Below are 288,358 nucleotides of genomic sequence, written 5' to 3' on the forward strand. Positions count from 1 at the left end.
GAACTTTTTTTATAATCAATATTAACTAAAGATATAGGTCTATAACTTTTACAGAGAGTAGGATCTTCACCCTCTTTGGGGATAAGGCAAATATGTGCTTCTGAGAAGGAGCCGGAAGATCTATCCAAAGAGCAAAAGTGATTTATTAGAGAATGTAATTTGGGAATTAAAAGTTTGGAAAAATGTGTATAAAATTCGACAGTGAAACCATCCGGGCCCGGTGCCTTGTCCTTCTTAAGACTATGAAGCGCCTTTAAGAGTTCTTGCTGTGACATGTCTAACTCTAAGGGGGTCAAATCAGGGATATTTTGTTGGGGTTTCTGGATTGTAGAGAAGAAAGAAGAATATAACGTTTTGTAAAAAGAAGAAAATGTGTCTAAAATGTCAGTGTCCTTAAACTTTAAAACAGAGTTTTCATCCAAAATGGAATCAATATTAAACTTGTTCTATGGGACTTTTAAATAATTAGCTAGTATTTTCCGAGCTTTATTTTTCCCTCCATAGAATTTTGCACTAGATTTTAATAAATATAATGAAGCGTCGTCAGTCGATTTTTTGTTGAATTGCAATTTTGCATTTATAAGCGCAGTGAGAGAATCCCTTGAGTGAGAAGTATAATAAGAATGCTTCAGTTTCTTAATGCTTTCTAACAATTTACTGGTGTGACTGCGTGCGATTTTTCGTTTTTTAGCTACAAAATTAATAGTAAAGTCTCTCGCCGAGGCTTTAAAAGCATCCCAAATAGTGGAGAATGACAAAGATTCAGTATTATTCAACCTGAAGTATTCGTCTGAAAAAGTAATGAAGGAAGCAGTAAACTCTGGATTTAAAAGAAGAGCATTATTAAAACGTCATCTTCGAGGACCAGTAAGTTTAGGCAAAATGTCTAGACAAACTGAGACAGGGGCATGATCTGATAACAAAATGGGACCAATTTCTGCATTAGTAAGGGATTGCGAGATATTGTAAGAGACAAAAATATAATCAATTCATGACTGAGACTGATGTGTTGGAGAATAAAATGAATATTCTCTAGTAGTTGGGTTACACAATCGCCACGCATCGAGGAGTTTATGTTCAGTAATGGCGTGGGTAAACGCTTTATGAGGTTTATTAGGGATAAAGGAGGATTTAGAGTTCCTGTCCGTGAACGGATCGAAAACTTGGTTACAGTCTCCTGCCAATATAAAATTATCTTCTGTGCAATGGGAAATTTGCTTTGCAAATGTAGACCAAAAAGTGGTATCACCAGAGGTAGGTGCGTAAACATTAAGAAGAGAAACTGGAACATTCTTTAACAGCAATTTAACATTAATCCATCTACCCTCGGTATCAGATTCTTGTGATATCAATGTAATTGGAAGTGATTTACGACATAATATCATCACCCCATTACGTTTGCCATCCCCTTGAGAAAAGAAAACATGCCCAACCCATCCCCTCTTTAATTTAGCGGATTCAGCATCCAAAAGATGCGTTTCCTGTAAGAATACAATATCAGCATTAAGCTTCGCCAGATGAGATAAAACCCTCTGCCGTTTGATGGGAGAATTTAAACCCCTAACATTCCAAGTAATCAATCTTAACGACATACACTATAAGTACAGTATTGAGCACGAGAGTTGAGACGTAAGTCCAAATCATGAAACCAACAGCCAAAGAAATAAATGAAGAGGGAAAGGAGATGAAAAAAAAACGCTGCCTCACACAATAGGAAAGCTCAGCAAAAGTAAGCAGAAGAGTACAAGAGTGAGAATCTAGTAAGCTGAGGAAAAAAGAAATAAATGAATCGAATGGATAATAAAAAAGTAAGAAGAAATGAGAACTAAAATATGCAATGACCGAAGAAGAGATACATCGAAGGGATAACATTGAAGCAAAAATGTACAAGACACCAAAACATAGAATGGTAAGAAGCTTTGGAACAAAACATAAAACGAAGGGTAAAACCATTAACATACCTACAAAAGGGAAACAGGAATGCGAGGGTGGGTGAAACCACATGGAACAGACGAGACATCCAGCAAGGATCAAACCAAACCAAGGAAGGAACACGCCATGACGTGATAATAACTATAGGAACGAAGAGAAAAAGAGAGAGAGCAAAAAAGGTAAGGCGAACATTCTATATGGGACAATGAATAAAACATGAAGAGTGCAACCACTGAATAATAGTGACCAGAATTTCAAAAAGAGCAACTAGCTATAACATATTGAAATTAGGCATAAACCAAGAATAGGGAGCCGCAAAAAGAGTGAAAATCACATGCAAACCATGAGAAAGTCAGGTAACAGGCGAGGAGGAAGGCCTGGAAGAGTCCATTGGAGTAAGCTTGTTCAAATTAGCGAAGCTTTGCAGACGAATCGGATCTTCATATGACGTTGTTTTATTGTAGTAAGTGACCTTGAAAAGGCATGGGTGGAATAGACGGTATCTAGCTCCCATGGTGCGGAGGGCAGGTCGCATATCTAGGAAGGCTTTGCGTCTAGCAGCCGTTGCTTTTGAATAATCTTGCGCAAAAAATTATGTAGAACCAGACCAAGATATCCGTTGTATAGCCTTGGCAGCCGCCAGCACTTTGAGTAGATCTGTGTACTCTAAAAAATAAAGAATAACTCCCCTGTGTCTCTGCGAAGATGAGGAATTGATAGAAGCGCGCCCCAGTCTGTGAGCGCGCTGGATATTCAAGGAAGTATCACCTGGTAATTGGAGGATCTTTGGAAGGATTTGAAGAAAGCAATAGGGTCCATGCCTTCGACCCCCTCATTCAAGCCATAAATACGTAAATTATTTCTTCTCTTACGATTTTCCAAGTCTTCGACCTGTTTCTGAAGTGATGAGATTTGCGTGTGCATGAAGGAAACATCTTTAGTGGTCTCATTGAAAGCAGAGACATTTTGCTCCACTACTGTAAGTCTGGAGTCCATTTGTAGCCAATTATCTGATAAAGATTGTAAGTTAGAATTAGTTTCTTCCATGAAGGGTCTGAGCGCTCTGATTTCCTGCAGTAACAACTCCATAGAGACTGGAGAGGCTTGTTTAGGAGGCGAAGGAGGGTCTTGTTTCAGACGCTTCACATTGGATTTTCCAGAAGTAGTGTGTGCAGGGTCCCCTTTTGCATTATTACCTTCCATCGTTGGAGAGTCAGTATCGTCCAGTAGTGAAAATTGTGAAAAAAGCTTTGAATTTTTGATAAAGACACGTTTTGGTTGTGAGGCAGCAAAAAAAGATCCTTTCGTTCTGCCCATCAAAACATATAATCGCAAAAATAGAGAGTCTTGAAAATACTAGAGGCTATGAAGTGAAAATGTCAAAACATGAAGAGAGCAAACCAGTCGGTTGAATAAAACAACCAAATAAGCAATATAACTTGAGAAAATAATTTGGTCGTGCAGAAGGATCCTAACAGAGAAAAAATATGAGGTAAAAGCAGGAGCTGGTGTGAGCTGTGCTGCTAATAGGACACCTTAAGCTGGAATGTGTCAGCCTCCTTGGTTAATGCAAGAACAGTAGGTGTAGCCAGTCGTCTTGATTTACACAGAAATATGCAGGTTAAGCCAAATTTATATATTGGGCAAAGAGAGAAGATATGCACCTTCAGAATGTATGTGACTCTCATGTCCACCTTATAAAGCTGAATGATAATGACGAAAAACAACTTCCAAAATGGCTGCTCCCTTCACAGAGACTGAAGAGAAAAAGCAGCTGAAGCTGATAAAAAAGTGCAGCTTGCACATTGCTGCTACAAAACGGCACGAGTGGTGAAGCAGTAAAATCATGAAGGGAGCGCCAGGAGATAAACGGTAATTCTTGTCACCTTAGGCATTTTGTGAACGCTCTCGGCAGATCAGCAAAACAAAATGGCGGTCGCGATACTGCGAATCCGCCGCCAAGCGTCTACCTGAGAATAACGCTATTCGCGTTTACTGGAACCAGCGGAAGAAACTCGAAGCAGTTGCAGGCATCGTTCAGATCCGTCGTGCGCCATCACGCTAAGCTCTCTGAGTGCACGGCTTCACATCCCTGGAGCGGGAGCCTCACTAAGGTGCCGCCATATCTGTTGGTGTCAGGCCACGCCCCCTTACTACTAACAGATTTTGATTAAAGAAAACGTAAGAAAAGTTTGCTGATAAAATTTTGTAAAGGAGGGGTCAGCAAGAGCAGGAGTAGCGAGAAAGGCTGACGTCAAAAAGACCGTCTCTCTACAGCTGACCAATCCCAGCGCGAAGCTTTCACTGATTGGTGCGTTAGTGTGAGATGCGCTGGGAGTGGAGAAATTAATTAAGAACTTTGAAAAATAAAAATGATGTACCACGATCCACCTGAGAAAAGACAAAATCATGGTTTGGGAAAATTAAAAACCTATTTAAGAAGGATAAGCCGATTGTGACTAGGGAAAGACAGATACTTCCGCCACCGAAATCGCCTGCATCTTTTATGGTAGCAAAATATAGTTATCATACATGTATTTGGTTAGAGAATTGGGCAAAGTATACCAAAGAGGATGGAGTACTATTATTCCCAGAAAATGGTTCATTTAGTTTGGCAGTATTACGAAATTTAAGAGATAGGCTGATGAGGTTAGAACCGAAACCCAGACCTACCCAATTCGAGGTTTTAACTGAATGGAAAGAAGAGATGTATGAAAGGGTAAGGCATCGGAGTGGGAGAAGGTATAATTACATGTTTGGTAGACATTGTGGTCAAGAAAGTCATGATGACAGAATGAGAAGATGGCGAAATGCGAATATGACTGATGGTATGTTTCCTCTGAGAAATGCTGAAGAGACAAGTGGCAGGAAATGTACAGGAAAGAGAAATAACTCAGGGTCAGAAGGTTACAGATATCGAAGATGAAGTGCTGGAAGACTTATTTTATAAAAACCCACCTCCATATCAACAGAATTCCACGTTAATGACGCCGAGTGCACCGGCAAAGGAGACTGTAATGAATAAAAATTTTGAGCAAATGCCACCTAATTTGGGAAAAATTAATCCATTTAAAGATCCTGAAATGTCACAACCCGTTAGAAATGGAAATGAAAATTCCGCAGAGTTAGCTAGAACTACACTGGAATTAACTTAGAAAATTAGAGAATTAACTAAGAATATGGAAGCAGTGACAGTACCTTTAACTATAGGACCGGTGATACCTGTTTTTGATAAACAAAAAGATAGTGAGCATTGTTTAACAGTCCCATATTATTGTGGTATGCAAAAGGAGAAATAAAGGAGTGGTTCCGGAGGAAATGAATGGAAGGGTATGGCAGGAACATCAGGATTAAGTACCCCTAAAAATTTAACAGTAAATCAAAGTCCAGCGAGTAAGACACCTATGACAACAGAATCGGCAAACGAAACCCTAGAGAGAATGATAGATAAAATAAGAACAGAGACAACCCCTGTAGGACCGACATCAGAAGAATTAAGTGATTGGTTAATAAGTTTACAGAAAAAAGATACAGAACCACAACCTTTAGATGTACCACAATTAAAAGTCACATTAGAAGAGCTAATCGTAGGAACAATTCCGACAAAAAAATTAAAAGCATATCAAGATGAGGAGTTAATATTTCTCTGCAAAAGTATAACTCGGAGAGCAAGGAATTTACATGAAAAGTTAAAAGAGACAGCGAGTGAAATGGGAATCGATTTTTAGAAAATAAGGTCATTACAAAAGCCATATATGGTAGATTTTTCCGAAAAGGATATTGAAAACTTGAATACTGCAGGGAGGTTGACCCAAATTAAAGAACTGATTGCATTACTAAGGAAATGGGGTGATGTGGATCGATGGAAAAGTAGATGGTTCAGAAAGAGAGAGGAAACTACAGATAAGGCCTTTTCAGCATTCCCAGTGAGAGAAAAGGAGCCAGTGGTTACAGAATGTCCCATGAGAGAAATTCCTTTAGGAGGTTATGTGCATGTTCCATGGACCAGACAGGATATTTTGTCATTTACCAATGATTTTCCAAGGTTAAAAGAAAAATCAGTTGAATGGTACCGACAGGTAGAAAGGTTTGTCAAACTTTCAAAGGTGTTGTGGATAGATCTGAATGGTCTTTTTGATATAATTGTACCTGCAGATTTATGGGCAGAATGTAAAATTACAATAGAATGGCCAACGCAAGAGTATCCTAGGGATTCTAAGACAGGAGCCCCTGATCCGGAAGTAATGAAAAAATATGATGAGGTAATTACTTATTTGAAAAATAAAGTACCTCCGAAAGAAACTGACTGGGTAAAGATAGACAGAACTCACCAGGAGGCTAAAGAATGAGTACATGCGTATTATGAAAGGTTGTTGTTGGCTTTTAAACAATACAATGGAGATGAGAAATTAAGTGAAAAGGATTTGAGTCATTTTGTGTACAGATTTGTTTATGGTTTAAAGCCTGAGGTTAGTGAAATGATTAAACAGCATAGAGTGGATTGGCAGAACAAAAAGATAGATGAAGTGTTACGACATGCAAAATATTTTAGTGATGAAACAGCGTAAACTGAAAGAAAAGGCAATGTGGGCACAGGTTAAGGTAGCCGAGCGACAAGAAGCCCAGTTGATCGAGCAAGCTAATGGTATGGGGCAAGCAAAACAAAAGCCTAATATTGGAAAAGGAAAAGGACAGATCAGCATAGAGGAAGCTAAAAAGAAATGTCCATGTCATAATTGCGGAAAATTAGGGCATTAGAAATCTGAGTGTAAATTGCCACCGAGAGCTAATGGTGATAGTTCATCATTGAATCCACAGGTGGAGAATGAGGTGAGTTGCCAACCGCCGCGACAGCAGTAGGTTGTTTCCCAACAGTGTCAGGTGCCAAAGCCACCTTTTCCGCAGAACGTAAATCCTCAAAGATGCAGTAATGAGACAGGATTCTACACTGAAGAACAGGTAACAAAGCTACGGCTCGCTGGTGTCGTTTCACAGTATTGGCTGCAACGCGACGAGAGTGAGTCAGATGAGAATTATTGACGGTGCCTAGGAGAGGAAGAGGAGTGCGTTCTTTGCGCAACTCTAGAGGTAGACCAGACAGGACCCTTTGTGGATGGAAAGGTGAATGAAGTAAACATTACTTTCCTAGTGGATACTGGTGCTACTCGTTCAACTGTTAGATCAGCTGAAGTGAAAAATCTTCCTCTCTCGGGTGAAACAATCCAAGTAGTTAGAGTTTCAAACAGACAGATAAAAGCTTATCTTACTGATCCTGTAAGGCTTAAAATAGGGAAATTCACCGATATGCATGGATTTGTCGTATGCGACACTAGTCCTGTAAATCTGTTGGGGAGAGATTTGTTGTGAAAGATGAATTGCACCATCTTTTGTACCCCTGATGGTATAGCTTTTGAAACCCCGATGAAGACGTACTGTATAGAATGACAATGTCAAACTTAGAAACCAATATCACTGAGGCATTTGTTGTATTTGATCCGGAAGGATTGCCTCAAGAGTTGAAAGAAACGGTAAAAACAGAAGTGTGGGGTTTCACAGGAGAGGATGTTGGATTAATGAAAAGGGTAGATCCTGTGAAAATAATTGTAATTGTAAAAGAAGGAGTAAATTACCCAAATATTCCTCAGTATAAATTAACACCAGAGATAATTGCAGGAGTAACGCCTGTAATAGACAGAATGATTGAACAGGGAATTCTGAGAGAGATAATGAGTAGTCCATGTAACTCTCCGATCATGGGTTTGAAAAAGCCAAATGGGACCTTTAGGATAGTACAGGATTTGAGAAAGGTGAATAAAATCGTTGTTCCATGCTGTCCCATTGTGCCGAACCCTTTGGTAATTCTATATCAGATTCCCCATGATGCAGAATAGTACACAGTCATTGACTTGTGTCATGCTTTCTTTTCTATTCCATTGCAACCTGATAGCCAACAAATGTTTGCGGTCCGGTTCGGTGAGCGTATTTTGGCATGGTGCCATATCCCTCAAGGGTTTACATAGAGTCCATCAATATTTATTCAGATTCTAAAGAAGTCACTGGAAGATTTAAAAATGCCCGAAAGTTCAGTGCTTGTGCAATATATCGATGACCTATTGGTGGCATCGAAGACACGAGAGGCATGCGTGGTTGACACAGTTGCACTGTTGAATCATTTGGCCGATGGAGGACTCAAAGTATCCCCATCAAAATTACAGTTTTGTGAGAAAGAGGTACAATACTTAGGTCATAAGATTGAAAAGGGCCTGAGAAAAGTGACGGTGACAGAATTAAAATAATAAAAGGAATGAGAGCACCAATGACACAGAGAGAAGTCAGAATGTTTCTTGGAATGGTGGGATATTGTCAACAGTGGATCAGCAACTTTTCGCTGATTGCAAAACCACTGGCACGTTTGACAAAAAGTGATGTGAAAGATCCCCTTGAGCTGAATAAAGAAGAGATGAAAGCTTTTAAACAACTGAGAGACAGCTTGTGTGAAGCACCAGCTCTTGGAAAGCCTGATTACGAGAAAGAATTCGAGTTCTATTGCAGTGAGAGAGATGGGTGTGCTCTTTCCATATTAGTGCAGAGACATGGAAGATTGAGACGACCGATTGCTTATTTTTCAGCTGTACTAGATCCAGTGGCTGTAGCTTTGCCTGGTTGTTTGAAAGCCGTAGCAGCCACTTGTAAAAGCTTGGAACAAAGTGAAGGAATTGTAATGGGATACCCTGTGAGAGTGTTTGTGCCCCATGATGTGGCGATCCTTTTGACAAGAAGTAAGACACAATTCATGACGTATAGCCGTCTAACTAAACATGAAAAGGTGATTCTGGGTGCTGCAAATGTGAGTCTTGTAAGATGCACTAATGTGAACCCATCGACATTACTACCTGATGCTGTGAATGCGGAAGTGAAGGATGATGTTGATCATGATTGTCTGGAAGTGCTTGATTTTTGCACCAAACCGCGTCCGGACGTAAAAGATGTGCCTCTGAAAGAGAGTGGCTATGTGATGTTTGTGGATGGGTCATGCCTAAGAACCGGAGAAGGGATTTTGAGTGCTGCATATGCTTTGTGTACTGTAGCGACTGTGTTGGAAGCATCTTGTTTGAGAGAAATACGATCTGCGCAAGTTGCGGAGTTGTTTGCACTGATTAGAGCATGCAAGTTGGGGAAGAATTTGTGAGTCACTGTAATAACTGATAGTCAGTATGGGTTTGGAGTGGTGCATGACTTTGGGCAGATCTGGTCCCAAAGAGGTTTCTTGACGTCGAGTGGAACTCCAATCAGAAATGCAGAAATAGTTGGAAAATTACTTGAGGCGATACAGCTGCCTAAACAGATCGCTGTTATAAAATGTGCCACACATAGAAAGGGAACTGACTATGTGCCAGCCGGCAATGAGTTTGCCAATGACCTAGTACAGTATTGTGCACGAAACCAAACTTCATTAAATCGTAACAGGGAGAAGGAAATGGATTTATGTCCCTTGCTTTTTACTAACACCGTAGGTACTTGGGATGAAGTGAGACAGTTACAGGAAGAGGCAGGGGAAGAGGAAAAGAAACAGTGGATAAAATCAGGATGTGCACCACGAGAAGCAGACAGAGTTTGGGTTTACTGTGATGGAAGATCAGTAATGCCTAATAGCATGATCTCTACCATGGATCGGATGTACCATGGGCAGGCTCACATAGGTAGGGATGCCAGGGATGCCACAATTTGACTTTTTAAACAGACCTGGTATAATGCAAAGTTTCGGCTTATAGCTGAGAGCCTTTGTCAGAGATGCCTTATATGCCAGCAATTTAATCCAGGAAGAAAAACTGTCGTGAGCTTGGGAACCATAGGAAGGGCGGGAGGTCCTTTCACTCAAATGCAGCTTGATTTCATTGAAATGCCCTCATGTAATAGGTTAAGATATGTACTGGCGATTGTCTGTCTGTTTTCACGTTGGGTGGAGGCTTACCCGACCTGAAGGAATTACTGTAGCAAAACTCCTATTGAGAGAGTTTATTCCTAGGTTTGGTTTCCCAGTAACGATTGAAACAGATAGAGGAACACATTTCCAGAATGAGATTATAAAATTGATTTGTGAAGCATTGAATATACAACAAAAATTGCATTGTGCCTACTGACCAGAGGCTTCTGGAGTGGTGGAACAAATAAATGGCACCATAGAGAAAAAATTGGGAAAAATGTGTTTGGCCACAGGTCTAAAATGGCCAGATGTCTTGCCTCTTGTTCTCATGACAATTAGATCAATTCCTGATAGGAAGACTGGTCTGAGTCCCCATCAAATTATCATGGGCAGAGCAATGAGACATGTTTTCATTCCTGTCAACAAACTGCCTATATCTGATGACTTCGTCTTGAGTTATTGCAAAGGATTGGCTGATATGGTACATTCTGTGTTTCATCAGGTTGGACCAGATGCGACCACTCTTGAAAAGAAGCCAGCTCATGACTTAAGTCCTGGAGATTGGGTATGCACCAAAGTACACAGAAGGAGAAATTGTCTTGTTCCACGCTGGGGAAGACCACGACAACTGATTTTGACAACTACGACTGCTGTGAAGTGTGCAGGGGTGAAGAACTGGATTCATGCCAGTCACACTCTTCGAGTCCCAAATTCGGAAGATCACTCTGAAGAGGAACAACGAGAAGTATCAGATACCAGTTCCGAATCAGAATCAGAAGAAACGAGAACAAGACAAAACCCAGGAACAGGAGAAGCGGGGTTAAGTCAAATTGTTGGGCAAGAAAATATACCATTAAGAAGACGACTTAAAATGTCTTATACCAGTTCTGAATCTGAGACAGAACCAGTGGGAATACAAGAAAGAATAAATGAGAATACTGGAAAAACTGAACAAGTAATCTTTGGAAAGGAAGTCCCGAGCGCAAGAGAAATTCCGCCCGAAATCATAGAGATAGAAGGTGAGGAATTAGATACACAGAGTGAGGGTGAGGTAATTGCGGAAGACCCCCGAGGAGGTTTAGGGACACAACACACCTAGGTAGAAAAAGGGACAGTTAGTCAGCAGGAAGATCACGTGGAAGAAAAACGAGGAGGGATAGATACAGACAGTGAACCTCAAGTCTTGAGGATAAAATCCAAAGAAAGTAAAATCCAGACAGATATTGAATCTGAACAAAGTGAAGAAGAAAGCAAAGGTGGAAGAACTTTGAGGAAAAGAGCTTGGAAAACAGAGCGAGAAGGGAAAGGAACAAAATTAACAAGCATTGGCAAAGCCAATAGGTCTCACTTTTGGAACCTTATAAGTGTTTAGTTATGCAACTGTTGCATGGCTAAACACTTACAAGGTCCCAAAGGCGAGACCTATTGGCTATGCCAATGCTTGTTTGTTTTACTTCCTGTGCTGTACGGTTCAATTAATTATTAATAAATATGTGTGTTCACACAGTAATTAGATTAATGGATAATACGGATGGATAACTCATAACTGAGTAGCTGGGTGGATTTTAAATAAATATAGGGTTCGATCGATGAATGGAGAAATTATGGAAAAGGCGGGAAAAAAAGGAAATCACAATACAAACACGCGTGCGTAAGGTCTTTTCCCATCAAGGGTTTTTCCTCGACTTTCCTGTTACTTACTATACTACTGGTCTGCAGTTGTCTGTCGGCAGTGAGCGAGGCAGATACAGAAATAGAACGATCAATAGTTTTTCAGTTCTAGACTGGCGGGTTAATGTGCAGGTGACCGAGAAACAGAGCATTAGACACTGAGAGCTTTGTCTGCACAAGGTATATATCTTCAGATCTCTCCAGCCCGCATCCACCTCCCATGAATCTCTTCTTAAACACGAGCCCGGTCGCCGTTGTGATGAGCGCTCAGTTTTTGTTTGTTACTGGTAGTTTGTAAATAACCGTTAAAAGCAGAAAATCTGTTGCCTCATCAGAATGAGAGGCCGTGTTTTCCGTGAATTATTTATTGCGCGGATCAAATAAGTGCTTGTTTTTTTCGTACACCTTGGAGTTGGCTCTTAGTCGGCGCGGTGGGGGTAGGTGGGGGGTCGTTTCTCGGAGGCGAGTCACGGGCACGCGCACGCATGGTTCTAAGCCGTAGTAGGGGACCCCAGCCCTCATTAATGCGCTGATCCGGAGAGGTCCATTAAGAGGGAGCTTCGCACAGTCACCTTGGCCACCGGAGCCCGCCAGGGCTACCAGGCGGCACGAATGGGAGTCGCTAATTACAAGAAACCATTTATGGCGACGAGGCTGGGGGTGAAGGAGACTCCCCCGGGAGGGGCTGCAAGGGGTGGGGGGTTGAGAGTCACATAGGACTGGGGAAGACCCAACGAAGTGATGAGGGTATTTGGGGCGAAGGATGGGGGGGGGAGAGAGAGAGAGAGCGAGAGGTTGAGGCTGTGGAGAGAAGCCCCAAAAAGGGATGGTGCTGTGGCTGGTGGGGAGTTGGGGGCCGGGAACGAAAGATGAGCCAAATAAGTCATAGGGATGTTTTTTTTGCAGGCCTGACGATTGGAGGTGGCGGGGGAGGGGAAGACCTAATTAATAATGGGGTTGAGGGGTGGGCTGGGGTGCGGTGAGTGAAGGGGACTGCGAGGGGGGACCCTGAGAAGTGATAGGCTGAGAATACCAGGTGGAGGGGCTAGAAGTGGTTGGGTCCTTAAGGAATTTCCCAGAGCAATGGTGGGGCCGCCACCTCTGTGACCAGAGGACAGGTGAGGCGGCAAGACAGAGGTAGGTGTTACGGAGTGGTCGGGAGAGTGGATGGGAGCTACTGGTGGAGGGGAAGGGGCGAAAACGAAGAGGGCCTGCGGGGTGTTCGGTGAGTATTGGAATATGATAGGGTGTTAAACCTGAAAAGTGGAGGCGGGGAGGGGGGAGTTGATGGGGTTGTCTGCAGAGGTGGGGGCGCCGAAAAAGATAGACAGAACGAGGCTGCAGTGTAACCTTGAGAAGAATAGTTGGGCTTCAGGTGGGCTTGTAAAATCTAGGGTGGGGTCAGGGAGGATCCCGGAAAAAGGTAGAACTGGGGCTCGTCGGTGAGAAACTTCCAAGTGACTTAAAGGGCATTCAAACAGGAAGGAGTGAGCGCTCGCCCACCGCGAGGCGCCTGTTCTACCTGCAGGGGCCCCTCACAAATGACGACCCATACTTGCGAGAAATAAAAACCTCACGGTGTGGGAGAGACCAGGCTAGGAGTCAGCACGAGGGGAATTGTGAACAGTGTATGGACCCTCGGCCTCCGTTCCACCCTCTCCCCCCACCACCCCCGCCCCACCCAGGCTAGGCAGAGCTCGGGGGTCACGTCCACTGAGCCACATTTCGTCCACCCGGGAAACGTTTACTAAGCACCAGTTCTGAATTAACTCGATGGTGAATGAATCTGAAAGGAGATACATACAATTGTTGATTAAATCACGCGCACATAAACAATGTATACTGGGGCGTTCTATGACACTGCTTCTAATATATAAATTATTTTCGGGAAAAGTTCTATGCATAATGGACAACCTGTATTGTTTCCAAGAATGCATCTCTGGGTTCTGGTGAAATGTATACATGCATAAATTGAGTCACGCGCAGGTACACTCTAGCTCTGAAAAGAGCGTTTATATATGTAAAGTAATTTTCCAAATGTGTGCAGAAGAAAGCACCTTCACTCAACAAGAGCTTTATCCTTTAAACAGGCCTGATTGGAAGGTGACGGATTTGCCTGAAGCACCAGAAATGTGCTTTGTGACTCACGGGCACTTTGATAAATATATTCTGATGGGCAGGCAGGCGCAAAGTTTCCTGCGACGAAATGGAAGGGGAAAGGAAGAGAGGAAATGGCAGACCCAAGATTAAAGCGAGGGAAGGAGAGAAGGGGAGAGGGAAGGATAAAAAGAGGAAGACCTGATATAAAGAAAGAACGGAGGTGAGCAACGCGGGTAAAAAAAAGAACACAGCATATGCAAATGTGTTTAATCAAAAACATCAGGGACGAATCACAGATGGTTAAGAAATTGCGTATCTTTCAGCTTTGATGCGCTTTGCCAGCAGGACAAGGGGTTAATGAGTGGGTTTTTCTGTTTAATAAAACTGTTTTATGGACATCTCGGTTAACAGGTTTACTAACGACGACCTATTACAGATAGAACAAATTTATTCCTGCGTTAAAAACAATAAAACGATGAATAAAGACATCTGTGTGGAACGGATGACAGGTGGAGCATTCTGGCGTGAAAGAAAATTAACAAGCAAATCGCTGGGCAGAAAGGTAGGAAAAGCAGGAGCTTCTGAAGGAAATAGAGATACAGGGACTAACGAGGGTAAAGAGAATGTCTCCTTGAGCCTTGTGCTCGGCTGGCGCCTCGGGCATGTTTACTACGGGAACACATGGGAATGCAAAGCCATTAATCAAGCAGGATGGCTCTGTCTCCCTTCACGCCCAGGGAGGAGGGAGATGCGAGCAGAGCATCAAAGGGCTGGGTGAGAAGGGAGGGGGGAATGCAAGGGTCAAAACGGCGAAAGTGAAAGTAATCGAGCAGAGCATCAAAGGGCTGGGTGAGAAGGGAGGGGGGAATGCAATGAGCAGAGGAGCAGCTGTGCACGTGCATGTGATTGTGCACTCAAGGTTTAGGCCAGCCAAAAGACTGTGGGTAGCACTTTGAAAATCCCACATATAAAATGTCTCTTCGAGCCTTTGGCTCAGCGAGACCTAAAAAGGCTGTTGAAAGAAGATATTTGGCCCAACAGAATCAAAAGATTGAGATACAGACTAACCAGAATAAAATCTGCTAATGCTGAACTAGTGAATGAAGTGTCTAGTCAAGAAAAACAAGAAGACACTGATCAGAAACACTTGTAAAGAGCAAAGAGGATAAAGAAACCGAACCAGAAGCACAAGTCACCGGAATGGACATATGTGACACTTCCTCGTATACAAGAGGAAGCTGATAGCCAAGAAAGTCTAAGAGTGACTGTGCAGAAAGTGGTCGAAGGAAAAGAAGATTCGGAAATCCTGAGAGTTATCTTGTCTGATGCCAGAGAAGAAACAGATGATCAGGAAATTCTGAACAAAGACTGTGAACATAAAGACAAAGACGATTCATACATGGACTGAGTGGCAAAGGAAAATCAAAAGGAATTAAAACCCGGACAAAACACATGACCAGAAAAGAACCAAGAAGGCAACCCAAGCCTTAGGTTTAGACACAGGTAAATTGTTGAAGAAAAGAGGCTAAGTCAAAAGACACTGATCATTACCGAAATGGCAAACAGTGAAAATAGAAGTCCAACATGTGGGTTTCTCCGAAGATGGTGTAAAATGTGTTTTTGTTGTACAGGATTACTAATGCTTGTCTGGATCATATTAGCAATAACAATTTCATTTAGAGTAACATTTGAAAATATAGATGAACATAACGTAAACTGAACTAATAGTGAAAAGGCTGATGAAAGTCATGTTACAAAACTGGTAGATAGAACAGAACTTCACAAAGATAAGTCCATAAACAATTTTTCTAATAATGTTTTTTCAAAATTACTGTATGAATATGTGAAAACCATGGAGGTTAGAGACTGTTATGTTTGCATGCAGTTACCTGCATCTGTATCAGAAGGTGTTACTTATCATCACTTTCCTTTGACATATGGGATAACTTGTAGTGTCCTAGCTAGTTTGTTTTTATAAAACAGGACAATTAGAATACTATTACACTGATGTAGATAATATTTTCTCACAGATTCCTGTAGTTCCTAAATTAAACAAAGTAATTCCTGGTAGAATACTAGGTGAATTTTTCCTGGAAACAAGAGAATTAACTTTAGAAGAAGTGTTTAAGAATAACCTTACTTGTAGTTTAAGGAAAGAAGAGAAAATTGTCCTGAACATGGCAGAGGAGAGGAGAGTTAAAATGCAAAAGAAGGCTTCTGGGGGAAAGATGCAAACAACATTTTGGGATGTTGGGAAGGAAAATCATTTAAAGGGAGAAACAAATCCAGCAATAGCTTTAGATTGGCCCCAGACAGGGAAGTTGTGCATTAGTAGAGATAATACTGTATATAATAATTATTTTATAGGTGCAAGTGAATGCCATGACTTATATAAAATCATGGTAGGATGGGGATTTAACCCCTTGCATGCCCGCCCCTTTCCCCGCCCAGTGCCGCGCCTTCCATTAGCGGGCGGAGTTCATGACGAGCTGGACTCGTCATGGGCACAGCGCCACCGCAGCCCATGACGAGTCCAGCTCGTCATGGGCACTGAAGGGGTTAAAGGAGTAAATAATCTGGTATTCCCTGGAATATATTACATCTGTGGGAACAGAGATTATTATAGGTTACCGGACCACTGGTACGGAACATGTTACCTCGGCCTGGTCTTTCCAAAAATATTTCATGTGGAAAGGGGAGATGACAGTTTGCACAAAATAGGTAGACAACTAACATGTAGACAGAGAGAAAGTTGGTCAGAAGTTATAGGTGATATTTTTGGAGCACTGATACCGGCAGTAGGAATATCTCTGAATGCACATAAAATTAGAAAATTGTCCACAGTTATGGATCGGTTATCAACAAGCACAGCTGGAGGGTTCTTAATGGTGAATACCGAAATGGTTGCCATGAGAGCTATGATTATACAAAATCTCCTTGCCCTTGATATTATATTGGCCAAAGAGGGAGGAGTCTGTGGAATGCTGAAAGTGTAACATTGTTGTACTTACATTCCTGACGAAAGTCAGAACCTAAAGAAATACATTAAGAATATAACTGATTTGCATGAATAAATTGTTCCACTGGAGGTTGAAGGTGTATGGGAGAAGCTTGGCAAGGGTTTTTCCACTATTAAGAATTTAATAACAAAACTAGGTAGCTCCTTTGTGGGAAAGATACTGATACCAGTGACTTTTGTGATTGTTTTAGTGTTAATATTAAGATTAGGATGTGTGTGCATAAAAAGAAGAAAATTACAAAATAAGATAAAAAGATAAAATAAGAAAAGAAAAGAAGGAAATAAGAGAAAGAGAGATAGAGAGATAGAAGATATAGAATTAGAAGGATTGAAAGAAAACATGTACAAGAAAACAAAAGAGAATGTTATGGGAAAAACTATGATGTAACATAACAAATGCAAATGGAACTGAATAAAACCATTTCCGTAGAGAAATGTAGAAAATTTAGTGATTAGTGGTGATGTTAAAAATCACCAAAGGGGGGATTGATGGAGCAGGTAAAACTAAATTTTGTATACCTCCTCTAATTTGCATGAAATTAATTACGTAATCATTCGAAATTTACCTTGTACTAATTGGTTTGAAGTGAAATTTACTAACCAACTTTTACACCTTGATAAACACGAGATACACGTGAGAGTACAATAGTATTTGCATGGCAGCACAATTAATTAATGAATTATGGTACGCAACTAACTTTAGATTGTGGTTAAATAGAAATTGCATGATTTATGTTGCTTTTATGATTGTTTGTGCTTCCAGGATTACCAAATGGTGAGTATTTTCACTTTAAATGTTTCTACAGCTAGGGAAATACTAATATATATTGGGATTAGTGTGGGTTTAAACATTAGAATCTCCATTTCTATATTTTAATTACTGTTATGTCTGTTTTTGCTTAAGTTGGCATTCGGGCCTACTAGGCCGCAGTACCTAAGATGGAGTCTCCCCCGTGAACGCCACCATGTGAGCACGATGAATTCTGCGCAGAATCGGATGGCTCTGGAGATCTCCAAATGACCTCAGATCTGTGACTCCGTGTTCCTTGTCAAGGATAAACGTGTTTGGCTGCCAACTGACTATGCTGTGAGAAACAGTGAAGGGGACAATACAGAACCTGTATTGAAATGCCTTCTCTTCTTTTCACCATTACATTCGCAACTTTCGCCTGGGAAGAAAAGGGATATTATACAATTTGTGCCTTCCTATGCCAAGTCTCATGGAGAACCAATTTACCCTGGGAAACATTTGGAAAACTTGTAGATAACCCCGGACTGTCCAATCAGAACATTTCTCTACCCCTAAATTTGTTGCATGTTAGCATGAAGTAAGAGGGAAAAAGGGTATAAAATGCCCTCATCCGCCAAAGGGGGGTGGTCGTCGGGCTGATCTATCATGGTGTTGGGTTTGTATTGAGCTTGTGAAGATTTCCATTGTTTGCCTTGGGTTTCTTTGATTTTGGGAAGTTATTTTGTCTGATGGTTTCATCTTTGCTGTGGGTCAGACAGTTTATCCCGGAGATTGTACCAGAGAATGTGGATAATTCTCTGTTTGCTCAGAGGGTCGCCAACGTTTGCTAATTGGTAATTATTAAATGCGCTTTCTAAATCTATGCTATTTACCAAATGTTCGAGTTCTCCTTGAAATAAGCTGAATTTATACTATGACCTATAGTGCATAAATGCAAATGCAGAGAAAATTATTATTAGATAAACAAAAATTGAATTAATAAGAAATGAGTTTGTGGTTCTTTAATTGATTACAGAAAATAATCAAATGTTTCCTAGGCATTAACTGTGTTTTAGCTGGTTCTAATTCACCATGAACCAGTCCAACTAATTGGTCCATCGATCAAGTGGTGGAGTGCCTTGATGTTAAGGTCAGGATTCTATAGGTGTAAGTGTATAAAATGTATATAATGTAAAGGAAATTAATCCTGATAGGTAATAAGGTACCCACATGTCCAGCACTTTTTCTCCTGTGTACGGATTCGAATGAGACAAGTGCGTGTTGGTGTTATGGGCCCCACCAATGAATAAGTGTATGGATGAGTTGTTGTGATTACGAATCTGTGACATAGGGAGAATATGTAAATGATGCCCCTTGCGCTGCATCACTCCCCTCTCGTTTCCGCAGGGGTGAGATGCAAGATCTGAACTTCCCACACCCACCAATGCCAGCCCAGCAGTGTCAAAGTTAAAGCTGTAGAAATGGGGGAAGAGGGGAAACAAAACAAGGAAAGGAAAGAAAGGGGAGACACGTCACCAACGCACATCAGGTATGGATATTCTCCTTGAATGGTCCTTATGTGATTCCTGTTGTGGAGATAAAGTTATATGTATTACAATGTGCATGTATTAGGAAGATAACTCTGACGCACAATTGGTGTGATGCTATGGGATATAACTACCTGTAAAAGATACCTCTCCCTCTTTGGTTTTCAGTATCAGAAAGCAGAGTCTGTGGTATATATCTGAGAAATGATCAGCATGGAATCCAGTTAAGCTCAACTTGTTCATATCCAATAAACTAGGAAAAAACAAACAAACACCTTCTCCTGGAAATGGATAAGCATTGGAAAATAAAAATATACACAAAAATGTGCAGGGCTAAAGTGCAGAGAAAATAAATTAGTCACTTAGGGTATCAGGAGACTAATTATATTTTTATCTTTCTTATAGCCACTAAGCAATGTCAGCAAGGGAGCAGAATCTTAATGCACTGTGAAGACAATATTAGATAAATATTTTATGTAAATCGTGCAATTCAAAATAAATATTACCGCCTTAAAGAGCGTGAATTCTTTGTGAGTAATTACATTATTTTTTCTTATCTTTCAGGAAACTTCGTGAAGGCCCCCGCGGCGTCAGCCGAACAGCAGAAGTCAGGAAGCAGTGTTTGGCGAGAGAACGCAGACGACATGTCAAGAGCAATGAGAAGGTCCCCACGGTGCCAGTTGAAAAGCAGCGGTCAGGAATAGGAGTTTGGCGAGAGAACACCGACGAACATCGGAGGAACCCGGAAGGAATTCAGGTAAGTGGAGAGGGGAAGAGGGAAGACCCGCACCCATCGACTAGAACATGAAGCGCTCTGCGCTCTGCCTCTTTTGTTCCTGTCTTGCTCCACCCCTCGCGCACAAGTGATCAGAAGCGGAGCAAGCCTTACAGTTATTGGTTAAACTGCATTTTTCAAAGCATTGATAATCCTGTAAAATTATAAATAAAGGAGAGATGTGCAGTGGCAGCCAACAACATTAAAATATGGTGGGGTATGAATGATGCCAAAACAATATATGTTACACGGAGCCACGTCCAATGTCTCTCTCCTCAGCGGTGACTCCAGCAGGAAAGGGAAGGATTTCCTCCCTTGTGCAACATGATTACAACCAATCCCGGCACTAATTTTGCGGCTGTGACCACGCCTGTGGCTGCAATTCCTCGGCTGTTTCTCAGCCCAGGGATTGTGCAGTCGGAAGTGAGCATGTCATATTGTCCAGCTGTAGGCAGGCGGCCAATCTGACATGCGCACTGGCAGGGGCAGCAGTAATAGTGCAATTGCATGAATCAACCCACTCCCTGCCCTCAAGCTGTAACAGTGTGAGCCTGCGTACCAAAATAAAATTGTATTTATTATCATTTTATTAATGTGTGTGCCTGCTGCGCTTGCAGCAGGCGGGGCGACGGTCAGCACCATAACAGATGAGCCACCACTGGGGGCGTGGCCAGCGATCATTGTCAGGTGAATGTAATCCACAGAGTCTCTGCTCAATATCCTGCAGATTTCCAAAAATCTGATGCCATTCACCACCTAAGCAACCTAATTTGAGGATCGCGTTGGGGAAAAATCACAAAGCACACCGAGCGCTGTTTCCCGCTCCCTGAGACAAAGAAATCAGTCTGACAACAGCTTGATGTTCGGGGCGGCCTGCAACAACAGGGCAGGTGCTGTGGCTGTGACCTTGCCAATTGACAGCGACGTCCCCAACTCGGCTTTAACCTTCTATGGACGCTGCCCCATACAGCCCCACACAACACTTCAGAGAGTAGTGGAGGGGGCTGAGCCCCAGGCCCCAGCCAGAGATTGCTGAGCCTTCTTCCTCACAACCCAAATCTCCAGTAGAAGCGATAATGTAGCAGCGATGCGTTTTGAGCCCCAAGCTGGCCAAAAAGGAATCCACTAGTGGATGACAGGCTGTCCTTTAGCGCTGTTTGCTCTCCGGGTGGTGTGTTTTCACAGGCAGAGGGGCACTGGGGAGGACGCGACCTGCAAACAAACTGCACGCCCGTGTTGCCTGACCTTAAAATGGCACCCATGCTACTGCACTCTCTGCCAACCAACAAATGAAAACTATGAGCTAGTTTTGAGGCAAATAAGTTTGGCAGCACTGACTCTAACACTTTGCATACCACTCTGCAGAGAGGCTGCAATAATGAAGGCCTAAATAATGATCTTCCATAGCCACCCAGGGCCGGCATAGTGAGGGTGGAAGTACTCTTTGCCAGTAAGGTGAGAAGTACATTTGTGAGAAGTGAAATTCAGTTTAAGGCAATGAACAGTGATCCTTGGAGTATTTTCAGACTGCTGTTGAGTTAACACCTGGGGGGGTGGAGTGCTGGGCCCTGAATGTGCACCTCTCTTGCTGTCCCTTAAACATCAACGAAAGGTCCATACAGCAGGACCCATAGCGACAGCCTTCATGAGACAACTCCTAGAAAACTGACAATAGGAGGATCCAGACCTTGAGCCTTCTGGAGATCACTGTGCCCTTTGTGTCCCCTTGTATTTCTGTACCTGACTGAGTATATGTCACATAGAAAGGTCCAAACTAACAGAGTGTCGAGTTATTTTACCCCCAGCAGAGGCTAGAACAGAGATTCCTGACCCCTCTCCAGAAGAAACCATGGCACTAACAAAGGATGACCTCCTGTCCTCGCTACGTGATTTCAAGTAGGAGCTGAGGGAAGAACTCAAAGTGGGAATTAATGTATCCTTCAGATCTTTTAAAGCTGAGTTTAATTCTTGTATGGTCTCCCTTCAGGCGGATGTTGACTCGATCGTATCACGCACCCTAGACCTGGAAATGAAACATTAAGAAGTAGACCAACGCATACACCCAATAGAAGGCAAGGCAGAACTTCTCTGATGTCAATTATAAACAGCCCTCCTTAAATGTGAAGACTAGGGGAATCGCTCTTGTCACGATAATATAATAGTGCGAGGCCTAGCAGAGGGAAGCAAGGGTCCTGATCTGGAGGCCTTCATGGTTTGCTTTTTCTCTAACATACTGGGTGATTACCAATGGGGGGTGCTACTGGAGTGGGTTTACAGACTGGGCCCTAAATCTCATGGAGATGGGAAAAGATCCAGGGACATCCTTGTGAAGTTGAGTTCCTTCAAAGTAAAAGAACTGATCCTTCAGATGGCCAGAAAGCGAGACCCTATTGCTTTCCATGGAGCAACATGTTCCCTTTACCAGGATATTGCCCCAGCTACCCTTGCTCAAAGGGTACAATTTAGACCAGTCACTGAGAAAAAAACACATTAAATACAGATGGCCTTATCCTTTTGGGATCACCTTTGAATTCCACAATAAGTACCACCATGATGTGGAGTATGATGGGGCGGCTTTGCTATTGTGCATCTCTGGAGAGGTGGCGTTGGGAATGAAAAGATAAGACACTGAGCTCTCCATGAGACCCATCCTCAAGCGCACCACAGGATCATGGCAATCACAGAAGAAGGGAGGCAACGTTGGCAAAAAATAAACTGGGGACATGGCACCAACTTGACTAATCTAATTTTGATATTGCAGATCTCCATACTTTACGAACGCTATTATTGCCATAGCCTTCCTCCCTATGCTACTCCTTTGTCCTTATTTGTTGAGAGTCAACAATAAACAACAAAAACTCCCCCTATTGATTTATCATAGGTGATACATCCAAAAAGTCATAAGTGAACCTCATTGAACCCCAGAAAATATTTTCATTTTAATTTATTCAATGACATAAATATTGAAGAATAAAAATATACAAAAATATATTCAATTTGAACGATAGTCTGCGACACTATGAACAGTGACTCCTCCATGCACTATCAGCACCTCCAGATGTGATGCGATTTTTCAGTGACCAGTCCGCTCTGGCTGGTTCATCTAATCAGTGACTACGCGGTATACACAGCGTAGTCTCTTTCCAAACAGCATATTTCAAATCAGGCATGCCCAGACCCCAAGTCGAGAACTTTATGTATATCTTGACGTCCATTATTAGTATTACCTCATGTCTGCCACTGTCAGACATCTAATGCTACCCCATCCGGTCCTATTGTTCAGGATTTGAGGTTACGTGCTCGCATTTTGGCATATTCCCCAAGAGGCTGACGAGTAGCGGCCTGGCTCTATATTAATCTTAGCCAGTTATAATAGTGCGTCACTAAGGAGCCCTCCAACCTCACAGCTGGCATTTATATTGCACTCAAAGAAATTTTGGATCTAACTCATGACCAGTTAATGACTGTGATCTCCTGGGCCCTGACGAAGGACTTGTCTGGACTTCGGTCCTTTCCGAAACGCGCGTCGGCGCTCAGTGTGTATACATAAGGAAATGAATGACTCCCTTTGTGATGTACAGTTGTATACATGCAAATGGTTATACACATTTTTGTGAAATTATGTGATATATTCTGTCTTTTTGCTTTCTCTTTTTTTCTGATCTTTTTTTGTTATAGTGTATTGCTGATTGTTTTTGTTGACGAGGTATGCTCTGTGAGATATAATTTTGTATATTGCTCTTTAGGGCTTCCCAAAATGACTGGCTTGTTTCACTGTTCATAGTGTCGCAGACTATCGTTCAAATTGATTATATTTTTGTATATTTTTATTCTTCAATATTTATGTCATTGAATAAATTAAAATGAAAATATTTTCTGTGGTTCAATGAGGTTCACTTATGACTTTTTGGATGTATCACCTATGATAAATCAATAGGGGGAGTTTTTGTTGTTTATTGTTGATTGTTTCCCCTGCCTGTCTCCCTCTTATAATTGATTCCCAGGGGCCCTCTTCTGTTTAGGCTTATTTGTTGAGAGACCTCTGGTCAACAGGGAGGGGCAAAAGGCCCTGAATATGACTCTATATAATTAATTTGCCTAATGTAATTATTTTGTTCTCGTTCAAGTTGGGCACTCTACAGTTAGCATGAGAAATGTGACATTTAGTAAAAACCTGCGGGTTATCCTGGCAGGTTTGTAAAGTAAAGTCTAAACTCAGATGATACAAATAGTTTATGGGGAGACTGGACTGTACAGCCACAGTTCATGTTTTTCTATTTTATTGTCATACCTTTATTTACTGCATGGCGGGAGATGTGATTTTTATCGATGGGAAGTGGTGGGGGGAGTGGAGGGGATGGGTGGGATGGAAGGGGCGAGCTGAGGAGAATTTGTCAGGCTCTCTCTTTCTGCTCTCAGAGAAGCTTGCCATGTAAAATTCCTGTTCTAATGATAATTCCACATTTATAAAGCGCAAATTTATCACCCCTAAGGGTATCCAGGCTCTGGGGGGCCGTCAGGGAGATTAAGTGAGCTATTGCCCAGAGTCACATGATGCTGCGCTGGGTTGCTGCCGGCAATCGAACCGTGAGCTCCGCGCTCCGGAGTCAGCTGCTCTGGCCACTGCGCCACACGTCTCCCACCTCCCATCTCTCACTATGGTACTTAACTTCTTGACGTGAAATGTTAAGCGACTAGTCTCCCCCAATAAGCGCCATCAACTCTGGAAGTGTTTTCGAGATCACCATTTTCACATTATAGCCTTACAAGAAACACATCTTCGAGGAAGTGAGGATCAGAGATTATGTCATAAATCCGATATATATATTACCTACTGGCGGTCGCCAGTAGGTAGTTATAGTTAGGACCACGTTTCCATAGGAAATCCGCAACATTCTATTTTGAATAACTTTGGCGCCGGTTGACGAATCCTCGCGAATTTTTCAAAATAGGTGGGGCGCTACGCTCCGCTCCTACCCTGAAATTCTCGGGGGGATTCGTCAAGCGGGGGCTGAGATAAAAGGGGGGTCCCAAAACGCGTTTTTCCCATGCATTTTTCCATAGGACCTTTAGACACAGCTACAGCCCGAACGGCTGAACAGAATTACTTGAAATTTGGCAGAGAGGTAGTCCTCAGGTCAAGGAAGTGCCTTTTGTAGGTTTGGTGTAAATCTGTTCAGTAGATTCAGAGAAAATAGCCTTTAAATCAATATATATATCTGAGCCAGCGTACGGTGCGCTTACGGTGCGCTTACCGTACGCGTACGGTGGCGTGCGCGAGCGCGATTTTGATTGGCTGTTAGATCTTAGTAAACATTTGAATCGGTCGAAACCAGGAAGCGGTGGCCGCTATTTTCTCTCTCGCTCTCTGAGTTGGGCAGCAAAAACGATGCCAAAAAATGTCTAAAGAGGCAGTTTCTTGAGATCCTAACCACCCAGCATTGATATAGGGGTCCCCAAACAACCCCCAAGCCCAAATAAAAAAATTTTTTTTTTTGGGAAATTCGCCGATTACGCTTACCGTACGCGTACGGTAAAAAATTTTTTTAAAAAAAAATTATCCACACCCTCCCCACCCCGTGTGCAAATGGTGCCCGAAGGGCACCAGTTGTGCATGGCTTATTACAGCTAAGAAATAAACAAAGAATAAATTTCACAAAGATGCGCATAATAAGTCCCCCATGTGCGCACGGTGCGCGAAGCGCATCGTGCGTACATGGCCCATCCCGCATAACGTGGGCACGCGGTGCGCGCAGCGCACCGCGTGACCACCGTGCGTGCACGGCACTAACTGCGTAAAGTGGGCGCGCGGTGCGCAAAGCGCACTGCGTGCTCACTGTGCGCGCACGGTGCGCGAAGCGCACCGTGCGCGCACGGAACGAACTGCGTTAACTGGGCGCGCACGCCACGAATGGCGTAAAGTAACTTAGCATTTAAAAAAACGTACAAATTCACTGAAAAAACCATAGGTTTCACACACGTTATAGTTAGGAATTAGCATTTAAAAAACCTTGCAAATTCACTGAAAAAACCATAGGTTTCACACATGTTATAGTTAGCTGTACATTTCACTCGTAAAAAACCAATGAAATTCCCCCGTTATAGTTAGTGCAGGCAACTATAACTCACGCGACCGCAATCTTCTGCTGATGACATATGTGTCTTTATGAAAAAAAAATATTTGTAATATATGTATAGCTAAAATTTAATGGAAGAAGACATGGGCAAATAAGTGTCTAAATACAGTATTAGCATCAGCAGAGGATTGCGGTCGCGTGAGTTATAGTTGCCTGCACTAACTATAACGGGGGAATTTCATTGTTTTTTTACGAGTGAAATGTACAGCTAACTATAACATGTGTGAAACCTATGGTTTTTTCAGTGAATTTGCAAGGTTTTTTAAATGCTAATTCCTAACTATAACGTGTGTGAAACCTATGGTTTTTTCAGTGAATATATATATATATATATATATATATATATATATATATATATATATATATATATATCTCCTACTGGCAGTCGCCAGTAGGTAGTTATAGTTAGGACCTATTTTCCATAGGAAAAGCGTTTTTTCTTTTCCCAATAACTTTGGCGCCGGTAGATGAAATTTTCAAAACTAGTGGCCCTCTGCGGTCAGCTTCTGTCTTGAAAGTTACGGGGTGATTCGCCAAGCGGGGGCTGAGAAAAAAGTGGGTTCCCAAAACTTGTTTTCTCCATGTTAATTTCCATAGGAAACTTTAGACACGGCTACAGCCCGAACTGCTAAACGGAATTACACCAAATTTGGCAAAAAGATAGCCCTTTGTTCAGAGAGAGCCCTTTTTAGGTCTTGCTAGCTTAGGCTGCGCACATGCGCCGTCTCGCTGGCGAGGTGTAATGTTTTGGGTATTTTTCAGTAAAGGGCTTTAAGCCCCACCCCTCTTTCCCATTGGCCGGCGTCACCGTTTATGCTAAACGGCAGCCAGCCATTGGGAAAGAGCTGTTGGTGACGTTTTCGCTCGGCTTTTTCTGCCGTCCCACTTGGACGGCCTCGCCTGCTTTCCATCTGAAGTAAAAGGTTTCTTATCTTTATGGGGCCATACACATGGCCCCATAAAGATAAGAAACCTTTTAGCAGGCGAGGCCCTCCAAGTGGGACGGCAGAAAAAGGCAAACGAAAACGTCATGGCGAGCGCTTGTTGTATAGGACATCTAAGTGCTGGCCTTCACGACGCAACCCAAAACTTCTCAGTGTCTGGTAGCTCAGTGGACTAATATACCTGCAGCAGAAAGCTGTTCCTAGCCCCATGGCCAAAGGTGCAAATCCCAGAGGGCTCACTCAATCATTCATCCTTCTGAGATCAATAAAATGAGTATTGATCATATTGATGGGGTAGCAGTCCAATGCCAAGAGACCCCCAGATGAATACATGCTTTTGGGTTACACTTGTTAGGTCACACTACTTATGATTGTGGAAACATGTATCCACGTTTCCTTTTCCGTGAGTGCCCTGCGTTATTACGCAGCCCCGGCTACCGGAATCTTTACACACCTTCGGTGGGGCGCAGCGGCTGCTTTCAGGAGTTAGTAGCCTGTAGGCACTACACAAAAACACGGACTCGAAATCGACCGGATCCACGCGCAGCAGCGACACTCGGTTACTTTGACGAGCTCTTCCGTGAAAACCCTGCACCATAAACTCCTTCCTTCACTCTGATAAACCAGGGGGCGTTACCTGTTTAGATGAAAGCAGTGCGATTCCGGGCAAACCATGAAGTGTGCGTTTCCTCTTTCCGCACGTTTTATGGCGATCTTTTGGCGCGTTGCATTGGTGTCTTGTGACCGCAGCAGAAATCCTCCACAGACACCAGCCATGCGTTACAAATGTGACCGCGCCCCCTCCAGGGGTTTGACGCCTGACCTCTTCGCGGATGTCATTTACCTCATCAGACGGACCCATGTGGAAGGCATATGTGGGAAAGTGTCGCGTGCCGCGGAGCTACCTTGTAAGTCAGACTGAATGAGGCTTCAGGCCGCAGGGCAGTGGGGGTGGCTTTACTCCCCCTGTGCAGTCACTTTTATAAATAGAAGTCCATGCCTGTAGGCCTCAGAACGTTTTGCAGGAATTTACTTGGCATCTACGGTTGTTTGTCCCTTCCCCCTAGTGTGTGACTGTTTATAGCGCTTTGAATGTGTTTGTGGATGTGGGGAACCTTTGTTTATCTTTTATGTTCCCGGTTGTCACTTTGTGCTTCTGTCGTCTTGGCTTGGGCTGGACACAAAGTTGGGGTGCGTGGATTCTTGTCACTTCTCTGGTGCTTGCAGTGAAGCTCACACAGTCACAGACTGTTTCTGCTCTTGGAGATTGGTCACTGGTGTTTGCAGTGACACGTTCTTTCTGGGGTTTGCAGTGATACATGGGATAAAGTACCGCCTGCTATATAGTACAAGGATTTTGCAAGTCAGTAAGTAATTCAGTGGCCATATAGAGCTATAGTTTGAAGGCAGAGTTCCTTTATGAGGCCAGGGAACTCCGAGGTGACGTGCAGTATCATGGTAATGTATGGCAGTGGGTATTTCATTCCTTTTTTTTTAATAATACATGGTCAGACCATCACTCCCATACACCGCTTGAATCCTTGGTACCATGCACTTTCATGTTAACTGCAGATAACAAGGATAAAAGCAGAAGCTGTCATTTAAAATTAAACACATCAAAAAGCAGATAGTAATTTTTGTAAAAAAGTACTGCAATCAGTTTAATGTAAGTCAGGTTATAGATTCCGTGCCTCTGATTGTGTAGAAACACAGAGTTTCTAGCTTTCCTGTACTGACTTATAGCATGAAAAAACATGTTGCCATAAATATATCTCTTCTGTTGATCACTTTTTCCTTTTAGAAAAATACCTCAGAAAAAGGAAAAGACCGTTTTCAATTTTTGTTGTTTAAACTGCAGCTTTAATTATGCTCCCTTACCTGCCTTTTACCTTGGCTACTGTCTGGCAGAAGGCACTGTGACGTCAAAACTCAACTTTAATAACTTATTACAGTTGAGCTGCTCTGTCATTTCATTATTACAGGTGACAAATCAGTCTCACATCTCAACTAAAAAGGAAATTAAAGACAGGTGAAAGAGTTTTCGCTGAAAGATTCTGAGTTTGATGATGCTCGATTATTTAAAATCATTAACTCTCAGCACAAATATCAATTATAAAATATGATTAAAAAAATATTTTAAAGGAAGAAGGTATCAAGTTTATGGTCCTCATTTGGAGCTCCAAACTCCCCCTTCCTGGTGATCTGGTATGACACATATGCTTCACCTCGCTCCCGATAGTCCAACATGACAAATATACTTCGCCTCATACCAAAACATTAACAATAGTCATAATAATACCAGCATTTAGTCATTGAAGCCACAGGACCACACACTACTCTAAGGTGCTTAGTTCTAAAAAGTGGCTCCTAGTCCATCGTTCCTGTGGGGGCAGAAAAGGGTTTGCAAACCGTGGCCTCTCAGGCACAGGCAGATGATTCTAATCACGGCCAAACCGTAACCTGGAAATTGCCCTTATTCTAGGTGCAGTTTGACCCCTACAGGTCCAAAGTGCTCTGTGTCAGTAAAGTGCAGCCCAATTATTATGAAATCTGTTTATTGGCATTTTGTTAATATAGACATAGCACATGTCATAAATGAAGTATCACACAGGCAATGAGTCAGCCATTGTGAGTAGTCCCCGCCAGTTGTGAGTATGGCGAACAACAGGATCAAATGCCACCCCCATGTGCTAAGCAAGATAAAACTTATGGGTCCCAGGACCACCACCCTTATCTAAACAGTTCCATGGAACAACAAAAAGAAAGAGGCAAAACAACAGAAGCCCCAGCACAACAGCAGCAGCAGGTTCGGTCTTTAACCATATGATCCCCAAGGCACCCTTGCAGCGTGGGCAGTCTGCATCCGCGCAATGGAAATATCGGTTTATGGAGTCATGAGTGAGATATGCTCTGTGTAGTATAAAGTATTGGATTTGGCGAAACCGCAAGTTCCTGGGAACCCGCGTTGGCCCCCGTAGCGCATCCCTCCATTCCTTGTCAGCCGGTCACCAGCCCCTCCGGGTCCCACCGTCGCGTGGGAGCCCCTCGCGGGTCGCCAGCCAGCCAGCCGCCGATCTGCAACGCGCTCGCGGCCCAGCCCCCTTGTGGCAAGCCGCGGTGCAGAGTGACTCTCGCGGCCGGGCGCCGCCTCCAGCACGTCCCTCACCTCTCTCCGGGCATGTCACCTGGGCGGTGGCACGTAGTCGGAGGCCGCCCCCGCTCTCAATTCGGGCCCCACAGGGCCGCCGGGACCTCACGGGCAGAAGCAGGCAGCATCGGCAGCCCCGGGGCACATCCCGGGTAGGAGAAACGAAGGAGAACGGCTCTGCAGCTCGGGAGCCTCACTCGAACACGGCCATCTTGGCCGCGCGCCCTCTAGCACCCCCCCAGTAAAGTGCAGCCCAATAAGTACAAGTGCTCCACGCGCAAAATTAAGTAGGACCATCATAGTCATTTTAGAAATGAAAGACAGGATTTTGTCCAGGGATTGCAGACTCCGATATATTATTTATGGGATAAAATACCCCTCCTGTACATCATAAGGATACTGGAAGTCACCAAAGACTTCTTGTACCATACATACAGAGGAACGAGTGCCATGACCATATACACAGATCTCGGTGGTGACTTGCAATATCCTTTTGATGTAAGTCAGAGGGTAATTTATTCTTTAGCGCAAGAAATGTATTACTTGTGATACATAGTTACCCCATCACCCCTCCCACAAACTGCCTAAATCCTGTGTGTCTTGCTCATTCATGTGAAAGAGATAGCATTGTCGGAGAAGTGAAGAATAAAAGTAGAATCTGCAGTGCAAAATTAAACTCACAAAAAAACAGCTAGTTATTGTTGCAAAAAGATATTAGAATCGGTTTAACGTAAATCTGATTAGAAAGGGCTCTAGTTTAGAATGAGTAGTTACATGAAGGGAGATTATTTTCCTGTTATAAAGAATGTGCAAACAATTAACGTGGTGCCTTAAATCTCTCTTTTCAGCTGATCACTGTTCATGTTAGAAAACAGATCAGCAAAAGGAAAAGCTAGTTCTAGTTTTTTTGTTTAATAAGCAGCTTAAATTATGCACTGTAACCTAAATTTCACCTTGGCTGCTGTCTATGGGAGCAAGCATTGTGACGTCAGAAGTTAACTGTAATAACGTATTACAGTTAGGCAGCTACATCATTTTCTTGTTATAGGGGACTAGAGATGTCACAACTTAACTGTAGTAAGGAAATTAGAGAGAGACTTTCATACAGGCTCCTATGTTTTATAGTACACTTTCATCCTGGTGCTTGCAGTGGCCCTGGCACATTGTCATGGTCCATAAAGTGATAATAACAATTTCTCCCTGATGCTTGAATTGCTGTTGGCACTTTGTTCCTGATTCTTACAGTGCCACAGGCATGTTTCTTCCAGCTTACAGTGTTGATAATGTTATACTCATAGCTCCACCCTGCCCTCGATCTGTGAAGTGCCACTGACACTTAATCTCTGTTGTTTGCAAAATATTTTTTTCCATGTTTCCTCTGGTGGTGCTGACACTTTGTCTATGCTGCTTGAAGCGCAGTAGACTTGTTTTCTTGTTCCATTCAGTGATGCTGACTATGTCTGCTGCTTGCAATGCAGTAGACATCTTTTTACCTTGTTCCCTCCAGTGGTGCTGACACTTTGTCTCTGCTGCATGCAATGCAGTAGACTCTTTTTCCTTCTTCTCTCCAGTGGTGCTGATAATGTGTCTCTACTTCTTACAGTGCAGTAGATTTGTTTTCCTACTTCTTTCCAGTGGTGCTGGCGCTTTGTTGCTCGCTGCTGCTTGCAGTGCAGTACACTCTTTTTCCTTCTTCCCTCCAGTGGTTCTGACATTTTGTCTATTGTTTGCAGTACACTCGTTTGCCTCCTCCTCTCCAGTGGAGCAGACACTTTGTGCTGCTTGCAGCACAGTAGAGTTGTTTTCCTTGTTCCATTCAGTGGTTCTGACACTGTCTGATTGCAATGCAGTAGACATATGTTTACCTTATTCTCTCCAGTGGTGCTGACACTTTGTCTCTGCTGCATGCAATGCAGTAGACACTTTTTCCTTCTTCTCTCCAGTGGTGCTGATACTGTGTCTCTATTTACTACAGTGCAGTCGATTCGTTTTCCTCCTTCTTTCCATTGGTGCTGACACTTTGTCGCTGCTGCTTGCTGTGCAGTAGACTCTTTTTCTTTCGTCCCTCTAGTGGTTCTGACATTTGTCTCCTGTTTACAGTAGACTTGTTTTCCTTGTTCCATTCAGTGGTGCTGACACTGTCTGCTGCTTGCAATGCAGTAGACCTCTTTTTACCTTGTTCCCTCCAGTGGTGCTGACACTTTGCATCTGCTGCTTGCAGCACAGTAGACTTGTTTTCCTTCTTCTTTCCAGTGGTGCTGACGCTTTGTCGCTACTGCTTGCAGTGTAGCAGACTCTTTTTCCTTCTTCCCTCCAGTGGTTCTGACATTTTGTCTATTGTTTGCAGTAGACTCGTTTGCCTCCTCCTCTCCAGTGGAGCTGACACTTTGTGCTGCTTGCAGCGCAGTAGACTTGTTTTCCTTGTTCCATTCAGTGGTGCTGACACTGTCTGATTGCAATGCAGTAGACATATTTTTACCTTATTCCCTCCAGTGGTGCTGACACTTTGTCTCTGCTGCATGCAATGCAGTAGACACTTTTTAGGTCTCGCCTAACCCAGCACATGCGCTGTTCTGGCGAGACTTTTAGTAAGGGCTTCAAAAAATGCTACCATGGTGAAGAACCGGGATTTAAACCCAGCGGCGCAGGGGACACGCCCGAAGTCTTCGGGTTCACCTGTCTTAGAGTACAGAGACACGGGATTCTTCTGTTGACATCAAAGATCAATTTTATTAGCTGCAGCCAGTAACAGAGGTCCTAGAAGTATAACACGGTGTATGTTCTCAGGAGACTGCTCAACATAATAGAGCGGAGCATCGTCTTTTATGCCAAAAACCACGTTCCTGGCTAGCACCAATTACTCACAAATTTGACCAATCAGAGGATGATATTTACAGAGGCATCACATAACGACAAACCCACTTTCAGTTATCCAACCCATCGCCAATGACAAGGCAAAAATCCAGCATTCTTGTTCGAACAGGCCGAACGGGCCCATCATAAAAGACCTCAACCCAAATCAATAATTAGGCCATAAGGCCATAAAAGGAAGGAGCAGAAACAGATGAAGGGAAAGATAGAGGGGTGTGTGCATGTGCCATAGAATCAATAATGTCCTGCTCTTTGATCTCTATCTGACCAGCTGCTTAACAAGGTACTGTCTCAACAAGTTTAGCCTTGGGCAACAGGGTCAGTTGACTCAGGTCAAACTGAAGTCAACACGAACTCGAACTAAGGTGTATGCATCCCTAGAGGCTCGCTTGGCCACAGTCATCCTGTAGTCATTAGCCTATGTGAGGGCAACCACAAAATGGTGGTTATGCACAAAATGGAACCCACGGGTGCAGACTAGATCGTCAAATACACAGTGAATCCATCGGTGTAGCATGACGAAAACGCTTACGCATACCGCACTTGTCAGTCGCGGTTCGCTGATACCAAAATCATCACGATACAACAACCTTCATTGAATGGGTTCAGAATTCACCGAACCACAGACCCTCCTTTTGCCCTTACATAGGCAATAACCTAAACTCACGTCAATCTGAGTCCAGGTCTATATTCATCAGATCATTGAGATGTTGCTGTAGCATCATCCTGGTACTTAGTAACTCTCTCTGGACAGGTCTCCTCGAACACGAGGTAGCAAAAAGGCCACAGATAGCAGGAGCACACTGTATACAAAGACAGAACAGAAAAAGGATAGCTAATACCATCCCAATGACCATCAGAATCTTCCATCCCCAGGTGGATAACAATCCCCAGAACCATCCCATTAACGACCAATCTCCTTCGTCCACATGTACGGACTCTGAGAGCTTATGTAGCTTGGAGATGGCTTGGAAAACTGTCGGAGCGTTGTCTGGAATGAAAACACAACAGCTTGATTGGATCAATTTACAGACCCCTCCTCTATCTGCAAGTATGACATCTAACGCAACTCTGTTCTGAAGAGTCATAAGGCGATCCGACTGGAGCTCAGCAGTCAAGTTACTAAGGGCGCCGGCAGTCTCGACTATGGTGGACTCAACTACTCTCGTCAATTGCCGTATGTTCCTGCTGTTAACCATAGGTCCCCAAAACGGCAGAAAACCCTTCGAGAAATCTCCCAATTCTTGTCCTGCGGTATCTTCCTTTCTGAAGACACCTCTAACGACTCTCATCTTGTGGTAATCTGCCGCAGCTGTAAATGTGGGGGGTAACAAGAACAAGACAAAACATGTGCCCGAGAAATCAGGGGGCAACCATGTATACGCTCTGTCATGGCAAATGAAGTAGGTACCCTTAGCTGCTAGAAACGGTGGGGAAGTCTCGGACGCAAAAACATATGTCTCAATGCAAACACTCTTCCCTAACTGAGCTCTAGGATTCTTGCCATTGCCTTGCAGACAGTAATGACCCTGATGGGGTACTATCCAAATCGGGGAGGATCTCTTCGCTCGCTGGTTCCCACTCAGACTAGTTCCATATCCAGTAACGTTCCATCCAATATACGCTAGCGTCTCATCTCTCGGGATAGCCTCATAAGAACCTAGTCCTCTGATCATGTCGACTATTCCCTTGACCAGAGCACTATTCTTCGGATTATCCTTCACAGAACGTAGGGGGTTGACTTCACGGGCATAAATGAACATTGTTCTGTATGCCCACACAGAACCATTGTAGCTAAATGGCAGGACCAGGTAAGGAATACCTTTATCGGTAGTATGGGGCATAAGGCCACACACCCAACAATTAGTTGTGTTCACTACTAGCTGGTGTTGATGCAGAAGCTGAACAAAGGAATTATTAGCGAATTCCATTCTCCTAATGGACTCATGTTCGGGCAGGGGGTGAAAAGAATGCGAAGAGACAGTAGGAGGAGGCATGGGTTGTGCAGTGGGCATGAATGTCACTTGAATAGAGAATGTCACATATCCAATTAAAAACATCATTAAACTAAACAGTATAAACAGACATAATATTAAAAAAACGTTTTCTACTCATTATTATACACATTTCGTTCTTGAAGCTCATTCTTCTAGTAGGTCTCTCCATCCCGAAAAACTCCATCCTCTAACCGTGCTGCTCGCGGCGGATGGGTGTTCCGTGCTAAGGAATGCGCCTGTCGGCCCAGGGAACGCCCTTAGACCAACCAGAACCGTCGACCTAACGTCTTCGGCTTGCACGCCAAGGACTTGGCACCGCGACCCTACAGCTGAACCCGGATGGTGGTTCGAAAAACAAAAATCAAAATAGCTTCTCGGAGGGGAGCTGACCTTAAAAAAAATTAGCAAAGAAGGAACTTAGTTTGTTATTTGTCCCGCGACTCTTGGTGGCAAATCATAACGTTCTTTGCCAGGCAATGTCTGTTCTCGGAAAAGTAGCTCAGGTTTAACAGTGTTCAAACGGTTCGATGGAGGCACAGCTTCTTGAAGAAGATTATCACTTTCTGGCTCAGTGTTTGTTCCAATCAAACGGGCATCGCTGAAAGGCAGAAAACGAGGCACGGTCTCAGTCTCAGAATCAGGAAGTCCTTTTTGGACCCACCGGTCGTACGGCAGAGGCAAAGGGGCCCTCTTACAATGTACGCCGTGAATCCAGTTCTTTTTACCGTGCACTCGTACCGCAGAACGGGTGGATAATAACACCAGATACGGTCCTGTCCAGCGGGGCTGCTCGTTCTTGGTTCGCTGAAAATTCTTCACGAGCACCCACGCTCAATGGTGTGCCCTGGATCTTCAGAAACCTGTGGCAAAGTATCATGAACCTGTTGATGCAGAACACGCAATTTAGCCGTCAATTCGTACAGGTAGTCAAGCAATACAGGGTGTTCTATCTCACTAAATTTTGTCGGCCGCGGCACTCCCCAAATATTTGCCGGGCGACCGAGCACAACCTCATAAGGACTCAGACCCATTCGCGAATGCACAGTCATTCTTGTGGACAGAAGGGCTAATGGCAAAACATCAGGCCATTGTAGACCAGAGCTCGCTTGAATTTTGGCCAATTTCAATTTTAACGTGCCATTGTAGCACTCAACTAGACCAGCTGACTGGGGATGATTGGCAGCGTGGAACTTCTGCCGGATTCCTAACCCATCACACACTCTCTTCATCACTTGACCCACAAATTCACTCCCATTGTCACTCCAGACCATTCTCGGCAACCCATACCTAGGGAAAAATTCCTTAATAAGGGCTTTAGCTGTGGACAAGGCAGTATTGTCCTTCAAAGGGTAGGCTTCCACCCATCTAGAAAAAGAGCAAACAACCACTAAGACATACTTCACATTGTTGCATATCTCCGTGTTGATGAAATCTAGCTGCAAAGCCTCAAACGGATACGTGGGAGGAGCAAAATGACCAGCTGGAGTTGGAGTTCCCTTACCAGCATTGTACATCAAACAAACCATACAGTTCTTGACCAAATTCTCTGCACACTTAGGAATTCCAGCATTTTGCCATACTGGGGCCAACAACTTACAAATTCCTTTCACGCTGATATGGGCCATTCCATGTGCCATCGTAACCACTGGAAGTACATACGCATCAGGCAACAACCATCGCTGATGCTCTGACAACTCAACCCAACAACCATTCGAGTCCAATTTACCCTTGCTTTCTCTCCATTCATTCAACTCTTTCTCTGTAGCTTCAGCTTGGATGGATTTCACACTCTCAATCTTATCTTCACACATACTTCTATCTGGAACCCATCTTGCCGGACCCGCAACGTACATTCGACTCATCACATCTCTCGCAGTCTCTTTCACGACTTCGTCTGCAAACGCATTACCACGACCAACATCATCCGTGATTTTCTTATGCGCACTGCATTTCACGATCGCAACTTGCAACGGCAGAGTAAGAGATTCAAGAAGTTCATTCACCAATTGACCATGTTGGATCTTGGTCCCATGCGAAGTCAGAAACCCATGTTCTCTCCACAATCGTCCAAAGCTAAGAGCAACACCGAACGCATACTGGCTGTCAGTGTACACAGTCACTCTTTTCCCTTTCGACAATACACACACTCTTGTCAATGCAATCAACTCTGCCGCTTGTGCTGAATTATGTGGGATACGAGCAGCTTCAACAATCGTATGCAAAGTCGTAACCGCATATGCCGCAGTCGTATCACCATTCGGAAGCTTGAAGCACGAACCATCAACCCATAAAGTACCATCACATTCCGCAAGAGGAGTGTCCCTAAGGTCTATCCTCCCTTTCGTTTCTTCCTCAGTCCTAAGAAAACAATCATGCTGTTCGGTATCATCTGTCTCAGTTGAGATCGGCAACAACGTGGCTGGATTCAACGTGTTGCATCTCTTTATATGTACATGACTTGCTAACAATGTCAATTCGTAACCTGACAACCGAGCACTAGTTAAGTGCTGTGTCTTGATACGGTTCAACAAGGTATCCACTGCATGTGGAACCATCACGATCAGTGTATTGTCTATCACCAAACCAGCAGACTGTCGGATTGAAACAGCTGCTGCCGCTGTAGCTCTCAAGCAACTCGGCAACGCTCTAGCTACCGGATCCAAAGTCGACGAAAAATAAGCACATGGACGTTGCTTATCGCCAAACTGTTGAGTCAAAAGTGACAATGCACATCCCTCTCTCTCGTGGACATACAATGTGAAGGGTTTACCGTAATCGGGAGTACCCAACACAGGAGCCGAACACAGCGCATCACGCAATTCTGAAAAACTCTTCTGACATTCGTCAGTCCAAGGAATAGGATTCGGAGTATCCTTAACAGTAAGAGCTATCAAAGGTTTTGCAAGCAACGAAAAATTAGCAATCCACTGTCTACAGTACGATGTAATACCTAGAAACGCACGCACTTCTCTCTGTGTCGTAGGCACACTCATTTTCGCAATCGCTTGAATTCTTTCTGGGGTCAATCTTCTTCCCTCCTTCGATAAGAGGTGACCTAAGTAGGTAACTTCTTGTCGGCAATATTGCAACTTTGAAAGAGAAACCTTATGATGGAAATCAGACAAGTGACGTAACAACGACAGAGTAGCCTCTCTACAAGTCTCTTCATTGTCAGCAGCAACTAAAAGATCATCAACATACTGAATAAGGGCAGCACCATCAGGTAAAACCAACAAATCAAGTTGCGTCTTCAAGGCTTGACTATAGATCGATGGACTCTCACAATAGCCTTGAGGAGCGCGTTTAAACCGGAAACTTCGGCCTCCTAAAGAGAAGCCAAAAATATCTCTACTCTCCACGGTAATTGGGATGCTGAAGAAAGCATTCTTCAGATCAATCACCGAAAACCACGTGGCTGTGGCCGGAATCAAAGTCAGTAAAGCGGTGATATCAGGCACAACAGGGAATTGTGGAACAACGATCTTATTCACCTCGCGAAGATCGATCACAAACCTATATACAGGAGGTTGTGAAGAATTGGTTCTTTTCAGAACAGGCAACACCGGACTATTGCACACATTACCTCTCGCTTCCTCAATCACACCTTTCTCAATCAGATCAGAGATGATTGCCAAGAGTGCTCTTTCACCATCACTTGAGATACGATACTGTGGAATGCGTGGCAATCTAGCATTCGCCTTCAATGTCACAACATATGGCGGAATCTCCAAAAGACCCACATCATTAGGACCAGTAGCCCAAAGAGAATCAGGAAGAGAAGACAATTCAGCTGGAAGTTGGTCTTTAGCCAAATACATCGGAGAGATCACTCTCTTTCCCAATGTAAGCTGCACTCCTGAAGGAGAACAATAAAGCGTTGCATGCAATCTCTTCAACAAGTCCAATCCCAACAAGTTCTCACCACAACCTGTCGTCAGAATGAGGGGTGCTTCGAATTCACAAGGTCCGACAGAAAGAGACAAAGGACTAGAAATCGGATTTTTAACCGGGGCGCCAGAAAAACCTACTGAAACATTCGTTGAGCCAGACAAAGGTGCGCCAGGGAGTTTAGAGTGTATGATAGAACTCTTTGCAGCACCAGTGTCCAACAGAAAAGGCTCTGACACACCTGATGCAATCACATCAACATAAGGTCCACTCTGATCTACTGGAACTGAAACGACTCCCTCTCTTTGTCTGTGGCTGTCCTAGCAATCGTTACCTTCCATATTCTCACCTTCAACGTAATAATCATCCGCATAGTATTGAGCCGTCCTACCAGACGCACCATTCTGTTGATCAAAACAATTCATCGAATTCTGCGGAGGCAAGGAACGCGCAATCTGAGACATACCACGTCCTTGACCTCGCGGAGCTTGTTGAACACCTCGACCTCTCATACCAGAAACACCATTCGTGCGCTGTAATAAAGTCGGGCAACTATTCTTGAAGTGACCCTCTTCTTTGCAATACGCACACTGATTAGGACCTACAGAAAAACGCTGTTGAGAAGACTCGAACCTTTGCATGTTTCTCTGATATTGTTGGGGTTGCTGATAATCACGCTGGGTATTGCGAGGCGGGTATGCTTGCTGCAAAATAACCTTAGTCTTCAATTCCTTAGTCTTTTATCCGCTTTCTCTATCTCATCCTTATTTCTATTCTCATAGTACTGGGCAGTAGCCAATATCTGTGCTGACGAAGAAACAGCCCCGGCACTTTCAGAATCCTTCAACCTATTGCACAACTCGGGAAGCAAATTATGCACAAACTTGTCAACGAACAACCTTTGACCACCTTCTGTACTCATGTCTTGACCACTGTGGTCTGCAAATGTCTCTTCAAATCGAGTGAAAAAGTCGGACACAGTTTCGTCTTTCTTCTGCTTGCATGCAGACAACTTGTCCCAATTGACACACATAGCAGGCATCAAAGTCTTCATATAATCAATAATTCTACCAGGGAGATCAGCAATCACATTCTCGGGTTTAGCACCACCTATTTGTCTTTCATCTGCAGTTCTAAGGTTATTCCATGTATCTCCTAATTCCTGCGCATGATCCGTATGACGAATCTTACTCCATATAGGCTGTGGAACAACATTCCCAAATAACATATCTATATCAGCCAAATTCATAATACATGAACTCGCAGTTTGAGATAGCTCCTTATAAAACCCCGCAGGATTTTTACGTGGATCAGGCAGAGTCTGCTTTAGAGCTAGGACTTCGGCACGCTTCCATGGAACATGTACCCAAACGCGCTGGAAATGTGCCAGAACAGGTGGATTAGCATTCGCATCACCAGGTCTCCAAACGGGAGGAACCTCACGCATCGGGTATTGACGTGCCTTTCTCCTAACTGAAGAATCAGGCTCAAATAACGACCTAGAAGGAAACTCACTCCTAAACGACAACAATGTCGCGACTGCTCTTTCAACATCAAGACCCACTATACTTCCTTTCGCAAACTCGGACCGCACACGGAACAACTCATGCGGAGTCTGCCCTACCTCGCTATCTTCCCATTGTTCACGAAGGAAAGAACACATCACATCAAATACGTATCTCTGTTTCGGTGCTTCCCATTGATGGAAAACATCCATAACACCCTCAAGATCATAGTGCGAAGGAAAGGTAACCCATTTACGCGCCAAGTGATCTAACACTGTCCGTTCATCAGGACCAGGCAATTGACTACGCAATTGCTTACGCTCTACAACAGGAGACATACCCAATGAACCCATTAGAGGAGAAAAAAGACTAGCAACCGCATCAGTCATCCTCCGTCGAGCAGAAGGAGAAGGTGACAAAAGAACAGGAGACAAAGCAGAATGAGAAGGAACCGAAGTCGGAACAGTGACAGAGGGGACAGACAACACAGGTATAGGAGTAGCAGACGAAGGAGGTAGCAAAGACGGCAGCCCTTGAGAGGGCTGCGCCGAGGCAGTAGTAGCCAGTAGAGGGAGAGCTGGCTGTTGAGGAACCACTGGAGGTAAAACAACCGGGGGTTGCGCAACTACAAGTGGCTGAGGTGCGGTAGCACTCTGAGCATAAGGGGGTGGTGAACTTAATAGATGCGACATTAAAGGATCTTTCGCAAGATCTTTCTTTTCTTCTTGCTGTTGAGGCGGCAAAGCTGGATAACATTTGTCTACCGCTAATTTACGTTGCCTAAACATCTGTTCGCTTTCTTGCTCTTCCTCATTATCCTTAAACTATATAGCAGCCTGCACCATCGACATACCTCGTGCACGCTTATTTCGTTTCGCTAACTTAATTTCCTTTTGTTTGGCTTCCTTTCGCCAAAGGCGGAAAGAGTCAAACATTGCCGGCCGGGCTTTCTTTTTGAAGAGTCTGACTTCCAAATTATCTAAAATGTCCGTGTCGTAACTACCATATTGGGGCCACTTTAGCACACCATCTTTCCTAGTATACCTAATCCATACATCATTATACGTGATGGGGCCCACGCCGTGTTTTAAATAGAGCTCATAGGTCGGAGTTCCAATCGGAGGTACCGGACACGAGTCCTCCAATCGGGAATCCCTATTACAACCATAACAAAATATCTTTCCAAGTCTGCTAAGACCAGGCATCTTCGCTCACTAGTCTAGCTTCAAACTTCAAGGGAATATCAAAACGATAGCCTCGTGAATACACGAGTCCCTCGGCTTTGGGGCCTGCAGGTACTAAATCAAAGCGATCCCGAAGGATACCAAAACAAACTAAGGACTGAGAGACGCTCCACTCATACTTAACTGAAATATCGATGACGTCGCCAGAAGACCCGTCTATCGTCTCGCTTTACAAGTCATCAAAGGCTCCAAGACAGGGCGACAGTCAGGGCAGCAGTCCTTCGTAGCCGTCAAATGCGGGGAACTTCGCAGCAAAGACTTTCGGACCACAACGACATACAGGGGTCGATGAAGTGGTTGGCCTCCCTCCAGAATTTTCACACGAAGCTCCTTACGATCTTCAGGCTTGGACCAGTACCGCTGAAGTCGCCCCACGTTGGGCGCCAACTGAAGAACCGGGATTTAAACCCAGCGGCGCAGGGGACACGCCCGAAGTCTTCGGGTTCACCTGTCTTAGAGTACAGAGACACGGGATTCTTCTGTTGACATCAAAGATCAATTTTATTAGCTGCAGCCAGTAACAGAGGTCCTAGAAGTACAACACGGTGTATGTTCTCAGGAGACTGCTCAACATAATAGAGCGGAGCATCGTCTTTTATGCCAAAAACCACGTTCCTGGCTAGCACCAATTACTCACAAATTTGAACAATCAGAGGATGATATTTACAGAGGCATCACATAACGACAAACCCACTTTCAGTTATCCAACCCCTCGCCAATGACAAGGCAAAAATCCAGCATTCTTGTTCGAACAGGCCGGACGGGCCCATCATAAAAGACCTCAACCCAAATCAATAATTAGGCCATAAGGCCATAAAAGGAAGGAGCAGAAACAGATGAAGGGAAAGATAGAGGGGTGTGTGCGTGTGCCATAGAATCAATAATGTCCTGCTCTTTGATCTCTATCTGACCAGCTGCTTAACAAGGTACTGGCTCAACAAGTTTAGCCTCGGGCAACAGGGTCAGTTGACTCAGGTCAAACTGAAGTTAACACGAACTCGAACTAAGGTGTATGCGTCCCTAGAGGCTCGCTTGGCCACAGTCATCCTGTAGTCATTAGCCTATGTGAGGGCAACGACAAAATGGCGGTTATGCACCAAATGGAACCCACGGGTGCAGACTAGATCGTCAAATACACAGTGAATCCATCGGTGTGGCATGACGAAAACGCTTACGCATACCGCACTTGTCAGTCGCGGTTCGCTGATACCAAAATCATCACGATACGACAACCTTCATTGAATGGGTTCAGAATTCATGGAACCACAATGGCCGGCCTACAGCTTGCGTGCATGTGCGCGGGTGCACGCTTACGAGCAGAGGCACCATATGGCTTTCCTCGTCATGCTCATTTAGCGCATGGCTCGCCGCGCTTGATCGCGATCACTTTCGCGGCCCTGCGCGGCTTGAATGGACACCTTCCTCATTACTTAAACGGCCAATGCTTGTTTTCTGGTTTCTCTCAGTTGAAATTGCACCTGCTTAAACATTAGTCAATGGTAATAATAGAGTCCCCCATTTATTTTTGGGAATCTCCCGTTCTCCAATATCGTGTAAAAATGTTGACATGTATTGTTTTAAGAATGTACAGGCTTCCAGGACTGCACCAATCCACTCAAATGCGCAGCTAGGTGTTTGCCGCGACACTCTTCAAAGTTGCTGCCGTTGACACACGACATTAGCTATATATTCCACAGTTCTCTTGTAGAGAGAATTTCACTCCGTGTTTTCGGTCCCTCCCTTGCCCTCTCCCCTCCCCTCCGGTCTGCGTTTTACTCCTCCTCCCCTCTAAGCATGACTTCATCACAACAAGAGCTCTTTTCCAGGGATTGCATCACCCCAGGACTATGTGAACTCCAGCCTGATACCGCGGACCTCCTGCTGTATGGGAGAGCTGCCCTTCTGGGCCTGGGCGCCTGTGGAGTTATACTACGGACTGCAGACTGGAGCTGCGGCCCCCTGGGCTCGTGAGAGATGCGCGTGGGATATTACGTGAGCTGCCCAGATGGCATGAGAACCTAAAGCAGAGTCTGCTGCAGGCCAGCAGAATTGCCTCGTACTGCACCCTTTAAGTGCGAGGAGCGAGTCCACCATGGGGATTCCCTGAAAAAAAATCGGAATATCCGTTTCAAAGTTTTTATTTATTTTATTTTTTATTTATTTAGTTCCTTTTTTATAAAGCGTGGACATTACCCGAAGGTGTCAGAGCGCTGTAAAGTGGTGCTTTTGGGCGCTGCATTAGAAGTACAGGAAACTTCCGCGCTTGAGTTGCGCAGAGATTATGCGCATTACGGGAACAATACAAAACAGTCATGGGAACATCAGTGTAAAGTTATTTCACGCTCATTACATGCACATCACAGGCATCAGCAGCTAAGGGGCGACGCACAAAACAGGTCCCACACGGGCACCAGCAGTTAGTGCTTCCTTTAAGCAGGCAAGAATCCCGCTGATGCAGTAACATTCCCTCCACAGGAGTCTCTCAGTAATTTGGTGCAACTCTGCATCTACGCGAGAGAGTAACTACTTCTGGTAATAACAGGCCCAGCAAAACACAAGGCTATGTGCGGAGAGCCATCCTTGTCAAGAGCGCGTACATACAGCCGCAGGCGATTGCATAACCAGAACCCAACAGGCAGCGTGCAGCCCCCTCCAGGGCGCAGGCTGCGACTCTGGTAAATATAGATGCCTCCAGAGACCTCAGCGTACAGGCCCACGCAGGTTCCCTGCCACAGTGGAGGGCATTGAGTCTTTTGTGCAGTTGTAACTCCGCCATCTCGCGTGTGCAGCCACTCTCAGCGTTAAGGCTCATGCTCTGTGTGTAACCACCGCCATGGTTCAGACGTATGTTTGTGATCAAACCGCTATAAACCTGTGTGCACCACTATACAAATGCAAGCTACCTCCTGAGATCACCTATGCCTCACTACATATATTTCCCTGCAGCCACCCCCTAGGCTGGATGCTCATTGATTGGAGTGACTTATTGACTCCCTAAAAGCCTTGGGTCCATCTTGAGGGGCAGAATAATTTTTCAGTGGACTTATTTGTAGACGGGTAAATACATTTTGTAAATCATTTCATAAGCTGCCAGACTTTTCTGTATTATTACTCTTAATTCACCATTCATCAATTGAAGGATCGCTCACAAAGCTGTGGATCTATGAAGTAAGGACTTGTCACGAATTCCTGTCATACGAGGGGAGGAAAACGGTAACCAGCGAAAACGGACTACATCTCCCAGGATGCTTAGCGGTTGAGAGGTTATGTAAACAGGAGAGCTGTTACATAACTCAAGGAACACACGCCCTTATGTAAACAGGAGAGCTGTTACATAACTCAAGGGAAACACGCCCTTATGTAAACAGGAGAGCTGTTACATAAACTCAAGGAAAACACGCCCTTATGTAAACAGGAGAGCTGTTACATAACTCAAGGGAAACACGCCCTTATGTAAACAGGAGAGCTGTTACATAACTCAAGGAAACACGCCCTTATGTAAACAGGAGAGCTGTTACATAACTCAAGGAAAACACGCCCTATAAAGGGAGGAACCGGGAGGTACAACGCTGTCGGATATTGTGTTCACACCGACGTACCTGCTTCGTGAAGAGCAGTGTTCCGGAGTGGTGCTCCAGTAAGGCAAGAACGGAGGTAGGTCGAGTCGTTACTCCCTGGGCCGTGTCTTGCCCCATCGTCACCTGTGAAGGACCCGGAAGCTCTACCGGTCAACCATTGAGCTTCGCTTTTTGACTCGGCTGAGTCCAAGCGCAGTGGCGCTTTTGCTGGTTGGAGTCGTAACTCCCAGCCCGACCAGAGACACAGGGACTGCCAGCTGTAACGCACACCAGGAGGTGTTTGCCGCGTTACAGACTCGGAAGTCCACAGGATCGATCGAGCGGCTGCTCTCGGTTCAGTCTTCTTGCTTGTGATTGGGGTATCGGTGACGCATCACCAGGAGGTGACTCCGCGTCCCGGTGCAGTCTGAGGAAGAGGTTGAGCGGCTGCTCCCTTCAGGTAGAGACCCCGGCTGGGTGTTTCCCTGACTCCTCGATTCTCCCCAACACTCTTCGTGCCCCTCACAGCCTACCGATTGGCATTGTCGGCCATTTCATTTCTGCCCTCTGTTGGCATACGCCGGGACCGGCGTATATGCAGAGGACGGTTAGGACCATCCGTGCTGTGGGCTGGTAACGTACTTAGCCTGGAGGATTCCAGTGACTATAACTTTTGTTTATTCTTTCTATTATATTTGCCTTCATTAAAACAACTAACCCTTCACTAGTGGTTGCGTCCTCATTGTCGTGTCTGTTAAACGATCCTGAGACGTTCAGGGCGTTACAAAATATCCGACCTTAATAACACTAACTGTCTCCCGGTCGATAACAGACATGGCAACACTTGATGATGTGCTGGCTGCTTTAGCGGCCATGCAAGTTGAAGTGGCTGCCTCTAGGCAAGAAACAGCCGATGTAAAAGCCAGACTGGATGCTATCCAATTGGACCCGCTCACGCCCAGCACCTCCCTCACGAATCAGACCCCTGCGGTAGTAGTGGAAATGCCGGTAGCCATCCCCTTGGCGACACCAGAGAGGTACAGTGGGGATCCTAACACAGTGCAGGTATTCCTCACACAAGTGGCGCTACATTTATCGTGCAAACCAAAGGCGTTCCCCACGAGTCAGGCTCGTGTGGCTTTCCTTATATCCTATTTGGCTGGAAACGCGGCACAATGGGCCGTACCTCTGGTGAGCAGGGACGACCCCCTCTTATGTGATTGGGGTGCTTTTCGCGAGGAATTCCTGAAGGTATTCGACAGAAGGGCTGACTCGTACACGGCGGACCGTGAAATGCTTGAGTTGAGACAGGGATCCAACGACCTGGTGCAGTATCTCAACGCGTTCCGAAGGCTGGTTGCGGAAACCAAGTGGCCTGTTGCTAAACAGACGGCGCTCTTCCATCAAGGGCTGTGCGATGAGCTCAAGGACGCCGTGGCTCATATTGACCCTCAACCCAAGACATGTGAGGGCCTTATCAACCTGGTATTACGGCTGGAACATAGGCTAAGTGAAAGAAAGGGGGATCATGGGAGAAAAGGAAAATCCCTTCCATCCTATGTGACGGTGGGAAGTCCTGAAACTTCCACCGCATCCAAGGGAGAACCCATGGACATCGGCGCAATACGAGCGAGCCTCACAGCCACGGAGAAAGAGTCACGCCGTAAACAAGGATTGTGCCTATATTGTGGCAAAAAAGGCCACTACGTACGTGAATGCCCTGCCAAACCGAAGACGTCACGTTATCGGGCCAACCGGTCGGTAACAGCCGTGGTGGACATACCGGCGGAAAACTAGAGGACTCCAAGACCAGAGAAGGGGCATCTCGGAGTCACTCATCCATCCCTTCACTTTCCAACTCGGTCACTAAGGGACAACGACACCTGTTTATCACGGTGCACGTGGGAGTGCATGACCAGTGGATACCCGTTGTGGCCATGGTGGATTCAGGGGCCACTGGCATGTTTATGGACCACAACGAGGCATGCAGGCTAGGGCTAGTGCTTCTTCCCAAAGCTGTACCCGAAGACGTCTATGCTGTAGACGGAAGGCGATTGGTGACGGGGCCCATCGGGCAGCACACGGGGGTCCTTCCGATGAGATATGGGTGGAACCATTTGGAACAAATCGATTTTAACATCATCCGAGCGCCCCAATATGGCGTCATATTGGGATTGCCGTGGCTACAGAAACACAACCCCTTTGTGGATTGGCCAACACATCGCATCGAAATGACGTCACCGTATTGCATCCTGCATTGTGGAATAAGAACGGAATCCCTTGACGCAGATGAGAGCGGGAGTCAGACGGTGGCTACAGCGGCAGAAAAAGATGTGGCTCTCCCCCAGGCTTATCACAGTTTTGAGGATGTATTTGATGAGGTGAAGGCGGAAGTGCTACCACCACATAGACAGTTTGACTGCCAGATCGACCTGGTGCCAGGGGCCAGCGTTCCCAGCGGCAGGCTGTATGCCCTGACGGAGCCTGAAAACGTGCATCTCCGGGGGTACCTGGATAAACTCCTCAAGCTAGGATTCATCCGCCCGTCCAAGTCTCCGGCCGCCTCGCCACTCTTCTTCATCCCGAAGGCTAATGGGGAGCTGAGAGCCTGTGTGGACTTTAGGGCATTGAATGCGATAACCATAAAAAATTGGTACCCCTTGCCTCTCATCAGTGTACTTCTGGAACAGGTCAAGAAAGCTCGTATCTACACCAAGTTGGATTTGAAAGGGGCATACCATCTGGTGCGCATGAGGGACGGAGACGAGTGGAAGACCGCCTTTAAGACCAGGTTCGGCCTTTTTGAGTACCTCGTCATGCCGTTCGGTCTGTGCAACGCCCCGGCAGCCTTTCAGTACTTTTTGAATGAGGTATTCAGAGAGGAGTTGGATATCTACGTGGTCGTATATATCGACGACATCCTCATCTATTCGTCCAGTGTGGAGGAGCACGTACACCACGTCAAAGCTGTGCTCCAAAAGCTGAGGGAAAACATGCTGTTTTGTAAACTCAGCAAGTGTGACTTCCACGTCACATCCGTGGAATTCCTCGGAGTGATGCTGAGTCCAGAGGGACAGGAGATGGCAGAACGAAAGATCAAGGCGGTGAAAGAATGGCCGGTGCCCCAAAGCGTGAAGGACGTCCAAAGTTTCATTGGCTTCGCCAACTTTTACAGGCGGTTTATAGATGGATTTTCAGGAGTGGTGGCCCCAATCACACAGCTACTGAGGAAGTCCAAGGAGTTTGTCTGGTCCCCTGAAGCGAACAAAGCCTTTGAGGCCCTGAAAAGCGCCTTTGGTAAGGCGCCGGTGTTGGCTCACCCCGATCCGGATCTCCCCTACGTGGTGGAAGCGGACGCGTCGGATGTGGCGCTGGGGGCTATCTTGTCCCAACGCAACCACGACACAGGGGTGCTTCATCCCGTTGCGTACATGTCCCGCAAACTCAACGACGCCGAACGCAACTACCATATTGCGGAGAAGGAGCTTCTCGCAATCAAGGACGCCTTCACCGAATGGAGGCATTGGTTGATGGGGGCAAGACATGTGGTATCGGTGTACACGGACCATCGGAACCTACAGTTCATGACGGCCACTAGACACCTTTCTCCCAGGCAGCTGCGGTGGATGATCTTCTTTGCGGGGTTCAACTTCCGCATCACATATCGGCCGGGGACGGAAAACCGGAAGGCGGACGCCCTGTCCCGTCAATCTGCAGTTAAGGAACCATTGCCTGCAACCGAGCGTTCCATCATTTCCCCGAGGATGGTATTGGGGGTTATCCAACCGGATACTTTCCTGAGGGGAATAAAGAGAGGGATCAGGTCATTCGCATGGCGGAGGTGGCTCCTCAGTCACAGAGAATGGCAGCTGAAGGACGGGATACCCCTGAAGGGCAGGTGCCTATTGATACCCACGCCTAGGCTAAGGAAACAAGCATTCATCTGGTGCCATGACTCTCCATGCGCAGGTCATTTGGGCTTTGAAAAAACGGTGGCTAGCATGGGACGGCATTTCTGGTGGCCAACCATGAGAGTGGATGTCAGGAGGTGGGGACAGGAGTGTCCTACGTGTGCTACCATGAAGGCCGACCATGGCCGAACCCAAGGGCTCTTACATCCACTTCCGACCCCGGATAGACCATGGGATAGCATATCACTGGACTTCGTGGTGGGCCTACCGGTAGACCAGGGGATGACGGCAATACTGGTGGTGGTGGATTACTTGACGAAAATGGGGCACTTCATCCCCTGCAAGAGAGTCCCTACGGCCGGGGAATTGGCGTCACTACTCCTAAAGAATGTGGTACGACTGCATGGATTACCTGGGGTGATCGTGTCGGACCGGGGGTCGCAGTTTACTGCGCAATTCTGGAAGACTTGGTGCACTGCGCTGCATGTTAAGACCGCCCTGTCCACCAGCTACCACCCTCAAACGGACGGCCAAACCGAGCGCCTGAACCAAACGCTCAAACAGTATCTGCGATGTTTTGTGGACCAGGGCAGGGAAGAATGGGTCGACTTGCTATGGGTTGCAGAGATAGCCTATAACAACGCCACTCACAGCTCCACACAGTCATCTCCGTTCTATAGCAACTATGGCCAACATCCCAGGTTCTTGCCATTTCTACATCCGTTCAGAGAGGACAGGATTCCCGCCACAGCGGACAGGGTGGCACACATAAAAGACACATTGATGCGCTCAAGGGCTGTCCTAATAGAGGCCAAGAGAAGATACAAGGCTGCGGCAGATAGGAAGAGAAGGCCCGGGCCACTGTACCGCACTGGAGACTACGTCTGGATATCCACAAGAAACATGAGGTTTCGAAAGAACAGTGTGTTCCATCCCAAGTACATGGGCCCCTATCGAATTACCAAGTGTATGGGTCCCGTGAACGTGAAGGTGTGCTTGCCCCAGTCATTGCGGATACACCCTGTCTTTCATGTATCATTGCTCAAACCAGCACCCTCCAAGCCGTCTGGGACACCTCGGCCGGTATGCGTGGAGTCGGAGGTGGAGTATGAAGTGTCGGGCATACGGGCGTCCAAATGGCGCAGGGGGAAGCTGTGGTACCTGGTTGCGTGGAAAGGCTATGGCCCGGAGGAGCATTCATGGGAACCGGCTGAAGGGGTTCATGCTCCGCGCTTGGTCTCCTTGTTCCATCGGCGTTTTCCTGCCAGCGCTGGACCCGTGGGGAGCCGCTGAGAGGGAGGATGTACTGTCAAGAATTCCTGTCATACGAGGGGAGGAAAACGGTAACCAGCGAAAACGGACTACATCTCCCAGGATGCTTAGCGGTTGAGAGGTTATGTAAACAGGAGAGCTGTTACATAACTCAAGGAACACACGCCCTTATGTAAACAGGAGAGCTGTTACATAACTCAAGGGAAACACGCCCTTATGTAAACAGGAGAGCTGTTACATAAACTCAAGGAAAACACGCCCTTATGTAAACAGGAGAGCTGTTACATAACTCAAGGGAAACACGCCCTTATGTAAACAGGAGAGCTGTTACATAACTCAAGGAAACACGCCCTTATGTAAACAGGAGAGCTGTTACATAACTCAAGGAAAACACGCCCTATAAAGGGAGGAACCGGGAGGTACAACGCTGTCGGATATTGTGTTCACACCGACGTACCTGCTTCGTGAAGAGCAGTGTTCCGGAGTGGTGCTCCAGTAAGGCAAGAACGGAGATAGGTCGAGTCGTTACTCCCTGGGCCGTGTCTTGCCCCATCGTCACCTGTGAAGGACCCGGAAGCTCTACCGGTCAACCATTGAGCTTCGCTTTTTGACTCGGCTGAGTCCAAGCGCAGTGGCGCTTTTGCTGGTTGGAGTCGTAACTCCCAGCCCGACCAGAGACACAGGGACTGCCAGCTGTAACGCACACCAGGAGGTGTTTGCCGCGTTACAGACTCGGAAGTCCACAGGATCGATCGAGCGGCTGCTCTCGGTTCAGTCTTCTTGCTTGTGATTGGGGTATCGGTGACGCATCACCAGGAGGTGACTCCGCGTCCCGGTGCAGTCTGAGGAAGAGGTTGAGCGGCTGCTCCCTTCAGGTAGAGACCCCGGCTGGGTGTTTCCCTGACTCCTCGATTCTCCCCAACACTCTTCGTGCCCCTCACAGCCTACCGATTGGCATTGTCGGCCATTTCATTTCTGCCCTCTGTTGGCATACGCCGGGACCGGCGTATATGCAGAGGACGGTTAGGACCATCCGTGCTGTGGGCTGGTAACGTACTTAGCCTGGAGGATTCCAGTGACTATAACTTTTGTTTATTCTTTCTATTATATTTGCCTTCATTAAAACAACTAACCCTTCACTAGTGGTTGCGTCCTCATTGTCGTGTCTGTTAAACGATCCTGAGACGTTCAGGGCGTTACAGGACTATAGTCTTTGGCGTCTGGCTGCCAGCCAGCCCTGTGTACCTTTTCCTTAAGCTGATGTTGCTTATAGCTGTTTTTAGATTTTTGGATTCTACGTCACCTTTTTGTACAGGAGGCCATTGACTACTGCCACCTGGCAACTGAAAGCAAAAGCAGCTAAACCCCAGGTGACTACCCACAGATTACATATAAGAGAGAGTTTCACTGTACTTTTGGAATATGTGAACTTCAAAATGACAACACAGGCTTGTGGCACATGAGGGTCTGTGTGGTGTGTGAACAGCAGTATGACTGCTGCTGCCTGTGAGAGGTTGACCCATGGCATTATTAGAGTTTTGTACAATACCTGAACTGCAGTTTTGACCAGTGGTCCACCCAATGTCTGTAAAAGCTGATCCCTTGAGGTATGAGGGGCTTGCACAGTACGTGAACTGCGGCCTTATGCTCCGGGCCTCAAGCTGTCAGTGGGAGAGGCATCCCTGGGCCTGCGATATATCATATGTGGGCCGGTTTCTCCCCAGTCAGTCTGCTTACCTGTGTGCCCATCTGCGCTGTATGTGTGTCACAATCTGTATATATGTGCCAGTCTGTAGAGTATGTGTTTGTACAAGACTGCACACTTGTGGACCAGTCTGCACAGTAGTTCTGCTGGTTTGTACATGCAGGCCCCAGTCTGTTTAGTTGAAGTGCCAGACTGTTTTAATTGCGTCAACTTCAGCTTTATAACGAAATTAGATGGAATATCTCACCCCAGCATTGGCATAGCCAATAGGTCTCGCTTTTGGGACCTTATAAGTATTTAGTTAGGCAGCACAATAGCCTTGGTGCAACAACATCAACTGTTGCCTGGGTAAACACTTATAAGGTCCCAAAAGCGAGACCTATTGGCTATGCCAATGCTTGTTGTTAAATGGTGTAAATATGTTCAGTAGTTCCTGAGAAATTAAAAAAATAGAGGTTGGAAAATCAATTTCCCATAGGAAACTTTAGCCAAGGCTGCAGCCTGAACTGCAGAACGGAATTACACCAAATTTGGCAAAAAGGTAGTGCTTGGTTCAGAAAGCGTCCTTTTTTTAAAATGGTGTAAATCCGTTCAGTAGTTGCTGAGAAATTAAAAAATAAAAGTTTCGATATATATAGGGACGCAGTGGATTCGCAACCCCTCCCGAGCACGAGCTTCACTGTGATTGGCTGCCAACACTCCAAACCAGGAAGTGTTGGCAGCCATCTTGTGACTCGGTAGAACCGAGTCACAAGAAAACAGTAAACAAAGGTGAAAAAAAAGAAAAGGGGGCAGGGTAGAAACACCCTAACCCTCTAGGCCTGCTCAGGGCTAAAAGAAGCATTAAAAAAAAAAATAATTGGCAACATTTGTGCTGGGCTCGCGAATCCCGCCAAATGTTTTTTAAAAAATGGAGCCCGCAATTCATTTTAATAAGGCCCCAAGTGGGCCAGGTCCCAGGGCCATTGCCAAAAAATATTAGCAGGGGCCTGCGAGGGCCCCCGCAGCCCCGGGGACCGCCACCTCACCGGGGCTTGTTTAATTTGTAGGGGGGCCTCCAAGGAAATATTCGCGGGGGGCACACAGCCCCCCCCACAGCCCCGGGGACCGCCACCTCCGGGGCTTTTTTTTTTTTTTTATTATACCTGTGGAGGGGGAGCTCGAGCCCCCCCCACACGCCCTGGGGAACGCCACCTTCCCGGGGCTTCAATCACATTGGAAGGGGGGCTGCACGGCCCCCTTTCAGGAGCCCTCGATGGCCATGGGACTGCCACCCCCCAGGGCCGGCTCCTGCAGTGTTCCCGGGTGCCCACCCCACCGGACATTGCTGTTTGCTATGACAGGGCGGGAAACATAGGAAACTTGCTTTGGATTTTGGAAGCGAGAGCAGGGAAACCTGCTCTCTCTTCCAAAATCCAAAGCAGATTGCTTTTCCACACGGGGAGCTGCATGTCAGCTGGCGGGACCGTGGGGGCATTGGGGCTCCCCCCACGGTCCCAAACGGATAGGGCCGGCCCCGGGGATGGGGTCCCCAGAGCTAGAAGAGGCCCGGGAGGTCCCCCAAAAATAAATAAATAAAGGCCGGCCCTGGGGGATGGGGTCCCTGGGGCCAATAGAGGCCTCAGGAGGGGGGCCACGCAGAGAATATATGTGGCCATGCCCCAGGGAATGGGGTCCCCGGGGCCAGAATTGGCCACGGGAGGGGGGCTCATGCGGCCCACTTACCGTTCATATATTTTTTTTTTTCTTAAAAAGGGGTCAGTCTCTGAGGGAAGGGGTCCCCAAGGCCCAAAAAAGGAAAAAGAAGGGGGCCGCACAGACCACCTTCTAAAAAAACAAAATTAGAAAAAAACGACCGGCATCGTGCCGTAGGCCCCGCCCCCTCCCAGCAACACTCTGCAAACGCGCCCTGTGGTGCGTTTTAAGTTGGGGAATTAATTCCCCTTCAATACTGGGGACCCCTGGGGGCCAACTAGCCCACCAGGTCGCTCCAGTATGCTCCACAGGGCAGAGATGTGGCCCAAGGCCACGCCCTTTTTACACCTCTCTGCAACACAGCTCTGTGGCGCTTAGTGGAGGTACCTGGTGGGCTAGTTGGACCCTAGGGACCCTCAGGACTCAAGGCGATTTAATTCCCCCAATTTAGAGCGCACCAGGGGGCGCGTTTGCACAGTGGTGCAGGGAGGGGACGTGGCCTGATTTGAGAAGTGTGTGCAAATGCGCCCTGTGGTGCACTTTAAGTTGGAGGTTTAAGTCCCCTTCATCCTAAGGGTCCTTGGGGGCCAACTAGCCTATCAGGTGCCTTCAGTAAGCGCCAGTGAGCTGCGTTGCAGAGTGGTGGTCCAAGGCCACGCCCCTTTTTATACCACTCTGCAACGCAGCTCTGTGGCGCTTACTGGAGGTAGCTGGTGGGCTAGTTGGCTCTCACGGACCCTCAGGATTCAAGGAGACTTAATCACCCAACTTAAAATCCGCCACAGGGCGCGTTTGCACACTTTTCACATCAGGCCCCGCCCCCTCCCTGCACCACAGTGCAAACGCGCCCTGTAGCGCGTTTTAAGTTGGGGGATTAATTCCCCTTCAATCCTGAGGGTCTCTGGGGGCCAACTAGTCCACCAGGTAACTCTTGTAAATGCCACAGGGCTGTGTTGCAGAGAGGTGCTCCGAGGCCATGCCCCTTTTTACACCACTCTGTAAACGCAGCTTCTGGTGCACTGCTGGTGGGACGATAAGGTCCTCTTGTGTCATGAAGACCTTAAGACACAAGTGGACTTCATCCTCTGAGCAGCAGTGCGCCAGAAGCCGCGTTTGCAGCATGTTGTAAAAAGGGGCATGGCCTCAGAACACCTCTCTGAAACGCAGGTCTGTGGCGCTTACTGGATGTACCTGGTGGGCTACTTGGCCACCAGGGACCTTCAGGATTCAAGGGGACTTAATAGGGATGTCATAGTTAGAAATTAGCATTTAAAAAAACATTGAAATTCACTGAAAAAAACATAGGTTTCAGGTACACTATAGTTAGAAATTAGCATTTAAAAAGCCTTAGAAATTCACTGAAAACACCATCGGTTTCAGGGACATTATAGTTAGCCGGACATTTCACTCTTACAAAACCATAGAAATTCGGCCGTTATAGTTAGTTCAGCTAACTATAACTCGCGCACCCGCAATGCACTGCTCATGACGTCACATATTACATCATTCATGACATGGTCAGTGACATCAATGATGACATCTCAAATGACATCACTGATGACACCATCCACGTGAAAATCTGATGCACCTCCTCACACTCTAATGTAACCTTTGATACACCCACTGTAAAATACAGACTACCATTTTCTAAATCATTGACACACCAATACCAGTTACTACATACGCACTCACTGATTCCTAGGTCTACACACACATCCACTCATTCATCCATACAATCACTCATACATGCAGTCACTCATCAATACAACACTATGATATGCACTCATACACCTATACAGACACTCACACACCGCCACTCATCCATATAGTTACTTACACACCTAGTCAGTCATGCTATGTATCAATCACACTCACATTTACTCACCTATACAATTATACACACACCACCTCACTTATTCATACAGATACTAACGCATACTTACTATCTTATACAATGAGTGATACAAGTACACACTCATCCATACAGCCAGTCTCACAATCACCGTCTATCATATAGAGTCATGCAAAAACAACAGTTGATGGACAGAATGCAGAACAATGTCATACATTCACCCCAGTACAGAGATATGGGCCTAAATCCATCGTTTTTTTGCTCACCATGCCATTTCAGTTTGAACCCAGCCATATGCAAATCAGTCTTGAGCCTGTGCCTCATGGGAACAGTCCAGCCCGAACTGCCAAGCCAGGTCCTCCCTGGACTGGGAACAAGCATCCTAGGACTGGTTTCGGGGTTTCACCCATCTTCAGCCAAGATAGCTTGATTCCAGTGGCATGGAGAGCACGGGACCCACGTCTGGGCATACCCGTCCCACTCGGGGTGACAAATGCAAAAACAACAGTTGACGGACAGAATGCAGAACAATGTCATACATTCACCCCAGTACAGAGATCTGGGCTTAAATCCATCGTTTTTTTGCTCACCATGTCATTCCTGTTTGAACCCAGCCATATGCAAATCAGTCTTGAGCCTGGACTGTTCCCATGAGGCACAGGGTCAGACTGATTTGCATATGGCCATGTCTGAACTGGGGTGGCGGAGTGAGCTAAAGAATGATGTTGGATTAAACCCAGATCAGTTGACTGGGGTGAGTGCTTGCAATGTTCAACACTCCGTCCATCATCCCCTTTGATTTTGCTTTGTTCGCCCTAAGCTGGCAGTGTATGCCCAGATGTGGGTCCCTCCCTTGCTCACTTTGCCACTGGATTCAAGCTAGCCTGGCTCATGACGGCTGATTAGCCAGAAATCGGTCCCAGGATGCTTGTTTCCGGTCCAGGGAAGACATGGCTTGGCAGTTCGGTCTGGACTGTTCCCATGAGGCACAGGGTCAGACTGATTTGCATATGGCCATGTCTGAACTGGGGTGGCGGAGTGAGCTAAAGAATGATGATAGATTAAACCCAGATCAGTTGACTGGGGGTGAGTGCTTGCAATGTTCAACACTCTGTCCATCATCCCCTTTGGGTTTGCTTTATCATGTAGAGTCATTCATATACTTAAACTCTCACATACACTGCCTTTTACATATGTAGTTACTTGGACATGTACCACTGAGACATCCATTCACTCACCAACGCACCCATACACACACTCACGCACCCATACAGCTGTTTCCAAATGCACTCTTGAACCCATACACCCAGTGAATCAACCACTCACACATCTATGCAGTCACACACCTCCCACCCACCCACACACACACTCAATCTCCCAAAGAATACTCAGACAACCAATCAATAACCTATATAGACACTCATGTAGCTACTGACCAACCCATGCAGCAGCTTGCACAACAACAGTAAGACTGAAACAGACATTCACACAGTTAAGTCAATTCAATTCAAAGTGAGCTTTATTTGATTGTAGACGGACAATCATAAAAGCACATAAAACATATAATTACTACAACATTTCAAATGTAATACAAATTCATACAAATTCATTACATTAAAAGTATTTAGCATTCCATAAAAAATAAAACATTATTGTCAGGGCTATCCTCGAATAAAAAAATAATTACTTTACTATACGTAGAACAAATTCATATTAAATTAGTTTAAACAATTTTTAGTTCTTACTATAAATGAAAAACGATTAGGTAAGGATTTGTTTCCTTAAACTTAGAACCTTTTCCAAGAATAAGACCACTCTGTAAACACTGTGTACGTTATCTAAATATTGCAATGCCAAAAAGGCGGGTCGACATTGACGAAGCCCGAACATTTTCAACACAGGGACCAGACACAGTTTCCTATCAGAGGAGTAAAATTTACAGAAAAGGATAACATGGAGCATAGTTTGTTTGGAGATATTGTCACAAGGGCACAACTTGAGGTTTTGAGACCAGTCATTTACTGTGGGGAAGGTGACTAACCTATGGAAACCCCCCAGTGGAAATGGAATTAGAAGGAACCTATCGTATGCCGCAGGGACATAAGTAAGGTAAGGTTGAATATTAAAAGTAATTAAAATCATCTGATTGTGTAGGACAGTGGGCTTTACTATCTCAGATGTCAGTCTGATAGTGTCCAGCATAGATAGGGCCATTTAAAAAAAATCCTTCCTGGTTATGTCACCTATGGAGCTAGGATTAGTAAAGTACTCTGGGTGGCCAAGATCTTGTAGAAAATTGCAAACATAATTTATCCATGGAATTCTCAGGGCCCCGTCCAATCTCAGGACATCCAAAAGAATCTCTCTGTTTAATTTTGCCTCTTCTTTCATCCAGAGTCTGTGCCATAACAGCACAGGCTCAAGCTTAATCAAATCAGAAATAAAAGTGAGGCCCAGCTCTGCATGACATATGTATGTTGAGGTACCATTCGGGACGGATAAAATATATTTAAAAAAATAATTTTCTACTTTTTGAATGGAAAGCAGATCGACTGTCCCCCATACCCCAGTCCCATAAACTGCAGCAGAAACACATTTTGCTTTATAGATCTTAATGAGTTCCTCAGGAGGTCTCTTGCCTAATTTTTTAGCAAAGGAATTAATGGCAGATGTACTACTTAATAATACCAGTTTTTTTGCAGCCACAGCCTGTGTCCAAGTATCGTTATTGGCAAAGAGAATGCCCAAATAAGAGAATGTTTTAGTAGGCCCAATCTTTTGTCCACCCACAAACATATCTTTGGGTTTTATGATGCCAGTATCGCAACACATTATAAACGTTTTAGAGGAGTTTACTCTTAACCCTAAATAATTCATAAAATTGGTAAAATTATTCAGTACCCTCTGAAGACCTACTTGTGTGCGAGACATAAGCACCGCATCGTCTGCATACAAGAGGGCTGGGATCGGGCGTCCCGCCACTTGGGGAAGGTCATAATTATCATTTAAAAGGGCCCTTTAAACCGCAGCGCACTTGTGCGTTAGCATTGCAGTAAAAACATTTAAGAAAATACATAATCTGTATATCAACCCCCATTACTTCTAAAATTGACCAAAGTTAATTGTGGATCACGCAGTCAAATGCGGCTGTGAGGTCAACAAATGCTAAAAATAGGTTCCTCTTCTTTGTCCTTGTGTATTTACCAACCAAGAGAGACCAATTTAATCCCTGCTCTACGGTTCCTACACCAGCTCGAAAGCCATATTGCAGGTCTGACAGGACGGAATTTTCTTCCGCCCAGTCCTGGAGACGTTCCAGTGTTATTCTGCCCGCTACTTTCATTATGGCGTCATGGCGTCTAATAGGGAAATAGCACGCCGGGTCTTGTCTGTCCCCCTTTTTAAAAATAGGCACAATAGTTGATTCTACCCAAGTAGGTGGAAAGACTGCACTGCAGCTAGCATTTAGAACTTGTGTTAAAAAAGGGGCCCATAGAAGAGCGTTTGATTTAAACAAATCAACAGGGACCCCATCAGGACCAGGCGCTTTGCTACCCTTGCTTACAGTAAGAGCAAGCTCTACCTCATCTAACCTAAACAATAGAGCGGTGTGTTGGGTGGGAGACTTGAAGTTGTAGTCCTCCAGTGCACTACTATTTGTCTTGTCTAGGTTGCCCTCACCCCGATACACTTTTGCAAAGTGAGCTATCCATTGGTCTTCCGCTATTGCTATTTCAAGTGATGGACCATCTTCTCTATACAAAAAAGGGGCCCTAATAATTTTCCAGAAAGCCGCACTATCAGTAGCTATTGAGGCTGAGTGTAAAGCGTCCCACGCCTCTTTCTTTAGAGTGGCTATTCTGTCCCTAATTGCGTGTTTATATGCATCTCTGTTGCAGGGATTCTGCTTATATACAGAACTATGCGTAGAACCCCAGGACCTCAGTGAATTGTGGTGTACCAGAAACTCACCTCAGAACCCAGAACCCAGTATCCGGCTAGCATAAGTGTCCCATTCGTTATCCGAGATTTGGCACGGCGATTCCAATGAAAAGACAACCCAGAACAAGCTACTCAGTATACTCTCAGTAATGGTGGGAATCGGAAATACCTGTTCGTATATTATTCTCACATCAGTCCACAACAAGAATCAAATGAGACACGGTGAAAATAAAAAGAGTTTATTTTTATAGACCACGTGTCCTAAGATGCAGTACTTTGGCTAATACAAGCAGACAAATGATTATAATTAAAACCATCAGCATCGTTACAATACCATAGAATATAAAAGGAGTGATCATGTTATAAATGACAGTGGATACTACCACCTTCCCTTTACTAAGAAGCTAATATTATTAGTATGCTAATAGAAGGTCTCTTAGGCTTGAAGGGGGGACCCCATACCTCAAAGATCAGCTTAGTGAAATCACATCACAGGAGCATCAGGAGTCTTCTCGCAGGAAGGCTCGTCTTCGGTCTGAATACTAAACATGATGTCTGCAATATTAAAAGCACTAACTTTCAGGTATTCGCAGCTGGCTGTATGTTATGGCTAAATAGTGATTCGATCAACCCAGAGTGGAAAACATGCATTGTCCAACGACCCAGACTGTTCTTGTTACACTGTGTACAGACCAAGGTCGCTGCGCAGAGCCCGGGATGGTAACAACAGATTGCTCTCGTGTGAGGCAAAGCGCGAGCCAGCAGTTTGTTTAAACAATAACATGTAGATGCAGTGTCGTGCGCAAAAGCAGCAAGATGGCTTTCTAACATCTAACGTGGTTATGCTAACTTAACAATGTATGTACGTATTAAGGGATTCCTTACTACATGCCCCCTTGATCGAAGCACTAACTAGTATGCAAGAAAAGAGAGAACGCAGAGTTCAGTTGCGACAGAGCAGAACAAGGCGTATTCAATTCAAAAAACAAGTGTCAGTTCAGGCAAAGTCCGAGAATGAAAAACGAAAAGAGGAGAGAAAAATTACAAATCTCAAACGTGTAGCGGGAAAAAAAAATGAAAAAACGCTGCACAGGGCAGCAGTGCAGAGGCACAGGTAATGTTCAAGACATGCGAGTAAAAACATAGTGGACGACAGTTCACTCAATCCATGAACGTATAAGCAGCATACGTGGCAACTGCTTCCAGCAGAAAATCGTTGGCACGGCCACTAAAGGTTTCAGCCATCCAGTTAATCAAAGAAAAGGAACATACATGTTCTTCAATCAGCGGAGCCTCTAGCACCATCAGAGGGCAACCAGCGTGTACTTCCAAATAACTCATATCCAAGAAGTCATATGCCGCCCTTGCGATGTCCCAATTACCCAGGATTCCATGCGCCGCACCACAGGCCATAATCCGAACACCAGAACAGGCGAACTCGTGAGACACTAAGGGCCTCATCAGTCGATCATAATCCGGGTCCGGAGACACCGTGTTGGTTAAGCACAAATCCAGAGGCCATTCAAAGGGACATTCTAGGCAGTGAAAGACAGGTTGCACGCAGGTGAAGTAGGAATACCGGAAGGATAATCCATATGCCAGGCTCAAAGTCGCCAATGGCAGGATGCCATAATATTCAAGCATCCTGTCACGAAGAAGATGCAGACGGGGCAGGTTGTCGTGAGGCACAGAAAGAGCAGCCATTCCGTAGTATGAAAAGTAAAAGCAGCACACCTGCCACCAGTGCCAGAATCAGCGGGACACCTCCAAAGACGCTCGAGAAAATAGAGTGAAAAAATGCCGGAATCACACCAAAAATAGTTTGGAAGGAGGTCACGAGGCCTGAGCCCACAAGTTTAAAAAAATGAGCCAGGCCGGTTGTGGACAAGGCATTGAAAATTGTTTGGATCAAAGCTCCAATATGCAGGGGGAGGTCAGTATTCAAAAGCGCCTGCACCTCAGTGCGCGTATTTGCTACGTAAAGGACAAATGTTTCTCGGGAGGAAGTCAATGGCACCTCCTTTTGGGACAATAGAGCTCTTATTCTGCTCATCTTGTTGAACTCTGCTTTCAAGGTCGGAATCGAAGGCCAGATGGAAACATCCAGCCGCCCATGCGGGGGTGGAAAGAGAACATTATTGCAGCAGACTACTCTCTGCGATACAGTTACTATATATGGGATTCCCACCAACATCCCGCAGCAAGCTTCACTATTCAAAATCAAATAACTACCGTTTGCAAGCAGCGTGAAAGATGGTGTAATCACTGGCACCGGGATACCTTTGAGGACGCAGGCCAAATTCGGGGCGTGTACATTGCAAGCACCGTGCAACTGAATGTGCCTACATACTACAGAATGATCAGGTCTCGTGGTACATTCCTCACCTTTCAGATAAACCTCAGTACCGTCTCTTGTACATCTATACGTAAAAGGGAGGGACCAAACCTCATGTATGAAAGCGGTACCCAGCTGTTCATATCTACCCAGAGCATAGTGTTTCATACAGGATGTAAACTTAAAAAGTGCAAACGGGAGAGTGATCAACCCATGTACTAACCACACGGCTGAATTCAATTCCGCCACAGAGAAAGGTAACGGCTCTAACTTTTCAATGTGTAACAATGAATATGTAGCATCTTTCATGGACATGAACTGCTGCTTTACAGTAAGGTTAAAGGGAAGGAATAATGATGTCGTATTCAGATAGTCCCAGGGGACCTTTCCTGCCTTTAACGTTTGTAAAGTCCATGCAAACTGCATAACAGAACGCAACTGGTTTTGACCATGGTACAATACAGACATATCATCATGTACAATATCAACAATTGAAGAAACAATATTGTCTAATGTATAAATTCTAGGAGAAAGAGTGTTAATGCTGTTATCAATAACTGCCAACACCTTTTCCATATTGGCTTGATCAATAGCTCTCAATCTGGAAGCCGCCTCAATTTGCGACAATTTTCATACTTCGTTGTAAATAGCATACGCCCACCTTTTTGTTCTGCCACCCACAGGACCTTTAACAAAATCATTCAAATCTATTTTGTCATGTAATCTTGATAAATGAACTTTGACAGATGCCAAGGTGGAATGCCGCAGCCAGGACTGACATAATTTCCCTACAGAGTAGGTAGTTACTGTATGAGATGACTCAAACCGAGGGTCTACGCGTTGTTGAGTATACCCCGGTTTCAGACCTAGAAAACGACGTTGACAGGCATCGGTACTGCTTTGCCAAAGCAACCATCCTTCACTACTAAATTTCAAAATATTGAAGGATGTATTAGAAACCAATGACTGCAAATCAGGAAGGGACAGATCTGTGTGGTTATCCCAATTGGGGTAAGCGCCCAGATCCGGCACAGAAGGGGAATTTAGTTTTTTAGAAGTGGCCAATCCGAAACAGGTGGTTTGGAAGATGGTTGAATTAAAAAACAACATATGATTTGGTACGAGACAGGCACGATGTAAAGCTTCAGTTCCCTGAACCTGCCACGGTTTGGAACCCCAAACCGACTTAAGATCAATAGTAGCCTTCCATAGATCATAACCTTTGATTGACAACTCATCCATAAAGGACTTAGAATAAAGTAATTTGTAGGGGTGGGCGGAATTTGCGCAATCGCGTTACGCAAATCTCCGCGAAACGGTAAAAAATCTCCGCGAACACGCAGAAATTCCGCGAACATGCGGAATTGCTTGTTCGCGATACTTTTTTCCTGTTCGCGATCACTGTTTGCGTGCTCGGGGTGAAATATCTCGTGAACACGCATATTGAGAACGCGAACAAGCAAAAAATTTCGCGAAGTCGCGGAACGCAGCTTTTTGGGCAATATCGCGTTCTCCGCGGAACGCGAAATTACCCAAATTCCGCAAATTCCGCGAACGGAACGGAATTTACCGCCCAGGCCTAGTAATTTGGTGTGTGTCAGTCTAACCTTCGAGGCAGACTCAGGCATAACTTTAAAATAAAAGGATGCCGGGTCGGAAACACTGAAATCAGTAAAATAAGTATACTTATCAACTAATGTAGGTGAACTGCCGAAAGAGGGGGTTGGACAGTGCTCCCATTGGGTAAAATTTACAAAATTTCTAAATGTATTTGCTTTATGCAGGAAGTGATTGCCATAATGCTGAAAACAATACTGTTCCGCATAGTTAGCCGCATTTTCATATAAATCCTCAGCATCAAAAGCCGCATAATATTTCAAATCTGAAAACAGTGCTTCAATGGCGTGAACATCCCAATCATCAGAACGTATGTTCTGCTTAACCACATCACCCATAGAAACACGAAACACATTAGGTACATTGATGACCTCTGTAGGCCCATGAATTTGGAATTTAACAGCATCCCACGCGATTCCATCCAAAATGGGCCAGGCAGTAATATTCACAAAAGTCTGGTCCCTTTTCATGATGTGGGACGAGGAGTGAGGGGCCAAAGTTCCATTGATAAGTCTAATCGTTGATCTCTCTTTGAGATAGTGACCATCCACCAGACGGAAAAACACTATTACAAATCCAATGGACATAAACAAAAAAATACTGAAAAGCAACAGCCAAATGTATGTCCAAGGGGTAACCAAAAAATGTCTTTTAAACCAGCTTACAAAAACAGCAATGTTCGAAGGGGGGGTGGAGGGCAAAGAGTTAGTGTCAAAGGAGAAACGGGACCGGTCAACCGCCGTGGATTGCAACACAGGCGAGTGACCATTCGTAGGATAAGCATACTCAGTCTCGTCGGGCAGACCACCAGCCGGTGGTATTAACAAGGGATCAGTAACTGACTGCATCTCGATGGCAACATCAGACAAGGTGTTAGAAGCAGGAACCAACATTGAATTTCTTTGCATCGTCTGGCATGAAACCGCAGGAGTCAGACTAAGAAGTATCGGCCACTCGCTGAAGTTTGACATTGTCAATAGAGATGTACCTGTTTTCTTTTCGACCAGGAAGTGGAGGTAAAATGACTGTTCTTGTACCCTGCACTCCAAGCACTGGAACTGGTGCACGATAAGAGGGGCCGAACTCCTTCTTGTTCTCCACCTTCTCACGGACCAGGTCTCCAACTCGGGGTAGCCAGCCGACTACCGGAATCTGAACTTCAGCTTCAGACGTGGAGGGCAAGTGTTCCTTCGAAAGAGTGTCTCTGGCTTCTTGTAGGGTCTGCAAAACAGCACAGTGATCATCTACGTCAAAGGGTGCGGTCGACGCCGCCATGTCTAGACCATCAAGGTCTGGAACAAACATTCTGATTCCGAAGAGCATCATGTACGGGGTCCGCCCACCCAGAGACCTTCTAGGGAGATTATTAAGTGCACGTTGAACGTTATACAAATGGGCCAGCCAGTTCCGGCCTGTGCCTAAAACACGTGCTGTCAAAGATTGCTTTAAGTCACGGTTCATTCGCTCCACCACACTATTACCCTCAGGTCGGTAGGGGGACGAAAATTTGACTTGGACCCCCAAATTTCTCATAGCCACCTTGTAAGCCTTAGAGGCGAACGCAGGGCCCTGATCAGAATGGAAGGTACCACACGCAAAAGTTCCCACAAAGACACGCAAATCCCTGATGACAGTCCGCGAGTCAGCACTCCTTTGTGGCCATACCCAGAGAAAACGTGTGCACGAATCCACTGCAACCAAGATATACTTGTACGCAGTATCAGAAGAAAAAGGACCGCAGTGATCTAAATAAACACAACCAAATGGCTTATTAGATATGTACAACTGTGTTTGTGGTGGGCGCGCAACAGTAGAAGGTTTAATCTGTTGGCAAATGTCACAATCAAGAACATAAGCGCGCGCTTGATTATATAAACCAAACCACCAGTAACGTTGTTGTAACAGAGATATAGTAGCGGACACGCCGGCGTGGGCTGACGCCAACCCCTCGTGCGCTGCTAGTATCAGAGCTGGTCTGCAGTCCGCGTTGGGAATAATTCTGTCACCAACGTCGTTAATCCTCACTAACGGGACGTTATCAGGACTTAAGTGATAAAAATAACGAGAAGGAAAACCCTTCGGGTAATCACTTCCCTTCTCTGTAGCAGCAATAGCTGCCAAGATGTCATCATCAATCTTACTTTTGGATCTTGTAACTGCTGCCACTAAGTATGTAGCCACTGCGGTTTTTGCTGCCTCGTCAGCCAAGCTGTTACCGACAGCATGGACACCAAGTCTTTGATGACCAAGAGTGTGAATAACATTCACGAGAGGGAGACGGTCTTTAAAGTCTGCCACTCGAACCCAAAGCAGTTTATGCTTAATTGTGCTACCTTTGGTATCTCGATAATCATTTTGAGACCAGAAGTGTAAGTTGTCATTGTATGACTGGACACAATAAAAGGAGTCACTTACTATCAGAGTCGTGACTTGGGGATCAGCAAACTCCAGCGCAAGCACCAGAGCCCGAAGCTCCGCCAATTGCGCGGTACAATCACCCAATGGCTGCGTATGCACTGCATCAGATTGGAATTCACCATTTACGAATGTACCTACTACAATTGCGCAAGCCGCAGAATAAGCGTGCTTTGATCCAATCGCGGGCTGGGCCGAGCCGTCAGTGTATATGACACAATGGTATTCTTCGAGCGGGCGCAAAGACAGAGGAGCTAGATGAACGAATTCATACTGCAAGTACTCCTGAGTCTGTAATGAGGCGTCAAAGATATAAGTGACATCTGGAGATGTCAGAGTTGTGGCCCATTGTATCCACCGTGGATGCAAAGCTTTAGAATTTGGTACACTTGCTTTAGTCACTGCCTCTAGGGCAGGATACGGTGTTACAACCAGAATCTGTTTCCCATGCGACAGTGCGCGTTCTTTAAGGATCGCCATCTGTACAGCCGTCAGAACTTTCTCGACCGTTGAAAAACGTAATTCAGCAGAGGTGTACAAGTGTGATTTATACACAATGGGGACTGTATCGCCCTCATTAAACGTCAAATACGTGAAACCCACGGCGCCTGGTACTATTCTTATTACCAGGTTAGTGCGGTGATCACGCGTCAGCAAGTATTGTGAAGCAAGAAGATCAGCCTGTAAAGACTGTAGAATAGCAGAGTGTTCTAGCTGCCAGCTAGACTTCGAAAAGGAAGGTTGTACCAAGGCATAAAGCGGCTTGATACGCTGGGCATAATCAGGAATATACGTACGTCCGAAATTCAGAAAGCCCAGGAGAGATTGTAATTTTTTCAGCGTTGTAGGAGCGCGCAAGCATGCGCACTTCTCCAGAAAGTGAGGAGCTAATCCCTTACCCTCATTGTTCAGCTCGTAGCCCAAAAACAACACTGTATATTCCGCGATGTCAGACTTCGCAAAATTAAATTTGTAGCCATAGTCCGCAAAACTCACAATAATATTGTCGACTCGAGACAGATGTGGCATCAGCTCATCATCCGTGAGATAGATATCGTCAACATAGGAGTATGCGTCGGGGTCTATTCTCTCTAAGAGAGAGACCACGCGAGCGGAAAAGACGCCAGGGCTGTTTTTGTAGCCCATGGCTAATCTCGTAAACTGTTTTTGTTTGCCGCCCGAAGTAAACGCCGTCCACTGGCTACTCAGTGTGGACAGGTTGTGGCTAAAAAAGCCGTTGGAAATGTCAAGTGTCGTTTTAAATCTTTTACGCACGAGACTGTCGACAAGAGCCGAGCTGTGAGTATTTTGTACCGCGCAGGTCCGGCAATGGGAATTTAGGTGCCGGTAATCCAAAACTAAACGGTACGAGCCGTCAGGCTTCGTTACAGTGAATAAAGGGTTATTCATAGGGGACACACAGGTTTCAATAACACCCTGATACTCCAATTGTTCAAGGATCGCCGCGACGTGCGGTCTAGCTTCACGACGCATGGGATATTGGGGTTGAGGCTGGGGCATAGACCGCAATGGAATCTCATGGCAGGGGGACAACCGGTCCCATCCCACCTGAGTACGATACACCGCCGGCGCAAGCGCCAGCGCCCACTCCTCAGCGTACACTTCAGCCTGGTCCTTAGGCACCGTGTGCGCAAAGGACGGGAGGATTACCTCCTCCCCTCTAGGTGCTTCTAAAATGAAAGCTGGGGGCCAATCTGCCTCCGCTAGGAGGATATCATAGGTGGTAGTCAGATTATCCCAAAAAATCCCCTTTATTGTACGTTGTATGTCACCCTCAATTAGTAAGACTATTTCATAAAGTCTGTCAGGGGGAGCCACTCTGGTGTCAGCTGTTTCAACAGTAACCAATATATCAGTTGCTGTCGCCGCCAGAAATGGACGCAGAGCTTGACGGACTATGGTAATTTCCGCCGCGCTGTCCAGTAGCGTCAGTGCCCATGTCCGGTTCCGAAGCTGTGTCCGCACTATCTGAGGCATACCTTGCCGTCAGAGCAGCCACTTTCTTCTTCTGAAACGGGGGTCTTTGTCGTGCAAATTCGTCCTGCTTGCCTTTACCCTCAGTCTGTCGGGGCTGGTCACGTGTTTGTGGAGCACCCCGACCTTTGCCACCGCCTCCGCCACCGGACTGTGAAGCCGATGTTTCCTGTGAAGAACGAGGAGAATGTTGTTCAGAAACCTGAAATCTATTAGGAGACTTAATAGTAGCACGATCACGCAGATCATAAGTGCGTTCACTACCTGACTGAACGGGAGAGGCAGGCCGAGAGCCCTGTTTCTGCTGCTGCTTTCCCTGTTGTTTCGACCGCCAATTCTGTTTCTGAAAGGTTGGACGGTCATCCTTACCAGAGGCTTCCGCCTTACCCTGCTGCTTAATATCGGGAGTTTTGATCACAGGCTTAACTCCTAAAGAGCTACGACCCAAATCTCTGTACGCAGACGAGATTATTTTCGCAAATTCCCGCGGCTTATCCTCATCAGCAACTTTCTTCAGTTCATTACGAACTTGGAACTGCATAGCATCACCCTTAAGGTTACCCATTATCATGGTAGCCACCAGGTCAAACTGACCGAGGAGCCGCATTCCTAATTCTATCGCAGACTCCGCACCGTGGTTGTCTTGAACACGTTTAATAACGGAGGGCAGCATCAACATAGACGGAGTGCCAAAGCACTGCGAGTACGTCGCTGCAAAGACCTTCCCCCAGTTTACCCAATCATCAATGTCGGGGACCAAGTCTTTAGGCAAACTAATGGTAAGGATCCTGTGTTTCTCCACAGGAGATGTATTCGGGTATACCTCTTCTATTTGGTCAAATTTTTCAGCAAGCCAAAAGGGGAAATCATCCCTAGTTTGGGGGCGCTTGCCCATAACAGAATTAACCATAACAGGACTAATGACTACCGCGTGGTGGTCAGTAGGTTGTCCCGCAACAGCAGGTGCCCCGGCCTGCATATTGCGTGACACGTACTGCACCAACGCCCTATATACTGTAATAAGGGCAGTGTGCAGTACACGCAACTCAGCCACCGTCACGTGAGGTAACGGGGATGAGGCGTAAATCCGGCTAGTACCGGCCAAGTGGCCCCTGCAATCGATAAAGGGCCCATTCTCGGCGGTATAACCACATGGGGAAGGGCGCCATTAAACCAAATAAGATGCTGCCAAGCAGATATTGGTATTTCCTGTGTCCTATACGGTGTATAGTTCGCTGGCACGGCAGTGGCAGTGTAAGAATGAAAGGTATTATCGTCCTCAATCACTGCCGGAATCGTCACCCAAGAGTAGAACAACTCATAGGGATGAGCCGCATCGGCTCCTACCACAAAGATGACGTTCATACCAGTGTCCGGCACCCCATACTATGTCAAATGACGTTTCAGAGCTGCACGGCTATGCGCCGCAATATCTACCGCCATAAGGACAAGCTACACTCGAAGCATTCAGTAGCACAAGGGTTCAATAACCTTTCTAATGATCAAGCTTGAAGAAACCTATATCAACAGAAATAGGTAGGTTTAAATCCGTCAGACTTGTTATCCGGAAACAAGAATGAGGGTGCCGTGGACTAATATAAGCACTACTAAGGCGTTTCAACTCATAGACCAAACGTTAGGTGCGCCATGTTGCAGGGATTCTGCTTATATCCAGGACTATGCGTAGAACCCCAGGACCTCAGTGAATTGTGGTGTACCAGAAACTCACCTCAGAACCCAGAACCCAGTATCCGGCTAGCATAAGTGTCCCTTTCGTTATCCGAGATTTGGCTCGGCGATTCCAATGAAAAGACAACCCAGAACAAGCTACTCAGTGTACTCTCAGGAATGGTGGGAATCGGAAATACCTGTTTGTATATTATTCTCACATCAGTCCACAACAAGAATCAAATGAGACACGGTGAAAATAAAAAGAGTTTATTTTTATAGACCACGTGTCCTAAGATGCAGTACTTTGGCTAAAACAAGCAGACAAATGATTATAATTAAAACCATCAGTATCGTTACAATACCATAGAATATAAAAGGAGTGATCATGTTATAAATGACAGTGGATACTACCACCTTCCCTTTACTAAGAAGATAATATTATTATTATGCTAATAGAAGGTCTCTTAGGCTTGAAGGGGGGACCCCATACCTCAAAGATCAGCTTAGTGAAATCACATCACAGGAGCATCAGGAGTCTTCTCGCAGGAAGGCTCGTCTTCGGTCTGAATACTAAACATGATGTCTGCAATATTAAAAGCACTAACTTTCAGGTATTCGCAGCTGGCTGTATGTTATGGCTAAATAGTGAGTCGATCAACCCAGAGTGGAAAACATGCATTGTCCAACGACCCAGACTGTTCTTGTTACACTGTGTACAGACCAAGGTCGCTGCGCAGAGCCCGGGATGGTAACAACAGATTGCTCTCGTGTGAGGCAAAGCGCGAGCCAGCAGTTTGTTTAAACAATAACATGTAGATGCAGTGTTGTGCGCAAAAGCAGCAAGATGGCTTTCTAACATCTAACGTGGTTATGCTAACTTAACAATGTATGTACGTATTAAGGGATTCCTTACTACATCTCTAGCCATCCTTACACTACTTTTATTTCTCTGATTTTTATGTAGCTCAGATTTTAAATAGGAATAAGCTTTAGTACATCTAGTGTCGAGCCAGCCCTTCTGTGGTCCCTTACCACTATTATGTCTAGTAAGAGACTTTCTGACCGCGTTAGTTATTACCTGAAATGAAGCTAAGATGTTTTCTGAGGTAGCTGTCTCACTCAGACATGTTTCAATAGCTGAGTTACATTTGCCCACCACAGTTTTGATCAAATTAGCTTGATCCGCTAAGGACCAACATAGGAAATAACCATTGGTACTGCCTATGGCTATGTTTTCTAGCTGTTGATTTTTCTTATTGTGTCTTAAAATTGTGGTGGACGGTAGGAAAATCGCTAAGCATAAAGGGAAGTGATCGCTATGGAACTCATCGGAAACATAAAAAGAGTGAAGCCTATGTGCATGACTATTGGTTACTAAAACAAAATCAATAATAGATCGAAGACCCCGGCAGGTCAAATGTCCAGGGCATAGGAGCAGGAACAGAGCATACTTCGTTTGCATAACCCAGATCGAGGGAAAAAATAATCTTGTTCAGTTGTACTCCCAGGACTGAGTGCTGAAAATGGGACGAGCATGCCCCGTCCTCATTTACGGATTCATATAGTTTGTCCCCCGCGTTCACACATAATGTACAATTAAAGTCTCCAACAAGTATAAACATAATATCTTCCCCCTTCCCACGACCAACATTTTTCAACACCTTCAGTAGATTTGGGATCACAACTCTCACTTTATCAGGTGAGATATTATTATAAAAATTGGCAACAACTATAGAGTGCATCAAATCAATGTCCATTTTGACAAGCTGGTAGTAATTGTCATTAACAAGCATTGATATGTTCTTAACATTTATTTTAGCTGATATGTATATGCAAAGGCCCCTCCTTAGCTCTACCACTCAAACTATGAACTGCAGGGGTATGGTATGTCCTATATCCATTCAAATGGACCACCTCCTTAGACCAGGTTTCCTGAAAGCATAGGATCTCAAAGCGACTAATAAATTCTCCCCCACAGAAGAATATTTAACTTTGAAGAAATGCCAGCAATGTTCCAGGAGAGAACGTTGCATAAGGCATATTTACCGCTTATGGCACTGTTAACTATAGCTGCTTCGTTTGGAACCTCGATTTCATTACGAAAAGGGGGAGAGACATGTAAGGTATCCTGAGATTCAGCCATATTTTTTACTTCCATATCTATCAGACTTTGGCCCTCGATCCTAATGAGGGTGGGGGCGGGATGAACAACACCCGCCACAGGATGACCATAGATTTCCCCAACTGCAGGCACATTCACAGCAGGATTGGGGGCACCAGATTCCCCATAGGAAGTCAATCGATTTCCTCCAATGAGTTCAGAGCTTCAAAGCTATTATTCACTGGAATCGAGAATAAGTGCTCCCCAAATCCCCCGGAATTGCCTCCCCCAAACATATACCCTCAGGGCTTTGGAAAATTTGATGGTTTGTAAAAATAGCCCAGAGGTAGAATGTGTATATCGTTAGGATTGCAAGGCCCATTGTTACCCCTTTCCAGAATTGTATGCACGAGGGGTGGGGAACTAAAGGTCAGCACAACACAGTCGTCGCGAAATGACTTGGCTGAGGGGCCAACCCACCCAATTCTACGAACCATTTTACATTTCGAAAAGAGAGAATTATGTAAACCAGTCCTTAAGCGCAGGAAATGAAGTGACTTATTCCTTAGCGCCGTCCAGTGCTCAAAAACATTATGAGACAAAGGGGGGACATTTTCCAAGACCACTGTGTAAGGTGTAGCTGCTGGGGGCAGGCTCAAGATACACAGAGGATGCTGGAATACTCTGGAATACCTTCTTTAGAGAGAGGCAACCTATTATAAGCTAGTGTTTTTGCTGTACTTAAAACCTTATTACTAGTGGAACTTCCAGCCTGTATTTGTCCATTAGAGGTACAACTCGATGGAGTGCCAGCCCCCGTTCCTGCCTCCCTAGTGTTTGTATCGCAGGGACTTTGCTTAGAGCAACCCAATGGGGCAATTGAACAACTTACGTAGTCCTCCAACCTGGCTAACTTAGCTTCAACACGGGTTATTTTTACCATAATGGGTTCCAGCAGAGTAGATAACATAGTTTCAAGTCTACCCCAAAAAGTCCCTCCTTGTAAACTGTCAGCAACTTTATCTATATCTTTAGGATCAATAGCATTCGATTGATCCTCATTGGGTACTGTTGCCTTATTGGAAGTTTTAGCTGATTTTCCTTTTGGTCTCTGCGCAAGTTTAGTCAGTTTCCTGGTGTTCCTGGTTTTCTTTTTATTCAAGGGAGGTTCTATAGTATGGTCAGTATTAAAGTTAGCTTTTTGCCCTCTAGTAGTAACTGTGGGCCTGGCGGGGGTGAGCTCTGGTTCTGGTTCGGTTTAATTGATGCTTCGTGTGGCATTCCACCAGACCGGGAAGAAGATGCCTCATTATTAACAAGACTCAGTAAGTACAGGGGTCAAAGAGAGTCTACATTGTGCGGGTAAAGGCTCCAGAGACAACCTAGGGGAGAGGAGTTGGCCTAACGGTTAGGGCGCTTGAACTTGGACCTGGGGGAACTGGGTTCGAGTCTCGGTAACGACGCTAAAACATCCTGTGATTCTGGGCAAATCACTTAATCTCCCCGTGCCTAACAAAAAAACAAAAAAAATGAAATGAATGTGTGTCCTCATGTAACATAACTGATGCTATGTAAAGCGCTCTGATACCTGATTGGATTCGGGTCAAGTTCACAGTATATAAAACTCTGCTAAAAAAAAAAGAAAAAAAGAAAAAAAGAAAAAAAAACCTCCGCTCAGTAAGTTTGATTTCATTTATGAGCACTGATTCAGCCCTTTGCAAAAAAGCGTCTAGAGTACTATGTTTGATCTACACTTACTCTTTTTCAATAAGCACGCAAGAAAATATATTTAGTGGCCAGTACAGGAAAACAAGTCCTGAGTAACACAAACTACAAATAGCTCCCTCGGAAGCAAAACCTCACAAGGGTGGCCCAGCCCAGTCTCTACTAGTTTTGGATGGGCTCAGACGGGCCCGCCCTTGGTCCGGGCTTCATCCGGGCTATGTCCCGCGCACGTCCCGTGTCGCGGGGGAGAGGCAGCTCTTTATGCGCGATGACCACGCCTCCACATCACTCGCGGCAGCTGGACAGAGAAGGTTGCACCCTGGGAACTGGAGTCCTCTCCCAGGATGGTGACAGCAAGGGTGCAGCAGGTGGTGAATCAGTGTGACCCTGGGACCTTGTCCCACCAGGGCCACTGCAGGAAAACCACGGGAGCGTCGGACGTCAGAAAACCAGCGGCAGCAGCAGTTAAAAGCGAGTGGCAAAGACTTCCCAACTAAGTCAAAATATGTCGTGGTAAGAGGAGGAAGAGGGTAAGAAAAGGGAGTAAGAAACAACACCTGTCCCACAACGCCAATTCAGATAGATAGATATGGTCCAAGGTAATTTCTATGTGTTCCCACTTCCTGGACTCTGCTCACTGCAATCTGTGCACATGTAGGCTGCAACTCACAAGATGGAGGAGAATGATTTGGGGTGCACCCAGCAAAGCCTTAAGGGGCATGGGCAGGTCTGAGAGGAGGGCTCAGATTTGCTTGGAGCTGGGGAAAACCAATAGCAGTCCTAGGTCTGCTGGCCTGGTGGTGGGGCTGGGACTGGGGAGCTGCTCTATTCAGAAATCTCCTAGGAGACAGACAGGCTCAATCCAAACTTTGGTAAGTGCATTAAGACACATTTAATCACTCACTTATACAGTCAGTCACGCACCTACTAAATTCTCCATCCAGACACTTATACACCCACTTATTCTTCAATACACCTTGGAATATATATAAAAGATATTTAAACTTTACAGAAACACACAGTCACTGGATGATGTCATCAGTGATGTCATCAGTGATGCCATTTGAGATGTCATCAGTGATGCCATCAGTGATGTCACTGACCATGTCATAAATGATGTAATATGTGACGTCATGAGCAGTGCATTGCGGGTGCGCGAGTTATAGTTAGCTGAACTAACTATAACGGCCGAATTTCTATGGTTTTGTAAGAGTGAAATGTCCAGCTCACTATAACGTCCCTGAAACCTATGGTTTTTTCAGTGAATATATATATATATATATATATATATATATATATATATATATATATATATATATATAGCTATATTTTGCGCTATTACCAAACATAATGGGGTTGCTCTGCATTTCCTTTCCTTGGTTACATTTCAAATCACTGGAAGCAAAACCGACAGGGAGGGGAGGGTTTGAATGGTCAAAAGATTAATTAAGGGCCATCTATGCACTATAGCTACAATCTATGCTCCTAACTCCAGCAATCTGACTTTTTCTGTCTTCCCTTTGTATGCTAGGAGGTTTTGCTGAGAGTGACATAATATTGATGGGGAATTTTAACTTGATCTGGTACTTTAAATACATACCACTCACCCACATAGATTACAGACTGGCATCTTTACCAAAGTTGCAAAGCTTTCAATCCACCAAGTGGGCTTATTGGACATATGGAGAGACCTAAATCCTACCACACCTCACTAAACCTCTTTCTCCCATTCACATAAAACATACTCTAGGATTGATCATAACTTTCTTAGTCAACAGATACGCTACACTGCCAAATCTGCTATCATACACTACATTACTATTTCGGACCACGCCCCTCCCCTGGAACTCATTTTCGACTGGCCCACACCGAGATCTACATTTCGCAGATGGTACTTCCCTCACATGCTTACCCAGAGTCATCTATTTCGTGATGAACTTTGGAAAACAATCAGAATATTTTCAGATGAATAAACCCAGTGATACCTCATTTTCCACAACCTGGGATGCGTTTAAAGCGGTCATGCGAGGCAAGTGCGTTTCCTTAATGTCCACACTAAACCACCAAAAACCCAAAGAAGGGCAAGCACTAGAAGAAGAGCTTCTTCTATAAGGCCACACCCATGCTTGCTTCTCAGAGGAAAGTGACAGCCCTCAAGGGGAAAATTCAGGTTATATACGCTAACAGTTGAGATAACCCTTCTACACTTGAAAAAGACCACCTACGAACAAGGTAATAAAACAGGTTCCTTTTTGGCAAGGCAATTAAGAATTAAACAGGAAAAGGAATATATTGGTCAGATCCAAGATGAGACAGGGTCGGTTCACCATACAGAAGAAGGTAAAGCCCAAGTCCTTCTGGACTTTTATAAGCATCTCTATACTTCTGACCCTTTGGATGCAGGGGAACAACTGACCTACTTAGACAATGTTAATTTACCACAGGTCTCCCTGGACTTAAACGAAAGCTTGAATAGTCCCATCAAGAGAGAAGAAGTACAGTTTGCAATAGACTCCCTTAAGGTCCATAAAGCACTTGGGCCTGATGCATTTAATGCTCAATTTTACAAGGCCTTTAGTTCAGACCTCACTCCACTCTTGACTGACCTCTTTAATCAAAGTGTAAACTCCCAAGAAGTGTCTCCAACAATGGGAGAGGCCATAATTTCAGTCATCCCTAAGCCGGGGAAAAGCCCTCAATTTTGCACAATTTATAGACTTATTGCCCTACTTAACCTTGATGCTAAACTATACACAAAAATTCTGCCCAATAGATTGGAGGGGATTAGGCCAGATCTGATCCATCCAGTCCAATCTTGATTTGTTAAAGGCTGACATACTCACAACAATTTGTGATGGGTAAGTCACTTGATAGAAAAAGCAACTAAGAAAATATCCCCGAGGTCTTGTTGGTGTTAGACGCTGAGAAGGCCTTCGATTGAATGGATTAGTCGTTTGTTGCTAACACGCTACATCGCTTTGGGTTTGAGGAACACTTTATTACCATGATAAGGGACAATTACTCCTGCCCTCAGTCTCAAGTCTTAATAAACGGCATGGCCTCTGAGTATTTTGAATTAACTAGAAGAACGAGACAGGGGTGTACCCTTTCTCTCTCTCCTGGTACTTCACTCCCAGCTCTACAGGTGAAACTTCAGTACGTCAGAAATGTCAACTTTCAAATGTTCTTTTACTTAATTTGACATCTCGATCGACAGAGATATCAATCAATCAATCAATCAATCATGGAATTTATATCGCGCACTACTCACCCGGAAGGATCTCAAGGCGCTTGGGGGTGGGGGTCTGCTACTGCTCGAACAGCCAGGTCTTGAGCTGTTTCCTGAAGGCGAGGTGGTCCTGGGTCAGCCGCAGGTGGACGGGCAGGGAGTTCTATGTCTTGGCCGCCAGGTAGGAGAAGGATCTTCCTCCGGCGGTGGCTCTCTGGACGCGAGGGACGACGGCGAGGGCGAGATTCGCGGATCGTAGCTGGCGGGTGGGCGTGTAGAAGGTATCGGAGATTGCATCAGCCTTCCCTTTCCAAAGGGTCAATAAGGAAATTATCTACCTAGGGATAAAGAGTGCGCCTACAGTAGCAGATTTATACAAAGCGAATTATCGTCCCCTGTTACGGTGATTAAAATTAGACCTCAACTGATGGGCTCTGTTATACCTAACCTGGATCGGCTGCATGAACGTGGTCAAAATGATTGAACTTCCACTCGTTATATATATCTCTTCAAGGACTCCAAGTTGAGATACATAAAGAGTTCTTCCCTGCGGCACGTTCCATGATAACAAACTTGATTTGGCAGGGTCGTAGAGTCAGACTCTCCCACACACATCTGACACTTTTGAAAGAGGCTGGTGGTATGGCATTGCCAGACTTACTATCCTATTACTGGGCAGCCTAACTCTGAGCTATATCTGAAAGGCCTCTTAAAGCATCAGACACACAGTGGCTGCATATGGAATGGTTGATAGTGGGCAGGACAATTTGGTATGTACTGTGGAAGCCTTAACTGGACCGTCCACACAATGCCTATCTAAGCACTCCCACTGCCATCACGCTAAAAGGGTGGTACACAGTAACTAAATTCCAAGAGCTGATGACCTTTCCTCTCTGTACGCACCTATCCATTATAAGGTGGCCTTCTACCAGCACTTTTTCTGGGCCAATATGACATTTGGCGGAAAGGAGGATGTCCAACAGTTTCCGACTTATTTCATGAATGGGATATCCTGACATTCGTTAATTGCTGCCGTGGCTTTAACCTTTCCCCCATCACAAATTTTTCAATATAGTCAACTAAAAGACTGGGTATTACAGTCACAATGACGTCTCGCTGCTGCTAGAGAATTATTTCCCATAAAACGCTGTGGAATGCAGGGGCAGCTTGGGGATGTATCGCCTTTTTATATGCGCTCCTGATCTCCACCAATTGCACCCCTTCTCCACGTCAAGTGTTTTTCTGGGAACAAGCAGTAGGGATCAACATAGAGGCCAAACGATGGTGCACACTTTACCTTGATATTTCTAACTGCTCCATGGGTTTACTGGAAGCACACTACAAACTCCCCTAGGACTGGCATCTATACCCGTAGAACCTCCGGAAACTCTTCCTGAATACTCAGACAGATGCTGAAGGGGGTGTGGGCTGCTGGGAGACTTCTGGCATATTTGGTGGGATTGCCTGACTATTGGACCTTATTGGAACAAAATACTAACACACGTAAAAGAGATATTGGGCTACCTGATTCCTGGCAGTCCTGAATTTGTGCTCTTGGGCCTCCGTGATCCCTCTCAAGTGACAAACTTTGGGTGACCGCGGTATTCTGTGGCTTTGCTAAAAAGCGGCCAAGATGGCCGTGCCCGTGGCCGCAGCATGGAAGAGACCCAAAGCCCCTCTGTGTCTCAGTGGCACACCCGACTTTGGCAGGCTCTTACAATGGAGCTTATGACTGACCTCTTGGCTGATAATCAGAAGAGCTTCGATTAGATATGGGGACCCCTAGGACAATTCCTTTCACGATGGTTCCCGCTCTTCTCCTGCACATCTGCATAAGGGCACTTCTTCTCTTCCAGACATAATACCACCAACTCTTATCTCCAATATGGCAATTGCTACACCAGCAAGTGATAATATTGCCCACCCGCAAATCAGGAACCCTTGGACTTTCTTACATCCACCGATCCCTTCGTGGATGTTCTGATGTTTTATCTTTTTGTATTCTTTATTTTCCTTCTTCAGGTTGTCTGTGTTCGGATGTCTCTTATGTAAAGGAAATGGGTACTTTTAATATCCCAGAAAGCAACACTTGATACTTGTTGTAAAGCTTTTATTATGTATGTGTACTTTGCATTTTATCAGCCAATCACCTTTAATAACCTGGAATTGTTACTAGCTTCCAACTGATGGTGGCTTGAAGTAATACCGGCCATGTCATGAAACGTATTTATACCTTTGAAAAACAATAATGAAAGTTTGACAAGAAAGAATTACACACAAATAAAAAATTGGAAGTGTAGATTTACTATTCTATCACCTCACCTACTAACCTCGAAATAGTGCAATTTGATATTGTGGAGTTGATATACGTGCAGGTCGATGATAAAAACTCCATATTTTGGTGTCACAACTTCCCAGACTCATACAGATTGTGACAGAAGATGAATTTTCCTGCCAGCAGAGCCGCCACACTCTCTCTCAAAGGGAAATCCTTTATGGCGGCCCGAAACCTGTGTCATCGCAGTCACCGCCAAACTAAGCGGCCTATTAGGATGGCGGGCCCCTTAGTGGTGCTGGGACCGTCCGCCAGTGGTGCGGCGGTCCCGCACCGGCAATTAGGATGCCACCGTGGCGGTGGCATCCCCTATTCCCAGCATTGTGGAGGTGGTGCTCACAGCACCGCCCGCCACAATGCTGGGAATGCATGTTGTGCATTGGCATGCACAAGGTGACAGGCACCGAGCGGTGCCTGCCACTTTGTCCGTGCCAATGCGGGGGGGTACCATAGGTAACCCCCATGTGCTCCCCCACCCCCCCAACTACCTGGGGGCCCGCTATGGGCCCCCATAGGCAAAGACCGCATGTCTTTCCATGGCGGCAACGCTGCCATGGATAGGCACATCTCCGCCTGCATGCTAGTATGGATGGCGGTGTCTTCAAGACAACGCCACCATATTAGACCCCTTTTCCGCCCGGTCTCCTGGGAGACCAGCGGAAAACCAGCGGACGGTCTTTCCGTCCGCCGGGGTCCCCCCCGCCATCCTAATATGGCGGGGGGGGGAATGAGAGGCAGGCGGAGAATAATGGCGGACGGATTGCCACCGCCATACGGGCAGTGGCGATCCGCCCGCCATTAAAATAGACCCCTAAGTGCGTCCCCCATATTTTACTTTTGCTGTACTAGATACACAGGAGATGAACAAATATCAGTCAACACAGCATATACCTTAAAATTAGCCTGGCGCTGATGTGGCGGAGCATAGCCCCCGCTGCACTTCTTTTTGGTGGCTGAACCATGTTACATTTCATCATTCCAATGGTGGCCAGGCCTCATAACATAAAGTGAGAGCCTTACCTTTAAGCCACATCTCCTAATCACACACTCTGTGCTATAAACCTTGATTCAAACACTCAATTGGAAATTAACCAATTAATGCAAAGAAAGCAAGGGCAACTTTGTAACATTGTTATTAACTAGGCCCCCTGATGAAGAGCTTAGGCTCAAAATGAATAATTATTGGGAAATTCAGAAAATGAAAATTATGAAATTGATTAAAATGATCCAATGAAAATAAAGGTCTAATAGTACATCATGAACTGAAGCAAGACTTACAAAATTATTGGCATGCTTTCTAGCTCGGCACCTTATGCCTACAATTAATGTGTTTCACTGACAGAGAAACTGTTCTAGAGGCGCATGACAAACTATTTTAACATTTACAAAATAAAAGTAGGACCAACATAAAAACAATACTAGATGAATGAATGTATGTATGTATGTATGTATGTATATAGCATTTCTATAGTGCAAACCTAGCCGAAAGGCAGTGGAGCAATGATATGCTACTACAGGGAAGATTTTTATTTCTTCGACCCTTAAATGTCAGGTAGGCTAGCACATAGATAAGAGCAGGAGTCCCTGTAAGGCCAGGCCCCACTGCACCACAGGACTCTTCGTTATGCCCTTGAGCTATAAATAGCATATCTTTCCTGTAACCCCACATCGCACCTGTATCCCCCGTGTCTGGCCATTAACCTCACCCACTGAGATATAACATGCATCACTGGTCAGTAGTCTCGGAGTCTTATAGCTGGAGCTATGGAAAGTAACTTCACACATCCAGTTATAAAACCCATCATTGGCCATAAACTCCAGCTCGGTGATAAATTCCAGCTCTGGGAGGTAACCTCACACACCGATATCCCAGCATGGGGATGAACTCCAGACAAGCAGCTGTGTACCCCAGCGCTGGACAGTAACCTCTCACAATCTCTTAGAAACCCTAGCACAGGCCACTAGCCTTTCTCTATTGGAGGTCTGGGGTGCTACATCAATGGGGCTTCAGCATCCCTGTTGAACGTTCCTGCTAAGACGATATACTTTTTCCAAAGGCACCCCACCATTTACCACTTACGTCCATTTTTCTCCGAGCTACAGGTAAGCAGTACTTAATTTGTAAAATATTAAGTGCCAGGGCTGTGACCAGGAGGCTACTCGAGCTTGCACCATCTATCGCCTCTGTCATCTCTGCCAAAACAACTACTAACCATCTCTCTCGCAAGTAAATGCGACAGTTCCGATTATTCCAGGTCCCTAAAGCTAAAGGAATGGCTGGAGAGGCAGGTATTAGCAATTTTTCTTTATGTATATTGATTTCCTAAACAACTGTTACACTGCTCATCTGTAAATTACATTAGCAGCGCCACCTTGTGGCAGACTGCCCTAACTGCGGTGTTGACAATTATGTGCCGGTGCCCAGTACTGGAAACCAATTAAGTGGCGGTGCTCAGCACTGTAAAGCACTGGCTCAAATTAAGCACTGCAGGTAAGCAGTGATGTCACATGACATTGTTATGTAATATGGGCTAGCGCAAGACTTTTGCAGATTCAAAAATTACCCAGAAACTTCAAAGAGGCAAACATGGCATATACTGAGAAATAGGGGGGCACATTTACAAGGGGATTACGTCAGTGGAACGTCACTATTACAGACGTTCCGGTGGCGCGAAACCCTGCACCATATTTACAAAGTGGCGTTAAGCCACTTTTTGTGGCTTTACGCCGCTTTTTAGATATGGTACCCTTTCACATAGGTATCTGCAAAAAAAGGCATGCAATGGGTGTTGCTTTGGGCATTCCACCACAACACCCACTGACCGATTTGTAAATCAGACGCAGCGCCAAAAATGAACACCATGAAATAGCAGGCATTAGAATGGCGCAACGAGGGGAAATACCTTTATTCCTCCTCGTATTTGCTTTTCTATGTGTGCTGCAGATGCATCACACATAGAAGCAGCAACATGCCATTAATGATTATTTATGTACAGAAAGATGATTCTTCTTGCACATAAACAATCATTAAATAATGACAATTTGCTACTTCTATGTGTGCTGCAGAATGCAGTGCACATAGAAGTAAAAAATCATCATTATTGATTATCTATGTGCAGGAAGCGACACCTTTCTGCACATAAACAATCATTTCCTGCAACGCAGGCACCTTTGAACTATAGCGCACAGGTGTCTGTGTTGGCGCTAGGCAGCTATTTTTAGCACCAGTGCTAGGGAAAACACAGGGGTGTGTCGTATTTTTGTAAATATGGTGCTTCCCTGTGGGAGCTTTAGAACAGTTGAAAATAAAGCACAGGTGCACCACTCAATAAGCAACTGAGGCGTGTATAGTAGTCTGCCTGTAGACTACTATACACGCCTACGTGTACAGCCTTATCGGGGTTGTTCGTTATCCTGCCTTATTGAGGTGGTTTGCCCACTAGAATTATTAGTGGATGTCGGCGTGATTTATTTAGAGATAAGCTCATCCGAAGTTTACTTTCCTCCGAGGATTGTGGACGGACATGTCCACGCTTGAAAATCCTATATATAGAATACACGCTATTTTGATGTTCTTGGATTATTGGACTTTTTATATCGTATATGACCGTCGTGACGTTTGACGGCATTGTTGTTCTGATACTAAACTTCATCGGATGGGGAACTGTCTTTTATTGGAAAATATCACGTCTTTACGAATATACGTTTGAAGATTGGTTGACTCCACCTTTCTCATTTGCCCTGAAGAAGTCCCACAAGGGGACGAAACGCGTCGGCTGTTTCACGTGCTAAACATCGCATGTCTTCATCGAAAAAAGAAAAATGAAACAATAAAAGAGATAAAGAAATATAAAATATTAATGTTGGAATCTTCTTTAAAGAATCTGGATGCATTTATTTTTGCCCTTTATATTTTTTCTGATAAAAGTTGGTTATTGAGTGGTGCACCTGTGCTTTGTTTTCAACTGTTCTAAAGCTCCCTTGGGAACTAGTACTGTGATGGTGGGTACGATTCAGAGTGCACACTACTCCCATAAGTAATAGATGGGTCATTATTAAGAGGAATATTATAGGTTAGGTGCTTTACTGAGAAGGTTCCACCGTCAGGCCTTTGTTTTTATGCATGGTGCTTCCCTGTGTTTTGGAAATGGCGGAGCGTGGCGCTGCTAAATTTGACACGCTTCGCCATTTCCTTGTAAATATGCACCAGGGTGACATTGCACATATAAGCAACAAAGAAATACTTGGTAGTGTAATTACAGAAAAATGATCATTGGTGCCTATTTTGTGAGTTGCCCCTGTGAATTAGTGGGGACGTGGTTTGACGAAACTGTGAATTGACCAATCCAACAGACCAGAGATCTCATCTCATGTGAGTCATTATATGTGTTGTTTATGGTTCCAAAGCAGATCTCACCGGATATACAGAATTCAGGCACACGTCCCGCATTTAATTTGTGCCAGTGGCTGGAGGTGGTGGGCATCAGGACCAATTTTCAGCAGCACATGGCAGCAATATGCTTTCAATAAAAATTTTAAATGTAAAAAGATATTACCCAATGCATATAATTTTTGTCGATCACTGAAAACAGTAAGAGAGCTTTACAGCACATGTATATTTTAAACAGTTATAGAAACCCTTTTTAGTTAATGCACATCACAGAAAATATGGGGCCTCCTTTATCAAAACTGTGCATTGCTGCGTGAAAGCAGCGATGCGACAATTTTTACTGCGTCCTTCTTGCGACAGGATGGATTTGCCATATTTAATGTACCACACTCCATGTCGCAAGGAGTTACAGATACGTCAGTATTTCTGACGTATCTGTAGGGGCAAAAGTGGTGCATTGCTGGGGTGTGTCTTAAAACAGACGCAACTCCAGCAATGTATCCTTTCACAGGGGGCAAGCCCCATGTGCAAAGGCCTGCATCAGTCTTATGCCTGCTGTGAGGGAGGCGTAAGATATTGATGCAGTAGAGTCCTAGAAGTGTCGCAGTGAAATCTCAGGTTTCACTGCGCCACTTCTACGACTCTTTATTGCGGTGGAACGCCCACCCTGCATACATAATACCTGACGCATGGCTAATGTAGTGCAGGCCTTTACAATGTGACTCATCTACTTATATGCGTCAGTTTGTAAATCTGGCGCATTATTTACGCTGCTGCAGCATCACAAAAAGTGATGCAACGTCGGCGTGAAAGTGTCGCAGGCCTTCATAAATAAGGCCCATAATTCTTATTGATGTAACAAAGAGGTCATATTGGCTTTGAATTGATGTCTTCTGAAAGTATAGATAAAAAACATCAACGACTAAAAAGCGTAAAGAATGAAAAGAAAACACATTGGCAAATTAAAGTCTTGGCATGCCAATCCTGGCACTGAGGGACCCTTCGTAAGTGGATGTGCACAAGTAATTATGCTAAATGGTATTAATCTCACTGCAAAGAGCCATTGGCTGAATAGGCCCAAGGCATTGACCTATGCTGTATGCTATGGTGGGCAGACCAATATTCAAACTGGGGTCATCCAAAGCTGCTCTTTTTATGTGTATATGGGTGTTCATTTATTAATTTTGTTTAATTACTTAAGGCGGATGAGCTGTCTAATCAGACTCAAAAAAAGGTATTTTCTGTAAGGGAAGAGGTCAACATCAACTTTAAAATAAATCAGATGTTTCATCGCCCAGCAGCCCATATTCCTGGTAATACAGCATTATACTTAAACTGCTGCTGAGGTTCCGTTTTCTAGTATGCGAGAAATGAAGGGGCATATTATCAAGGACGGCGTTAAAATTATCGCCGCTTTTGCGGCAGAAAACTGCCGCAAAAACGGCGATAATGGGCTTGATAATATGCTCTATGGAATTCCAATTGAAGCCCATGTTAGATGTCCTTCACATCTAACATGGGCTTCAATTGGAATTCCATAGAGCATATTATCAAGCCCATTATTGCCGTTTTAGCGTCAGTTTTCTGCCACTAAACCGGAGATAATTTTATCGCCTGGCTTGATAATATGCCCCTTATTTCTTAACTTCTCTCTTGTTTGCAGTGTCGAATTTGTGGAGAGAAGTGACATTTCTTGCTCGGCACAGTACTATATAAGAGGTACTTAGAGAATCACTTAAACCATTGAACTCAGGGCCGGCTTTAGTGCCTGTGACGCCTGGTGCAACAGTCTTTCTCAGTCCCCCCTGTGAGAAGTTGGCCTGATGTATGATGTCACTAGTTCTAGTGTACACCTTATATCAGTCCAAACAACCCTTATGGTGATTGGTTGTAAAGTCAACCTTATAGACCAGCTATCCTAGTGGTAGCATGGACAAGAGCAGTCTTAGGCTAAACTCTGAATGGCATGTGAAGCCAGCTGTGATACCATATATAATCCCTTGAATACCAAATGAAAGGACACCACAACAGATATATATATAAAATAAAGTGTATTTATTCTAGTCAAACCCTCAGCACTCTTTATGAGATTAGAGGTAAGTACAACACAGTCTTATTTAAGCATACATTAAGTCACACAGGTAAGTAATACAGTTAGGCCCTAGGGGCCACGCAAACCATATACTAAAGAAGTGGTATAAGGACCACTGTCACGGAAATAGGATAGGCCTAGGCCTAGGGAATCGCTGGGGCTACACTGCACCAGCAACAGTTAGGAAGTGGGCGGCCCACGGGATTCAGGTGCAGAGTGGAAACACTCATGCGTAATGCGTAAAAGTCGATAGAATTACTAGCAGTTAGAAATTAACAGTTTAAGGACACTTCTGAAGCAGCTAGAGAGTCGAGACTCGGAAACTAGACCCTAGGATAGTCACTACCCTTATGAGCACCGAAGTTCCCAAGCTACCTAGCCCACGGACTGCGGGTGCATAGGTGTGAACTTGCGTCGGGTTTCGTCGTGGACTTCTATGGATGCCTGAAGGAAAGTTGCTGACAGGCAGTCAGTGAAGAGTGTCCGGTGGATCCCAAGGCTGGGATCAAGAAGAGAGGATACCTGCAAGCAGAAGGGACAGAGTCAAGGTCACTAGCCAGTGACCACGTGGAACCAGGAAGGAACCAGGCAATGTCGTGAAGATTGCAGGTGAAGGTGAAGCTTGCCGCTGCAGCCACGGGGACCAGGAAATGTCGAGGACGACCAGGACCAGGAGGCGAGCTGTCCCACGAAGGCTCTTGGTGCCGGCGGCGTCGAAGTTGAACTAGGACTCACCAAGCCTTGGCAAGTGGAACCCACGAAGAACGGAGGACTTGCTTCTGGTGCAGACTGGAGGAGCCAAACCAGCAGTGAAGATTTCTGGATGCGTCGTCACAAAGGCCACTAGCCAACGGGCAAGCAACCGGACAGGCGCGGCAAGCAGGAAAATGCAGAAGGGCCCCACGCAGGACTCGTGGAGTGTGGGGGGCTGATCTTCGGTGCAGATGGTGCTTGGGGTTGGGGCTTCTCAATCCCCGGTGCACAACTTCGAGGGTGCCTCAGAAGCTGCGCTGGAAGATACTAGCCACTTTTCCCAGGTAGCCAGTCCCACGTCTCTCGTCGCCTCCACGGATCTCAGCTCGGCTGTGGATGTGGATCAGGGTCGGAGAAGTCTGGAAGTCAAGGCTCTGGTCGGGCTCTGCAGTCGGTCCCTCGTAGAACTTCAGCAAAGCAAAGGGTAGTCTCTTGATGGTGCCTGTTTGCACAGGGTAGCCACTCCTTGGCCACAAGGGAGATTCTTCAGTCTTCTTCTTTCGTCGAATGTTGAAGGTCCAGAGTTTCTGTTCAAGTTGCAGGTTCAGGATAATCTAATCTCCTGGGGCCCAGCTACCACTCTTATCCAAATCTGGGGGGCTGGGTTACCTGCTAGGTCACGCCTTATGGGTGGGACCTGGGAGGGGGGTGGTTACACCCCCTTCCCTTTGTCCAGTTTCGCGCCAGGACTGGGGCTGGAGAGCCCCAGCACCGGTTTGAACTGGACTATGCACGGGACACCTTGTGTGCCCCAGGCATGTCTCATTCTTTTCATCCCTCCCTGCCCCAATACACTAAGGCCTGTCTGGGGTGGTGCTCGCACCTCCCAAGGCAGGAAACCTATTGTCCAAGCCTCCCTTGCCGGGATCACTCCCAGCAGCAGGAGGTCAGACTCGTGTCTGTGGCAGCAGCATCCATTTTGTGATGCTGGGGCTCTGGTTAACTTTAACCGGGTAAGTAGGTTACAACATGTCTTCTCCCTCTAGAAGGGAGGGATAATATCCTCCTCCCCAGAAATGGGATGGGGGTATTATTCCAAAGTGTTAGACACCTTACACGACATGTTTTGATAAAGCCAAACCATAGTTACCATAACCGTTTAAGATTATAAGGCACTTTAAGAGTATATGGTAGGCTGTATCATAGAACAGCTATAAGGACATGGTTCCGAAATCTGTAGACAGGCTCAGCTCATGCTAGAGCACCATCTCACATGTTACCAAGCACTCTGCCTCCAGGATTGTTAAGGCCTGCCATAGGAGTGGCTGATAGGTACACATGTGTCTATATGTAAGTTAGGTATAGGAATACTACACCTAAGCAAGGGGTGATTACACGACCTTGCCCCAGCTGAGTGATCAGCCAGTTGTGTCATAATGGAAGGCCAGGCCAGGGGTGGCATAATACATGCTGCAGCCCCTGGTAGGCCTAGGGTACACCTATGCCCTGGGTACCTAAGGTACACTGTACAGGGGCCAATAAGTAAGGGTGGGCGTAGTTCGCGAAGTAGCACTTCGCGAAGCTACGCAAAGTGAAGTTCGCACTACGCGAGCTACGCGTAGCACTTCGCGAACTGCGAAGTAACATGTTCGCACTGTGCAAGATGTTGTTTTCAATGATTGCACAGTGCGGACAAGCAACCGGCACTGTGCAATCATTGACAATGGCATCTTGCACAGTGCGAGCTGTAGTTTTCTGCTGCTCGAGTAGATTTTTACTCGAGCTGCAGCTTTCTCAACGCGAACTGGTAGTTTCTCATCGCGAGCGGTCGCGAGCATACGCGACCCCTCGCAATGAGAAACCTGACCTTCTCGCGTTGGGAATCTCGCCGGGAGGTTTATTTTCCATGCTCGCGATCGCGAACAAGGAAAAAGTCTCGCCAGGATGTCATTTTGCTTGCTCGCGGTCGCCAACTTGACGTTGAGGACCGCGAGCAAGCAAAAAATGACCGCAGCACTACGCAACACTACGCTACGCGTGTTCGCACTGTGCTACGTGCAGTTCGCGTAGCGCGAAGTAGCGCGAACTTCGCAAACTACGCGAGCGTAGCGTAGTGCTTCGCCCAGGCCTACCAATAAGGTGACCCTATCCAAATGGGTTATGCACCTAAAGTACATAGTATCAATTTAGAGAGAGCAGCAGGGCTGTGGGTCTGATTAGCAGGCCCACAGCCACATCTAAGTCGAAAACCAGTAAAGCAAAAGCAAAAAGTGGGGGTGAACATAGAAAGCAGACCCTACTCTCCTACACCCCCCCCCCCCCAAACTTAGGGACATTAAACTAACCTTGACCAGTTGAGTCTTCATGTTCTAAGTGGAAATATCTGGAGAGTCCATCTGCATTGGCATGGTCAGTCCCAGGTCTATGTTCCACTGTGAAGTCCATCCCCTGTAGGGAAATGGACCACCTAAGAAGTTTGGGATTTTCCCCCTTCATCTGATTTAGCCACAAGAGGGGCTTATGGTCTGTCTGAATCTTGAAGTGAGTGCCAAACAAGTATGGCCTCAGCTTCTTCAGGGCCCAAACCACAGCAAAGGCCTCCCTCTCAATAGCTGACCAACGTTTCTCTCTAGGGGTCAGCCTTCTACTTATAAAAGCAATGGGCTGGTCTTGACCATCTATATTAAGTTGTGAAAGAACAGCTCCCACACCTAACTCAGAAGCATCTGTCTGGACAATGAACTCTTTGGAGTAGTCTGGACTTTTCAGAATAGGTGCACTGCACATGGCCTGCTTCAGGTCATCAAATGCTTTTTGACAGCTTACTGTCCACTGAACTTTCTTTGGCATTTTCTTGGAGGTCAAGTCATTATGTGGTGTCACAATGGACCCATAGTTCTTAACAAACTTTCTGTAGTACCCAGTCAGGCCCAAGAAAGCTCTGACCTGAGTCTGGGTAGTTGGAGGAGTCCAGTTCTTTAGGGTCTGGATCTTGCTCTCCAGTGGTTGAACCTGACACCCACCAACTAGGTGGCCCAGGTATACAACCTTGCTCTGCCCTATCTGGCACTTAGTAGCCTTGATAGTGAGGCCTGCCTTTTGCAGGGCCTCTAAAACATTCCTCAGGTGGACCAGGTGATCCTCCCAGGTGGAGCTAAAGACAGCAATATCATCAAGATAAGCTGCACAATAATCATCCAACCCAGTAAGGACTTGATTCACCAACCTTTGGAAAGTGGCAGGTGCATTCTTCAAACCAAAGGGCATTACCACAAATTGATAATGTCCTCCTGGGATCGAGAAAGCAGTTTTGGCCTTTGCACTCTCAGCTAGTCTAATTTGCCAGTAGCCTGCTGTCAGGTCAAATGTGCTCAAAAACTTAGCAGCTGCCAGTCTGTCAATGAGCTCATCTGCCCTAGGTATTGGGTGGGCATCTGTCCTAGTGACAGCATTGAGACCTCTGTAATCCACGCAAAACCTCATCTCTCTCTTACCATCTTGGGTGTGAGGTTTTGGCACAAGAACTACAGGACTAGCCCAAGGGCTCTCTGAAGGTTCAATGACTCCCAGCTCCAACATCTTTTGTACCTCAACTTTTATGCAGTCCCTGACATGGTCAGGTTGCCTGTAGATTTTACTCTTCACAGGCAGACTGTCACCAGTGTCCACCTCATGGGTGCACCAGTTGGTCTGACTTGGGGTCAGAGAGAACATATGTCTGTAGGATTGCAGAACCTGTCTGCAGTCCTGTTGCTGATGGACAGTGAGGCTGTCAGAAAAGACCACACCATCAACTGAGCCATCATCAGGGTTCTGAGTCAACAGGTCTGGGAGAGGGTCACTCTCTTCCTCCTGCCCCTCATCTGTAGCCATGAGTAAGCCCATGTCTGCCCTGTCAACATATGCCTTCAATCTGTTGACATGAAGCACCCTGTGGGGGCTTCTGGGAGTCCCAAGGTCCACCAAGTAGGTGACTTCTCCCTTTTTCTCAACAATAGTGTGGGGTCCAGACCATTTGTCTTGGAGTGCTGCTGGGGCCACTGGCTCCAACACCCACACTTTCTGCCCTGGCTGGTAAACAGTCAGCACAGCCTTTTGGTCATGCCAAGCTTTTTGGAGTTCTTGGCTTGCCTCAAGGTTTTTAGAAGCCTTCTTCATATACTCTGCCATCCTGGAGCGGAGACCAAGTACATAATCCACTATATCAAGTTTGGGTTGTCTGAGAGGTCTCTCCCATCCTTCCCTTACTAAACATAGGGGTCCTCTTACAGGATGCCCAAACAAAAGCTCAAAAGGGCTGTAGCCAACCCCCTTTTGTGGGACCTCTCTGTAAGCAAACAGAAGGCAGGGTAAAAGGATGTCCCATCTTCACCTAAGCTTGTCTGGTAAACCTTTTATCATTCCCTTTAGGGTCTTGTTGAATCTCTCAACAAGCCCATTGCACTGTGGGTGATAGGGTGTGGTGAACTTGTAGTTCACACCACACTCCTTCCACATTGCAGTCAAGTATCCTGAGATGAAGTTGGCTCCTCTGTCAGAAATGACCTCCTTTGAAAAGCCCACTCTGGAGAATACTCCAAGCAGGGCCCTTGCCACAACAGGAGCTGTTATGGTCCTCAGGGGAATAGCTTCTGGATACCTGGTGGCATGGTCCACTATCACCAGTATAAATCTGTGCCCAGATGCTGTTTGTGGGTCCATTGGTCCTACAATATCTATGCCCACTCTTTCAAAGGGAACCCCCACCACAGGTAGTGGTATGAGGGGGGCCTTTGTGGTGCCACCTGATTTGCCACTGGCTTGGCAGGTGACACAGGAGCGACAAAACTCCTTAGTATCTTCTGACATATGGGGCCAGTGAAAGTGAGGGACAAGCCTGTCCCAAGTCTTGTTCTGGCCTAAATGTCCTGCAAGGGGAATATCATGGGCCAAGGTAAGAAGGAAGCCTCTGAACTTCAGTGGTATGACCAACCTCCTGGATGCACCAGGCTTGGGGTCTCTAGCCTCTGAGTACAGTAGCCCTTCATCCCAATACACTCTATGGGTACCTTGAGCATTCCCTGCAGCCTCAGCAGCAGCCTGCTGTCTGAGGGGTTCAAGAGAGGGGCAGTCTAATTGAGCCTGCCTCAGATCTGCCCTTGAAGGTCCCCCTGTCCCAAGAAACTCAACCTGATCAGGTTCAAGTTCTTCTAGGACAGTTCCTTCAGGGCTCTCAGAATCATCCTCCTGGGAGGGCTGATCCACCACCCGAGGCAGGGGGGAAGGCACAGCCTTAACCCTACTGCTCTTTCTCTTGGGTTGTGACTGGTCCATAGTTTCAGGATCCAGCACTTGTTCAGTGGTGCACTTTTTGGCCTGTGACCTGGTCACAGCAAGGACATGTGCATCTATCCCCAGCATTTCTGCATGGGTCCTATACTCCACTTCAGACCAAACTGAAGTTTCAAGATCATTGCCCAGTAAACACTCTACAGGAAGGTCTGAACTAACAACAACTTTCTTGAGGCCAGTTACCCCTCCCCAGGAGAAGTTAACAATAGCCACACTATGGTAGGTAGTGGCATTGCTAGCATTGGTCACTAGGTAATTCTCACCTAGTATGATCTGTCCAGGGTCCACAAAGGCAGGTGTCACCATTGTGACACTAGCCCCAGTGTCCCTGTAGGCCTGAGCCATTCTTTGGTTGATAAAAGGAGTCTGTCTGTACTTGCCCAGGTTACTGGGGCCTACAGTAGAGGACAAAGCTAAGTCCCCATCACAGATCAGAACAGCCTGAGTAGGTATTCTGACTAGGCCAGAATCCTCCTCAGTTCCCAGGGTTAACCCTACTACACCCTTTTGCTGGTAACCACCACTTACAGCTGGACTAGGGGGTACAGTTGCCTTAGGGGCAATGGTGGCTGGGGGCTTATCCTTTTTGGTGCACTCACTAAACCAATGTGAGTTGGACTTACAATAGTTGCACCATGGTTTCTTTTGGCCATCTTTCTTTTTATCCTTTTTGGGACCACCCTCCCCCTGAGCCTTTTGGGGGCCTGGTGAAGACTTCTGGTCTTTTTGTTTCTGATCATTACCCTTCTGGTCTGCCTTTTTCTGATCACCGCCCTGGTTCTGGTTTTTCTGCTTAACTCTAGTCCCGACCCATCTATCTGCCTTCTTTCCCAATTCTTGGGGAGAAGTCAGATCAGAATCAATCAGGTGTTGATGCAGTAGCTTCTTTTGACAGTTGTTAAGGATTTGTTCTCTCATGATCAAATTATACAATCCTGTATAGTCCTTAACCTTACTTCCCACTAGCCAGCCTTCCAGAGCCTTAGTGGCACAATCTACAAAGTCAGTCCAGTCCTGAGTCTGTGTCTTCTGGGTATCCCTGAACAACAACCTGTATTGTTCAGTGGTTAGGCCAAACCCATCAATCAGAGCACTCTTCAGGACAGTGTAATTGTCTGCATCCTCATCACTATCTGTGAGGCGCTTGTCTCTACCTTTCTCAGAGAAGGAGAGCCACAAGATAGCTGCCCACTGACTTTGGGGTACCTGCTGTACTTTGCAAGCTCTCTCCAAAGCAGTTATCCATTTGTGGATGTCATCCCCACACTTGTAGGGAGGGACAATCTTGCTCAGGTTTCTATTATCATAGTGCCTGTCTCTATCCTTAGGGATATTGCTGCCACCAGTGGGTTCTGACCTACTTAACTTTTGCTCTCTAGCCAGAGCAAGCTTCTCCTTGGCAAGGGCAAGTTCTTCCCTCTGAATCCTCAGATTAGCTTCCCTCATTCTGGCTTCATGCTCCTTTCTCTCAGGGGAAGTCATTCCCCTGTGAGAGGAAGCATTAGAGATGCTAGAGACATGGGAGTGGATGGATTCCCTTGAAGGGGATCTGTCCCTCCTGCTTCTCTGTGTAAGCCCACTTGGGGGTCTGTATGGGGGGACCCCATGCAAACTCCCATGTAAGCTTAGGTTAGCCTGGCTAAGTCTTCCTACTTGGCCCTGGCTGTCTACCTCTTCATCTGAAGTCCCATCTGACTCATCTGTGGTGGGTAGACCCTCCTTTGTACCTAGGGTACTGGCCTGTGAGGCCCTAAGAGCATCATACTCCTCTAGGAGTTGTACTAGCTGAAGGAGGGTAGGGTTTGCACCCTGTTTTAACTTTCTGGAGGTACACAATTGTCTCATCTCCTGAAAAGTTAGGGTATCATATCTAGAGGGGTCTTCTTCAGACCTGCCCCTCCTGAGAGAGCATCTACTTGATCTCCTCCCAGAGACATGATCTAGTGAGGGTGTGGTGTGTGCACCTACCTACACTAGTTGTTTCTACTAAACCTCTATGGTAGTTGTAGTCAGGGTGTATTACTCCCTTCAGCCTACAACCACTAAGTCCAGTAGGACTTAAGTATTATAATCTATGTTATATGTACCTAAACAATATCTGTGTGATCTTTCAATTTAGTATCTCAAGATTACAATGGTATTACAACAGCAAGCTCAGATCCCAACCTCTGCTCACCAATGTGAGAAGTTGGCCTGATGTATGATGTCACTAGTTCTAGTGTACACCTTATATCAGTCCAAACAACCCTTATGGTGATTGGTTGTAAAGTCAACCTTATAGACCAGCTATCCTAGTTGTAGCATGGACAAGAGCAGTCTTAGGCTAAACTCTGAATGGCATGTGAAGCCAGCTGTGATACCATATATAATCCCTTGAATACCAAATGAAAGGACACCACAACAGATATATATATATAAAATAAAGTGTATTTATTCTAGTCAAACCCTCAGCACTCTTTATGAGATTAGAGGTAAGTACAACACAGTCTTATTTAAGCATACATTAAGTCACACAGGTAAGTAATACAGTTAGGCCCTAGGGGCCACGCAAACCATATACTAAAGAAGTGGTATAAGGACCACTGTCACGGAAATAGGATAGGCCTAGGGAATCGCTGGGGCTACACTGCACTAGCAACAGTTAGGAAGTGGGCGGCCCACGGGATTCAGGTGCAGAGTGGAAACACTCATGCGTAATGCGTAAAAGTCGATAGAATTACTAGCAGTTAGAAATTAACAGTTTAAGGACACTTCTGAAGCAGCTAGAGAGTCGAGACTCGGAAACTAGACCCTAGGATAGTCACTACCCTTGTGAGCACCGAAGTACCCAAGCTACCTAGCCCATGGACTGCGGGTGCATAGGTGTGAACTTGCGTCGGGTTTCGTCGTGGACTTCTATGGATGCCTGAAGGAAAGTTGCTGACAGGCAGTCAGTGAAGAGTGTCCGGTGGATCCCAAGGCTGAGATCAAGAAGAGAGGATACCTGCAAGCAGAAGGGACAGAGTCAAGGTCACTAGCCAGTGACCACGTGGAACCAGGAAGGAACCAGGCGATGTCGTGAAGATTGCAGGTGAAGGTGAAGCTTGCCGCTGCAGCCACGGGGACCAGGAAACGTTGAGGACGACAAGGACCAGGAGGCGAGCTGTCCCACGAAGGCTCTTGCTGTCGGCGGCGTCGAAGTTGAACTAGGACTCACCAAGCCTTGGCAAGCGGAACCCACGAAGAACGGAGGACTTGCTTCTGGTGCAGACCGGGAAGGTCTGGGGTGCTTCTCTTTTGCAAGGAAGCGGGAGCCAGTCTGGAGGAGCCAAACCAGCAGTGAAGATTTCTGGATGCGTCGTCACAAAGGCCACTAGCCAACGGACAAGCAACCGGACAGGCGCGGCAAGCAGGAAAATGCAGAAGGGCCCCACGCAGGACTCGTGGAGTGTGGGGGGCTGATCTTTGGTGCAGATGGTGCTTGGGGTTGGGGCTTCTCAATCCCCGGTGCACAACTTCGAGTGCGCTGGAAGATACTAGCCACTTTTCCCAGGTAGCCGGTCCCACGTCTCTCGTCGCCTCCACGGATCTCAGCTCGGAGAAGTCGGAGAAGTCTGGAAGTCAAGGCTCTGGTCGGGCTCTGCAGTCGGTCCCTCGTAGAACTTCAGCAAAGCAAAGGGTAGTCTCTTGATGGTGCCTGTTTGCACAGGGTAGCCACTCCTTGGCCACAAGGGAGATTCTTCAGTCTTCTTCTTTCGTCGAATGTCGAAGGTCCAGAGTTTCTGTTCAAGTTGCAGGTTCAGGATAATCTAATCTCCTGGGGCCCAGCTACCACTCTTATCCAAATCTGGGGGGCTGGGTTAACTGCTAGGTCACGCCTTATGGGTGGGACCTGGGAGGGGGGTGGTTACACCCCCTTCCCTTTGTCCAGTTTCGCGCCAGGACTGGGGCTGGAGAACCCCAGCACCGGTTTGAACTGGACTATGCACGGGACACCTTGTGTGCCCCAGGCATGTCTCATTCTTTTCATCCCTCCCTGCCCCAATACACTAAGGCCTGTCTGGGGTGGTGCTCGCACCTCCCAAGGCAGGAAACCTATTGTCCAAGCCTCCCTTGCCGGGATCACTCCCAGCAGCAGGAGGTCAGACTCGTGTCTGTGGCAGCAGCATCCATTTTGTGATGCTGGGGCTCTGGTTAACTTTAACCGGGTAAGTAGGTTACAACATGTCTTCTCCCTCTAGAAGGGAGGGATAATATCCTAATCCCCAGAAATGGGATGGGGGTATTTAAGAGTATATGGTAGGCTGTATCATAGAACAGCTATAAGGACATGGTTCCGAAAGCTGCAGACAGGCTCAGCTCATGCTAGAGCACCATCTCACATGTGACCAAGCACTCTGCCTCCAGGATTGTTAAGGCCTGCCATAGGAGTGGCTGATAGGTACACATGTGTCTATATGTAAGTTAGGTATAGGAATACTACACCTAAGCAAGGGGTGATTACACGACCTTGCCCCAGCTGAGTGATCAGCCAGTTGTGTCATAATGGAAGGCCAGGCCAGGGGTGGCATAATACATGCTGCAGCCCCTGGTAGGCCTAGGGTACACCTATGCCCTGGGTACCTAAGGTACACTGTACAGGGGCCAATAAGGTGACCCTATCCAAATGGGTTATGCACCTAAAGTACATAGTATCAATTTAGAGAGAGAACAGCAGGGCTGTGGGTCTGATTAGCAGGCCCACAGCCACATCTAAGTCGAAAACCAGTAAAGCAAAAGCAAAAAGTGGGGGTGAACATAGAAAGCAGACCCTACTCTCCTACACCCCCATGGCTTCCTTCTCCACCGTTTTTCCTCACTACCACCCTCTAACAGTGCCCTTCATCTCTCCATAGCCCCTCTCTCACATGCATTTCATTTATTTTATAGCGCTACTCATACCAGTGTAGGGTATCAGAGCACTTTACATCATACACTTTATACAGAAACAATGAATCAAAATTGTAAAGCCATCTAAAGAACACGTTACATAAGAAAATTTGGCTTACTAAGTGTAGGAATTGCATGACATCCATACTAGTAGGCAGTATATTTTAAGTGTGTTTTGTCTGAAATAACGCACATTTAGGATTTAAAACGTACTACAGTTGTTGGTATTGGCTTTACTAATAAGAATGGATTTCTATCTAAACCAACCATTTTCTAGCGACATTAGGATAATGAAAGACTGGGGTAAAACATAACATCCTAGCCTATAGCATGCAGTTTGCATGTAGCTCTTTGATGGCACTTCACATATAACTGTGCTATATTAGGATTGTAACATATGAACCACAAGTCATAAAAAGATCTCTGTGACAAAAGCAGTAACCCACTGAACTATCCATATAAAATACAGTTCTGCAATCTGCATGGTACACATTTTTGTCAGAAGCCATAATAACCCTTTGTCACTATACAAAATGCAATCTCTTTGCAGCAGGAACATTATTCACCAGAGCTATCTTGAACATTTTTATTGTTGCCTGAAAACTGCTGGACACACAAGGAACTCTGCAGCAGGTACTTTTAAACGCATAAATTATTTCCTAACACAGCGGCCCCCTCTCCCAAAGTCAGCGCTAAGTGCGGCTGTACTGGTTGCACCGCTCTAAAGCCGGTGCCCTGATTGAATTTATAAGTAACCTGAAAATCATTTGGGTATAAACGCTTAAACTGGGAGATATGATTCCATTCTTATGTGAACCTGAGTACTAGAAGGCACAGTGAAATTAAACCAAGCATTGGGAGGTGACCCCACACACTGGAATAATTCTAACATTGGAGGAGGTGACCTCACACTCTGACAAACCTTAAGACTGAAAGGTGACCTTGTTACACTGAAAAAAAGACGTGAGCATGGGAGGGGTCTCACACACACTTCCGGATTACCAAATAGACACAGTAGGTATCGGCCTATGGGCCCCACTCCTTTTAGGGGTCCCGTGAAAATGGATCAAAATAATATTGATTTGATCTTGAAAGAAAATTACAACATTTCTTAAATTGTTTCCAATACATTTTTGTTTAAGAACATTAATAATTGTTAATGTTTAGTTTTGTGTAATAAAATTGGATTATTTAAATTGTTGGTTGGTAAAATTAAAAACGTATTGGGAGATAATTTGCGAGGGGAGCCCCGAAATTTCGAATGCCTATGGTCCTCCACAGAGTTTAATCCGGCACTGCTTGCATACCGACATAAACTCCAGCAGTGGGAAGGAAACCTCATACACTGACATAAACTCAATCATTGGAAGTTAGCCACACATACTTGTATGATCCCTAACATCACACACTAGTATAAACGCTGTAACATCCCTACCATTCAGGGCTAACCTCACAAACATGAGTATAAGTGTTAGCACTTCACTGGGAACTAACCTCAAACATGGGTATAAACCCTAGCAATGATTGGTAAGCTCACACACTTATATACCCAGGTACTGGGGGTAAGGAGTAGTTTCTTTTCTGTAACTCCAGTTCTGTAGTAGGGGTATCTCTGTTATAGTCATAATCTAGTGAATAGTCCCGCCCATGTGCGTGGACCCCGGAGCAATAAAAAATAATCTCTAAAAGGTGACAAATCATGCAGACCTGCATACACCTTTAAGAGAGAATTTAATTTAAAGACAGATAATGCAGCCTATACCCACAGGCTACACTGTCCAGTACTTCAACTAGAATTCCACCAACTAGAATTCCACCAACATCCACAAACAGCACTGCCTGTCTAGTTTTTCTCCCCATAGGAAAAAACCCTGCCTCTACCAGCAAAAGCCTCTGGAATGATAGAGAGGAAGGAGTGGACAGACAAGCCCCATAGGCTGCCATTATGTGGCTTAAAACAGGATACTGTGCCTTTAAGAAAACTTTCCAGATTTCCAGAACTTTCCCCAGTATCCCAGAATGCCCAGCAGGTCCCATTTACTTTCAGTTCTTTTTAAAGGCGTAGTACGCCAGACCTGTAGCATTCTCCATATGAAAAAATATCTCTCCACCGGGGAGGAGGGCGGGCGCTTATGACTATAACAGAGATACCCCTACTACAGAACTGGAGTTACAGAAAAGAAACTACTCCTTCTGTAGTAGGGGATCTCTGTGTATAGTCATAATCTAGTGAATAGAATGGCAAGCCCAACCCCACACAACAGCAGCGGTGGAGAACACACAAGACAAACCCACTACTGTGCGAACAAATTTCGCAGCGAAGCCTGCCCAACCTGAGCATCTGCCCTGGCATCTGAGTCCAGACAGTAATGCGCAGCAAACGTATGGACCAACTTCCAAGTGGCCGCCTTGCAGATTTCCGCAATAGGAACATTACGCAGCAAAGCCGTCGTGGCAGCCTTGCCCCTGGTGGAATGAGCCTTAGGTTTACCCCCTAAGGTCTTATTAGCCTTTTGATAACACAATTGTATGCAGGACACAATCCACCTAGAAATGGACTGCTTAGAGGTCGCAAGACCAGTCCTGACTGAGCCATAATTAACAAACAATTGGTCAGACCTACGAATATCCTTGGTCTTATCCAGATAAAATTTCAACACCCTCCGAACATCCAGGGAATGGAGAGACCTTTCCGCTGGCGAAGAGGGATTCTGAAAGAACGTAGGTAAAGTTATGGTCTGGTTGACATGAAAATCAGAGATAACCTTAGGAAGAAATTTAGGGTGAGTACGCATCACAACCTTAGCAGCATGAAATACAGTATAAGGTTCTTGACAACATAATGCCTGAAGTTCACTCACCCTGCGGGCCGATGTAATGGCCACTAGGAACGCCGCCTTCCAGGATAGGTGCTGCAATGAAGCCTTGTGAATGGGTTCAAAAGGCTCCTTCATCAGTCTGGACAGCACCACATTCAAGTCCCAGGAAGGCGAGGGAAGTCTGACGGGAGGAAACACTTTCTTCAAGCCTTCCAAAAAATCCTTAACCACAGGGATCTGAAAGAAGGAAGTCTGTGAAGGGCATTTCCTGTAAGCAGTCAAAGCAGCCAGATGAACCTTAATGGAATGGAAATTAAGGCCAGACTGCGCGTGATGTAAAAGGTATGGAAGGATGACATCTTCCTTACATGTTGTCGGATCAAAGTTCTTGGACTTACACCAGATACAGAACCTCTTCCACTTGTAAGCATAGGATGTCCTAGTGGAAGGTCGCTTAGACTCCTTCAGAATGTCCATACAATCGTCTGGTAGATTCAGATGGCCATATTGCACTATTTCAGGAGCCATGCCGCCAAACTCAAAGACGAGACGTTGGGGTGCACCATCCCCCCCCGAACTTCGTGAGACGGTCCGGTCTGCACGGCAACCGCATGTGAGGAAGGAGGGACCGGTGAAGAAGGTCCGTGAACCACCACTGTCTGGGCCACTCCGGGGCGATCAGGATCATCCGCGCCCTGGACTGGGACAGCTTGATGAGCACCGCCGGAATCAGGGGAATGGGTGGAAAAGCGTACAGAAAGCTGTTCGACCAATCGATCCATAGCGCATTCCGCAGCGTCCCCCGCTGGTAGTACCTGGATGCGAAGTCTCGGCATTTGCTGTTTTCGGCGGTGGCGAACAGATCTACGTCTGGAGTCCCCCACCTTGCGAAGACTTCTCCTAGTACTTCGTCGTTTATGACCCATTCGTGGTTTTCCTGAATCAGCCTGCTCAAGGCGTCCGCCTGAGCATTCTGCACCCCTGGCAGATGCGTGGCCGTAATCGTCAGTCCTCGGGCCAGCAGCCAGCGCCAGTTCGCCTGCGCCTCCTGCGACAGAGTGCGCGATCTCGACCCCCCCTGCTTGTTGAGGTAATACATCGTGGTTGTATTGTCCGTCTGTATCAGCAGCGAGTTGGTCTGGAAGGACGGAAGGAAGGCCTTCAACGCCAGGAAGACAGATCTGAGTTCCAGGAAATTGATGTGGTACGTCGATTCCAAAGGAGACCACTTTCCTTGAATCTGCAAGTCCCCGGAATGCGCTCCCCAGCCCTGGAGAGAAGCATCCGTCACTACACTCGTCGTGGGAATGTCCTTGTGGAAGGGAACTCCCTTGAGGAGGTTTTCCGCCGAACACCACCACTTCAGAGACTGAAGAGCATGCAGCGACAGTCGTATCTTGTCGTCCCAAGAGTCTGTCCTCTGATCCCACTGATCCTCCAAGCACTCCTGCAGTGGTCTCATGTGTAGCCGTGCGTGAGGCGTGAGGAAGATACAGGAGGCCATCGATCCCAGTAGAGAGGACACCTTCCTCACTGTCGTCGATGGAGCAGTCCTGAGGTCCTGAGACTTCCGAAGGAGTGATAACCGTCTCTCCTCCGAAGGAGACACGCTTGCTGACCGCGTATCGATGGAGGCCCCCAGGTACTGTATGCACTGGACCGGAGTCGTGACCGATTTGGACATGTTGACGTGTAACCCCAGCTTGTGTAAGAGGCTACACTGTCCAGTACTTCAACTAGAATTCCACCAACTAGAATTCCACCAACATCCACAAACAGCACTGCCTGTCTAGTTTTTCTCCCCATAGGAAAAAACCCTGCCTCTACCAGCAAAAGCCTCTGGAATGATAGAGAGGAAGGAGTGGACAGACACGCCCCATAGGCTGCCATTATGTGGCTTAAAACAGGATACTGTGCCTTTAAGAAAACTTTCCAGATTTCCAGAACTTTCCCCAGTATCCCAGAATGCCCAGCAGGTCCCATTTACTTTCAATTCTTTTTTCCGGCTCCTGCTAGCAGGACCCTGGAGCATTGAGCTCTCCCCTTTTCAAGGGTTTTTTGGAGATTTTGTCAATTTTTGTCACTTTTTGAAGTGCTTAGCGGCTGGTACTGTCAACATGCCTGGCTTGTTCGACAAGTGCCCGGAATGTGGTAGAAAGAAGGCTAAAACTGATCCACACGAGGTGTGTATGGGTTGCCTTCCCCAGTCCCACGTGCCTGAAGACTGTGATATCTGCCACTCGTTCTCAGCCAGGACCCTGAGGGACAGAATGAAAATCAGGCTTCAAGTTCTGGAGGAGAGAAGACTGAAGGCACCAGGTGGGTCTGGAGGGGCTGATTTGGCCCATACTGAGGCCTCTGGGGGGCTCCCCAGGGGCAGGAAGACCAGTAAGCGCTCCCACTCCCCGTCGACGTCGAGGGCGTCGACGGCGACGTCGAGGAGGATGAACACCATCTGTTCGCCGTCTCCCCAGGGCTCTGGGGAGAAGCGGCGTCGACGATCGACGTCGAGGGACCTGAATAGGCCGCCGTCGACTACATCGGCATCGTCGGCGACGACGCCGTCTACGGCGTCGTCCAGCAGTCGGCGTCGAGATCGGACCCGGCGTCAATTTCCTGGAACTCAGATCTGTCTTCCTGGCGTTGAAGGCCTTCCTTCCGTCCTTCCAGACCAACTCGCTGCTGATACAGACGGACAATACAACCACGATGTATTACCTCAACAAGCAGGGGGGGTCGAGATCGCGCACTCTGTCGCAGGAGGCGCAGGCGATCTGGCGCTGGCTGCTGGCCCGAGGACTGACGATTACGGCCACGCATCTGCCAGGGGTGCAGAATGCTCAGGCGGACGCCTTGAGCAGGCTGATTCAGGAAAACCACGAATGGGTCATAAACGACGAAGTACTAGGAGAAGTCTTCGCAAGGTGGGGGACTCCAGACGTAGATCTGTTCACCACCGCCGAAAACAGCAAATGCCGAGACTTCGCATCCAGGTACTACCAGCGGGGGACGCTGGGGAATGCGCTATGGATCGATTGGTCGAACAGCTTTCTGTACGCTTTTCCACCCATTCCCCTGATTCCGGCGGTGCTCATCAAGCTGTCCCAGTCCAGGGCGCGGATGATCCTGATCGCCCCGGAGTGGCCCAGGCAGTGGTGGTTCACGGACCTTCTTCACCGGTCCCTCCTTCCTCACATGCGGTTGCCGTGCAGACCGGACCGTCTCACGAAGTTCGGGGGGGGATGGTGCACCCCAACATCTCGTCTTTGAGTTTGGCGGCATGGCTCCTGAAATAGTGCAATATGGCCATCTGAATCTACCAGACAATTGTATGGACATTCTGAAGGAGTCTAAGCGACCTTCCACTAGGACATCCTATGCTTACAAGTGGAAGAGGTTCTGTATCTGGTGTAAGTCCAAGAACTTTGATCCGACAACATGTAAGGAAGATGTCATCCTTCCATACCTTTTACATCTGGCGCAGTCTGGCCTTAATTTCCATTCCATTAAGGTTCATCTGGCTGCTTTGACTGCTTACAGGAAATGCCCTTCACAGACTTCCTTCTTTCAGATCCCTGTGGTTAAGGATTTTTTGGAAGGCTTGAAGAAAGTGTTTCCTCCCGTCAGACTTCCCTCGCCTTCCTGGGACTTGAATGTGGTGCTGTCCAGACTGATGAAGGAGCCTTTTGAACCCATTCACAAGGCTTCATTGCAGCACCTATCCTGGAAGGCGGCGTTCCTAGTGGCCATTACATCGGCCCGCAGGGTGAGTGAACTTCAGGCATTATGTTGTCAAGAACCTTATACTGTATTTCATGCTGCTAAGGTTCTGATGCGTACTCACCCTAAATTTCTTCCTAAGGTTATCTCTGATTTTCATGTCAACCAGACCATAACTTTACCTACGTTCTTTCAGAATCCCTCTTCGCCAGCGGAAAGGTCTCTCCATTCCCTGGATGTTCGGAGGGTGTTGAAATTTTATCTGGATAAGACCAAGGATATTCGTAGGTCTGACCAATTGTTTGTTAATTATGGCTCAGTCAGGACTGGTCTTGCGACCTCTAAGCAGTCCATTTCTAGGTGGATTGTGTCCTGCATACAATTGTGTTATCAAAAGGCTAATAAGACCTTAGGGGGTAAACCTAAGGCTCATTCCACCAGGGGCAAGGCTGCCACGACGGCTTTGCTGCGTAATGTTCCTATTGCGGAAATCTGCAAGGCGGCCACTTGGAAGTTGGTCCATACCTTTGCTGCGCATTACTGTCTGGACTCAGATGCCAGGGCAGATGCTCAGGTTGGGCAGGCTTCGCTGCGAAATTTGTTCGCACAGTAGTGGGTTTGTCTTGTGTGTTCTCCACCGCTGCTGTTGTGTGGGGTTGGGCTTGCCATTCTATTCACTAGATTATGACTATACACAGAGATCCCCTACTACAGAAGGAGTAGTTTCTTTTCTGTAACTCCAGTTCTGTAGTAGGGGTATCTCTGTTATAGTCATAAGCGCCCGCCCTCCTCCCCGGTGGAGAGATATTTCTTCATATGGAGAATGCTACAGGTCTGGCGTGCTACGCCTTCAAAAAGAACTGAAAGTAAATGGGACCTGCTGGGCATTCTGGGATACTGGGGAAAGTTCTGGAAATCTGGAAAGTTTTCTTAAAGGCACAGTATCCTGTTTTAAGCCACATAATGGCAGCCTATGGGGCTTGTCTGTCCACTCCTTCCTCTCTATCATTCCAGAGGCTTTTGCTGGTAGAGGCAGGGTTTTTTCCTATGGGGAGAAAAACTAGACAGGCAGTGCTGTTTGTGGATGCTGGTGGAATTCTAGTTGGTGGAATTCTAGTTGAAGTACTGGACAGTGTAGCCTGTGGGTATAGGCTGCATTATCTGTCTTTAAATTAAATTCTCTCTTAAAGGTGTATGCAGGTCTGCATGATTTGTCACCTTTTAGAGATTATTTTTTATTGTTCCGGGGTCTACGCACATGGGCGGGACTATTCACTAGATCATGACTATACGCAGAGATCCCCTACTACAGAACCTCACTTACAGGTGTGAACCGGGGCACTGGAAGGAAACCCCACACTGTGGTATAAACCTGATCACAGACATATTCTCACACACTGATATAAACTCCACGCCTGGGAGATAACCTCACATGCACGGGTATAAACCTAAACTCTGGAGGATAATCTAACACACACGGGTATAAACCCCAACACTGGAAGGTAAACTAACACCTGGGTATAAACTCCAACACTGGAAGGTAACCTAGCACACATGGATATAAACCCCAACACTGGAAGGTAACCTCACAGGCATGAGTATAAACCCCTGCACTGGCCATTAACCTCACACTCATATAAACCCCAGCACTAAATGGTGACCTCACACACTTGGGTAAAGTCCCGGCGCTGGCAGGCAATGTCACAAACCTCCATTGTAGGAGGCTGGTTTAGTATATGGTGCTCACGTTTAGCACATGGTAGCACCCTGCACTAATCCAGATAAACCCCATCATTGGGAGGCAAACTTACACAATGATATAGGGGCATATGTATCAAGCCCTTTTCCTGTTCGCAAACAGGCTGATTCTCAGAATCGGCCTGTTTGTGAACGGGAAAAAGCCTTTTGGGATGTATCATCCCAAAAGGCCCTCGCAATAAAGGGAATCGCAAAATTAGCAATTTCCTATTTTGCGAATGCATTTAAGGATTCGCAAATTGCGATTCCTTAAATGCAATGTAGGAAGCACCCAAGTTGTGCGATTTTTGCTTAAGAAATCGCAAACTACCACCAACTTCAGGTTGGTGGTAATTTGCGAGTTCTTTTAAAAATGCACTTTTTTGCATTTTTCAAAGTGCCATGTGGCGCACATACATACCCTTAGGGCATGTGTGTGCGACACATGTGCACTCATGCACATTTCAGGGTTGCAACAGGGTGTCCTTTTGGAACCCTTGCACCCTTGAAATTGCATGCGCAATTTGCGAGTACCTATTGGGTACTTGCAAATTGTGCATGCAATTCCCATTCATTCCTATGGGCCTCTTGGCCCATAGAAATGAATGGGAAGCCATTCCTTAATTGCGACTCGCAATTTGCGAGTCGCAATTACGGAATCGCAATATATGTGCTAATGTTTAATTACATCTCGTTTTGCGATTCTCAAATAGCGATTCTCTAAAAATCGCTATTTGAGAATCGCAAAACCATTCTTTGAAACATGTGCCCCATAAACCCTAGCGCTGGAAGGTGCTGGATCCTCACTCACTATTGGAGGGTAACTCTCACATTCGGGTATTAACCTCAATACCGAGAAGAAATCTCATACATATTGGTATAAACCCCAGCACCGATGCAACCTCATTCACTGGCACAAACCTCCGCTGTAGGAGGCTGGCTTCATATATGGTGCTCACGTTTAGCACATGGTAGCACCCTGCACTAATCCAGACAACCCTTATGGTGATTTTAGTGGTCTTAGACAAACTTAGAAAGATCTCTAAGTTGTAGCTGTGGAGAGCAGCCTTCAGGCATAGTCCAGAAGGAGTGTAAACACCTTGTTTTACCAGTACTAATCATATAGTGTAGGTTAAGTGATGGATGAACCACACAGTGTATTTATAAGATTATGTATTTATTATAAAAACTAACTAACACATAGCAATATCTCCTACCCGGAGATATAATCACAATACACAATACTTTAATAATAGAACATGTAAGTAGCACAAATACACAGTGGTCGCCAGGGGGAGACCAAATCATGTACTAATAAAGTGGAATGTGAACCCCGACCTAAGTTGCGACTGGACCCAGAAGACGTAGAAGAGCTGGGGACCCAAGGAACCACCCAAGGTAAGTACTCAGGAACCCCACAGAGGCTGTGTACAGAGTTGGTACACAACTGCGTGCTCAATACAAGTCAATGGGTAAGTCGCAGTTGCAATTTTTAAGAAGGACCCTTCCCAGAGGACCCTGAAGAAACCCCGTCTAAGACGAAAGGTTGGAGAGCCACCCCACCCGTGGATACCCCGGGAACCAGGATACCTACACCAGGGAAGCTGGGTGCAGAAGTGCGAAGTACGGAAACAGCCGTAGACCACATTGGAGGACTTCAGTGAAGATGCCGCTGGCGAAGAAGGTGAAAGAGTCCAGTGGAACCTAAAGGTGGATTCAGGAAGAGAAGTATTTGCAAGCAGAGGGAACAGAGTCTATACAACTCAGGAGTGACCAGGAGGCACGGAAGACGAATGCCCACCGATGTCGGAAGACGCAGGAGAGTTGACGGTGACCTTGGCGCTGCAGCTGTGATGACCAGGCAATGCTGTGGAAGACCAGGAGCCATTCACGAGCTGTCCCATGTTAGGTGTCAAGAGCCAGGGGGTCGGTGTCTGTCGGGAGCACCAACAAGCCTTGGCAACAGCACCAAACGTAGTAGACGAAAAAGGTGCAATGTCAGGACCAGCAAGGTCCAAGGGACTCACCACAAGCAGGCGAGTCAGAGCAGACCATGAGCAAGCAGGGGAGCCCACTGGAGCCAAAGAAGTCTCTCAACAGGACCCACAGGCCGGAAGCACAGGAGTCGCAAGAGGACTTTGAGCAGCTCACAAAGGATGAAGGCCCATGGTGCAGAGGAATCGGTGAGGACTAAGATCTTGGTAGCAAGAAATGCTTGAGGCTGAAGCTTCTTGGAACACGAAGATCTCTGGAGGAGAGAATCAACAAGCCTTGGCAACGGCAAATCGACGCGGTGCACAGGGGTACTGCTGCAGCAGTTCTGACAAAGGATACAGGCTACAAAATTGCTGTGAAGACAGTGCAGGCCTCGAGGGAGTTGCAGAACCACCACTTGTGATGCTGAACCTCTCGGAGACCATGGGCGCTCAGGAACAGCAGACCGGTCAGCTTTGTTGCGGTGCCTGCAGATGCTGGGGAGTGACTCCTTCACTCCAAGGGAGATTCCTAAGGGTGTCTTGGATGTCCACAGGCCTGTAGAAGAACCTATATGGAGCACAGGCACAGATGACACAGAAGACTGGCAGGACGACGAGACCAGGAGCAGCAGGAGTCTTCCAAGTTGCAGTCTCGGTTCCCAAAGCAAAGTCCAACGAAGTCCAAAGTGCCCAGATTGTTGAAGATGAAGTGGTTTCAGGTCTGAATCTTGGCCTACGAAGAATCTAAGAAACCACCCACAGGCAAGCCCTTAAGTACCCTAAAGAAAGGGTTGGGACAAATCAGGGGTCCTTCCCACAGGAGAGGCTGGACAGTGGGGAGGATACTCCCGTGTCCTCTGTCCAGTTTTGCGCCAGAGCAGACGCCAACAGCTCCGTGAATTGGTACCAACTGAAGTATGCAAGGAGGGCACCGAATGTGCCCTTCAAAGCAGTCTATTGGCACTGGCAAGTGCCCCCACCCTGGCCCAATACACTAAGTCCTGTCTGGGAGGTAGTTACATCTCCCTGTGACAGGAAACTCATTGTCCTGCCTTCCCCAGTTCTAGCTTGGCTCAGTAGCAGGATGGCAGAATTGTGTCTCTGGTCGGCAGCAGCCATAGTATGCTGTCCGGGTCTAGAAGACTGGTACTGGGAGCACTGAAGGCCTCCCAGAGGAGCTTTACAGTGCATGGAATCATACCTACAACACCATTTATGTCATGGGTACTCACAAACATTTTCTCAAGGGCCACACAGTTTGGTCTGTGATGTGACTGAGGGCCGCATTGATGCTAGCATGCTGGCGATCCGGGAGAGGGTGGCATTTATATTTAACATCTTTATAATGTTAGTGCTGAGTAGAGTGAACAGAAGCCCAGTGCTGCTGTTGATCAGGGGGCCGCATGTAAAGGTCAGGAGTGCCGCATGCAGCCCTCAGGCCGTACTTTGATTATCACTGGTTTACGGTGTAGGGGTATGATTCCAACATGTTTAATACAAAACATGCCAGAGTTCGTTGGTATTAAACCAGGGTTCGTTACAGCCAATTTAGAGTTAGCCACCGCGTAATGACGCATGGCCGTTCTATATATCGTAATGGCTGATACACTTACAACCCGGGAGAATGGACTCCATGGATTGTAGGTTTGTCCTTCTCATGCAAGGGCACCCTCACACTTATAACCAAGTATCCTGCCTTCAGGATTGAAAGGCCTGCCTTAGGGGTGACTTATAGGTATTAAGTACAGTGACCTCAGATATAAGGAAGCTTCTATCTGTCGTAAGAATTGCTAGCACCAGCTTACACAGGCTGCAATGGCAGGCATGTAGTCATCATTTGAGTGGTCTCCCATGGGTGTCATAATACATGCGTCAGCCCATGGTGGACCCTGGTGGACCTATGCCCTGGGTACCTTAGTACCATATACTAGGGACTTAAAACGGTACACCAGTAGCCAATCTGGTACTCACGATGGTCCAATTTAGGGAAGAAGCACAGAGACTGGGGTTCTGATTAGAAGGATCCCTTTCAGCCTAGTCAGAAAAACATAATGAGACCAGCAAAAAGTGGGGGTAACCATGAAAGCAGATCCTACTTTCCCACACAACCCCACCCCCAAACGTAAGAAGATGAGACTAACCCTGCCCAGTTGAGTCTTCTTTTTATAAGTGGAAATATCTGGAAAGTCCATCTGCGTTGGCATGGGTACTTCCAGGCCTATGTTCCACTGAAAGGTCCATCGCCTGTAGGGAAATGGATCACCTCAAAAGTTTGAGATTTTCACCCTTCATTTTTTTAAGCCATAAGCGGGGCTTATGGTCTGTCTGAACAAGGAAGTGAGTTCCAAACAGGTATGGCCTCAACTTCTTTAAGGCCCAGACCACAGTAAAGGCCTCCCTCTCAATAGCCGACCAACGTTTCTACCTGGGGGTCAACCTTCTGCTTATAAAAGCTACTGGTTGGTCCTGGTCCTCTGCATTAAGTTGTGACAAAACAGCTCCTACCCCTAACACAGAAGCATCTGTCTGGACAATTAAGGTTTTGGAGTAATCAGGACTTTGCCGAATGGGAGCAGTGCACGTGGCCTGCTTCAGGTCATCAAATGCCTTTTGACAGCTAGCTGTCCACTGAACTTTCTTTAGCATTCTTGACATTCTATTTGAGGTGAGATCATTAAGGTGAGTCACAATGGACCCAGATCCCTTAATAAACATCCTCTAGTACTCAGTCAGGCCCAAAAAAGCTCTGACCTTAGTCTGGGTAGTGCGAGCAACCCAGTCCATGATGGTCTGGATTTTGCTCTACAATGACTGAACTTGGCCTCCACCTAGCAGGTGATCAAAGTATAGAGCCTTGCTCTGCCGTATCTGGCAATTGGTAGCTTTGATAGTGAGGCCTGCCTTTTGCAAGGCCTCCAGAGCATTTCTGAGATAGACCAGGCGATCCTCCCAGGTGGAGCTAAAGACAGCGATATCATCATATAGATATGCTACACTATAGGCTTCCAGACCGGTTAGGACTTTGTTCACCAGCCTCTGAAATATGGCAGGTGCATTCTTCAAGGAAAAAGGCATCACAATAAATTGATAATGCCCACTGGGGGTTGAGAATGCCGTTTTTGGCTTGGCATCCTCAGAAAGTCTGTTATGCCAGTAGCCAGCAGTGAGGTCAAATGTGCACTGATATTTGGCTAAGACCAAAGTATCTATGAGCTCATCTGCCCTGGAAAAAGGATGGGCATCAGTCCTAGTGAATGCATTGAGGCATCTCTGGTCCACACAAAACCTCATCTCTCTCTTGCCACCTTTGGTGTGAGGTTTTGGTACCAGGACTACTGGACTAGCCCAACGGCTATCTGAAGGCTCAATGACACCCAATTCCAGCATCTTCTGGACCTCTGTCCTGATGCAGTCTCTGACATGGTCAGGCTATCTGTAAATGCTGTTTTTCACAGGCAGACTGCCACCTGTGTCCACTTCATGGGTACACCAGGTGGTTTGACTGAGTGTCAGAGAGAACATGTGGTTGAACTGATTGAGGACTTGCCTACAATCAGCTTTCTGCTGGGCTGCTGGGCACTGAGGCTGCCTGCCAAGGCTACTCCTTCAACTGATACATCAATAGGGTTCTGGGAGAGGAGATCAGGGAGATGGTCTCTCTCTTCCTCCTGTTCCTCATCAGTGGCCATGAGCATGTTCATGTCAGTCCTGTCTACAAAATGTTTCAGATGATTCTCATGAAGTATCCTGTGGGGACTTCTGGGAGTACCTAGGTCCACCAAGTAGGTGAATTCACCTTTCTGTCCAAGGATTGTGTGGGGGCCACTCCACTTGTCTTGGAGATTTGTAGGCACAGAGAAGGCAGGGTAGTAAGACATCTCATTTTCGCCTGAGCTTTTCTGGGAATCCCATGATCATACCCTTTAGGGTCTTGTTGAACCTTTCAATAAGCCCATTGTACTGTGGATGGTAGGGTGTGGTAAACGTATTGTTTACTCCACACTCTTTCCACATTGCAGTGATGTAACTAGACATGACATTGGTACCTCTGTCTGTTTCTGTCTGTTAAGGCCTCCTTAGGAAAACCCACCCTGGAAAAGATTCCCAGGAGGGCACTTGTCACTACAGGTTCTGTAGTGGTTCTAATGGGAATAGCCTCGGGATACTTAGTTGCATGGTCCAACACCACCAGGATGTAACTGTGTCCAGATGCAGTCGGAGGGTTCAAGGGACCAACAATGTCAATCCCTACCCTCTCAAATGGAACCCAACCACAGAGAGTGGAATTAGGAGGGTCTTTTTAGTGCCACCTGACTTACCACTGGCTTGGCAAGTGACTGAGGAGCGACTGAACTCCTTGGTGTCATCAGACATATGGGACCAGTGAAAATGAGGGACAATCCTGTCCAAGGTCTTGCTTTGCCCAAGATGTCCTGCAAGGGGAATGTCATGTGCCAGGGAGAGAAGAAAACCTCTGAACTTCTGGGGCATTGACAACCTTCTGATAGCACCAGCCTTGGTGTCTCTACCTTCAGAGAACAGGAGCCCATCTTCCCAATAGACCCTATGGGACCCACTGATATTCCCTGTCTCCTCAGCAGCAGCTTGCTGTCTGAGCTGTTCAAGAGAGGGGCAAGATTGCTGATCCAAACTCAAATCTGCCCTGGAAGGGCCCGCTGCCCCCAGGAATTCTGCCTGGTCAGGCCCAGGTTATTCTGGGAAAGTTCCTTCACAGGGCCCGAGATCATCTCCCTTAGTAGACTGATACTCACTGTGAGTTTGAGAAGAGGATAATTCCTTACCCTTCCTGCTGCTTCTCTTAGGAGCAATCTGGTCCATTCTATCAGGATCCAGTGCACCTTCAGTGCTGAGTTGGTTGGCCTGAGGCCTGGTGACAGCAAAAGCACAAGCAGAGATGCCCATCATCTCTGCATGTGTCCTGAACTCAACTTCAGGTCAGGCTAAATTTTCTAGATCATTGCCCAACAGACAATCTACAGGTAGGCCTGGAGAAACCACAACTCTTTTAGGGCCAGTTACCCCCGCCCCAGCTGAGATTTGTGGAACAGATTAATTTTAATCTGCTTGGTGCAGGGTCACCACTCTTGCCACGGGTCCTTCTCAAGTAAGGAGGAATCAACAGTGGAGCTAAGTACAAACCAATAGGTAATTTATTAAGCATTCAGAATGGGTCTCCATCCAACAAGCACCATGGAGTTACTTAAGGAAGGAGCACGCTTGAACAATGGCTACATGGGTTTTTATAGGGAAGATCACAAACAAGGAATGCCCAGAGGTAAATAGAACTTTGGAAAGAACACACAAAAGAGCTAAGGCAAGAATCTGACAGCCTCGGTGTCTTGTGCAATTTCTACGTTTTAAGGCTGAACAACAAAATGTGCTATTCTGAGTATACTTTACTTAAGGATTAACTATTGCCTGAAAACCTTCGAGCAAGCTGACTCTTCATGTTCACACAGCCCATAATGTCCCAACCTGCAATTCTTTACTCATGTTTATACAGATGCAGTGTCAAAAAGAGAGCCATGCTGAAAGTAGGGCAGGGGTGAAAATGGATGAAGCAAAGCTTAATCAAAAAATGAATGAATCAGATTTTACATTTTAACAGCCCTTCCTTTTCAGCGGTGCTGAATCCATTCAAAGAGGTACACGTATTAATTGTGTACATTAATATTCATCCATTCATCAATTTCAGGTTGCATCATCATTTCTCTACTTAATTCATGAACATTAATTGGGGAAGGCTTGGTACTGTTACTGGTAGCTATATAAGCTGTACATATCACAGGGAGATGCTGAATGCAGCAACAGCAAGTGAGAAAGATGGCTCCTATAATCACTGTTCCCATTAATAATTTCCAGCCCTAAGCAGAAACAATACCTCAAAACCATTCTGACCAAATCCATGTTCCTTTTTCCTGGTGTATTTCTGCAGTTATTTTGGTGAAGCGTTTGTGTGGCTCAATTAACATTAAGGGCGTTTAATGTATTTGACAGTGTGAATCCTTAAGAGAGGACAAGGTGAAGTGATAATGTTCAGAGGCGGTAGAAGTAGGGGGCACTAGGCTATGAACAGGGTAATATGTTTCAAGTATCCAAAATAGACCCAAAATCCCAATACTAACAATAGAAAATATACAAATATCCCTATTTTCCTCTTTCTAACCCCAAATGGTCAGCTTTTAGCGGGGGCATTCGGGGCAAGTACTTCTATTCCTCCTAATAGGTCAAAACACCTTCCCAAAAGTCCTTAATGACAGATCGACAACTCTACCCATTTCAACCTAATCTACAAATACCTATTTCAGAAGAACACCTAACACTATTCCCTATACTGATCTTTTATATCCAACATGTATGTTTCTTAACCTTCCTTCCTCTTACTGTAGTATTTGTTATGGTAACAAAGAGTAGCGTAACGATCAGCCAGAAACAGAGCAATGTAATCTCAATTCTCCCAAAATTCCCTCACTACACTATCAAAGAGCATTAAGTCCCAAGTGTCTTTTGCTTCAAAGCCTCACTTGCAAGCTTATGTAACGGTCCGGACCACCGGCATGGGTTGCCACCTCTCCAGAGATAGTTTCTTCAATCAAAGTCTATAGTTTTTTGGCTCTTGGCTGCATTTTGTATCAGGGCTGAACAATGTCAGGATGTTCAAACAGAATCTGTTTATCTGGGTCAGGCATGATGGCAGCAAGTTATTGTTCCAAAGACTCCACTTCACCATGTTTCAAAACATCACCATCTCCAAAAGACACTTGCTGAGAGATATGATCCTATTCAAATCAGGCATTCCCGTTGTTATCCACTGATCATATGGCAAAGGGAGTGGCGCTTGCTTTCTCCAAATCATTGGCATGGACCCAGTATCTGGGCCCTGTGTACTTGACAGCAGTCTGGGTGGTGAAGAAAACTTGCACTGGCCTCTGAAACTGTTGGGTAAAGACACCATCTCTAGGCCTCAGCTTGTGACTTGGACCTTTAAGACTGGGAGAGAGAGTGGCCTTCACCTGTGAATGGATCAAATGCAAATCTTGTAGTCAACACAGTAATCAACTAGAATGGTAAATTCAGTATCATATTGTCCTTGATCATGGTACACCCTATACATTTGCTGGCCTCCCAATAACCATCTCAACTGGTTGCAAGACCTTCAAAGGGCAGACCAGGGGTTGCAAAATATCCTGTTGATACGGGGTACCTTTTCCTGTGCTATAAGTATGGCACATGATGCACCTCTTGACATAGAACTCTGCCACCCTGAGAATCAGATTATTGAACCATACATGATCTGACGTGGCCACTATTCCTTTAGCACTGATATGGGCTGAACTGTGGGCCATGGTAACAATAACATTCACATAACAATTTGGAAGCATTCATCTTTGCCTTCCTGACAGATCTATCCAACATCCTGTCCCATCCTGACACCCATATCTTTTACACTGTACCTTCTCTTCCTCTGTAGCTTCTTCCTGTACTTCCCTAATGAAATCTAGAGTCTGATTAAACATAGTTACTTCTGGTGTCCATCTAACTGTCCCTACAATATACATTAAACTATACTCTAAATAGGCTGTTCATTTAACTGGTTCACTGGCAAAAGTATTTCCCTGTATTACCTCATCTATAATTTTCTTGTGTACAAAATATTTAACAATAGCAACTTTTTTTGTTAACATCAAGATATCCAGTATCTTTACTATTCATTCCCCATACTGTATCTTATCACTATGCAAAATATTTAAAAAAAACCTTTTTTTTTCCCAAAGTCATCCGAATGAGGGGGCAACTCCAAAGGTATATCTATTGATATTTACAGTCAAATCTTTACTTTATTTACAGGCTTTAGTCAAAGCTGTCAGCTCCACAGATTGCTCTGACATTTGTTGTATTTTACATAACTCAACCACAGATTTCAATGGAGTAACGATATAGACCGCTGTACTAGAGCCATCAGGTAGTTTGTAACATGCACCATCCACGAACAGTTCCCCTAGTGGGTCAGATATAGGGGTATCTGTCAGGTCTACCCGTCCCTTAGTCTCCTTCTCAGTAATAAATATGCAATCATGCTTCTCATCTTTTTGGGACTCAGAAAGGGGTAGTACAGTGACTGGATTCAAAATGATACAGCATTTCAGAGTAATGTTTTGGAGCAAAAAGTGTCAACTCATACCGTGTTAATATCGCACTGGTCAGGTGCTGGGTCTGAATTATTTTTTTTTAGATATCCACTAAATGTGGTTCCATAACTGTCAAATTTTGACCTTAAATATACATTTCAGATTGCTTTATCGCAGTCGGGTCCAATGTGGAGGAGAAATATGCGCATGACCTATTCCTTCCTACATAGGACTGTGCCAAGCTGCAACCATCTTTTACATGCACAAATTTGTAATAATCAGGTTTTACCTGAAGCAGGAGCATTACATAAAGCATTTTTTCCAATTACAAAAAGACAGCTTCACACTGATTAGTCCAAGGAAGCAGCATGCATACATGCTTTAAGGTTAAAGCAAGCAGGGGTTTTGTAATTAGTGAAAAATTTGGTAATAAACGCACAGATATTAAATTGAGTCAGTGGTTTCTGCAAATTCCGCACCAATTATATCCTATGTTGGTGTACCGTCTTACCCCCTTCTACAGGAGGAGACCTAAATAGGCAACCTTCTGTTGACAATACTGTAATTGGAAAGGAGATACTTTGTCCCAAGAAGCCTAAGTGATGCAATAATTTCACTGTAACTTGTTTAAAACCTTCTGCTGTATTGCTATGTCTCCAATGAGTAGCTTCTAAACTACCAGCAGCTCACCAGTGTACGGTCCAACCTGTATTTTAAAAAATAAAACTCAGGCATTTAAGACAACATTTCTTTTGTATTTTCACAACTCATAAACTTATGTCTACAGAAAAATTGTTTACATTTTGAAAATGTACTTACAGCTATTAATTCAGTTGGAGATATTTTATTACTTATAATTATATCTTGGGGCAATGGAGTATTGCAGCTATTGTTTGTATCTAGTACCCATGTAATATTTCAGTTCAAATTGTCAAAGCCTCTCTTTTTTTCATTTTTTTTCTTCATTACTGCTGAAAACCCTGGCTAATGCACCAATGTGATCACTACTAATACTCTTGGATGGGGTGGTCACTTTTTCATCACTACTGACTTTTGTTACAGAAAATATTGAAGACCCTTGTACTAACATTTAGTTGTTGTGAAATAGGGCTTTGAACAGGGATACCAGAAAATCCCACAGGTGTAATAACTTTACCTGAGAAACAACAAGATATTGAGGGACTACTATCTTGTTACTTTTCTCTCAAATCAATCACAAATTGATAAACTTCTATCCTGTATTCCATCCCCACTTTTAAGGACAGGAAGAATAGGGCTATTACATATATTAGATGAAACTTCCTCAAAGCGAGTAAAGAAATCAGGGACGGCCTCTCCCTGTTTTTGTTTACACAAGCAGTAAGGAGTGCCCAATCTATTTTCCTAGCTGGAACCATCGTTTTTATATAAGTAAGTGTGTTACCAGGAAGATCCAGTATAAGCTGACTAGGTTTCTGACCAGGTTTCCTATCCCAATCAGCTGTTATTATGGCAGCCCAATCTCCTCCCAAATCAACAGCATGATCCTGTTTCCGGGTAAGTCGCCACATATCTGGTGGCAGGATCATACCAACAAACATATCAATATCTGCTAAGGTCATGATACAAGAATCAATGGCTGCCTGCACATCATCATAAAATCCTCTAGGATTTTTCCTTATGTCTGGTAAGGATGCTTTTAAAGTAAGTACATCCATCCTTTTCCAGGGCGTATATATCCAATTATACAAAAAATGTGCTCTAGCATTGGGTCCATTAGGGTCATCATTATCTGCATTCCCTCTTTCAGGAATGAACTGTGGCGCAGCTTTCCTCAAAGATCTTATTCGGGGAGAGGAAGAGAGTTCATTCCGGAATCTAATTATTGTTGCTTTGGCAGCATTAAGTCTACTTACAGAGAAGGCCCCTATCTAACATTGTCGATTAATAGCTCTAACATCATCTGGGCCATGATGGGACAAATACCATATTTGATGTACATCTTAAAATTCGGCGTACCTTCTGGTGGCGCTGGCTAACTTGCTTCCAAAATGCTCTGCCTATCGCAGTAGCAACAATAAAACTTCCAAAGCGTACTAATCACAGGCATGTTATATAAGATTAAAAAAAACTTATAAACAGAGAGAAAATAAAAAATATTCTCACATTACCTGTAAGAAAAAATGTTAGTCAAAACAAATAGCAAGTCTCAAAACAAAGCTCAAATTTCAAATCCTAGGTTTCAAAATTCCAAACTAATTCCGAACGGATTATCAAGTCGAATACTAAGTCAAGACGAATATCAAGTCAAGCAAATACCAAACAAATACTAACCAAATGAACAAATGAACCGGTTCAATACAGATTTACCTCATGCGTAGTCTTCGACTCCCACCTGTCGATCCTCCCTGATCCACAAATGACCGTCCGAAGGTCCCAGTCAAGGCCAGCAGCCACCAGGAAGATCAGAGTCGGAGAGCTGAAAAATCACCTTGGCCCACGAGCAACACTAATCTCATCAGGTGGTGCGCTCCCCAGCGAAGTTCGTCTTACCGACCTGATCTCCTCCCCAAGTCCAACTGCAGGCCTTTGATGGGGCCCCGCATTCGGGCGCTAATTTGTGGAACAGATTAATTTTAATCTGCTTGGTGCAGGGTCACCACTCTTGCCATGGGTCCTTATCAAGTAAGGAGGAATCAACAGTGGAGCGAAGTACAAACCATAGGTAATTTATTAAACATTCAGAATGGGTCTCCATCCAACAAGCACCATGGAGTTACTTAAGGAAGGAGCACGCTTAAACAATGGCTACATGGGTTTTTATAGGGAAGATCACAAACAAGGAACGCCCAGAGGTAAATAGAACTTTGGAAAGAACACACAAATGAGCTAAGGCAAGAATCTGACAGCCTCGGTGTCTTGTGCAATTTCTACGTTTTAAGGCTGAACAACAAAATGTGCTATTCTGAGTAGACTTTACTTAAGGATTAACTATTGCCTGGAAACCTGCAAGCAAGCTGACTCTGCATGTTTACACAGCCTACAATGTCCCAACCTGCAATTCTTTACTCATGTTTATACAGATGCAGTGTCAAAAAGAGAGCCAAGCTGAAAGTAGGGCAGGGGTAAAAATGGATGAAGCATAGCCTAATCAAAAAATGAAAGAATCAGATTTTACATTTTAACAGATTCACAACTGCCAAGGAATTCTCAGTCCTGACATTGCTAGCATTGGTTACTTGGTACAACTGGCCAAGTATGATCTGTTCAGGGGACGCACGTTTCTCTGTCACCATTGTGACACTGGCCCCTGTAAGCCATAGCTTATTTTCAATTTATTAAAGGCTGTTGTCTGTACTTGCCCAAGTTAGTGGGACTTACTAGTAAGGTGGCAAGATCTATGCCACCATCACAGACAAGAACAGCCTGAGTGGGAGTTCTGACTAGGCCAGAACCCACCTCAGAATCCAGGGTTAACCCTACTAATCCCTTGGTTGCTGTACTACCACCTGTACTGGTGCTAGGGGTAGCAGTTGCCTTAGGGGCAGTGGTATTAGGTTCCTTGGCCCTTGGACAATCAGCATCTCTTGTCCAATGGGTCTTTACTTTATATAAATAATAGCAAGGTTTCTTTTTACCCTTCTTGGAGTTTTGGTGCTCGCCCCCAGATGCAGGTTTTGGGGGACCTTGAGAAGATTCCTTTTTGTCTTTGCCCTTCTCTCCACCGGTCTCTAGTGATTTAGAAGAATCTTGCTTTTTCTGGTCACCTCCACCACCATGGTTTTTCTGCTTAACCCTGGTGTGGACCCATTTGTCTGCCTTCTTGCTCAATTCTTGGGGAGAGATCAGATGAGAGTCCACCAGGTACAGGTGCAATAGTTGGTTCTGACAGTTATTAAGGATGTGCTCCCTCATCAACAAATTGTACAATCCCTCATAGTCCTGTACCTTGCTTCCATGAAGCCAGCTTTCCAGAACCTTAATAGCACTGTCAATGAAATCTACCCAGTCCTGGGTTTGTGCCTTCTGGGTGTCTCTGACCATAATCCTCTACTGTTCAGTAGTTAAGACAAACCCATCTATAAGTGCACTCTTCAAGACTGAGTAATTGTCAGCATCCTCTTCTCTAACAGTGTGGAGCGTGTCTCTACCTTTGTTAGCAAAGGAGAGCCACAGGATCTCTGCCCACCTCTCTAGAGGGACCTTCTGAACTTTACAAGCCCTCTCCAAGGCAGCGCTCCATTTATGGATATCTCCCCCCTCCTAGTAAGAAGGGACTATCCTACTCGGGTTCCTAGTGTCAAAGGATGATTCTGATTCTAGGTACACTATTGCTGCCACCATGGGACTCTAGTCCCAGTTTCTTCCTAGCTTTTTGTACTTTCAGGGTCTCCTTGTCAAGCGCCAACTGATCTTGCCTGAGCCTAACTCTCTCAAGCTTTATCAGGTGGTAATCCCTCTCCAAGGAGTTCTTCCTCTTGCTAGAGAGGGAGGTCCCTATGGAATGATCTGAAGCATTGGACTCAGCAGAGGGGGACCTAGACCTCCTCTGCCTACTCTGAACCCTCCCAGAAGGAATAAAGGGGACACCCTCTCTGCCATCTGCACTACTCCCTGCGGGATCAGTGTTTGCCAGTGTGGAGTCTCCAGACTCCTCTTAGCCATACACTGAATTAAGGTCAGTAGGGGGAACTCTTACTGGCCTCTCTTCTGGAGCCTCCCCACCCATATGGCTCTGCTCCTCTGTCCCACTAGGGTTCTGGTCATCTTGGTGAAGTAGCTCTAAGAGATAGTTTTGTTGTGTGCAGATTTAGATTCCGTATATAGGTTTCCCGATGTATGCCCTTATATAGGTACAATTCACATTGCCCTTATTTGGACATAGAAATCCGTCCCTTATTTAGACATTGACCGTACAAACCAAATACAGGCATGGCCACCTACATCCGTCCATCCACGTCACAACGACTTCTTGGAAAACCAGACCCTTAAGCCTTTAGGAATTTCCCTCAGCTTGAATATTGATTTCTCCAAGAACTCATTAAGTATGCATGAACATCTATTCCTTAGGGGTTCATTCATGACGTTCCTCTGCCTGATTTTTACGTCAATAGTGGCATTCCTAGACACCTTCAAGGTATAAATATACCAGCACTTGCCTTGGCAAATTGCGGTTCCCGGAGGATTCGATCCAACCCTGACTACGCGGTTTGCCACGGCAAGTTCGGAAGGAGATCGAGTTCCAGCCTGCACTGACCTGACACTGCCATCCTCCTCGCAGAGAATCCAGCTCCAGTGCTCTCTGACTTCCCTTGCGGGGGGTTAGACTATCGAGTCCAGAAAAGAGATTCCAACCTCTCTCATTCTCAGGTATGGAGCTGACTAGAACTTCGAGAAACTTTTGGCAACTCTTGGCTAAACTAAAATATAGCTAGCTATACTTTAGAAATAGCACCTACTTCAAACCTCGTACTGCACTTAGGTTAGGTACACTGGGGTATAACAATTTAGAAGCATCAGATGAGTATCACATTTTGGCATTATGTTATTTATGTATGTATTTTGATTAATATATGTCATAGCTACAAACCATGCTATTGCAGTATTATTTTATCTTACTGCTAACCTCGTACATATCGTACTTCGCAGTCTGTCTTACGATTGTAGCAATTCATATCTCTTGCATGAGAAATAAGACTGTTCAAAAAACCTTTTATTGAAACGCCCGTCTCTCTATTCTGTGCAACTCTGTAGAAACGAAGCATGCACGATTGACTGAGTGAAACTGTTATCTATTGTTTTCACGATTCTGAGACTGTTCCGATTCTAAAGGGAAACAACGTTGTCATGTTTATGCGGTGGTCAGAGACTAATCCCTTCTTGTATATTCGAGAAGTTTCTAGTGACCTCTGAGTTCGCTGGCACACAAAAGTAATTAAGTTTAATATACTCGATAGAGACATACTGACCTTAGTCCTATGTCAAATCTATAGTGTATGTTATTCCAATGCGCAGAGCCTATCAGGGATATAGGAACTACACTACATGGCGCCCAACGGTTTGGTAAGGCACTAATTTAACCCTAGATACTAAAGTAACTCAGTCGTGCTTTTCTCATCTCAGAGACCCTCTACTCATAAAACTCCATAAGACGTCTGGAGTGGGTAGGGATAGTATCCGCTATAGCTGAGTAGGACGAAAGTCCTATGTATTAGCTGTTTGGTTTTGTTCAACGTTCCAAAATATTGTGCACCTTATCTTTGTTCCCTTGAAACTTGCTCTGCATTTTTCAATTCAACATGTCCGAAAACGGCACAAACACCGATACTGGTGGAGCTGCGGCTGACCAAGTTTGAGCAGCTTTTAATCGTACAGGTTTTCAAGAAACCGACGAGGATGCTATAATCATCCATCCAAATTTAAGGAGAGCCATCACTCTAAAACTTATCAAACATGGTTTAACACCAAGAGGTGTTAGAGCAGTTTTCGTGATAGAGGCACATGAATCTCACCAGACAGAGGTATTCCATTCATGGATAGTATTCCCAGAATCAAATCCAGTAACACACTTGTTTCACTTCTACAAAGAAGATGAACCACCAGAGGAATATATTCCTTTCGAGGATATTGAAATTCCACTCCGTTACCAGGAGCATGAGCTCTAGGTGCCCTAAAACATTACAATCACATTACCAGGCTCGGTCCACTAGGTAGACCAGGAGCAACATGGCCGATTTTAGCCGTCTACATACCTGACCCTGACATTGAATCAATGTCAGACGAGGAATTACTTAAAAACATACAAAAGCTAATAGAACTATACAGTTAAACCACAACTGTCTGAAAGTCCTAATAAGGTCTTTACTAAAACACTCCTACCTCTTCTAAAAAGAAGTGGGAAAATAGCAAACTGAATTCCAAAGAGAAGCATTCTCATTCCCGAGGCAGGTCTCCTCCACAAAAGGAGCCCTCTGAAAGGAGGTACAACCTCAGGAATAGGGATAATTTGAGAAAACCTGACAGATATCAAGATAATGATACACGTTCCTCTTGTACCTTTCAGATATCGTCACAGACATCCGAAAGAAGAGGATGGTCAGAAAACAAGGAAGAACACGTGAAGTCCAAAGACGATCAACACGTTCAGAAAAATAAAGCAAAACCTCAATTCTCCAAGAAAAAGGTAGCAGGTCTAAAGATAAGACATGCCGAGAATACTGAGAACCCAACTCAGGAACGGAGAGTTGGCCCAGACCATGCTGGACAGTGCAGCAGAAGTTACAATAGCTCGCCAGAACCTGAAGGGACTTCTGGAGACAGTGGACTTGAATGAAGACATACAAGTTGAGACTGTAGACACCAGGGTTAGTTCTCCACATAGGTTATATGAAATAACACTCCGGATGGAGGGAGACATACCAAGAAAAGTGAAAGGACTCCCTCCCCACCCACCTTCGGCGAACCCAAGACCATCTCTCCTTCAGGAAGCAGCTCAAGACCTGGCTGTTCGAGCAGTGACATTTCCCCTTCCCCCAGCGCCTTGAGATCCTCCCGGGTGAGTAGCGCGCTTTACAAATGCCGTGATTGATTGATTGATTGATTTTGGGAGCATCTTTCAAAGGGTTATGATATACTTCTAGCAGAACAGGACTGGCCACCAGAGTTTGTCAGGGAGTGCCCACATGGCGAGGCCATAATTATGCCTGCCTTCTCCAATCATATTCCAGTTCATTTAAAATATACATTAGTCAGGAAATGGGCAGTAGCCCAAGCCCCAGCACTGTATAAAAATCATATTGGATGGGATGAGGACTCACCTCACCATAAAATCCAGTTAAAAAATCAACCAACTGCACAAAGGCAGTACCCAGTTGAGCAAGAAGCTAAAAAAACAGGCCAGGGAGATCTTAGATCAACTTGAATATCAGGGGGTGATTGAAACATGCACCTCATCAATGAACAATCCTTTGTTTCCGGTCTCCAAACCAGACAATACATATCGTCTAGTTTTGGATGATGGAAACTTAAACATTTGCAGTGCAAAATGGACACAGTACAGCATTAATGAGTAACATTGTGCGTAAAAAATATAAAACCACATTAGACATTTCAAATGGTTTCTTTTGTCAAAATATTGCACCAGAAAGCAGATATTTGACCGCTTTCTCAATAATGGGGACCCAGCGTCAATTTTGTCGACTGCCCCGGCGATTCGAAAACAGCCCGGGGTTATTCTCAGCAAGGGTAACAGAGTTGCTACAAACTTATGATGACGAGGCATTGTCATATATTGATGATATCTATCTGACAGACGATGACCTGGATAGGCACTTGAACAGGGTGAGCACCATAATATTGGGCTTTGCCTCAGAGGGTTACAAATTCAACTTTAAGAAGTCAGGAATTGCCCACCTCAACGTCCTTTCCCTAGAATATGAACTATCAAGTGAAGGCAAAAGTCTGGCAGCCAACTTTTTAGAAAAGTGTGCGCTGCTCCAACCTCCAAAAACACTGAAAAATTTACAGTCGATTATAGGTTTCCTGAATTTTGGAAGAACTTACATTTTAAATTACGCAGAAAGGGTTAATCAAACCTGATTTTAAAATCACACATTGGACACAAAAACACACAGAAATTTTGCGTTCACTCCAAACAGATATGTTTGCAACAAAACACTTGCAAACACGCGTAAACGTACGCAACTTAGTGATCCGAATAATTCCGGGTCAATGCGGATTCACCAACTTAACTTTTAACGAAGGTGAAAAAGTACCAATTGCATACAAATTCCACTTGTATACACAAGCAGAAATAAAATTCACTTCTACAGAAAAAATTCTGACAGCAGTTCAAACCGATGTAGCAAAAGAAAGTGCCCTAGCACAAGGGAAACACATTATGGTTGTGACTCCTGTCCCAGCCCTAGAGGCAGTTACAACGGCCAGCATTCCAAATGCAAAAGCTTTACATCCGAGATGGATACAATGGGTTAATTCTCTTGCTGCAACTGATGTTGAATAAGTTTTTGATCCATATTTAAAAACACAAGCATTCCTGCAATATGAACACAAATGTCCTCTGCCTACTGAAATTCTCCCTCTTAACCAGTACGAATTTATAATTTATACTGACCTATCTGCACAGCCCGCTATGGGGAGTAAACAAGCTTACAGTGCAACATGTGCTATCGTTAAAGGTCGCATGCGAGATGGCAAATTCAGACCAATGGTCACAAAAACCCAATCTCTAGGAGATTGTACAGCTCAGCGAGCTGAACTACAAGCATTCAAGATTGCACTTGAAAATACGGATCGCGAATTCCCCACACTCAAAGTGTGCGATTCTTTTTACTGTGTTCAATCTTACAATGAATATTTACAGAATTGGATTCAAAATGGTTTCAAAGATGCAAAAGGTGGCACAATCTAGCACAAATTGCTTTGGGAACAAGTAGTTCAGTTGCGAAACGGACTACAAAACACTAATGTGATACACACGCTGAGTCACCAACGTGATGGCATTCACGTTGAAGGGAATTCATCGGCTGGTGAAGCCGCGAAAGGGGCTGTGCAAACGGCTTCCGTAGCTGCAATCACTCGTTCAAAAACAACAATGGACAGCGAAATAATGCTGGCTGTCAATGCATCAAGCAAAGGCAGCGGTGCGGCATTACCTAAAAAGTTTCCACTCAAGTACTCGTATATAATTGATGCGAACAATGTTCCGTTTGCTCGAATCCCTGGAGTGGGGGATAGAGTAATTCCAAACATGGAACATAGACTAGGGCTAATCCTAGCAGCACATGAAGGGCTCGCCTCTGCCCATGCAGGTGTTTCCGCCACAGTAGCATTATTAAAACAAAGATACTGGTGGCCCGGCATTAGGAAACAGACCAGAAATTATGTTTTGGACTGTGAGATATGCCAGAAGATGAAAGTCTCTACTGTGAAACGTCCTGCGCAGACGCCCCTGTTAATTTCAGATATACCATTAGCTTGTGTTTATCTGGATCACTGCGGTCCCTTACAAAGGGATGGTGTGAGATAGTGCCATCTTTCTTGCATGGTATGCCCCCACTTTTTGCCGAATTGCTGAATGTACTTTGACTGAGTGTGCCCTGGACTCCTACCAATCAGGTGCCCAGGGCCTATGTTCCTTCCCTAAAACACACAAAACCCAAATTGGCAAACCCTGGCCACATGTCAGCCCCTGGTAAATGGTACCCTAGGTACCCAGGGCCTTGTGACCAGGGAAGGCCTCTAAGGGCTGCAGCACTCATTGTGCCACCCTTAGAGGCCATGTACCCTTACACACACACTGCCTTTGCAGGCTGGGTGTCTGGGTGAAAGACAAAACAAAGTCGACATGGCACACATCCCTGTGTGCCATGCCCATCACCTACACTGCCATGGCATACATCAGCCACCCCTCTAGCTGGGTGCCTTATGCCAATGGTGTGGGCACAGGAGCAGGAGCCCTGTGCCCCTACAGTACTCAGGTCCATTCCTGAGCACTGTAAGTGCTGTGCTGCCATTTAAGAGTACATGGTGCTGAGAGCTCGTCAAACACGAACTCCACAGCATCATAATGGCAACACTAAAGACTAAGAAGTTTGGTTTCAAACTTCTCAGCACATTAAACCCACACTGATGCCAGTGTGGGATTTAATGTACCAAGCACCCCAGAGGGCATCTTAGAGATGCCCCCTTAAACCTAACCTACAATCCACGTCTGTTCTGAGGCTGCCTAGGCTGCCACACAGCAGACATGTCGCTGGACCCCTGGGTGGGAGAGCCCCTGCTCTCCTGGGCCTGCAACAGTGCACATCCTGGGCGAGGTGCTAAATCTCCTCCCCCAGGATGGCCAGGGGGAAGCTTCAAAGGCATGCCGCCTCTGTGAGCTTCCCCAGGCCACTGCTGTTGTGGCTCACAGGAGAGCACTGACAGCCCGAGGCACACGGGAGAGAAAGAACTACAAGTCCCGGTGCGCATTGCGTGATGACGCTCCAACGTCATCACGCACGTAGCGAAGATGAAGAAAAGGGAACATCCGGCATCGAGCGGGTGCCGGTTATTTTGGTTCCAGGTTCCCGCGAGGACATGTTCGAGTGAGGACGATTGGCGTGCTGGTAGGGGTGCTCTGCACCAACCTTGCATTTGCGCTGATTGTGTTACATTGTAGCGAGTAGTGTTCCCGGTCCTTGCGAAGAGCAAGTTTGTGACTTTACCGCTGCGGTTCCGTTGGACGCCTTCCGTGGCATTGCGGAACCGCTGTGGCGGTGTAAACTACTGATGATGGTCATGTTCAGTTGTACTTAGCGACTCGAAGGAGCAGAGTCGCCCCTTGTTCATGCAACAGTGAGAATCTTTCCAGGGGAACAGTGCAAGGCACGCCCGCTGGATTATCGGAGGAATTGCCCCCGAGACGCTGAGGGGATTTTGCCTTTGGCTAGCGCCCTCCCAGAAGTATGGGAATAGCGCTCTGGGTTCGTGCAGAATCCGTGGAAGTAGCGGCAGGCAGCATTATGGTCTGACGCTTCGCTGCACCTCAATTGTTTCTTTGTCTTATAAACAGGGGCGGAGAGGAGACTTCTGGCATACGTCCATCCCCTCCCCCTGTTATACCCGAGGTTCCAGATTTGTGGTATGTCCGTTTGTTCTGGGAGAGGACCAGAGGGCTGTTGCCTATAGTGGGTATTCGCAGGCTAAACCGTGTCCCTTTCTCTAGGTTCTGAACAGTCTTGATCCTCGGCTCTCCGGGTCCGCCAGGCAGGAGTGCCCTCTTTAATTTACAGGTACAGCAGGGGAAAGATAGGGAACACGTGGAGTAAGGGGGTTTTAGGGGTTGTCCTAACCAAAACGCTTGTGCTTTCTCTTTCAGATCTCCCTCCCCGCAGTTCCCTTCCTTTCCTTCCCTCGCCTGATCACCCTTCTGTGTCTGTCATACAAATACCAGACCAAGGGGTTATCAGGAGGTGGACCCCTTACAGCATCGTGCGACCCTGAGGACGTTGGACTGCGACAAAATAACCGGCCCACGAATAGTAGTCCTCCCAGTCGCACGGTGTGATGGCCACCTTAGAGGACGTATTGGCTGCTTTGGCCCTATTACAGGCCGAGGTAGTCGACTCGAGAACAGAAACTGCCACACTACAGGCGCAGGTCAACCGCTTGGAGCGTAATCCCTTTGACGCGGGCCCCCTCCGCTCAACCCCAGCCGCCCCTGTGGTGGTTGAAATCCCCACGCCTGTTCCACTAGCCACCCCCGAAAGGTATAGCGGGGACAGCGGGAAATTACAGGTCTTTCTCACACAGGTGATGCTGCATTTCACTTGCAAGGCCAGGGCTTTCAACACTAACCATTCGAAAGTCGCCTTCTTGTTGTCTTATTTGTCCGGAGACGCTGCACAATGGGCTGTTCCCTTGGTGAGGAGAGACGACCAACTCTTATATGACTGGAACGCCTTCTTGTTTGAATTCGAGAAAACCTTTAATCGACGAGCGGCCACGCTCTCGGCCGACAGAGATCTCCTGGAGTTGCGACAGGGCAATAGGGATGTCATCTCCTATCTCAACGACTTTCGGAGACTGATCACGGAAACTGAGTGGCCTGAAGGGAAACATGCAGCCATCTTTCACCAGGGTTTGAGTGAAGACATGAAGGATGTGTTGGCTCAGATCGACCCACAGCCCACCTCCTGTGAAGCCCTCATTAGTTTAGTCCTAAGACTGGATCATCGCATGAGCGAAAGAAAAGGGGAACACAGAAGGAGGGAGAAACCCGTGCAGATTGCGGACTACTCCAGATCAACAAACTCCGCGATGCAGAACAAAACAGAGCCCATGGAAATAGGCGCTATGCGATCCCCACTCTCAGCGGAAGAAAGGGACTACCGGAGGAAGCGAGGGCTGTGCCTGTACTGTGGGCGAAAAGGACACTTCATACTGGAGTGTGGCCTAAGGCCAAAGGTCTCCCGACCAGAACAAAAGGCCGCGGTAACCCGATCACAAGGCTCCCCTGTGGGAAACGACTTGGCTTAAGGGAAGAGGAAGGGAGTCCTTTGAGCGTCATGCATATCCCTTCTTTGGAAGACGTACAATTGCACAACAAACACCATCTCTTCGTCGAAGTACACCTCCTGGTGGACGAAGAGTGGATCCCGGTTAACGCATTGGTGGATTCAGGGGCCACGGGGTGTTTTATGGATCAAGCCCAGGTAGGAAGGCTCGGAATCACTTTGCAGGAGAAAAGCAAGCCTGAGATGGTTTTCGCCGTGGATGGGAAGATGTTGGATTCCGGTCCAGTGAGATACCATACGGGGCCTTTAACGATGAGACAGGGGACTGCTCATCAGGAACTTCTTTCCTTCAATGTCATACCCGCACCCCATTACGGATTAATTCTGGGATTGCCGTGGCTATGTCTCCACAACCCGCTCATAAACTGGCAGGAGAAGACCTTGTTATATTCCTCAGCCTATTGCTTAGCAAATTGTTACGTCTCACCCACGAATCCAGCCACCTCCTTGGCTATCTGTTATCAGGTGGCAACTGCAGTGGAACATGCTGTTACCTTGCCACAGGCATACAAAGAATACGAGGACGTCTTTAATGAAGACAAGGCCGAGGTCTTACCGCCGCATCGATCGTACGATTGTCAAATCGATTTAATTCCCGGAGCAGTGGTTCCCGCTGGACGAGTATATGCCCTGACGGAGCCCGAACATAAACATCTCAAGGAGTATCTGGAGAAATACTTGAGCTTGGGCTTTATACGAGTGTCAAAATCTCCCGCGGCGTCGCCTCTTTTTTTTATTCCTAAGGCGAACGGCGAGCTGCGCGCGTGCGTGGACTACCGGGCCTTAAACGCCGTTACAGTGAAGAACCGGTACCCCCTTCCCTTAATCAATGTCCTGCTGGAGCAGGTAAAGGAGGCGGTGATTTACACGCGCCTTGACCTAAAAGGGGCTTATCATCTGGTCCGTATGAGGAGAGGAGACGAGTGGAAGACCGCATTTAAAACACGCTTCGGTCTCTATGAATACTTGGTGATGCCGTTTGGGCTGTGCAACGCCCCAGCGGCCTTTCAGTTTTTCTTGAACGATGTTCTACGGGAATACCTGGACCACTTCGTCATATGTTACATAGACGACATCTTGATTTACTCTACGGACACTCAAGCTCATACACACCACGTTAAGACCATTCTCCAAACCCTGAGACGACATCACTTATTCTGCAAGATCAGTAAGTGTGAATTTGGGGTAACATCGGTGGAGTTCCTAGGAGTAAACCTCACCCCCTGGGGCCAGGAAATGTCGGAAAGGAAGGTGCTGGCTGTAAAAGAATGGCCAACCCCCCGGAACCTCAGGGATGTACAATGTTTCCTGGGGTTTGCTAACTTTTATCGTCGGTTTATTGACCACTTCTCGGACTTGGCGACCCCTCTTACGTTGCTCCTGCGTAAACAGTCGACGTTTCAGTGGAATGCCAAGGCCCAAAAGGGGTTCGAAGAGCTAAAGGAGGCCTTTTCGACAGCCCCAGTGTTGGCTCATGCTCATCCGGAATACCCCTTCATAGTGGAGGCAGACGCGTCCGATACAGCGGTGGGAGCTGTCTTGTCACAAAGACATTGCGAAACAGGACGCCTACATCCGGTGGCTTACATGTCCCGAAAATTGAACCCCGCTGAATGCAACTACAATATTGCAGAAAAGGAGCTGCTAGCCATCAAGAACGCCTTCAGTGAATGGAGGCATCACTTGATGGGTGCCAGACATGTGGTTACGGTTTACACCGACCACAGGAATTTACAGTTCATGACGGCTGCCAGACACCTCACACCCCGTCAACTGAGATGGACCCTCTTTTTTGCAGGGTACAATTTTATTGTCACTTACAGACCCGGAAAGGATAACAGGAAAGCAGACGCGTTATCCCGGCAAGCATCCCAGGACAGCACCGTAGCGGGTACTACAGGGGCCATCATCAGCCCCGATCATGTCATAGGGGCTACGTGCACGGATCCGTTCTTACGGAGTGTAGCATTGAACTGTCGAACAACTAAATGGAAGAACTGGCTGCACGAAAATCCAGAGTGGAAACAGGTACAGGGACTCCCGCTACGAGGAAAACAACTGCTCCTTCCCATCAGGTCGTTAAGGCTGCAAGCGTTCAAATGGTGCCATCACCTGCCCTGCGCTGGCCACAATGGCCGGGACAAAACACTTGACAGGATCCTAAGACAGTTCTGGTGGCCTTCGGTAAGGAAAGACGTGTTCACATGGGTCCAGGAATGCGGAGTGTGCAATCAAATGAAGGCAACCCATACCAAACAAGCTGGCTTACTGCAACCTCTCCCCACACCTGACCTCCCTTGGGAGAACATCTCAGTAGACTTTATAGTGGGCATGCCTCGGGATAAAGGATGCACGGTGATCACGGTGGTGGTGGATTACTTAACTAAAATGGCGCACTTCGTCGCTTGTAAGACGCTGCCCTCGTCAGGTCAGTTGGCACACTTGCTCCTGGAGAACGTGGTACGCTTACACGGATTGCCAAGGAAGATTGTCTCAGATAGAGGCGGACAGTTCACAGCCCATTTCTGGAAGGCCTGGTGTTCAGCCTTGGGAATCGAATCCAACATATCCACCAGCTTCCACCCGCAGACGGATGGACAAACAGAGCGGGTTAACCAAACCCTCAAGCAGTACCTGAGGTGTTACTCCAACGCTTCAGATAACGAGTGGGTGGATTTCCTATGGTTAGCGGAGGTGGCATATAACAGCGCTACGCACACGTCCACCAAACTTACGCCTTTTTTTTGCTCTTATGGGTTCCATCCTTGGTTTTCCCCCTTCCTGAACCCAGCACACGTTGCAAAGGTACCTGAGGCGCAGAGTAGGATAGACCGCATACAGGCAAATCTACGAATAGCAAAGAGCAATCTGAGGGCCGCAAAACGCAGCTACAAGGCATCCGCAGACAAGCACAGGAGGTCAGGGCCTATTTATAAAGTGGGGGACTACGTGTGGTTGTCCACAAAGCACATACGTTTCAAACGTTTCAGCATTTTTAATCCCAAATTCATAGGTCCCTATCGAGTGCTTAAACTGGTGAACCCGGTGGTGGTGAAACTATCCTTGCCTTCTACGTTACGCATCCATCCTGCATTCCATGTCTCCCTGGTGAAACCTGCTCTAATGGGGCCCACTCGTAAACCAGCCCCAGTGGTAGTGCATAGCGAAGCAGAGTATGAGGTGAGGAGGGTGCTTGACTCCAAGATATACCGCAACAGGCTATGGTATCTCCTTGCTTGGGAGGGATACGGTGAGGAAGAAAACTCTTGGGAACCTGCATCCCAGGTTCACGCGCCTAGGCTTGTTGCCCTGTTCCACAAAAAACATCCCACGAAAGCTTGTTTATGTCAGTGCTCTTCGGGGGAGGGATGTACTGTTGTGGCTCACAGGAGAGCACTGACAGCCCGAGGCACACGGGAGAGAAAGAACTACAAGTCCCGGTGCGCATTGCGTGATGACGCTCCAACGTCATCACGCACGTAGCGAAGATGCAGAAAAGGGAACATCCGGCATCGAGCAGGTGCCGGTTATTTTGGTTCCAGGTTCCCGCGAGGACGTGTTCGAGTGAGGACGATTGGCGTGCTGGTAGGGGTGCTCTGCACCAACCTTGCATTTGCGCTGATTGTGTTACATTGTAGCGAGTAGTGTTCCCGGTCCTTGCGAAGAGCAAGTTTGTGACTTTACCGCTGCGGTTCCGTTGGACGCCTTCCATGGCATTGCGGAACCGCTGTGGCGGTGTAAACTACTGATGATGGTCATGTTCAGTTGTACTTAGCGACTCGAAGGAGCAGAGTTGCCCCTTGTTCATGCAACAGTGAGAATCTTTCCAGGGGAACAGTGCAAGGCACGCCCGCTGGATTATCGGAGGAATTGCCCCCGAGACGCTGAGGGGATTTTGCCTTTGGCTAGCGCCCTCCCAGAAGTATGGGAATAGCGCTCTGGGTTCGTGCAGAATCCGTGGAAGTAGCGGCAGGCAGCATTATGGTCTGACGCTTCGCTGCACCTCAATTGTTTCTTTGTCTTATAAACAGGGGCGGAGAGGAGACTTCTGGCATACGTCCATCCCCTCCCGCTGTTATACCCGAGGTTCCAGATTTGTGGTATGTCCGTTTGTTCTGGGAGAGGACCAGAGGGCTGTTGCCTATAGGGGGTATTCGCAGGCTAAACTGTGTCCCTTTCTCTAGGTTCTGAACAGTCTTGATCCTCGGCTCTCCGGGTCCGCCAGGCAGGAGTGCCCTCTTTAATTTACAGGTACAGCAGGGGAAAGATAGGGAACACGTGGAGTAAGGGGGTTTTAGGGGTTGTCCTAACCAAAACGCTTGTGCTTTCTCTTTCAGATCTCCCTCCCCGCAGTTCCCTTCCTTTCCTTCCCTCGCCTGATCACCCTTCTATGTCTGTCATACAAATACCAGACCAAGGGGTTATCAGGAGGTGGACCCCTTACAGCATCGTGCGACCCTGAGGACGTTGGACTGCGACAACTGCAACCCCCCACTCTGGTGGGAAGCTTGGCCGGAAACCCCAAATAAGGACAGGGGATGTGCCAGCCTGCCAACCCCACCCCTCAGGTGGGGGAGGCGAGGTGAAGCACATCTCCGGGCTCTCGCCATCTTGAAGATGGGAAGCCCTACCCTATCAGGACTAGGCTACTGCCCCCCTCCCACAGGAGAGAGGCAGGATAGGGGGTGTACCCACCCCAGGACAGGGACCCATTGGTCCCTGCCCTTCACCTACCTGTAACGCCCCTAAATCTAGTATTTAGGGGCACCCTGAACCTTCCTTCCCCAGATTCCGAAATACAAAGAGGAGCAAGAAGAAAGAAGACCTGCCCTGCAGCTGCTAAGAAGAGGAAGACATCAACTGCTTTGGCCCCAGCCCTACCGGCCTGTCGACCCTTGAACCTGCTCCTGCTCCAACCCGGCATCTCTTGTGGCCAGCAACCTCACAAACCCCGGAGGACCTGGCTACCTTTTGGCTCTAAGCCCCTGGGACTCCCATGAGTAGAGGCTCTACTCAAAACCTACCTCTAATCCCTGGCAGCAGCCCGGAACCGCGAACCCAGCACACTCTGCACCAGTCAAGCATGGCCAGTGCTGGAGTGAACAAAGACCACGAGGACGACCCCACGGCGACTGTGACCCCGAGTCCGGTACCCAAGTACCTCCCTCGACACTCCTGAAGAAGCCTGCAGCCTCAGAACAAGCTGCCCTCCCTACCGCGATCAACAGAGGGTAAGATTTCCCGACACCAAAAGGCACCCCTGCACGTGGCGCCCCGCGGCCCCCTGTGCCCAATCCCGGGGTACCTACCTATCCTCCAACTACCCAACTTACCTCTCGAAGTGGTGGTGGCACCTGAAGAATCCTCGTCCCCGAGCTTGCAGTATTTTTCTAAACCAGAGATTTCCCATTTAAATCAATTGAGCGCCCGAAGGCTCAAAAGCACCCTGCACCCAGCCGCCCGAGTGGCCCTGGCAGTGCAACCTCTACACCTACCTACTTCCCCACTTGCCCTGAGTAAGTGACCAGGAGCCCAGATCCCACAGCCGCGTGGCTTGCTAGTCAGCAGCCACCAATCAAGGCCCCCCCTATCTCTCATAGGATAACATTGGGCCTAACTCTCTCTGCACCCGGCCGCCCTAGAGTCGCTGGGGGTGAACCAACTGTACCTACCTGACCCTGGGGACCCCTGAGTCCATGCCCAGAACCTCAACTCTGCCAGTCGAGTACTTACCTTTAAACCGATATCTCTATTTTCTTCATAGGGTGACATTGACTGGCTTTTTCCTGAAATTTCTTCTAAGTGTGAACTTTTCAAATCTTAAAATATTCACCAAAAATCAGCCGAGTAACGAAAACGAAAATACTCACCTGCTCTTAGGTGAGCTCCCAGTGCTGGATCTTGGTGCCCAGCACGGACTCTGAAAAATACTTACAACTGTACTTACCACTAACCCAATTTTCTCCCATAGGAAATCATTGACTGTTTTTCTGTGAAATTTCTTCTAAGTGTCAATTTCTGCAATCTTTAAATATTCTTTAAAAATCGTATAATATCAAAACGTAATTACTTACCTGTTTTGGATAAAGGTCCCAGTACTGAGTCTAGGTACCCAGTACTGGATTACAAAAGTAACGAGAACATACTGTACCTGCAACTTGAATTTTCTTCCATAGGGAATCATTGACTGTTTTCTTTGAAATATTTTCTAAGTGTCAACTTTTGGAATAGCTAAATATTGTTTCAAAATCATCACAGTAATTAAGTCGACTTTCATCACTTGATTCTAAGTACTGACCCAGGACTGAATCTAGGATCGAGTCCTGGAATTCCAAAAGTAATCCTAAAAGTAATCTGTTACAAATAACTTGAAATTTCCATTAAGCTCAATGCATTGGTGTGTTTAAAATAGTTTTGCCTATTGCAACCACTTGTAACTGTTTACAAAAGTCAATTGCATATTGCAAAAGTATTTATATAAAGCATCTTATTCTGAGAAAGTATATTTTAATGCCAAGTGTTGGTTCTAAAATAAAACAAGCATATATTTTTTATATATAAACCATTGGCCTAGAGTTCAGTTATTGAGTGTGTGAGACCATTTGCTGACTGAGTGTGTACAACAAATACTTTACACTGTCCTCTGATACTGCCTTACTGCTCGACCAAGCTACCACTTTAGAGAGTAAGGTTATATCTAACTTTAGCCTCTGTCAAGCCCTTGGGGACTCTGGACTCTGTACACCCTGTACCTATTAGGGAACAGTATATACAGAGCCACTTTCTCACAGATGGGAACTATAAATATATCATGGTCGCAGTGGATTTGTGCTCTAGGTTCCTATGGATGTGGCCTCAGCACTCGGCTGACTCTCAAACTGTTATAAAAGATTTGCGAGTCTTTATCGGCACATACACAATAGACACACTACATTCTGACCAGGGTCCTGCGTTTAGCTCTAGGGCTTACAAAGAAGCTATGGCCAGTCTGGGCGTAGCATTGCGGTATTCTTCTCCGTTTCATCCTGAGGGAAATTCTGTTGTGGAAAGAAAAAAACGGGGCAGAAAGCAGTCTATAACAGCAAGGGTATTAGGTTCGGGTGATGGGTGGGTCAAACATTTATATGGGTTCCAACGCACACTTAACAACTTGCCAAGAAGTTCTCTAGGGGGTGTCACTCCATTTGAGGTCCTGTTTGGAACTAAAATGTTGGTTACGGACTTGGATATGAAAGGCACAGTGGTGGAAAACAAACAATTTGATATCAAAGATCGTTTGGCTGTTTTACAGGACTTAAATGATTTAAGAAAGCAACAAAGCAACGTGATCCTGAAACCAACCACCACTGAAGAAAATCCAGCCATCCCAGCAAGGCCTGTCTGGATCCCAAAGCTTGGGGATCTAGTCAGAGAAAAGATCGCGGACAAGAAGGAATTTGGGCCTTCTTACAGACAACCAGTACCTGTCCTAGCAATCCACGGATCAAGAACAGTTCTTTTGCCGCCCCTTGCTGGTAAAAAGGAGAAAAGATTTGTGTCCATTGACCTGATCAAACCACACTATGTGGCCGATACTGAACAGTAGGCCAAGTGGACTCCGCCTATGTAGCAGACGCACTCCTCTAGCTACAATCCAAGAGGTTCAAACTGAGAGACTAATCACCTTTGAAGATGCGACAGTAAGAAATAGAGGACTAAGCAACAATGCTATGGACCTTGTACCTCTTGAGACCCAAAAAACAGTTCGTCCTCATACACATGTCTAAAACGAAGTAACAAGTGATCAACTGGTTCCAGTGAATTCAACAAATCTGAATGCAATTCCAACCATTGACAGAACTGCCTCTGGCTATTTCATGAACTTTGATACGTTTTCTGAGGATCCCAGAGAGCCTGAAACGACGCCAGTACAAAGAACTTTCAAAGAACAAGCAACAGACTTTTTTCATCTCCTGAAAAAGACTTATCTGGTTTCACCATGGATTGAACTATGGACTGTTTTGGGAATATTCTTCTTTCTACTTTGGTAATAACTCTGGGTATGCTGATTAATGGAAGATATATTCAAATGGACACAGCAAGTAAAAGAGTGAACTTACTTCTCCAGCCACACAAATCATCCCATTGTGAAGCAAGAGACTTGTCAGCAGTGAACATCACAGCGATTCCTATACCAGATGGTATAGTTTGGGACAAAACCGAATATGACATTTTTGGTCCGTCGGAGCTTTTGAAGATTCCACATTTCTTTAAAATTTCATTAAGTGACTTTATTACCTCCAGTACCTTTTCTGATGATTGGGACTTCGAGACTGTTAATAATGTGATGTCTGATCTAGAGATGTCAACTGCATTTACTAATAATGAATATTTACAAGGTTCATCAGACTATGAACAACTGTATTGTTATAACCACTATGGTCATCATTTCTTGCATAAATCTGCAACACCTAGAAATGTATTAATGTATAACCAATGGGAACATTGTCCTACGCCACCAAAGGGTAGCTCAAAAACATTTGCAATGAAATTTCCATATTTTTCAGGGTTTAATATCTCGAATCCAGAGACATTTTACTTTAAGAATGTCAATAAGACAGGAATGAAAATTATGTTGACGAATACCAAACAGATTTATTCTGCAGCCTTTATTGCCCAACTGTCTAGACAGGGTTACGACTTTTGGAAAGACAACATTGAGACAAAAACTGTCTGGGGTACTAAAGATTGGCAAGTACAGGGAATAGAAGCTTTGTTTAGAGCCTGTATCATCCCTGAGCAAATTATGTTTTTGAACGACACTGTCCAACAAACATCATGCCTTGGCATAGCCAAGATAAAAGACATGAACACTCCGTCTATACCTGCACCTACAAGTGAAAGCACTACACAGGGGGGAGGTCGACGTACATAATATTTTGCATTACAACAGATCAGATCCTGATTGGAAAAAATGGTTGCTCTGGCCCTTAGACACAAACAACTGTCAAGATGGATTCCTGAACAAAACTCAAGGTTTTTCCTTTCATAGGCCAGACCCATGTTATGTCCAAAGACAGCATCCGGGGGTAGTAACAACTTACAGTGTAGGGAAACTTTGCCTTGATCACTACAGAAAGCTACACTAGAAGATGTAAAACAACATTTAACTTTAGTTCAAGAAGGCGCAGACCTTAGGGAATTCTTGCTAGGTCCAAGAAAACCACGTCAAAAACATTTCATTTATGCCGGTATCTACGCTGCATATAATGAAGCATGGAAAGTCACCCAAGCAGAGACTACAGAACGAATACGAGAAATTGATCGTATTAATTTAGAGAAATCTCTCTCTGTAGTAGACAACGGGTTAACGACTCTGTCGTCCAGGATAAATTCTTTGGACAGCATTGTATGCTCTGTCACAGACATCATGGAACAAGACTTGGTCATGTTGCAACATGGTCAGTCTCAGCTACGTTCTATCATGCTATTAGGCTGGACGCTTCAAAACCTGCGTTCTGGCTATGTGCCTTGGCATTTAATCAATACTACGTCACTGTTTTCAGAATTCAATCTCATTGATAGACAGATCAAAATGGCACAAAGGGGAGCAGACTATACGGTGCTGAGCATTGAAAAACTGGAGAAATTACCATTCACAGTGGCAGAAAAACCAGCTACTGAGTGGATCATACATGGTAAGATTACTCTGCCTGTTACGACTTTCCATTTTCAGTATTGCCTAAAAAATATACCAGCAGGCAAATATGAAAGGTTGAGTAAAGAATACATCAAGACATCCTGGGGTTTACCTTACACACACAGATGTTGCAGTGGGGGACGTGAAGTGTTTCTTAGCAGTGAAAACTGTGAACACGCACTAAGCGGTTCTCTCCTTTGTCAGGGTATTAATTTACACGGGGCCTGTGACGGTTCGACTACAAACTTATCCTGCCACCTGCACGGTTCACCGGCAGCAGTGATTAATCCAATCTTTGGTCAACTTTCAAATGAGAGTTACATTATGTTGAATGATCACAGCTGCTGTGGCATGCTGCCAGGAATCCCATATCTAGTAACGGTTACATCCAGGGTCACTTGCTGTATGCAAGTCTTGTTTCCACAAATAGACATAGTCAGGGAGTCGCCTTTATGGCCTTCACTGAATATCTCTTCTATACGAATTGATACTCTAAGCAGAATGAAAGCCATTCTTTTACAAAAAACTGTGCCTTTGACCTCTGCCAAAGAAACCTATGACCTCCAAGTAGCAAGGACTTCAGCAGAGATACATACCCTTTTGTATACAAACTGCCCTGTGCATTTCGCAGAAATGTTAGGTCATATCTTAAACATGTCTGATACGAGCGGTATTGTACATGTATTTAAGACCGTGTGTGCAGGACTGTTAGCACCTTTTCAAGCAGTCCTCGGAATTTTTCCAAACTTCGTGCACTCTGTGTTTGGCGGACTGCCGCTCCTTTTAGCACTCGTTGCAGGGATACTCTGTTTTCTCCTACTGCTACAATATGGCAAGCCAAATCACCAGCGACACCCAGTTCTCCATGGAAAGAACTCTATTGGAAATGAGGTGTCGTGAGCGCATCGTCCAAATTCTGGGCTTACCTTGTCTACGAGAATTAAACACCACTTGGTTCCTGTCATTCAGACCAATCTGGCAAGATTGCATCATACCTGTTCTACGCTGCCTGCTATGCGGTGAAGAATGCGTGCTGGACATTTGTCTGACACTCCCATCAGTCATACCTACGGATATCGATACTCTGCTGGACCCGATAACGGCCCATGCTATGTGTTGTCCCCAGCGGCTACCAATCCTGATGGCGGCATTCATTGAGATCTCACAGACGCAACATGCTACTGCTGAGGTACGAGAGGAAACACCAGGCACGCAGGTAACATCCAATCCGGACATTGCTGATGCTTCCAATGCTGAAGGCGATAGTTCGCATCTCTGTGCTGTGGATCTTCTACACAAGGTATTCCAACTCTCACCCACAACGGTAGACGACTTGTTGTCTACAAGTTTAGAAAATGTTATGTTTTCTCCATCACCACACACTGACTTTTGATTCAAGCACACAGTGTTCTGGAGAGACTCTACTGACTTTGGAACATTTTTTTCTATGATTAATTGTTTTCTTCCAAATTTGCAATTTTTGCATTTTTTGGCACAGTAATCTGCTTATAGTAGAACTATTCACAGATAACCAAATTATTTGATAACACTTCCAGGGATAGTATGCCACCTTGTCATGTATAACAATTTGACTTACATTAACCTGATATGAAATGGTTTCATCTCCTTTTTTCTTCTGTCTTTACGAGCCATTTCATCACATGTATATATTTTGGTTCATTCATTTAGCATTCCAATGTGATCCTATGCTTAGAATGGAACATTGCCTTTAATAGTTTCAACACTGTATGCATAGCAATGATTTTGTAATGTATTTTGTAGAACCTATGTTTTAGATATGTTTGTAGCTTATTTTAGCAAACCCATGCGATACTCTGTTTTGAGATATGTTTAGAACGTTTAGGATTTAGTAACGTCGTTCATACGAAACTGGAGTGGGTGTTGTGTGCAGATTTAGATTCCGTATATAGGTTTCCCGATTTAAGCCCTTATATAGGTACAATTCACATTGCCCTTATTTGGACATAGAAATCCAGCCCTTATTTAGACATTGTCAATCAATCAATCAATCAAATGATCTTTATTCGGATATATTTAAAAACATCCATAAAAGTACATATAAATCACAACATTCGTCCCTGTAAACAATAGGAACTGCATCGGATAGCTATAATGTGTGCAAAGGGGCCAGTATTGGTGCAAATATGCAATGTGCAAATAATACAAAGATAGTTCAGGCATGACAAACCATATTCAATTCGCTCAACATCAGACAGCAAAAGATAAAAGACGAATAGCTCTAAAAATTACTTCCATTAAAATATGTATAAAACACAATAATCATCCAAAAAAAAAAAATGCAATGTGCAAATAATGCAAAATAGTAATGCAACCTATCAGGCCATGTTCATTGAAGCACGGGAACGGACAGCAGTTTGGAGAAAACGACTGACTCTAAAGATTACATCGTCTGAGCTTAACATCAATAGATCTCTAAAAGCTGCGTTAAAATCCATCAAAGCACTAGCTCTAAAATAGGGAATTAGGAAGTGTTTGGTATATTTTACATAAAAACCACAAAACAATGTAAAGTGTAGCAGACTTTGTTTACCGCCTTGGTTACAGGGACAGCTTAAATTTCCCAAATTTTGGATATAGCCTAAGGGGAAACAGAGTAAATTTACCACACTTCCATCCCTGAACCGAAACAGCAAGCTCCTGTTCCATCTACCCAATTTCTTGCGTAGGTAACCGTGGGGCATATTGTGTGGCCTACCACATGGTTCTTGGATGGGGATGTACCTGAGGATAGCTGGCTTTACAAATTCAATGTTTTCTCTATTTGCTCGGTACAGGTCATATAAAGCCCTTTTTACTGTGTTCTTATGCGAGCAGTCTATTGTTTGGGGTGCTGAGAAGAGGTGCCCCATTTCCACGCTCACTAGACTCTTCTGTACCGCCCTGAGCCAAGGAATATGATTGGCCCGCTCGCTTTTTAGGCAGTCTGAAATAATGGCACGGGTCAAGGAGGCAGCAGGGTTCCGCCAAATTTTCAGCCAAAACAAAGCGGGTCTTGATTTTATAAAGTCCTCTATATAGGGGAGATTCAGTTCTCTGTGGCATACATAGGAGGGGGCCAAAATGACCCCCCCCCCCGGGCCTTCCTGCAGAATTTGTTCTCTTCCGTCTGGATATTAGTACAATTTGAATATCCCCACACCTCAGCACCATAAGTTCCTGTAGGTAGGCACTGGGTCTTATAAATTTGTAAGAGTGGCAGGATGACCTCAGCATGCTTTGGTTGACGGAGGGTGATTATAGAGTTAATAGCATTACCCAGTTTATTCCTCCCTCTGGCGACATGAGGTTGCCAGGATCCAAAATCAGAGAACAACAGGCCTAAATAAGGAAAAGTGCAAGTGCTATTTAAAACGTTATTCCCTGACATGATATGGTGAATTTTATGTTTCTTTGGGCCACAGGACATTATGTAGGATTTTTTAAAATTTGTGCATAAGTCGAGTTCGGCCATATAAGAGACGAAGCCTGAGATTAAAGTGCGCAGTGCGTTGGGTGTTCGGCCTATAAGGACCGCATCGTCCGCATAAAGAAGTGCAGGAAGGGGATTACCATTGATGAGCGGGACGTCTGTAGTTAGTTTACCCAAAGATGTGCTTAATTCGATTTATGTATAAAATAAAAAGCAGGGGGGCCAGGACACAACCTTGTCTTACCCCCCTGCCAATTAAAATCTCGCCCGAAACCTCACCATCATTGTTTATTCGAACACGGGCTTTTAAGTGACTATGTAAATGGGCCAAAAAGTGGACCAAAGGTTCATCTAAGCCGTAACTCAGGAGAACTGTCCATAAACGGGAGCGGTTAACAAAATCAAAAGCAGAACTTAAATCCATAAAACCTAGATAGAGTTGAGATTTTTTAGCTATGGTGTATTTAGCTAATACTAAATTTAGGTTTAAGCATTGCTCCACCGTCCCTACGTTGCTTCTGAAGCCTAACTGGCATGGATGTAAAATCGTGTTTTCTTCAGCCCAGTTACTGATCTTATTAAAAATGACCCTGCCCAAAATCTTCAGAGTGTTATCGATTAATGATATTGGGCGATAACTGCCAGGGTCAAGTCTGTTTCCTTTTTTAAAAATTGGTACAATAATACTGTTAGACCAGGAATCAGGCAGTGAGGTATTAGATAGATTATTAAAAACGTTGCACAGTAGGGGTGACCAGAAGTCAGGCTCTGATTTAATTAGGTCAATGGATAATCCATCGGGGCCAGGAGCTTTGTTCCCTGCACATTGAGAGATTGCATCCTCTACCTCCGTTATAGAAATATTCAGTAACTTGAGAGGCTGAGGATTTGCCATAAAAGGGGTCGGTGCCATATAAATATTTGAAAAGTGCTCCACCCACACATCCCCTAATATGCTACAATTTATGGGGGTGATATTAGAGCCGATCAATCTCAGGTTCTTGACCTCGCTCCAAAACCCGGCAATATCCTTCGTTGCTGCTGTGCGTGCAAGGGATTCCCAATGGGTTTTTAAAAGCTCTTCAGATCTTGATTTTAAGGTACGCTTGTATCTTGACCTCAGAGTCCTCACCAGTAACTGATCTGGGGGATCAGCTTTAAGGGCAGCTCTTAGTTCCCTATTTGCTTTGGAGCATAAATTATCAAACCATCTTGGGTTTTTATTGATGTTAATTGAAGCTGGCTTAGATATCTCCTTTTTTATAGTCTTACACAGCCCCGTGAATGCTTCCACAATAGCATATCCGGGGCTATCAGAGGATAGACAGGTAGATACTAATAAAGGCTGAGATTTTATGATACAAGCTAACACCCCCTTATTATCAATCCCCTTCCAGACTACCCTAAGTTTGTCTGTCGACACAGCTAAATTTTTTGCCCCGATTTCTCTCCGGTTCGTCATTTTTTTAATAAGTTTAAAACAAAATAAAATCGGATGGTGGTCGCTATATACAGTCCTAACAACTGCGGCCTCTAATAAAAGATCCACGAGCGGGGAGGTTATAAATACGTAATCAATTGTAGATGCACTCCCACGCCCGACATAGGTGGCCACGGGACATTTATTTACGGCAGTGTTTGCCTTTTCCATAACATTAACTAAGTCCTGTGTGGCCAAGTGGTTAGACAATTCTACACCTCGTTTGCAGGGAGGGATTTGACGATGGATGTGTGCATTGAAATCTCCTCCTAAACATATGCCGTCAAGTTTGCCATACTTTTGACCATCTGTAATATCATCGATAAAATCAAACAACTTTATAAAATTCATATTAGGATGTGTTTTAAAATCATTGTTATAAAAATTTATTAAACATATTCTTATTCTACTGATGTAAAGCAATGCCTGAAAACTCATATCATTTGTTTCCAACGGTTCAATTTTAACATCTGCCCTAATTTTAACCCAGATGGATAGTCCCCCACTGGGTCTACCCATTTTTTTTTTTTTAAAGCATGTTTTTTATTGCAACATTTTCAGCAAAATAACCATCGGGGCAACCGGCACCCCCTACAATCTCCGATCACACCCCTCAGTTTAGCAATGCACACAGCCATTTAGCCCACATCCCGGGGGCCGGGCGGCATATATAGACAGTTAAGCATAGTAACACAATTATCGCCTCATAGCGGTGCCTGGATCATGCCCCATGGGAGCCTCTGCTTTTCTGTCCAAACAGATTCATTCCCCCTCCAACTCAATATAACACTACCCTCCTACCTCAGGAACTCCCCCCCCTCCCATCCCACCCCCCAACTGCTGCTGATGTGGACCCCTCCAGTGATCCCTAACTCTAAGTTGTGCCATCCGTCAGAGGTGACATCTATTTTCCTCAGCCTCAAGGAACTCCGTTCTCCTCGCGCTCCCGTTCCGCCCGCTCGAGCCGGCAATCCTGCAGGGCCTGCCCGATCAGCTCCCAAGCCCTTACCCATTCTAACCCCTTTTCATTGTCCGCCTTAATCGCTTGCCGCCGTCTAACTTCACTCTCGCATCTAGACCATTTTAATAACTCGGATATCCACCGCCCGATTGATGGGCCCTCCCGGGACTTCCAGTGCCACGTAATTTCTCTCTGAGCCAACATGAGCCCCAAGTCAATAAATTTACTCGTCACTTTCGTGTTCGCTGTGTGAGGGAACCAGAGCAGCAGGACCCACTGGGTCTACCCATGGCCGGGGTTGGTACAATTTGGTTAAGACAGCTGTATCCGTCAAAAAGTAAAGGGCTAGTACACCAAGTTTCTTGAAACATTAGGATGTCAAAATTAGAAACCCAGTCCACCCAGTCCCTAATTGTTACTTTCGTATTGAGGCCTGCTATATTCCAACTCATGATTGTCAAATTGTAATTAGATGTTGGCGAGGTAGTGAGGTGACTAATGACTTTAGGGTGGGGTAACAGTGTGGGCAATTTGGTGTCATTAAAGGTCTCTATAGTGGGGTGAATAGTTGATTCCCCCACTAGGCCAGGTGTATTAGAATAATTCCTGGTTACTAAATCTGAGGGGATAGGTGATGGTCAGTCCAAAGTGCCCAAGTCAGACAATGCACTAAACCTATTATACAGAGGAAAGGGTGGTAAAGGTGGTAAAGCAGGGCTGGGTGGTCTGTAATGGGGTCTGTAAAAGTAGCCCAATGGTAAAGAGGTTATGGCAGTAGGAGGGGAAAAGTATGTGTTAATGCTGCCAAGAATAAATTTGACTATGGAGGGATTTCTGAAGTTAATAACAATGCAATCTCCTGCTATGTTCTTAGATGATGGCCCAACCCAGCTCACCCGTCGAACGGACAAGATTTCTCTCGAAATGTTAGGACCAACCCCTTTGTGTTTAGATAGCCAATCTATACACTTGTTGTTTAACTGTATCCATGACTCACTTTGTCCATCCCTTAGCTGAGGTACGCCTGCCAGGATTATAACATAAGGGCAGGCGTCGGGAGGCAGATGAAGGGCAGGCCCCAGGTGTATAGTTGGCCTAGTAACGATAGTTTGGCCCTTGTCTGATCCAATATTGATAGGTGCCTCCGTCCTTATAGAGGGCAAAGTAGGAGCATCTTTTAGCGTGTTGGAGGCCATGCTAGTGGGGCAAACTAGTTCCGTTGCTCCAACCGGGGTGTGCTGGGGGGTCTTTGCAGTGTAATTGCTCCCTCCATTAACACCTTTAGATACAGTGTTGGATGTGGCTGCACTATTTGTGGTATTGGATCCTCCACCCAAGATGCCCTTATTAGCAGCTTCCAACTCTTTCAAAAGGCGATCTCCCCTCATTAAATCAAGGCTAATTACCCCTTTCCTTTTAGCATCTTCATTTTTTATCAAAGTTTCTAATCGATCTAATCTTTTAAAAATATTATTAAACTGTTTGATCATTTGACATTCTAACTGTTTAAAAATAGTGTCCACAATGGTTTCCATAAAATTCTCATTTGGCTTTTTTAATGTGGCGCTTTCAGTAACGAGATCAGTCTGTGTGCATGCGCAGTTATGACCATTTCTTAAGGGAACAATGTCCAGAAGTCCTTCGACAGGTTGCACTTGTTCAGTCATAACAATACTGCCCCCTGGTATTTTTTGCTTCCCTCTAGTCCACATACTCTGCGGTGTTGGTTGGCTCTTATTGCGTGTGGGTTGTTTCCTTTTGTTGGCTGATGGTTTCAAAGACCCTCTTTTTCTTTTTTCCCCTGCGATTTTGGTGTTCGGGGACAGAGGAGGGATGGGGGCATGCGCAATTGGATCGGACTGTGAATCGATAATAATTGTGCCACAATTTCCCCCAGGAGAAGTAGGTGGTAAGTTCGACAAATTAGGTTTGGCAACTATAACCACGGGGGACAAAGGTAAAGTGTACTCTGTACATAATTCCTGGGGCTCTGGATGTACACGTAAATGCTCCAAAGACATCCTTCTCTCAGTATTCGCTATTTCATTCGTAACCATATTAAAGGCGTTGTCCAACATGCTTTCCAGGGATAGCGGGATAGCAGGGTGGACCGTAGAAGACTTAATGGTTGAGTTTGCAGTGCGTTTCCCCATACTAAACATGACACGTCTCTCACCTTAAATGGCAGCTTAGTAGGGTGGCCCGCCCGACCACTGCTGACCTCTGAGGGCCTCAGAGGGCCCGCCCTTTGCCCGGGCTTAGCCCGGCGCGTCCCGCCCGCATCCCGCGAAGCGGGCCTCAGGGCTTCTTGAGTGCGCCTCGGGGCGCGCGCCGCCGCAGAGGACCTCGGGATATGTAGTCCCGTGGCGGCGGCGCGTTCGGCGAAGGCAGGGGCTCCTGGAGCAGTGCGGAGGGCAAAGAGACTCCTGGCAGTGTCGGCGGTGAGCAGCAAGTGATTATTTCCCCCCGCTGTGCCGGCCTCAGGGCTTCTTGAGTGCGCCTCCGGGCGCTGGCGTGACGTGATCTGTGCGCGCCGCCGCAGAGGACCTCGGGATATGTAGTTCCGTGGCGGCGGCGCGTTCGGCGAAGGCAGGGGCTCCTGGAGCAGTGCGGAGGGCAAAGAGACCCCTGGCAGTGTCGGCGGTGAGCAGCAAGTGATTATTTCCCCCCGCTGCGCCGGCCTCAGGGCTTCTTGAGTGCGCCTCCGGGCGCTGGCGTGACGTGATCTGTGCGCGCCGCCGCAGAGGACCTCGGGATATGTAGTCCCGTGGCGGCGGCGCGTTCGGCGAAGGCAGGGGCTCCTGGGGCAGTGCGGAGGGCAAAGCGACTCCTGGCAGTGTCGGCGGTGAGCAGCAAGTGATTATTGTCCGTACAAACCAAATACAGGCATGGCCACCTACATCCATCCATCCACATCACAACGACTTCTTGGAAAACCAGACCCTTAAGCCTTTAGGAATTTCCCTCAGCTTGAATTTTGATTTCTTCAAGAACTCATTAAGTATGCATGAACATCTATTCCTTAGGGGTTCAGTCTTGATGTTCCTCTGCCCGACTTTTACGTCAATAGTGGCATTCCTAGACACCTTCATGGTATAAATATACCAGCACTTGCCTTGGCAAATTGCGGTTCCCGGAGGATTCGATCCAGCCCAGACTACGCGGTTTGCCACGCCAAGTTCGGAAGGAGATCGAGTTCCAGCCTGATGCACTGACCTGATGCTGCCATCCCCCTCGCAGAGAATCCAGCTCCAGTGCTCTCTGACTTCCCTTGCGAGGGGTTAGACTATCGAGTCCAGAAAAGAGATTCCAATCTCTATCATTCTTAGGTATGGAGCTGACTAGAACTTAGAGAAACTTTTGGCAACTCTTGGCTAAACTAAAATATAGCTAGCTATACTTTCGAACTAGCACCTACTTCAAACCTCGTACTCCACTTAGGTTAGGTACACTGGGGTAGAACAATTTAGAAGCATCAGATGAGTATCACATTTTAGCATTATGCTATTTATGTATGTATTTTGATTAATATATGTCATAGCTACAAACCATGCTATTGCAGTATTATTTTATCTTACTGCTAACCTCATACATATCGTGCTTCGCTGTCTGTCTTACGATTGTAGCAATTCATATCTCTTGCATGAGAAATAAGACTGTTCAATAAACCCTTTTATTGAAACGTCCGTCTCTCTATTTCTGTGCAACTCGTTAGAAACGAAGCATGCACGATTGACTGAGTGAAACTGTTATCTATTGTTTCCACGACTCTGAGACTGTTCCGATTCTAAAGGGAAACAAAGTTGTCATGTTTATGCGGTTGTCAGAGACTAATCCCTTCTTGTATATTCGAGAAATTTCTAGTGACCTCTGAGTTAGCTGGCACACACAAGCAATTAAGTTTAATATACTCAATAGAGACATACTGACCACAGTCCTATGTCAAATCTATAGTGTATGTTATTCCAATGCGCAGAGCCTATCAAGGATATAGGAACTACACTACACTTTGTAGTGTTTTTGTTACCTGCCTTTAACATTCTAAGGCAACACAGGGTCCTTAGTTCCTGGAACTTCAGACCACCGTACTTAGCAGACGGGGGTACAGTGAGATCCCCAACTAAAGACATGGTGACTAGGTGTAGTGTGGTGTTGCACCTACCTACCCTAGTGGAACCTAAACTTCCTAAGATTGGAGAAAGTGTTGTGCTAGACCCTTAGCAACCAATCTACAAGTTCAGTAGAACTTACTTTGTTTATAAAATATTATATGTGCCTAATGCTAGTGATGGTTTTTCAAGTAATCAACAACAAGATTAGCTGGTAAAACAATGCAGGCTTGAATTACAACTGCTGCACACCAATGTAGAAGGCTGGCTTAGTATATGGTGCTTACTTATGTAAGTGTAGCACCCTGCACTAATCCAGAAAACCCATATGGTGATTTTAGGGGTCTTAGACAACCTTTGAAAGCTCTCAAAGGTTGCCTAAGACCCCAGGAACCAGGATTCCTACACTAGGGAAGCCGGATGCATAGGTGCGAAGTGACATTGGAAACCACCGTAGGCCACAATGGAGGACTTCAGCGAAGATGCCGCTGGCGAAGAAGATGAAAGAGTCAGGTGGAACCGAAAGGTGGATTCAGGAAGAGAAGTTCTTGCAAGCAGAGCAGACAGAGTCTATGCCATTCAGGAGTGACCAGGTGGCACAGAAGATGAATGCCCACCGATGTCGGAAGATGCAGGAGAGTTGACGGTGACCTTGGTGCTGCAGCTGTGCAGACCAGATGATGCTGTGGAAGACCAGGAGCTATTCACAGGCTGTTGCACGTCAGATGTCAAGAGCCAGGGGGTTGGTATCCGCCGGGAACACCAACAAGCCTTAGCAATGGCAACGAACGTAGTGGACGATAAAAGGTGCAATGTCGGGACCAGCAAGGTCCAAGGGACTCACCACGAACAGGTAAGTCAAAGCAGACCCCAAGCAAGCAGGGAAGCCCACAGGAGTCAAAGAAGACCCTCAAGAGGATCCACAGGCCGGAGGCACAGGAGTCGCATGATGACCTCGAGCAGCTCACCAAGGATAAAGGTCCACGGTGCAAAGGATGTGGTGAGGACGAAGATCTTGGTAGCAAGAGATGCTTGAGGCCGGGGCTTTTTAAGCCCGAAGATCTCTAGAGGAGAGAGTCAACAAGCCTTGGCAACGGCAAGTTGATGCAGTGCACAAGGGTACTGCTGCAGCAGTTCAGACGAGAGATACTGGCTCCAAACGTCCTGTGAAGACAGTGCAGGCCTTGAGGGAGTTGCAGAAACACCACCTCTGTTACTAAACTTTTTGGAGTCCGTGGGAGCTCAGGAACAGCAGATTGGTCAGCTTTGTTGTGGTGCCTACAGATGCAGGGGAGTGACTCCTTCACTCCAAGGGAGATTCCTTCGGTGTCTTGGATGTCCACAGGCCTGTAGAAGAACCTGTATGGAGCACAGGCCCAGACAACGCAGAAGACTGGCAGGACGACAAGGCTAGGAGCAGCAGGAGTCTTCCCAGTAGCAGTCTTGGTTCCCAAAGCGAAGTGCAACAAAGTCCAAAGTGCCCAGACAGTTGAAGATGAAGTGGTTTTGGATCTGAATCTTGTCCCATGATGAATCTAGGGACCCACTCACAGGTAAGCCCTTAGGTACCCTAAAGAAAGGGTTGGGATGATTCAGGGGTCCCTCTCACAGCAGGAGCTGGACAGTGGGGAGAATACTCCTATGTCCTTTGTCCAGTTTTGTGCCAGAGCGGGAGCCAACGGCTGTATTAACTGGTTTCAACTGGAGTATGCAAGGAGGGCACTGAATGTGCCCTTCAAAGCAGTCTAGTGGCGCTGGCAAGTGCCCCCACCATGGCATTATGCACTAAGTCCTGTCTGGGAGGTGGTCACACCTCCCTGTGACAGGAAACTTATTGTCCTACCTTCCCCAGCTCGAACTTGGCTCAGCAGCAGGAGGGCAGAATCATGTCTCTGCTCTGCAGCAGCCATAGTTTGCTGTCCGTGTCTAGAAGACTGGTACCGGGAGCACTGAGGGCCTCCCAGAGGAGCTTTACAGTGCATAAAATCACACCTCCAATGCTGTTTACAGTGTGGGGGTATGATTCCAAAATGATACCAAACACGCCAGGGTTCATTACAGCCAGTTTAGAGTTAGCCATCGTGTAAAGACGCATGGCCACTCTATGTATTGTAATGGTTGATGCTCTTAAAACCCGGGAGAATGGACTCTGTGGACCGTGGGGGTGGTCTGCTCATGCAGGGGAAGTCTCACACCTATAACCAAGCACCCTGTCTTCAGGATCAAAAGGCCTGCCTTAGGGGTTATAGGTTTTAAGTGCAGTGACCTCAGATATAAGAAAACGTCTGTCTGTCTTAAGTGGTGCTAGCACCAGCTTACACAGGCTGCAATGGCAGGCCTGTGGTCACAATTTGAGTGGTCTCCCATGGGTGCTTCATCCCATTGGGGACCCCTAGTGTACCTATGCCCTGGGTACCTAAGTACCATATACTAGGGACTTACGATGGTACACCAGTAGCCAATCTGGGGGGTACCTAAATACACACCATGGTCCAATTTAGGGAAGAAGGGCAGAGACTGGGGTCCTGATTAGCAGGTTCCCAGTCAGACTAGTCAGAAAAACATAATGACACCAGCACAAAGTGGGGGTGACCATGAAAGCAGATCCTACTTTCCTACATCAGCACTGGAAATTAACCTAACACAAAGGTATGAACTCTTCTAGCACTGGCTCACGCACAATGGATAGAAATCCCAGCACTGGGAGGTAATCTCTCACTGGTGCAAACTCCAGCATTGGAAGTGAACCTCCCACTGGGTTATAAGAGCTAGGAGGTAGCTTCGCAGATTGGTTTAAACCTTAGCAGTGGGAGGTACTCTCACACTCAGGGCCGGCTTTAGGGAGGTGCAACCGGTGCCATTGCACCAGGTGCTGACTTCAGGGGGTGCCATGTTTGCAAGTTTATTTGGTTCTAAAAGCACCTGCTGCTGCATTCCTTGCCTCCAGCAATTTCCAGGCAACAATAAAAATGTCAAGATAACTCTGGTGATTAACGTTATTCCCAGAGAGAGATCAGAGTTTTGTCTAGTTGAGGTTTTGACTGATCATGAAATAGCACAGAGGATTAGTGTGCCTGCTGCAAAGGTGTACCATGCAGATCACAAAGTGCATATAATGTAAATAGGTAGGTCAGTGGTTTACTGTTTTTCTAAGAGACATACATCCTTTTGTTACTTGCATTTCATAAGCTAAAATCCTAATATAGAACAGTGAATTATTAACTGCCATCAAAAAACTGCATGCACACTGCAAAGTATAACATAGAACATAGATTAATGTTACAAAAAGGGTTCATTTGGGCAGAAATCGATTCTTATTCTTGAAGCGAACACCCAACTATAGAAATCGATTCTTATATTAAAGAGAACCCCAAATGTGGTGTTCTGTTTTTAATTTTGAGTTTGTGCTTCCCAGACCAAGCACTCAAACTCTACTGCCTATCAGTATGGATGGCATGCCACACTTACACCGTGAAGTCCTCTGGCTTATGTAACATTTCCTACATGCTGATTTACACACGTTTGATTGTCTCTGTGCAATGTGTGTGTGATCCAAAAGCCCAGACACTCTACACTGGTATGAGTGGTGCTATATAACTAACTAAATGCTTCTGAAAGAGAGTGGTTATGGAGACTTGAGGGGCACTGTTCAAAGATGGTGGTGAGGGAATCTCTGGTGGAGGTGATCACCATCCCCACCATGGATGGGGGGGGGCACCAACAAACATTGTCGCACTGAGCCACCATTTCTAAAGCCGGCCCTGCTCACACTTGTACAAACCCCAGCATAGGAAGTGAACCTCTCACTGGTTTATAAACCCCAAAGCTGGGAGGTACCTTTGCACACTAGTAGAAACCTTAGCAGTGGGAGGTAATCTTGCACAATGGTATAAACACCAGCACTGAAAGGTAGTCTTGTGTAATGGTGTAAACCCCACCCCAGTGGTGGGAGGTATTCTTGTGCAATGATATAAACCCCAGTGGTGGGAGGTACCATCGCACAATATTGTAAACCCCAGCACTGGGAGTAGTCTTGTGCAATGGTGTAAACCCCAGCGGAGGGAGGTAACACAGCACATTCAGGTGTAAACCCTCTAAGGTGGTGGAAATTAGATGCACACTTTACTTAGCAGCTGCCTCCTGGTTGCGTGGCTAATCCTCTCATTCCAAGATGACTGGTACTGTCCGGCGCAGACATCCTTTGCATAGGACAGCGGTGCTCAGAATGAGGTTGTAAGAGTACTGCATGTGGCCAAGAGGACACATCATTTGTCACATCTTCCGCCTTAATATCTGTATGACAAGTGATGCACTATTTTCAAACTCTGTAGACAATACCCATAGACCTTATTAAGTGTCCTAAATGATTCCCATGTCCACCTGCAGCGATTCCTGTTTTCCTTAGCCACCTGTACAATGTATTCTAGGATTTATCGCTTCACTTTTAAGATTGTAAGAATGTATGAATTCCTTCGAAACCTTGGGCTAATCACCTCGGAGGATCAGAGTTTGGATCAACGCCCTAGTCCTGCTGGCCTTTTGGTGGCATTGGGGGTATCGGGATTTCTTCTAAATTCTCAACAGGCCACACTCTGGTGCAATCCCAGAAAATTCTACGTGTACCCCCGCTGGTTGAGATCTGGGGGTTCTGCCCATCTCATGTAGATGTGGCACTTGTGTGTCTATTACTGTGAGATTTAGGGAAACCAGAACACTGTGCTGGGCCACTGGAATTAAGCGGCAGGGGAGGACCAAATAATGCGCCAGGGTTGACTAAATTATGCGGCAAGAAAAGGCAAATTACGCAGCCTAACGCTGCAAATGTTGTCATAGTATTACTTCATTATTTTGTCATTATTACACATGGAAATACTGTCTGGAAAAATACTTCACCTCATTAGTACCAGTTTAATACCCGAATTCCACAATAAGCAATTGAAAGATGACCAGTCAACCTTTGCAAAGGGCCTTCCCCTGCATGTCAACACTTGTTGCCAATGATTTTAGTAACTTTTGGCCCGTTTGTGCTAGAAACAAAAACATGGCAAAATCTGCAGATTACGGTGCAGATTATGTATTATGTGGCAAATCCACAATTATGAGGAGAACGCCACGGTCGTAGAATCGCATAATTCCTGCGGCCTTGTATGTGAAAGAGACTCCCTTGGGCTCAGGAAGACCCGAGCTGTTCTGCACAGATATCGCTCAAAGGCTGGCGCCTCTCGCGCGAGGACAACTTGACTTTGAGAGACACTGAGATGTCGATTTACTTCTTTTATTTTGCAACCAGAATAACTGGCCCGCACAAAAAAATGTTAATTAATCCGCCAGAAACCAAGTGCGAACAACAGAGGCATTCACGGCATGAGAATCAAGGAGCCGCGTCCCAGCGGCCGCCAGACAATGGGCTTTCTGTCCCGTATTGATCATTAATTTCCCAAACTGTACAATAGTCAAAGAGTTCGTGACGTCACGGCAGAAATGGAACCCTCGTCTGTTTTTTCCAGGGCTGAATGCGCCCGTTTTTCAGTGTGTGGGTTTAGGAAATCCTTATTCACGTCGAACAGAAGGCCTCGCTTCACCACGCGGCCTCAGAGTTCCCATTGCATCGACACTTTTCATTGCCTTTGTCCCTGGGCCCCTGATACAATCCAGCCTCTGCGTCCATGCCAGGCCAGCTACATCGCTCCAGGGGCTCACACTGGGCCTTCTTGTTCCAGCTAGAGTTGTCTAACTCAACAAGGAGCGCGCGTTCCAGCCCTCTGGGCAGGGGCGAGGCGGTTCTGGTTACTGCGCCTTACCCCAATGTTCGTGCAACAGCTGCGCCGCAGGGGGTGCTGAAGCCAGGGCGCTAGGTCAGGCAAGTGCCCATGGCCCATGTAGGCCTCGGGCAATCTAGCTGACCCAACAGAAGCTTAAGGTGTATCCTGTTCATGGGCTCCGGATTCTACCCAATGGGAGTTCAAGGGCTTCAGGGTCTACCCAATGGGAGTCCATGGGCCCAGAGTCTATCCAATGGGAACTCAGATAAATAACAGGCGTGGTCAGGGATTTTTGTCTCGCGAGTCTTCTATGTAGCAGAGATAGGACTTCAAGGTGTGCTCTACTGGGCGTTCTTAAAGGCTCAGTTGTTTTGTGAGCCCAGAGATCACTTAAGTAGCAGAGCCATTACTTGATGGTCTGCCCTGTGGGGTGAAGGTGACTCACAAGCGTAGTCTGGCACCATTGTACTACGACCCCAGCAGTTCCTCCCCAAGCAGCACTATGATTTCAAGATCTGCCTGAACGGTTCATGTTCATTAGGAAAAGTGCTGTGCCTTAAACCGCCTGTACCACTGTTATCTGAAACGATAGTAACTGTTTCATTTCATTTCATTGACTAAAGGGGAACTGCGGGACCCTCACGCCAAGGAGATTTTGAAGAACAAAAAAAAAAAAGGACCAAATGGTGCAGGGTAAACCACATTTCAGAAAGCAAGAATATTTATAAAAGTAGGTAGGATATGTAGACTTGAAATAATTAAACACATTTAAAATTGTCCCATATCGTGCTTCATACCTGCTTCCACCCGTGCCATCCATTTAGCCTTACTGCATTATTTTAAAACAATAGGGTTGAAAATAATCGCCAGAAGCACATGTTACACTTCATTTAACAGCGCATAGGCTGCTCTTGAAAATGCAAGTTAAAGATAAGTAGCTCGCGAATGTCATTGGCGCTCCCTGCAGACAAACCAATTGCCAACATTTTAAACAGGCCTACCTTGGACTAGAAGAAACCCCCATTGGGCGCTTCACAGTTCAGAAATCAAATCCTTGTTTTTCCTTGCATCAAACCATAGACAATGCATGCCAGTAAACTTGGCGACAGCAATTTCTAGCAACTAGCAAAGGCAGAAAGGCATTGTGAAACACTTTATAAAGGCAAATTACTAACGGTATTTTCATAGGGCCGCCCAAAGAGGAGAAGGACACCACTTGAGAAGAGCCACTTGTTTCTAACCCCCTCCCCCCCTCCGTCACCGAGCCACATAACGACTCACAGTGCTCAAATGAATCACCTTACAAGTATGATTTTCGGTGCTTCCAATCAAATTGCTTTCATAGTCATACAGATTATTAATAATTAACCTCATTTCTGGGCAGCTCCCTGCTCTGGGCACCAGAATCACGGTTTATTATTGTGTGATCCTGGGTAAATACTGGCCTGGTTTGTTGAGTTGGGCATCCGAGCCGAAATGTGTGTAGGTCGCGGTTTCGGTCATGTGATTAAATAGCACATCTTCACACGCGCACAGCCGGACAGTTCCACCTAGTCTGGAGAGTAATGTTACGATTGCTCTCCTTTTGATGCATTGTTGTTTATTTGAAGTTGGTCACTTTGAGGGGCATGGTTTGTGCTGTCAATAGGTCCCACGAATCTCTCTCAATCAGTGAAGGGGAGTCTGGTGTGGCAGTTGGGGCTTAGGTGTGTGGGTGACCGTGCGGTAAGCATCTGTTACCTCAAAGCGCACATTCTTTACGCTTCCCCCGCCTTCGCCGCGTGCATTTAAGAAAAAAGTCAATATTAACTGTAACAAGATATTCGCGGACTGCATTACGGGCGGGTTGGGGGGGATTTGAAATTGGGTCGTCGCGCTGTGGGGCGTTGGGGGGGAGGCGGGAGTGGAAAAATATATATAAAATAAAACTTACTGTCCCGTGTCCCGCGCCATCTTCTAGATGGGTCCCGAGTCGACTCCCGCCGTGCGTTCTTCAATTCCGGCCGGCCGGCTGCAGCTCTCCTTGCGTCATCGGGACACGCAGCCTCCCTCCCCTCCACCAATCAGAACTCTTGAGGCGAATCTGAGCGCGCCCCACCTGGGCCATTTTCTCTATGTAGGCTGCTGCATGCAGCAGCCTACATAGAGAAAAGGGAGAGTGGGCGGTCCTGCTCAAGGGTAGGGGGGGAGTGGCTTGCCCACTGTTGTGCATACGGACTGTTTGATCGGCCCCAGGGCCGACCAAACAGTCCCTATGCACAACAGTGGGCAAGCCACTCCCCCCTGCCCTCAAGCAGGACCGCCCACCCCCAACTAGGCACTTCTGCTTTCTCGCAGTGCGAGAAGGCAGAAACATAAATGGTAGTTATTACCATTTATGTTTCTGCCTTCTCGCACTGCGAGAAAGCAGGGGGGCGGCGCCCAAACGCCCCTATGGAGGAGCCACCACTGGTTATTATCTATCTTTCCACTCTGTGAAGCAATTTGTCACCCCTCGAGGGTCAAGTTCATCCTTCAAAACAATAAATAAATGTGACTAACGAGAGAGGGCAGGCACCATGGGAACTTGTGTCTGAGGGGTCTCCTACCCAGCAGAGACTGGACTTCAAGGACCACCCAACGGGGACCGATTGAATAAAAGGACTAAGAGGCACTACAGCCGTAGGATTCATCGGCAAAGCAGAGCAATGTCTTCTGGCTCTACCCTACTGGTGCCTTGTGAACAAGACCAGGCAGACTCCAAGATCCCAGCCGTGACTGTCCAACTGGACCTATGTGAGTATCAGGAGCAGGCAGCCATCATGGAATTGTGGTCCAGTGGTTGCCATCTCAATGGAATCAGAAGTGCCGGAAGGGATGAAGAACACAGCTGAGTTTGCCTTGCACCATGGGCCATCTACCCAGCAGATCGCTGCCCTCAGTCTGTGCTCTTGGGACCCGAGCCATGCCCAGTCATCTCTAGAGCCACCACCGTCCAAGCCATGGTTCACACTCTCATCAGAACCATAGCTAAGCCCAGATGGGTCCAGTAAATGGCATCACAGGGTGGTACACTGGTTTACAGTGGCATCTCCATAGGTGAGTCATGGCTGTAAGGTGTCTGGAGCATGTGCCAATTTGCGCCTTGACGCCTTCGGGCATTTAGTCGTCCTTTAAAATTGCCAAATCAATGAATCAATCAATGGGCCCCAGCCATCGCCAAATATAAGCACTCACAGTCAGCCTCCTACACAAACAGCTGGGTCACAGGGCAGACGCCAGGAATGTCTTACAGAGGAACTAGCTCCACAGCAGCGCCAGAGACAGGTGAGACTGCGGCTACAGTGGCGTCTACGAGTGGGCCCCGCTCTACCACATCCTGACTCACAAGGCCCACACCATGGCCCATGCTCCTCGGGGTGTGTGTTCCCAGCACGGATGCTTATGGAAGAGATGGTCTCAACACTGACACAGTATGCAGCCAACATTCATGCACACTGTGGCAGGACACAGTCACTTCTGCAAACACACTGAGGTAGGACACAGGGAAAAATCCAGACCCACTCAGCAGTATGCGTTGAACGAGCCATGCAGGCTGTGTCAGAGAGGAGGAAGGCAGAGCTTCAAACACACCGGGGCAGGACACAGTGTGCACATCAGACGCACTGGAACAAGATGCAGTGAACATTCCAGAGACACTCCGGTACAACCCAGTGAGCGCTCCAGACACACTGGAACAAGATGCAGTGAACATTCCAGAGACACTCCGGTACAACCCAGTGAGCGCTCTAGACACACTGGAACAAGATGCAGTGAACATTCCAGAGACACTCCGGTACAACCCAGTGAGCGCTCTAGACGCACTGGAACAAGATGCAGTGAACATTCCAGAAACACTCCGGTACAACCCAGTGAGCGCTCTAGACGCACTGGAACAAGATGCAGTGAACATTCCAGAGACACTCCGTTTCAACCCAGTGAGCGCTCTAGACGCACTGGAACAAGATGCAGTGAACATTCCAGAGACACTCCGGTACAACTCAGTGAGCGCTCTAGACGCATTGGAACAAGATGCAGTGAACATTCCAGAGACACTCCGGTACAACCCAGTGAGCGCTCTAGACGCACTGGAACAAGATGCAGTGAACATTCCAGAGACACTCCGGTATAACCCAGTGAGCGCTCTAGACGCACTGGAACAAGATGCAGTGAACATTCCAGAGACACTCCGGTACAACCCAGTGAGCGCTCTAGACGCACTGGAACAAGATGCAGTGAACATTCCAGAGACACTCCGGTACAACCCAGTGAGCGCTCTAGACACACTGGAACAAGATGCAGTGAACATTCCAGAGACACTCCGGTACAACCCAGTGAGCGCTCTAGACGCACTGGAACAAGATGCAGTGAACATTCCAGAGACACTCCGGTACAACCCAGTGAGCGCTCTAGACACACTGGAACAAGATGCAGTGAACATTCCAGAGACACTCCGGTACAACCCAGTGAGCGCTCTAGACGCACTGGAACAAGATGCAGTGAACATTCCAGAGACACTCCGGTACAACCCAGTGAGCGCTCTAGACGCACTGGAACAAGATGCAGTGAACATTCCAGAGACACTCCGGTACAACCCAGTGAGCGCTCTAGACGCACTGGAACAAGATGCAGTGAACATTCCAGAGACACTCCGGTACAACCAAGTGAGCGCTCTAGACGCACTGGAACAAGATGCAGTGAACATTCCAGAGACACTCCAGTACAACCCAGTGAGCGCTCTAGACGCACTGGAACAAGATGCAGTGAACATTCCAGAGACACTCCGGTACAACCAAGTGAGCGCTCTAGACGCACTGGAACAAGATGCAGTGAACATTCCAGAGACACTCCGGTACAACACAGTGAGCGCTCTAGACGCACTGGAACAAGATGCAGTGATCATTCCAGAGACACTTCGGTACAACCCAGTGAGCGCTCTAGATGCACTGGAACAAAATGCAGTGAACATTCCAGAGACACTCCGGTACAACACAGTGAGCACTCCAGACACACTGTGGCAGGTCAGAGTTACTACCGTAGACACACCGTGATTGGACACTTTGAAAAATCCACACCCACTGCAGGATGCGTTTAACAATCCAGACACACTGTGTCAGAGGAGGACGTCAGCACTTCAACTGCCTTGAGGCTGGATGCAATGATCACACCTGACACATTGTCGCAGGATGCAGTAAACATTCCTGACACTCTGTGGCAGGACCCACTGAACTCTCTGGCCAAGGTCGTAGTTTATTCAATAATTTTAGAAGGTCCTGAGACTTCGGTTTCCCAACAATCAAGAAATTGTACACAACTAAGCAGGACAGTGCGCAGGCTGGACATGGTTTGAGGGGGGGTTGAGTTCGTGAAATTCATTCATAGTGTGGAAAAGAAACATTCTCAGTAGCATTAATAAATAAATAGAACCATATGTTGGCAAAACTACGCCAACCCCCCTAAACATGAACATACTCCAAAGGCTAGGTGGATACTACATAAATGCTAGACAATTGCATAAGCCAAGCACATGTCCGTGCCGCTTTTAGAAAGTGGCACAAGCAGTGATCCATTCACATGGCATAGGTCTAGCATGTTTGATACTGTGTTGCATGCTTGGCATTGGGGATTGAATTTTGCATTTTTTAAATTTGGTTCTTGAAAGCAGGTCCTAGTTCAAACAAGCATTGGCACAGCCAATAGGTCTCGCTTTTAGGACCTTATAAGTATTTAGGTATGCAGCACAATATCCTTGGTGCAACAACAGCGACTGTTGCATGGCTAAACACTTATAAGGTCCCAAAGGCGAGACCTATTGGCTATGCCAATGCTTCTTTATTGAGCATTGAGGGACAAGTTGGCCATACCCATGATAGATACAGTTAAACCTACAGCTCCCATCGTGCGTAGTACTATTAACAGAAAAAGGGACTTCATGCACTCTGGGGGCCATTTCCTGACATGGGGAACAGGTGAGCACTGTACCAACGCATCGAAGACATCCCTGGGCATGACAAACACTTCCCAAGCAGCGAAGACATAGCTTTGAATTGTCATAAAACACACACAATTAAAACGAGGTTATGTGTTTTTATGGCTGCTTGTGGGGTGTATTAATTGCAAGTACTGGCGGCAGAGATATGCCCATTTTTTTTGGGGTGGATGTGACTTGCAGCCCCTGCACAAAGTCCTACTTTGATGTGTTGAGATCTCGAAGCAGCCTAGAACTACACATGTAGGATCAGGCATGGGCGGGTCCCTGGGGTGAAAGTGAAAAGCAAAAAGGTTTAGAAATAAAAGTAGAGAAATACCTCGAAGGGCAGAGATTTATTAGCCGGCCCTTTGAGCAATGTTAACTAGTTCTAGTTAGATCTGCTTTGATCTCGGCCTTGGCGCTTTTTAAACAGTAGTGTGGGCGGCGTTCCTTTCAAGTGACAAGGCGATCATTCAAAAATGGGTCACTTTTCTTTATGCATAATCCACTGCTGTGTGAAGCCCACATTGGTTTATTTAAGAGGCGCATTGAGTGTAAAATGATGCCAGAGGCTGTTTGCTTGGAATTTGATTTACTTGTGGTCTCAAAATTCCTGAATATTTCAAGCTCCTCCCCTGTTCGATCGATCATTAGTTCAGCCATATGCTAATCATTCAATCACCCGTCAAAAGCATTCTTTCCATTTCATTCCTATGGATGAATAAATGAATGAATATGTGTGTATTGCATGCTTCTGTGGACAGAGCTGCCTCAAACATGCCCAGAAAGAAAGGAAGGTCACCTGTTGGCAACACAAGTCCAAGTGCATGCTTTATTTTTTATTTTGCAAGCACTTTTGACATTTATATTTTATTATCCTCTTTCGAAATCTTACAGTGTTTTAATATTGAGTGGTACATATAAACAACTCATAGATAACAAGCATTGGCTGCACGGCCGTGAAAGTGACACGGCCGCGCGGCCCGCGAAATTGAAAGTGATCGCGATCAAAGACAGATGGCGGCTGTGCGCGTGCACGCTCGCGTGAACGCAAGCGCTAGGCCACCAAAAGACTGTGGCAGCACTGAAAAACCCACACACTAAATTTTTCGCAGTGTAGCGCATGCGCTGGCTCAGCGAGACCTAAAAAGTGCCCAATTCAAGGTAAGGGGGTGAAACAAATGTGCAAGACATATATGGGATCCGGAAGTGAGCTGAGGCAAACTTCAAGAAATGCAGCAAGTGGCACCTTACCTCTGATGCCCGCACGCTGGCATCACCATGCTTTTTTATAGGAGCTTAGTACTGAACAAGGCACTCAGGCACAATTAGTAGAAGTATAAGCTGGCTTTAGCATCATTTCTAAAAACCTATAGCTCATAGCGGAAGTTCACAAAATGTAATGTCACATAGCTGTTGTAGGACGTCACCACGCATGCTACTCATGCCTCTTATGTAATATATCATATGTTGACCTTTAGAACGTGTGCTATTACATATTTATATATATGTATTGGCGTGTGTGTATGTGTGTGTGTGTGTGCATATATATATATATATATATATATATATCTCACCACCATCCTCTCTCCACAAAAAAGAAAGAGTGTGACTAGCTCCGGGGGTACAAACAAACGGCTTTATTGGTGTAAGATGCGCAGGCAAGCAAAGGGTCCCTGAAACGCTAGGTAGACGCGTTTCAGACTTTAATTGTCTTTCCTCAGTGCCCGTTTCAGATGTGTCCTTCTTGTTCACGGGGATCCATAACTCTGGCGTTAAAGTTGTGGCCACTCTTCATCACGTGACCACTAGCCCCTCCTTCGCCTCACAGTTGTAAGGCACCTCGCGCCGTTCCTGCAACCCAACTGCATGCTGGGCATTGGAGTCCACTGGTTGTGCTCCTACAGTGAAGAGACATCAAAGACAGCAAGTGCTGCTGTGATTCCACGCCATTGCTGCAGTCACGTAGCAGGTGAAGACCGCCCTTTATCCCCTTTCTCAGGCAGATCGATTCTGCCTCCTCTCTCCCCATGCGCCGATCTTCTCCATGTGGAAATCCAGCACCGGGGGGGCGACGCGTATGCAGCTTCATGCAGAACGCCAGAGGTGCAGGTTTAGACGCGTAGCACCTGAACGAGAGTGCGGTCACAAAGCCAGCACATATATACAGGCGCGGTGCGTCCATTGGGGCGTGGGGCGTAGCCCCCCCGCCCGCGCCCGCAGCTCCCTCGTCCCTCCTCTGTGAATGTGCCCGCGCCCGCAGCTCCCTCGTCCCTCCTCTGTGAATGTCAGTCAGCATGACGTCGGACCGTGGGCGGTCCGGCGTCATGTTGACTGACATCATTGTCAGACGCATTTGGGAAAGGCAGCACAAGTGCGCATGAGTGGGCATGGAGCATAATTTTTACTCCGTGCCCAGTCATGCGTACTTGTGTTTTCGCTGCCTTGCGCATGCCCATTAGGAGCCCCTCGGTCTCCTAATGGGCAGGCGGCGGGCGAGGAGTAGGCTGTGCCGTCAGCCAATCCTGGCGCTGCTGCAGCGCCAGGATTGGCTGAGGGCCGGGTTGCCAGTCACTTGCGTCACGTGGACGTGGTGTTCCGGACCGTTTGAAGGGGCAGAGAGGCGCCAACGCGGACCAGGAGAAGAGGCGGTCAGGTAAGTGTTTTTTAATTTTAGGGTGGTTTGGCTGGGTTGGGGTTGGTCAGGTTTGGCTGGATTTGGTTTGGATTTGTTTGGTTTGGTGTTGGGAAGGTTTTCCAGTGGTTTGGCAAAATTCGATCGAGATTTGGCTGATTTTGGGGTGTTTTTGCGTGTTTGCGGGGGGCGCGTGTTTGATCGCAAAGTCGTACCCCTTCCACTGGATGGATTTGTGTAATTCTTTGTGAGATTCTTCGTAATCGCTGGAACTACTGTTCCAGTGAGTTTCAAGAGGATCGAAGTAGGGAAAGTGCGAAAAAAACGCTTTTTTTTTGAAGGTTCGAAATCAATGTTATCCAATGGGCGTTTTTAAGGTGGTGGAGAAGTGGTTTTGAGGGTGTTCCAGTTGCTCGAGAGGAACGGGGCTGCTGTGAGTGGTAGGGAGGGGGAATTCATGGGTGTGCAGGAAGTTTGGGAGGAATCCATCAATGGGAAGGGTGTTTTTTGTCAAAGTCGAGGAAGGAAGGAGCTGCCATAGGAGCCCATGTTAAATGTGAGTGTTTACATGTTTTTGGGGTTGGATTGTAGGGTGTTCCAGGTGGTTCCAAGTGAATGTACTTAGCTGGGATCAGAGTTGGGAATGTCTAATTTTGTTTGCAAGTGTTTTGATGTTACGTGAATCACGTGGTAGCAGCAGAAATGGAACCAGATATCTCATACATAGAATGTGAAGGTCATTGCGACAAATGAAATAGGTTAAATAGGTGTTTTGGTCCTAGTTTGAGAGTGCGTTTTGACGCGACTTTGTTACGGGGCACTTTTACGCCCCGCCATTTTCAAATGTCACCAGCCGCCACTGCATATATATATATATATATATCAGGACACAGTTGCTCAGCAGCAGGGGCGCACTCGGGAGGCAGAAATCATGCATAGGCATCAACAGAAGCTCCCATCAATGGAGCACGCCTGACGCGTTTCGGAATAGGTTCCTTAATCATAGGCTGACTCGAAATTTTGCTGTGCTAATGGCATCTTTATTTTAAAGCAGGCTTATGGACCACATCTCCCAGCAGACACTGGGATCTCCCAGCAGGCGCTGGGGCAAAGAACCCCATTGGTGGGAAGATATTTAAAATAAAGATGCCATTAGCACAGCAAAATTTCGAGTCAGCCTATGATTAAGGAACCTATTCCGAAACGCGTCAGGCGTGCTCCATTGATGGGAGCTTCTGTTGATGCCTATGCATGATTTCTGCCTCCCGAGTGCGCCCCTGCTGCTGAGCAACTGTGTCCTGATGTTAAACGCGCCGGCTCCGGGCGCGAGGGGCTGCACCACCCTGAAATGGACGAGGGATCACAGGGTACGAAATTGGTCGTTGCCCTATTGTGGGGAGACATTGCCTGGATTTTTGGCATAAGCGGAGACTCTCATTGTTATTATTGGAACTTCGTCTCGATTCCCATTTGGGTTTAAAGCAGGCTTATGGACCACATCTCCCAGCAGACACTGGGATCTCCCAGCAGGCGCTGGGGCAAAGAACCCCATTGGTGGGAAGATATTTAAAATAAAGATGCCATTAGCACAGCAAAATTTCGAGTCAGCCTATGATTAAGGAACCTATTCCGAAACGCGTCAGGCGTGCTCCATTGATGGGAGCTTCTGTTGATGCCTATGCATGATTTCTGCCTCCCGAGTGCGCCCCTGCTGCTGAGCAACTGTGTCCTGATATATATATATATATATATACATGTGATGGTAGCCACTCTGTAGTTATAGTTAGGATCCCCAGAGATGGGAAAACCTCAGATTTTTGACCGTTAATAACTTTGCGCCCGTTTGGTGAATCACCACAAAACTTTGCACCCCTGTAGCTTTCTCTACATTGGCAGATCATTTATTTATTTATTTAATAAAGTTTCATATAGCGCAAACAAGATCCCGAGGGATATCAGAGCGCTTTACACAAGGCTGAAAGAGGGAATAAGACTCAAGTAAGGATATCAAGTAACAGTACCAAACAGTAGTAGACCCATTAGTCACAGACAAAGGGTACACAGCGAGTAATAAGATTAACAGGTATTTTGTGGTTATTTCGTCAAAACGGAATCCCAAAACGTGTTTACATGCCAATGACAAGGCATTATGTGATTGGCTAAAGACTACCTTAACAAAAGTTAAAGTTACATTTTTTTGTTATAAATACACGTTCGCGGCGTTTTTGGGAAGGGCCTTAAATATAGGTAAGCATTAGGCTTTATATTTTTCCGTAACTATTACCACTTTAGGGTAGGGAAAATTATTTACACGTTTCTCTATATTAAAAAAAAAAACTAAAAAGTACTGCAGTACGTTAAAAAACAATAAAAAAATTAATATGTAAAAAAAAGAAAATATACTGTGCTGTACTATGTTTCACAAATATAGGGTACTACAGTGTATTTTCAATTTTTTCGCACATTTCATTTTTTACCAAAAAGTCTGAGGTACCACAGTAATACCTACAAATTATTGTGCTACTTACTTTTTTTTGTAATTGAATTTGTTAAAAAACTATGAATACACTGCGCAAATATAGTGTAGTATAGTGTATGTTTAAAAGTATACATATATATTTTTATTTCTCCTGTAACTACTTCGGTACTTTGAAGGACTAGCACAGTTCCCTGTAAAGTGTTTTAAAAAAATATAGACAACTATGAATGCATTTCACAGCCTATTACCACTTTAATAGAGTGGAAATAAGTAGGAAACAACAATAAAATCTACTACTTGCATATATCTGAGGCCCTAACCCGCAACACAGCCAAAGTATGGTGAAACCTACATGGCTGCCTTCTTCGTTTTGTAAAGAAAGCCATTAGCCAATCATATACTGCCTTGTCATCGCTATGTACCATGGTATACCATGAAGTTAATGCTGTATATTGTGGCACAATATATAACTACGTATTTTGATACTTACAACTTTAACACTACTTAAACTATTTACACCTATTACCAACAATTGCCATTTGCACCCCTTAGTTTATATTCATGCCACATTACATCTACATCTGTTTACCAGCTTTCACACTACGTCTGTTTAACCCCTTCGCTGCCAGGCCTTTTCCCCCTCCTGTGCCACGCCTTTTTTTGGCTATTTGGGGTAGTGCGCGCTGAGACCCCTGTAACTTTTTGACCATATAAGGTATCCACGCCAAATTTGCGTCCTTTTCTTCCAACATCATGGGGATTCTAAAGGTACTCAGGGTTTGTGGATTCCCCTGGAGGGGTCACAGAAATGAGCCAAAATACAGCAAAATGTAGTTGTTTGGGGGAAAAATGGGAAAAACGGGCTGCAAATGAAAGCATCTGAGTTTTTCCCTGCAAATGTTATCAAAAAAGGGGTTGTGGGGCTGAAATCCCAGCTTTTAGGGGATACCAGACCTTTGTCAGAAACCCAACATTTTTTACACAGTTCTGGAATTTTTCTGGGACATAGCCTATTTTTGCTATTTTTTGTGCTTTCGACCTCCTTCCAGTTAATGGTAGAAATGGGTACAAAAGCAATAATGGATCCTGGAAAGCTATACATTTTAGAGAAGTAGACAAAATTCTGAATTCAGCAAGGGGTCATTTGTGTAGATCCATCAAGGTTTCTTTATAGAAACTAACAGTTAAATATAGGGTAAATTGAACATTTGTTGGAAAAAAAAGCCTTTTGTGTCAACGTTTTCACCTACAACTTCTTCTAATTATGACAGCTCTTTGAAAGCAATATACTGTTACATCCGTGGACATTACTGGTTGTTGGGATATATAGGACTTGTAGGTTCACCAAGAACCCGACGAACCCAGAGCCAAAAACTGAGCAGCAACTTGCAATGGGTTTTTATTAAGTACCGGGTATATAGTAATTATTCTGTAAAAATGTGTACATGGAAAAATCGGTATGAAAGACACCTATGTATTTCTGAAATGGGAACAAAATATAGAGTTTAGAAACAGTAGATATTTGCACATTTCCGAAATTGGGAATACTCATACTAGCATGAGAATTATCAGTCATTTTTTAGAATGACTTCTTTTTTACACAATGTCTTTCATTTGGAAGGCAGAAATGCATCGAAAGTCAATAGGTAATAACTGTTCCTTTACAAATCTGAATTACCCTAAGTCTCTCGATAAAAATGGTACCTCACTTGTATGGGTAGGCATAGTGCCCACAACAGGAAATGGCTCAAAACCAAACGTGAACACACCACATTTCCACAATGCAAAATTACCCTTTTTTAGCAAAGTGCCTAGCTGTAGTTTTTTAACCCAGGCTCTGCCGGCACCTAGGGAAAACCTATACATTTTTGAAAACTAGACACCCAGGGGAATCCAGGATGGGGTGACTTGACTGCCTCTCACCAGGTTCTATTACCCAGAATCCCTTGCAAACCTAAACTTTTGTAAAAAAAAAAAACACATTTTCCTCGGATTTCTGTGGTGTAAAGTTCTGGAATTTGTGTGGATCCACAAATTTCCACCCACCCCGCGTTCCCCAAAGTCTTCCGAGAAATATGGTACCTCACTTGTGTGGGTCGGCATAGTGTCCGCAACAGGAAACGGTGCAAAACGCAACGTGGACACACCTCAATTTCGCAGTGAAAAATGACCCTTTTTTGGCAAAGTGCCTATCTGTAGTTTTTGAACCATAGCTCTGCCGGCACCTAGGGAAACATAGCAAACCTATACATTTTGGAAAACTAGACACCCAGGGGAATCCAGGATGGGGTGACTTGACCCGCCTCCCACCAGATTCTGTTACCCAGAATCCCTTGCAAACCTATAAAATTGCCAGAAAAAACACATTTTCCCCACATTTCTGTGGTGGAAAGTTCTGGAATCTGCGTGGATCCACAAATTTCCACCCACCCCGCATTCCCAAAAGTCTTCAGAGAAAAATGGTACGTCACTTGTGTGGGTCGGCCTAGTGTCCGCGACAGGAAACGGCGCAAAATATAACGTGGACACACCTCAATTTTGCAGCGAAAAATGACCCTTTTTTGGCAAAGTGCCTACCTGTAGTTTTTGAACCATAGCTCTGCTGGCACCTAGGGAAACCTAGCAAACCTATACATTTTTGAAAACTAGACACCCAGGGGAATCCAGGATGGGGTGACTTGACTGCCTCCCACCAGATTCTGTTACTCAGAATCCCTTGCAAACCTAAAAAATTGCCAAACAAAACACATTTTTCCCACATTTCTGTGGTGGAAAGTTCTGTAATCTGCGTGGATCCACAAATTTCCACCCAACCAGTGTTCCCCAAAGTCTTCCGAGAAAAATGGTAGCTCACTTGTGTGGGTCGGCCTAGTGCCCGCGACAGGAAATGGCTCAAAACGCAACGTGGACACACCTCAATTTCGCTGTGAAAAATGACCCTTTTTTGGCAAAGTGCCTAGCTGTAGTTTTTGAACCATAGCTTTACCGGCACCTAGGGAAACCTAGCAAACCTATACATTTTTGAAAACTAGTCACCCAGGGGAATCCAGGATTGGGTGACTTGACTGCATCCCACCAGGTTGTGTTACCCAGAATCCCTAGCAAACCTAAAAAATTGCCAAACAAAAACACATTTTCCCCACATTTCTGTGGTGGAAAGTTCTGGAATCTGTGTGGATCCACAAATTTCCACCCACCCCACGTTCCCCAAAGTCTTCCAAGAAAAATGGTACCTCACTTGTGTGGGTCGGCCTAGTGCCCACGACAGGAAATGGCGCAAAACGTAACGTGGACACACCTCGATTTCGCAGTGAAAAATGCCCCTTTTTTGGCAAAGTGCCTAGCTGTAGTTTTTGAACCATAGCTCTGCCGGCACCTAGGGAAACCTAGCAAACCTATACATTTTTGAAAACTAGACACCCAGGGGAATCCAGGAGGGGGTGACTTGACTGCCTCCCACCAGGTTCTGTTACCCAGAATCCCTTGCAAACCTAAAACATTGCCAAACAAAACACATTTTTCCCACATTTCTGTGGTGGAAAGTTCTGTAATCTGCGTGGATCCACAAATTTCCACCCAACCAGTGTTCCCCAAAGTCTTCCGAGAAAAATGGTAGCTCACTTGTGTGGGTCGGCCTAGTGCCCGCGACAGGAAATGGCTCAAAACGCAACGTGGACACACCTCAATTTCGCTGTGAAAAATGACCCTTTTTTGGCAAAGTGCCTAGCTGTAGTTTTTGAACCATAGCTTTACCGGCACCTAGGGAAACCTAGCAAACCTATACATTTTTGAAAACTAGTCACCCAGGGGAATCCAGGATTGGGTGACTTGACTGCATCCCACCAGGTTGCGTTACCCAGAATCCCTAGCAAACCTAAAAAATTGCCAAACAAAAACACATTTTCCCCACATTTCTGTGGTGGAAAGTTCTGGAATCTGTGTGGATCCACAAATTTCCACTCGCCCCGCGTTCCCCAAAGTCTTTCGAGAAAAATGGTACGTCACTTGTGTGGGTCGGCCTAGTGCCCGCGGCAGGAAACGGCGCAAAACATAACGTGGACACACCTCAATTTCGCAGCGAAATATGACCCTTTTTTGGCAAAGTGCCTAGCTGTAGTTTTTTAACCATAGCTCTGCCGGCACCTAGGGAAACCTAGCAAACCTATACATTTTTGAAAACTAGACACCCAGGGCAATCCAGGATTGGGTGACTTGACTGCATCCCACCAGGTTGTGGTACCCAGAATCCCTTGCAAACCTAAAAAATTGCCAAAAAAACCACATTTTCCCCAAATTTCTGTGGTGGAAAGTTCTGGAATCTGCGTGGATCCACAAATTTCCACCCACCCCGCATTCCCAAAAGTCTTCAGAGAAAAATGGTACGTCACTTGTGTGGGTCGGCCTAGTGTCCGCGACAGGAAACGGCGCAAAATATAACGTGGACACACCTCAATTTTGCAGCGAAAAATGACCCTTTTTTGGCAAAGTGCCTACCTGTAGTTTTTGAACCATAGCTCTGCTGGCACCTAGGGAAACCTAGCAAACCTATACATTTTTGAAAACTAGACACCCAGGGGAATCCAGGATGGGGTGACTTGACTGCCTCCCACCAGATTCTGTTACCCAGAATCCCTTGCAAACCTAAAAAATTGCCAAACAAAACACATTTTCCCCAAATTTCTGTGGTGGAAAGTTCTGGAATCTGTGTGGATCCACAAAGTTCCACCCACCCCGCGTTCCCCAAAGTCTTCCATGAAAAATGGTACCTCACTTGTGTGGGTCGGCCTAGTGCCCGTGATAGGAAACGGTGCAAACCGTAACGTGGACACACCTCGATTTCGCAGTGAAAAATGACCCTTTTTTGGCAAAGTGCCTAGCTGTAGTTTTTGAACCATAGCTCTGCCGGCACCTAGGGAAACCTAGCAAACCTATACATTTTTTAAACCTAGACACCCAGGGGAATCCAGGATTGGGTTACATGACTGCCTCCCATCAGGTTCTGTTACCCAGAATCCCTAGCAAACCTAAACAATTGCCAAAAAACACATTTTCCCCACATTTCTGTGGTGGAAAGTTCTGGAATCTACGTGAATCCACAAATTTCCACCCAACCCGTGTTCCCCAAAGTCTTCGGAGAAAAATGGTACCTCACTTGTGTGGGTCGGCCTAGTGACCGGGACAGGAAATGGCGCAAAACGTAACGTGGACACACCTCAATTTCGCTGTGAAAAATGACCCTTTTTTGGCAAAGTGCCTAGCTGTAGTTTTTTAACCATAGCTCTGCCGGCACCTTGGGAAACCTAACAAACCTATACATTTTGGAAAACTAGACACCCAGGGGAATCCAGGATGGGGTTGACTTGACTGCCTCCCACCAGGTTTTGTTACCCAGAATCCCTTGCAAACCTAAAAAATTGCCAAAAAACCACACATTTTCCCCACATTTCTGTGGTGGAAAGTTCTGGAATCTGCGTGGATCCACAAATTTCCACCCACCCCGTGTTCCCCAAAGTCTTCCGAGAAAAATGGTACCTCACTTGTGTGGATCGGCCTAGTGCCCGTGACAGGAAACGGCGCAAAATGCATCGTGTGAAAAATGAACCTTTTTTGGCAAAGTGCCTAGCTGTCGTTTTTTAACCCTAGCGCTGCCGGCACCTAGGGAAACCTATCAAACCCACACATTTCTGAAAACTAGACACCCGGGGGATTCCAGGGAGGTATGGCTTGCGTGGATCCCCCAACGTTGTCTTACCCAGAATGCCCTGCAAACCTCAAATGTAGCTGAAAAAAATCACCTTTTTCCCACATTTTTGTGTGGGAAAGTTGTGGCATCACCGGGCTGACACAAATTTCCTACCACCCAGCGTTCCCCTGGGTCTCCCCATAAAAACGGTGCCTCACTCGTGTGGGAGGCCCATGTACCCGCGACAGGCAAGGGTCCAAAACGTAGTGCGCCTCAACATGCGAGGGTCCTAAACGTAGTGCGCCTCAGTACGTCGTGGGCCCTTGCCTGTCGCGGGACTGGAATTTCTCTGGGGGTGGGGTGGGGGTATTGTCGTGGCCATTTTGGAGAGCCCCTACCCCTACACTAATAAAACAAAAAAATCCATGGTTTCTAGTGGGCTTTCTGCGCCCCCCAGGGGGGGCAGATTGGGGGCTACAGCTCCCATCTGCCTCCTGGGGGGCATAAAGACTGTCATTTTTGTGGGGGGGGGTGGGGGCATTGGCGTGCCCGTTTCGGGCAGCCCACACCCTAAAAACAATTGCGCAAAAAAAATCCCTGGTGGATAGTGGGCTTTCTGCCCCTCTGGAGGGGGCTGATTGGGGGCTACTGTCCCATCTGCCCCCCGTGGGGGGCAGAAAGGCTGTAATGGTGGCGGGAGGGTGGAGGCATTGGCGTGCCCGTTATGGGCAGCCTCCACCCTAAAAAAACATTCTAAAAACAAATCCCTGGTGTTTAGTGGGCTTTCTGTCCCCCGAAGGGGCAGATTAGCGGCTAATGCCCCATCTGCCCCCCAGAGGGGGCAGAAAGACTAATGATTGCGGGGGGTGGGGGCATGGGCATGCCTGTTTTGGGCAGTCCCCACCCTTATTTTTACTTTCTAAAAAAATCCCTGGTGTCTAGTGGGCTTTCCGCCCCCCCGTCGGGGCAGATTAGGGGCCAATGCCCCCACCCCTATTTTTTTTTTTTTAATTCACTGGTGTCTAGTGGGTGGGGGGCAGAAAGACTGTAATAATTGGGGGGTGGGGTGGGGGCATGGGCCTGCCCGTTTTGGGCAGCCCCCACCCCTATTTTCTTTTTTTTTTTATTCCCTGGTGTCTAGTGGGGTTTTTGCCCCCCCGGGGGGGCAGATTGGGGGCTACTGTCCCCATCTGCCCCCCAGGGGGGGCAAAAAGACTCAATGATGCCAAAATAATCAGGGGGGGAGCAAAGGCCCTTGCCCAAGGGGCCGCTCCCCCCTCCCTGGTGTCTAGTGGGTGGATCCCTGCTTGGGGATCGCCCTCCTGTGGCGATTCTCCCCTTTCCAACGATACCTCTCCCGTCTTTCTACGTGCTCAGGGGGCTGAGATAGCCCCCTGAGCATGTAGAAAGTGAAACTGAAATGAGCCTCTTCCCCAGCTCCCGAGGCTATTTTGAATTAAAGGGAATCTCTCTGGAAGGATTTCCCAGGGGAATGCCTCATGACGAGCTGAACTCGTCATGGGCACACGAGAACTGTGTGCCATGACGAGTCCAGCTCGTCATGGGCATTCAAGGTGTTAAAGTACCACACTCTACTCTACACCTTTCCACTCTATGCCGCACTACTCTACGCCACTCCAGTGTACACAATTGTACTCTACGTGACTCCATTATACGCCACTTCATTCTATGGTAATCCACTGTATGCCACTCCACTCTACACCATTCCACTCAATGCCACACCACTCTACATCACTCCACTGTATGCTATTAGACTCTATGCCACTCAATTCTATGACACTCCAGTCTATGCCATTTCACTGTACACCCCTCCACTCTATGCCACTTCACACTATATTATACCACTGTACACAACTCCACTCTATGCAACTGAAATCGACGCCACTCAGCTGTGCGCTATTACACTCTACCCCACTCCAGTGTACACCACTCCACGCTAATCCACTCTATACTATTCCACTGTACAGCACTCCACTCTACGCCACTCCACTATACGCTAAGAAACTCTATTTCACTCCACAGTTTGCCACTCATCTCAATGCTATTACCCTGGACACCACTACACTCTATGCTTCTCCACTGTATGCAACTCCACTCTACGCCACTCCACTCTACGCTATTCCACTCTACACCATTCCACTCTATGCCACTCTACAGTGCTCCACTCTATGCCAGTCCACTCTACACAACTCAACAGTACGCCACTCCACTGTATGCTATTCCACTCTACGTCACTCCACTGTACACCACTCCATTCTACGCTATTCCACTGTACACTACTAAACTGTACCTCACTACACTCTGGCCACTCCACTGTATGCTATTCAACTCTACCCCACACCACTCTATGCTATTCCACTGTACACCACTCCACTCTAACACCACACTTCACTCTACTCTACTCCACTGTACACCACTCTGCTGTACCTCACCACTCTATGCCACTACCCTCTACTTTACTTTGCACCACTCCACTCTACACTACTTCACTCTATGCTTTTCCAATGTACAGTACTTCACTATATGCCACTCCACTCTACTTCACTCCACCTTATGCCCCCACATTCAGTGCTATTCCACTGTACACCCCTCCATTCTACACTACTCCACAAAATGCCACTCCGCTCTATGGCACTCCACTCTAGGCTATTTCGCTCTACACCATTTCACTCTACACCACTCTACTCCATTCTGCAACACTCCACTCTACTGTATGTTTTTCCACTCTACCTCACCCCACTCTATGCTACTCCACTGTGCGCCACTCCACTCTAACAACACACTTGATTCCACTCCATTCCACTCTGCTGTACCTCACTTCACTGTATGCAACTCCACTCTACACTACTCAACATTATACCACTCCACTGTATGCTATTCAACTCTATGCCACTCCATTGCTATTCCACTGTTCGCCACTACACTGTACCTCACTGCACTCTACGTCGTTCCACTATAGTCCACTCCACTGTATGTCACTCTACTGTACGCTATTCAACTCTTCCCCACTCCACTCTTCTCCACTCCACTGTATGCTATTCCACTGTACGCCACTCCACTCTACTGCACTTCACTCTACTCCACTCTACTTTATGCCACTACTTTGTACCTCACTCCATTGTACGCCACTCCACTTTACGCCACTCTACTGTATGGTATTCCACTCTACAGCACTACACTGTACGCCACTACACTCTACATTACTCCACTGTATGCTATTCCACTGTATGCTACTCCACTTTAGACCACTCCATGTACGCCACTCAAATCTACACCACTCCACTGCATGTCACTCCAATCTATGCCACTCCACTCTATCCCACTCCACTCTATGCCACTCCACTCTACACTATTTCACTGCACGCAACTCCTCTATATGCCACTCCACTGTACGCTCTACCACTCTACACCACTCCACTGTTTGCCACTACACTGTACCTCACTTCACTCTACGTCACTTCACTTTATGCTACTCGACTCTGCACCACTCCACTCTATGCTATTCGACTGTATGCCACTCTATGCCACTCCGCTCTACACTACTTCACTGTACACTATTCCACTGTATGCCAGTCCACTGTACGCCAGTCCAGTCTATGCCATTCCATTACATGCCACTACACTGTAGCTCACTCCACTCTACACTACTCCACTCTACTGTAAACAACTCCAACCTACACCACTCCAGTCTACGCTACGCCACTCTACACTACTCAAGTATATGCCTCTCCACTCCATGCTATTCCACTGTACACCACTCCACTGCACACTATTGCACTCTATGCCGTTCCACTCTACGCCAGTTCAGTCTATGTTACTCCACTGTGCGTCACTACACTGTTCCTCACGCCACTCTATGGTACTCCACTCTATGACACTCTACTGTAGGCTATTCCACTCTACGCAACTGCACTCTACTGAACACTATTCCACTCTACGCCACTCCACTCTATGCCACTTTACTGTACGCTATTCCACTCTACGCCACTCCATTCTATACCACTCCACTATACCCTATACTGCTGTACACCACTCCACTCTACCCTAGTCCACTTTACCCCACTCCACTGTATGCTATTTCTCTCTATGCCACTCCACTGTACGTAACTACACTTTACCCCATCTCCTCTCCACCCATCCACTGTATGCTACTCCACTGTACACCTCTCCTCTCCACTCTACGCAACTCCATTCTATGCCACCCCACTCTATGCAACTTCACTCTATTGTAAACTAGTCCACTCTACGCCACTCCATTGCATGCTACTTCATTGTGCGCCACTCCACTCTGCCACACTCCACTGTACGCTATTCCACTTTACGCCACTCCAATGTACACCACTCCTGTCTTGTATTCCACTCCACTATATGCTATTCCACTGTTTGCAATTACACTCTATGCACTCCACTCTATACCACTCCACTCTACCCCACGCCACTCTACCCCATCCACTCTATGCCACTCCCCTCTATGCTATCCCACTGTACTCGACTCCAATGTATGCTATTTCACTCTATGCCACTCCACTGTAAATCATTCCAGTCTACTTCACTCCACTGTTCACCACTCCATTCTACGCTACTCTACTATATGCTACTTCACTGTATGCCTCTCTGCTGCACGCAATTCCCCTGTATGCCACTCCACTTTACGCCACTGCCGTGTATGCTATGCCACTGTGTGCCACTCCTCTCTACACCACTCCACTGTACCATATTCCAGTTTACACTACTCCACTGTACACTATTCCAGTCAATGCCACACCACTGTGAGCCACTCCACTCTATGCCAGTTCACTCTATGCTATTTCACTGTACGTCACTCCGCTCTATGCCAGTTCACTCAAGTACTCCATTCTACACCACTCCTCTCTACAGTATTCCACTCTATGACATTCCATCCATTGTAATCTGCTCAAACACACTGTACTCTACTTAACAGTCTACGCCTCTTCCCACTACCACTCTATAGTCCACGCTATAGAACTCTTCTATTTTTATTTAAAGAAAAAAACGTTACATTCAAATAAAATAGTAAGTTTAAACCTTAGTTATAGTTAGGAAAACTCATGTCCCTGAGAACTTAAAGATTTATACAATAGACGGGTCCCACTAATCTTATAGGTTAGGGTAACAGACAGGACTAGTGCAAAGATTTTGCCCCGAAATATCAGCTGTTCAGTTCATGAAAATTTACACATTTTGCTATCAAATACATATTTCATAAAGCCAGTTCCCTTAAATGATATCTTATAATAGCTTAACTTGCAGCTTATTACTTTCAGATCCATGTATATCCTGCAGTGCTAGCTTTTCATCTTTAGTAGATACTTATTTGATGGCCAAACATTAGCATTGGTTTGATCCAGCTCTTGCATGTAGTAGCAGGCGGCTCCCCACACCAAAATGGGGAGGGAGGAGCACCACCAACAGAAGTCTGATTCCATAATGAAGAGCTAAAAAGCTTGTTTAAACAGTTGGTCTTCAAGAGTTTCTTAAAGAGCAGGGCAGTTTGGCTGTCCTCTCAGTGATAGTTGAAGAGTGCCCCAAACCCTCAAACCCTGTATTTTTGACAAACATATACCCATGTTTTGTGACAATGGTTGGCACATTGTTGGTACATTATAGATTGCTACATCTAAGGAACTAATCTGCCCCTTTGCTTTTGAAGGCCATGTGCATGGTACATAGAACTTTGAATGATATCTTGTATTTTATACTGGTTGGAATTGAAGGGCAGTAGCTTCAAAGTGGCAAGCACCAATTGTCTTTTGATGTGCCTGCCAGGCACTTAAGTGTTGACGGATTCATATATCATGTGTTGCTGATGGGCCTGCTGGGTAATCTTCAAAGACCGATATTGTGGGATTCACTGGTCATCCTGGACTATTATTCTATCTGTGGGACTCTAGGATTTTATGACATCCTTCTGCATAGCTTCAGTGGTTTCCAAAGCTGGCATCTGGGCTCACCAGCAGAGGATCAGACATCTCTTGTTTAGGGCTCACCAAGGGTCACTAGTGTTTCTATACTTCTAAAATATATTTAAAAAAAGTTACTCTTTCCTAACACCCACAAAGCCCACCATAGGGAACATTTCAATCCCTAGGTAAGAGGGCCAGCATGATGGAGGCAAGTAAGAAGACTGGCACCGGATAGAAATCTTGGTTTGGAGGGGGTGGGGGGGTGACTGGGGATTATTTACAATTTGGTGAATGCAGGGCAGCCACCAAAAGTGGTAAGGTCCCTTGGATGCAGAAGCAATGGGCCCTCTAATTATTCATGTTTGTGTACCCACTTTTCTTTAATATGTGCCCATGTGAGTGATGATGTCAGCCTGCATGATTGCATCTATTCTCACACTCATGCTTAAGAGCAGAAACAGGCTTGTGGTGATAGAGTATGAGCAGTCTCTCGGTCCTGCATCCCTGACACCAACACCCTTCTCACATAGGCCACACTTCTTTCCAGCCACACACTAGCTTCTAATCCTTAATCATGCTGCTGCTCATTCTTTTTTTTACATCAAATTCACATATGTGTGCACTGACACAAACTTCAGTGCCCACCTCAGGTTCTCAGGCATGGCACCTCTGGTCTTCGTGCATGGTGTCATACACTAACCTTGTAGCACACATAAGAGATTCACACTTTTGCATCCATGGAACTTCCACAAAGTAGTGCGTCGGCCCTGTCAAGCATATCACACACTATATAAATGCATTTACCATGCAATACAACTATGTGGTCGAACAAGCAGGCTGTCACATGAAAGAATATTTATCTGTGTTTGGGGGATCACTCTTGGAAGCCTTTGTGAATTCCAAAAATATGTACATGTGCACCCAAGCAAACAAGTAAGCTTACAGGTGCAAATGTACAATCATTTTGGAAATTCCGACCAAAGGTTTGCAATGAGTTCTCGCTAAGATCAGAGACAGTTGTAGACTTAAAGGAGTAGTAAAGGAAAGGTAGAGTGAATTCGATTATGTGCACGCGTAACTGTACATACTGTACAAATGTGCAGGCGAAAATGTCTACACATTTGAGCAACAGGATTGTGGGGGGACTGGGCGGATATATAAACACGGAGGCTGAATGTATTTATTAATGTTGCGTTTATTATATCTTGGCGGAAAGGCTAAAGATTTTTTTATATGTATATATATATATATATATCCAAACCAAGTGCCCTCTGCACTGAAGAGCACTCGAGACAGCGCCGGTTTGTGGAAACCTTTATTCTGGGGAGAGCAGGATACACAGCATGAGTCAGTGTGTCCGGTTGCTGTTTAAAATCACGACGCGTTTCGGGCGGAACGCCCTTCTTCCTGGTGCTCAACAGCAACATTCAGCATCACGCAGCTGTTGAACTTGAACCAATTTCCTGCCCATGAATGAGCCAATCATATAGGAGGTCCACCCCAGATGCTGCAAATAATTGGAATAAAGCCCTGGATGGGCCTCACCGGCAGGCTTGGATGTATATTGAGCAGGAGCATGCCGGTGAGGCCCATCCAGGGCTTTATTCCAATTATTTGCAGCATAAAGATTGTGGCAAAGATGACACGCACTGCAAATCCCAGAATACATCTGGGGTGGACCTCCTATATGATTGGCTCATTCATGGGCAGGAAATTGGTTCAAGTTCAACAGCTGCGTGATGCTGAATGTTGCTGTTGAGCACCAGGAAGAAGGGCGTTCCGCCCGAAACGCGTCGTGATTTTAAACAGCAACCGGACACACTGACTCACGCTGTGTATCCTGCTCTCCCCAGAATAAAGGTTTTCACAAACCGGCGCTGTCTCGAGTGCTCTTCAGTGCGGAGGGCACTTGTTTTGGATATATATATATATATATATATATATTACCTACTGGCGGTCGCCAGTAGGTAGTTATAGTTAGGACCACGTTTCCATAGGAAATCCGCAACATTCTATTTTGAATAACTTTGGCGCCGGTCGACGAATCCTCGCGAATTTTTCAAAATAGGTGGGGCGCTCCGCTCCGCTCCTACCCTGAAAGTCTCGGGGGGATTCGTCAAGCGGGGGCTGAGATAAAAGGGGGGTCCCAAAACGCGTTTTTCCCATGCATTTTTCCATAGGACCTTTAGACACAGCTACAGCCCGAACGGCTGAACAGAATTACTTGAAATTTGGCAGAGAGGTAGCCATAAGGTCAAGGAAGTGCCTTTTGCAGGTCTGGTGTAAATCTGTTCAGTATTTCCGGAGAAAATAGCATTTAAAAGCATATATATATCTATATGCGCGCAGGGTGCGCGCACCGTGCGAGCACCGTGCGAGCACCCTAACGTGCGCGAGCGTAATTCTGATTGGTGGTTACATGTTAGTCAACGTTCGAATCGGTCGAAATCAGGAAGTGTCGGCCGCCATTTTGTTTGTTTTCAGTGCGAGAGTGAAAAAGGAAGGTGGCGAACGTGAAAAGGGGGCAGGGTAGAGAGTTCCTGAACCCCTAGCCTTTGTCAGGGGGTCCCTGAAGGACCCCGAAGGCAAAATTTTTTTTTTTTAAATCGCGGGGGTGCGCGCACAGTGCGCGCACCCTGAAAAAACCAAAACAAAAAAAAAAATTTTTACAGAAAAAAAAATAATAATTCGCAGGGTGAAAACCAAAAAAAAAAAAAATAATAATTTTTAATACGTAGTTTATTGTAAAATAAATATATAAAAAAAATAATACATAAATAAATTAGCATTTAAAAAACCGTACAAATTCACTGAAAAAACCATAGGTTTCACACACGTTATAGTTAGGAATTAGCATTTAAAAAACCTTGCAAATTCACTTAAAAAACCATAGGTTTCACACATGTTATAGTTAGCTGGACATTTCACTCATAAAAAACCAATGAAATTCCCCCGTTATAGTTACTGCAGGCAACTATAACTCACGCGACCGCAATCCTCTGCTGATGACGTCAGATATTACATCACTGATGACATATGTGTCTTTCTGAAAAATAAATATTTGTAATATATGTATAGCTAAAGATTAATGGAAGAAGACATGGGTAAATAAGTGTCTAAATACAGTATTAGCATCAGCAGAGGATTGATGTAATATCTGACGTCATCAGCAGAGGATTGCGGTCGCGTGAGTAATAGTTGCCTGCAGTAACTATAACGGGGGAATTTCATTGGTTTTTTATGAGTGAAATGTCCAGCTAACTATAACATGTGTGAAACCTATGGTTTTTTAAGTGAATATATATATATATATATATATACATATATATATATATGTGTATATATATATATATATATATATATATATATATATATATATATATATATATATATTTGTCTACCTTTGGCGTTCTAAAAACGAAAACACAAATAAAAGGCATTGTTGTTTGCAATGTCAGTAGCTCAAACTTGTGTAAATGCGAGACCTATTGCATTGTAAGTGGAAGCTTTTTTAATATTATATACAAGCCATAGCTGCTGCTTATTTATGTTATGCAACCAACAACCATTGACAAAGGCAATAGTCCTGACTTGTTGTAGGTATGATGTTACATGAATCGTATATCGGATGCAATGATAGAAACAGCAAAATACAAGTCTGGCGGCACACTATGCTAAGCACAGATTTTTAGCTTAGGTTTTTTTTAAGCCACGCCCTTAATTACATTGGCCACACCCCTTTGAGAGACCCCCCCCCCAAGTTTTTTTTCATCTGACTTAAAGCCCTGCCCATGGCATTGACCGTGAACAAGAGGTGGCAAGGGGTAAAAAACGATGAATTTATTACTAGATCCTGTAAAACTACAACCCACATTCCTTTGCTGCAGAATATAGAAACCACAAACAGAAGCTGTGGTCCTTCACGATGTCCCTGGTAAACTGCTGCATGTCTTTAGTCATTATGAGCAGAAGTATAAATACATGATCTGCTATTTTAAGTGTAAATGTTCATCAGTTGGAGTACCCTAACCATCAATAATGTATATGAAAAAATATTAAATGCAACAGGGAGCATGCATGGGCCTTGAAACCAAGATAACATTCTGCTTATTTATGTAAATGCAAGGACAGATTGTATTGATATAGTTCAAGGACCCATTCATTGCGAAAACTTACTTGACTGTATCCATCCAGGGCGTACTATTCTCGAGACAAAATGGGTGCATTCAAACCCCACTGTACACCATCGCCTTCTGTAACATTCTGTTTTCATCCCGCCCTTTTTTCCTCATCTGGGCCTTGTTTCTGTGCAGAGTAATGTACACACAACTCAGCCATGCCAAGGCAGGACATGACAACGGAGACATGAAAGGCCATGTGTGACGAGGCATGTGCGAATAGACTCAACCTGCACCAAAACGTGTATCAACTTACAAGCCTGACGCATGCTATCTATGTTTTGCGCTTGCCATCTTTCTTCTCACATTCCAGATGCCCTCTCCTGCGCTCCAGTTTCCTGAGGGCCTAGAAATTCACATCCAACCATTCTCAAGCAACCACCGCTGCCTCGCATGCATAAGGGCAGGAAGTGTGAAGCTGAAGCTCCTGAGGCGGAAGCCGGGAGTAAAACTGCTAGAGCATTGTTTTAATTTTTGAGTGTCACAATTGTATTGCTTTTATCCTACCTGCACTCCGTGTTGTGGACTCTATCACGCTCCAGCCACACTCGCGCTACGGACATTAGCGCTGCCGCAGGACAAACCCCAAAGTCCTTTGCCGCCATTCCCGGCGAGACCACAGGCCACGCCCCTTACGTGAGGCCACGCCCCCTGACTCCAGTACTTAAGCACGCTGATTGCAAGCGCCACTTAAACACACTGAAGCTCCTGAGGCGGAAGCCGGGAGTAAAACTGCTAGAGCATTGTTTTAACCCCTTCGATGCTCATGACGGAACGGTTCCGTCATGAGCATCGGTTGGGCTGTGCTCATGACGGAACCGTTCCGTCATGAGGACAGCCCCCGGGGGAAGCGCTGGCGCTCCCCCCCTTGTCCCTCGATCTTGGCCCCCTTTACGGGGGTGGCAGCGGAAGAGCTTCCGCTGCCACCCCCGACCCCCCCCGAGCCCCCCCACGCTTTCTGATGACGTCAGCGCGCACAGCGCGCGCCGGCGTCATCAGGAAGCGTTGGACGCGCTGGAATCCATTTCTTCCAGCGCGTCCGAGGGGAGCAGAGGTAGGTGTTTGGCGTCTGGTGGGGGCCGCGGCGGTGAAATCTCTAGTATTGAGGCATCGGGGGAGAGGAAAGAGTATTTCCTCTCCCCCGATCTCTCAATACAGGGCATTCCTGCTCCACGATCGCGCACAGCGTCGCGATCGTGGAGTAGGGATGCCCCACTAGACACCAGGGATTTTGGATTTGGAGTTTGGGAAGCGACCCCTTAGGCAAGGGTCGCTTCCTTGGGGACGAAAATTTGGCAAAGTCTTTTCTGCCCCCCCTGGGGGCAGATCGGCCCGCTTTCTGCGCGTTTCTGCCCCCGGGGGGGGGCAGAAAAGCCCACTAGTCACCAGGGATGCTGTTCCTACTATGTAGGAAGCGACCCCTTGGGCAAGGGTCGCTTCCTTGGGGGCAAATTTTGTTGAAGTCTTTTCTGCCCCCCCTGGGGGCAGATCGGTCCGCTTTCTGCGCGTTTCTGCCCCCGGGGGGGGCAGAAAAGCCCACTAGACACCAGGGATATTGGTTATGCTATGTAGGAAGCGACCCCTTAGGCAAGGGTCGCTTCCTTTGGGGGCCAAATAATTTGAAGACTTTTCTGCCCCCCCTGGGGGCAGATCGGTCTTCTTTCTGCCCGTTTCTCCCCCTAGGGGGGGCAGAAAAGCCCACTAGACACCAGGGATGTCTATTTCGTTATGTAGGAAGCGACCCCTTGGGCAAGGGTCGCTTCCTAGGGTGGTAAAGTGATTAGGAGACTTTTCTGCCCCCCCTGGGGGCAGATCGGTCGTCTTTCTGCCCGTTTCTGCCCCCAGGGGGGGCAGAAAAGCCCACTAGACACCAGGGATGTCTTTTTCTTTATGTAGGAAGCGACCCCTTGGGCAAGGGTCGCTTCCTTTGCGGCCTAATTTTTTAGAATACTTTTCTGCCCCCCCCTGGGGGCAGATTGGTCGTCTTTCTGTCCGTTTCTGCTCTTTGGGGGGGGGCAGAAAAGCCCACTAGACACCAGGGATATAAATATTATTGTAGGAAGCGACCCCTTGGGCAAGGGTCGCTTCCTTGGGCCCCTAAATGTTTTGAAGACTTTTCTGCCCCCTCTGTGGGCAGATCGGTTTTATTTTTTTGCCGTTTCTGCTCCCATTGGAGGCAGAAAAGCCCACTAGACACCAGGGAATTAGTTCAATTAGAAATAGAAGTGACCCCTCGCTTCCAGGGTGCAATTTGTTATATGTATTTGGGTCACCTGCCCCGGGACTGAATAGCCTTTTTTTTCCTGCTGTTTTCTGCCTGACCTGGCACACAAACCGATTGACCATTTGGGTAGTGACATGGCATGTTATAATGTTTATTGTTATATGTTTTGTGATTTCCAATTGTAATGTTTTTTTTGTTTACTTTTTTGTTCTAGGTGAAGGCTTTTCTTCTGTTCACGGTGACATTTTGGTTCTGGTGGTTTTGCTGTTTGTGTAGTTTGGTAAGAGACTGTTTTTTTGTACAATGCAAATGTGTTTGATTTCTCTGCCTGTTTTTTTTTGCAAATGGTGTAATAATAGCAGTATGTTTGGTTTTTGAGTTTCAAAAACTTTTTGCATTGGTGCATGATGTGTATTTTGTTGTCTTGTGAGTAATTTTTTTTTTTTTCTTCTTTCTAGTTTGATATCGTTGGTCTTTGCTGTGTCACTGCAGAGTTTGTTTCTGGTGAGTGTAGCTGTCTCTTTTGATTTTGGATTGTATAGTTTTTGAGTACATTGATCTTATTGATATAAGGTACACATTTCTTTACTTACTTGGTTTGCACATTGTTGGTTGTTGTTGACTTGTTTGTGCAGTCTTCCATCTTAGTAGGTATAATGGCTAGCCGCAGGATGACTGCTCAGCAGGTTGTTGGTTTGCTGTTTGAGTCTTCCTCTGATATTGGGTCAGAGACTGACTCTGCTTCTGAGGGAGAGGGGGCAGGGGACGATTCTGGCAGTGAGTTTTCTCTCCGTATGGGGTCATCGGATGATGAAGATACTCTTAGCGCGGATGAAGTGCCTGTGTTAGAGGAGGAGACTGATGTGCCGATAGTGCGGCAAGAGGCATCTGGGCTGCAGGCTGGGACTGCAAGGCTTCCCGTTGGTGTAGTGCGGCAAGAGACATCTGGGCTGCAGGCTGGGACTGCAAGGCTTCCCGTTGGTGTAGTGCGGCAAGAGGCATCTGGGCTGCAGGCTGGGGCTGCAAGCCTTTCCGTTGGTGTAGTGCGGCAAGAGACATCTGGGCTGCAGGCTGGGGCTGCAAGTCTTCCCGTTGAAAGTGATGACCTCTGGGTTGCCCCTGGCATGGTGCAGCCGGAATTTCCTGAGTTTACTGGTGTTCCAGGGTCTAGAGTGAATACCGAGAACTTTTTGCCTGTAAATTTTTTTCAGTTGTTTATGGACGATGTGTTTTTGGCAGAGATTGTTGAGCAGACTAATTTGTATGCCGAACAGTTTTTGAGGGACAACAGTGCCAGTCTTAAGCCACACTCTAGAGCTACCCGGTGGACTCCCACAAATGTTGAAGAGATGAAGAAGTTCTTGGGTTTAACTTTTTTGATGGGCTTGCTAAGGAAGCCATCATTGGCTTCATATTGGTCTAGCAGTCCCTTGATGGCAACGTCTATTTTTCCGGCAGTCATGAGTCGTGACAGGTATTTGCTTCTGCTTCGGATGATGCACTTTGTAGATAATGGTTTAGCGTTGCCACGAGATCACCCTGATTGTGACCGTCTTTTTAAGATTAGGCCTGTCCTTGATCACTTTGTTGATCGATTTTCTGAGATTTATGCCCCTGGTAGAGAAATTGCAGTGGATGAGTCTTTGGTGTTGTTCAAGGGCCACTTGGTTTTTAGGCAATACATTCCTAGTAAGAGGGCACGCTATGGAATAAAGCTGTATATGCTGTGTGACAGTAGGACTGGATATGTCTCTAATTTCAGGGTGTACACCGGTAAGGAATCTAGGTTTAACCTCCCTGGTTGTCCGTCCACTTTTGGAGTGACTGAGAAAATTGTTTGGGAACTTGGAAGAGGATTTTTTAACAAAGGCCACCATTTATATGTAGATAACTTCTACACTGGTGTACGGTTGTTCAGGGAATTGGCCAAAGTGGACACTTTTGCTTGTGGCACAGTTCGCTGTAACCGTAAAGGTTTTCCGAAAGAACTTGTTTGTCAAAAGCTTGTGCAGTGCGTTGCGTTGCCAGGAGCTTCTTGCTGTGAAGTTTACAGACAGGAGAGATGTCTACATGCTGACTTCCATCCATGATGAAAGCACTGCACCTGTGACTGTTTGGGGTCAGGTCGCTGAAGCGCGCAAACCTGTATGTGTTTTAGACTATAATAGGTACATGGGTGGTGTTGACAGAGTAGATCAGAGGTTGGAACCTTACACTGCTCTTCGTAAGGCTTACATTTGGTACAAGAAGTTGGCTATCCATCTTTTCCACTTGGCAATGTTTAATGCGTTTGTTGTGTTCCAGGATTCTTGCCCTGAGTCAAAGATGACTTTTGTTAAGTTTCAGGAGTCTGTAATAGGCAGCCTTGTTGTAGTGGAACAGGCAAGTGTTCCTAGAGTTGGACTGGTGGAGGATGTTGCTAGATTGAAAGAACGCCACTTTCCAGAACACATTCCTCCCACACCCGCAAAAGATTTTCCCAGTAGGAGATGTAGAGTCTGTTGGCGAAGAGGTTTGCGGAAGGAGAGTCGTATGTACTGCCCCGATTGTCCCTCTCATCCTGCACTGTGTCTCTCTGCTTGTTTTAGAGCGTACCACACGCGAAAAAAATTTTGGGAGGATTCTTGAGTGGTAAAGTGAACTGGCTGGTCTGTATTCTTTGGATAATTTGATTCTGTTTCAATGTTGGTGTTAGTGCAATGTATTTAGTTGCTGATTTTCTGTTAGAAGATTTGTATCTATTTGCAATTTGTTTGTGTTTTTATTTTTTTCTAAAAAAATCCAAAATGTGATGGCGGTGTGTGTAGGCTTGCGCTTGGCTGTTGGTGTGTGTGGACTGGCACTTGGTTGGTGGTGTGCGTGGAATGGTGCTTGGCTGATGGTGTGCGTGGACTGGCGGTGTGCATGGACTGGCGGTGTGCGTGGACTGGTGCGTGGCTGGTGGTGTGCGTGGAATGGTGCTTGGCTGGCGGTGTGCGTGGCTGGTGGTGTGCGTGGAATGGTGCTTGGCTGGCGGTGTGCGTGGAATGGTGCTTGGCTGGTGGTGTGCGTGGAATGGTGCTTGGCTGGCGCTGTGCGTGGACTGGTACTTGGCTGGCAGTGTGTGTGGACTGGTGGTGTGTGCGGACTGGTGTTTGGCTGGTGGTGTCCGTGGACTGGAGCTTGGCTGGTGGTGTCCGTGGACTGGAGCTTGTCTGGTGGTGTGTGTGGACTGGAGCTTGGCTGGCGGTGTGCGTGGAATGGTGCTTGTCTGGTGGTGTCCGTGGACTGGAGCTTGGCTGGCGGTGTAGGTGGATTGGCGATTGGCTGCCGGTGTGCCTGGACTGGCGATTGGATGGCGGTGTGCCTGGACTGGCGCTTGGCTAGCGGTGTGCGTGGACTGGCGTTTGGCTAGCGGTGTGTGTCGACCGGTGCTTGGCTGGCTGTGTGCGAGTAGTGACTTTCTGCTGGTCACTACACACACTGCTAGCTGAGTGCCACTCCACGCAATCCTTCTGCCTGTGTAGTTGCTGTGTCTGGATTGTGGGCGTGTGAAAGTGATGGGCCCTTGAATGGCGCTGTGTGCCGGTGTGAGTTTTGTTATGTGATGGGCCCGCGGCTGGCGGTGTGAATGGTTTTGTATGTCTCACACGTATGAAAGGTGTATGAATGGCCTGTAAAGAGGTTGGTGCCTTGTCGTGGCTTTACAGCTCACGAGCTGTGAGTCAATGGTTCAGTTTCTTGCCCTTTCAATTATTACCAGTGCATTTCATTTTTTGTGAAATCACTTGGTAATACAATTTTATCTACTGAACCATCACTCACCCTCGTGCCAAATCCAACCAGTATGTGCGTGTGCTTGCGGGTTAGATGACTGTGCAGTAATATTTGTTTTTTTGAAGCAGGGTGTACCTTGTCCCTTTTTGGTGATTTTTGTACTGTGTTGCTTTTGTACCTGGTGGTGCGAATGGTCTTGTTTGTATCACATATGAAAGGTGTGTGAATGGCCTGTAAAGCGGTTGGTGCCTTGACGTGGCTTTACAGCTCACGAGCTGCAAGTCATTGGTTTGGTTTTTTGTGAATTTAATTATTGACAGTGCATTTCATATTTGTGAAATCTCTTGTTAATAAAATTTAATACACTGAACCATGACTTGCCCTCGTGCCAAATCCAACCAGTATGTGTGTGTGTTTGAGGAATAGATGGTTGTGCAGGAATCTTTTTTTTTTGTTTCTCTGCCAAGGTACACTTTCCATGTAAGAATAACCCACCAACTGTAGATATTGTCGAAAACCTTTGGGAGTTTATGGTGATGTCTCTCTAGTGATTTGAAAAATATTTTTTATCCCCATTGTCCTGTAAACCTCAAATTGTCTGCCACATTTTCTTTGCAGTATTATTCCTAAATTCTCACGCTGTAGTAACAATAGGTAATCTGGTTATGCAAGGGGGGTTACTTTTGTTTTTTGCCCAGGGATCGGCGGGCATCTAGGGAAACCTTTCCAACCCACGCATTTCTGAAAAGTAGACACTCGGCGGCTTCCAGGGAGGTATGGCTTGCGTGGATCCCCCAACGTTTCCTTACCTAGAATCCCCTGCAAACCTCAATTTTTGCCCAAATAATCACTTTTTTCACACATTTTGGGGTGGGAAAGTAGTGGCATCACCGGGCTCACACAAATTTACCACCACCCAGCGTTCCCCCAGGTCTCCCGGTAAAAATGGTGCCTCACTTGTGTGGGAGGCCCAAGTACCCGCGGCAGGCAAGGGCCCCAAAGGTAGTGAGGACACCTCTAGATGGCCTATCGCCAAACCACCTGGTTTTGCAAGGGGGGTCACTTTGGTTTTTGGCCCGGTGCGCGGCGGCCATCTAGGGAAACCTACCAAACCCAGGCATTTTTGAAAACTAGACACCCGGCGGCTTCCAGGGAGGTATGGCTTGCGTGGATCCCCCAACGTTTCCTTACCCAGAATCCCCTGCAAACCTCAATTTTTGCTCAAAAAATCACTTTTTTCACACATTTTGGGGTGGGAAAGTAGTGGCATCACCGGGCTCACACAAATTTACCACCACCCAGCGTTCCCCCAGGTCTCCCGGTAAAAATGGTGCCTCACTTGTGTGGGAGGCCCAAGTACCCGCGGCAGGCAAGGGCCCCAAAGGTAGTGAGGCCACCTCAAGATGGCCTATCGCCAAACCACCTGGTTTTGCAAGGGGGGTCACTTTGGTTTTTGGCCCGGTGCGCGGCGGCCATCTAGGGAAACCTACCAAACCCAGGCATTTTTGAAAACTAGACACCCGGCGGCTTCCAGGGAGGTATGGCTTGCGTGGATCCCCCAACGTTTCCTTACCCAGAATCCCCTGCAAACCTCAATTTTTGCTCAAAAAATCACTTTTTTCACACATTTTGGGGTGGGAAAGTAGTGGCATCACCGGGCTCACACAAATTTACCACCACCCAGCGTTCCCCCAGGTCTCCTAGTAAAAATGGTGCCTCACTTGTGTGGGAGGCCCAAGTACCCGCGGCAGGCAAGGGCCCCAAAGGTAGTGAGGCCACCTCAAGATGGCCTATCGCCAAACCACCTGGTTTTGCAAGGGGGGTCACTTTGGTTTTTGGTCCGGTGCGCGGCGGCCATCTAGGGAAACCTACCAAACACAGGCATTTTTGAAAACTAGACACCCGGCGGCTTCCAGGGAGGTATGGCTTGCGTGGATCCCCCAACGTTTCCTTACCCAGAATCCCCTGCAAACCTCAATTTTTGCTCAAAAAATCACTTTTTTCACACATTTTGGGGTGGGAAAGTAGTGGCATCACCGGGCTCACACAAATTTACCACCACCCAGCGTTCCCCCAGGTCTCCCGGTAAAAATGGTGCCTCACTTGTGTGGGAGGCCCAAGTACCCGCGGCAGGCAAGGGCCCCAAAGGTAGTGAGGCCACCTCAAGATGGCCTATCGCCAAACCACCTGGTTTTGCAAGGGGGGTCACTTTGGTTTTTGGCCCGGTGCGCGGCGGCCATCTAGGGAAACCTACCAAACCCAGGCATTTTTGAAAACTAGACACCCGGCGGCTTCCAGGGAGGTATGGCTTGCGTGGATCCCCCAACGTTTCCTTACCCAGAATCCCCTGCAAACCTCAATTTTTGCTCAAAAAATCACTTTTTTCACACATTTTGGGGTGGGAAAGTAGTGGCATCACCGGGCTCACACAAATTTACCACCACCCAGCGTTCCCCCAGGTCTCCCAGTAAAAATGGTGCCTCACTTGTGTGGGAGGCCCAAGTACCCGCGGCAGGCAAGGGCCCCAAACGTAGTGAGGCGACCTCAAGATGGCCTATCGCCAAATCACCTGGTTTTGCAAGGGGGGTCACTTTGGTTTTTGGCCCGGTGCGCGGCGGCCATCTAGGGAAACCTACCAAACCCAGGCATTTTTGAAAACTAGACACCCGGCGGCTTCCAGGGAGGTATGGCTTGCGTGGATCCCCCAACGTTTCCTTACCCAGAATCCCCTGCAAACCTCAATTTTTGCTCAAAAAATCACTTTTTTCACACATTTTGGGGTGGGAAAGTAGTGGCATCACCGGGCTCACACAAATTTACCACCACCCAGCGTTCCCCCAGGTCTCCCGGTAAAAATGGTGCCTCACTTGTGTGGGAGGCCCAAGTACCCGCGGCAGGCAAGGGCCCCAAAGGTAGTGAGGCCACCTCAAGATGGCCTATCGCCAAACCACCTGGTTTTGCAAGGGGGGTCACTTTGGTTTTTGGCCCGGTGCGCGGCGGCCATCTAGGGAAACCTACCAAACCCAGGCATTTTTGAAAACTAGACACCCGGCGGCTTCCAGGGAGGTATGGCTTGCGTGGATCCCCCAACGTTTCCTTACCCAGAATCCCCTGCAAACCTCAATTTTTGCTCAAAAAATCACTTTTTTCACACATTTTGGGGTGGGAAAGTAGTGGCATCACCGGGCTCACACAAATTTACCACCACCCAGCGTTCCCCCAGGTCTCCCGGTAAAAATGGTGCCTCACTTGTGTGGGAGGCCCAAGTACCCGCGGCAGGCAAGGGCCCCAAAGGTAGTGAGGCCACCTCAAGATGGCCTATCGCCAAACCACCTGGTTTTGCAAGGGGGGTCACTTTGGTTTTTGGCCCGGTGCGCGGCGGCCATCTAGGGAAACCTACCAAACCCAGGCATTTTTGAAAACTAGACACCCGGCGGCTTCCAGGGAGGTATGGCTTTCGTGGATCCCCCAACGTTTCCTTACCCAGAATCCCCTGCAAACCTCAATTTTTGCTCAAAAAATCACTTTTTTCACACATTTTGGGGTGGGAAAGTAGTGGCATCACCGGGCTCACACAAATTTACCACCACCCAGCGTTCCCCCAGGTCTCCCGGTAAAAATGGTGCCTCACTTGTGTGGGAGGCCCAAGTACCCGCGGCAGGCAAGGGCCCCAAAGGTAGTGAGGCCACCTCAAGATGGCCTATCGCCAAACCACCTGGTTTTGCAAGGGGGGTCACTTTGGTTTTTGGCCCGGTGCGCGGCGGCCATCTAGGGAAACCTACCAAACCCAGGCATTTTTGAAAACTAGACACCCGGCGGCTTCCAGGGAGGTATGGCTTGCGTGGATCCCCCAACGTTTCCTTACCCAGAATCCCCTGCAAACCTCAATTTTTGCTCAAAAAATCACTTTTTTCACACATTTTGGGGTGGGAAAGTAGTGGCATCACCGGGCTCACACAAATTTACCACCACCCAGCGTTCCCCCAGGTCTCCCGGTAAAAATGGTGCCTCACTTGTGTGGGAGGCCCAAGTACCCGCGGCAGGCAAGGGCCCCAAACGTAGTGAGGCGACCTTTGGGATAGGCAATGTTGATGTTGCCTCACTACGTTTGGGGCCCTTGCCTGCCGCGGGTACTTGGGCCTCCCACACAAGTGAGGCACCATTTTTACCGGGAGACCTGGGGGAACGCTGGGTGGTGGTAAATTTGTGTGAGCCCGGTGATGCCACTACTTTCCCACCCCAAAATGTGTGAAAAAAGTGATTTTTTGAGCAAAAATTGAGGTTTGCAGGGGATTCTGGGTAAGGAAACGTTGGGGGATCCACGCAAGCCATACCTCCCTGGAAGCCGCCGGGTGTCTAGTTTTCAAAAATGCCTGGGTTTGGTAGGTTTCCCTAGATGGCCGCCGCGCACCGGGCCAAAAACCAAAGTGACCCCCCTTGCAAAACCAGGTGGTTTGGCGATAGGCCATCTTGAGGTGGCCTCACTACCTTTGGGGCCCTTGCCTGCCGCGGGTACTTGGGCCTCCCACACAAGTGAGGCACCATTTTTACCGGGAGACCTGGGGGAACGCTGGGTGGTGGTAAATTTGTGTGAGCCCGGTGATGCCACTACTTTCCCACCCCAAAATGTGTGAAAAAAGTGATTTTTTGAGCAAAAATTGAGGTTTGCAGGGGATTCTGGGTAAGGAAACGTTGGGGGATCCACGCAAGCCATACCTCCCTGGAAGCCGCCGGGTGTCTAGTTTTCAAAAATGCCTGGGTTTGGTAGGTTTCCCTAGATGGCCGCCGCGCACCGGGCCAAAAACCAAAGTGACCCCCCTTGCAAAACCAGGTGGTTTGGCGATAGGCCATCTTGAGGTGGCCTCACTACCTTTGGGGCCCTTGCCTGCCGCGGGTACTTGGGCCTCCCACACAAGTGAGGCACCATTTTTACTGGGAGACCTGGGGGAACGCTGGGTGGTGGTAAATTTGTGTGAGCCCGGTGATGCCACTACTTTCCCACCCCAAAATGTGTGAAAAAAGTGATTTTTTGAGCAAAAATTGAGGTTTGCAGGGGATTCTGGGTAAGGAAACGTTGGGGGATCCACGCAAGCCATACCTCCCTGGAAGCCGCCGGGTGTCTAGTTTTCAAAAATGCCTGGGTTTGGTAGGTTTCCCTAGATGGCCGCCGCGCACCGGGCCAAAAACCAAAGTGACCCCCCTTGCAAAACCAGGTGGTTTGGCGATAGGCCATCTTGAGGTGGCCTCACTACCTTTGGGGCCCTTGCCTGCCGCGGGTACTTGGGCCTCCCACACAAGTGAGGCACCATTTTTACTGGGAGACCTGGGGGAACGCTGGGTGGTGGTAAATTTGTGTGAGCCTGGTGATGCCACTACTTTCCCACCCCAAAATGTGTGAAAAAAGTGATTTTTTGAGCAAAAATTGAGGTTTGCAGGGGATTCTGGGTAAGGAAACGTTGGGGGATCCACGCAAGCCATACCTCCCTGGAAGCCGCCGGGTGTCTAGTTTTCAAAAATGCCTGGGTTTGGTTGGTTTCCCTAGATGGCCGCCGCGCACCGGGCCAAAAACCAAAGTGACCCCCCTTGCAAAACCAGGTGGTTTGGCGATAGGCCATCTTGAGGTGGCCTCACTACCTTTGGGGCCCTTGCCTGCCGCGGGTACTTGGGCCTCCCACACAAGTGAGGCACCATTTTTACCGGGAGACCTGGGGGAACGCTGGGTGGTGGTAAATTTGTGTGAGCCCGGTGATGCCACTACTTTCCCACCCCAAAATGTGTGAAAAAAGTGATTTTTTGAGCAAAAATTGAGGTTTGCAGGGGATTCTGGGTAAGGAAACGTTGGGGGATCCACGCAAGCCATACCTCCCTGGAAGCCGCCGGGTGTCTAGTTTTCAAAAATGCCTGGGTTTGGTAGGTTTCCCTAGATGGCCGCCGCGCACCGGGCCAAAAACCAAAGTGACCCCCCTTGCAAAACCAGGTGGTTTGGCGATAGGCCATCTTGAGGTGGCCTCACTACCTTTGGGGCCCTTGCCTGCCGCGGGTACTTGGGCCTCCCACACAAGTGAGGCACCATTTTTACCGGGAGACCTGGGGGAACGCTGGGTGGTGGTAAATTTGTGTGAGCCCGGTGATGCCACTACTTTCCCACCCCAAAATGTGTGAAAAAAGTGATTTTTTGAGCAAAAATTGAGGTTTGCAGGGGATTCTGGGTAAGGAAACGTTGGGGGATCCACGCAAGCCATACCTCCCTGGAAGCCGCCGGGTGTCTAGTTTTCAAAAATGCCTGGGTTTGGTAGGTTTCCCTAGATGGCCGCTGCGCACCGGGCCAAAAACCAAAGTGACCCCCCTTGCAAAACCAGGTGGTTTGGCGATAGGCCATCTTGAGGTGGCCTCACTACCTTTGGGGCCCTTGCCTGCCGCGGGTACTTGGGCCTCCCACACAAGTGAGGCACCATTTTTACCGGGAGACCTGGGGGAACGCTGGGTGGTGGTAAATTTGTGTGAGCCCGGTGATGCCACTACTTTCCCACCCCAAAATGTGTGAAAAAAGTGATTTTTTGAGCAAAAATTGAGGTTTGCAGGGGATTCTGGGTAAGGAAACGTTGGGGGATCCACGCAAGCCATACCTCCCTGGAAGCCGCCGGGTGTCTAGTTTTCAAAAATGCCTGGGTTTGGTAGGTTTCCCTAGATGGCCGCCGCGCACCGGGCCAAAAACCAAAGTGACCCCCCTTGCAAAACCAGGTGGTTTGGCGATAGGCCATCTTGAGGTGGCCTCACTACCTTTGGGGCCCTTGCCTGCCGCGGGTACTTGGGACTCCCACACAAGTGAGGCACCATTTTTACCGGGAGACCTGGGGGAACGCTGGGTGGTGGTAAATTTGTGTGAGCCCGGTGATGCCACTACTTTCCCACCCCAAAATGTGTGAAAAAAGTGATTTTTTGAGCAAAAATTGAGGTTTGCAGGGGATTCTGGGTAAGGAAACGTTGGGGGATCCACGCAAGCCATACCTCCCTGGAAGCCGCCGGGTGTCTAGTTTTCAAAAATGCCTGGGTTTGGTAGGTTTCCCTAGATGGCCGCCGCGCACCGGGCCAAAAACCAAAGTGACCCCCCTTGCAAAACCAGGTGATTTGGCGATAGGCCATCTTGAGGTCGCCTCACTACGTTTGGGGCCCTTGCCTGCCGCGGGTACTTGGGCCTCCCACACAAGTGAGGCACCATTTTTACCGGGAGACCTGGGGGAACGCTGGGTGGTGGTAAATTTGTGTGAGCCCGGTGATGCCACTACTTTCCCACCCCAAAATGTGTGAAAAAAGTGATTTTTTGAGCAAAAATTGAGGTTTGCAGGGGATTCTGGGTAAGGAAACGTTGGGGGATCCACGCAAGCCATACCTCCCTGGAAACCGCCGGGTGTCTAGTTTTCAGAAATGTATAGGTTTGCTAGGTTTCCCTAGGTGCCGGCAGGGCTAGGGTACAAAATCTACAGCTAGTCACTTTGCCAAAAAAAGGGTCATTTTTCACTCCAAAACCACGTTGCGTTTTGCGCCGTTTCCTGTCGCGGGCACTAGGCTGACCCGCACAAGTGAGGTACCATTTTTCTCGTAGGACTTTGGGGAACGCGGGGTGGGTGGAAATTTGTGGATCCACGCAGATTCCAGAACTTTCCATCACAGAAATGTGGGGAAAATGTGTTTTTTTTGTCAATTTTTTACGTTTGCAAGGGATTCTGGGTAACAGACCATGGTGGGAGGCAGTCAAGTCACCCCATCCTGGATTCCCCTGGGTGTCTAGTTTTCAGAAATGTATAGGTTTGCTAGGTTTCCCTAGGTGCCGGCAGGGCTAGGGTACAAAATCTACAGCTAGTCACTTTGCCAAAAAAAGGGTCATTTTTCACTCCAAAACCATGTTGCGTTTTGCGCCGTTTCCTGTCGCGGGCACTAGGCCGACCCGCACAAGTGAGGTACCATTTTTCTCGTAGGACTTTGGGGAACGCGGGGTGGGTGGAAATTTGTGGATCCACGCAGATTCCAGAACTTTCCATCACAGAAATGTGGGGAAAATGTGTTTTTTTTGTCAATTTTTTACGTTTGCAAGGGATTCTGGGTAACAGACCATGGTGGGAGGCAGTCAAGTCACCCCATCCTGGATTCCCCTGGGTGTCTAGGTTTCAGAAATGTATAGGTTTGCTAGGTTTCCCTAGGTGCCGGCAGGGCTAGGGTACAAAATCTACAGCTAGTCACTTTGCCAAAAAAAGGGTCATTTTTCACTCCAAAACCACGTTGCGTTTTGCGCCGTTTCCTGTCGCGGGCACTAGGCCGACCCGCACAAGTGAGGTACCATTTTTCTCGTAGGACTTTGGGGAACGCGGGGTGGGTGGAAATTTGTGGATCCACGCAGATTCCAGAACTTTCCATCACAGAAATGTGGGGAAAATGTGTTTTTTTTGTCAATTTTTTACGTTTGCAAGGGATTCTGGGTAACAGACCATGGTGGGAGGCAGTCAAGTCACCCCATCCTGGATTCCCCTGGGTGTCTAGTTTTCAGAAATGTATAGGTTTGCTAGGTTTCCCTAGGTGCCGGCAGGGCTAGGGTACAAAATCTACAGCTAGTCACTTTGCCAAAAAAAGGGTCATTTTTCACTCCAAAACCACGTTGCGTTTTGCGCCGTTTCCTGTCGCGGGCACTAGGCCAACCCGCACAAGTGAGGTACCATTTTTCTCGTAGGACTTTGGGGAACGCGGGGTGGGTGGAAATTTGTGGATCCACGCAGATTCCAGAACTTCCCATCACAGAAATGTGGGGAAAATGTGTTTTTTTTGTCAATTTTTTACGTTTGCAAGGGATTCTGGGTAACAGACCATGGTGGGAGGCAGTCAAGTCACCCCATCCTGGATTCCCCTGGGTGTCTAGTTTTCAGAAATGTATAGGTTTGCTAGGTTTCCCTAGGTGCCGGCAGGGCTAGGGTACAAAATCTACAGCTAGTCACTTTGCCAAAAAAAGGGTCATTTTTCACTCCAAAACCATGTTGCGTTTTGCGCCGTTTCCTGTCGCGGGCACTAGGCCGACCCGCACAAGTGAGGTACCATTTTTCTCGTAGGACTTTGGGGAACGCGGGGTGGGTGGAAATTTGTGGATCCACGCAGATTCCAGAACTTTCCATCACAGAAATGTGGGGAAAATGTGTTTTTTTTGTCAATTTTTTACGTTTGCAAGGGATTCTGGGTAACAGACCATGGTGGGAGGCAGTCAAGTCACCCCATCCTGGATTCCCCTGGGTGTCTAGTTTTCAGAAATGTATAGGTTTGCTAGGTTTCCCTAGGTGCCGGCAGGGCTAGGGTACAAAATCTACAGCTAGTCACTTTGCCAAAAAAAGGGTCATTTTTCACTCCAAAACCACGTTGCGTTTTGCGCCGTTTCCTGTCGCGGGCACTAGGCCGACCCGCACAAGTGAGGTACCATTTTTCTCGTAGGACTTTGAGGAACGCGGGGTGGGTGGAAATTTGTGGATCCACGAAGATTCCAGAACTTTCCATCACAGAAATGTGGGGAAAATGTGTTTTTTTTGTCAATTTTTTACGTTTGCAAGGGATTCTGGGTAACAGACCATGGTGGGAGGCAGTCAAGTCACCCCATCCTGGATTCCCCTGGGTGTCTAGTTTTCAGAAATGTATAGGTTTGCTAGGTTTCCCTAGGTGCCGGCAGGGCTAGGGTACAAAATCTACAGCTAGTCACTTTGCCAAAAAAAGGGTCATTTTTCACTCCAAAACCATGTTGCGTTTTGCGCCGTTTCCTGTCGCGGGCACTAGGCCGACCCGCACAAGTGAGGTACCATTTTTCTCGTAGGACTTTGGGGAACGCGGGGTGGGTGGAAATTTGTGGATCCACGCAGATTCCAGAACTTTCCATCACAGAAATGTGGGGAAAATGTGTTTTTTTTGTCAATTTTTTACGTTTGCAAGGGATTCTGGGTAACAGACCATGGTGGGAGGCAGTCAAGTCACCCCATCCTGGATTCCCCTGGGTGTCTAGTTTTCAGAAATGTATAGGTTTGCTAGGTTTCCCTAGGTGCCGGCAGGGCTAGGGTACAAAATCTACAGCTAGTCACTTTGCCAAAAAAAGGGTCATTTTTCACTCCAAAACCACGTTGCGTTTTGCGCCGTTTCCTGTCGCGGGCACTAGGCCGACCCGCACAAGTGAGGTACCATTTTTCTCGTAGGACTTTGGGGAACGCGGGGTGGGTGGAAATTTGTGGATCCACGCAGATTCCAGAACTTTCCATCACAGAAATGTGGGGAAAATGTGTTTTTTTTGTCAATTTTTTACGTTTGCAAGGGATTCTGGGTAACAGACCATGGTGGGAGGCAGTCAAGTCACCCCATCCTGGATTCCCCTGGGTGTCTAGTTTTCAGAAATGTATAGGTTTGCTAGGTTTCCCTAGGTGCCGGCAGGGCTAGGGTACAAAATCTACAGCTAGTCACTTTGCCAAAAAAAGGGTCATTTTTCACTCCAAAACCATGTTGCGTTTTGCGCCGTTTCCTGTCGCGGGCACTAGGCCGACCCGCACAAGTGAGGTACCATTTTTCTCGTAGGACTTTGGGGAACGCGGGGTGGGTGGAAATTTGTGGATCCACGCAGATTCCAGAACTTTCCATCACAGAAATGTGGGGAAAATGTGTTTTTTTTGTCAATTTTTTACGTTTGCAAGGGATTCTGGGTAACAGACCATGGTGGGAGGCAGTCAAGTCACCCCATCCTGGATTCCCCTGGGTGTCTAGTTTTCAGAAATGTATAGGTTTGCTAGGTTTCCCTAGGTGCCGGCAGGGCTAGGGTACAAAATCTACAGCTAGTCACTTTGCCAAAAAAAGGGTCATTTTTCACTCCAAAACCACGTTGCGTTTTGCGCCGTTTCCTGTCGCGGGCACTAGGCCGACCCGCACAAGTGAGGTACCATTTTTCTCGTAGGACTTTGGGGAACGGGGGGTGGGTGGAAATTTGTGGATCCACGCAGATTCCAGAACTTTCCATCACAGAAATGTGGGGAAAATGTGTTTTTTTTGTCAATTTTTTACGTTTGCAAGGGATTCTGGGTAACAGACCATGGTGGGAGGCAGTCAAGTCACCCCATCCTGGATTCCCCTGGGTGTCTAGTTTTCAGAAATGTATAGGTTTGCTAGGTTTCCCTAGGTGCCGGCAGGGCTAGGGTACAAAATCTACAGCTAGTCACTTTGCCAAAAAAAGGGTCATTTTTCACTCCAAAACCACGTTGCGTTTTGCGCCGTTTCCTGTCGCGGGCACTAGGCTGACCCGCACAAGTGAGGTACCATTTTTCTCGTAGGACTTTGGGGAACGCGGGGTGGGTGGAAATTTGTGGATCCACGCAGATTCCAGAACTTTCCATCACAGAAATGTGGGGAAAATGTGTTTTTTTTGTCAATTTTTTACGTTTGCAAGGGATTCTGGGTAACAGACCATGGTGGGAGGCAGTCAAGTCACCCCATCCTGGATTCCCCTGGGTGTCTAGTTTTCAGAAATGTATAGGTTTGCTAGGTTTCCCTAGGTGCCGGCAGGGCTAGGGTACAAAATCTACAGCTAGTCACTTTGCCAAAAAAAGGGTCATTTTTCACTCCAAAACCATGTTGCGTTTTGCGCCGTTTCCTGTCGCGGGCACTAGGCCGACCCGCACAAGTGAGGTACCATTTTTCTCGTAGGACTTTGGGGAACGCGGGGTGGGTGGAAATTTGTGGATCCACGCAGATTCCAGAACTTTCCATCACAGAAATGTGGGGAAAATGTGTTTTTTTTGTCAATTTTTTACGTTTGCAAGGGATTCTGGGTAACAGACCATGGTGGGAGGCAGTCAAGTCACCCCATCCTGGATTCCCCTGGGTGTCTAGTTTTCAGAAATGTATAGGTTTGCTAGGTTTCCCTAGGTGCCGGCAGGGCTAGGGTACAAAATCTACAGCTAGTCACTTTGCCAAAAAAAGGGTCATTTTTCACTCCAAAACCACGTTGCGTTTTGCGCCGTTTCCTGTCGCGGGCACTAGGCCGACCCGCACAAGTGAGGTACCATTTTTCTCGTAGGACTTTGGGGAACGCGGGGTGGGTGGAAATTTGTGGATCCACGCAGATTCCAGAACTTTCCATCACAGAAATGTGGGGAAAATGTGTTTTTTTTGTCAATTTTTTACGTTTGCAAGGGATTCTGGGTAACAGACCATGGTGGGAGGCAGTCAAGTCACCCCATCCTGGATTCCCCTGGGTGTCTAGTTTTCAGAAATGTATAGGTTTGCTAGGTTTCCCTAGGTGCCGGCAGGGCTAGGGTACAAAATCTACAGCTAGTCACTTTGCCAAAAAAAGGGTCATTTTTCACTCCAAAACCACGTTGCGTTTTGCGCCGTTTCCTGTCGCGGGCACTAGGCCGACCCGCACAAGTGAGGTACCATTTCTCTCGTAGGACTTTGGGGAACGCGGGGTGGGTGGAAATTTGTGGATCCACGCAGATTCCAGAACTTTGCATCACAGAAATGTGGGGAAAATGTGGGTTTTTTTTCAATTTTTTACGTTTGCAAGGGATTCTGGGTAACAGACCATGGTGGGAGGCAGTCAAGTCACCCCATCCTGGATTCCCCTGGGTGTCTAGTTTTCAGAAATGTATAGGTTTGCTAGGTTTCCCTAGGTGCCGGCAGGGCTAGGGTACAAAATCTACAGCTAGTCACTTTGCCAAAAAAAGGGTCATTTTTCACTCCAAAACCACGTTGCGTTTTGCGCCGTTTCCTGTCGCGGGCACTAGGCCGACCCGCACAAGTGAGGTACCATTTCTCTCGTAGGACTTTGGGGAACGCGGGGTGGGTGGAAATTTGTGGATCCACGCAGATTCCAGAACTTTGCATCACAGAAATGTGGGGAAAATGTGGGTTTTTTTTCAATTTTTTACGTTTGCAAGGGATTCTGGGTAACAGACCATGGTGGGAGGCAGTCAAGTCACCCCATCCTGGATTCCCCTGGGTGTCTAGTTTTCAGAAATGTATAGGTTTGCTAGGTTTCCCTAGGTGCCGGCAGGGCTAGGGTACAAAATCTACAGCTAGTCACTTTGCCAAAAAAAGGGTCATTTTTCACTCCAAAACCACGTTGCGTTTTGCGCCGTTTCCTGTCGCGGGCACTAGGCCGACCCGCACAAGTGAGGTACCATTTTTCTCGTAGGACTTTGGGGAACGCGGGGTGGGTGGAAATTTGTGGATCCACGCAGATTCCAGAACTTTGCATCACAGAAATGTGGGGAAAATGTGGTTTTTTTTTCAATTTTTTACGTTTGCAAGGGATTCTGGGTAACAGACCATGGTGGGAGGCAGTCAAGTCACCCCATCCTGGATTCCCCTGGGTGTCTAGTTTTCAAAAATGTATAGGTTTGCTAGGTTTCCCTAGGTGCCGGCAGGGCTAGGGTTCAAAAACTACAGCTAGACTCTTTGCAAAAAAAGTGTAAATTTTCAGTGTGAAAATGTGGTGTGTTCACCTTAGGTTTTGAGCCACTTCCTGTCGTGGGCACTATGCCTACCCACACAAGTGAGGTACCATTTTTCTCGGGAGACTTAGGGTAGTTCAAATTTGTAAAGCAACTGTTATTACCTGTTGATTTTTGATGCATTTCTCCCTTCCAAATGAAAGACATTGTGTAAAAAAAAAGTCATTTTGAAAAATGACCAATAATTGTCATGCAAATATGAGTATTCCCAATTTCGAAAATGTGCAAATATGCACTGTTTCTGAACTCTGTAATTTGTTCCCATTTCAGAAATACATAGGTGACTTTCATACCGATTTTTCCAAGTATACATTTTCCCACAATAATTGCTATATACCCGGACCAAAAAAAAAAAACATTACAAAATGCTGCTCATTTTTCTACTCTGGGTTCGTTGGGCTCTTGATGAACCTACAAGTCCTATATGTCCACAGAACCAGGAAGGTCTACCGGATGTAACGGTACATTGCTTTCAAAGAGATGTCATAATTCGAAGAAGTTACAGGTAAAAACGTTGACTCAAGAGGCTGCTTTTTTCAACAAATTTTTAATTTCTCCTATATTTGCCTGTAAATTTCTATAAAGAAACCTTGATGGATCTACGCAAATGACCCCTTGCTGAATTCAGAATTTTGTCTACTTTTCAAAAATGTATAGCTTTCCAGGATCCATTATTGTTTTGTTACCCTTTTCTACCGTTAACTGGAAGGAGGTTGAAAGCACAAAAAATAGCAAAAATAGGGTATGTCCCAGAAAAATGCCAAAACTGTGTAAAAAATGTTGGTTTTCTAACAAAAGTCTGTCATTCCCTAAAAGCTGGAGAAATTGTGATTTCAGCCCCACAAACCCTTTTTTGATACCATTTGCAGAGAAAAACCCAGAAGCTTTCATTTGCAGCCCGTTTTTCACATTTTTCACAAAAAAAAAAAAAAATTGCTGTATTTTGACTAATTTCTGTGACCCCTCTAGGAGAATCCACAAACCCTGGGTACCTTTAGAATCCCCAAGATGTTGGAAGAAAAGGACGCAAATTTGGCGTGGATACCTAATGTGGTCAAAAAGTTACAGGGGCCTAAGCGCGCACTACCTCAAATAGCCCAAAAAGGGCTTAGCACAGGAGGGGAAAAGGCCTAGCAGCGAAGGGGTTAATTTTTGAGTGTCACAATTGTATTGCTTTTATCCTACCTGCACTCCGTGTTGTGGACTCTATCACGCTCCAGCCACACTCGCGCTACGGACATTAGCGCTGCCGCAGGACAAACCCCAAAGTCCTTTGCCGCCATTCCCGGCGAGACCACAGGCCACGCCCCTTACGTGAGGCCACGCCCCCTGACTCCAGTACGTAAGCACGCTGATTGCAAGCGCCACTTAAACACACTGAAGCTCCTGAGGCGGAAGCCCGGAGTAAAACTGCTAGAGCATTGTTTTAATTTTTGAGTGTCACAATTGTATTGCTTTTATCCTACCTGCACTCCGTGTTGTGGACTCTATCACGCTCCAGCCACACTCGCGCTACGGACATTAGCGCTGCCACAGGACAAACCCCAAAGTCCTTTGCCGCCATTCCCGGCGAGACCACAGGCCACACCCTTTACGTGAGGCCACGCCCACATCGACCCTCTCCCTCTCTGCATAACTATGTGCATTTTCCGGAAGCGCAGCGGACGAGCGCAGCGGGAGCGCCGTTTGCGCGCCGAAGGCGCGCCAAAGGAAAGCCCGTCTGCGCCCGTCCACGCCAGGTCGGGCCCAGGGCCCAGAACACCTGGAAGAGACTCCACTATAATTACCAACTATACGCCCGAGCTGTTACACCTACTACGACCTCCAGTGAAACATAACTGTGTAATCTTATCCCACGATAGGAACACCTGTACGGCATGCTCCGCATGCAACTTTCGACTTGACGTTCCGCAGCTCTGTCGGCCCGTATCCAATGGCCGTAAATCGGCAAACACATGGCGTCTCGGTAGCCTGAACTGCAGGTCGCTCAGCAAACACAAAAGAGACATATTTGATCTCCTGTCCGACAACTCATTCGACGCCCTTTTCCTCACGGAGACATGGCTTCATGCCAGCTCTGGCCCAGATATTGCTGAAGCCCTTCCACCGAATTATGCCATCATTAGAAAAGAAGGCACAAGTCCCCGGCTCTAACGAAGTGGACTTTTCCCCCCAACCTCATCTGTCCTATGAGCCTCTTACAACGTGGCCCCGGATCGATGTCCAGACTCTGCAAAACATCTTAGGGAAAGTAAAATCTGGTTCGCCTGTCGACCCCCTCCCGATCTCAATACTCAGACTCCTGGACACTCCACTACTTGCCATGATATGTCATACACTGAACTTGTCCCTTTCCACGGCTAAGGTCCCATCACTTTGGAAACATGCCATGGTTTCACCCCTACTCAAAAAACCTTCGGATGACCCAAAAATCTTGGCAAACTTCCGTCCAATTTCCCTCCTGCCCGTTTTTTCCAAAATCTTGGAAAAACATGTCCATGAACACCTCGCAAGGTTTGTGGAGGCTAACAACATCCTGCACTCCTCCCAATCGGGTTTTCGTCCCGGTTTTTCGACTGAGACAACACTACTCGGAGTGATGGAAAATCTCCGCCTTCTGGTCGACAAAGGAGACTCCGCTGCACTGATTCTACTCGATCTCAGCGCAGCATTCGATACCATCTCTCACAGCATACTGCTTGCCTTACTTTCCAATATGGGCATTAAAGGTAAAGCACTAGACTGGATCGCATCTTTCCTGACTTTCAGGACATTTCAAATCTCCTCCAGCAGTGCGACATCTAATGTCCATCTTTCCCCCTATGGAGTGCCACAGGGATCGGTGTTGAGTCCCCTGCTTTTTAACCTTTATGTAACACCGCTCGCCCAGATCGCTGAAGCAGCTGGTCTCAAAATGTTCACATACGCCGATGACTCACAAATTATATTTTCCCTATCTAATTGTGACAATGATTCCCCCTCCCTCCTGCAGACAGGCCTTAGGAACATCGCCACCTGGATGAGCACTAATATGCTTAAACTCAACGGCAGCAAAACAGAGGTTCTAATAGTGGGTCCTAACCAAAACCTCTGGAACTCCAGACACTGGCCATCTGAAATGGGCCCACTACCAACCCCGTCGCGACAAGTCCGTAATCTTGGAATTACCATTGACAATGGCCTCACTATGGAGCCACAAGTTAACAATCTCACAGCCACCTGTTTTACAATTCTGAGATGGCTTAGAAAAATCATTTGGATGCTCCCAGATGACACACAAAAGTCTGTGGTTAACGCCCTTATCACCTCCCGCTTAGACTACGGCAATGTTCTTTACCTGGGGGTAACACAGGCAGTCATGCGACGTCTCCAGCTGGTTCAAAATGCTGCAGCCAGACTGCTATGCAAATGCAGTAGGAGGGAACACATGTCCGGTCACCTTAAGGCGCTTCATTGGCTAAAAGTTATAAATAGGGTCAAATTCAAAGCTCTCAGCCTCATGCATAGAATAAGATGGGGCAATGCCCCTAGATACCTCCAAACCCTAGTGCACACTTACATGCCTGCTCGCTGCCTGAGGTCTTCCACTCAAGGCCTTTTCTGTGTTCCCAAAACTCTCCGAGTAAGGATGGGAGGAAGATCTTTCTCCCTTTTAGGCCCTAAGCTTTGGAACTCCCTCCCACAATCTCTCCGTTTGGAAACCCGCTACATTCATTTCCGCAAAGCCATTAAGACCTGGCTTTTCAACCAGTAACATGCTCCGGTCTCTTTCTTATGACCTTCTCCTGCCTTCTTTCTTTTGCTCCAGTGTTCTATAGCGCCGGGAAACCCTTTTTGGGTAGCTGTCGCGCTCAATAAGCCCAATAAATAAATAAATAAATAAAATAAATAAGTGTGGCATATTTCTGCTCCAACGATACAACGACAACCCATATTTTTGTGGAACTGAACAAGCGAGTCCACCGGCTGTAAGAGAGCAAGTATCGCTTTGTATGCATGAAAACTGAAAGGTACCAACACAGACACAGCAGCACCACTACCTATTCAGATCGGATGGCTCAAACACCCTCTCTGAGGCGTACCGAAAGCATCGCGCACACAGGGATATGTGCAAAAACACATGCACACATCCCTTACTTTACGACCCTGCTCTGCCCAGGCATTAACACAAGAGCCATTGCCCACACGTACCGTGCCCTCAGTCGAGGACTGTGCCAGCCGCACCCCCTCCCCTCCCCCTGGCTAAGACAGCAAGGCAGTTTTGTGAAAGAACCACATATGTGCACAAAATATGCTGGGGCTAGGCGGAGCTGACACTTACCCATCAGCTTCAGCACCCGGCGGACGTCCCACTCACCCCTGCGCAGCTGGTGTTTGATCTCGTTGTTTATCCGCCGGGCTTGTACAGGCTCAGGTTTCAACCAGCCCCCTCACCTCTCCAGGGTCACAACTTAACTTAAATATTTAAATATATACGTGTGTGTGTGTGGCTGCATGTGTGCGTCCATGTGTGCGTGTGTCTCTATTCTGAAATTCATTTGAAAGATTGGTTCTTCATCAGACCAGTTGCCTTTAAAAAACAAGCAATGGCCGCGCGGCCGGGAAAGTGACACGGCCGCGCGGCTCAAAAGTGAAAGGAAACCAGTGGTGCGCGCGCACCTCAGAGGAGCGGGGGCGAGGGTGCACTGCAGCAGCAGCGAGGCAAACGCGCGCGGCAGCGCGTGCTAGACAGAGACGGGAATCGGCAGAGCAAAGGCGGGACATGCGCCTGCCTTTGCCCAATTGCGTGCCTTTTAAAAAAAGAAAAACGCGAAACCCAATGGCTGCCCGCAAAAGCGAAACCACACGCTCGAGCGTGTGGTCAGCTTCCAGAACCCCCTTACAATAAATCTCACGCTGCGCACTGCAACGCTAGGCGCAAGACCTAACAAGCATTTGCAATGCAATAGGTCTCGCATTTATGCAGTTTGAGCTATTGGCATTGTAAATGAGAATGCCCTTTATTTATGTTTTGGTTTTCAAAACATAAATAAAAGGCATTGTCATTTACAATGCCAATAGCTTAAACCTGCGTAAATGTGAGACCTATTGCTTTGCAAATGCTTGTTTTGACAGTGCCCGGGCCAAATTGTGATCCCAATCTGACCCTGCCTGGCTCCTGAGAGGCAAGGAAAGGATCGGCAGCCCGGGTCCAGGGCAGGGGAGGGAAGCCACTCCTCTGATCAGACCATTCACTGATCTGCCAGCTGCTCCAACACCTTCCGGCTGCCGCTTCTCGTGCCCTCCCATCCAAGGTGCTGGGTTCTTAATGCCAGGGGAATAGAATGTTAGAACGTTTATGAATTAGAAAAGTGGTATTCGAATGTTTCCTTTGGAACGGTGGCAGTTGCTGATCCCTGCCAGGGCTACTGGCCGCTCTTTGATGCTCATTAAAGACTTCCACAGATTACCGTTGGAGCTGCCTCTTTTTACAAGCACACAGACAGTGTATAAATGCCTTATTTGCATGACCATAGTTGTTTGAATCGCGTAGCTCGTCATTGTGCTGCAGCACCCTATGTGTCGTTTCTCTTGACACTTCTATACTATTTACTTTGACAATATCATGTTTAGTGAAGTTCTGCGCGTGCCTGATACAGCCACTCTAGAGTCTAGACGTTGAGCTGGCAGAGGGCAAGGTGGCAGTGCATGGTGAGGGGAAACACAGGGCTGGCAGTGCACATCGGAAGCAGGCACTGGGCTGAATTCTGGTCTGACACTCTGTGAGACTGGTACCATATATAGATAACATGCAGAGCACAGGGCTGGCCGCCTCTGGTGCAGGAAACCAGGGTTCGAGCCTCGAGGTCTCGTCCATATCCTGTGATTCTGGGCAAATCACTTAATCTCCCCGTGCCTGAATGTGTAATGTAAATGCGGTGCTATGTAAAATGCTCCAATACCTTCGGGTCGAGTGTCAGGTAGGCGGCAGAGCACTGCATACCGGGCTGAGAAATGGGCTACTTTGTGGTTGCCAGTGTTCAGGGTTGGCAGTAGACCGAACTGGCAGTGTTCACACCTACAGAACAGAGCGGATTCAGGCCTTGGTGGACAGCATGTGGCTTCTCTGCTGCATAATGAAGTTCTGCATGGCTACAGAAGAGGGTGTGGTCCATCGGCTAGATTGCCGACTTTGATGCTGGAAACCAGGGTTCGAGCCTCAGGGTCGCGTCCACATCCTGTGTTTCTGGGCAAATCACTTAATCTCCCTGTGCCTGAATGTGTAACGCAACCGGTGCTCATGTAAAGCGCTCCAATACCTTTGGGTCGAGTTAGCGCTATATAAATCTGCCTTAAAAAAAAAAGGCACGGCTGCTCACTAGGACTGTATGCGCAGCGAATCAGCTTGGCGGTTTGTGCCCAGTTTACCTGTGCACGTGCCTGTCAGAGCGCACGTGTACTAGGAGGGCTGACTGCGAAAGAGCTGCCCTCCCCAGGGCTGCCGACGCACAGGGTTCTTTCTCTGTGTGTAGGACTGCCAACAGAGCGTTCTCAGAGGACATCTTTATTTGTCAGGCTGCCATTGCACAGGGCTTGAAGTGCACACGGCACCCACTCACAGGGCATCTTGTGTCGAAGATGCCTGTGTGCAGGGATGGACGTAAGCTCTTTATGCAGGGCATACATCTGTTAATGTGACAACCTTTCCTTAGTGCGTGTGTAAAACGGCGCGCACACACACTGCTGTTAACGTGCAGTCCTGTCAGTGCACGGGGCTATGTGCAGGCCCGGCCACTGCAGAGAGCTCTCTTGTACAAACATTGGGAAAAGAGGGCGTCACTGCAGGATGAGGAGGATGGCGCTTGGGTGGAATGCAGAGAGTGGAAAACAACAGCAGCCGACTAGGAATGAGGAGTATTTGAACTGAAGCGATGGTGAACAAAATTATGTTTTTTAGTTCAGTTGTTACCCAACATGGTTGTTCTGCCCTCGGAAGCCTAAAGAGGAAATCAACATAGAGCCTCGTTAAACCGGCAGCGAGAAGAGCCAAGTTCTGGGCTGTTTACGGAAAGTCAGAGACAGGGTTGAAAGCAGAGGGCATGGAATTCCAGTCGTGTGCAGCCAAGTAGGACAAGCCCGGCGGAGCGTGGCGCGCGCGCTTGGCGGGGGCGGGGGAGCGCATTCCAGGCGGGGGAGCGGACCCTTTGAAGTGCGATGCCAAACAGATTGCATGGCGGCACGATGCGCGTGATTGTGCGCGTGCTCGCCATGCAATCCGCTTTTCGGAACACTTTTGGGAGCCCCTTACAATAGTCTCGCTCTGCGATCGCTTACGCGATAGCAAGGCGAGACCTAAAAAGCAGCAGTGAGAACGAGTCAGGAAATACTCCTTGTCCTTATTGGTCACCACAGCCTTAGTTGGACTTTTATAGTTGATATAGGGGTTTATTTTGGGACTGGTTTGTGCCTGGGGACGAACACAGCATGCACCTCGTGGGTTAATTAATATAATGTTACCATCAGCCCTATTCCTGCAGACCTTAAATCTCCTCTCTTTCTCTCAGGGTTAAGGATATAAACCAGGTTAACCTCACCAGGAGTTAAGGTATTTTCTTCCTTCTGCCCCCTCCAAGGATCGGTGTCCATATTCTGGTTGCTATACAGTCTGGAACCCTGGTCCTTAGGGAATGCAAGGTGGGTGAGCTATTAATCTATGGACCTTTGTTAACAACTTCCTATTTGGCGCATAAAAACAACAGTGACCTCCCCCTGTGCTCAACGTCACACTGTGACCTGTCCTGCTCCCCTTTCAACCCCGACAATCACACTAGCCTCCCTCTGACACTCACCTGCTATGCCGCAACTCTTCTCGATTAGTTGCTCCTCGATTTTTCTGTCTTCTTTTCCGGTTCTCCTCTCTGTCCTTCCTGTGGCATCATCCTTTCCTCCTCTTCGGCACGGCCGGCTTTAGCGCTGGTGGCGCCTGGTACGACAATGTTAGTTGGTGCCCCACATCCATGGTGTAAGTGGTGACCACCTCGACCACACATTCCCTCGACACCACCTTTTAATAGTGCCCTTCAAGTCTCCATAACTACTCTCTTTCAGATGCATTTAATTAGTTATATGGTGCCACTTATACCAGTGAAGGGTGTCAGAGCACTTTGCATAAACACAGATTACACTGAGACAATCAACCATACGTGTGTAAATCAGCTGATAGGAAATGTTACATAAGCCAGAGGACTACACGGTTTAGGAGTGACATGTCATCCATACTGGTAGGCAGTAGAGTTTAAGAGTGCTTGGTCTGGGAAGCACAAACTCAGAATTGAAAACAGAACATCACAGTTGGGGGGTTCTCTTTAATAATAAGAATCCCTTTCTACTCAAATGAACCCTTTTTGCAACATTAATCTATACTGTTCAGTGTGCATGCAGTTCTTTGATGTCAGTTAATGATTCACTGTTCTATATTAGGATTTTAACTTATGAACTGCAAGTAACAAAAGGATGTCTCTTGGAAAAGCAGTAACCCACTGACCTATTCCCCTTATACACAGTTTGTGATCTGAATGTAGAGGTTCTATTCGGCAGACATATTAACCCTATGTGCTATTTTATGATCAGTCAAAACCTCAACTAGGCAACACTCCAATCTCTCTCCAGGAAGAAAATTAATCACTGGAGTTATCTTGACATTTTTATTGTTGCCTGGAATTAGCTGGAGGCAAGGAACGTGGCAGCAGGTGCTTTTAAAACCAAAATAAACTTGCAAACACGGCACCCCCTGAAGTCAGCGCCCGGTGCGGTGGCACCGGTTGCACCGCCCCAGAGCCTGCCCTGCTCTTCTGGATTGGTCCTGGCTAAAGGTAACTCTGCCTCTCTGCCCAAAGCCATGGCAGACCTTTGTGAGTGTTGTTGGTCTTTCCAATCCTTTTTCTGTTTCCTCTACAGGTGTTCCAGTAGTTTCTGGTGTCGTCAGTGTGGCTTCGGGAACAAGCACAAGGTAAGTGGGGGCGGGGGGAGGGGGGGTGGAGCCTGTTTCCTTACATGGATTTATTCCTTTCCCCTGGAAAACTGCTGTTTCTCTGAACAAACCCCTTCCATCACATCCCATGTTGATCCCTTCCCATTATCACTCTAGGAACAGATTTACTCCTAACCTGACAGACGTAAATATCTGCTCCTGGTGAAGAAGGTTATGGAGATGTTTGCAACCATGTATAAACTTACGAATATGTGTATGTTAACACACTTTCCAGGGTATCGCCGACCTGTAGCACCCCCTTCCCAACTCTGGGAGAACATGTGTTCATGCGTAATATTACATTATGCTACGGTCAAATTATGCACGAGTAATTAATTTTATGACTGCAATGTCTCATTTTGTGCATTTCAAAATTTGAATTTGGCCCGATATGTGAAGACGTTTTCGCATAACATTTGAACTTCCATTCAGAATTAGCTTTGTGAATCAGGACTTTAGTGTTCTTTGAAATCAAATTTCAAAGGTGAACTGTGCAAAGGTACTTCAGGCTACTGTGCAGCAGACCCTTTCACTTCCTGTGACGCTATAAGGCCCTTGTTCAGAGGAAAGTCAATGGATCCAAAGTCACAGGAAGTGACACAGTAACATCTGTGAGCAGGCCAATGAGCAGACTCCTGGCGTGACTCTAGTCCAATGGTGGATCCTGCAGACAGCACCCTAATGTTATCATACGTTGAATCGTCTCGTGACCCTGGTCAGTGACCTCAACCCCCTCAGTCTCAGTCAGAAGTGAATACCCTTGAACCCTTCAGCTGACGACATCACTCAGCGAGTTAAGGACTGTTCTGGTCAGCTGTCGGCGTGATGACTACAAGCAGAAGGGTGGACTCCACACATCACTCACATGCTGTCCTCAAGCTGGAGTTGTCTTTGGCACGTCACCCATATAGTGACTTTGTGTGGGAGGATAATTTGGAGGGAAGCCTCCTCGGGTGACCGGGTGCTTAAGGTTATTTCTGTCAGCATGCCATGAAGGTGGCCGCGTGCAGGGCCGGTGTTAAGGCATCCCAGTCATCCCATATGTGACGTTCCCTCTGATGCAGGCAGCAGACTTCAAAAGGGTTATTTGGTGTTTATTTATGACTTTGCTTACTGACATCCTGTAGCATGAGGACATTCCCAACTATAAACACAACCCTATCCGTCCCTTACACTGTTCTTTGCCATGGTATTTCACAGCTGGGTCATGGGATAGACGCAAGCTGTGAGCATGCCCAATGCCAATAATACATATCTCCTAAAAATCTTCATTAATCACAGATGCCCTTTGCCTTATTCTGAAACCAATACGTTTCAGAGTTAATAATTAATATTCTTTGAGACAATCAAAGCACAACAATGGCTAATACTCTTTTTAACAGCGTTTTTAAGTTTGTAAGACCTGTCATTGCCAATCCTTTAAAATATTTCACCTAATCTGGAGTACTCGTATTGCTATAGACAAGGGACTATTTTACATCTCAAAAGTAGACTGAATCATCACCCAATGAATTCTTTATCTCATGTATTCTCTGTATGATGAAAGCAATTGGTTGTGTTAGGTTTCTCCTGCACAGTGCTTGCAAAATCTCTTGTGAAGAAAAAACTAATCTTAAAAGGGGATTAGAGCCCGTCCATTACTTACCTTTACTTATCACTGGTTGTCTCCCATGTCACTCTTGTTTCCTTTTTTCCTATTGGTTGGCTCCTTCTACTCACCTCCAGCTTCCTCCTGGACTACATTCTTCTTGTCTTTGCCATGGAGCATGGACCAAGTACTGCTTCCTGTGGCCAGTGTCCTTCCACTGACCACAGGTTACTTCAGGTACTCTATTTTACTTTTCAGCACATGTGGTGTCATTCTATTTAACCAACTCACCACCACCTTTATTTCCTACCCTCCTCCCTCTTGTTGCTTTTTTTTTTTAGGTTTATATAGTGCTAACGTGACCCAAAGGCCTAAGGCATTGGAGTGCTTTACATGAGCACCATTTACATTACACAAGGGCACATTCATTTTTATTTTTCAGGCACAGGAAGACTGAGAAATGTGTCCCAAATCAAAGGATGTTGAGCCCACGCCAAGACTCGAACCCAGTTCCCCAGGCGGCAGCTCTGGCCATTACACCAAATCCTCTCCCCAGAGGCTATGGATGCATGACCCCCCCCCCCCCCCTCCCCATCTCCCCATCCCCGCGCTGATTTAAGGAATATTGCACAGAGGCACGGGCAGCTGTGCAACATGTCTTAAGGTAAATAAAAACAAAGCACTGACCGTGCCGTAGCCCTTTGTTTCAGTTACTTTAAGCCACGTTGCACAGCAGCCCGCACTGCTTTCTGGAGACACATTTAAAATCAAATGAGCTTAAGTTGCCAATACCCAGGTACTTCTCCCATAACTTTTTTTGTGCCATCTGGGGCTGCTGTAAGGGGCGGCGGCGCTATTTTTTTTTCTCATGCTCTAAGTACACTTTAAAGGAGGCGAAGCGCGATCAGCTAGGCAGTGGGATTTGTGTATCCGTTTCCCTGGAAGGCCAGTTCCAATGAATTATTATGGACTCATTGGTGAGCAGAAAACTTAATTGCAAGAGCTTTATGATCTTGCAAGGAGCAGGGCAGGCTTTAGAACTGGTGGCGCCCCGTGCGAAAATGCTTGCTGGCGCCCCCCGCCCCCCCCAATGACCACCTTGCCACGGATTCCCTCACTCCCACCATTTGACAATGCCCCCCAAGTCTCCACAACCACTGTCTCCTAGATTCATTTAGTTATATAGCGCCACTCATACCAGTTTGTTTGTTTTTTAAATTATTTTTTTATACTCTTTATTTTGATACCATCATATGGAAATTCAATGCAGTGAACATTACATAGGGGCGGTCATTTTCCTCTAGCCATGAATACAGCTTAAATATTTCTCAGGGTTACCATCTTTTCCCCCTCCCTCCATAAGGCTGAAAAAGGGGTATTAATAAGGTCTGGTGACCTCACGTATAGCTGCCCACTGCAGAAATGGCAAATAAATGCATAGCATAGTGTCATTACTACCACTCATACCAGTTTAAGGTGTCAGAGCACTTTACGTCACACATATGTTGCACGGAGACAATCATACGTGTATAAATCAGTGCATAGGATATGTTACATATGACAGAGGCCTACAAGGTGTAGGAGTCACATGGCACCCATACTGGTAGGCTCTATAGTTTAAGAGTCCTTGGTCTGAAAAAGCACAAATTCAGAATTTAAAATGTAACACCATTGTTAGGGGTGTTCTTTAATAATAAGAATTGATTTCTACCCAAATGAACCCTTTATGCAATATTAGGTTAAGGGTAAAAAAACACATGTAGCTGTAATATATTCCATGCAGTTGACAGTTAATAGCTCACTGCTCTGTATTAGGATTTTAACTTTTAAACTGCAAGTAACATAAGGATCTCTCTGACAAAAGCGATAACCCATTGACCTATTTATATTATATGCACTTTGCGATGTGAATGGGACTACTTTGCAGCAGGCATATGAACCTTCTGCGCTATGATCTGTCAAAACTTCCACTACCAGACAAAGCTCCGGGCTGTCTCCAGGAAGAACATTAATCACCGGAGTTATGGTGACATTTTTATTGATGCTTGGAAATTGCTGGGAAAAGGAACGTGGCACAATAAACATGACTCCCCCACCCAAGTCAGGGCCCGGTGCGGTGGCTCCGATTGCACCGCCCTAGAGCCGGCCCTGCCAGCGGCATATGCAGCTACAAACCATGCAACACCATCAACATCTGGCGTGTCGTCTGGAGTGCCACCACCATCTGCTGCATCCACTGCGCCTTCTGTACCACCCCCTGGCACAGCGGTTCCAGTCCATCTTCTGAGGCAGGACCAGCAGGTGGTCTATCCGTACGCCAGTGCTGCATCCTACTGCTTGCTATGCCGTTCGGTCATTGTGGCTGGGGAGAAGGACCTCAATATCCATCGTCAGCTAGTAAGTGCCCTCCCCAAATCCCTAGTTTTTAGGTCTCGCCTGACCCAGCGCATGCGCTGGTCTGGCGAGACATTTTGTGAGGGCTGCAAAAAGTGCTACCAGGCCAGCCTCGAGCTACAGTGCATGTGCGCGGGCGCGCGCGTCGCGCTTTACCGCGATTACTTTCACTTTCGCGGTCGCACTGATCGCGATCGCGATCACTTTCACGGCCGCTTTGATGTTCTCCGTGAGGCTTCAATAGATTGCAGCAATTAAAACAAGCATTGGCATAGCCAATAGGTCTCGCTTTTGGGACCTTATAAGTGTTTAGTTATGCAACTGTTGCATGGCTAAACACTTATTAGGTCCCAAAGGCGAGACCTATTGGCTATGCCAATGGTTGTTTTTATTGTTTATCCTCTCTTTCTTTCCCTCGTTTATCCTGTTCATGGTTTTTCATTTGTAGTTGATCCAGTGGACCTGTTCTGAAAAAAGAAAACAAATTCCTGAAACAGAAAAAAAAGAATAAAAACGTTCTTATAAGAACTGCCCACATTTTTCAAATTATAAAGAGCTTGTATTGAATGTAACCAGATTTTTTACAGGTAACAGCACCATGCTGTCCAAGAGTGTATAATAAGGATAAGTAAGTGTGAGGTAAGTTATACATGTGTGGTTGGCGTTAGGCGTGGAATATAGAGTATACCAAAGAGTTATGCTGAATACTGTTGTTCATTTCACTGATGTTTCATTCATCGTTGGGGCGTAAAGTGTTTCTAATGTCAGTATGTGTGAAAATTAAGGTATTAAGTGTAATACAGATACAAATTACTGTGAAACCACTATTAGGTCTGTGCAAGTGTTGTGTTTATGTTTTTGTAATCGAGTTAGAAGAAAGATAGTTCAGCAATGACAATCATTTGTAATTTTTTTAACACATTCTTTGTTTTATTATTCTTTTTATTAACAGTTGTTTAGTCACACCACAGTTTTGTAGGGAAGCCTGCTTCATACAGTATAATCGTGCCTCAAGGCTGATATTAAAGCTTACACTCTTTCATCATCACAGTCCCATACAGATTACTCCCTCCACCACCTATTGAAGTCACTTGTGGGGAATATACATATTTCACCTCTATGCGTATTCCACTTTGCCCATTTTTATCCCATTTACCCAGACATCCTCTGTTCTTGTGTACATACTTCTCTGCAATCATACATCTATCCATATCTTTTTCCCATCTTCCCCGGGTAGGGTATGTCCTTTGACAACCCATTATTGGGCTATGTTCCGTTTAGCGAGGGTCATTCCCAGTGTAACCCATGATTGCTCCACGGTGGTTAGATCGGTGGCCTCCCATATGTTAAGTAAACACTTTGTGGGTGTAGGGTGGATCTTTTTTCCACACACTGTCTGCATCTGGGAGGCAATACCCGCCCAAAATGATTGACTGACTGGGCGATCCCATAGGATATGATAAAATGTGTCCTCTCTTGTACAGAGTCTGAGACATCCTGAGTCTTCCCGCCTCCTTATTTTTGCCAGGGTACCACCTGAGAGGTAAGTTCTATGTAGGATTTTAAGTTGAATTAATATGTATTTTAATGGAATGGCAGCCTCTCGTGGGGAGGCCAGTGCTTCCTGCCAATCTTCATCCAAAAGTTACCAATGTCCCTTTGCCAGTGCTCCTGTAGCCTCTGTAATGGGTCCGGGAGGTTATTACTTTAGTTTTTGCTAAGTCATTAAGATTGCCTTATGGTTCACAGGTCCCGTTAGGAGTCTATCTTCTAATGGGGACAATTCAGGCAGAATCTCACCGCGTGGGATGGCTGCTGATAGAGCATGTCGTATTTGGAGGTATCTGAATATTTCCTGACTTACCATTTTGTACTCCAGTTGCAGTTCTGCAAATGGGATTACCTGTCCTCTGGTCCAGAAATCCCCTACCGATGAAATGCCAATGGTGTCCTACTTATCAAATCCTGGGTGACTACTCAAGTTGCTCAGCTGTTCTGCTTCCCATAGGGGTATTGCCTGTGTCGCTCTTTTGTGCCAGCCTAATTTTTTCATTGCCTAATGCCATATTGCTATTGTGTGAGATGTAGGGCCCGTGAGGTTTTGGTGCTTAGGGTTTGAGTCAAGGGCTCTCTTGTATCCACCAGAACCCATAATTAGCCTGTCCATCTGACATGATGGGTCATCATGAGGATAATAGATCCAATGATTGACGGCCAGCAATTGAGTTGCCCAATAATATAGTCTAATGTTGGGTAGTGCGATCCCGCAGTCATTCCAGCTTGTTGTTAGGTTAGTCATAGCTATACGTGGGGGTTTTCTATCCCAGAGCAGCGTTCTTACTTCGCTCTCAATCTTGGTGAAATAGCAGTTTGGGATTGTAAATGGTTTGCTTTGCAGTGCATACAAGAAACGTTGTAGTGCTAGCATTTTAAATAGTGTCGCACGACCCATTGAAGACAAAGGCAATGACCTCCAATGCCGCACTTCTTTTTGTGACCGAGTCAAAGGAGTCTGTAAGTTGGTTGTATAAAAGAGAGCTATATCTGGAGTAACATAGATCCCTAGGTATCTAAAACCTTCTTTTACTACTGTTGCCTCGCAATCAGCTAGCAGCTTTGGTGGCAGTCCATTAAGTGTATATATAATGGATTTAGATGAATTAATGGTAAAGCCGGAATGTTTGCCAAGATTAGTAAAAATATCAAGAATTGTGTTTATAGACGTGGGCGGTGATGCTACATATAACAGTATGTTATATGGATACAGTGCTATTTTATCCTCGTACCCCTCCGTCCATCGTAGTCCTCCAATCAACGGGTCATCTTTCACCCAGGTTACATGGGGCTCTAACATCAATGCGAAGACTACCAGTAAGAGATGGCAGCCCTGACGCATTCCTCTTCCAAGTTGCAACTTCTGCAAGGCATGACAATTCACTATTACTTGTGCCATGTGCTTGGCATATAGCAGTTTAATCCAATTCAGGAACTTCGGGCCAAATCCCATTCATTCCAGGACTGCGAAGAGATACGGCCATTCTATAGTATTGAATGCCATTCATGCATCAAGAGATACTATTGCTGCATCTTCTCTGATTGTTCCCATTCTACCCATCACGCTGTGAAGCCGGCGTAGGTTTAGAGCCGTACTTCACCCGAGCATAAAGCCTGATTGATCAGGGTGTACTAATTTTGTGATGATGGGAGTCAGGCGTGTGGCGAGCAGCTTTGCCAGGATCTTGGTCTCAGCATTAAGCAATGAAATGAGCAGATAGGAGTTCCAGCTCCTCTTCGGTTTACCTTGCTTATGTATTACGATTATGAAGACCAGCCTTTGGTCGCACTGCAAGGATAATTTCTTTCTAAATTCTAAGAACATGTCGCGGTGGCAGGGAGCTATTCACGTAGCGGTTAGTTTGTAAAATTCAATTGGGAGGCTGTTTGGCCCCATTGCCTTCCCTGGTTGTATACTTCAAATTGCTGAGAGCAAGTCTTCCTCTGTAGGGTCGCCCTCTAGAGATTCCTGATCTTCGGGGGCTAGGGTCGAAAATTGGATTGTTGCTAATAGTTGTCGGGAGTCGTTTATTGTGGTTGTAACTGTGGGTGTGTACAGGCATTTGAAATGATCTGCACATCTCTCTGCTACCGCTTGGGGGTCTTTCATGGTTTTACCCTCCGCTTTGGTCATTTCGGACACCCATCGGTGGGCTTGTTCGCATTTTCCAAGCCAGGCTAGGTGTTTGTCAGCCCGATCACCCATTTCATAAAGTGTTGTCTTATGTTTAGCCTTGGTTTTCTCTGTCACCCATAGTTTATACTCGAGTCATTTCATGTCTAGGGTGTGTTTGGACAATGCATCTGGGGAGTCTACGGTCTGTGCCTCTCCATCTAGTATCTCCCTCTCCAATGTTTCTATATTTTCTCTTTACTCTCGCCTGTGGCCCACTGTGAGTGAGAGTGCTTGGCACTTTATTACTGATTTAGATGCCTTCCAAAGTGTTTGTGACGATTTGACCGACCCTTCATTTTTTTTGAAGTATAGATCTGTGTATTGCGCTATTTCTTTTCTAATATGTGAAATGCTCAGGTAGAATGGGTTTAGGGTGATATTCGTACGTTTGGTGTGTGAGTTTAAGACGTATTTGACCCAGTGCTTAGATACCTTGTGCCAGACCTTGTTCTTCTGTGAAGTTGTGAACATCTTCTGCTAGTGTTAGTATGTAATCTAGACGTGATAGGCTGTTGTGGGCAACCAGAGTGAAATGTGTATTGTCTCGTTTGTGGATGCAGATGGCGCCATATATCCATCAGGCCCACTGCGTCGAGAAAGTCAGCTGATGTTGTGTTAGTTTGCGGGTGACCTCTGGGGGACTTCGGTCCAATGTGTCATTTATTGTCACATTCAGGTCACCTCCCAGCATCAGTGTTCCAGGTACGAGGTTTAGGATGAGTCTACCCAGGTCGGCCAAGGCCATTCTCTGAAGCGCCGAAGGGACTGAGGGTGATATCAGATTTACGGGCTTTACTTCCCAGGTTCCCGTCACAACCACAAATCTACCCTGTGTATCGACCCAGGTGTTCTGTAATATGTATGTGAAGCTTATGCGGATTAAAATGCCTGTCCCCCTGGAGCCTGAAGTGAACCCTGCATGTGCGGCTAATTTGTAACCCCATCTATCCAGGGATTTGAAGGTGTTACTCACCTAATGAGTTTCTTGTAGGAATACTACGTCTAAAGTGTGATGTTTTATAAATTGCAATACTATCCCCCGTTTGAGCTGGTCTCCTAATCTGTTTAAATTCCAGGTTAGAAGTGGGAGTGCGACTTCAGTTTTGTTCTCTATCATGGTCTGTAGGGTTTCTGTTTCTATTTAGCCTTCGAGTCTGTTGTCTGATGCTCTGATAATGTGTACACTGTATCTAATTCCTCTTCCACTGTTGCAGGTGTTGCAGTGTATGGCCATGTTGATTGTTTGCATTTTGTCTGATGGAAATATAGATGTGTGGACATTGTATTTCCTCTTCCTAACTTATTGACTAAGAAGTGTCTAACCTTAAAGTCCCCCTCTTAACTTGAAATAACTTATCCCCCCTCCCTGCTTCCCTGCTAGACAGTGTAAAAATTACCTGCCTCCCCAACATTGCAGAGTGCCTGTTACCCTCCCCCCAAAAAGATCCAGTGATCATGGTCGTACTGGTCTCACTCCCTCCCTTGTGTGCAACAATTCAGTATTTAATGCAAGTTGTGCATTATAGGCCAAATCTACCATTGTTAATCTCAGCAGTTCCTAGTCTATTTTACCTGCTGCTATCGAGTCAACATAGAGAACGTTCCAATGTCCTTGGCCTTTGTGTAGTGAGGCAGTCTGGGTAGTTTGTGTATCGCAGTCTATTGTCACTGTTGACTCAATGCTTATTTTGGGTCTTGTCTGTTTCTTCCTTGGCGGGGGTTGCACCTCCTGGATTGGTGTGGGGTTGTTTTTGACAGCCCCACATTTGTTTCTCATTCTTTGCAGCCGGTACACGGTTTATTACTTGTTGCCATCCATCAAGCCACTCCCATGTCTCTTCGTGGGGGGGGGGGGAGAACCAAGTTTTGCCCTCAGCTTCCACCCTCAATTTGGCCGGGAACAGCATGGCATATTTAAGTCCTTAGTCTCTCTGAGTTCACTTGACTTCCAAAAAGCTTTGTCTTTGTACTTTCAATGTAAAGTCAGGGAAGAACGTTATATTGCTGTTTTCATAGGTGACTGGTGCGGCACTCCGAACAGCTTGTAGTATGACATCTCTGTCGCGGAAGTTGAAGACTTGGGCAAGTATTGGTCTAGTGGGGACCCCTAGTTGCAGCCTTCCTCCTGGGACTCTGTGGGCTCTTTCTATGGAAAAATAGTTTGATAGGCTTTGCGGTTGCAGGTACTTCATAATTAGCTCCTCAACAAACAAATCTGGTGCTGGTCCTTCCGTGCGTTCGGGCCCCCCTGGAATTCATATATTGTTCCGACATGCCGTGCTTTTGTAGTCGTCTATTTACACCTCCAGAAGTTTGTTTTTGGTTTGTATATCACTTACTTGTTGTTTTAGGTGGGCTGTGTTGTCTGAAAGGGAGTGGGTTGCATCTTCTACTTTCTTGACTCTGGCATCTATGTTACACAGGTCAGCTCTGACTAGGGTAATTTCAGCGGTGACTGAGTCTAGTGGTGTTTCCAATGATGTGCACACATTGTTTATAGCCGCCATTATGTCCTGGAGGAAGAGTTCCTGTTGCTCTATAGGGGCTTGGATCTGTGGTTGGGTTGTATCCTTAACGTTGCCTTGTGTGTCTGCCCCCTTTTTGCCAATAGTATTTGTCCAGTTTGGTTTGGAGTGCTGCACGCCCAATCTTGCCCCATGTCATTTCATTGGTTTGCAGGGGGTCCTCCTACAGCAGTTCAGAGAGCACTTGGTAATCCCTGCTACCTGCCCAGGAGCTGACTGCTCCATCCGGCCTGTCGGTTTCCCAAACGAGGCTCTTTTTCCGCCCCTTCAATTTTCTCTCTCTGGAGTGGGTATGGTGTGCTATGGAGGTTTAAAAGTGTTTCACTTAGTGTGTTGACTAGGAGATCTCAATTACAGTCTTGGACTGCCTGATTTGGATCGTGCGATCAAGAGGTCTGCTTTAGAGTTGCCTGTTCCTTCATGAATGGGAGTTTGCCTTGCCTTGATTTGATCCGCCCGTGGACTTACCCTCCTCTCCTCCCATCGGTTATCTGTATTTTAGTGGTGGCCTGCCTCCTCGGACCTCATAGCACTGCTCGGTGACTCTCAGTCCGCCCTCACACCGCCCACCTCCGTGCACCACCGGTGCATTGTGAGGGTCTCTGTTCCACCAATGGTAATCTTCACCGGGGCGGATCACCACTCTCTTGATGTAGGTGCCTCCACTGAGCCGGAGCACTCCGCTCATCAGCCTCTCACTTCACTTCAGTCTTGCTGCGAGTTTATCTCCAGCCTCTAGGAACTTGCTCTGCTCCAGGGCAGTTTGTGTGTGTCGCACCAAAATTGCCACACTGTTCCCGTGGGGCGCTCACCACGGTCTTTACGTGCCTGCGCTGCTTTCTTGGCTGCAGTCGTCTTTTGGTTGTTTCCAGAATGCCTGCGCCGAGGCAGTGTCGGCAAGAGGGTCGCTCACTTATTTTTCATACGCCGATCTGGGAGCCACCATCTTGCCCTCTGGCTGCTGCCATAGGTCACGGTCAGGGCGATGCCGTTTTCTGCAGTAATACTTGCTTTGAAAGGCACTGATTCAGAATGACCGCAGTTCGCTGAGTGTTGTCAATGGTTTAGTTGCATTTTAATGCAGATTATGCAGCTGATGATGAGGGAATTTGGTTGTGGGATGTTGGAGCTGCGTTAGTGTACGGCCATTTTCGTCCGCTGCTGGCCACGCCCCCCTTTCTAACACATTCTTACAGTAATATTTACATATAGTTTTAAAGCGGACGTACTGTTCAAACCAAATTTGCTTATATGTTTTTCTCAGATATCAGTAACATTAGAGTTATCCAACTATGTCATCATTTAGAACCTTCTCAGGCCAAAATGATCATATTGCAGTTGTCATCATGAAACACTGGTAAAAAATAAATCAATTTGATTGTGAAAAAAAACCCATAAATGCAGTGCATGTCCAACTTTTTCCTCATCTAAGCAATAATTAATAAAAGTATTGTAATAAGACTTAATATTACTTACAGAAGATTTCCGCAAATGTCATCAATCACGCAAGGTCACATAATGATATATCTATCGAGTGACAAAACTTCTACTGTACAATACCTTTTAGCTTTCTCGAAATGGTTTTAGTGGAAGTCAGATTTAAGGATGTAGAATTAATAGGTAACAGGCTTATACATTTTTGGGCAACGTGTACTTCAATATAAGAGTGCTATCATCACATTCTGTCCAATCTGAAATTATAATGTCTCCATCATGGAAAATAATAGCAGTACAAGTAAAAGTCTGGCCTGAATGAGAAATTTGGGTCGCTGTGAAATTAGTAATACACGTACTGATTTTTTCGTTATTCGCAGTGTACCTTTGAATCATAAAAATCATATATTTTGTTATCATAGTTGAACAAGGTAATAAGACTACTTCCGATCACAGTTTTGGCAGAAGTTTGACTGCACAGCATTACATATTACATTTTTAAATTGTACTGATTTGCAATCAGAGATTGGTAGATATACACACAAGTCGTTCAAAATATGCTGTAGTAGATGTTGAATGCAACCAGTGGAAGCATTCATTGTCCCAAAAGTATCGTGCACCAAAGAGGTCTAGATTAGACAGAGTCTCATTAGCAATTATATGTAAAACAGCCATACATTATTTGCTCTATATATTGATCCCTTTTTAAGTACAATAGAGCGCTCCACTAGGATTCTACCTGTTGAGATCAATGCAGTTGATTTTAAGGCATTAGCTTATGCTGATGACATTATAATTATAACAAGGGATCTGTCTCTGGCATTCTCCGCTATTAAGAATCTAGCACAGTCATTTGGACGGCTTTCAGGTTATAAACTTAACGTTCAGAAGACTCAGATCATTCAGTCATCATCTATGCCGCCTACGGAAGTCCCGGTGGTACAGACTGCAACATATCTCGGGGTTAAAATCTCGGCAGCAGTAGAACAAATACCAGATATGAATATTCTACCCATTACTGACGCTGCCAATCTTATTCTACGCAGGCTAGACAACCTTCATCTTTCTCTATTTGGCAGAAGTAATGTGCTAAAGATGTTGATCTTGCCAAAATTTCTATACATCTTTAGGACTATACCCCTGGAATTCTCGAAGGCTAGTCTTGATAGCGCAGAAAGATGCTGCAATAGATTTATGTGGAGCTATCATATGCCTCGAAGAGCAGCTAAATGGATGATCCTTACATTGGACAGAGGAGGGTGGTCAGTCCCTAGTCTTTCTTTATATTACTGGGCCGCTTTACTCCAACATCTGGCTCCTCCATTATTCGGTCTCCGCAGCTCACTTCCCTTATCCTGCAGTCCTTCTATTTTTGAGATCAGCTTAGGACAAGAGGCCAAGGGGTTACTCCTTAAGATCCTCGAGCCGAGCTATTATAAAAAAAACAAATTTAAGGTCATTATAGCTATGCATTCTGCTTGTAGGAAGATCTCCCGAAAATGGGCAATACCTAAAATAAATGTTTACACTCCATTGACTGCTGCTAGGCTGTTACCATTAATTTTCCAAGACTCAGTCACAATTAGGTGGGGAACTCAAGGTATTCTTACGCTGGGGGATTTACTCTGTGAGGGCAAAGTGGCCTCCTTTACATTCCTAAAAGATAAATATGCTTTGGCTTCTTGTGATTTTTTAAAGTATTTACAGTTACGCAGCTACATAGACCGCCTCGTGATTAATTTCTCTAACGCACTAAGTAAGAATGCCCTCATGGAGTTAATTTTAAGGAGGTCCCGTCTGAGTATCCTTTATCAAATTCTCTTAAAAGGTCTCCCTGACGATCTTTCGTCTCAGACGGTTAAACTAGGAGGCAAATTTGGAAAGGCAAATATAGATATCTCCTATGCATTGGACCTGTCTAATTCTGTATTAATTTCTGGCAGCTTACGCTCACAAAGTTACATGGCTATATATGATTTATATTTTAACCCAGCTAAAATCTCTAAATGGGGAGGTGGTGGCCCTCAGGGGTGTCCTAGATGCGGTTTGGAGGCAGCCAATGACGTTCATATGTTCTTTTCATGTGCTAAACTGCGTAGTTTCCTTTATGATATTCAAGTGTTTATCAATAATACACTTAATATTCAGGCAGAACTCTCCCCTGAATTAGTAATTATGGGGTGTGTGACGGATCCAAGCTTGGATAGATCATTTTCTGAATCCGCTTTTCTCTGCATTGCAATGTCTGTAGTTCGCTTATGTATAACCTCTGAATGGATCAATCACTTACCCCCGTCTTTTTTGAATTGGAGAGCGAGAATTCTTGCTCTCTATAATTTGGAATCAGCAGTCTTTTTAAAAAGTGGGAGAAGGAGGCGGGATAAGGGTTTAAAGATTTGGGCCCCCTTTTCGTCTTGGTACAACAAGTAATACCGTTTGGGCCTACTGTCATTTTTTTTGTTGAGACTGTTTGCTTTTGTGTTTTGGACTGTGATTTTCTATTTTGTATTGAGAACCAAGATTGTCTAAGTTATGTTTCTCTCTTCTTGCTTTCTGTCATGTCAAGCAGAAATTAAAAAATAATAAAAAAAAAAAAAGTAAAACAGCCATACAGAATTCTCAAACATCTTGCTGTCAATTTATTGAGAACGGAATCGCACCCGTACCCATATCAATCATATCTCTAATCGCACCTTTCTAGTGGACTATGTGCCTGTGTGAGACAAGTAGGCCATGAAGAGTAGTTAAGATCCTGCACAAAGGTTGATATACGTATTGTTGTAGTACTTATTTGGCAGATGGTTAGTAAAAAAAGTAGATTTACAATAACATTGCCATAGCAGTTAATGCAATTGTCATTATTAAAATATCCAGTTATTTCCATGTGCTTGGTTTTTGTTCTTTCTTTGAAGGTTGTTCCCAAAGGTGTTCATTATTTGTGTGCAATATATTTTTTTCTTTTGAAAGACATTTCAGGTTTTGTAACAATGGGATACTCACACAGATAAAGAGCATATGTATTTTGTAAATGATTGGCTTTGCTGACACAGGTACTGTCTGCATTAATTCTTGTGTCAAAGTCTATAATATATAGTAGTGTTAATGTCTTTAAGCAAGACAAAGCAACGTATGCCATTTCCTCTTTGGAACCGGAATAGCCACTGTTAATGCATGATCCAAGCTAAGTCCTTGTGATTTCTGTATTGCAACCGTGTGAGCCAAATAAAGAGGAAACTGTGCTCTGTAAATATATAAACCTCTGATGAATAATAATCTTACTGATCCGAGAGCGATTTTTATTTTTCGGCTTTTCAATGTGGTCTTATTTCCAATAATAAATTCTATACCTTCATTATTTGCAGACAATAAAAACTGAACTACAAATCCCATAGTGCCATTTACAAGTCATTGGTCCACATCCAAATTGCGGCATAAAATCATCTGACAGTTGTTACATAGATGTAAGTCTTTCTCCAATCCTGCTGTGCATGACACTGATCTTTCCAAATTTTATAATTTTGTAGCTAAGCTTTTGCTAATAGGAATGTTTAGTCTGTGACTCTCCAGAGTATCTTTACAAGGTAGATGTACAGTTTCTTGTTTTTCCAGATGTAGCATTTCATTATTTAATTCAGTGCATTCTTGTAGAGTTGCCATTAAACAAACTGTGGGGGTGCTTGTGAAAGGAGATTATACTTTACATCTGGAGCTGAATGAAGGTTTGGAAAAAAATATAGTACTTATATTCGATTCAAGAGGATATTCTTAGCCTCTTTTGTTAAAATTCCAAGGCAAGTGTCTTGTTAAATTTTTGCATATTCTTTGTCATTAGCTTTTCCCATTTTGAGTGAAGAATGCAATCAAATGTTCACTACTCTTCTTAGTGAATTATGAGTTTCAATCTTAAAAAGCTTTTGGAAAATTGGCGCACATTTTACAGGTGTAAGTTGATATAAGTCTCCACAAATATGACGTTTTCCTCAAAAGAGAATGTCATAAGATTTCCTGAGTACTTCTTGCATCCGTAGGTGAACAAATACTAACATTAAGTTGGAAATCATGCTGACTTTATCTATGATCACAACCTTTAATTCTACTGAGTTCTTGACATGTGTCAGTATTTTATTTCAGGTATTCCAATTTATTATCATGCTCCACAGCCTGTAAAAATAAACAATGTCAATGTAAGGCAATCCCTTTTATGTTATATGCTGCTAATCTAGTAGGAGCGATAACTACACATGATAAATTTCAATTGGTAGCCTTATGGACGTAAGCAGTCAGTACTATGATAAGGAAGCTTTTGCGGTTCTGGCTAGGCCGGAGATATAATGCAATGAAGGTTAAAAATTATTCCATTGAGAAAATACATTTTCATGTAGAAGTCCATGATCTACAGACTGCGGAATTTGTTTTATAGCTTAAGTTGATCTGAATTTAACTTGGATTCTAAGTCATCAACATTTTCCATGTTCTTCCCCACTTCGCCCATTCCAAGCTCAAGCTCATCCATGGCAACCAAAGCCTCATTATCAACTATTAGCTGTCCAAGTGTGTCTGTAGTCCTACAAGTCAAAGGGTTAGTACTTGTTACACTATCGCATACTATTTCTTAATTAATTTTATTTTCTTCTAATATTTCTTGTTCCAACGTTCCAAGTCTGCGTGCAATTGCAGTACTGCAATCTCATTTTTATATGCATGAAAACTAGTTTCACAGGACTGAAACAGTCTTATAATATCTTTTTTTTGTGCCACAGTTTGAATAGCTGCAGAAGTGCTAGGTGTTTTTTTTCTCCAGTCTCACAACTGAGTTTGATGTAATTAATGAGTATAGGTTTTGAATGACATGTTAAACATCCATTTGTCCCTTGAACTCAAACTTTTCTGGCATTGATATCTTCTGTCACATTATTTTGAGAAGTGTAGAACTGAGTAAATTCATATAGAGATAAGAAAGAGCTTCTGTTTGGGTAGTATGTGTCCAAGAGATGAGTGTACACAATGTCTGTTATCTGAATCAAAATGTGCAAGATATTCAATTTCAGGTAGGCTTTTGAGAACTCTTCAGGGTGATGATGACAATCTTGAACTAAACCACATAATTAATCGGAATATACCATATAAGCTTGAAGAACTTAAATGGTCAAATACTTCATAGCTACTGACCTCTGGGTGAGAGAGCATTTGAAGGCTAAATCGGTATAGCCTTTTGTTCAAAGATTGCTCTGCAGATAATTCTTCCAATACTTCCTTCATATAATTTTTTTTGCCTTTGTAATATATGAAGTAGCAAAACTCGCTACTGCTGTAGAGTTATAGACAACAAACTGTGAATTCATGTTAGCATCCCATATATGTAGAATTAAATTGTTTTACCCATTGATAAGTCATGATACTGCGTCTCTTTTAAGATTATAGGTATTTTTAGATGATTTGCCAGAAACAGCATGTCTTACAGATGGCTTCAAATTGTTCACTCTTCCTTTTTGTAAAATTGGTCTTGGAAAGCCAAAACGACGTTTAGAGTAATGTTTGTATTTGTTTGTAAATGTTTGTACGCAGTATTTACCACACTTAAGTGTTTAAAAGTGTAACACTTGCTCAAATAGTTTTTTTGTTTCTTTATTCGAGATGTCACATGTGACATAACATTCAATGAAATACAGAACCGATTCATCAGAGTTGTATATAAATCTAGGTGCATCTTTTATCCACAAACGTATATGAATGTGTGGTGCATCTCTGGCTTGATACTCTTTTCTCCCCAAATAACCAAGTACCTCTCCAAGAGGAGTTTTTGTGGGTTAAGTAGTTAAGCATAGTTAGAAAATATCTGCAAACAGTTGCGGGATCTAGAGAACATATTTCACTTGTTGTCTTGGAAATAATGTCCGGACGATTAGCATTTGCTTCAAGTAGAAATATATATAAGTTGTCCCATAGGTACTCAGCACACCTTAAAGTAATAAACCAAGTAGGCAGTGCTAAATATCTGATCATACATTTCAATTCTTCATGTCTTCTAAACCAATATCGATTTGTTCCTCGTTGACATGTCATAATGTTGGCAGTTATCAGCAATCAATCAATGTAAACTTTATTCGGCTTTTGTAATAAAAACCATAAAAGTGCAATACATCACCATTACACATAAAAATACCAAGGTCAAAGATACTACACTAAAACACATACAATTACTGTAGAGTCAGTTAAAAAATATATATGGAATGGTAACCCTGACCCAAGCACCCCCATCCCTAGTAATTAATCACATGTCGCTCTAAGCTTTCCTGCCGCCTTTAAAAAGCTAAGAACATGCCATACTGTGCTCTCTGAGAGCATTAACAAGAAAGTGAAAGCAAGTCGCACTTTGTTAAAATTAGCTTGTTTTAAGATAGGGATTAAAAAGTCTTCCTAGGCATCTCATAATTGCTACAGAACATAAAAAAATGAAGCATGTCCTGTGGAGATGTACCGTCGCAGCCACAGGGCAGTAAGATGTTGCCTTTCTTGCTCCCTCTAGGGTGAGCAAGCAGAAGGTGGAATAAATCAAGGCGGTATCTGGTCAATAAAAACACAATCATGTGAGCTGGGGAACCCTAAAAGATAAGGTTCTGTGGATGGGACTGTTTTCAAAAGAATGTGTCTGGACACGCTGGGCTTTCCTAACTCGGATTCTTCTAATTCCATCGTCCTCAATCTAAAAAAAGAATCCTTTGCCCAAGGCAGGTCTTTCCTACTAATGATATCAGGGGTACAAAAAAAGTCTGGCCTACCTAGTTTCCTGAATCCTTCCCGTATGAAATTAAACCAGGGTATAAGTTGGACATAATCTAGGCCCAGACAGTCCCTTAAAATCTCCTTGTATAGGGTACTCCCATCGCGTAAACCAGACTTTACGCCAGTAGAGTAAAAGACGGAAGGACATCAGGTCAGTAATATAGGACACACCCAGTTCATTAGGAACAATATAAGTGGCAGTACCCTGTGGGACACATAACAGTAGTCTCAAAACTTGTTTTTCACTATTTGAAGCTCCTTGTGGGCGGTGTAGCCCCAGATCTCGCTCCCATACACGACCTGGGATACACACCTGGATCTACAAATGTGCAATAGGGCGCCTATAGATTTTTTCACCCAGGAGTGAAGCAAAATTAAAGATGACTGCGTTAGCACGTAGAAGACCCCCCTGTTTACTTTTTTTCAAGGGACTTCAGTTTATCTCCAAGATAAGAGAAGGCACCTAACTTCGGAACAGGGATGGTCCCTACCTTAAAATTGACGGATTTGGTTGACCGTTGTCTTATCTGCATCACGTATAACTTGGAATTATTAACTAGCAGGTCCCGGGCTTCCTTAAAAGATTAAATGAGTTAAGTAGTGTTTGCAACCCCCTAGAGGTTCGGGCCATAAGGACTGCATCATCCGCATACAGTAGTACTGGCAGGTCACGCCGGCCCACCATGGGAACATCCGCATGGTGGCTAACAAATCCTTCTTTAGATTGTTAATGTATAAATTAAATAAAAAGCGAGCCAGTATACATCCCTGTCGTACCTCTCTCTGAATTAGGAACTGTCTGCTTACTTTGCCATCATTAGTGCATCAAACCACTGCTTTAGTATCCCTGTGAAGCTCCTGTAAAAAGAAGACAATGTTAGTGTCTACTCCCATGCACCGACGTTTCTCCCAGAGTTTGCTTCTATTCACCCGGTCAAAAGTTGATGACGGTTCCATGAAGACCAGGTGAATCATGCCTGAGCGGGCGACCGTGTATTTGTTTACAATCATGTATAGGTTAAGGCATTGGTCCACTGTTGACTTCCCGGGGTGAAAGCCATATTGCATATATCTCCCAGAATGTTATTTGTGACCACCCAAGTGGTTAACCTATCCAATAAGATGCGACCCACCACCTTTACCGTTGAGTCCAACAGTGATATGGGCCTATACCAGAAAGTACTATCCCTGTTGCTCTTCTTAAAAATCGGTATAATAGTAGATACGGCCCAGGAGGTGGGTGGGGAGTCTCTAATAGCTGCGTTAATCGTAGATTTAGGTATTGGCACCGACAGCTGAGGGTTGGATAAAAAGAGGTTCGGGGGTGTGCCATCAGGACCAGGGGCCTTATTTCTAGACAGTCCCTTTATACCTTTTTTAATCTCTTCGGCCTTGATAACAAGGGCTGACTTTCCTGTCTCCCAAACTTCCACTGACCTGGGATCTATTTGACAAGAGAACATTTCCTGGAAGTGTCCCACCCATTCCTCCTCTGTAATGTGTGGATCCGGGGCCTGTCCAGTATGCGCTGCTAGAAAAGGGCTATTGACTATATTGAAGAACAATTCACTATTTTTAAGGGTACTGGCCTCTGCGAGCTTAGTCCAAGCCTCGTCTCTAAGTTCGGCCTTACGACTTGCTAGTTCAGCCTTATATAAACCACGGCATGCTTACACGAAGGCTGGATCCCTGGGCTTTGAACCTAAAGCTCCCCTCAATTTCCTTGCTGCTCTAGAACAGTTACGGTCAAACCATCTTGGGGCATGCTCATTTCAATGCCTTGGTGGCACCTTTAGGAGATCCCCAATAACATGAGAGATCTTCACAAATGCCTCAAGGATGATCTCCAACACTTCCTGACGTTTGCCACAGATATCGAGTTCCACTTTACATCTAGCTACAAGGGACTCATAGAAAGGTTTTGGGGTAATCTGGGCCCACCTTAGGCTTCTATCCTGACCCCTTATCTCTTTTCAACCTTTTGTTCCTTGTCTGAAACCAACTGACTGTGGCACATAAAGGACTGCGATCACTATAAATACTCTCCTTGAATGTAAACTCCGTCAGAAATGGGAGTAGAGACATAGATAAAATCAATACACACCCCCTCCTTGAGAAGCTGGGAACGGGGGTCCTCACATTACTATCCTCCCAGCATGTTGCCATAGACTGATCCAGTTCTTCCGCTAGAAGGTTGACTGATTCTCCCTGCTTTGTATGCTCTACATGTCTTCCTGCCCACCGCGAACAACCTCTATTGGGTCCCCACATGAATGAAGATTAAAATCCCCCCCCAATCCCGCGGAATAAGTACGGAGCAGACTTCTTGTGTAATGAGAGAGAGGGGGGGGTGGAGGGCGGGCAAGGTGGGTGTGGTGATCAGTGCTGACCTGTTTGTTAGGTTGTTTTATGTTGTGCTTCGAAGAAAACCAAAAATGCCAATAAAAATGTTTATAAAAAAAAAAAAATCCCCCCCAATCATAAAGAAACCTTTATAATTAGACTTTGTAACATGCTGTTTATGAACAAACCTAGCCTGGAAATATTACAGATGTCTGGGGCACCAATAATGGCATTATAAAAGTTCAATAACAGCAGCTTCTCTGACCCTTGAGAAAATGACAAGGCCTATAAACAGGGATTTTCTGTTGGCAACACCTTCAAGCAGCAATTAACAGGTTGGGAAACAAAGATGATCAGACCACCCTTATGTCGTCCCACCTTTGAAGGAATAGCGGGCACAAAAAAGGTCTTATATCCTTCAAAAAAAGTGCTATTAATTACGACCCATGTCTCCTGGAGACATATTACATCAAAGCCTTTTATAAAGGCACACCAAATAGGGTCACTGAGCTTATTAGTTATCCCAGCAATATTCTAGGACACAAATTTACATGGCTTTCCTTCCCTAATACCAAGAGGGCCTAGCGGAATACCGCGGTTATGTGATGGAGATAGGTGTGCCGGGTCCTTATCAGTATGTCAGTCACAAGAATTCAGGGTATCCAAGGGAGTAGATCTGTTGAAGAGGGAAGTGTCTTGAGGAGTTGACTTTTGGAAGGGCTGATGACGCAGGGGGCGAGCCGGATGAATCTTGTCATTCCCCTCCCCAAGTTTGCGAGCTCCGTACCGAGAACTATAGAAATGGCTCAACGAAGGGCTACTATGGATGAAGGAGGACCACAGGAATTATACTGTGTGACTGCATGCAGGACCCTGTCTACCAGGTAGGGCCTGTTAAAAATAATTACCACGCAGCCAACTGCCATATATTTACTGGTGTTTCCAACCCACGAGACTCTTCGTACCATGTTTATAAAGCCCCCCATTCTTGGGCCCAAAAATGTGTTACGGGACAGCCAGTTTTATACTTTATTCTTGAATTGATCAAAGTCTTCAGTACCGCCCTGAGGTAGAACCGGGACATTTCCAAGAACCACTACATACGGGGGTAGAGCCAGAACCGCTAACTTCTGCGTCTGCCTTGTATCATTATATGCTGCTGCCTGTATCACCTGGGAAGCCCCATCCCCCCTCAACAGTTCCCCCATTGGGATGTTTGCTAGCCTGAAATGGGTATGGACTTTCGAGTGGGGATTATCTGCTTCCACTGTAGCCACAGAGTCCGCTTTCAGGGGATTGGTGGTTGCGAGGGACTGGGTTCTCTTCCGTACAAGTCACTCGAGGATGGTAAAGATGATAAGGTCCCCTGCCCATTAGACCCGTGAAGGGGTATACTGGCACTGTCTGGTCCCGAGCCAGACACTACCTCCAGCTTACCCAATGGCTCGGGCCTCCACTGGCCTGTCTTGTTGTGACTTTAGTAGCTCCAGTTCAATGGCTGCTAGACGGTGCGTGATGTGGTCAAGATTAAGAACCATGCTTGCAAGTAGTGACTCCATCCAGCCTTCCATCATTTCCACCAATTCTTCCTTACTTAGATTTTGCGCATTGAAAGTATGGTAAAATGTTATTTCCACTGCCCATTTTTCTAGCGACCTGAGAAGACACCAAGCATATACCTTATCCTCAAGATCTAATAGGGCAATGAGTCGGTAATTAGCTGGAAGGGAGAGATCTCCTTTCTTGAAAATTGGGCATAAGCTCTAGCCTTTCCATGAGTCTGGTATCCGATAGGTAGTAAACGCATAGTTGTATAAGGGAACTAATAGCTTAGCCCAATCTTCCAGCGCACATTTGAATACAGCAGATGGAAGGCCGTTGGGCCCTGGAGCACCATCGTTTTCATAGATTTCAGAAACTTGCAGACCTGGACCGAGGTAGTCAGCTCATGGGTTTCCATCCGCGTAGTGTCGGCAGGATCTCTGATTTCGACCTCAACGAGGTCCAGGGTATCACAGCAGTATTGTTGAGTCACATACTGAGACCAGGCTTCTTCACGAACCGCGTTCCCCCCGCTCTTGTTGGAGGAACGAAATTTGTTTCTATGGTTCCAAAAGTGGGTCAGGTTTTTTTCCTTTATCAGGGCAAATATTTTTAGCCAGTCATTCTGTTCTTTTTGTTTCTTAGCTTGCCATGTTGATTTTTTATAGGCTTTACGTAGTAAGGCCATATTATTAGCAGAAAGCTCTTTACCTTTGATTTATGCAGGCACACAGCCCTCCTTAGGGCTCTTCTTTGGGTGACTAAGTCTGGATCGAAAATTCGCTGAGGGAGAGGCCTGGGGAGTCTGTGATGAACTTCACGGCCAATTAGAAAGTCTCGTAATTTAGCAATGGCATTGTCCCACCAATGATGATAGTCTGTGGGAGGGTAGTGAGTGAAATTTGGAGTTATTTCCATGTGCCAAGTGCCCACCTTATCGGCGCCTAAAGAGTCCAATTTGATTCGTCTGACTAGAGTGTGGAGTTCGGTCTGTGTTGAATGCCCCACTTCAATTGTTTTGGCAGCAACAGGAACTTGCAGGTCCATTGTTACGGTCAAAGGGTTGTGGTCGCTCTCTGTTTGAGTGGGGATCTCCATTTTAACTAACTTACTTGCCAGAGATGGTGATAAGAAAATATAATCAATGGTCGAGAGATTCTTAAATGTTGGAGATAGATGGGCACTGGGATCCTGTTCCAATGCGATTTGCTTCGCAGAACGTAAATTGTAATTGGTTGCATGAATGAAATTTACTTTATTCGGTTTTCATTTTGACACATAAAAAAACATAAAAGCACAGTTTACAGAAACATTTCATAGTTATATGTACAGTAATCATAAAAGGGATTTAAATAGGAAAGTTAACACGGTTATACGGTAATGATTCATATTTGTTTGTACAATAATGATAAAAGAAGTTATGTAAAAATATTAATGTACATTTACAGTTACATAACATCATTTTATACGTGATGATAGTAAAATTAATTTTAAAAAGGTTTAAAACTTATAAATTAAAACCTGGTATCTCAAACATGCTTTACTATAGAACATGGTTCAGAGAAGCTTTCTACATCTAATAATACTCTTTAAACATTGAGCTATGTGTCTCCCAAAACAATCGTTATCCAAAAGCTGCAGTGCAAGATAGGCTGGGCAACATTGCCTCATACCACACATTTTCAATAATGGGTTAATCCACCTCTTCCTTTGATCTTGATAAAACTTGCAGAAGAGAATTACATGGATTGATGTTTGAGGCGAAACACCGTGACAAAAACAATTTGGTAAGTTCCTCGACCAGTAATTTATGGTCGCGAAACTTACCAAACAATGAAAACATCCAATCTGAGACGCACAAGGGCAAATCTGTCGTAACCACTTAATATATGTTAAGTATGGCTGGATACCGACAACGGACCCGGATCATTTGGCTATGTTGGACTGTAGGCCATGAAGCTTCATTAGCAAATCTAGCCACTTCCATGTGGGCCATACATTGTTTTTTTAAACGTTTTCTAGGAAGAGTTCCCAAAAAAGTGGATTATCGTAAAATTCTGGCCGGCCTAAATCAGTCATGAAATCTTTAATATATTTTAACCATCTAATATCCAAAGCGTGATCTAATTTAAGGCTGTCTATTAGTACATCTCGATTAAATGTGGTTTTTGGTGAAGTTCAAATCCGATACCATAGCAATATTGGTTGCACCTTTATTGTGTCGGTAATATATGGTACACCCAACTCACTATGACAAACATAGGCTGAAGTGGAACATGGAACTGCCAATAAATACCTTAGAAATGCATTTTCCACTTTCTGAATTTCTTTTACGTCACGGTACCCCCATATCCCAGCTCCATAAGTGCTACAGTGGCTTGGTATATTTGTAACATCTCTACCGGAGGCCTCTTTCCTCGCTTTTGGGAGAAATTAACTAAGGCTGTAGTTGTTCTCATGAAGAGTAATTTCCTCTCTTTAACAGCATGACACCAGGAGCCCTTATTATCAATTAAAATTCCTAGGTAGGGATATGTTTTAGTAGATTCCACCTTTTTGTTTTCTATATATATATCTCTCCGCTTTCTTCCGGCTGGCCCACAGTTCATTATGAAAGTTTTGGTAATATTGATTTTTAAGTCTAGATTTTTCATGAACGTGTTATAGCTATCGAGGGCCCGTTGTAGCCCTATTGGTGTACGAGCCATAACTACGGCGTCATCCGCGTAGAGTAGGGCAGGTATGGGATGTTCTTGTGACTGGGGTGGGTCCCGGCACCCTTCTAACATGGCTTGCTCCAAGCCGTTGGTGTATAAGGTAAATAATTGTAATTGGTTAAAAAAGTGATCATGGCTTCTTGCTCTTTGGTTTTGGTGTCTAAATGAGCATTGGATCCCAGATCTCTGATGTTAAAATCGCCTAGTAACAAAACTTCAGCAGAAGCGAACTCAAGTAAAAGCTCTTCCAGATGCTTGAACAAAAGAGCTGTTGCCAGTGAATTTGATATTATACCTGTGTTGTGGTAACAGTTGATTAAAAGCAAAGGGAAGGCCCTGGTTGGAGTTGGAAGACCGGTGAATAATACAATTATCCCTGCCATAGAGTTCTGATAGAGGGGAGTAGCTGCGATCTTGCACCTATGTTTAATGAAAATGGAGAGGCCCCCAGAAGGTCTACCGTAGGAATTAGGCTGGGATGCTGGTTGAAAGAGTTCATAGTAGCCATGGAGAGCCGACGGAAAAAGAGACCAGATCTCTTGAAAACAGATAATATCACTTTTGCTCAGATAGTCCACTGCTGATTTGGATGAAAGAGTTGACTTTAACCCAACAGCATTCCAAGAGGAGATGATCAGTTTTGAATCTGACCACTTGACTGAGCCGTTGGGAAAGATACTGCTGGGAGCAGGGGGCTGGAGGCTCTCAGTGGGAGTACCCATCGTGGCTGTAAGTATTATGGGAGACAGAGAGATTTGGTGTACAGCTCACCAAGCGTTGATTGTCCTTATATGAAATGCTTATGAGGTTATCCGCTTTTGATGCATCTGGCAGCCAAACATGGGTTGCACCCCGTGACCCTTTCGGGACGCTAGTGTACGGCCTCATTGGTTCATACTGAAGAAGAACATGGGGATATTTCTGTTGGGGGGGGACCCAGAGTTCTATACCCCAGTCTTCAAAGAAACTAACTTTCCCAAAGATTGAATCCCTTAGGGATTCTAGTGACCACGTTGTAACAGTTGCTTCCGAAGCTCCTTTGCCAGGTATTAAGTCAAATTTGACTGATGTAAGATCAGAAGAAGTAATCCCAGAGAGCGCCGGGACATGCTTGAATAAGCGAACAAGGTTGTTTCTATTAAGAGTGTCATGCGGGCCCTTGTGGGCAAAGTGAAGAAAAAAAAACAAGTTCTGCATCTTTTTCCGGACCTTGGTATTTCTGACTCCCAACTGTTTCAGGCGGAGGCAAAGGGGCCTTAAAGTGTAGGGGTGTAACTTCGGATAGACGATGATTCCCCTCCAATTGACTTTGCCCTCCCAAGGCCTGTATAAATTGAGACTGGGAAGGCTTCTGCATTTGTGTGGGGTAGTCCCAAAGGGTTTTGGTCGGGTCACCTGTTGGGTATCGCAGAGAAGGGCCCATCAGTACGCCGTCTGTTGTGATTTGGGAAACGACGGAAGTATGGTTTACATTTCCCGAGCACTTATTTGGACCGCTCCATGTGTTTGAGACTTCCCTTGAAGGCTGAGCTGTGATGTCTTGCCTGTCCAAACTTTGGCTCGGAGAGGCTATCCCCTTGATTTTGGTTGACCAAGACCCATGCTTCGTGATGGTAGAGTATAGTTCGGTGACACCGGGGGCCAGGGGGGTCCCCTTGGGAGCTTCCTGAGTTAATGACCGAAGGTTATCAATGGAGTCATTATTATCAGTAAGAGTCAATCTAGTATCGGGGTTTTCGTTTTGAGTTTTAAAGCCTGGTTAAAAATAGGAAGGTGAGCGAGCCCCCTCACTTCAGAGACTGGCATGATAGTGACCCCTGTCCCATCAAGCCCCGATCTCCGTTTTGCAAGACGTTGTTTTTTGGTTTGTTTTTTAAGTTTCTTTCTCTCCCTCCTAGACAATGGTGGTTTGGTGGGGAGATTAGAGGTCAGGTGGGCTGCATTTTAAGGAGCTAGGTCAGTGAGGTCAGGCTGCGTGGTCGCTAATGGAGTGGTCATTGGACTGCTAGTGCTAACGGTCACCAAGCCAGCTTTGGGATCACTTGTGCCGGTCGCTGTTGACTGACAAGGCGAGGAGGTTGAGTTTTTGAGGTCTGATTCCAAGGGGAGGGAAATAATTCTTCTCGCTGATGATGATGAGTCTAATGTTACTAGGTACAGGGAATCTTCAGAGGGAGAACCGGTTTGAGACTCTTGACTAGATTTAGGTTTCCAGTTGCTGTTGGTATAGAGCTATAGGCTGTCCAAAAGCGAGCCCAGAATTTCTGGAAGGGATGAGAGTTTGTTAATTAATGGAGAGCAGGAACAAGAGTTCGAGCTATCGGGAGACCCTACGGACCTTTCAAGAGAACTTAGCCTGGAGCCCAAGTCGGACAAAGTTGAGGCCAAAGTTTGAATTAAATCAATCTGTAGTTCCATTTTCTGGGATTGCCATAACAGGGCTGTTAGAGTCTTGTTTTACGTGAAGGGATGTCCATGAGATCGAAAAAGGACTTGTGGGCCCCGAGGGCATAGGCATAGGCGAGTCCTTGTCTTGCACAGAGCTGAAAGAATTGTGATGAGAACTGAAGCCTGGTGTATGCGCTAGGGAGGCCTCATTTCGGGCTTCAAGGGAGGCCAGAAACCGATCGGATACGTTTTTAGATGAAAAGGGGCTTTTATACGTTGGGCTCTTTCTTGGTGATACGGAGTCAGTGGGCTCAATTTGATGTGCATCCGGGCTGCAGCGCGGTGCAGACCTGGGTGATACATGAGCTGCTGCCGGGTCACCACTGCCTTCTTGAAAGTTTAAAGGGGCGGACGAGCTGCCGTCATGAACTTGAGCTTGAACTTGTAATTCAGCTGAAGTAATTGTTGTAGAGTCTAATACAGAGTCTGATACAGTGGGGTCTCCAGAGCCGATGGAGTTGGCTCTTAGTGAGTCAATGGAAGTGTCCTGGATCATAGTAACATCCTCCTGGAAAGGCCTTTGCTGCTGGAGATTCTCAGGTGAGACCTGGGCCTCAGGCGAGCACAAATGAGAAGCCTCAGAAAATGATCCTTTGATGAGGCCGGGGCTGTGGGAGGAAGGCTGGTCGTAGTCCTGGGCTTCTGGATCGCACTGCGGCGTCGTGGTAGAGGCAGGACCAGTTTGAGAAGAGGCCTTACTAAAAAGAACTTGCTGATCCGCACTTGTGACAGTTGGCCTCCTGGGGATGATGATTTGTCTCGCAATGACGGTGCCTGTGTTGGTGCCCCCCCCCCCCCCCCCCCCTGGGAGAGACCCGGGCGGTGTCAACTCGAAGGGTAGTCCCTTTCTCCGGGGTAGTTTCCTTAATGGCATTGTGACTTGCCCTTCCATAAGGCACCCGGGAGATATTGCTTGGGGCTTGCCACGGAGCAGTTTCCCTGTCAGGGATCAGCGACTCCTCAGCACTTTGACCTCTATCCTCTGATTGCTGACGCCACTGTCAGTAGAGGTGACAAACAAACTATAGTTGTAAGCGGACTGTGGGCATGGCGCGGTGGTGGAAAGCACAGGCAAGCGAATCTGCCAGGTTGGGCCACCGCAATTCCGGTTGGGGGCTCTCATTTACCAGCCGCCCGCTTGTGGCGCTTGCAAGGCTTTCCTTCCCCCCTCTCTGCTGGTGGATGAGCTGAGCTGGCCCCCGTTACACTCTCTTGCGTTCTCTGGCCTCTCTAGCCTCCTTGCCGCCAAATGGCCTTACCATGGACGCGGGCTGGTCACAGTAGCTGTAGCTGTGCAAGTTGCGGTACACCCGTGAAGCTTGACAGTCCAGCGGTGTGGGGGAAACCAGCCGTGGAGGGGGTTCAAAGTCGTTAGAGGGCAACCTCTTCCCCTGCTGCCTGGCACCCGACTGAGCGTAGTTCGTGTGCTGAGGGCAGGTGGTGACGTGGCAGAGCTCTCTTCCCAACTTCACACAACTCCGCTCCCTGCCTGTTACTTGTTTGACTCAGCTTCGTTGGCGTCTCAACTCTCGACCGATGCCAAGCGCGGACCAGGTTGTCAGTCCGGGGATCAGGGCTCGTTGTGGCCATGCGGCAGTACGGGGATGTCTCTAATAGATAAAATCTCTTGGCTAGCTGGTTTTGCCCCCCCTGATTTTGTCCAATCCGAGTCTGCCCCGGGTCGTCCTTGAGAGCAGCGGGAGCGGGAGAGTGACTCTAGTCCCCCGCTCTGCACCGCTCGCTTGACACAATGTGTGGGAAAGGAAGAATGAGTGAGCCGGAGGAACTGGGGGCGGGGGAGCGGGGAGCAGAAGAAGAACTGCCGCCGCACCAACCTACTCACCTCGGCTTGACCCGGCTCGACCCCCTCAGCTCAACCCCAACACCCCCAAGCACCAGCTCTTGGCACCCGCCCCGATCGCAGCTCCGCCCTGCACCGACTGCACAGGCTGCTGACTGCGTGAGACTCCTGCTCCTCACAGGTGAGCGCAATCCTCTAACACTAGCGGCCCAAGAAAAGACTGTCTTCTCTACTCCCTAAGGATTGTACCAATTCAGGGTTCTGCCCTTTGGCCTGCATGGAACCCCGGACACCTTTCAACGGTTGATGGACCTGATATTAACGGAACACCAAGCATATGCTTCAGCATATTTGGATGACATTGAATGTATATTCACGGCCGTCTCCAGAAGGTATTGAATCCACTACCTTGGAAGAATTAACTATCTTCCTCTGTACCATTGATACTAACCAGTTGATTATATTAGGTGGGGATTTTAATTGTCAATTTGAACCGTTGGAAGGTTTACCACTGGACGGTTTGTACGATGAGGACCAGTTTTTAAAAATCCCAGAGTCAGGTTGCCCCAAAGTTAAAATTTGGTCCCCTTTGGCGATCCAGATGAGTTGTCTCACCATGAGGCACAGTCTTCGTGCCTGTAATGGGAGAGCATCATCTGTGACCTCGAATAGCCACACATTCTACAGTAAGAACAAGGGGTCCATATTAGATTATATTTTAATTAATTCACATTTTTGGGACATGATGGTGGACTTTAAGATAATTCCTCGTACTGATAGCGATCACTCCGCCCTTATGGTGGATCTTAAAGCACTGAACGTAGGGAGTCTGCCGGATATGAGCAACCCCCTTGACCCTAGGCTTGTGGTCTCTTATTGTAGAAAGAGAGTGAAATGGTCTAATTTTATTGAATCAGAAACGAAAATGGCCACTTTATATGATGCCTTGCTTCCGGTTTTTATAGATGCATCCAACTTGTCTAACTTGGTTAATGAATGCCTGGACCTCCAGTTGGCCCAATTAAATTTTGATGAACTGGGTAAAATTACCTATGATTTCTTTTTCCCAACAAAAAAACGGAAAAAAGATAAACAGCCCATCCATCCTTGGTATAATAGCTTGTGCCGTAAGGTAAAAAAGGAACTGGTAACAGCTATTAAAAATCGAGACCGCTCTACAATAAGGATGGTAAGAGCACAATACAAATCTGTAATAAATAAAACAAAACAAAACTGGGAAGTTGAAAATTGGGCTACTATGAAAATTGCATTGGGTGATAGAGACATGAGGACTTTTTGGGGAATAGCCAATTCAGGTTCAACTACTTTACGCAGTGCGGTCGAACCAAATTTAGATGAACAGACTTGGCGGACCCACTTCGAAACCCTGTACGCTAAGGAACCTGAAGTTGCTCATACCCACGCCTGTGATTCACTAATTTCTGGTACAGTGATCAGTGAAGATTTAGATCCTTTATCTGAAGATGATTCGACATTAATCATCTCTATAAAGGAAATAAATACTGCACCAGCCAGTATAGCTCCGGGCAAAGCCCCAGGGCTGGATAAGATACCCGGTGATCTTTTTAAAAGCGAACCCGCTATCTGGGCTCCTTATCTTTGGATGCTTTTTAATGCAATTATGCAAGGCATGAAGATTCCTAAAAGTTGGTTAGGTGCGGAAATAATTCCGATTTTTAAAAAGGGTTCCCCACTTCTTCCGACCAATTACAGACCTATAAGTCTGATAGACATCCCCCAAAAGATTTTTGCAAGAGTTCTCCTCCTCAGACTACAGTCATGGATGGAGGAGAGGGATATTTTGTCTATACTACAGGCTGGTTTCAGAGAAAAACTATCAACTCTGGACCAAGTCCTAAGACTGCAATTATTATATTGGAAAACTGTCTGTCTACAGGGGGGTAGTCTTTTTTTAATATTTGTTGATCTTAGATCAGCATTCGACTTGGTCCCGAGAGAGAAACTATGGTCTGTTTTAGGTAGGATGGGGGTTCCTGTTTATTTAATACATCTTTTTAAACGTTTACATGAATGCAATTACGCCCAAATTAGGTATGGAAAGGATGGTAATCTTACTGCTCCTATTCCAATTAATCGTGGAGTAAGACAGGGTTGCGTTCTCGCACCTACCCTGTTTAGTCTCTACATCAATGGCCTAATTGATACCCTGTCAGCAGCAAAAGATTTAGATGCCCCCAAGCTAGCCACTCGTAGAATTTCGGCCATGATGTTTGCCGACGACACCCTTTTGGTTGCTAAATCAGCCATGGGGATACAAAAGGTTTTGGATAAATTTGAAGAGTTTTGTAGGGATCGTGGCTTAGAAATAAACCTTGAGAAAACCAAATTTATGGCATTTAATTGCCCAAAAAGTACACGTCCCAATCCATGCCTAAATGGTAAACCGCTCGAAAGGGTGTCATCTTTTGTGTATCTGGGACTTACAATCACTGAGTCTATGGATTGGGGGGCCCACATTACAAAATCTACTCTAAAACTAGCACAAACTTCAGGAGGGATTATGAAGGTTTTCAACAATTCCAGTAAAAGAAATGTTAGTCCAGCTGTGGAAATTTATAGGGCTCAGGCAAGGGGTGGAGCATTGTATGGTGCAGAATTATGGGGCCACCTAAACACGCTAAAATTATTGCAGGTGGAGAACCAATATCTAAGACAATTATTTAGACTCCCTCGTAGTACCCCTTTGGTCCCGCTACGCCTAGACACAGGCATAATGCCAATAGATGAAGTCGCAGGACTTAAACCTATTACGTATTGGCGACGTCTGTGGACAACTCCCGAGCTTATACCTTACAGGGAGGAGCTCACAGAGGTACTAAGGTCTTGTGGTTCTCTGAAAATTCTATGGTTTTACCATATAAGACTTCTCCTAACTAGCCTGGGTCTTGGAGATTGTTGGCTTCATCCCGAGTCTGCTTGTTTGGCAATATCAAAGGGTCAAATGAAGGCTTGCTTCAGTGATCACAGATTAGCACAATTTAATAATTCCTCTGGGATTGGGAAATGCACTAGTGCCTTTTTAGAAATCAAAGCATTTTTTTACTTTGAACCGGCAATTGATCTCATTACTCCACCTGCAGCCAGGAAGCTCTTCTTACAATTCAGATACGGGGTACTCCCATTACGTTGTTTTACATCTAAATGGAGTAAACAAAATCCGATCCATTGTCCTATGTGTGATTACCCCGAGGAAACAGAGCTGCACGTTTTTTTCTGTTGCCCTGGATACCAGAAGGCAAGGAGTCGCTGGTTGGTTCAGATCTGCAGGAATCTTGGCACCAGGTCTTGTTCTGAAGCATTTAGGATACTGAAATCTGATACTGGTATCCCAATAGTTTATTCGGTTGCCGGTTTTTTATTTTCGGCATGGTGCACTAGAAGGGCCCATTTGAGATCCCAAAATGTAATTTGATTGTGTAAATCTATGCTGTAATTGTATTTTTTTATCTATTATTCATGCATTAGTTTTAAATATAGGATTTTTTTTCTTCCTATTTTTATTGAAGAATGCTTTTTAGCTTAATTTATATATTTATTGTTCCATGAACTCTCTAACAAAAATCGTGTTATCTCTGTCCAAATTTTATGACTCAATGATTCGATGATTTTCTAAATTTGAAACTGCATGTATAACTCTATTGTTTTATTTATTTGTATGCACTTTCTAGGACATTCTGTCCGAAATAAAGTTTTTTGACTTGACTTGACTTGGATGACATTGTGGTATTTAGTCAGACCTAGGAACAACGTGTTGTTCATATCAGAGCGGTTTTGGAAAGCCTAAGGAAAGCATGCTTAACTGCGTACCCTGAAAAATGTACTCTGGCCACAAATGCAATCTGTTACTTGGGATACCAAATACAGGAGGAATTGATACGTCTTTAGGTGGATAAGGTAGAGGCTGTCAAGAATCTCAGTCGCCTCACCACGAAGAGGGAAATCAGAGCATTTCTAGGACTAGTGGGTTATTACCGCTGCTTCACCCCCCACTTCACTGAGGTAGTTGGTCCCCTAACGGATCTCCTCACTAAATCACTGTCATCCTTGCTTAAGGAGTGGTCGCCTCTCCATCAATGGAGTTTTGAAACACTGAAGGAGCTGTTGTGTGGGCAACCAGTGTTAGCCTGTCCAGATTAAAAAAAATAGTTTGTGTTACAAACGGACGCCTCGAACAGGGGATTGGGTGCAGTAATGTCTCAACTGAGGGATTCGGGGTCCTTACATCCCATTGCCTTCCATAGTAAAAAGCTATTGCCCTGGGAATCCCGCACCATCGAGAAGGAATGCCTGGCCATTAAGTGGGCCATACAGGCCTTTCAGTACTATCTATTGGGTTGTTCCTCTTTGCTTTATACTGATCACGCTCACTTGGTGTGGCTGGCGCGGCACAAGTATACTGCTCTGTGGCGCTTCCCAGCCCAGATAAGCAGGGCAGTTTGGAGGTTTGGGAGCGGGACCATTGCCCATCATATGGGGTATGGGAAATGTGCTAATATATCGGTACCAGGAAAGGCACATCATCTTAAAGAGTGCGCTGCGCCCCATCGGGTTGAGTGGCAGCCACTAGCAGCGATGAAAGTCCTGGTCAAGAGAAGTGCCAGGCCCTTGAAATTAAGTTTTCACGCTAGGTCCGGGAGGGGGGGATATGTGGACCCCCAGGCATTTAAATGTGTTGTACCACAGTGGAATAGACTGCCAATAGCAAAGCCCACTGCATACTCTCTCACCTCCACCAGTACAGATTTGGCCAGGTTAATATGGAGGCCGAAGGCTTCTTCATAAAGGCGTATCATTTCTAAAAGGCGGTGGCCGCAGCTCGAAGGGTCTCCAAGGAACAGCATGACAGCTGTATAGAGTGCCAGCTGGTCTTCGAACAGGCTCTCCATATCCATCCACTGATCTGCGCATCACAAAGTATAAGGCGTGCCAATGGCTCGATGGCAAAGGCAAACAAAAGGGGAGAGCGGGCACCCTTGACGCGTCCCCCACCGGATTGAGAAGGGAGCAGATAGTATGCCATTAACTTGGGGTTGTGGTAGAGGAGGTGGACCATCTTCTGGAATCCTGGTCCCAGGCCCGCTCGTGCCAGGGCAGCCTCCAAGAATTCCCAGCAGAGTGTATCAAACGTTTTAGTGAAGTCTACAAGAAGGAGGGCTAATTTACCTTCCAACTTCTGCATTTGGGAGAGGGTCACTTGTACCCGTAGGATGCAATGATGTATGCTTCTACCCGGGATAAACCCACACTGCTCAGGGTGAATGAGATGGGTGAGGGTGCAAGCCAAATGAGCCGCCAGGATTTTGATGAAAATCTTAATGTCTGCGTTCATGAGAGAGATCGGCCGGTAGGAGGAGCACTGGTAAGGAGGCATACCCTATTTGAGGATGACTACAATGGTTGGACAGTATACGTTCGCAGGAAAGTGCCCCTGGCGTATCGCTTTGGTGTAAAACTTTAACAGGCGGGTTGGAATGATGGAGCCAAATCCCTTATAGTGTTCGATGAAGTACCCATCAGGCCCAGAGGTTTTACCTGACTGGAGCCCAGAAATAGCCTACCTTCTCCCCAGTCAGGGGTTTATCTAGGTCCAGGGCCAGAGTGAGAGATAGAGGACAGCGGGATGTCCCGCAGAATAGGGTTTCCCACCTCCAGGAGAGGGAGGGAGCACCAACTTTGGTCTCCCCCCACGGTCCAAGTACACGGTCCAAGCAGGCCCATGCCTCGGAGTACAGGGCTGGGCACTGCCTCCACCTCAAGGAAGTGGCGTCTGCAAGCCTGGCCCCAGCTACACCCGATCTGCCCGGTCATGACCGGCCGTCAGCACCGGCCCCCGGTAACAGGCCACTCAGCGATCACGCCCCCGTACCGGCTGTCTCACCAGGGCACCGGGGCATACCACAGGACATCTTGTGGGATGCACTGGTGGAATGTGTCTCACCGGGCAGTCTCCACCTTCCCCAGTGGCCTTGAGGGCCCTCAATGGCAGCCACAGGGGCGTCTATGCCCAAGCAGCTCTCAGTGCGCTGTCAGGCAGTATGAAGAGGGATGGCCATCAGGTGCTGGAAGTTTCCCTAAAGCTGGACTATCTTGGCCTCCTTGGCCACACCCCTAGTATATAGTAGTATTAACCTGGTCGAGGGGGTCATTAAGGGTGGGACTGCAGGACCCAGAAACCCTTCTGCCAGGAGGTGGAGCTGCCATTTTAGCACTGGTTGGGTGCATATAAGCTGCACTAACTGCCCACAGCACAGGATGAGATTAAGGATGCAGAAATGGCAGGAATACAAGCCCCAGAAATACTTCTGCCAGGTGATGGAGCTGGCATTTTAGCACCAGGTAGGTTCATGTAAGCAGCGTTCACTCTCCGCAGCACCGGACAAGATCAAGGGTGCAGCAAGGACTGCAAGCCCCAAGAACCCTTCTGCCAGGTGGTGGAGTTGCCATTTTAGTGCCGGGTGGGTGCATATAAGCAGTACTCACTGCCCGCAGTGCGGAACGTGCCTAGGCACATGTTCGGGACAATAGCAAGTTTTTAAAATTCTGTTTTCTAACTATAACTTCCTTTTGACCTTTGTTTTTTTCAGTGAATTTCAATGTTTTTTAAATTCTATTTCCTAACTATAACGTCCCTGTAACTTTTGTTTTTCTCAGTGACTATCTCCAGTTTTTTTCAATGCTCTGGTAGATTGTCCACAGGATCTGTCCTACAACCAGACTCAGTGGCCAACCCCCTCCATTGTTCCTAGTTCACAGTGTATTTAAAAAAAGGAATAGGTAGTTTCAAAATGTTGCGCAAAGAAAGGAGAAAGTAATTAAATTTTGGCAAAAACAATCTCAAAGTATTGTAAATACTACAAAAACAGCAAGGTGAAAGCAGTGACAATGGAGGAAAGGGTAGGAAACAATATAGTACACAGAGCAGAAAAATCGATAGCAAAGCAGTGTGAAGCGGGTTGTAGACGGAATAGTGCCTGCAGATACTTTTATTGCCCAAATAACAACAGCAAAGTAAAGTGTCCTCCTCTTCTAGGGGAATAGCAACGTTTCTTCCCTGGTATCTTCTCCATCACGGAATCCACGGAATTCCAGCATGGAATGTGCCGCGGATCCTGCCTCTAATCTGCGAGAGGTTTGCTACGGGTAGATTTGTTTCCTGCAGGAGTGCGACGTCAATATTGTGCCTAATGAGATACGACATGACCTTCCTGGTCTTACGTTGGTCATTAAGTCCTCTGACATTCCAGGACAGGAACCTCAATCTAGTCTACATGTCCTACAGTAATAGAAAGAGCGCGATGCAATGAGAGCTTCTCCGTTGGCCTCCCAAGAACGTGTCAGCCGTGGAGTAGTGTCTTCGTATACTCTCTAATGTGTGTGTCTCATACCATTGTGACAAAATAATCCAAGAAAATAAAACCAAAATAAGTAAACATAAACGCACAACATTCCCTTCCACCCTCCTCCACGCCATGCTATCCCAAGCTGAGCACAGTCGAATCTTCCCTCCCCGTCCCTTTCCCCAGGTAGATATGGCAATCAACCATGTAGTGAGTAACACGCAGGGGCGGATGTTACCTAAGCACTACGAGTAACCATCAGCATAAGTCCACATAATAAGAAAGATAGCATGGCAATCAAATTCTAGAAATATTCAACTGGATATCAAGCATTAGAAAGGCACAGCACGACTAACTATAGTCAGAGAACTGGAAACTCCTCCCCCAGGGTTACCTCCAAGGGATTACAATAATTATAATAAACAAGTAATAAGACATAATTGTCCCCCAAAGTGTATCCAGGGCATGAATACTTGCGAATAGTTCCGGCGATTGCTCCCTTGTGCGATCCATCCGCTGGTCATCAAGAGTTCCGATGGAGGGCAGTCTTGGCAGTACCGAGGGCGCTGGGTCCGACCTCGTTGTGAAAAGGGAGATGCACAACAAGCATTCAAAGAGTGGGAACTCTACAGTGCCAGTGTTCTAGTCATTGTTTTCAAGGGTGTTCCCCTGTGCTTCGTCCGCCACAGCAGCCGATCTCTCCTGCATCGTCTCCTGTTTCGACTTCTTGAGCAGGTCTTTCATAGCTTTTTGCAGCATCTTCGGGTCTGTGAAGAGTCGGGAGGAACCGTTCAGATTAACCCTCAATTTAGCCGGGTACAGCATGGCATATGTGATGTTGTGTTCGCGGAGTTGTCGTTTGAGCGGATTGAATTGGCATCGCGCTTCTTGTACCTTTGCTGTAAAGTCTGGGTAAAGCGATATTGCAGAGCCCTCATAGTGGAGTTCCCCCAGTTCTCTGGCACGTCATAAGGCCAAGTCTCGATCCCGGTAGTTTAGCAACTTAGCTATTACGGGTCGTGGTTGGGTACCCGGGATGGGCCTCGGCCCCAGTGAGCGGTGGGCTATTTCAATCACAAACATGTCTGAGAATGTTTCGCGGCCCAGCAAGGTGATAAGCAGCTTTTCTGTAAATTGTTCCAAGTTGCCCATTGAGGTGGTTTCTGGAAGGCCCATTATGCGAAGATTGCTGCAACGTGAGCGAACTTCCAAGTCTTCGGCTTTACCCTGCAGTTTGGTGATGGTTTTAACCAATTGTCTCTGTACCAAGTCAGCCTCGGACTGGGCCTCTTCGACCTCCGTAATCCTGCATTCAGCCATATCGACGCGTTCTGTTTGTTTATCCAAGCGTTCTGACATCCTATCCATACGGTACACCAGGGAGTCGATCTTCCCATCCATTGTCGTCAGACTTTTCTGTATTGTTGCGAACATTTGTTTCACCTCGCTGGTCTCCTCCTCAGAGGTGTCTGCTCTGGTGTCCGCAGAGCGGGCTCTCTCCATTTCTTTATTTCTGGTGGCTTTAGCGTCGAACGGGAGCTTGGTCTGCGTTTTGTCCACCCTGCCTATGGTGTCGTCCTCTCACTATGTGGGTTTGAATTTGCCGTTCTGGTACGTAAATTTTAAATGAGGCTATTTAGCGCTGTTTTGGTCCGTTGTCTTCAGGCGTGCAAGCAGGACCGAAGTGAAGGGCCCTCCTACAGACCAATGAGTGGGGTCAAATCCTTCCGGTTGCGGTGGCTCCCAGGATAGCGAGAAGTAGCATGGGGTGTGTGGTCAGAGCACTCCCGGAGGGAACTAGGAGATCTTCCACTGTGGCGCTCCTCTCCAAAGCCTCCCACAGTCAATGGGCAAGGAGCGGGGGCCTCTGCAGGAGACGGGAGGCGCACCGTTGTCAAGGGGCGTCTAGTGAACGGGAAATCCATGGTGTTGCAACGCACCACGCCCCCAATCATGCAGCTTGTGTGCGCGATCAGGGCGTCTTCACCTGTATGGAGCGTCAATAGGAGTCTAGAGGGGCCAGTAGTAAAGCCCGCCGGGTGTGCAGATGCAATATCCCTCCTCGCAGGTCTGGGGGCTTATGAGATCCGGCCACAGCGCTGCAGGTCAAAGCCGGGCACCTCCCTATGGTAGCACAGGGCCGACTTCCAGTGGCAGGCCGCAGTCGGAACCAGCACCATCCAGCGTAGCCTAGCAGTCAGAGAGCGAACGATGTCATGAAGAGGCCCAGCACCAGCCGTCAGGGGGAACCCAGGGAGCTCACCCACCGTTTTCGCCTGCAGTTCATGCGGGGGCTGCCACGCTGGTGTAGGGATGTCCGCCCCTTGTATATAGTGCAGGAGACGTGGGCAAGTCTATGTTCGGGGTGTATCTTCCTTCAGCGCCGCCTCTCAGGAAGGTGGAGATTGAAGCCAGCAGGCCCCGTAGCAGCGTGGCGTACCGGTGTGCCGTGCCTAGGCCTCCGGGTAGCAGGGGATTACTACAACAGCGGGGGACCAGCAGTGTCAGTCGGAGGTGAGCACTCCGTGCGCGCGCTGGCGCCGGCAGGGTTCCAGCGGCCCCGGGTGGTGAGAGTGTGTGTTTGCAGCTCGTTGCTGCCTCCGACACCACCAGTGGAAGGCCGCCAGGAGTGAGACTGTCTCTGCCCTCCGCTCCCGCGATCAGGCCACACCGCAGATATCAGCCGTTTCAAAGCATTTTGCTGCGTCAGGAGGGCAGTGATTGACAGCTCTCCCCCAGGAGAGTTATAATCCGGTGGTAGCTTGTGATTTAGGATGGTGATTGCCAGGATAGGTACAGCGTGGCGCTGACGGCTTGCAGAGCTCTTTCTCTACCTGGCCATCTTGCGCTGCAGCAAGCTCCGCCCCCCTTAACTTAACAGCTTATGCTTACATCATTCTTATAGCCCCCCTTGTAGTCAGGGAGTCTCTACCCTAGCCCTTTATAAACATTACAGCATTAATTTGAGCCCCGGGAACTGTTTCCTGATAAAGAAAATGGTGACTGCAACTTTTCGGTGAAGCTGAGGCCAGCCATTCAGGTCTTTACTTTGGTGCGTGGGTCTGCGGATCTACCCGCGGTGGATACATGGAGGGTTCGCTTCCCTATATATCTCTATGTTTAAAATGCTAATATCTCAGAAACTACAGATCGGATTTACACCAAATCACTAATAACTTGATCTGCGGAACAAAATTTACCTTTCTGTGAAATTTAGTGTAATTCCGTCCAGAAGTTTGGGCTGTAGTCATTTTCAAAACTCCTTTGGGAATTAACATGGGTAAATCATGTTTTGGGACCCCCCTTTTTTCTCGGCTCCTGCTCACGGATCACCCCAAAGCTTTCAACACAGCAGATGAACTGACTAAAGTATACCTTTTAAAAATCTTGTGAAGATTCGTCAAGTGGTGCCAAAGTTATTGGCAAAACAAAAAAAGCTCTTCCTATGGAAACTAGGTCCTAACTATAAGTACCTACAGGTCAGTAGGTAATATATACACATACACATATTTTTTCCAACAATGAATACTCCGCACCTCTTTTTATTATGGCTGGGAAATTAGTTAATTTTATTGGCTCATAGTATAATAAAAAAAAAAAAAACTAAACAGCAAACTCATGTTTCCCGGTATTCCGACGTCTTTTGCCCCTTTAGGCTTGGCTTAGTCATGGATATTTTACTCCTTTCTTTTTGCCTATTTAATTGCCTCCATTTGTACACACCTCATGCGTTCTAGCCTCAGCTACTGGGACACTTAGGGCCTGACTATGATGTGATTCGGAAAGCCTCCAACCGCAGATCGTAGGCTTTCTGAGTCACTTCGTAGGTTTCACTTCTGATCGACACATTACAGTGCAGGCGGTCGAAAGTGAAACCAGATGGTAATTCCGGCTGGATTCTGACAGAATCAAGGAGCCTGTCAGCCAGTCGGAGGCCTCACCGTAATCCCTAAGGACAGCATTTACGCAGTCAGGATTACAATGTCGGTTCCAACAGGTGCTCCATGTCGGGCTTTTCGACATTGAAAGCTTGTCGGAAAGTGACTTTGGGGTCCCCTAGCAGGGCCCCCTTCTCTCTACAGCCTCCGGTTGGAGGCCGAGGAGCACCTATGGTGCCCCCCCAGTTAATCCCTGCAATGTGTGTCAGGCACCGTGACACGGTGCAGGGATTAACAGAAACTCCAATTTCTCTCTGGGAGCTTGTGCTGCGGCCGTAAACCGGACGCAGCACAAGTTCCCGTCGAGAAATGGGAGTATGCAACCACGCCATGTGTGGTTGCATTATAATAGCGGTGTCGGGACTGCTGACCGGAGGTGTTAGGCGAACATATGTCCGCCCATCGTAATCAGGCCCTTAGTCCTCTTTTTGAACGTTTTTATGAAATCATTATGTTAATCATACTTTTATCTATCCACATTCAGCAATCAAACCCTCTAGTAAGTAAACTAATTTTAGGCTAGATGTACAAAGCATTTTTTCTATCACTAAAGTCCCGATTCACAGAATCCGGCCGTTTGCGACCAGAAAAATGCATTTTTAAATGCACAAAATGCTAAATGCCAATCACTATTTGGAAGTAGCATGTTTAGGGCATCCCTTCCAAATATCGAGTTGGTATAGCAAGTATTACTGTTTTGCGACCGAATTTGGGCCCTTTACCACCAGTTTTAAACTGTAGTAGAATGTCAAATAAATCTTTTTTAAGAGCAGGCAGCAAGTTTCATTTTTTCTTTTTAAACGCATCCCATTTTCCTTTAAGGAAAACGGGTTGCATTTAAAAAAAAGATTGCTTTATTTAAAAGCAATCACAGACATGGTGGTCTGCTGGACCCCAGCAGGCCACCATCCGTGGGATGGCTGTGAATCCGAATGGGTCGCAGATTGCCACCTACCTCATTAACATGCATGAGGTAGGTCTAATTACGACCCACTAGGAATCATTAGTGAAACTCTAACCGCAACCATTGTCTATGTGGCTATTAGAACCACTGAGGTTAGTTAAGGGATCCATAAGCCCTAAAGAATGCCCCAGACCTGTTAGGCTATAATTGGTGGGCAGAAACATGTTGGCAGATAAGCGACGGGTCAGAGTTATTGTCCTCTGTGTACTCGCTCGTTCTTGTTTTTAGATATACCTGGGATCCTCACAATTAAAGGTGATATACCGAGGAACCCCAAGGTATTTTTAGTTTGTCTGGATACCGCCTTGCCCAGTAGTTTTTATCTAAGCACTCCCTCCTTCCTTAAAGTCTTCGAGGAGTTGAGTATGCCCTGGTGGCACTGACCTACCAGGGTGGGGCGAGGATGCCGATGATGAAGCATGACACTATTATGTGTGTGAGGCTTCCTCTTCCATAAAGGAAGACTTTCCTCCAAAGCTTGGCAGAAGTCCTGTGATGTCCAAATTCTGGACTTTGGATCGTTTCTGTAAGACTAAGAAACAGTCGACTTTCTATTTTCCTCTTTTCGTTCTTTGCACTGCTGTACTCATTCTTGTGATTACACAACCCTCCAGCACACAGCTCAATTATGTACGCAGAGTTGAATGGGTACAAGACAGGTGGAGTTTGAAGAAAACAAATTTTTCAAGGTAACAGCCCCAAAATATGCAGGTACTATAAAAAATAATACTAAGCAATCAAGTCCCCTGCATGTTCTAGTGAAGCTGTGCCATTCTGCCATGCAACTTTTTTTCTGGGCACTGCCATCTTATTTTTCAACGAGACTGATCATCATGCAAGTTCATTGGGTATTTTCCATGCATTTTCTGTTTTGTTTGCTATCACAGCTGTGCTGTGACAACTGGGGAACGCCCAAAGTGTTACCTTCTCCTCCATGAGAAAGGAAGTCTCAAGCCCCTTGTACCTTGGCTGGGCAATAAACAGCACTGATGGCAATGACTTGATAATCCAGGGTCTTTTCACTGGCACCTTTGTGGGTAGACTACCTGGGATCGCCCAGAAGATAAGAGCTTCCCGCAGAACATCTGGCTAGGAGGACACTGTGCCCGTTAGATGTGTGTAGCCCTTCTCCGTAGCTCCAGAAGGACCAAGAGGCAGTCGACCACCACACCCCTGTGTGCTGTCAAATTCTGTTGGCTGGAGGAGGTTTTCCTGATTCTTGAATCCTTTGGACTACCTTCCTAACCCACACGGTTCTGGGTGTATCAACATCAGTCAGGCCTCTACCCTAAAAAACAACTGTCCTGTTGGAACAGGTGACACCAGTGATCGCAGCAGGAGTCACTAGCCTAGAAGGTCCCCTCAACACCTAAAAATGTTTACCACAATGGTAGAACCTGAGGGATGGTCTTTGGAAGGTCAAAGGTAGCACTGGGATTCAATACTGGAAACTGGCCAACTATTGCATCTGTCCGTTGACAAATATCACAAGCAGTTGTGTCATAAACTGATGCAGCACTCCAAGTAAACTTTGGACCATATACTTCAACACTAGATCCTTGGGAACAACTGATTTATTGGGTTGAGTTCCATGTGTGGTTGGTGGGTTTTTGGGGGTGTTGCCTCAACGTTTTTGCCTTTGGTACAAGGAATCACTTGGTCAACCAAGTTGTCCAGTGCGGTACCTAGAGCTGGCCTAGGGCAATTTCAGTTCAAATACCCCGCATATGTATCCCTTGCTCAACCCCTGAAACCCTTAACGGGAGTACAACTACATATCCGAGTGCGTATGAAGATCCCCAAGCCTAGCTGAAATGAGTCCCCTACATTAATAGTTGCTATAGGACCAATGTTATGAAAAATCCTGCGCTAAAGATCTGAATCAACATTTGGGGCTGCGTCTTGCCCGGCATGGCAGCCCCAACCCTCCAGGTGGATATCTAACCATAGCTTCCTCAGCTGTAGAACATTATCAAGCACCAGAAGGAATGTAGAAAAATGTTCCTGCAATGTTAATGCGTGCCACAGTTACTCCTACAGCCCCAGAAGTGACAGAGCAGAGCGGCATGTAAGTGCCACCCCTGCACACTGACATTAGATTCTTCAATCTTTCTCCTTACATGCTCTCAGAAGCTGAACATCTTACACGTTGCCAATGACAGACCTAAAGGTCCAAGAAGGGTCTACTTGTTTTAGTTATTAATCTTATTTTTAACAGCACGGTTTACCTATATTTTAGTAAAAGTCAGTCTTGCCTTCAAAGATTAAGCACTTAGTGGCCATAGATGCTACTGAATGTTATATACTGTGTCATGCTGTGTCTGATTTTCAGAGTAAACTTTAACTGCTCGTCCTCGGTCGCTAGATATAGTCAAGTTCCCCAAGGGAGGAACCTGTTTTTTTTGGACAGCATTAGTGTTGTGAGGGGGGGTGGTGTGACGGTGCCCGCAAACAATGCTGCCTAGAAGCCACTACCTGTACCACAACTCCATACATATTTGCCAATCGGAATCCAGAGTCCCTTCTTTTTACATTTTCTGGATGCCAGCCAACATCTATCAGAAATGTGCTCAAAGGTGCACACTGGAAAGGCACATTTTTGCTCATTTCTCCAAAACTGCAGAGAGAAAATTCATCAAGCCAGTAAAATACCAGTGAGGCCAAGATATGTGTACAAAACACATCTTGTGCATGCAGCCCAACAAAGCAGCATTAATTGTGTGCTCTGGATTTACTAGCCCACCTTTCTGTCTAGCCTCGGATAGCATTGATGGCTTTGGAGACACAGCTATGCAGGGCACCTCCGAAATCTGGTTCACATTTGATCAGCCATTTTAGAGGTACTTACAGAGAAAATTCCCTGCAGTGGTTCCAGTTCAAAATGGTGCCTAAGAGATCCCCTAAAACCGCAAGCCTCCATGGGTGATCCTGTAAATTAATTCTCTAGTGGGCATATCGCCCATTGGGGGTGATACTGTGGGCCTCTACATCTCAGGCAATCACATTTGCTGCCTCAATTCTGAAAGGACCCCAAGACCTGGCTCTTCGACTAAGCCGCAGATCCCCCCACCCACCCAGCGCCATGAAATCCTAAGGGTGAGCGGGTGAGCAGTAGCGGTTTCCTTGACAGCACTATGAGGTGACCATTATCTAAATGTTATCCTGGGCTAAGTAGTCATTGGGTGGTAACCTTGAGCCCCCAAGAGGCCACGCCTTTCTGAAGGTGCTGGACAGCACATGGCTAAGTCATGGTTCAAGTTTCAACCCTCAGCGGTAGCCAGGTCCTGACAAACTGTCCTCACTAGATGCCAATGGTGAGCTATGAGAGTGCGCCACAGAGGCCGGATTCATCTTCTGGGGTTACTTCACTACCCAAGCACCACTCCCGAGGGTGGACGTGCAGAAGGCCACCCGTGTGACTGGCGGAAGGCCTTTGTGCTAGCCGCGCCAGCGACAGTTGCCATGTCACACACAGCGGTGGCTGGTAAATTTAGACTGCTCTAAATCAACGGCAGAAGCAGAGGGAGGTGGCAGCTGCGTGGCATGGAGAGGGGAAGGCGAGAAGGAGGGTCCGGCCACACCACTCGCAAGTGTAAGGGGAGGATGTCTCACTTCTCGTACAGCAGCACATAGCGCCCTGTGAGGAGACACCCCCGGCTGTTTCCTCCAGTGAACGGCGCGCGGGCTGGGGAACCGTTACAGGGCTACCCTTGCACATTTATCGGGTAACAAACCTCTGTATTTTGAAAATGAAGCATACGGGGTTTACAGGCTGGTGGAAACCACCTTTATCGTGTATTGCTTCCGTAAAGTGCTAGTGCGAACAGTAGATGTCTCCACAGTGCTTAATTTGAGCAGGTGCTATCCAGTGCTCAGCACCGGCACCTAATCCTCAGCACTGGTGCTCACAGCACCAGTTAAAGACACACTCATTTGGAAGGCAGGTGATTTTCCACAGAATCACAGGATGTTGAGCCACGCCGAGCCTCGAATCTGGTTCCCAGCTCCGAAATCAGCAGCTGTAGCCATTAGGCCAAGTCCTCTCCAGAATAATAAGTGCCGGGGCTCTAGTCATGACGCAGTTTGCCCCAGCACATTTCTCCTATTAGCAGTGCCTCCTGATGAGAGGCCCGGCACTTTTTATTTGACAAATTAACCACTGTGTCTCCAAGTACTGGTAGAAAACGAGGGAGTGAGGAGACAACGGGCAATATTAGCCATTATTCAAGTCCAAAAGCTTGGCAGAAGAGATGAGTGTTATGGCAACTACCGAACTTTTAGATGCCCACCTCCTTGCAAAGTGCCAGTATTTGACTAGGAGGAACCTTGGCGCTGCAAAGAGCTACTTCCATACCATTTGCACGTTGATGGGAACACTGTGAATAGGCAATTGTGGGCAATATGATGTAAACAATTTGAAAATGTGTTTCAAGGCCTTGAGGGGAAAAAACGGAGGGCCAGGTTTCGACGGTGGCTTGGAGTGGTCAGGGTGGTAGAGTTTATTTCCTCTGCCAACCCGGCCAGCCCTGAGGTGGGTGCGTGGCCAGCATCTTTAGGCAGCTGGGCACAAAACTGTTGTTTTTCACAAACTCCCAAAACAGAATAGAGCCGGTGGTCCAAAGATTTGGAGGACAGGATACTCTGTCGCGTTTGTGATGGAGTACCCTCTCTTCTCTGCCAAACTCTTAATCGGCACAAAGGTTTGAACGCAATCTTTGGCTCTTCAGCCGATGGAGGGACTTCACTGCCCCAGTAAAGTGATCATTTGCAATTACAATAGAATACAAAATACAATACGTTGGGGCATATTTACAGCAGAATGGAGAAGCGTGGCATTAAGTAAAAATTGCTAACGCCACGCTTCACCATTCAAAAAATGCAGGTTTGCGCCGTATTCACAAGAATGCAGCGCACCCTTGCATTTCCCCTAGCGCTTGTGCTAAATCTAGCTGCCTAGCGCCAACACAAGCACCCTAGCACCTTAGTGCAAGGGGGTCTGCATGGGGGGGAATGATTGTGTATCTGCAGGAAAGTGTTTTTTACTGCGCATAAAAAATTCAGAATGCCAATTTGAAAGTCCTATGTATAGAAGTTTCAAATCGTCATTTTTTTAATGATTGTTTATGTGCACGAAGGGACACCTTCCGGCACATGCACAATCATTCATGGCGATTTGCTGTTTCCATGTGCTCTGCACAATGCAAGACACATTGAAACAACAAAAACGAGTAGAAACTAACCATTTCTCCTCGTTTCACCATGTTAAGACTAGGTTTCCCCTGGTCTTAATTTTGGCGCTGCCTCCTGTTTACTTGACCCTTGTAAATAGCGGCTGCGTCAAAATCAATGGGTGTTGCGGCGGAACACCCACCGCAACACACATTGCACGACCTTTTCACCAAGTATAGGGTGAGGAGGCCTTATTTACAAGGCAGCGCTAAGCCCTGTCACGGCCCATGCAGGTAAGAGCGGTTAGGTGGTGGGGCCGGGTGGGGGGGATTTTGACAGATGACGACGAGGGAAATTTTATTATTTATTTTTCTCTTTTGGTCGTCTATCTAGTCCCCCAAAACCCTGTCCCACCGCTCTTACCTGCGCGGGTCGCTCCTGGTTAAGTGGCTTAACGCTGCCTTGCAAATAAGGCGAAGGGTTTATCGCTACAGGAACATCATGAAAAGTGACGTTCCTGTGGCGATGGAGGCGTGTAAATATGCCCCATTGTTTTTAAGGCAAGAATGAGTTCGGAAGCACAATTATGCACTCTTTAATGTTTTCAAAGTTTTATACCACGATATACTATTTTATGGTAGTGTGGTGTGAAGTGTGATGTTTCCATTAGCAGTGTGGTCCGTTGTTGCTGTATGATACTGTACCGTATGGTGTGATTTAGGGCCATATGTATGAAACTTTGGTTTTGCGATTCTCAAATAGCGATTTTTAGAGAATCGCTATTTGAGAATCGCAAAATGCTATGTATGTAGGATTTGCAAATAATTTTGCGAATCCTACATATTCCTTAATTGCGAATTGCAATTTGCAATTCGCAAATAAGGAATACCTCCCCATTCATTCCTATGGGCCTAGAGGCCCATGGGAATGAATGGGAAGACATTCTCAATTTGTGACTCTCAATTAGAGAATTGCAAATTGAGAATGCAATTTCAAGTGTGCCAGGGTGTCAAAAGGACATTCTGTTGCACCCCTAAAATGAGCATGGGTGCACATGTGGCGCACATACTTGCCCTAAGGGCATGTGTGTGCGCCACATGCCACTTCGAAAAATGCAAAAATATGCATTTTTGAAAGAAATCGCAAATTACCACCAACCTGTAGCAGTGTAGTTGGTGGTAATTTGCGATTCCTTAAGGCCAAATTGCACTTTTTTGGTGCTTCTTACATTGCATTTAAGGAATCGCAAAATTTGTGATTCCTTAAATGCAATTGCAAAATAAGGAATTGCAAATTTTGCGATTCCTTATTTTGCACGCAGATTTGCCTTCATACATACCACTTAGCAAAATTGTGATCGCAAACGCCGAAATTCGCCGAATTCCGGCGTTTGCAATCGCAATTTTGCTTGATACATATAGCCCATGGTGAGATGTGATGTGTTCTGATATGGTGCAGTGCGTTGCAGTGTGGTGTCGTATACTGTAGCGTGCCTCGATGTGTTATGAAGATATGTTCTGGCACAGTGGTACCTGTCAACCTCTTGATTCTAAGATGATGATAAAACGAGATGTCTAAGATGAAGATCCTTTTAAGGTGAATGGAGATGTTTTTTAGGGTGATATGGATCTGATGAGAGGGTGACCCCGTGGAAGTCTGCGGAGGAATTCTACTTCTCAGAATGGATAACGTGTGAGTGAAAAAATGTTCACATCATCCAAATGAGAGGGGGCTGACAGACATGTGTACGGCATCGCACGACAAAAATACAAGTCTGCAACATGCCACAGGAACGGCCTCAGGCAGATATAAAAAGTGTAGTTAGTTCCACGAAGGAATTTATCATCATATGTGCACTGCACCGTAGAAAACTGCTTGCCCGCTGAACTCTGCATTTCAAAGCACCAATTTACCTGCTCGTGCGCGCCAGTGGAACTCTACAGGCTGTGGCCTTGCGCCATCTAGTGGCCGGAGGTTGTGGTGCGCCGGTGAAGACACAGCTATCCAGGAGGGTGATGGCCAGGGTGCTGTCCTGTCAGCAGGACGTGCTCCACAGGGATTACATAGTCACTATTACGGGCTTTTAACATTCTCGGCCCGCCTGCCTATTGGCAAGGGGTTGTTGGATAAGGCAACCCCTGCTGACATCAATTAACTTGGTCTAAACGGCGGCCTGCTATTACTCAATACACCTTTTTGTGGCCTGGCTTTCTTCTCTCGGGATGATTTATTATGTCAGCTCTCAAAAGAGCAGCACCGCCCGTTATTGTGTTTATTTAAGTATTTTGTAAACGCCGTGTGTCGGTTTACGCTAAATTCGCTGCCCTTTTTTATAACGTGACTGTGTGAAGAATTGATCAAAGGGCCAGTGAGCCATCGGGTGAGCCCACAGAGTGCATCCATGGGAGCTACTTCTATCCATGTCTCACCGGCACTATTCTTCCCGTCTTGGACTTTTCTTTGGGAGCCTTGTGCACTCTGGGAGTTGCAGTCCCGTGTTGCATCCATAGACACACAGATGATCAGCACACCAGATTACAATGATTTAAAATAGGAATGCCCAACACCGTATACATGGCGTCCCGTTCCTGACAACACTGAGTATAGCCACAGCTCAATTTATTAATTAAAAAATGGACTGTGATTAATTTAGCGCTAACGTTGCACGCCAGTGTTCTGCACAACGTGGACTATATCGGGGACTCGAATTGGCCATGATTGTTCAGGATGACTCTAGTATGGGTGGAACCACGAAAGAGGTAAGGCTTACGTTTATAGAACACCCTGGACAAGATTTATTGATTGCTCAGTGGGTTATGTACTGAGGACGGGAAGCAGTAAACCCACCCCCACAGGCAGGGGATTGCATTACAGTGCTCTGCAAATCCCGCCCCTCTGGCCCCCGTTGCTTCCAGAGTAGCCTGCTACTCGCTGCTGCAGAGACAGGGGAAGAATTGAAGGATTTTCATAACCGCAGGCCTTCTCTCCTGGTGGTCCACGGCAGTGGTAGAAGTGGGCGGATGTGCAGGGAACTGCGTGCCCCTACTTCCTTAATTCCATTCGACTACTTTTTAGGTCTCGCCTAGCGAACGCAGCGCATGCGTTGCATCGCCTTGGCGGGACTATTGTTGTCGGTTTGGTGCGGGAAGGGAGACAAACCATGTGCATGCACGGACAGGCGATGTGCATGCGCATGGCATCTCCTCTCTGCCTCACATGCTCCCACCGCGCGCTAACACGCTCCCAGCTTTTAGTTTCACTGCGCGCTGTAACTATACAAGGCAGACACGCGCTTGTTTAAATCCCCTTGGCTTAGAAGCGAATATCATCATAATCGTATTTTTTTTCTCTGTCCGGTTGAGATTTTGTAACTTTATCATCATGTTAATTTTGTCTCGCCCAATTTACCAACACCGCTTATATAGTAATAACAAAACAATCTACTTCTTAAACACAGAAGTCGCATGCGTTGTTTTGTAACTTGGCCCTAAACGTTGCTATGATTGCACAATATTATTATTTAGTAGTGTGCTGTGTATACTCTACATTTCATCTAATGTTGTGTCTACTCAATTTCATGAACCTTATTTACGTGTCACCTATTTTATTTTGCAAAACAACAACCAAAAATCGACTCCCGAAAGGTAGATTGAATAAATGCTGTCTGCTGTTGACTTGCCCTTACCCAAAAACGAAACCTGCGCGTTATTGCAGGGGATGCATCTGTAAAGATTTGCTCTCCATTGACGTACAGCGTGCTGGTGCGTATCCATCTTGCAGCGCAGGGGCTCCAAGGATACGCACCTCCGCTGAACCACAACAGGTATGCCCTTGTGGGGCCATTAGAGGCAGCAGGCTGACAGGCCGCGCTCTAGTGTTTCATCAGTCATGCCGGGCCACAGCTCTCCCCGCCATTGATTCCAGCCGCTCACCCATAAAATCAGCATAAAATTGACCTAACACTGCAAGATCAAATGGGGGTATCTGGAAATTAATCCTTCAGGAAAAGAAAATTCAGGCTTTGTAAATCTCCCGATAAAAGTGCAAAAAATCGCAGAATGGGATTATACCACCAGGGGTGAGGTGGGGAGCGCACAGGATTCATGGTCCTTTTATTATGCTTATGAGGACCTGGGCCTGCGTAAGGTTGGCAGAAAAAATACAGCAGATGCCTTGAAAATGTGTTTCAGAAACTTCGAAAACAATGTTGGTGAAACAGAATGAGGCTCACAAGGATTTTTCTATTTACAAAAAGAGGACGCGTAATTGAGGATAGGGCACATTGGCTAAAAACATACAATGCATGCTAACATGTACAGTTTGAAATTTTTTACACTTGTTTTTAAATATGCGTTTTGATTCCCAAAACAAACTAATCTGTTTTACAAACCTAACGTTAACCACTGTGCATTTTGAAACGCATAGCTGAAAGAAAAGCTGAGAATTATTTCCGAAACGCAGACTTTCTTTGATATGTGCATAATCTTTTCGCACGTTATCGCAGTTTTTTATTTCTCCAAACGATCTGTGCTAACATCTGAGCCTGGTTATGTTCGCGCTGAAAAGAAAGGTTTGTTTAACTGTAAAGCGCGTGCGCATCGCCTTCCTGTTTAATAACTTCCCTTCCACTTAAGAAACTCTCTCTTTAAAGGGACAATTATATTTTAAACGACAACACCACAGTTTGTACTTAGGGCGTTGACTTCATTGTCTTAAAAAGAATCATGTAATTAAAACTTTAATTGACACTGTTAGAGACAGAAATGACCTCTGGTAACAGGTCAGTCTCTCAGCTTTGATATAGCGTCTGCTTTACATATATACATCTATCATACACTCAACTTTTGCTCTTCTGGAACTTAACATATATGGCACTGTAGTCATTGTCTGTGGAGGGTCTGGGCAATGACTATAGGTCTACAGGCTGCAGGTCTCTCCACGATCATGGGTCCACCCTTTGGCACGCCAGGGGCTTCAGGCACGCTTCCTATTGTTGGCAATTCATACAGTTGGGTCGATGCTAGATGTAGATTTCTGATTCATGTTTACTGACATATTTTTGTGTACCCCATCATCAAAGTTGAAAGAAGTAGTTTGATGGCATGCTTGTGGTCCACAGCACTGAACTGCTGCTCCTGGGGGACTGTGCGCATGTTGGCGTATCTGCATTTGTCTGCACGAGTGGGTGTGTCAGTCAGTATGTTGTGTGTGAGTGGGAGTGGTAATGCTAGTGGCTGTGTTCTAGCACAGCATGCACAGTCCCCCTATGGCTGACCTGAGCAGTGGCATCTCTGGACACATATAAGATCTATTGCATTGCATGTTGATGCACACCTGAGGCATTACTGGGCCCAAAATACTGTACTGAGGGTGGAAGGATTGACATGCAGTAGATACCCATTATATGAGGATTCTAACCTATGGCACAGTGCAGTCCCTGACACTATTGAGCTAAATCATTATATATTGTGGGCCTCCTTGGAATTCCAACGCTACCCGTGGCATAGTGCTTGCAATTAATTTTATATTCTAGTCATTCTTGGCTCAATGGTGCCTGGCTTTGGTGTAATGAAGTCCACCTTTCTCACACTAAGAATCGTTGGTATACCCCTGGCAAAAATACGCTTCATAATTGGCATTTTGTGGGCATCTTTGATATTACGGTGCTCATCCATGGCATAATTCTGACCATCCTTGGCATACTGTGGACATTTTTGGCATTATGGAGCCCCTGCATGGGTCATTGGGGTCTCTTATGCAGGAAATCGTTGGTATAATAAGATGCTAATGTTTGGAACCAATGGGGTCATTTACAACGTGGTTTATGCTGGACATTCACTTTAAACCAGACCATGTCCACATTTTACAATGCCAGTTGTCATTTACAATGCCAATAGCTCCAACTCTCGCAAATGCGAGACCTATTGCATTGCAAATGCTTGTTTATTTTGAATATGCATACCAGGACGGCAGAAATCCGGCGTTTGTTGCCGTTCGGGGAAAGGCGGGGTGGGCAGAGAGGGAAAAGGACTCTGCCTTTTCCTTCTTGCCCAGAGAATACAACGACAGTGTCCACTTCTGCTCTGCCGCTTCAGCTGCCTCCCTTTCTTTCTTCCTCTTATTCCCTTTCTTTCTGTCTAGCTCCTCCTTATTTACTGAAATCCGTAACTTACAGAAACAGCTCTCACCCCCTCTTTCCTCTTTCGTTTAATTGTTCCCCTGTGAAATGGGTCCAAAAAAGAAAAATGCTTTTGCTGAAAATGTTGTCTTTTTCTGCCACTTTTCTATTCCAAAGATGCAGACTCGGGAATAAAATGTTAAAAATATGAAAATAAATAAATAACTAAATAAAGCAAGACAGAGTGGTAGCAAAGTGGCCGGATTGATTTTATTTGCACCCAAAAACACTAGTCTCGCTCTATAGAGTTTGCCAGTAAAGCGCTACTTTTGTTTTCTCGTCTTTCTTTGAACAGCATTGTTTCCCCCGGCAGGGAATTAGTACACCAATCATGTACTGCAATGCGTGGATTGGAAAACAAAATGTGTACTGTGGCTCTGTGTTCAGGGACGTGGTCTTTTTACCATACTGCTTATGTTTTGTAAGGATATACGTAATGGTCCTTGAAACAGGTTCCTTCTGGGCCCTTTAGTCATGTCCTTAACTTTTCAGTCAAAAGCATTCACTGATTTCTGAATAGAGAGTGTAAAAGCATTAAAGTAACCGTGTTGTTCCTGCTTACATTTCACATGCTTTTTTAAATTTTGCATTCCCTATGAGTGTTTTCTTTTTCCAGGATGATGTTACTTTTTGTTGTAGGCAGCATATTACTATTGTCGAGTGCGTAATTTAAATTGAGCCGCATCCAGGAGTTTATAGCGGGGCACAATTGGACTGTAGTTGAGGGCAGTGCAAGTTTCTCTCAGTGGGGAGGTATGGTGTTCAGTGGGGGAGAGGATGTGGCACTATGGTCAGAGCTGCCGAATTTGGAACTGGGGAATTAGGTGCAGCCTTCATAGCCAGTCCACCAGCACATTCCCATGCTAGACCTTAGAAGGCCCCGCAAGACCTTAGAAGCTGTGGTGTCTTAGCACCAGCTGGTGGACCCTAGCGGTGGCAAGTGTAGGTTAACCTTCAAGGCTTGTCTACAACAATCCATACTAAAGTTCACCACCAGTCGTGCAGGCAGGCCTATGGCGCAGCACCCTAGAGCAACAGTGACTCTGTCACTGAGGTCACAGGACCATTAAGAAGGGCCAGCTCTAGGGCAGTGTGACCGGTGTGACCTCACCGTGCGCTGACTTTTGGTGGGGGCATCGTGCTTGCAAGTATATTATGGTCTTGAAAGTGCTTGCTGTCTCCTTCCTGGACTTAAGCAATTTTCGGCAACAATAAAAATGTAATGATAACTCCGGTGATTAATGTTCTTCCTAGAGAGAGATTGGACTTTTGTCCAGTGGAAGTTTGACACATGGAAAGGGAGCACAGAGGCTTAATGTGCCTGCTGTAAAGAACATGTACCATGCAAATCACAAAGTGCACATAATGTAAATAGGTTAGTGGGTTACTGCTTTTGTCAGAGCAATCCTTTTGTTCCTTGCAGTTTACAAGTTAAAATCCTAACATAGAACAGTGAGCTATTAACCGTCAGAGCTGCATACAAACTGCAAAGTATAAATTAGAGCGTTACATTTTTCCCCCCAGTCTTTGATTTTCCTAATGTTGCAAAAAGTGTTTTTTTGGATAGAAATCCATTCTGATTATTAAAGAGAACCCCCAACCATGGTATTATGATTTAAATTCAGAGTTTGTGTTTCTCCAGACCAATCACTATTAAACTATACTGCCTACTTGTATGGTTGTCATGTGACTTCTACACCTTGTAGTCCTTGGTCTTATGTAACATTTCCTATACAGTGATTTACACACATAGGATTAATTGTCTCTATGTAATGTGTGTGATGTAAAGTGCTCTGACACCCTACAATGGTATGAGTGGCACTGTAAATCAAATTAAATGCATCTGAGAGAGAGTGTGGTTATGGAAACTTAAGGGGCGCTGTTAAAGGGTGGTAGTGAGGGAATCCGTGGTGGAGGTGGCCATTGGGGGGCACCAACAAACATTGTTGCACAGGGTGCCACCAGTGCTAAAGCCGACCCTGCTCTTGAGGTCAGTCCCCCTCACCCATTGGTACCTTTTTGGACTTGTTTTAGCAGCAGTAGCTGCAACTCACCAGGGATTGTCAATGCAGTATTTGCAAGTACACCAAACTATGTTTGCAAACTTTACAGTCTCCCTGCTTCATTCACAGGCCCTTTTACCATGTGCTACCTGCTTTGGGGGCACTGGAATTATACAGCAGAGGAGGACAAAATTATGCCACAGTGTTAACTAAATTATGCAGCAAAAAAAAGGCTGCATCTAATTGAAGTATATATTTCTGGTATTTTATTATTTTGACATTGTACACATGCTAACAGTCTCTGGAAAGATGTTGCCCTATTAGTACCAGTGTAACATACAAATGCAGAAGTGAGAAAGGTGATCAGTTAGCCTGTGAAAAGGGCCGTCCACTTCGCAGCAACACAAGTCACATTTTTTTGTAACATTTGTTCCGTTTGAGCTGCAAACAACTTATTAGTTACACTTGTCAGATTATGCAGCAGATTTTGTATTATGTGGCAAATATGGCATAGCCATAATTCTACAGAAAACATTTGCAAACTAAGATATTTTGCCATTCATGTTTGAACTGCTATTGTGGAAAAAGAGAGAAGTGCTGACGACAGAAACACCATGGCTCGGAGACAAATGGCTTGTGATTCCACTTTTAAGCATATTTGGGACATTCAGTGATTGGAAACATATTCCACTTTGTGAATGCATTATAATGTCAATAACTCATATTAAACCTTAAATAATAGTGTATCCGTTGGTTGAATTAAATAACACAAAAAGCTGTAACTGGGCAGTAAAATGGCAGACATATACTAAAAATTGGGATGTTTTGCGCATTCTGGCCACACCTCTGACTCCGCCCACTGATCCAATCCTTGGGTCATTCCCGCCCTCTGATTCTCCACCCACAGTTCCCCTACTTTTTTTCACACTCCGACCATTGATCTACGGGTGTGGCGCTAGCTGCAGCAGCAGCGTACGGCCGGGCTTGGAGGGTGAGCGGTAATTCCAGTTGGAGTAAAATGCCTGTCCGGCCCTGGACTGAGAGACCCAGCTCCACTGCCCAGCACCTCCAAGGCTACAGATGGCAGCTGCCTGGGCTCCAGACTACAGCACATGGGTCGCAGGGTAGGGGAAGGGAAATCAGAGCAGTTATGTCTGGAATGGGGCTACTAGAGCAACAGCCTGGCTCCTGACTCTATAACAACATCCAAGCACTACGACAGGGGTCTAGTTGTTAATAGTGCAGCACGTGCCGTGTCATTGGACCCAAAGCTTGTAGGGACCCTCTCTACTCCAATGATGGCTTAATTTTAACACACAGTCAGATGACAAAGGGACCTATTTTCCATGCTTGCCTGGGTCCAAGGTGATGGGGCTGTGCCGCGGCACTATGAGACAGCCCTGAGCATTGAGCGTCCCTTTGGCTCGTTATGCAGCAGGAGTGTAGCTACTGTTGGTGCAGTGGCACCGGGCCCAGAGGCCTGAGAGACCCACAGAACCATGATTGTTACTGTATTTTATCATTCAAATACCAACCAGGGGGAAAGTGGGGAGGGTGGCATTTCCTTCCTTACTCTAGGGTTCACCACACATTGGCTACGCTACTGTTGAGCAGCCCTGTGGTAGGGTAGTAGCGCTTTTTTTTAATGGAAAAATAATAATGGTGAATAATTTTTATGCGAGATCCAATATACAAATGCTGAATTAATATGATTGCAGTTGAAACAAGTTTAATAAGACGTATAGAAGTATGTTTATTAGCATGAATTAGTTGTGCCACATTTCTACATGAGACTCCATCTTGGATAAAATGAATGCTACTCTGATGCTGTTTTCACTCCTGTATCCACCCCTCCCATCTGGTCCATATCTTCTCCCCCCACAGGTCTGCAGAAGTTGTAATTTTCCTCTTGTGCTCTGAACTAACTTTCTAGTGTTCCTAACCGTAACATTTCCTCAAGGCCCTCCCACTCTAGTTGCATTGCTCAGCCTAGTTTTATTCATCAGTGTAAAGCTTTATTGTCTGAATGTTTCATATTAGTCTGTACATCGCCAGACAGCAATCACATGGATGATGCTGGATGCTTTCTTAAAAGGGGATAATGCTTATGAACTTTACTGGCTATTCTGATTTGCCAAGTTACTTGTTACCTGCAATCAGGCCATGAGGAGTTTGCTGTTTCATTAATTTATTAGGCACGGATTGTTTATACGAATCCCTGGATTTTTGGGGTAAGCATGGGACTTTTTCTTAACAAGAGATGCTGTTCGTTTCTTTTCTGATTTTTTTTTTTAAAAAACCTTTATTTATATCAGTTTGGAACACAGCTATTCAGCCGACATCCCGGAGGTTCGGCAGCCAATTAAGCAACACATGAAAGCATTCATAGCTCTAGTACCGGAAAAAAAAACAAAGGTTCAGTTTTTTAGACAACCTAAAATAATAACACAAGCAAGGCAGTATACACAATAAACTCGTGCCAGTTCCCGATGGGGGCGCGGCCCCATTCCCAAAATCAGGACAAAGCCACCGATCTTTTCTGATTTTTGATGCTCACTTGGGAATTAGGATTGTTTCTGATTTTACCTACTCTGTACAGCTCTGCATTTGATCCTTCTTGGCATTTATTCTGTACCGCTTGATTGTGAGAGTTTTGTAATAAAACTCTCTAACTTCCCGCTGATCTAGAACTCAATTATTGAGTGGTCCCAATGATTTATTTTGCTACTCTACTAAATTGATGTTGGTGAGTTTGCCTTTTTGTACAAGATCAACTTGGAGCAGAACCACCTGAGATAAAATCTTGGGGTGATCTGAATTTTGGGGTGTCCTAAATATTGGGGTACAGGGTTCTGCTTCCACACTACAAGTAAGCATCGCCAACACAGTGCACTGTGCTACACTGATTAAGGAGCAATGTGTCACAGTAGGCATGTCCCTGCACAAAAAGCATCCCTTTGGCACAGCGAGATGCTCACTGGTACACTGAGCATCTACTGACACAATGAGCACAACCTGGTCATAGTGATAAGCCCCTGGCAAACGAGCAGCTCTCTTACAATTGTAGAAGTTATCAGAACATCACACGATTGCGGTGATCATGGAGAGCTTCGTTGCCAGAGCTTCCTCACAAATTATTGTAGGTGGAGACTCACTACTGTTACACAACATAGGACTATTAATTATTGGGTCACCTAGGGATGCTGTGGTCAAATAACAAGGCTGTGATCCGTAGGAGGTGTTTGATGTAGAGCAGTGCTTAATTTGAGCCGGTGGTTTCCAGTGCTCAGCACCGGCACAAAATCATAAACGCCGGCGCTATAGTTTCATAAGCACCAGTTAAAGACACACTCATTTTTGGTATGCACAGGGAGTTTAAGTAAATCACAGGATGTTGAGGCAATGCCGAGACTCAAACCTGGTCCCCTAGCTCCGAAGTCGACAGCTCTGGCCCTTACGCCACATTCTCTCCCCACCTACTGCTTAGTAGTTGGCTCTGTTTTAGGCGACGCTAACAGGAAAAAATGGGCTGGTGCAGGCTGCCTCCCGATGAGAGCCCCAGCACTTATGTTTTTTCACAAATTTTCCACTGATGGAGAGTGAGTACAGCAGAACAGTGCAGTCAATAAATCAGCAATGTCCAAACGAGAAGTTCACTGAAAGATGAACAGACTTTTATTGTTGGTTTTATAGAGCACACAGACTCCGAGGTGGTGCAGTTTGGAAAACGGTGCCCTTAAAACTGGCAATAAGAATAAGACATGTGAGAGGATAATAAGAAGGAAGGAGAGTAGAAAGGCAATATAATGCAACAGTAAGGGAATGAATAACCTAACTATTATGCTTTCATCGATAAAAATAGCACACAGTGAAAGTATATAAAAGGGCGAAAACCCTATTCAAGTACACTTAACTGTGCTGTGTGGCATCGCCGCAGGACAACCCTCTTTTTAGGTCTCGCCTGAGCCAGCGCATGCGCTGTCTGCAAGACATTTAGTAAGTGGGTTTTCAAAGTGCTACCCACCGGCTTTTGCTGGCCTCAAGCGTGCGTGTTCGCACACGTGAAAGTGCACAGCTGCCAGCTTTCAGCGCCTGAGGCGTCATCTGGTTCGTGATTACTTTCACTTTTGGCGCTGCTGTGCGCGCACTACTCGCATGTTTGCCGGCACGCGCGCGCGCACCCCTGCTTTCCCTTTTGCCGTCTTGTTTCCTTAGTTACCTGTGTTTCACCAATCGCTTTACCTTCTCTTCTCGATTCCGCCCACACCTCTTTGCATACACATTTTTCTACTTTCCTCGTTACTTCACTCCCCTTCTACGCGCACTTTCCCTCTATCCACTTCTCTTTATACATATTTCTGATGGCTAGTAGAGAAGGTTTGAATTTCAGTTCTGTATTCTTGGTGTGAGAAAACAGAACTCCTGATTCCCTGATTAGGCATTTCCAGTAGAAGGCGTTATTTTTCCTATGGTGCATCTTCTTACTTTTGAGCTGTGGAGTTTCTTGCTCGGATATGTATCAGTCCCGAGTGAAGGGCTCTCATCTTGCCCAAGATATTTTGCATTTTAGCTGGGACTCCAGGGGAAGTCGGTGCATGCCTCTCAGAATGAGGCTGGTTTGACTGAATTGCCCGAATGCTCGTTTGTGCTTTGATATTGTAGCATGTCAACAAACACGTGGGGTCATCGGCTGATAACGGAAACAGTCGGTGAGACCTACATTGCAGCGGCCATTTCACGGCGCTAATCTGTTGTTTTGCTAGCGGTTTGAAATGTTGAATACAGTTCACACAGTGCTCAGTGGAACGCTCATTCTGCACATCTGGAGAGTTCCACGCTCGGCTGCGTGTTTAGCATTAATGATAAGGGTGCGTTCTTCGTACATATTACGTGGTGTGATGTAGGGACTTTGGAACGTGTACAGAGTCAAGGCCTACGAATCTTAACAAAGCTTTCCCATCCCCGCAGTACGTGGCTTAAGCCTCTCGGGGAAGGGCGACGGAGAAGCTTAACCCTTGCAAATATGCACGCACTTGGATGAACCGCCTTCCTTAAGCCTGCATTGACCATCCACGCAATTCAAATTAAGCCCCGCCTTTTCGTCCGTCTCTCGCAGTTCTTACCCTCGCCATCTCCTGCCTGCTCGAGCCCTTCCCGCCTCCCTCAGCAGAGTACCACTGGGCGAAGGAGGGGTTTCTCCATAATTGTGCGGCCGTCAGATCCATTCCAGGCCGCAGCCTTCTCTAGCCCTGCGCTACAATTGACATACTCATTGATACGCTCCCACACCAACACACAATTATAGATAGTAACACGAGAATAAACTCCCATGGATTCTTAAATAATGTGTCAGTGGCCCTTATCCCTCTAAAGCAGGGACTGTTATCATATTCTATTCTTCCCTAAAAGATTTGTGTCAGCATAAAAAACAAGCATTGGCATAGCCAATTGGTCTCACTTTTGGGACCTTATAAGTATTTAATTATGCAGCACAATATCCTTGGTGCGACAACATCAACTGTTGCATAGCTAAACACTTATAAGGTTCCAAAGGCGAGACCTATTGGCTATGCCAATGCTTGTTAAGGCTCGAAGTGATGCCTTCACAAACTCACACAGGTCTCTCGGTGGTGCTTCAGACACTGGGAAATGAGCGCGCGGCAACCCCTTTTATATCATCTATGCTGGCCACGCCCTGCCTCCAGATGCGTGCTTGACTTTCTACGTCATTGCGTTTTGCCCAGTGGCACATTACAGCTGTTCCCCACTCTGAACCAGTGCTTTAAATGGGCCGGCACTTCTTATTTCTGCCACTCTGAGTACCGGCACTTCTCTGTTGCCAAGGAGAGTACTGGTACTCATAAACAGTAGGCGCCTTGGCTGTTAGTGCTGGTGACCTGTCTGACAGCCAAGGCACTTCTGTAGCAGTGACTGGTGAGCTGAGCCCCCCGCTGAACTATTCAGCGTGGGCTCATTTGCATAACATCCGGTGTTCACCATCCTGCTGTGTTGCAAACACAGGATTGAGGCAGCCAGGTGACGGCGCAATTAAGAAATCCAAAGAAGGTAACGAGGTTAAAAGGGCTTTAATCTTTCCTGATTCTTTTGCTTGAGTGTCTGCTTATGTTTGTCTGTTTGCCTATGCGGTTTTGTGTGAGGAAAATAGTGAGAAAAGGGGAGGGAGATTCAAAACACTACTGGGAGGTATATTAAAGGAAATGTCACTCTTGGGAGGTATATTAAAGGAAATGTGGGGAATGCTTTGTGTGTGCAGATCTGCTTGTTTGTGTGTGTGTGTGTGCACCTGTGCGTGCGTGTGTGTGTGTGTGTGTGTGCATGCACACTCGAGAATATATAGTATTGTGCCAAGCAACACCAAATAACAGTATGGAAACTTCAAATATTATAAAACAAGGAAATGTTAAAACATCACCGTGTTTGGTTTTTGTTAGGAGTTAACCTATTTTGTTTATAGAAACGCATTTCTCGTGTGTTTTGCTACGTGCAGCAACTAGTACTAAGTCAATAAGTAACAGTATGTCTTGCGCTTAGTCCCGCACCTTGCCCCGCCCACTCACCCCATTTAAATGAGTACCTGCATTATTTTTTTCCCATTTAAAGCACTGCTCAGAACAAAATTTTAAGTGTAAAATAAACATGATCAGTTCACAACTCTTGGCCAGCAAAGGAAGTCTGAGTCTTCGGGCGAGACGCCGCAGAAATAAACAGGCTAGTTAAAAAGCAAAAAGTTGCTTTAAATTCAACAATACATAATAAACAACTCCATCTCGCTAATAAAACAAGCATTTGCAATGCAATAGGTCTCGCATTTAAGAGAGTTTGAGCTATTGGCAATGCAATTGCTCAAACGTTTGCAAATGCGAGACCTATTGCACTGCAAATATGTTTGTGTACTAGCACCCATGCGTCCCTTCCTTTAGACAAGCCGCGTCTAAAGAAAGGGGTGGGACCTTCAAGAATGTGAAAGCTCCACATAAGCGCTAGTAAACAAACACAAGCATTTGCAATGCAATTGGTCTCGCATTTACGCGAGACCTATTGCATTGCAAATGGTAGGCACCACGGACAACAGGAGGTAGGGCGGGGGGGAGATGGCACGGACAACGGGAGGGAGGGCAGGCGGGGGCGAGAAGGCACGGACAACGGGAGGACGGGCAGAGGGTTGAGAAGGCATGGTCAACGGGTGGGCGTGGGGATGAGAAGGCACGGACAACTGGAGGGCGGGGGGAGAAGGCACGGACAACGGGAGGGAGGTGTGTAGCAAAAAAGGCACCAAAGCATGTCGTACCTGCAGTAGCAGAACCTCATTAAAGGAAATAGTGCTCACAGTATAAATAACACATACCGTACCGCGTAACAACCGAAGTAAAGGGGCCAGTCGCCACGGAAGGTGACAAATGAGGAGGAGGCGGTACTAAGGAGGGGCTAACAAGCTTAATAATTAATCAGAAGTTAGCATTTAGGAGGGACAATGACACAAGCCAGTGACAAATATGGGCAGAGAGTGGGTGGGGCTGCGAGTACATACTCTAATACAGTACAGCTCGCAGCACATGCGCTGCCCAGGCTCGAGATAAAAAGAGGGAGGAAGAGTAGGACAACCAGAACAATTTCCCAACTCTACCTACTGGACCACAGCACACATTCAAATATGCTCTGACTAAGCTAACACCTGCCTGTCACAGACTAGCCCCCACCCCTGCCATACAAGGACCAATCATGCATCCCTGGACCTGGACTTTGCCACTCACCCCAAACCTCCCTGGGTTAGACACTCCAAGGAGAGTCACCCCCAGGAGGCAAATTGGGACAGTCGAGGATTTTGTCTTCCCTCATACCAATAACCACCTCTGGGACAACCAGGCATCCAGATGTTGGAAGAAGAGTTGGTGGTGCCCCCTCTCTGGCTGCTTCATCGTGGCTACATGGGATTGGTGATGACCGCTAGTGGCTGAGGGCTTGAGCTATCTACTGGGTCCTGGAGTTCACTCCATTCAATTAGTTCTCCTTAGCTTCTTTCTGTCTTCTTGGCTTGTTATGGGGATTGATGGGGATCCCATTTGGAATACTGACACTTTTCTAGTCACAGTTATGGTGCCTCTCTGAGGTTTGACCATTGTTCTTTTTGTGTCGACCACTCTGCACAGAGTGCTCTGAATGGTGTTCAGAATTTGATCCCTGGGTGTCTGTCACTCACCAGTACCAGATCACCTTCTCGCATGAGAGTTGGTCTACCTCTTCTGGCTTAACTGGTCTTGTTATTTCCCATTTTCTTTACTCTGCTTAACTTAGATTGGGGAGTGTTCTGGCTCACTGAGTGGCAGCTGGGATGACATCCCCCGTTGGTCTTCCAAATAAAATGCTGACGGGGCACATAGGTTCATGCATATTGTCCTTTTGAAAGACCGCTTAAATATCTTGACCTCTAAATTTGCTTGGGGCCATCTCGGGGTAATTTTGCAGTAAATGATGCCTAGTTAGGCAGTATACTCTTTGAAGTCCATCCTTTGAACTCGTGGTCCATGTCTGCTTTTACTAACTGTGGAATGCCATAGACTGCCAGGGGCGTAGCTCCAGGGGGGTGTTTTTGGTGTTACACCTCCCTAAAAAATGTATTCTGTAGTAAATAGTTGGGTTCAAGTTCCTTCAGTTGGGTGATGTGAAGTGTCAGTCAGATTTCACCTAGGACTTGTACATGCCCACATTAACAAAAACACACACACTCTCTCTTGTCTATGTATGAAAGGACTTTTAAGTACACCTTACAATCCGCACTCTTTCCACTGCCTCTTAAACCATCCCCCCATGTCCGGCTTCTTATATAATGTGTTTTAACAAGATGTCCCATCGTGATTGTTGGGAAATCTGAAGTTCACACCCCTCCCCCATCATACTGACCAAGCCAAGCCCCTGTAGACTACAAAGAGTTTCTTTAGCTGGACATGTTCAAACACTGTGGTCTCTACAATATCCACTGCTGGTTAGTTGTATGAATGGCAACCGGGCCAGTGGAGGAAGAGCTAGTACACGTTGTGCCGACCTGCCACTGAGCAGACACAGCTCCCTCCTTGCCCGAAGAAGCTCGAACGCAGGGACTTAAGGTTCTAATTGAACAATTGCCGAGTGGGACAATCTACCCCTTGCACATGAGACCTCAACAACAGATGGCCACATTTTCACTTTTTTAGGTCCTGAAGAAAGCCTACCTGACCCCCAGGGGCACTTGAAAGGCTGAAACATGTTAACCTTTTTATGGACACCTACAAGTGCACTAGACCATAACTATTCTTCCTGTGCACACCAAGACTTTTTAACAATCTCAAATCCAGTCTGATTAAAAGTACGTTCTGGCTGTACGAGATTTTAACAACACTTCACTTCACCTCACTTCACAATCACTTTCTTGATCACTACTGCAATAACCAGTGGTTAAATCTCCTGGTGGAGGAAGCATAAAGATAACCCTATGATGATGCTGTCACGTTACCATTAATAGAGCGGAGAATCAAGATGTACCGCTTTTCCAACCTGTGAACGTGAATGAGGGTTTTTTATCGGTAAACTATACGAATATTATAAAACCCTGGTTACTCAGGTCAAGGGATCCATTCCCCATTTGATATTTTGTAGTTGTATGAATGTTCATAAATACCAAGAGTTGCTTCCCATTAGGAAGAGCGCATAAATCAGCACTGAGCATCGAGTGGGCCATCCCATGGGAAACATCCAATACAATGGAGTCTTTACCATGCAATGCCATTACCACGCAGTCTTTACCACCATATGCCTTCACCACGCATATGCCCTTACCACACATATGCCTTTACCATTCAAGCGCCTTTACCACACTTATGCATTTACCACACATGGCTTTACCATGCATGATGGTAAGTATATGTATTGGTAAATATTCTAAAGTGTTTTTAAGAAATACATATTTTATATACATTTTGTAATTTTTTTGTTCAAATAATTTAAATGTGGTAATATATTTATTTTCTATTTTGTTTAATTATACATAAAATATGGTAATATAGTTATAGGAGTGGGATGTAAGGGATATAGGGATATTGGGTGGTAAAGTGTATTAATACTCAGGTGTCAACTTAGATACTTGAGTATTAAATATGTAATACAATTTAAAAGCATTGTGTTGTTGTTCAATTGATACAAATTATTTAAAAAAATACTAAAATATGAATAATTATAAATATGATTTATATACAACCAAAAACATATTAATATAAATGTAAACAATATAAACTGAACTACATTTAAAAAAAAATAATACATATACTATTCCAACTACAACTTATAAAAAATTGACAAAGTGTCAAACTCAGGAGGTGTAAAATTTACAAGTCCCACTACAATCAATGCAACAGTAGGGATAGCGAAGGGGTAACATTTACTATTCCCACTCCAGTCAGTGCAACAGTAGGGAAAGTGTTGGATAGCGGAGGGGTAAAATGTACTATTCCCACTCTAGTCAGTGCGACAGTAGGGAAAGTGTTGGATTGTGGAGGGGAAAAAAAGTAATTTTCCCACTGCAGTTAGTACTACATTAGAAACAAACAAATTCTTGGCAAAACAATAAAATTATTGCAAAAACGAAATAAAGAATTAAAATATAGATATTAAATAAAATAACAAATATTTCATATAAATATTTCAATAATGTTAAATACGTATCATAAATATTTACAAACATAATTAAAATTTAAATCCAAAAATTAATTTTCATTTAACAAATGTTTTTATTTAAAAATTATTTATTAAAAAAAAAAATGTATTAAATACTTTTTCTTTTAGTTACCTCCCAACATATAACCCTACAAAATTTACAAGCAACACCTAAAACTTAACTTTAAATAACTAATTATTTACATTAACATAAATATTTATCAACAAACTAATTATCGATAAATGATCATTAATTATTATTTAATTACATTTTATTTACATTTTACAATATACCCCCACAAAATATAAAATGCACTCCTAAAATTTGATAAAACATTAATTACACAATGAGCATAATACATTTTAAATTTAATAATTATTATCAATTAAAAAATCAATTATAACCTAATCCAATTTGCTTCCAACCACATACCCCAACAAAACCCAAACCCACACAAAATGTTGGTTAAACAATTTCATTACACAATTAACATATTTAATCATAAATTAGATAATTATTATTGAATATAATTATTGATTACTTAAAACTCACTATTATCTTCCCACCCTGAACCCCTATAAACCCCACAACCCAGACCTAAAAAAAAATGCATAATTAAAGTAGCTAATTATAAAAGAATTAATATTAATCAACAATTCATTATTAATTCATTAACATTTAATTATTTTTGGCGTCATGCTTTTGGAAATATAATTCTAGTTTTCTAGGGGCGTTATTGGCTTTGATTCTTTGATGTGTATGGAAGGTCAGAAAGACATTTATATGCTAATGTTAAGTTTTTCTTGCATCATTGCATTTATTTGTGTGTAACTCATGTGTTTACACTGTACCATTTAATATTTTTTTCTCTTATTTATTGTGTCTCTGCTAAGGTTGGAGCAATGGTTTCAGTTCTCCTTTTTGTTGTTGGAAGGTTCTATTTTCCTTTAATTTGTTTTGCTTTGTAATGGTCTAAAAAGAATAATAATATGGCATTAAATTTGCCTTACAGTCACTGTCCAACACCTTTCCTGACTAGGCACTTGGCAGAGTTAGAATAGTAAATCTGCCTCCCAGTGACTGTCCAGCAGTGGCGGTTCTGCCGTGGGAGCGGCGGAGCATTGACACCCCCCCACTACTGCGCAGAAACCATTAAAAATAAAATGGCAATAAAATGATTTTTTTACCATTTTATTTTTCGCTCTCAGCCAGCAAACGGAATACGAGGGCAGGGCAGGGCCGGTGCATCACTGCTGCCAATGATAGCAGCAGTGAGGTGTGGCCACTTAAGTTTGCATTGAGCATGGTGGTTTGGCCGACTACCTTCCTACAGCCAAATCGACATGGGCAATTCATAGAAAACCGACTCAGTGATGGTTTGATCGACGTGGAACGGCATCACAACTTTTGTCAGGAAGGATGCCCGAGTCCACAGAAGCAGTTTGTCTGGGAAGAAGGTAGTTTATGGTGGAGTTAAACAAAGAACTTGAAGCTCCCTCACTCGCTGTGCCGAAGTGATGACGACAAGGAACACAGTCTTAATGGTAAGGAGCCATAAGGGACAGCTGTGAGGTGGCTCGAACGGACCAGATTAAGTTCCCTTTGGGGCATGACAGAACGAGAAGGGGGAGCATATGTTGAAGCCCTTTCAGAAATTGTATCGTAAATTGTCACTTAAACAATAAGAGCTGATCAGGCAACCATAAGAAGGCCAAAATGGCCAAAAGATTACCCTTAACTTTGCCCAAAGCAAAGCCTTTTCAGGCAAAGGTGTTGCCGCTCAATCTCCAAGCATGAAGGTGGAGATTACGATGGCTTGCGTCAGAACCCTGACCTGTTGCTGTGACAGCATGTCCTCTCGAATGGGCAGCCCGATTTGAGGACGTATGCTCAAACCCTGGAGTTCTGGATCCCATACCCTCCGTTCCCAATCCAGAGACACTAGGATGACTTGCCTTATTGAGATCTTGGGGCAGAAGTGATGTCAGTGGAAAGGCATACAGGAGTCCTAAGTTCCACTCGAGACAAAAATGCATATCTGAGCGATACACACCTTGAAAACTTCAACACGTAGAAGTGCTGACATTTTGCTTTCTCAGTGGTGCCAAACAGATCGAGCCAAGGTTCTCTCCACTTATGAAAGAGGCCTTACACCATTGCTGCGGGCAGCTGCCATTCTCTATGCTTCAACAGCTGGACTCATCCGCCCTGGCATTCAAAGATTCTGCCAAGTGGTTCACCAGCAGGAAAATCCCCTGGCAGTCCAGCCATTTGCAGAGGCCCAAGGCCTCCTGGCACAGGGTCCATGACCCTACCCCACCCACCCCACATCACCCTGTTTATTGCAGTGCCACATGGCAGTGATGTCTGTGAGCAGCTGAACCAGCCTCCCCTTCTTGGATAGCAGGAAGGTTTTAAACATCAAGTGAATGGCCCTCAGCTCCAAAAGGTTGCTTTGGAGCTGGGACTCTGCTGGAGACCACAGGCCTCTAATCTCCACCTCTCTCAGATGGCTGCCCCATCCAGAATGATGCTGACCCAATCGCGGCACAGCAACCACCACTACAGATTTTTTTCTGTCTCCTCTAAATCTGAATGGGGTCAGAAAGCTCCCCTTGGTGATGGCCCAATGGGGCGTCAGATTCGACTGCAGAGCCTACATATGCCACCTGGCGTGCTCAACCAGAAGGATGCAGGAGGCCATCAGTCCCAGCAGCTTCAGAGTTTACCGCACTGAAATCTAGGACAGAGGCTGAAAGATCAGGATCATTGCCCAAATGTCCTGGACTCTCTTACCTATGACAGTCTTGGATGCTGTGGACAGAAAGTGAGGTCGACGGGAGCAGTAGGATGGTGCCTGGCAATTTGTCACCTGAAAGGGAGACCAGAGCAAGGTTTGGGCAGGCCCCTAATAAAGCGTCTGCCTGAGCCTCTTTAAATGGGAGGAGAGGCTCAGCAAAAGTCTGTCAAGCTTGCAGGACCTCAGTAAGCATGTTCGTTTTTACCTCCATGGTGGGGAGCAGGAGGTTGAGAACTTTGCTCCCCCCCCATGCCTGACCATAGCATAGGAAGTGGGTTCCTCGGTGGCAGTTCCAGGGGAAGAACAAAGATCCAGTTCTACAGTGGTATCGAGCCCACAAGCTTCCTGCAAGTCTTTGTGGCAACTGTCATTATTGTAGGGCTGTAGCAAACTCATCATCCTGGTCACAGTCTTCAGAATCGATGCCAAGAGGGTGTTCATGGTGGGCTGCCTCCCTTTGATGGGCCGGTAAGTCCTAAGGAGCAACAGGAGCCTTGGGTGGATTCAGGTGTGTCTTCAGTCGAGGTCGGGACAGCGTGGACTCAACTTCAGAAAGAACGATTGGATCCTCCTCCGGCGTCTACGGAGTTGACATGGGCATTGAGGAACCCAGGGCAGGCACAGGTCTCGGGCCAAAAGCTGGGTCTACAGTGGAGCTGGAGGCAAGACGGGTTCGGAAGATCCAACTTCCAACTGGTTCCAAGGGCGAACACACCCACAGTATGGCAGATGGAGAGCCTTCTGGCTCCTTGGGGCCCAGAGGGAGTCGGTAGGGATTTGAAGAGCCAAAGCATTGCTTCGCCAAGCTCTTCGATCTCTAGGGACATGGCATTCGGCCCCGGAAACTCGGGTTGTGCTGGCGCGAATTGTATAGTCAGTTTTGAAGATGGTTGATTTTGGGAGGTAGATCGAGAAGTGTGGTGCACCCCCACAAATGCGAGTGGTGGGAGGGAGCAGAATCCTGCTTCTACTTCTTGTGTTTCTTTTTAGATTTACCTAGAGATTTGGAGCACATGAAAGACTGGCCTCTCGAGCAGCTTTGACTACTTCAGGAACAGGAGAGAGATCGGTAACAAACCTTGAACATGGACCGCAACTTGAAGCAGACCTGGCACAGAGTCTTCTTAGGCTTGGTGACATAGAGTTTCACCTTGTGTTCCCAGGTGGCCTTCAGAATCATCGACGCACAATTGTTGCAGGCCTTGGAGTTGTGGCTCGACCCCAGAGACCACAAGCATACCTGGTGGGGATCTTTCACAGACATTTGTTTGCGACAGTCACTACAGGGCTTGAAATCTATAGTTTACGGGGGTAGCAACCTGTGCACATTGGAAATGTTTTGAGGTACAATATCTCTGAGAAACATGAAGGGAGCTCCAGATCCACATCTGGTGGAGTGGAAAGAAAGGAACTGATGTCAGGACGTGGGAGTGACACCTATATAGGCACCGCATGTCATTTCTGGAGCAGAACAGTGTCAGTGTGGACCCAAAAGGTGCCACCTTCCGGTTCGCAGAGGTTCTGCTGAAAAATATTACAGATCCAGTCTGACGCCTGAGGAATATTCAAAAGGTGAGAAATCTGCGGCTAGAAGTCTGTATCATAATCTTCAATTAAGTTTCCTTCTTTGGTCAACCATCCTGAACAAACGTCTTCAGATTAATGAACACTTCATCCCCAGCATACTCCTTACGCCTCTCTTCTCTTGTCATCGGTCACCCTGAACCAACACAATTTTGTAATCATCCCATGCCTCATCCTTGTATTCCTTTGATTCCTTCAAATTCAGAGGCATTTGTGATTTAAAAAAGTCTAAAATTGTCCTCACCAGGCACATACTCCATGCTAAAAGTAAAATATTGCAACCTCTTGGAAAACCTGGCTATATGTGCAGATCCTTTGATAACACCCTCAGTAGTCAACAACCTAACTAAATGCTAAATACGGCAAAAGTCTTTACCCCACAAGAGCCAATAAAATTGTTCCAAAGCCCACACACGCTAATGTTTCCCTCTCATTCACCCAATACTTTTCTTCCGAAGGAGAGGAAGAGCGTGAGGAAAATGCAATGGGTACTTCCCATCCATCCTGTTCTTTCTGAGTTACAACCGCACCGAACCCCTCAAGCTGGTATCTGTGATAACAGAACTGAGGTCATCTCTTATGCATCACAAAGGCATTAAGAGTGTTAAAATCCCTCTGCCCTGACTATGAAATAGAGAATACCTTTACCTAAGTGAGTAGCAGAGGCTGGCAGGCAACCACTACATTCTGATTCAAATGGCTCAGCTCTCTCCAAAGTCTATTTTTTCTAACAAAGATCTCGGGATCTAACCATTGTTTAGCGTTAACAGGCTTGATGACCCGGTTTCATATCTATAGTCCAGTATACCCTGCTCCTTCCTGCATGACAAAGGACTATTACCAAACACTCGGCCTGATGTACTAAATATTTTAACAGTCACAAATACTCAGATTCGGTGTTTGTGACAATGAAGATGCTTTTTGTGTGACCTAAAGCTATTTTAAAAGTTTATGGCCCACATGCATCAAAGCAAAAACCAGTCGCAAACGGGCAGATTCTCAGAATCTGCTACCTTGGCGACCAGTATTTTTGCATTTGGGATGCATCATCCCAAATGCAAAAATCGCAATTGAAGTAATCTCTAAATTGCGATTACTTAAATTGCGATTGCATTTAAGGAATCTCAAATTGAGATTCCTTAAATGCAATGCATTAAAGTAAAAAAATTAGCAATTTCGCTAATAGGGGGAGCAAATTACCATGAAGTTGAACTTCATGGTAATTTGCCAAAACTTTGAAAAATGCACTAAAGTGCATTTTTCAAAGTTCCATTTTACAGACACACACATGTCCTTGGGGCATGTGTGTGTGCAAGATGTACTCATATGCAGATTTCAGGGGTGCAACAGGGTGTCCTTTTGACACCTTGGCACCCTTGAAATTGCATTCTCAGTTTGTGATTTTCTAATTGAGAATCGCAAATTGAGAATGTCTTCCCATTCATTCCTATGGGCCTCTAGGCCCATAGGAATGGATGGGGAGGTAGTCCTTAATTGCGAGTCGCAATTAAGGAATGTTTAGAAATTGCTATTTTTTTTAAGCGATTTCTAGATGCATAGCCTTTTGCTATTCCTTATTAGCGAATCCTTATTTTTCGCTAATAAGGAATCGCAAATGGCATTGTTGATGCATGTGCCAGTAGATTCTTTTACTGACTCCTAAAATGACTTTGCGAATGGATACAGATTCGGAACTTGGAAGAGGCATTTTGTAAGTGTCCCTTCCGAATTGCAAATGGGTATTTGATGTATCAATGTTTTGTGACTGAAATTGGGTCACAAAATTTTGAACCATCATTGGCATAGCCAACAGGTCACGCCTATGCGAGAGCTATTGATTTCTCAATGTCTTTTAGCCATGTGGGACAACAGCATGGCTGCTGTGTAGCATGTCTGAAAGTTAGGGAAAAAAGCACTATGACTTTGCCAGTGCTGGCTACAAGGGGAAGTGATCTATTTTATTAGTATGAGATTATTCTCTGTCTCACAAAATAAAAAAATAACGTTTTCAGGAATAAATGGAATTGAAATTAGGCCTGGGCGGAGTTCTGCTCTGCGGAGCTCCGCTAAGTGACCAAAAAACTCTGCCGTGCTATGTGGAGTTCTCCAAATGGCAGAGTGTAGAAGGTCACGCGGTCAAAATGATTTTTAGCGCAGGGTGATTGTCCCACACTGTAAAATCAGCGCGAATGGCACCATGCGCAGCGCAAGAGGGCGCTGCTTCTTTCTGCCGCTCGAGTAAATTTTCTACTCAAATAGCAGATTACTCAACGCGAACGGATGGTTTTTCAACACGGGCAGTCGCGCCCATCCGAGACTGACTGCGTTGAGAAATCTTGCTGGGAGGTGGTCTAACATTTGATTTTCCTCACTCGTCTCTCCGACTTAATGTTGACGAGTGAGAAAAAGCACTGCTTTGCACCTGCTCTGAGGAGTGCAGAAAACTCTGCAAACTCTGGAGCGCCATTCAGCAGCCTAGGCCTGATTGGGATTGGAATGGGATTTGTAAAGCGCACCATATCAGAAAGGCATAAATGGCAATAACACCTTGTCAGCAAACATAACCCAGAAAGAAATTAAAATACACATTAATGCATCCATTTTTTTTATTGGACCAATAAATGTGATCCAAAGAGTGTGCAAGACACAAATTGAGCAATAATAACAAAAATAATTCATAACCGCCATTAATAAATAGGTGCGAGGGCTGCAATCTACTTAAAGAAGCCTAAAGCTATCAAAAGCAAGATGTATCATGGAATGGCTGCAATGTGTAAAACTCACAAATTCATAGAAAATTATTCAAGAAAAAAAAACTCTTACTTCCAAGCTGAAGTTCGATCTGTCAAATATACATCAATGACCTTCAAGTATTTCAAGTGTTACATTTATGTAGATGTGGTATGCAGATGAAAAGTACTCCTTTGCCTCGCGCTCCCCAGATATTTGCAGATGTGTGAGTCTATTATGGAACCTAGTTTATCATGTTGAAGAACGGCATTGTGGAGAGCAGAGGAATGTTTGGTTTGGGTCTCAATAAAATATTTTAAGTTACTTATATGTGGAGTGCGTATTTACTACAAAATGTGGTGAGGAGCAGTCCTGCCACGTGAGCCACGAACACAGGGGCCTGCTGGTGCTCTGTTTTGGCTGCTTGTTCCATGTTCTTTCCAGTGTATACACATGCACTTTCTTAACCCCTTCCCTGCGGGGGTAATTCCCCCGCGGTGCGGGGGGGTGGTGGGGGCCGTGGCACCGTTGTGCTCGTGACGATCTCAGCTGGTCATGACTCACAGTGGAGCTGTGCTCATGACCAGCTGAGCTCGTCACGACCCCGCCCACTGATTAATTCTCCCGCACAGGCGGGGAATTAATCGCGCGTGGGCGGGCCGCGACCGTTATGACGAGCTCAGCTCGTCATGAGCACAGCTCCACTGTGACTCATGACGAGTTGAGCTCGTCATGAGCACTCAACGAGTTAACGGAGTTTGCTGGTCTCCACACAACGTCCATGCTTGCACGCATCTCTCACATGTTTGGGAGGTATCCATGCCATGTTTGATGAATTTGGGATTTAATTATAATCCGGCCCACCACCGGTCGCGGCTGCAGGGGGTTGAAATTCTTGATTGGCCTCTTCTGTCTCCAACTTGGCAGGCAAAGACTCAGAAATAACGTGAAAGGGTGGGTGTGAGAGTGAGTAAAAGTGTGGATGGATGGATGAGTGAGTGAAAGGGTGCATGTATAGATCCATGGGTAAATGAGTGAAAGGAAGGATTTGTTTAACTGGAGTACATAACTACATGATCCGTAATTTATTCCTCCTGTAAATTTGATGAAGGTCTAATTTGAATGGAATGAGTTGTGCCAGAGTGATTTTGAGTGTATTAAAAGAGCAAATTACAGTAGAGTGCTCCAGCTCTTGATTGTGGCATGGCAGAACAAAGTTTTGTTACCTGCCACAGGGACTGACTTTGGCATCTGTTTTTTTCCAGCACTAATGCAGAGTTTATTTACAATCCAGGATGGTGCATGCGCCTTTCAAAACAATGTTCTGCTTATCGTTCTAATGACAGAGGAGGACAATGACATATTACACAGGTTGTTGCAAATAATTGAAGTAGACAGACCTTTACATAAGAAAAATATGCATTTAAGCAATTTGAAATTGAGTATTTGTAACATGCTGTTGGGACGACAGGAGTTTTACAAGAGGCGTTGGTTGTTTTTGCTGCGCTAGAGTCACCTGCACTGACCAATAAGGAGAACTCTGGATGTGCAAATATTTTGTAAATCCATTAGGGATTATGACGAGAAGGTGGAACCTATAGGAAAGTCAGACAATAAGAGAGTTGAGTTATTGTGGGATGTAACACTAGGGTATCCATGAAGTCAAAATGGAGTTACGAGTTATATTTTCTAGTTAATCTGGACACATGCTACAAAGAAGGAAGAGCTAGTGAGCCATCTTTGTCAGGGACTGACCTTCTTGAGATGTCCTGGGGCACAGCGTTAGGTGCGGGCCAGAGCAGTCAGTCGGATGGGAGGTACAGCCTATCTAGCAGTGAGCAGCAACCCTACCTGAGAGAATACCAGCAGCTCAAGCAGGAACTCTACTGATGGTGCCAAAAGGTGAGGCAAGATCTGTAGGATGGTGATGCAATCTCCATGAGGACTGTTGAGTGACTGATCCCTCTCCCCACATGAACAAAGAACATTGAGTAGCCCAAAGGGTGGTGCAAAGACATGGTTTGTAGCCCTTGAGAAGGGAAAAAAACAGAGCTGAGCTGCACCGCGATGCATCAACCCATGTGGTGCCGAGTGGGGCAAGGGCCTAATGGAGACTGGTGTGCTGAGATATGTTTTTTGTAGGGGGTGGGCCTGAATTGTGAGTGCTGCAGGGCCTTAACCAAAGGTCCTAAAATTGACACGAGCTGCCCCCGAGATGGTCGTGTGTGATGAAGACTGCTCCTGACCATGGATTCCAAGCCTCATTTCTAACCTGCATGAGTGGTAGGAGTAATCTTTAGCAGTAAGGTAAGGGAAATAGAATTAGAGCTTCACTCACCTCCATTGAGCTGACACTGTGCTAGGGACTGCTCCAACTAGTGCAAGGTGTCTGGACACGGGGCCTCTCTCATCCTGTATGGACTCTGAAGGTGAATCTGAGGGACCCTAAAGCCAGAGGGAGAATGGTTTTGAACAGCCCTACCACTGTAACTGAACTGAGTGTCTTGGTTGGCACCCTGAAGGAATCATTCATTGATTAAATTCATGTCAGGCAACTGCGGGGACACGTCTTCGCCATAAACACACCCCAAGCACACCATTAGGGACAGCTTTGCCATGATGGCACAGGTGACCATGGCAACGTTGCCAGGTTAGTGGGACTACGAAGCTCTCTTTCCTTGAAACCAGACTTGAAACTATTAATAATGGAAGCCGACAGAAATATTACAGAAAAACTGGACCAACTAGAGATCAACCTGATCGTAGTTAGGTAGGGCATTGTGTAGCTAGAGGAACAATATTCGAGGCACTCTGCTTTGTCCACAGAGCCTCCTAAGGAAAAAGACCATTATACCTACAAGTTCAATTTGAACAATACGAATAAAAACAGGATACTGCCTCCAGGCTTGCACCACTGATCATCACTCCGCCTTACTATAAGAAATCAGTAGGAGGTGCTACTTTCTCAGTACAAGCCACCAAGTTCTGGAACTCACTGCCAGCTAAGATTCAAAGCATTCGGTGGCATATACACTTCACATGGCAGTGGAAAACATGGCTGTTTACAAGAAAAGGACATAATTCCTCAGCCCTGAGACAGAACCTAGAATGATAATCACACTCTCAAGTACAATCTACAGTTTACAGCCCCAGATATGGAACAGCTCAACCAGCACACTACTTCATATATCCAGGTAATTTACGAAGGGCTGACATATGGCTGGCATGGGTATTAAATAGTAAAGTCAATTCATATATAACCCTCCTTTCTGGCCAACACTAATACTAATGCCATAACACTCAGCAGTTGTCATCCAATTGTAGGTCGTAGAGGCTTCATAATAACTCCCTTATACTGCTAAATCCTCTTACCCTCGCATAACCCACATCTGTTAAGCATCTTGCCCGTCACTCAGTACTGTACCAGCCCCATAAACAAGCAATCACCAACTGAACAGGCATGGAATAACTGAAGAGATCTTGCACATACTGCTGGCCAATCAGAGGACTCTTATCGAGGCCAACACTGCAAGTCCTAACTTGCTAAATACTATGACTGCTTTTTTACATCTCACAATGACAATCAGATATGGGATGAAAATAACAAAGTCCATCTCTGCAGATCTCCACACCACTTCCTTCTCTGACCTTGACTGCTCAGAACCATATGCTTTAAACAAAATATCTCATATTGGATAAATCAGACATTATTTTGTTTTATATATTTTTTTAATGGTGCTTTTTTGCTTTACAAATGTACAGATTATTGAAGGAAAACATAATGCTTCACTACTGATGAAGCAAAGTACTTGCAATAGACTTGGTGGTAAACAGAGTCCTTGCAATAAGAATATGAGTCCAGTATGCAATAAGGCACTGTCACTTTCCAGTAGCACAGCATGTTAGACAGGCAGCACACAGTCTGTGATACCCTTTCCGGTAAACTAAGAAACTGAAAAATGCAACAAAATGTATAAAATGCAATATCTGGGAGCGGGGGGGGGGGGGGGGAGGCAGGTTTTACAGTGATGGGGAGTGGCCTGTGAGGTAGTGGGGTCAGCGAAAGTAGGATCAGGAGTATAAGTGAGCGCGAAGCGTAGCCAGACATGGGAGGTTGTGTATGTGAGTGCAGTATTTTCCAATTTCGACAATAGATTCGGGACGGACGGCAGGAGGGGGCCGTGCCCCACTGAGAATGGATGTACTATAGGGGTCACAGCAACCCCTGCCACTGCCTTTGTGGCCTTGGCCTCAGAAGTGGTAAAATCAGTGCCAAGAACACAGTGGCAGCTCGTCTTTCCGGATGTCAGTTGGAGCGCCAGTCTCTTTGTTTAATGTCAATTTCTTTTTACACAAATAATTAATCATATATTATTCACTATTAGTGTAATACAAAATGGAGCACAATTAGCTGGAATGGGACCTTCCATGGCAGCTGAGGTAAGAAAAAATGCTGTTAAATGTATGCTGTGTGTGTGTGTGTGCTTGCGGGTGAGAGTGTGTTTATGTGAGCGAGAGTGTGCGTAAGTGTGAATGTATGTGTAAACATGTGTAAGTGAAGCTCAAGGGGCATGTAATGTCACTTCCGCTACCCCTGGCATGTTGGTGAATGGGCGTCAATGCCAGTGAGGTGTCCTTTACCGGCTGGTGCAGCCGGTTGACAAGAGGAAGCTTGTTGTGTTGGGGACCACACATTCACGGTGAGCGCGTTGGATAACTCGGACATTAACCGGCTAAGTGGACTAGGATCATAAGACATACTATAAAGGACCATGCAGAGCTGATCAAAGCTGCCAGCTTACAGAAAAACATAAACTGAGTGTCTACATCTCACACCTCTCCATCTCCCACAGTGCTAAGCACTGCGTCCAATGACACGATAAACACGCCTCGGTGGTCATCACGCACGAAATGGGAGCACTGCTACATAGAATCAACAAAACAAAGATACCCTTCCAACCACACACTCTACATGTTGTAGCATGCCGCCCATGTGGGAAAGTGCTTCAGTGCCCTACATAGGGGTACTAAGTGCTACATAAATGCTGCAGTACGATACAATACAAAAAGCAACAATGCATGGCTGAAAGAGAGTGCAGGACCTCGGAAGTGGAAGATGACACCCAGAACCACACACGACAAATGCCTAAATGACAGAATATGCACCAATACAACCATTTAGACAAGAAGCTTCTGGGCGTATGTCAATTCTGCTTGATGAGGGATAGTAAGCGCTATATAAATTTGAAATGTGCCTTGACACCGAATCCCCGCTTGTGCCCACTTGGGTTGGTGCTTTTGACGAAGGGAGTAAGGCAGATGAGGAAACTGCTACAACTGGGCAAACTTTGGCAATAAGCTGGATAGCCTTGCATTGCAATAAGCCATAAGGTGAGACACTGAAATAGACTGTGGAGTCCAACAGCGACAAAAGGAATCCCAGGGAAGGACATTGATGTCTAGGGTGAGGCGCGATACGTCAGGGGCTGGGGCACTTCTCAGATGAAAGGACTTCGTGAACTGGGAGCTTCTCAGTTATGGTGTGAAGAAATGATGCTTTTCACCATAGCAAATATGCTTATTCATTTTAAATGCCTGCAACTGAACATGTGTGCTTCTTGCTGGTGTGTTTCTGGTAACTGCTTTTACCACATGGTTTCTCCCTTTGTTATCAACATGTGCCAAACCATGCAACCGGAGCACAAGACCTCAATAAAACAGTGGGGGGATCTTAGCATAAGCAATTTAAAATGACAGCACATTGTATGACGTCACAGGAAGCGATGTTGCAATGCTAACATAAGCAATTTTAAATGGGAACAGACCTACTGCACAGTCAAATCTGAGCTACTGTCTTTATATACGAAAATATGTGTATTCAATTTATTATACTGTCTTAACTAAATGCACAGGTAGATTTCTGGTCTACGAAAGCAAAGTAGTGAATGTTTCAGACAATTGGAAACTCTACATTTAAAGCATAGTCCTTGTGCTATTAAACATTTGATCACATGCATAGTATTAAGTAACGGAGATATTTATGTGACCCCTCTGGCCGAACTGGTGAGATACTACAGATTTCAGTTGTTCTCCTAAACCGACGACACCTAAATCATTGTTTCTATCACTAACGACCTGCATCTAGTTGCTGAAAAATTCAATACATGTATGTCAAACATCATTTGTTGGATGAAGGGCAATTTTCTAAAGATTAATACAGACAAGACCGAGGTATTTGTTTTTGGACCGCAGAATTCCATCTGGTCTAAGGCCTACTGGCCAATAGAAAGCGGGCCTCTTCCAGCCCCGGTAAAAACAGCCTAAAAATCTGGGGGTAATCTTTGATGAGGGTTTGACTTTTGATGCCCAAGTCAATTGTACAGTTGGCACATGTTTCTATATTTTAAGAAACCTCAGAAAGGCGCTTCCACTCATTCCCTCGGAACTACATCGGCCCACTATCATCACTTTGATTACCTCCTGTCTTGACTACTGTAATGCCCTATACCTTAATATCACCACTGCATCTCTGAACAAGCTCCAGGTGGTACAGAACGCAGCAGCCAGACTGATTTTAAACATTCCCAAACATCAGTCTGTCAGAGAAGGGATCCATTGTTTACATTGGCTCCCTATCAGGGAGCGTATTTCATTCAAGGTCCTAAGTACAGTATATAAGGCCATGCATAGCAATGGCCCATCCCAACTCAAATCCTTCTTTCAACAGTATACTTTGGGAGGACTTTGTGATCATCCATGCACTACAAACTGGTCTTGCCCAGATTTTGCAGATCCAGATGGGGTGACCACTCCTTTTCGGTGGCTGCTGCCAAGCTTTGGAACTCACTCCCCTCCGCCATTGCCAATGCAAGCTCTCTTCCGGCTTTCAGGAAGCTCCTGAACACATTGTTATTCCCCTCTTAATCTGCTGTTGCGCTTCTCTCCCTTACTGTGTCTGCTTAGCGCCTTGACACCTTCGGGTATAGTGCGCTTTACAAATAGTATCTTATCTTATGTACCTTTTGTGCACATAAATAACAATAAAGGACTGAACTATAGTTTTATATTTGGAACTCATGAAT

Source organism: Triturus cristatus, chromosome 4_2 (genome assembly GCF_964204655.1).
Source record: "Triturus cristatus chromosome 4_2, aTriCri1.1, whole genome shotgun sequence".
Lineage (NCBI taxonomy): Eukaryota > Metazoa > Chordata > Amphibia > Caudata > Salamandridae > Triturus > Triturus cristatus.